The sequence below is a fragment of the Hippoglossus stenolepis genome, chromosome 3, assembly GCF_022539355.2.
Source record: "Hippoglossus stenolepis isolate QCI-W04-F060 chromosome 3, HSTE1.2, whole genome shotgun sequence".
Lineage (NCBI taxonomy): Eukaryota > Metazoa > Chordata > Actinopteri > Pleuronectiformes > Pleuronectidae > Hippoglossus > Hippoglossus stenolepis.
The window spans coordinates 16,782,465-16,995,100 of record NC_061485.1 but is presented as its reverse complement, the minus strand read 5'-3'; the positions used below and the strand labels follow the sequence as shown (position 1 = coordinate 16,995,100).

General features: G+C 41.7%; 13 protein-coding genes across 30 annotated transcripts in view; 5 read left to right on the top strand and 8 right to left on the bottom strand.

Moving 5' to 3' along the window:
- Positions 1-2,037: 2,037 nt before the first annotated feature.
- ttll3 (tubulin tyrosine ligase-like family, member 3) lies at positions 2,038-7,797 on the bottom strand. 3 transcript variants are annotated; one of them, XM_035152407.2, is made up of 12 exons: positions 7,559-7,797; positions 6,721-6,839; positions 6,474-6,639; positions 6,064-6,119; positions 5,841-5,969; positions 5,627-5,741; positions 5,344-5,460; positions 5,077-5,257; positions 4,112-4,260; positions 3,708-3,951; positions 3,168-3,603; positions 2,038-3,074 (listed from the first exon to the last, which is right to left on the bottom strand). In XM_035152407.2, exons 1-12 carry the CDS (start codon positions 7,647-7,649, stop codon positions 2,301-2,303), a joined length of 2,577 nt encoding a protein of 858 aa, XP_035008298.1. In that variant the 5' UTR covers positions 7,650-7,797; the 3' UTR covers positions 2,038-2,300. The 3 variants fall into 3 exon arrangements, with proteins under 3 accessions (XP_035008298.1, XP_035008300.1, XP_047195350.1); XM_035152409.2 differs by having other exon boundaries at positions 6,474-6,614; positions 7,559-7,795; XM_047339394.1 differs by lacking the exon at positions 7,559-7,797 and adding an exon at positions 6,925-7,547.
- Positions 7,798-10,494: 2,697 nt separating this feature from the next.
- slc4a8 (solute carrier family 4 member 8) lies at positions 10,495-40,264 on the top strand. The gene is made up of 25 exons (XM_035152406.2): positions 10,495-10,811; positions 21,129-21,210; positions 23,756-23,908; positions 24,464-24,599; positions 24,895-25,055; positions 27,359-27,535; positions 27,900-27,985; positions 28,344-28,501; positions 28,596-28,683; positions 28,805-28,951; positions 29,079-29,179; positions 31,107-31,281; positions 31,427-31,560; positions 31,664-31,909; positions 32,628-32,733; positions 33,088-33,249; positions 33,338-33,451; positions 33,960-34,121; positions 34,217-34,468; positions 34,579-34,647; positions 35,040-35,213; positions 35,310-35,441; positions 35,528-35,631; positions 35,833-35,938; positions 36,616-40,264. The coding sequence occupies exons 1-25, from the start codon at positions 10,773-10,775 to the stop codon at positions 36,619-36,621; spliced, it is 3,270 nt and encodes a 1,089-aa protein (XP_035008297.2). The 5' UTR covers positions 10,495-10,772; the 3' UTR covers positions 36,622-40,264.
- A 7,936-nt stretch (positions 40,265-48,200) lies between these two features.
- si:dkey-195m11.8 (fidgetin-like protein 2) lies at positions 48,201-63,275 on the top strand. 2 transcript variants are annotated; one of them, XM_035152425.2, is made up of 3 exons: positions 48,201-48,401; positions 49,109-49,345; positions 59,035-63,275. In XM_035152425.2, exons 2-3 carry the CDS (start codon positions 49,321-49,323, stop codon positions 60,201-60,203), a joined length of 1,194 nt encoding a protein of 397 aa, XP_035008316.2. In that variant the 5' UTR covers positions 48,201-48,401; positions 49,109-49,320; the 3' UTR covers positions 60,204-63,275. The 2 variants fall into 2 exon arrangements, with proteins under 2 accessions (XP_035008316.2, XP_035008317.2); XM_035152426.2 differs by lacking the exons at positions 48,201-48,401; positions 49,109-49,345 and adding an exon at positions 52,659-55,775.
- A 5,286-nt stretch (positions 63,276-68,561) lies between these two features.
- scn8ab (sodium channel, voltage gated, type VIII, alpha subunit b) lies at positions 68,562-115,975 on the bottom strand. 8 transcript variants are annotated; one of them, XM_035151632.1, is made up of 28 exons: positions 115,836-115,975; positions 111,310-111,647; positions 102,974-103,092; positions 102,101-102,190; positions 101,883-102,011; positions 100,111-100,202; positions 96,471-96,692; positions 96,282-96,345; positions 95,290-95,431; positions 93,850-94,056; positions 93,486-93,767; positions 90,916-91,272; positions 89,623-89,755; positions 88,663-88,901; positions 87,069-87,242; positions 86,107-86,463; positions 85,678-85,851; positions 85,248-85,541; positions 83,749-83,866; positions 82,910-83,064; positions 81,829-82,002; positions 78,610-78,732; positions 76,225-76,509; positions 76,086-76,139; positions 75,860-75,997; positions 75,300-75,404; positions 74,913-75,183; positions 68,562-74,081 (listed from the first exon to the last, which is right to left on the bottom strand). In XM_035151632.1, the coding sequence occupies exons 2-28, from the start codon at positions 111,589-111,591 to the stop codon at positions 72,913-72,915; spliced, it is 5,949 nt and encodes a 1,982-aa protein (XP_035007523.1). In that variant the 5' UTR covers positions 111,592-111,647; positions 115,836-115,975; the 3' UTR covers positions 68,562-72,912. The 8 variants fall into 8 exon arrangements, with proteins under 8 accessions (XP_035007523.1, XP_047195212.1, XP_047195214.1 ...); XM_047339256.1 differs by lacking the exons at positions 100,111-100,202; positions 115,836-115,975 and adding exons at positions 100,484-100,575; positions 113,432-113,656; XM_047339258.1 differs by lacking the exons at positions 100,111-100,202; positions 115,836-115,975 and adding exons at positions 100,484-100,575; positions 113,432-113,656 and having other exon boundaries at positions 90,949-91,272.
- Positions 115,976-118,936: 2,961 nt separating this feature from the next.
- On the top strand, positions 118,937-121,776 carry LOC118102219 (putative methyltransferase-like protein 7A). Its single transcript, XM_035148277.2, has 2 exons — positions 118,937-119,528; positions 120,358-121,776. The coding sequence occupies exons 1-2, from the start codon at positions 119,034-119,036 to the stop codon at positions 120,589-120,591; spliced, it is 729 nt and encodes a 242-aa protein (XP_035004168.1). The 5' UTR covers positions 118,937-119,033; the 3' UTR covers positions 120,592-121,776.
- Positions 121,777-121,904: 128 nt separating this feature from the next.
- Positions 121,905-124,664, top strand: LOC118102211 (putative methyltransferase-like protein 7A). The gene is made up of 2 exons (XM_035148255.1): positions 121,905-122,778; positions 124,012-124,664. The coding sequence occupies exons 1-2, from the start codon at positions 122,281-122,283 to the stop codon at positions 124,246-124,248; spliced, it is 735 nt and encodes a 244-aa protein (XP_035004146.1). The 5' UTR covers positions 121,905-122,280; the 3' UTR covers positions 124,249-124,664.
- A 117-nt stretch (positions 124,665-124,781) lies between these two features.
- On the bottom strand, positions 124,782-130,451 carry atf1 (activating transcription factor 1). 3 transcript variants are annotated; one of them, XM_035148222.1, is made up of 8 exons: positions 130,269-130,450; positions 129,351-129,445; positions 128,011-128,133; positions 127,829-127,926; positions 127,602-127,735; positions 127,152-127,334; positions 126,613-126,766; positions 124,782-125,627 (listed from the first exon to the last, which is right to left on the bottom strand). In XM_035148222.1, the coding sequence occupies exons 2-8, from the start codon at positions 129,438-129,440 to the stop codon at positions 125,483-125,485; spliced, it is 927 nt and encodes a 308-aa protein (XP_035004113.1). In that variant the 5' UTR covers positions 129,441-129,445; positions 130,269-130,450; the 3' UTR covers positions 124,782-125,482. The 3 variants fall into 3 exon arrangements, with proteins under 3 accessions (XP_035004113.1, XP_035004121.1, XP_035004132.1); XM_035148230.1 differs by lacking the exon at positions 130,269-130,450 and adding an exon at positions 129,663-130,225; XM_035148241.2 differs by lacking the exon at positions 129,351-129,445 and having other exon boundaries at positions 130,269-130,451.
- A 1,384-nt stretch (positions 130,452-131,835) lies between these two features.
- On the bottom strand, positions 131,836-173,434 carry dip2bb (disco-interacting protein 2 homolog Bb). The gene is made up of 40 exons (XM_047339350.1): positions 173,150-173,434; positions 157,815-157,886; positions 155,455-155,607; positions 151,580-151,705; positions 151,272-151,465; positions 151,081-151,144; positions 149,867-150,004; positions 149,666-149,686; positions 149,147-149,266; positions 148,332-148,529; positions 148,024-148,115; positions 147,701-147,811; positions 147,482-147,605; positions 147,176-147,285; positions 146,589-146,691; positions 146,434-146,498; positions 145,973-146,066; positions 145,767-145,886; positions 145,548-145,662; positions 145,249-145,388; positions 144,237-144,373; positions 144,046-144,126; positions 143,795-143,922; positions 143,329-143,443; positions 142,972-143,173; positions 142,341-142,453; positions 141,448-141,528; positions 140,600-140,723; positions 140,379-140,500; positions 139,913-140,024; positions 139,198-139,307; positions 138,857-138,987; positions 138,575-138,743; positions 137,887-138,057; positions 137,734-137,795; positions 136,779-136,836; positions 136,608-136,682; positions 136,345-136,519; positions 136,101-136,224; positions 131,836-135,018 (listed from the first exon to the last, which is right to left on the bottom strand). The coding sequence occupies exons 1-40, from the start codon at positions 173,232-173,234 to the stop codon at positions 134,766-134,768; spliced, it is 4,788 nt and encodes a 1,595-aa protein (XP_047195306.1). The 5' UTR covers positions 173,235-173,434; the 3' UTR covers positions 131,836-134,765.
- A 1,105-nt stretch (positions 173,435-174,539) lies between these two features.
- atf7b (activating transcription factor 7b) lies at positions 174,540-185,046 on the bottom strand. 5 transcript variants are annotated; one of them, XM_035152252.2, is made up of 12 exons: positions 184,934-185,046; positions 183,936-183,997; positions 182,836-182,932; positions 182,573-182,718; positions 182,316-182,441; positions 181,561-181,715; positions 181,288-181,384; positions 178,067-178,186; positions 177,746-177,889; positions 176,895-177,083; positions 176,658-176,763; positions 174,540-176,512 (listed from the first exon to the last, which is right to left on the bottom strand). In XM_035152252.2, exons 2-12 carry the CDS (start codon positions 183,981-183,983, stop codon positions 176,277-176,279), a joined length of 1,464 nt encoding a protein of 487 aa, XP_035008143.1. In that variant the 5' UTR covers positions 183,984-183,997; positions 184,934-185,046; the 3' UTR covers positions 174,540-176,276. The 5 variants fall into 5 exon arrangements, with proteins under 5 accessions (XP_035008143.1, XP_035008141.1, XP_035008139.1 ...); XM_035152250.2 differs by having other exon boundaries at positions 184,930-185,045; XM_035152248.2 differs by having other exon boundaries at positions 177,746-177,862; positions 184,930-185,044.
- A 731-nt stretch (positions 185,047-185,777) lies between these two features.
- On the bottom strand, positions 185,778-197,433 carry larp4ab (La ribonucleoprotein 4Ab). 2 transcript variants are annotated; one of them, XM_035152295.2, is made up of 15 exons: positions 197,003-197,433; positions 195,161-195,299; positions 194,531-194,855; positions 194,092-194,228; positions 193,857-193,960; positions 193,446-193,556; positions 192,817-192,870; positions 191,822-192,034; positions 191,618-191,721; positions 190,331-190,546; positions 190,056-190,107; positions 189,694-189,858; positions 189,463-189,596; positions 189,037-189,211; positions 185,778-188,520 (listed from the first exon to the last, which is right to left on the bottom strand). In XM_035152295.2, exons 1-15 carry the CDS (start codon positions 197,003-197,005, stop codon positions 188,119-188,121), a joined length of 2,334 nt encoding a protein of 777 aa, XP_035008186.2. In that variant the 5' UTR covers positions 197,006-197,433; the 3' UTR covers positions 185,778-188,118. The 2 variants fall into 2 exon arrangements, with proteins under 2 accessions (XP_035008186.2, XP_035008185.2); XM_035152294.2 differs by lacking the exon at positions 197,003-197,433 and having other exon boundaries at positions 195,161-195,305.
- A 2,129-nt stretch (positions 197,434-199,562) lies between these two features.
- Positions 199,563-202,869, bottom strand: pfdn5 (prefoldin 5). Its single transcript, XM_035152297.2, has 6 exons — positions 202,714-202,869; positions 201,470-201,572; positions 201,186-201,217; positions 200,990-201,064; positions 200,763-200,868; positions 199,563-199,810 (listed from the first exon to the last, which is right to left on the bottom strand). The coding sequence occupies exons 1-6, from the start codon at positions 202,777-202,779 to the stop codon at positions 199,725-199,727; spliced, it is 468 nt and encodes a 155-aa protein (XP_035008188.1). The 5' UTR covers positions 202,780-202,869; the 3' UTR covers positions 199,563-199,724.
- Positions 202,870-204,115: 1,246 nt separating this feature from the next.
- On the top strand, positions 204,116-205,227 carry LOC118104971 (ATP-dependent 6-phosphofructokinase, muscle type-like). The gene is made up of 6 exons (XM_035152298.2): positions 204,116-204,235; positions 204,335-204,430; positions 204,526-204,618; positions 204,746-204,871; positions 205,025-205,089; positions 205,164-205,227. Exons 1-6 carry the CDS (start codon positions 204,185-204,187, stop codon positions 205,189-205,191), a joined length of 459 nt encoding a protein of 152 aa, XP_035008189.2. The 5' UTR covers positions 204,116-204,184; the 3' UTR covers positions 205,192-205,227.
- espl1 (extra spindle pole bodies like 1, separase) overlaps positions 205,166-212,636 on the bottom strand; it is a 15,520-nt gene continuing 8,049 nt past the window's right edge. The window contains exons 19-33 of the mRNA XM_047339386.1: positions 211,522-212,636; positions 211,030-211,429; positions 210,577-210,702; positions 209,789-210,002; positions 209,459-209,664; positions 208,426-208,553; positions 207,964-208,086; positions 207,227-207,376; positions 206,897-207,064; positions 206,651-206,755; positions 206,457-206,572; positions 206,287-206,370; positions 205,952-206,116; positions 205,584-205,785; positions 205,166-205,415 (exon numbers count right to left, since the gene is read on the bottom strand). The exon at positions 211,522-212,636 is cut by the window's right edge and continues 15 nt beyond it. Of these exons, the coding sequence (XP_047195342.1) occupies positions 205,584-205,785; positions 205,952-206,116; positions 206,287-206,370; positions 206,457-206,572; positions 206,651-206,755; positions 206,897-207,064; positions 207,227-207,376; positions 207,964-208,086; positions 208,426-208,553; positions 209,459-209,664; positions 209,789-210,002; positions 210,577-210,702; positions 211,030-211,429; positions 211,522-212,636 (3,302 nt within the window). The 3' untranslated portion in view covers positions 205,166-205,415. The remainder of the gene's footprint in view (positions 205,416-205,583; positions 205,786-205,951; positions 206,117-206,286; positions 206,371-206,456; positions 206,573-206,650; positions 206,756-206,896; positions 207,065-207,226; positions 207,377-207,963; positions 208,087-208,425; positions 208,554-209,458; positions 209,665-209,788; positions 210,003-210,576; positions 210,703-211,029; positions 211,430-211,521) is intronic.

Sequence of the window (212,636 nt, the reverse complement as noted above, 5' to 3'; positions counted from 1 at the left end):
TTGTTCTTATGCGGCACCAAAACATTCATGTCACAGGGAGCCCTTACGTAATGGCGGAGCTGCAGCCCGGCCCTCCTGCTGCTGAACCGTCTGTGTCCGCTAAAACAAGTAAACACATGAATGTAAACAGTTTCAATTAATCTCCTGAGGAAATAATCAGGATCCATCTGCATGACAGGGAGACATTTCCCATGATTCCTATACTAGCTGTACAAAACCCCAGAAGGGTTCTCTGCTCTGCACTCTACATGCTGCAGACATAGATCAAAAGTATGTACGCTACATATCACCACGACCTGTGTTGTGCAATCATATTTCTCAGCTGTCAGAGTGTGTACAGATATAGCCTCATCTCCTGTTGCAAATATCAACACAGTTGCATTTCAACACCAGCATCTGCTGCTCAACATCATAAACTTCTTCTCAAACACATATCATTGTTGTTGTCTCTGAGCTGTATGAATGTTGTCCTGTTACATATTAGGTTAGTTGCTGCTAACCACAGACTGAGGCCGTGACCTGCACTCTAAATGTCACTGGTTCCTTCTAAGCAGAGTCTCTTTTTGAAGTTGGTTGCATGTTTTTATTGCTGTCATGAGATGAAATTTGCAAGCTGATTTTTAGTGGTGTAACGTACCTATTATCTCTGCCAGTTTAACTGTTTATTATAGTTGAATAATTCCTTATATATCTCTCAGTGCTTGTGTCCTGAAAGACACAAGGTGAAGATGCACACCATGTAACAACATCTCCAGTTTGACCTTTGCTGCAAGTCAAACCCGCCGCTCCCTCCTCATCTTTTCTTCTCTGTCAATCTGTCGGAAATCCTTAGGTTTATTACCTCCAGGTTATGTTTTTGTCTGCTTTAGTTTATTTGTGTGTCTGTTAGTTGGCAGGACAATGCAAAAACAACTCGGATCCGATTTCTATGTAATTTTGTGGCGGGGTGGGGCATGACCCAAGGAAGAACCCATTAAGTTTTGGTGTGGATCTGGATCAGATCCACACCCATTTTTTTAACTTTCTTTTCTTTTGCGTTTTTCAACCTTTTCATATATTTATGAGTGTGAGTAATTTGGTGCAGATCCAACAAAAATCTGGTTCTAGTGAATTTAAATGTGCTTTAATAACGGGACTGTTGGGCCTTGACGGAGATATGCACTCTACTGACTACCATTCTACTCTTTTTAGCCACACACCTCATTCAGGCAGATTCCCAGAGTAATTCAAATTCTATTTGGTCAAACATGTGGCAGTTACATTCATACTGGTGTCTGGAAGGTTCTGTTGATCAATCAAAGGGCAACTTTTTCCTGATCTGACTGTGACAGCAAAGATTTTTAAGTTGAAAAGATACTTTATCTTTATTTGGACTTTGTGTTTATGAAAAGGCCCCTGAAATATCTGATAAATGTTGAAATACCAACTTCTAAATAAAGATCTAAAAAAAAATCTAAATAAGGTCTGCCAATTCTGTCCTGACCTTTTATTCTCTCTTCCATCAAGGCTTTAACATAAACATACTACTGGATAATTGACACTTTACTGCCACCTGCTGGAGACATGTAATACCTACATCAAATTTTGAGCAAATTGTTAGTCCTCGAAAGATTAATATGCCCCAATACTACTATCCGTCTCTTTTTAATATGTACCTCTCTGGAGACCAGTTTCATTGACTCTCAACAACTGCTGACCCAATCAACTTCAGACTCAGTGGATTGATGACTGTTCTACTGCGTGTTTTGGATGATCAGTTGTCAAGACCCCAATCGTAACCATGATACCCCATGTATTTCAAACCCTTTGATGATGCTTTGACACCATCAGCGATATCACAAAATGCAACTCGTATTTGTAAATAAAAATAAATTTCCCCCATGAAGGTATTTTTTTGTAACAATGCCACATAACACCATGAGTATATTGAATGGGCAAAAACATAGTTCCTAGTATCATATTAATTAAATATATCTAACCATAATGATAATTTTAATTTCAACCTGCAGCCATCCAAAATAAGACATTACTCAAAAATAATGTATGTGTAACAATTTACTCATTTATCTTGATTTTAAAAATCTCTTTTTTTCAAGTAATCCCCTCAACAAGTAGAATCTTACGCCATGAGGATAATGCTGTAATCACATACAAATTATAAACATATAGAAGCTTTAATGTTTAATCCCTGATACCAGAAAGTAACACAATATTTATCAGGAGTAAATTCATATCTAAATTAATAACAATGTTGTCACTGACAAACCTCATCATCATTTCTCCTCATAGCAGCATTAGTGTTACTGTTTCCCTCCACAGTCTTCTATATATTTGGCCCTGGTTTGTCTATGAGGACGGAGGAATGAGTGATGCCTGTGGATGCTGGAATTTGTATTACGAAAGCCAACAGCTCCGGCCACAATGTTTGGTCGCAAGCTGAAGACCTCCAGGGTAGGGAGAGGACCCTGGAGTGACGGAAAGACCCGGGTAGACGCCTGGTGCTGGGGCTCCGAAGCTGTCTGGGGAAGGAAGGATCTAGAGATGTGTGATCCGTGGCCTCGAATGGGCTGAGATTTACAATGAAGCGTGTTGTGAGGAGGGCTGGGCGAAAAAGAGAGACTCCGTGGGACAAGAGTTGGACCATTGGCACCAAGACGCAAACCCAAACGTTGCACTTTCCTCTGAGGTTTGGTGTGCACCGTTAAAGGCTGTTCAGACCCCAGACTTTGGCAGGACCTGCGAACACAGGAGGCATTCTGGGTATTCTGAATGTCGGTTCTCGCCTCATGTACCCTCTTTGGGGACGTAGACGTCGGCTGCCTCTTTTTCTCTTCAATAGCGCTGTTCTCTTTGTCTGAACGGCGAAAAGCAGAAATCATGTGGGGCTTATGGGGTGACGGATTACTATGTGATGTTTCAGCCTCCTCTGAAGATGAGTGGTCTGACGGGAGCTGGGTAGTGAGAGGTGCATTAGAAATAAGACTTTGCCTCTGGAGGAGAGGTCTGAGTTGCCTTACTGCGGTTCCTTCCACCAGCAGGTTCATGCCCACATAGTGAGGAACATCTACCGCAGCCTGGGAGGGTGAGAAAGATTCAAACAGATACATTATTTCAGTATAGCATCAATTTTTCCCCAACCATCGCTTTAACATATACAGTTTTCCCACCTGTTTGTAGATTAGCTTGAAGCCTCCTGTGTAAGCACTAGAATCAGAGCGCCAGTCCAGCACGACCCTCAGTGTGTCCAGCTGCACAGCGGGGCAGAGGCGGGCGGTCACAGCAGTGGAACAGGCCATGGTCGGACTGGCATTGATCTCCAGGAGCCAGGGCCTCAGATCTCTGCCCAACATGAAGTCAGCTCCGTAGAGCTCAAAGCTCGCCTTGCGGGGCTCCACCAGGTCCTGGGCAGTCTGCAGGGCATGGACCACTGCCTGCTGCATGCCGGGGACCACCACCATCTCCCACTGCGCCCCACAGCCCTGCTGCTGCAGAAAAGCCTTAAACTGGGAGCAGGACCACATGTTGTCCGGGGGCACGCCTGGATGGCGATCATGAGATGGCTGGAAGTGCTTCTGGATAGAGTTGTTGCACAGGTGGATTGAGCTGAGGAAAATGAACAAGGTTTGTGCCTGAAAGTAACTGCAGCTACATTTAGCCAAACTACACGTATATGATTGTTTCATCTTGTTTGTACGACCCTGTCTGACCTGTCCAGAGTGTTTGTTGTGTAGGGCTGAGTGGAGAACCGCAGGTAGCACTCTCTGTAGAACCACACGGTCAGAGGGTTCCAGTCGGTCACCAGGAACCACTGGCGGAGGTCGAATTTGGTGCCGTGGACCAACAGAGGACGTTCCAGGTATTTCTGCACCACCCACTTACTCTCCTTGGTAAAGACTCTGTTTGTGTCCACGAGGGCCAAAATCTCTTCTAGTCGGTTCATACACATAATGCCTGGATGGTGGTGGTTGGTATATAACATGGAAAAGAAAAGAAAGCCACAAAAACGAACGGCCTTTAAATCTAACTACCAGTATTTTGGTTGTGTATAGAATTGCAGGCCAGTTTTCCCTCATGTGACTCTATGTTATGTTGGTGAGACAGAGAGCCTCACCTCGTCCTCTTGACTTGGCTCCTGGTTTGATGATCCAAATGTTATTTAGTCCGTCCGTGTCGAGCTGAGGACAAGCCTCCTGCAGACGGGTCAACATGGCCTGGCAGCGCTCCACAAACACACAGCTACCCCTGATCAGTGCACCTTCACTGGAAACAAACATTTTATTAGAAGTGCAGATGGACTTTATTAACTAATAGATTCATTCAATGTTATTATTTTAGTTTTATTTTACTGTACTTTTACTTTACTTTCTTGGTTTGTATGATGGATTACACATTAGGTGGAGGGATGTGGGATGGGTTAGGGAAGAACTCACTCAATTTTGGAGCGGATCCAGATCAGAAAGTTAATAATAAGTGGATCTTGATAAAAGGAATCAGGCAAGTTTAGGGGACAGATATTTATAACTGTCTGAAATCTGTTCCAGATTCAAAAAATAATCTGGATCTAGTGAATCTAAATGTGGTTTCATAAGGGGACTGCCTTGGTGGAGGTATGTGCCCACTAGTATGGAACTGGAACACACTGTATCATTTAACTTTGACTCTATATTTAAGCCCGACCTGAGTCCTAACATGAACTCTAGTACATCAACTGTACCTCACCTGATAAGAACTCACACACATATCATGTTGAGATTTACTGTGCTATACATACATTTACTCTGATATGAACTGCTCACGCTCTTAAATGCTAATTTTGAAGTATTTTATTTATTACAACTTTTGGTATATTTAAACTAATTACGTAGCTGAACTCAAATGAGCAGCTCTTTTACAGTGTGTTATTGTCTTAGTAGATTTATCAGTGCATGTCTGTATCTTGTTTTTTGGTCTTCTTTTAGTTGCCCTACACCAAATTGACTTCAGGATTCATAAAGTCGTACTGTCTTGTACTGTATTGTATAGAAGGGTTTTGCCAGCACACACTAGAGACTCTGAGAAAAAAAAAAACATACTCACTGCACAACCATGTAGTAGTCTCGCAGGAACTCTGCCCACTGCTGCTCCTCCACTGTCGGGGGTGTCTGCACAGTCACATCAATGTCGCCGTGCTCTAAAACGCTGAGAAACTCTTCACACACGTGTAAGGCTGTGTCGATCATTTCTGGACCCACAGATCGATGCGCCGCGTTATCTGACTCTTAAGAAAGTAAGAATGATTTGTTACATTATCCTTGTCCTGCACTTCATATCATGAAGTTTCGCGTGTTCTTTTATTCGTTTTACTTTCAGAGATGCTGTTTTTGGCTTTTTGTTCCCCGACCTCTGCTCCCACTCTCCTCCATCCCCTTGTTTCAACCACATGCTGCAGCAGACTGGTGCAGGCTGTCCTCCTAAAGTCCTCTTGGTTTTCACAGCACAGAGCGAGAGACAGATGGGACACACAGGGACATTTACACATGCTATTCCATTCATCGGGTATGTAAAAAGGCTTTTTCCATGTTCCATGTACACCGAAACACACAAAAGGCCTTTTTGGCTTCATATTAATGGATGTCATGAAGCAAACCTATAAATGCGTGCTTTTCATCCTCTGCTCCAAGCCTGTAGCATCTTGGAAAGAAGGTATCAGGATCTGCTTTATCAAACCACTGAAGGTTTCGCAGGTTCACACAGAGCCCCACCTGAAAGAAACGATTTAGAGAACAAGCTATCTTTGGCGAAAAGTTGAGTAACTTTGTATTTTTGTCAGTAAATCATTAGAAACTCTTGAGAAATGAGACCTTCGTGGTGAAAGTTCCAGAATTTGCAAAGTGATTGGTCATTTGGTCATTCCGCAGGGAGCGGCAGTCGATGTAATCCCGTCGTGTCGTCCAGTAGAAATGTGCTGTTTCGTTTCGGACCAGGCGAGACTAGGATAAGTTACATGGAAGTAAGTAATGTAACGCATGTTCGACTGCTTTCAGTGGTGCAATGTCAGTGTCAAGTAGTTTGTTTGACTCTTACCATGAGGTCATACGTGTCATCATGGTTCTCCTCTTTCTCCCCTCCATCAACTCTCTCTGAAAACAGATAAGAAAAGAAGTGTGTGTGTGTGTATAAAGGGCAGCGGTCTGTGTAATATGGTAACCAATGTATCATTTAACAGGTGAGGGGGTAACTCGTTCTCCAATTACAAACTCTATAGGTTACTCCTGCACTTTGAACTTTAGAAGCTACACAAGAATATTTCTGATCTTTCTTTTAGACAAATTTAAAATTATTGAACAGACAAACAAACCGAATGTGGATAATTAAAATAAATATTTAATTGTAACTTGTATGGATTTAATTTTTTTCAAATTAGAGGCTTTATAATTTGCTAGTTATGTGTGCTCGGTCCAGAAACATTCTCTCTCCTCATCTCAATGTCTCACCAGTAACATCAGCACTGGCATCAGCATCATCTCCATCCTCCTCATCGCCATGGCAATGAGATGCTCTCTGAACTTGAGGGGGCAGACGACGTTCCACCCACCCTCTGGCCCATAAGGCAGCACGGATCACAGGATAGGGCCCTTGCACCGAAAACACTTTTCTCAACTAGTGGAATTGGAAATTTAAGAGGCCTGTAGATTAAATCCAAAGAAGAAAGAGTGAAATCTGATTTGTAAATACAATCACCTTGACTGCTTTCTCCACCAATGCCTTAGCGGTTTTCAACCTGTCAAGTCTGATCGCAGGCAGGCTGGGAACACTGCGGTGTAACCTCCCCTCCACTGGAGCCACACTGGACTGTAAGACTGATAAAAACATTAAAATAAATATATGAATGTGTCCGAAAATGTTTTTATATATGTGAATATTCAGAGGTCTATTTGCTCTCACCTGGCATTTGTTGCATTGCACCTTGTCCTACCTTGTAAGTCTCAGGTAATCAGTGTAATATGTTCAGTTCACTGTTATTATTATAATACTGTTATTATGATAGATAGATAGATAGATAGATAGGTATAGGTAGGTCGGTCAGTTGGTCAAACGCTCAGTGGTTAGGTAGGTGGGTATAGACTGGGAGATAGGTAGGTCAGTCAGTAGGTAGGTTGGTAGGAAGGTATAGATAGGTAGCTAGGTGGGTAGATAGTTAGGTAGGAGGGAAGGTATAGTTAGGTAGGTAGTTGCATAGATAGATAGATAGATAGATAGATAGATAGATAGATAGATAGATAGATAGATAGATAGATAGATAGATAGATAGGGTGGAGCCTACTTTGTCACAACAGAGGAAGTATATAAGTAGGGTCAAGCAGGTCTCTAAATCTGGACAGAGCTGACTGTCACACTATAGCGACTTATAGACACATACCCCTGCGCACAGATGCGTGCACGCACTCACACGAGCAGGCAGTGCACATACATACACAAAAATGAAGCTGATTTGATCATCTCTCTATCTATAACAGTGATCAGGAATACAAGCTATAATGCAGCTGATAGCTCACAGGAAATACTAACATATACAAACCTAATGGTGTCAATTCCCTATGCAGAGACCTGTCCACTCTGTCCATTCCCTCGGTCCTTGCTTCCTTCATGTACCCGCAGAAAGTTTCCATAACAACCACGCATGCTCCCCCATGATGTTTATAGTTGCCATAACGACTGTACCCAGGAGAAACAGGACGCCACGCAGGGGGGGGGGATCTAAAATCCACCACACTTGACCGATGCGCTGAAGAAAGTGGATCAGTAACCTGACGCCATCAGCTGCAGTGAGGCTTATACACGTGCACGCGACATGCACAAGAACAATTTAACCTGCAGCCACGTGTGTGTGTGTGTGCGTGTTTAATAGTGTGTGTGTGTGTGTGTGGATTATATTCAACGTACAGTATATCACACTATGCATAATGCCTTATCTTTCCACCAGATGGCATCCAAGGCCTTCTACCATCGTGCTGCAGGATCAATCGGATCCATAATGTTACTGTGTCCTTGTTTTCTCTTTCAACCTGTGAGCTCACCAAACTTTGCGGCCCGTCAGACCTGATGAAAATGTACTTATTCTGGAGTATTTGGAAATGGTTGTGGCAAAATGGCTCAACAGCCCCCCCCCTAAAACGCAGCAATTCCGTCTGGTTTAACCGATCTTGACAGAATCCGGTACACCCCTGTATCATGACCGGACGGGAAAAAAAGTCCCCGGCACCAATTTAAGGCAACCGGAAGTCGGCCATTTTGGATTTTGTGGCCATTTTGGTCGTTTTATACATTGTGTATTTTAACAAACTTCTACTAGAGCTTTCAGCAGATCAACTTAAAATTCGGTGAGTGTCATCTTAACAAGATGGAGATTAAAACTTACTGAAATTGTGAGTTTTCGTAACACTTTGTGACCGTGGCATCGCTTAAAATGTTGATGAAGCGCCATTCAAAACACAAGGTTGCTGTATCTCAGGCATACATGGTCCAATTGACTCCAAACTGGACATGTATGAGAAGAGCCGGCCTGGCGACACCTACATCACAGAGCCCCCTGGTGGCAACAGCAAATGTCTTGTTTTTTGCACGTTTTACTCTTTGATGTACTCCTCCTCGTCCATTAACCACAACCATGTCAAACTTTGTCAGAAGGGCCTCAAGACATTGATGATGAAGTCTTATTGAAATTGTGAGTTTTTCTCAAACACTGTGTTAGTGGCGTGGCGTCAAATTTCAACGTGTCAATATGTCAATAATAACCCAGTTTCACCTTGATACAGTAAAGGCTATAATCAGTTTGTTTATAAGCAGCACATAAGTCTAAACTGAATGCATGTCAAATCAGTGTGGAGAGCCATGAGCACTGTCATAGACTTACTGTTGTAGTCTGATTTTTTCATTGAAACCCTTATTTAGTAAATTACTGCACAATTAGATATTTTATTAATACTTAATACAATACATTTATTTCAAACATAAAGCAAAGAAACACTCATGCATGAAATAACACAGGAAATAAATACGAGTTATTTTTGACCCATGTCGAGCATTAGAAGGATAGTGATACAAGATTTTTATTCAAAAAGTAACAAAGGAAAAATTTAAATTGGAATTTGTGATGATCAAAAACAAGTTAATTACCTGAAATACTGAATGATGAAATTCATTCACTGCAAAGATATAGAAAATAAAAACTGAGCCGGGTCACTTTTGACCCATGTTGTGTATCACAACAAGCTGAAAGAATAACACTTGGTTGTGACTTACTATTTAATTCCACTCAGGTTTTATATAAATTAACACTTCAAAGGATTCATTAAGCAAAGGATTCCTTGTTGTAAGTTTGCTTTAATGTCAGTGTCAGTGGGCATAGATTCCTTCTGATGTCTTTGACCATTGCAAAGATGAAAGATTTATATGATCTGAAGAGAAACAAGAGAGTGTTTTTGACCTGAACAGATCTATTAGTTTGTATGGAACCACCCCCTGCCAAAAGGAGGTAAGCCTCGTTTTATAACTTTAATTCGATTTACATAAAATTTTCAGCGTGTGGTAGTGTGGACCTTGATGGCGTGGGCCATAATGCGTGACTAAGGGCTTGGTCCAGCGCCCCGGGACGGACGCAGGAAGTGACGTGTATATCTTTCCCGCGATGCACAAAACGCACGCAACACAGGGCCATTTTGCCCGGTCCCGGACAGATTTTTTGTAATAAAAACCATAGCATCATCTAATAATATAACATATTGTTAGATATTAATGGTGGCCTATAGGTATTAATGAAAAAGCCCAATACATTAAAATTAAATGTGTTTGAATTCCTTTATTGTTACTTAGGCTACATATTAGTACATAAATATTAATAATAAAAACAATATAACAAATCAGAGACTGCACTGAATTGTCCATCTTCAAAATATTACTATAAACACCTCATAACTTCATTACGGCGTTAATGTGTGATTTTATGTGAATTATATATTTTAATGTGTGATTATGATATGTATTTCATACGCGTAGTCTATAGCAAAACAATGCAGGACTTGTATTTTTGAATGGTGGTATTACTACAACACTTTACTCATGCAAAGTATCTAAACACTTTTATAGCAGACTTTTTAAAAAAGAAAATAAACAACAAAGTGAGTAAATATACAGTTTTCTCTGGATTTTGACATTTGTCTGCTTGTATTGTCTCGTTTTATTCATTTTAAATTCTGGATGCAGAGTGAAATTGTTTTGTGTGCAATGTAAGAAAATGTAAGAAAATGAACTGAACTCATTTCTGAGGACAAAGTTCACAGTCCAGCTGCAGAAATGTGAAAAGCTGCCAAAGTGGACATTCATTGTATAAAGTCTATCAGCTCCTGATGGTCTTGGCTGTGTTGTGCTGGATAGCAGCAGTGCGTCGTGTACCTCTGCGCTCTGATTGGCTGAGGCTGCAGTGATGCTCTCTGCATCCTGCTCCCACAGCCAGGACAGGAGGACGGAGGGAGGGAGGGAGAGGAGCTGCAAGTGCAGCCGAGAAATCATCATAACACAGGCGTCCACAATTAGCCCTGTCACCGTCTTCCCTCAGCTGGAATAAGATGTTTACCTTCAACATGTCCACAGGAACAGAAGGAGCTGCTGTGGACAACTCGTGACCGCTTCTTCTAAAGGAGAAACGTCCTCAGTGAAGAACAGAGCCGGATCACACCCTGTCCTCACCTTTACACCCCGCAGAGACCGAGCCCGTGAACCCGGAGGCCACCAGCATGCCCGTCGACAATCCAGAGAGCATATTGAGCTACCAGGTAAAGCGTGCTTTAAATATCTCCTCCATGGCGCGCTGCTCTGGCGCGCATGGAACAGACCAGGCTGTACACAAGCTCCAACAACTGTGAGAAATTCTTTGCTTGACTAGAAACTCATCGTCTGCTGCCGGAATAACACTTTCATAGTTGAGGCACGGTTTGATGTCAGGGGAGGATCGGCACTGTTGCAGTTCTCCGTGCAGACCTTGCGTAAAATGCAACAGTGTATGTGCACATTTTAAGGAGAGGATTCGGTGAATGATGCTGAGTTGTGTTAGGGCTCCTACTCTGCAGGATGCTGCTGCTGCTGCTGCTGCTGCGGTGTGCAGACTGTTGTTGATACTGTTATTCTGAGGTGCAAGCACGTGCAGCCATTCCGGTGAGGACATCACATCACAGTGCACTGAGAGATGTTGGTTATTGAGAGTGTTCCTCTTGCGCACGTCGATTATTGTAAGATTATTGATTAGACGTTGACATATTTTAAACTCACTCATTGAAACGGCATGCTTCCCCCGAGGTTCGCAGTGAGGTGTGTGCAACATGACTGTGGAGGTTTCATGGGTTTTTCAGCCTCGCTAAGAAGATGCGTTATTTCCTCTGTTACCCTCAAACGACCTTGACGCCATGCAGCACTCAGTGCTGGGAATCTATACGTGTTTTTCATTATAGGCAATCCTGGCGACGTGTGGGGGGGGGGGGGTCAGCCCGTGTTGAAGTGCAGGGTTGATGCTTGGTGTGCTGTTGACGGTTGATCCATTGGAGTCTGGGTCAGCTGATGACACTGAGCTGAACGAGGAGAGCAGTCAGGACAATTGGAGCATTGGACACACCAGAGTTTAGCAATGTTTTACATGTAGTTTGACTAAAGCAACCACAGTGCAGTTTAGATGATATGCCTATACCCTACCACACTCATGCCACCATGGTGAATTATAGCATCTGAGTGCAGGAGACAGATGGAGGAGGACCAGAGGTTGAGCTGGGAAGTCTCTGATATGATTAGACAGCTTTCACACATGGAGGGGAAATTGCCCAGGAACCTCACTCCTCAAACATAGTTACTCATACTATGTCACAAAAAAACCCCTCTCCTCCATATCTGTGGCAATGTGGCCAGTTATTCTCTCTGTCTGATATCTGCTTGAATGTTTACCAAAGCACAGATGAAGTGTCCCACGTATTTAAAGAGGTTTTCAGACTCTTTCATTTTGTAAAAATAACATAATGTAAGGATGTACAAATATTCGGTTAGCCGAGAGAAAGGCTCTGCATTCGATGTTTTTAAAAGTTAGGGAAATGTAAGTTACAGAAGTAGAGATATCTGCACGATATTGTGTTTGATCTGTTAAATGTGAAATGCCCCTCTCACATTTCTAGAGCCCCCCCCCCAAACATATTCAATTTGCATGATATTAAGATAGAAAATCAGGAAATCTACACATCTGAGAAGCTGGAAACTAGACTATGTTTGGCCTTTTTGCTAGAAAATATATCTTAATGATTAGTTGATAATCATAAATATTTTCTACTGTTGTGTTGGCTGTTTCAGCTCTATTACATAATATTCTGGTAAACGAACACTCGAACTTTCTGGGTAAATCATGTCTTGCATCTATGTTTGTACATGCAGGGATACTGTAGATGTAGTGGCAAAAGTATGGAATTTATATTTGAAATTTAATTAAAATATCATAGTAATAAAACTTTACAAAAGAAAAAACTGCTGGGTGTACAAGTATACAAATGTTTGTCCGAGCATCTGAGTGGCCAGAACAAATCTGGGTTTTATGTGAAGTCCTGGTGAAAGAAAACACACATAAACAATCTTTTCTAAGTAAATTAAAAGGTACGAGATGAGAACACTATGCTGTTGTTTCATTTAGGAAATCTGAGGATGTTAAACAAAAGCAAAGAGAAATAATGATTATACATCTAAGGCTAAAGTGCTCCACCATGTAGCCAACAGTCAATATAATGCTTTGGATTGATAACTGGGTGACAGAAAAGCCCTTTATTGATAGAATATCAATACCACACATTCTCTTCATGTTTAGGGCCATGTGGGGATGCTTGGAGATCATGAGCTCTGGTAAAACAAGCGACAGAACTAAGCGCACAATAAAGTCACATACAATGCAATGACATCCTGTCACTGAACCAAACTAATCAAGTGTGAAGAGCTTCCTGTGTAAACGTTGCTGTCACAAACATACTGACGTGATGCACGTTTTCAAGATTTCAAGTGATCAGTAACTTTGAAAAAAATTGTGTTGCGCTCGAGAGACCGCAGCTTTCAGCGCTAAGACTGTGACTCTAGTTGTGGTATAATTTATGCCAGCCTGCATCATAAATCTGTCACAGCTTTAAGTACCATGAACACAAGTCTGTCACATTTCCCCCTTTTCAGCTACTGGCCTCCCTCCCAACCTTTCATTTCTATCAGCATGGTGGCAGAGTCCCTTTAGTGAGCACAGCCCACAGCCACCGAGCTGGGGACTGAAGGAATATATTAAAGAATGACACTTCTGCACAAATCGAAAGAAAAGCTCTGACCTGTGAAAAGTGTCCTACTACTCTCAATTTAATATTGCAAAGTACTCAACGTACCACATCTTGTTTGAGAACTGTTACAGTAACGCAGTGAACCCAAAGTCACATAATGGGATTAATTAAGTTAAATCCCCAAAAATCAGCAGAGTGAATGAGTGGCAAAAATACCTCAAGCAACAGCAGGTTCAGATCCTCTTCTATGAAGACTGGGAATCATCTCAACACACACATTCACATTGACAATATTCTTTTATTATCACAATTATTTGTCACAAGTTTCAATTATAACATATGTTACCTTTTACCCACAAAGCCCGCTCATGCCACAGTATTCTTCCTAGACAGAAAACAATTAGACAGGGAGGCCTGTGGAGAGGCAGATTTATGTGTGTGCTGTTGAATAAGGTGCGTATGACTCATGCTAACCGTGGGCTGAAGCCGTCAAAGCAGCCGCCCCTCTGCTCTCAACCCTTCTCCATCAGCTCTCTCCTCTCCTGTCTCACTTCTTCACTCTTCCTTTGAACCATTCATGTCGACCCCTCTTTTGACTGAAGCACCGTCTCGTGTGCTTCTACAAAAGATTAGTGGCGTTGCGATGCTATGAGGGGGCAGCGTGCGGCTGTGGTCAGACCCGGCTCACGGACGGTCTGGAGGTGACAGGCCCATAGTTGTCTGTGTCCCTGCTGTCAGTTCAGGGTGCTCCTATAGGAGAGGACAGAGGAGGGGAAATGGTGGCGTTGTAGGCAGATAAAAGAAGAAGACTGCAGTGAAACACTAGCAGAGGAATAAGTCGTCTCAAGAGAAATGTTCAACAAGTGTTTGTTTCGAGGGAGATGTCATTGAAACAAGTCAGCAGTGTTAGAGATATCATAAGACCTGAAAGCCCACGCCGTGCTGCTGAATCAAGGACGCACTTCTACGAATCCACCAGACTTTATCACTGGTGATTATTATATTCACACAGAGCGGAGGTCTCCCTTGATAAACTTGCTCTATATCAACAACGTGTGCTTCCACACAAAAAAAAAGTGTCTGTGATGTGTTTTGTTCTCAGCGATCCCCCTGGATTTCAAAGCCTCTTTACAGTAACCAGCAGGCCTCGTTCTTCTGAAGCCACACTCACAGTCCTGATGGAGTTAGAGGGCATTTGGGCGAAGTGCATTGATTGGCCTGCTCAGTAGGGAGACTGGGATTGAAATCATTGCTGCTCTATTTGTTCGGGACGGCGATCAGTTCAATGATTTTCCCTGGGGATTCACTTTTGATGATATCGTCTGATTTTGAAGTTGTTGCCTAGTCAAATTTGTTTTATCTCCAAGTGCAAGAATTACAAAGCACCTCTAACCTCTCACTAACAACACACCCTTGATTGGCTTCCTGGGAGCCCCAAGTCCTGACATCAGCGAATGAAGGAAAGGACATTAATCCTTTACTGCAAGAAATAAATTGATGTGGTTGTAAAGCTGCAGCCTGATGTATGATTATTCCTTTTTGCAAATGTTCTGCATCAGAGGGAGGTTTATCAGCATCTTAAGTAGGCCACTGTGAAACTGAACTGTTCTGCTCTGCTCTGGGAATCTAACATCTTTCTGGGACAATCTGCACTGCCAGCAAGCACTTGTATTTGTATTTGTTTAATCATCAAACGTAGGCGAGTGATAGCGTCTCTCTATTTTTGGCTATTACATGCTGAGACACCAGACAAGGGTGTCTCAAGTCATCATTGTGTGATTCTGCGAGAAGAAGCGCCAAAAAATCGAGGGATTAGTTTATATAAGGCGACTTTACTGTCAATAACAAATCTGCAAATAGAGCATGACAGTGACCGTCTGGCTGTGATTCTGGAAGTAAGTTACCCGCTCATTTTCTCCATTGACGTTTCAGAAAATCCATATAAAAAGAGTTTTAAGCCTCTTTTCCTCATTTCTGAAAAACTGCAGCAAGTCAGAAAGACGGTTGCTCTGTGGTAAACACAAAGTAACGCGGAAACAATCTGATAGTAGCAGACATGATTTTCGAGGTTGTGGTGAACATATCCATGGTAACAACGAGCTCGGCCAAGCACAGACATTGCTTTTACACCTGAGGATTGTGGGTAGTGTAGTACTTCTCCTGGACATCGCAAATGAAACATGTTTTTCTTACAACACTTACAACATTGTTTCACAATCTCGCAGCTTGTGATGGTTGGATGGCTTGGATGGTTACGTTATGGCCGATTCAGAAAATGAATGGGATTTTTACTTCCAGAACCACACTGTTGAGCTCTATATTTGTTCTGTGCCGGTAAATATGAGTCAAACCTGTTTGAATTCATATATCAGTATCCTTGATTTCTCTGGTTCTTTGATTTGGCATCAATTATGTGCTTCTTCTTTCATACCACTAATCTGCTAGTAAAGGACAGAAACTCAAGGACAGGCAGCCATTTTGGGGCTAGCAATGAACCGCTTCCCTATAGTGGAGGCAGTAATCTGCGCGGCAACATTATTTATGAGTCATAAACCCTTCCAAGCGCTGTGACGGATTCAAAGCTGTATAGAGGACGAGAGTTAACGAGGGACGGTTGCCAGGATGTAGACGCACGCGGCAAAAAACTAAATGATTCGCCCCGTCAGTGGAAAATCACCCAGATCACGTGCACTCGTTAAGGGTCACAGATGTGCTCACCCACAGAGAAAACTGCAAGTGCCATGTGAGCTTTTTAATGAGCCGAGGCACTTAATGTGGCTCATGGGAAGTGAGTTGTGAATGACAGGGAACCATTAACCTGTTGAAAAAAAACATCCCTGCATGAATTTACCATAAGAGCAGGCTCTCAGTGAACTGTGATCAGGGAGACTACAGGCTGAGTCACATTGAGTTATGGAGAGCAGGCACTCAGGACAGAAAACATCATGATCATGGCTGTGGTAGCATACAGTATGGTAATCTGATCTCGCCCACAATAGATGACCCGAAAACAAAGATTCTTTTTCTGTCATGACATTCTCTGAAACACAATTTCACCCACTCGTTATGATTATTGAGTTCTCTCTCTCTCTCTCTCTCTCTCTCTCTCTCTCTCTCTCTCTCTCTCTCTCTCTCTCTCTCTCTCTCTCTCTCTAAGTGTGTGTGTATGTGTGCATCAAATGGATGCAAACTAATTGATGATCTGATGGTCTACCGGAGCAAAGAGCTTTCTCTCTCCCTCTCCCTCCTCCATTCCTCCGTTGTGTGTGTGTGTGTGTGTGTGTGTGTGTGTGTGTGTGTGTGTGTGTGTGTGTGTGTGTGTGTGTGTGTGTGTGTGTGTGTGTGTGTGTGTGTGTGTGTGTGTGTGTTGTAAAGCTCCAGCTCTAATGGAGCCGACCGCCTCCAGCCTGAGCCCAAACCCACACACTGCACGGAGGCCACAGCTGCACTGACTGATAACACTGTGTGTGTGTGTGTGTGTGTGTGTGTGTGTGTGTGTGTGTGTGTGTGTGTGTGTGTGTGTGTGTGTGTGTGTGTGTGTGTGTGTGTGTGTGTGTGTGTGTGTGTGTGTGTGTGTGTGTATACCATGTGATTGTAGAGGCCAGTGGGCATACGCTGTGAATAAAGAGTATTTAATGTCTTTGGAAATTTAGCAAAGTATTCGTTTCAACTAACTTTTTTTAAGTTGTCCTCAAAACTTAATTTATAGTGCGGCAAATCACACATGTTTTTGTTTTGACCAGAGTGGAGGCCCGGCAAGTTAAACACGGGGTCTACGGGAAAATTCTGCAGGATTTTTTCATAATTACTGGGCTCTACCGATCAGTTCTGCAGCCACCTGTCATCTCTTCGCAAGGCAGCTGTGGTTCAGGGGGTAGAGCAGGTTTGTCCTGAATAACCAGGAGGTTGATGGTTTGATCCCCGGCTCTATTTGGACTCCAAGGACACACACACTCCCCTGACACATCAGCATGCTTCGGCCCACATGCAAGTGTCCTTGGGCAAGACTCTGAAACCTAAACTTCCTCTGACAGCTGTCTGGCTGTGTGTGGATGATGTGATGATGAAAAAACATTGCATTGAGCTTTAAGTTGTCAATAAGATTACATTAGCACTGAAAAAATGCTGTCTCAATTACATCTGGCAAGCATAATAATAATTGTTAATGGTAAATGATTAATATTATGTCTACATTATGTCAAATACTGGTTAAATCCTCCAGACCCTGGTGAGCAGTGACACTAGAATTTTTAGTATTTAAAACTCTAAATAGTAAGTTTTTACAATTAAGATAAATCATCAGAACAAAAGATCATTAGTTGGTACAACAACTTCCGAACAGCAGGAACAATCAAGGTTCCAGACCAAAATTCTCTGAAGTTTAAGCTTAAATTTAACTTTTGTGGATGGACATTATTTCTTCCGAATATTAAAAAAATATTAATTTCCCCTGATGCCATAAAACATCTTGCACTTCTGGACAACTGACACCAGCACCTTTTACACAACATGAAGACTTATGTCTGTAATAATGTCTTGGACACTGTGGTGGTTGAAGTAAGATGATACAACTTTTCAAGTGGGTCTGTTATCTTTTTTACGTGATCCATTGTCATTAATAAATAAATGTGACTATTTTTTTTAAATAGGAAACATTCTAAGATATATATATGTATGATTAAGATTATATTGTTGTCATTGCACATATCCACAGCTGCTTTATATGTTTATATGCTCTCAATCTCCCACAGTAAAACTGACTAGGAAACAACCACTGACACTGGTTTAGTGCCTTGCTCGGGGGCACTTTGTCTATTACAACTAACTTCACATAGTCTCAAGACATTTTGCTCTCCCCACACTTTCACCCTCTATACAAACGTAATTATAAAACCATGAGTCACATTCAGTACTTGGCCCAAGCATGACTTCCTAATTAAGTGGCCTTATTCTTCAAAAGGACAGAAGTGTCTTGGGAGAAAGACGTGCTCAGTCATGGAGACAGAGAGAAATCCCTCGGCACTGAATCGGTGGTGGAGAGAGTGTGAAAGGAGAGCAAGGGAAGCAGTGCCAGGCCACCCACACCTGTGACTTAAGTGGATGTCTTGGGATCCCAAATCTGTCCGTTTTTCAACTTTTGCGTAAATCACAAGTGGCTGTCGGTGCCAATATCAGAAGGAGTGGCATGAAAATATAACAGAAAGCCTTTCAGAGTTGGATTTGAACTTTTGAATTTAATCAGGTAAGACATTTATCTCGCTGTACTACATGTTAATGAGTTTTTTCTTATCACAATCTTGCGCTAATATGCTTAGCTGTTCGGTTTTTAGCAGCGCGAGAGGATGAAGGGAGGAGACAGAAGATAAAAGCACAGCTCAGGGTCTTCAGGGTGCACGTGAATACAGTCTGATAGAGATACACACTCTTGTACACACACACACTACTATCACCATTGATCACATTTCCTAACTGCATTAAGAAACCAGCTTGATTCAAAAGTGGGATTTTTTATGTCAGTAAAAGTGTTGTTTTAACAGCCTGACCCCAGGAGATCTATTATACACACACCTTGATATACAGTCATACACACAGTTATATACACAGGGTACTTTAATGTAGTTTTATGTCCTGAAAAGCCTCAATAAAGGGACCAGTACTTTTCATTAATAGCAAATATATAGTTTTATGTTTCTCATAAGATAAACCATGATGTTTTTCACCAGAATAAATGAGGATCTTACTCCCCCCTGCTGCTCTGACAGACCGAGACCTTTTCATTTCCACTCCACCGAATACAAACTTTCAACTCTTTGCAGCAGCGCTTCAGGAAGAAGAATTCCAATTATTTCTTTTTTTGCCTCTGTGTAGTCGTCACGTAGCAGCCCGAGCCTCAGTGCATGCTGCAGCCACTGGACATTGGAAAGAACAATTACTGTACAAGTTTGCATGACTTCTTCTGTGTTGGCCCCTCAGTTTTCACCCTATAATGGCCGGTTGTCATTCATTCATACATACTTTAGTTGAACACACAGAGAAATATCATGTTAAATGAAGCTTAGCTTAAGTTCAATCAGAAAGACTTTCTCTATGTTCCATTCATTCATAATTCTCTCTCACACCCCTCGCCTCCCCTAATCAGCTAAGTGTTGGGTTTTCATGGTAATCCAATCAATTTTGCCATGATCTCAATCAGCCAATTGTGCCGTCGCTGCCAAACCTTAAATCTGTCCTCCTCTCTGTCGCTGTCAGCTGTCATTTCAGTGAGGTTCTAGGGCCACCCACCTCCCCAGTCACCTCCAGTCTCCGGTGTCCACTCAACTCAGTCAGATCCCTAACATTCTCTACACCCTGTCAACCACCAACAGTGTGTAGACCCCCCTTTCGACCTCAAGGAGGGGTCTGAACACCAAATACATTATCATTCATATTACATCTCTTTCTTCTCTTATTGTGCACGGCAATAGAATTTGTTTCTCTTTCAATTGAAGTCTCTCCTGCTGAAGGGAGGCACTAAATACGCTTTAAGTGAGTTACTAATGAACTAATCTGACTAACCAACTCTATTAATGTGCCTCTCTTCTGTGCCGTGTTTCTTTATCAGTCACTTTAGGCGTGTCAAATATTTAATCTCCAAACGGATTTCTTCTCAACATTGTGCGTTGTTTATCTTTTTTATAAAGAGTGGGTGCCAGTTTAACCAAGATGTATATGAGCCAGTTCTGCATCCACTCTCCCTCACACCCTCAAAGAAACATATCCAATACACACAGATCATATGAGTGGGCGGAAGCATCTATTATGTAGGGAGCTGCATTTATGTCCGTTGTGTGTATGTGTGTGTGCAGTTAAAGATTAGTCAATGTATTGTATGTTGCTGGGAGGCAGGAACCCTCAACTGTTTGCATTCATTTATACATTTTAGCGACTTATTTTTTTGAACCAGCTCTAACTGGCTTCTACACGCTCACATATGTAGCATCCAGCAGTGTGTCCATTATCCTACCTAGAGATTACATTTCTGTCCAAAAACCATGGAGCGAAATTAACTTATTTTTATTTTGCTGCAGTGGTACACACTCATTGTTCAGCATGTGGGAGGCTCTTAGGAATTAGAAACCAAAGATTTACTCTTGCATGCACTCCTGCTGAGGAAGGGAGATTAACAGAGACAGAGCAGCAGCACAGTGATTCCAGTGCCACAGTGGAGGTTCCTGCAGTCCTCTACCCTCACTATCACAGGACTGATACATGACCGTGAATATTATCCACTGCTGCACATGAGCGAACAGCGAGAAAGCCTTGTCCCGGATATAGTGACACCAACACCTGGTAACATCCTGCCACAGCGTGCCAACAGCAGCACCACTGATGGATGTGGCGCTCTGCTAATTTGATTTGATTTGATTTCCCCGGGATAGTACAGCCTAGCACATTCTCCAACTGTCAGATACTGTGTTTACTTACCTCTGGCTGTGTGTGTCCTCCTCTCTGCATCTGTGCCAGACAGTCTGAGAATAGACTGTCTGGAATTTGAAGCTCATTGTTGAAAAGCTCTTGTCGGTTCGGCCAATTAGCAGCTCTGTTACAGTGGTAGGATTTGTTGGAAACGGTACACCTCAGGACAAACCAGCCTTTCATGTTCTGTTTCACGGGCTGATCCTGAAAGGGCTGGAGGTGTCCTACAGAGGTGCACTTTTCATTAAGAACAATGTGAGGCCATTGAAATAGCCGTGCTGTCTGCAGTGACTTTCTCTAGCAAGAGCAGTAACATTATCCTTACATATGTCTTCTTTTTCTGTGTGTGTTCGTCAGAGGCCGGATGAGGAGGTGGTGGTGGACCAGGGAGGTACGAGCTCTGTGCTGAACATCCACTACGAGAATGAGGAAATAGAAAGTGAGTAACCTGCACAGCTGGAAAACGTAGTCAAAGCTTTTACTTAAAGATTTGTAACAATTCTTCATGGAAATGTCTAAAAATGACTTGAACTATGTTTTATATTTTGTTGACTTGTGTACTTACGTTATCCAAAATGTTTCCAACAATCCAAAACCCTGAGAAAATTCACAATATTATTCCAGGCACGGGACGTTTTATCTAATCGTGGTAAACACAACGAGTCCAACGATGCCATGCTGCTTAATCACATTATCAAAATAGGTCTTCTTTCATTCTCATGCAGGCATTCATTTTAATTTTCACTTTTGAAGAATGGTTTCTTTTTACATTTTCTATTATGGTTGTTTTATAGGCGGAAGAATACATTTTTGCACATTTTCTCTGTTTTATTGTTTTGCTCACATTCCTCCATCAATTCACTTTACATTGTAGACGTGTTTCCTGGTGCTGAATGATGCTGTTTATTGTCACTGTCGCAGAGAAAATGAAAGGGAGCGACTGCAGGGACAATTCTATTACCTCAAATCATAATTCATCAGCACTGAAGCTGCTGCTCTGCTCTCCAAGGTCTAAATTGGTGATGTAACTGCAGATGTTTCAGTATTTACAGCTTAAGGAAATGTTGCTCTTGAATACGTGATGAACTTTATTATTCTATGCTATTTATAGAATGATAAATGAAACTACTATACTATTATAGTGTTTATTGTAGTATACTATATTCTATAAGTCTTTTATCCCAATAGAAATTTTCTGAATCGCTTCCTAGATTTTCACCTTTTATCTTAAAACTAAAATCAGCATATAAATAACTCTAATAGACAACAATCTTTTCCCCAAAACCGCTTATTGAATATCTCTCCTTTAACATTTACCCCTGATTTTATTTTTAATTCTATGCATGATTATGCATGATTATGCATATATATAAATATTGTGCTTTATGTGCTGTTATCGTTATACCTGATTTCTTCTGATTTGGTTTGCTACTATATTAGTCAGTCATTCTGGATGGCCAGAGAAGCTTTCAAACTACTGTGCAGTTTAAATTGGTTTACTTTAACTATGTGCTCTGTTGGGATTTGTCTCATTTACCAAAAGAACCAGCAGTGATAACTCTGTTTCTGCATTTCCATTGCAGCGCTCCATTATTTGCTGACTTTCAGCTTTGACAAATTGTACTTCATTTATTTCAAACAGTGTCTTGGCAACAACAACGTGTATAATGAATTGTGCACTTTGCACTCAGTGTGCAATCTTCAGCCAATGACCTTCACTCCTGCAGTCTACACAATAGCACCTCACACTCTAACCATGAATGGTACTTAATGAGCTCGGCAGATGTTTTGCATGTAAGAACTTTTAGTTGAAAAAAGTGAAATAAAAAGAAGCATCATGTTCTTCTGAAATGTAGTTGAGTAGAAGTATGCTGAAAACTAATGGAAATATGTTTTCTTTAAAGCTGTACTTCAATATAGTGTATTCCATCTAATTATCTTACACCACAGGTGACCTGACCTGACTCAGCCTTCAGTCCATCTCCAAGGACCACTTAAGATTTTATTAATAATTCATGAAACCAAACAGTGTGATGGAGGAAAGTTTTCATCATTGAGTCATTTCCAGTATATTTATATATAATACAGTCGGGGAACAGGTGTGTATGTGTGTGACTTGGACCATTTAGCTTTCCTGCAGGGATAATAACATGTTCAGTGATGGAACACTGCAGCTCAGTTGTTGTACCCCAAAATATATTTGTACACACACACACACACACACACACACACACACACACACACACACACACACACACACACACACACACACACACACACACACACACACACACACACACATGTCACATTTTCAACAGTTCATTCTACAAGCTTCTTCTTTGAGATTCAAATTAATCTGGATTCAGCCTCTTGTTTTCGCAGCATGTTGCCTTCAACATTGAATGCACTAATGATAATTGCAGATAGCAGTGGTTGAGGTCAATGTGAGACAGGAAGCAGAGTGTTATTCCCAAATTCTCCCTGTGGAGCTACTTCACCAGTCAGTCCAAAAGACTTTGCTCAACTGTACTTTGCTCCATTAGCAGATGACAGGAAAACTAATTTCTAAGTAAAATGATGAGTAAAACCAAATTTCCAATGAATTCTACATCATGTGTCAGCTGTAAAAGAGGTCTGATAATCAGATGTCTTTGAAAGTACATTGGACAGACTGCAGGAACGAGATATATAAACGTATCAATTATCGCAATGAATAAGGAAACCCAAAAGCTGTGTCATCTCTCCTCTGAATATGATATATCCACTATTTCTTCTGGTTTGGTTAGAAAACACATTAAAGTTTACAGAAAGGTACAAAAATGTTGACCTAATGTTTAAAACAGACATCGAAAAAAGTCACAGAATTAAAAATTCCAAAAGGTGTCCCAGATTTCCCAAATTCACTATAACAAATTGTGACAGTAACATAAAGATGACCATGAGTGTATAATACAAGTAAATGACTCCTCTCTTTTCTTTTCCAGGACACAGGACTCTGTTTGTGGGGGTGCGGATGCCCAAGCAGAGCCATCGTCACCACAAGACCCATGGATCCCGCCACCGAAGGAGAGAAAGACGGGCAGGAAGTAGCTCAACACAGCAAAGGGAGGGATCTGATTCACCCCCGTCCAGCCATGGTACTGTACACGGACGCACACACCGAATGTGTCGTTTACTTTTCAAATTGAGTCTCATACAGTCATTTATTCATCAGAGGGAAACATTTGCATGGGCAGAACGTGCGTATTTGCACATCCAGCTCCCACATGGGAGTTATTGGTCGTTAAACAAATTTCATCAATATTGCAGGCACCTCACATAGGCACAAGCACACATACAGCTCTCCAGGCTAAAATTGACATGCACACTAATTAGCTACCAAAGAGCAGGAACTAGTCAGCATATTGCATGTGTGTGTGTGTGTGTGTGTGTGTGTGTGTGTGTGTGTGTGTGTGTGTGTGTGTGTGTGTGTGTGTGTGTGTGTGTGTGTGTGTGTGTGTGTGTATACGCATATGGTTAGAAGCAGTGTGTATGTGAGAGTGTGTGCATGTGTTTGCTCGGCCTTGTCTGAAACTAGGAGACATGTAAATTTTGTTTGTAACATTCTGACGACCCCACTTTACCTCTCCTTCCTCCCTCCCTCCCTCCCTCCCTCCCTCCTCCTCCCTCGCTTACACGTCTGGCTTCATCAGACACGCCGTCCCAGCGGGTCCAGTTCATCCTGGGCACAGAGGAAGACGCTGAACATGTGTCTCACGAACTGTTCACCGAGCTGGATGAGATCTGTGTGAGGGATGGCAAGGACGCTGAGTGGAAGGAAACAGCCAGGTCAGGCTCTCCTCTGGGAGTCATTAGCAACATTGTCTGTAAATAAAGTTCCTGAATACTGGGCGGCTCTACCGCTGTTCTGATATGAAAGGGGAATTTCGCAGTGTATATAATGGAGTTACATTTTAGAGGAGCTAAACCCATCCATAAATTTAATTCCATCAAAAGCATTAAATTAAAAAAAATTTATTTTTATTATTATTATTTACCGGTAGATGAAACTTAAATGTAATAGCACTTCATGTTAGTTCCAACATTCAGTGTAACAAATCTGACGTATGCCGATGTCTTGCAGGTGGCTGAAGTTCGAGGAAGACGTGGAGGACGGCGGCGAGAGGTGGAGCAAGCCCTATGTTGCGACTCTCTCCCTCCACAGCCTGTTTGAGCTCCGCAGTTGCCTCATCAACGGCACCGTGTTGCTTGACATGCACGCCGACTGCATCGAGGAGATTGCCGGTGAGAATTTGTGCAGTTAACATGTGAAACATCATCAGTACCAGGGTGCTGAAGAGCGAGTGTTAGCAGGAAAAGAAAGTGACCTCAGAATCCCAGGATCATTGCTTACTCTTGTGATGGAAAAGTCACAATAATGAATCAACCTTGCAAGAAATTAGTCTCTCTCATTGTGTAAGTGCCTGGTGTCGCTTCTTATAGTATTTAAACGATTTCTGGCTCTTGCTCTCTTGCTCTCTCGAGTCATTTCTTGCTCCTGTCCTTGAATTTAAATTCATGATATAAAACAGACCCAATATCTTAGCTGGACTGCCCGTTAGATGTCTATTACAAATCCATTTAACCTCCTCAGAGAGAAAACACACATACTATACAGGCCTGAGGGGAGCATCATCAATGGGACGGATTCAGAAACACAGACACAAAAACTTACAGAAACCTTCTCGCTGAGTATTTGATCATCTCTTGTGATGTTAACATTGTACAACAAGCATCTTAATTGTCAACCCACTGTTGCCTTTATGTTCAGGATCTGCTTGCATGGTGAAGGTGAACAAACCTTATAGTTGTGTGTCTTTACACTCGTTGAATAATTGAACTAAACCGTTGCTGAAAATCTGTTGAAGTCGATTTGCATAAACTCTACAATTAGACAAAGGGCAGAGTCATTTGTTTGAAAGAACACTACACCCCTGTATCTGCATGCTAAGCACATGACTGGATAAGCCCTGTCTGTGCACGTCCATGAATGTTAAAATGACCACAGCTTGGACACACACACACACACACACACACACACACACACACACACACACACACACACACACACACACACACACACACACACACACACACACACACACACACACACACACACACACACACCCCTCTTCCCTCTCTTCTCCATGTGACTCCTGCCAGCACCACCTGGTAAACCAACATGGTTAGAAAACAAGAGAGTAAAGATTTCATTTATGTATTTATTTGGTTGTCTTTTTATTTGTGTTTTGTTTGTGATTGGAGATTAGACCAGCAAACTTAGACCAGGAGAATGTAAAAGAAGCATTTTCGGATCTTTATCATCCACAATATATGAACAAAACCTTGATATTGAAACACAAGAATGAGCCTTGTAGCCCCAAAGAGGTTAGATTACCAGTCTAATTTAATCAAATCTAGTTTATTCCAAAATGTCAATATTTTGGGATAAAGGAATATGATAGGAGTAGAATATATACATTTAATTTATTGTGTGGTTGAAGTTGGTTCACCCTGTTATATATGTCCACCTGGTGTCCTAACAATTCAATAAAGGCAGCATGCTCCTATTACACGTCTGACTAATGCAATTCTATTAGAATGAAACTTGATTAATAGTTCCATTCACTGTTAATTGGCGAAAACAAAGTGTGTGTGTGTGTGTGTGTGTGTGTGTGTGTGTGTGTGTGTGTGTGGTGTGTGTGTGTGTGTGTGTGTGTGTGTGTGTGTGTAAAACAATGACTGCGTACACCGGCTCATTGAGCATGAAATTACATTATTAAATGGCTTACTTTGAAATGAGTAACTAATGGTGATCTGTCAGATGAGAGTGTGGAGGAGACAGAGCTGCTGTTAGAGAATCAAACTATAAATAATTTGATCCATGTGAAGACTGGAGGCTACATCCGATTCACATTTTTGACTTTCAATTCAGTTTCAGGCTCCTTTTTGTCTCTGTCCCAGTTAACATGGCTGATTATACTTATACCGAGCTCAGCACATAAGCGCTGCATGGCCTTGAAGAGTGTCTGGAATGAACGCAGCCACTGCAGTGTGCGTGTTTGTGTGTGTGTGTGTGTGTGTGTGTGTGTCTGATTGACTGTCGTGGAGGAAAGGGAGGAAAGAGGTAAAGATCTAGTGCTGACTCAGCAAGTCGGTACAAAAAGCAAGCGAGTGGGGGAAGGAGGAGAGCAGGGGTGGTGACAGAGAGATGCAGATTACCCTCTGCAGTCCCACATGACCTGATATGTTGGACACATATTGACTTAAATTGTTCTGCACTGAGCTTTTACATTATGTGTCTGAGCAAATACTGAAAATCCATCTTAAAATAACGGAAAACAAGTATTTCATAGAGCAAGGGGGGTTTTATTGTTGAAATAGTAGGATCCCTTATTATTGGTTTTTTTCTTGGATGTAGGTTATTTATTATAAATGGATTAAAGCTCTGGTCAGAGCCGAAATTAAAGCTGTCTGATTCCACTGAAATTATACATTCCGATCATACTCTGATGTCAGTTTTTATGGGTGGTTTGTGTATGTTGCAGACATGGTGCTGGACCACCAGGAGGCGTCCCACAAACTGGACGAAAGCGTTAGAATAAAGGTGCGTGAGGCTCTGCTGAAGAGACACCACCACCAGAACGAGAAGAAGAAGAACCTGATTCCTATCGTTCGCTCCATCACAGAGGGAACCCGCAAACATTCAGAGCCCCATCTGACAGGTGGGTTTCCTAATACACATACACCATAATCCCCATCTCCATAATCCTCCATGTTTGTGGATGGGACATGGACCAAAGCTCCCAGAAAGTCAAGCCAAGCCATCACCTGATCACTGGTGCATAGACTGCATCGCAAAATGACATCTTTAATCCTCAATCTATTACATTCCAGATGTTGAACAGTTGTTATGGATCATTTCTGATCAAATATAATTCAAACTAGTGTTATAAATTTTAATCTTAAGTGTGTTCTGTACATTATAAAATCTGTGTCAAATCATATAATTGTAAGTATTATAATTTCTCTTTGCAGACCAATAAAAAGTCTAAACTGACTCTGATCTTTCTGTCTGTGCTTTCACAGGCTCGTCTCCACAGCCTCCTCCAGCTACAGAACCAGCTAAGAACAGTGCTGGACACGACAGCGCTCAACCGGTCGACCTCAGCAAGGTGAACAAGCACAGATTTGGGCAGTTTGTCTGTGCACACTGTTCACGTGTATACGTTGATGCTGTGAAGGCCACAATAGAGTATGAGAGTAAAAATAGAGTTGTAGATTTAATGAGGGCAACACATCAAACAGTAGTAGTGGAAGAAGTATTTTGGTTGTACAGAGCAATCAGCTCTACACATGAAGCTGTTGCACTCTGTTGAGATGTGTTATCAATGTTTGTCAACAAAATCAACTAGGTCACAGTGTAGTGGGAGAGTTTTACCTAGAAATATTAGACTGAAGACTTAGGAATTCAGTGAGTGACAGTTTTTGTAATCTTACTCAATAGTAACTTCTGCCTTGTCTCATCACCAGGTGGACATGCACTTCATGAAGAAGATCCCCGAGGGGGCAGAGGCCTCCAATGTGTTGGTGGGAGAGCTGGACTTCCTCGAGAGGCCCATCGTGGCCTTTGTCCGCCTCTCTCCTGCTGTGCTGCTCACCGGCCTCACTGAGGTGCCCATTGCTACCAGGTAGAAAGCCACAACTCGAAGAAAATCAAATGATGTAAATTCAATCATCCAGAAATCATTTACATACTGTAAATTGTCTGCTGACAAAAAACAGGTTCCTCTTCATTCTCCTGGGCCCGGATGGAAAGGCTCAGCAATACCATGAAATTGGACGCTCAATGGCGACCATCATGACAGACGAGGTCAGAGCTCTGTCTAATAAAATGTAGCTTCAGAAACCTCCAGAGTACAAATTGAATATCAACATGTGTCGTGCAAAGGGGGACTTATGTCTCCTTTGTCCTTCACTTCTCTCTGCTCCAGATTTTCCACGACGTAGCGTACAAGGCGAAGGACAGAGATGACCTGCTTGCTGGGATCGATGAATTCCTGGACCAGGTGACTGTCCTGCCGCCAGGAGAGTGGGACCCCTCTATCCGCATCGAGCCGCCTAAGAATGTCCCCTCTCAGGTATGCAGCTATGATGTCACAGAGATCTGCTTTTCAGAATTTGCTACAACTTTGATTAGCAGTAAAGGCCATATAGGTAAAGTGTCTGATTTGTGTCTGCTCCTGGACTGTCACTTTGTGTCTGCAGGAGAAGAGAAAGCTGCCAGGAGTCCCTAACGGTACAGCCTGCCAGGTAGAGGAAGAACTACATGCAGAGCACCATGGGCCAGAGCTGCAGAGAACTGGAAGGTAAACTGTCATTTGGGTTTTTGCTTCAGTGGTTAAAACTAATTAAAAGAAAACAAATCAGCCGATTTGAAAATGCAAAATTCCACAATTGGTTATAAAATATCAGGATATGCATCATAAAAAGAGCCAGTGTAAAAACATTGAGGAGGCTTGGGGCTTCTGAAGGGATGTGTCACAGTGTGAGGCCGAGCTTAGCACACAACACATCTGCCAGTTGCTCAGGGCCATAAAATCTAAATTTGGATTTGTCAAGAGCTGAGCCGGCACAAGCAAGTGACAACCACCACAGCACACAAGTGTGACAGCTCGGAAATGTTTTTTAATTTCTTAAAGATTTCTAAAAGAATAGGTTTCTGTAACACCCTCAGAAAAATCTCCAGTTCATGCTGACCTTCATTGGTCAACAGTTTTGAAACTCTCAGCCAATGACAACAATGAAACAGGGCGTTCCATCCTGGTGTTAAGTTACTTTTTAACCCGAGAACACTAACGTCGGGGGATTTTCACCCACGCGATTGTGGTCACAGGATTTTCATTGTGTTGCTGCTGTCTGAGTTCAGTCTGCTCACTGACGTCATAGAAGGTAGGTGTGTTTCCCTGCTCCCATCACTGTTTTTTTCAATAGGCACGTGTTCGGGTGATTTTCACCCGACGTTAGTGATTGAGAGTAAAATATTTTTCGGGTGGATTTTACCCGACGTTAGTGTTTGTGTATTAAATCAAGGGTAACAACGTTCAGGCCCGCCATATTTATTGCCCCATATCATGCACAGCTATCATCCTGTCACAGGCTTGGTGACACTGGCATGCCAACAAGTGAGTAATCGTTAGCTACGCAGATTTTTTTTTTATAGTCAGCTTGTCATTTTTCCCTTCGTGATAAACCTAAAGCAACACTATGTAGGTTTTACTGAGCAACAGCGCCCTCTGCAGCCATACGTGGTGATTAATCCTGTTGGGCTCCGTGTCTGAGCGATATCGAGGTTTTCATGTAGAGAATAAACAAAGCCTGTCAGTGCGTTGCGTGGAGCTCTGTCTGCGTGTTGTCTCACTCACTGAACTGAAGCACAACCTAATGGTGGATATTACCCATGATCCCCGGCTTCCTGGACCAGAAGAGCTGTTGCTGTAACAAATGCACCAAACTCTGTTTAGAATCTTTATTTGCTTATTTTCTGAAATTTGCTCACTGAATATTATGGATAGATAGCTTATTTTTAATGACTTCTTAGTAATTTTAACTGATCTAATAGTTCTGCCAATTTAGACTGGGACTGTCAGCTATTCATCTCACCCACTCACAAGTTACATAGGGCAAGAACAGACTCTCAGGGTGATGAGTGGGAGTGAAAGAGAGGCACCATTCTTTCCACTACAAGTCAGTGTACCATAAACTTATTTTGAAGCTGCTATTTTAAGGTATACAAAATTTGCATAGTGTTGCTTTGAGAAGTTGGATTCATTTCCTAGTCTATTTTTTATTAGATTATACATTTTAGCTGATCATCTCCTGAAATGTTGAAATTTACTCCCTTTTAAAAGGGTTGGTTGTTGTCCAGTTTACCCCTTAATGGAATATTTGAACTTTTGAAAATACTCTCATTTGCTTTGTTCCCGAGAGCTAGGTCAGAAGACTGCTACTACTATGCAAACTATGCAGCTAGAGCCTGGAGGCTTTCAACTAGCCTCGCATAAGGAGTAGATGCAAACTTCCAATAAGGCTTTCAGGTGTCCAAAACACACAACCTCGCTAATGAATGGGTTGTATCTTATGAAAAAGGATAAATTGCAGTTTTGTGGGAAGTAATTAGAGACAGTTCTTACAATGAAGCGAGGGGAATGCCTTTAGGCATGTTGAGTTGAGTCCCTGTGTTGCTTATTGTCTAAACTTCACTATCCCTCTTCGTTCCTTGTGTGTTGTGGCCAGGTTGTTTGGCGGTCTGATCAAGGACATCAAGAGAAAAGTTCCTTTCTACCTGAGTGACTATAAGGATGGACTGAACCTCCAGTGTGTGGCCTCTTTTCTCTTCCTCTACTGTGCCTGCATGTCTCCTGTTATCACCTTTGGAGGACTGTTAGGGGAGGCGACAGAGGGACGCATTGTAAGAACACAATCACTATGGAATACTGCACTCCCATTCTGTAGTGTGAAAAGAGCATCATGAACACACCATATACATTGTTTGCTATTTAATCCTGTAGAGCAAACAGGACACACTTACTGTATTTCCATTATTTCTCTTATAGAGTGCAATAGAATCCTTACTTGGTGCATCTATGACTGGAGTGGCCTACTCACTGTTTGCTGGTCAGCCTCTCACCATTCTGGGCAGCACCGGTCCGGTACTGGTGTTTGAGAAGATCCTCTTCAAGTTCTGCAAGTACGTTCACTATTGCAACAACCTGACAACCTTTTTAATCACCACCCTGAGATTCATTCTGCTTAACAGTTATATCTTGTCTCATCTTGTGTCGTCAATTCAGGGACTACCATCTGTCCTATCTGTCACTGAGGACCTGCATCGGCCTGTGGACGGCCCTGCTGTGCTTGGTGTTGGTTGCCACGGATGCTAGCTCTCTGGTGTGCTACATCACTCGGTTCACAGAGGAGGCCTTCGCCGCCCTCATCTGCCTCATCTTCATCTATGAAGCCTTGGAGAAGCTATTCCAGCTGGGAGAAATCTACCCATTCAACACACACAGCGATCTGGACAAACTCACACTGGCATAGTGAGTAACTTCATGTTTGCTCGGCTGGTTCCCTCCTGCTCCCCCCTGTATATTAACATGGTCGATTTGTATGCCTCTGTGAAACAGACAGGAGGCATTATGTTTTCGGGTTTCCGTTCGTTTGTCCCATACTTGTCCGATACATGATATCTCACAAACTTCTTGAGGATAGTGATTATATTTTGGTGGTCATAGGTCAAAGGTCAAGATTGCTGCAACGTCACAAAACACATTATTTGCCGTGTGAACATGATATCTAAGGAACAAAATCCTTTTAATTTGGTACAATCATTAATTGGGACTCGATTATGAATTGATTAGAATTTGGCGGCCAACAGCCAAGATGCTGACCTTACAAAACGTGTTTTTGATCTTGTGAGCTCAACATCTCAGGAACACCTCGAGGGAATCGCTTCAAATTTGGCACAAACATTCACATGGACTCAACTCATCAACGACTGGTTAGAAACATGTTTTTGGCCTCTAGATTTTGGCTTCTTGAACATTTTATATACATTATGATTCAGTGTTCAAAGGTTACGCTGAAAAATGTAAACTGAAACTGCACTGCATTGTTTCATTGTTTTTTTCTGTCTCTCTGTCCTCTCTTCGAAGTTCATATTTTAGCATGGTGTTCCCTTTATGTCTGACCTAATTTAAGCGATAAAACCATTAACCTTACACTGATTTCTCTCTGTGTGTGTCTCTGTCTCTGTAGCTGTAGGTGTGCAGAACCTGATAATCCCAGTAATAAGACATTAGATCTGTGGAGTGACAAAAACATCACATCGTCTGCTGTACCCTGGGCCAACCTCACTGTCACGGTAACCTAACTATGTGGAAACAAACACGCTCCTTAGGACACCTAATGTCAGTATAACTTTCACATGCTAGCATTCACCAGATAGTTAACATTTAACTGACCCCTCGCCCTCCCTTGAGCAGCTTCCCTCTCTTTAGGGCCTTTGCAAACAACAAACTGTGGCATTCAATCAATTAACCTTTTGCTGCTGTGTATAACTGAGTACACACAGGGCTGGTCTTGGTTTTCTTGCATTATGTACTTCCACTATTTATAGACCTGCCTGATCGTTAAGATAAAACAGTCTTGTGATCTATTTTCTTTTGATTCATCTGATTCATCTTTCTTCTGAAATAATCTTTGTGAATCTCTACAGGAGTGTAGTAATCTGCAGGGTCACTTTGTTGGGACAGCGTGTGGCCACCATGGCCCCTACACCCCAGATGTTCTCTTCTGGTCCACCATTTTGTTCTTCTCAACCTTCCTCATGTCGGCCTTTCTCAAACAATTCAAGACAAGTCGTTATTTCCCCACCAAGGTAATCAAACTCTTTCTGATCTCTACAAATACTGACGTGCCACATTAGCCACCACTGATTTGTGATTGTTGTTATTACCTGTGCCCAGGTGCGGTCCATGATCAGTGACTTTGCAGTGTTCCTCACCATTGTCTTCATGGTTCTGCTTGACTATTTCATTGGAATACCGTCCCAGAAGCTGAAGGTGCCCAGCAAATTCCAGGTATTCAGAAAAACCTATGATAACGTTTATGTCAGGGGTCTTCAACGTTTTTCAGGCCAAGGACCCCCAAACTGATGGAGAGATGGAGCAGGGACCCCCTACTATATATATTGTATAAAATTGTGTTTTTATACACAATTTTAAGAGGTCCTCCTCTTTGTGTACAGGAGGCTTGGAGGGACAGGTCTAGGCTAGTCTCGTGCTGTGAGTGAACCGGTGCCCAGCTTGAGAGAGCTCCTGTGTGTCGCTGAATGTGTGCATTGCTGACTGAAAGATAACGTCTTCTGCCTCCATTTATCCATTCGCTACAATATGTTGGATTCATGTTAATGTGTATTTAAAGACATTTAAATTTGTGGAAAAAAAATTGGTTGGAAAAAAAATTACAAATAAAAAATAGTCTAATCAACCAAAGATTTCGCGGACCCCCTGTTGAAGACATCTGGTTTATGTAATGTAAATCCTCTGTGGAGTCATGGCCTGACTCCTCTGTGATGTGTCCCTCAAGCCCACCAGAGAGGATCGAGGCTGGCTGATTAACCCAATAGGACGTAACCCATGGTGGACGGTCCTGGCTGCCTCCATTCCTGCTCTCCTTTGCACCATCCTCATCTTCATGGACCAGCAGATCACTGCTGTCATCATCAATCGCAAAGAGCACAAACTACTGGCAAGGAACATTTTGAAAATTGATATTCTGCGGCTTTTATTTCTAGGTTGAGTATAGCTGCTCTGTGAACCTGCACCTGTCCTTGTGTTTTGTAGAAGGGCTGTGGGTACCACCTGGACCTGCTGATTGTGGGGGTGATGCTGGCGGTGTGCTCCATCATGGGCTTGCCCTGGTTCGTAGCGGCCACCGTCCTGTCCATCTCTCACGTCAACAGCCTGAAGCTGGAGTCGGAGAGCTCGGCTCCCGGGGAGCAGCCTCGTTTCCTGGGCATTAGAGAGCAGAGACTCACCGGCCTCCTCATCTTCCTGCTCATGGGCTGCTCTGTATTCTTTACCGGAGCCCTGCAGGTTAGTCCAGACAAGCTGTGCAATGCTGCCCCCGTCTGGCTGGGACATTTAATCAGTGAGCGCATGAAATGGTGATGAAGTCTATTGAGGTGTTTTGCTCTTTTTTTCAGTTCATTCCTATGCCAGTGTTGTATGGTGTTTTCCTCTACATGGGAGCCTCTTCATTAAAAGGCATCCAGGTAACATGAAATTTGATATGTACATGTTTACAGTTGGCATAGAAGTGGGGATGTGTGCATGTATATTATAAACTTTTATTATATTTTTATTTATACCTATTACTTCAGCTGGGATTATTCAAACCCAAAATGTTCTGAGCTGTTCTCTCTATCCCAGCTTCTTACTACTTCGTCTGTCTCTGTTAAGCCCTTTTTTTTATCTCATTAATTCTGTTTTAATTCAATGAGGCCTCACAGTTAATTGTCCAAACTATTTAAATTAATGTGTCATTCATAATCACTTCCTTTTTCTTGCCATATTCACCATCTTTCTCTCTGCTGGCTCTGTTCTTATTAATTAATTTCTCTCCTTACCCTCTCCCTCCTCCAACTTCGCCTTCTTCACCTCTCAGTTCTTTGACCGCCTGATGCTGTTCTGCATGCCAGCGAAGCACCAGCCAGACTTCATCTACCTGCGCCACGTCCCCCTGAGGAAGGTTCACCTGTTCACGATCACCCAGCTCACCTGTCTGGTGCTGCTCTGGGTCATCAAGACTTCGCCCGCTGCTATCGTCTTCCCCATGATGGTGAGCTGACCACCGCCAACATCCTGTCTCAATTCACTGCTCTCTCCCCATCTCTTAGATTTAAATAACAGGTCGTTTTCACCGCTTCTCCTCCAGGTGCTGGCGCTAGTTTTTGTGCGCAAACTGCTGGACTTGTGCTTCTCTAAGCGAGAGCTGAGTTACCTGGATGATTTAATGCCCGAATGGAAGAAAAAGAATCTTGACGATGCCTCCAAAAACATCGACGAGGTAGTGGAAATCTTTAAATGCCCTGATGAAAACATACAAATATGCACATATTGACTTCATGTTATTATTGCATGTGTGTCTCCTAGGAATCGCAGGTGATGCTCAGTACAAATCAGGAAAATGCAGCTGCAGTTCCGATTCCGATGGAGAGCAGCAAGTCTGCCCAGACCGTAAAAGCACACGACCCCAGGTGAGTACACACACAGTGCATGCACCAGATGGTGGTAAGAATAGAGAAATGTTTCTTTCACCTTCCTCTATATTTGGTGTGTGGTCTGTTCACCCTGTGATTACTAACACCCTGAGAGCTCTCCCTAAACCCCACCTCACCCTCCTTCCTCCCCTCTCTGCTCTCTGATCTTACCGTCCATCTCCTGTCCCCGCTCCTCAGGTGTGACCCCTCTGACATTAATATATCCGATGAAATGTCTAAAACCACCGTGTGGAAATCCCTCAACTCCAATCAAAGGGACTCTCTCCCTGTGGCTGCTAAGAAGGCAAGGCCACACCCTCTCTCTCTCTCTCTCTCTCTCTCTCTCTCTCTCTCTCTCTCTCTCTCTCTCTCTCCTCCTCCTCACCCTTGCTTTGGGAAAATATTCCTCAGACACAATCTTCACTCACTCATGTTGTGTTTCCAGTTGTTACAGTGCATAGACTTTATATAAAGATGGACAACCTGACGGTTCCCCAAAAGTCAAGCCAAAGTGTCTCGATCGCCATCTGGTAGCTGGCTGTATGCTGGTCATAAACCCTGCCCCCTCCGCGTTTGTGGATGGGACATCGGGCAAACTAACACGTTAAATAGATTTTTCTCAAAGATGATTTCTATCATTTTAGGTAGTTGTTATCACACTGATGTCCAAGTGTTGCTTTTAAAGGACGTTTAGTTTTAGGGTGAAGCGTAATGGTTGAAAGCTGAGACTGATCAAGCGAATGCATGTATGCTACTGCTGCTCCATCCCTGATCGCACAGTCTCTGACTCTAAATGCACAAGACGGCAGCGTTAGTATGCAGGACATTTTGGCTTAATTTCTGAATATTTGGAGGAAATGGAGAAGCGTCGTTCATCTCTTCATTAAGTCTATTCTCCAGATTGATTTGGAGTTGCAAATTCCAGCAAAACTGCCCTCTTTGTTCTCTTACCTGTTGTATTTGTCTGTATTTCCGCTGCAGGATTGAAGGGATCACGTTCATAGATGAGTAAAGGATGTCCAGAGTCCCGACAGGCTTGACTGTGTCGCTTGACTGTAGTTCTGGACATCAGGATGCTACTGCGATTTGGCTGCACTGACCGTCGGCCCCTTCAGTGCTTAGAGAAGCAAGTCTCAATGATTTGTACCAGCTACCTGCAACACAGACAACAAACACTCAAAGAAAAGGGTGCATTACACTTGCATCCAGGCAGACATTCACATTCTTTTAGCTTTGTGAGGACTGAGTATATACCAAGCTAAAACCGATACAGTCGAACAAAACAAAAATACAATACAATAGCCCTGATCATACCTTGATGAAGTTTCTAATGTTCAGTTTTTGTTGAAACAGTTTCATAAAAAGTGTCAATTCATTTATAGAGGATGTAGTTTGTGGTGCTGTTGAACTGCATTGAGAGTAGTGTTCCTTATATTTTGTCTACCCTATTTATGTGATGGGAACAGACCAACTACTGAATTAGTTTTATTTAGGTGTTGCTAATAAACTGGCTGCGAAGCGTATTATGATGAGTATTTTAATTTTTGGTCCTCGCAAAGATATAAGAGCCTGCAGGCACTCACCCACACACACACACACACACACATGCACACAACTCAACCTCTTCCCATTTCTCGACCTGTTCATCAGAAACACCCAGGTTCCTCCTCTCGACTGTACATTTAGCTGGGCTTCATAACGGAGTGTAAATGCTCCTTCAAAAACAAACCAGGTTCTTTTATAATGTAGTAGGTCTACTAGTCACCATTTCTTAAATCTACTAGTCTTTTTATTTCATGTGACATGAGTGTGTTCTTTATTTTTTTTAAATAGTGATACGGTTGGATATTTAGTAGATTTTAAGAATACATTACAGGTTCAGTAGACGAATCCTCATTTGGGGGCGTAAAACTCTGTTGTCAGTATTGTGTGATGGTGTAAACTGAAATCTGTAAATGTTAGAAGACCCACTTCAGTTGAAGCAGTGGCATCAATAATAATAATGTGGGGGTTTTTTAAGGTTCATTTATGGACCTTGATTTGTCATGTTTTAGTAAAGTGGCTTATTTCTTTACCTCAGACAAGGTCGTGAATGCTAATGCATTGTGTGTGTGTGTGTGTGTGTGTGTGTGTGTGTGTGTGTGTGTGTGTGTGTGTGTGTGTGTGTGTGTGTGTGTGTGTGTGTGTGTATGTGTGCCTTTAAGTGTGGGATGGTAGAGCATTTTCTTTCAAGCAATAATTTTCCCCACACAAAACCTATATATTGACCTTACAACATCTCTTTCTTTTTTTTTATCCGGGTCCTTTTGTACAAGTGCAACCTTGTTTATCCATCCCTGGGTGGAATAATGGCTGTTCAGGAAAATTTAACATTTGTAACCAAAAGATGATCGCTTTACTTATGTTTCTGAAAGAAAAGAAAAAAACAATCAACAATTACACACTACTGAAAAGCGATATTTTGACATTATCACTTTCATTCTTAATGCTGAGACATTTGGACGAATAAGGTTCTACCCTAATGCGTTCTAATTTTCTACTATCAGCATCACATATAATGGTTGTTCTTTATTGATTTAGGACGGTGTGGAGCTAAAGGGAGCAGAGAGAATGATCTTCAATAATTAACAATAACTTTATTTGCAGTAGCACTTTTCTGTAGATAAAGACTTTGTGATATATTTTATTTTCCAAAGATATATTAAGCAATGAAATGATTTTACAATAATTTATTAAAGTTGTTTATTTTTAGATATTCAAAATGTCATGTTCTCTTCACTTTCTGTATATACTGTAATGAGCAAAGGGAGCTGAGGGAGAGGCTGAAGAATGCAGCACGTAAATAATGGTTTGATGAATGAACTCTATAAAATACCACCACAGGTTGATCTTACATGGAGAGACAGGCAGACCGCAGGAGCTTGTCTATTAAACTGATCGTCACATCATTTTATTGTTGATGGAGGAGCTGGAGAATCCTGGAACTGATCATAAAACAATTATTGACTGATTTTTAACATTTTAATAAACTAAATTGATTATTAACAGTTGCATAAGTAGTAAAGAATTATCATAGACTGTTAGTTACACAGCAATTTCTATCAAAGGGTTGCTTTCACTCGTCATTCAAGGTCAAGTGAGGTTGTTCACTTTTAACAGTGTGTTTTATTGCTAATGAATTCCACTATTTCTCAATTTATAACAAACATAATTTGTTTTTCTTATAGAGATTACATAGTTTCCTTTTAAATAACTTGAAACTAAAAGAAAATCCCCTTAAAATCAAACTTTCAAGTAAATTTTCAGTAATTCAAAAAAGTAATCTATTAAAAATGGATCCTATCAAAGGGGGCGCTGGCCCCAGCTGTAAACTGTGGCCCCTTTATGGCCCCTGATTAAGAAAAATCCTATCCACCACTGCTATCAATATTAACACGTTTCAAATCTATAATGTCCTTGTTGTACTGTCTAATGAGATATCAATTAGTGAATCGTTATATATACAGTGTAATCATTCTCAAGGCTTCCAAATATAGTCCCCATCATTTCCATTCAAGTGACTTTAAAGCAACGTGCACAAGTACAGCAAACCATCACTGTAACCTCATATGCAGAACAACCTACACCAAGACATGAATGAAAGTTTCATACAGTGTGTTTGCTGTCACACATGTGCTTTGACTCTGACAGAGTTTTGAATGTGAATGCTCATCATGTGTCTGAGGACCCATCAACAGCATGACTAAATATTATCCATTGTGTAAATATACATACAAAGCCTAAAATACTGCAAATACTGTAAATTGAGGAATAAACTGAAATCAACGACAATGGAGTTGACCAAATTGTAAAAAAAACAAAACACTTTTGAACATCTCGTGTCAATGACCATGAATGTGCTGTAACAGAATACATCATTTATTTAGTGATTGTTAAAATAATGAGCAACATGTGTCTTAACGTTGTGTTTCAACTCATTAATGTATACGTGAATGTATGATAAACATAAAGTAAAATGCCTTCAGTCTCTACACGTGACCACAAGCAGTCATACATTTAGACGTATGTGTGTATAAATATATGTGCTGTACATGTGTGCCTGTCACAGAACGCATAACCATTTCCTGTAGTGCTGATCATTTTGACCTTTGACCTTACATCTGACCAAAAACAGACATTTTAAACGTCAGTAATGAGGCACAGGCTGTCGGGGAAAAAAACGTTGAATACTTACTGTGTCTCATTTTGGACAAATGTCTTTGTTACATAAAATTAAGCAAGAGGCCTGTGTTGCAAATGTCCTCCTCACCTGCCTACTTCATTTTTATGTGTTGATATAAGTGATAACTGTGCACTGTGTGAGGCTGTGTCCCAACGAACTAAAACCTGTATCTGTGCACGGTCAAAGAGAGAGAGAAAGAGAGCGCAGATGTTATTTCAGGGAGAAGAAGAACATCTGGACTGCTGTAAACCGATTCCTATAGTCTTGGAGCCATAGCAAGAGCAAAGCCTTGTGCGTTCAACCACTGAACGATCAGACCAGCTCAAAAGAATTATACATGTTTTATATGTATGTGAAATTTAAGTTTTGATTAATGGAAAATAAATAACTATACTGTTTCAATGAAAATGACTGTTTCATTTATTTATTACATATTGGCGGTCATTTTCGTTTGAATGACGGGCAAAGTCTTTGTGACATTAAATCCAACGCAGACGGACTCACAACACATCACGTACATGAGCAGTGAAAATGAGCAGAGTAAAGAAGGTCAGTGATCTGTTCCTGCTGGGTCACACATTATCTAACACCGAGTCATGCATTGTCAACGCTCTGAGTACGCAAACAATATTTTGGTGGTGGGCGCACTTCAGGTCATCTCATCTTGTCCTGTCCTTGGACGTTGGTGCTTACACAAGTGTGTCGTGCAGAGATTGTAAATAAATGGGGTAAAGGGTAAATAATAAAAGATCATTTACCTTGAAAGAAAAGGAATAAGTAAGAGATTAATAACATAAAGCTTAGACACTAGAATTTCTAATACAAAGTCATGTTGTTTGGATATTTCAAAGTGGTAAGTGATAGATTATCTGTTGACATGTTAGAGCATCATGTATGTTGATGTTTGTTATGAGTTGCTCCACTAGGAGGCGGCAGAGTCCCAACATTAACTTTGGCCTCCTGGTCTTTATCTAAATTCTGGCCTGTTTCATCATTTTAAGGCAGATAAAACACATGCCATACAAGTAACCGCACGAGAACAAAAATACATCAACTCCTCTACTGTCCTCCCAGCATCTTGAATCTGTTTCCATTTGTATTTGTGCTGCACCCCCTCCCCCAGCTCTTTATCCTGAGGTGAAAACACAGTGTGCACATCTGGAGGTGATCCTGACTGCAAAGGGGTAGCCTGTGGGAAGGGGAGTGAGGTTAAAGATGCACTGTGCTCTCTGTGTGTGTACATGTATGTGTGCATGTGTGTGTGCGTGCCCTGAGGGTGTCATGTGATCCTTACCCCCTCCAAAAATGCTCCTGATTACAAACAGCTGGCGGGCTGTGGAGTGAACCAATCAGGTGAGCTGGGGGCTGTGACATCATGTGGAAGAAGGGAAGGTTGACAGGACATTTTAGGGACCCTGTTAAGACTTATCTGTTTTTTACTTGAATATATTTTGTCTTGTTTGGCTAAAATGTGTTGTTTGGTCTCTATGACGATGATGATGATTGATGATGATTATTAGGGCCCAAGCACCGAACGGTGGGAGGCCCTATTGAAATTGTAAGGATTTTTCTTATTAATATTTCCCTTTTTGGGCTTTTTCAGGGCCTAGACATGCTCAAATTCCGACCAAACTTTGCAGGAAATTCAAAACCCAAAAAAGTAATTGTATTCTGGAGTAATTTGAAATGGGCGTGGCAAAATGGCTCAACAGCGCCACCTACGGAAAAGCCCCTCAGTTAGCTTTCACCGCTTCTCACGGAAATGAGGACAGTTGTGTATCATAACCAGATGCGCAAAAAAGTCTCTCAGTGCATTATGAAAAAGGCAACAGGAAGTCGACCATTTTGGATTTAGTGGTCAATTTGGCCATTTCCCACATTTTTACTTTGAGGAACTTGTCCCAGGGATTTCATCAGATCAACTTCAAATTGAGGTGAATGTCATCTCAACAAGATGGAGATATAAACTACCTCGAATTTCAGACAGACGGATGGACGGATTCTATTTTTTTTTTTTTTCGTCCGTCTGTCTGTCCGTATTTGTTGTTTTTTTGGACGGACAGACGGACGGATTTTTTTTATTTTTTCAAATACTGACCTATGATCACAATCCTGACCTGAACAGCTCCATATATTAATATTAGTGCAGGGTCATAGCGCCACCTACTGATCAGTGTGATAATTAAGTTGTGGTAACATTGCCCAATTGACACAAAATTGCTCACGTTACATCAGAGCCCCTACTTGAACAGATCTATTAGTCTGTATGTAATAATAGTGATGGCGCCACCTACTGGCAACAGGAAGTAAGCTTTGTTTTACAACTATCATTCGATTTACATAAAATGTTCACAGTGTGATGTGCAATTGATAGCGTGGACCGTAATGAGCAATTAGCAGGCAAGGATCGACATCGCGTGACGGACGCAGGAAGTGAAGCATTTATCCTTGCCACAGTGCGCAAAACGCATGCAACGCAGAGACGTGCGCTTGGTCATTGATCGCTCTCTCCACTAACCGCAACAGGCTTCAAAATGCCTGTGCTCGGGCCCGTTAGTGCTACAACGTAGCCCTAGTTATCATTACTATTTATGTACTTCCCTCTGCATTTCAACCATTTGTTTTCTTGTTGTGCAGCACTTTGTACTTTGTGTTGAAACGTGCTCTGTAAATAAAGTTATTAGTGAGCAAAGAGTAATTGAAGATTGACACAGGAAGACACATGTGATTAATTTAATTAAAATAGCAAAATCTATTATTTGTAAATCTAAATTCACGTGTCGTGCTTTGTTTTATTTAGCAGGAAGTTCAGACAGTAAGTTGATTCAATTTGACGTTCTACAAAACAAAAAGCATTCAAAATATACCAGCTTGTATGAAATTTAAATTTTTCAATAAATATTGTATGTTTTATTTCAATTTTAGTTATCCCCTAGCCTTTATTTCTTATTTTTGTAAAATCATAGATGTTGTATTGTGGATGTTGTTGAAGCCTAGTTTCTGTTGGGAGCAATAAAGATGAAAATGAAAGATATTCTCCAATCTGCAGCATCATCCTGCTCCATTAATCTGCATGTGATTCCCAATAGATGATTGAATGTTTTTCTACTGTCAAAATATGCCTCATATTCACTGTGTGTTCCTGTGGGTCCAGTGGCATTAAGGTCCAATCAGCTGAGGAGGAACACTGGCCCCAATGTCTCTCTTCCTAGATTCAAACACTCAAAGAAATCTTTTGTGCTCATGTGAAGGTCCTGTGCTTTTGGTGAAGGAGGGTTTATGAACAAACTGCAGCTGGGTGATTTCTTAGGACTGATACAAACGTCTGAATGAATAAACACAGGTCATTTTTATCATTAGTCAGCATTAAAGATGTGTCCATTAGTTTGCTTATTCTTCTACTATCTGAGTTTAATCCACAACCACATGGCACGAGTTGGTCTGTGTAGGAGATTACCCCCTGAAATTTCCAATTTATCAAAACAGAAGAATGTAGTTTCAACTTTCCAACAGTCCTTGAACCCGTCATGAGCAGCGCACGCTTCCGCCTGAAATAATTGAAGAGTCAAAATTGTGATATTTCTTGAGATCACTTTATTCTACATTTCTCATCTAAATTGTGTTGTAAACGTTGCACCATCCAGAATCCGTTAGAAAGAAAGTAGCATTCTTCTCGACGCAAGGGGCGAAATGAAGTCAGGTGACGCCAACAGTCACGTGACGAAACTTTGGGTCAAAAACCTGCTCCCACGAGGGTCCACGTGAGGACGTGTGAGTGTTCTTCGTGTTGTGTCTTCAAGATGTGTCGAAAATCATTCAATGTTAATAATTATTGTAATACTTTTAGGCACAGATATGCTCTTTTTTTGGTCAAATAAACCATCAAAACAATAAAATGTCCATGTACTTACAGGTATTATGTGTTCGCTGCACATCTAGCTGTGATTATGTCGTTTACATAGAGCTGCAGGATTTAAGTAAAAACTTTTTAGCCCATAGACTGGTTAAGAGAGTTGTGTTATTAGTTGCATGCATAATAATGGCAACATCTGTCCTAAAGTAACACGATAGTTTAGACTTTGATGAGAAGATCAATGTTCTTGTGTTTCATCTGTAAACACAGTAATGTTAGCTGCACTTTAGCTTAGCTTGGTGTAGGAAACCGATTCCTCCGAGTCTCTACTGAAGCCTTTTAACTGTTCATATCCAAGAACTAGTCTTTGTGCAAATTGAGGCTCAATGGCTAAACACTAGAAGCTTGTGGTTTCCTTTTGTTCAGCTCAAACTAAATGTTGACACTAAATCGTGCACTTTCACAAAAGATATTTAAACAAACCCAGTTGTAAATAATAATTTGAACGTTGGCTGAATTCCATTTAGCTGCTTCGGTTTCAGGGTCCCAGCTTTCTAAATTTGGCCATTGTTAATGAAACCAGTGCTTTTCCTTTTTTTTCCAACTCTTATACGCTTTACCAACAAATAGAAAAATACGACTGGATATTTAACCCAAGTAACAATGCATGCGCTTACACGAGTTGAAACAAATACAATACAAGTATGGAGATTGAAGTAAATCAAACAATAAATAATGAAATAAGAATGTCGTAAAAAAGCCAGTGTTTTTCCTACTATGACAGGTCAAAACGTCTGCTGTGAAAAAAGCCTATTTCTCTTTAAGAGTAATGCTCCAACGGTTTTTTGGAGCTATTTATTCTAAATAGAACAGAATGGAATATGAGTGTGTCTGCCTCCTACAAGCTCAAAGACAAAATTGTTGGATGTGCGCAAGATCCAACCACAACAATCCCTGTTCGTCTTTTATTCTCTCCTTTTTTGTTTTCTTCGTTTCTCTTTGACTCAGTGAGCTGTTGTCCTCTTTTCTCACCGAACACAGACGGCTCTCGGCTCTTCCCTCCCCTCCATCAATCTCTGTCATAAATCTGTCAAGCAGAGAGAAAGGGAACTGCTGAATACAGATTTGTCAGCAATTAATCTAACCTCTATTAGCAGACTTGGATATTGTGTCCTCTATACCAGAGAGAACAATAAGCCACTCCAACATGGAGCACTGCGCTCTATGTGTGTGGTGTGCAATCATGTGTGTGTGTTTGTTAGTGGGAGAGTGCATGCGTGTGTGTGTGTGTGTGTGTGTGTGTGTGTGTGTGTGTGTGTGTGTGTGTGTGTGCGTGTGCGTGTGCGTGTGTGCATGTAGTGGTTTCAACCGTTTCATTAATTACACAGAAAACAATGTCTGCCCAGTGTTATACACTCTCTTGTTTTACTTTTTGTACTTTCAACAGTTCGAGCCTCTTGTGGACATTGACCCTCTGCTGTCATTGGAAATCACTGGGACGAAGCTGCCATTCAACCTTGAAGAGACACAGTATTCTGAATGTGAGGCTGGCTAATTGACATTCTGCACTTGATGAGATGTAAACACAGGAGTTAGCGTACATACACGTGTGTGTGTGTACCAATGTGCTATTCTGCTCCTTTTTATTGATTGAGTTAAGCAGGTGAATTGGAGTCAATATCGTTTCCCAGAGAAGACGACCATGAAAATAAAAAAATAATCATCATAATGAATATTAATTCACTATAGCATTAGCTTGTCTCCAGTACACTGATGAATTTTAAGAATCCCATGAAGAAAATACAAACTGATACCAACAACGCATTAGATGCTTGAGTAAGTGTGTAAGCCACAGACCTACTGGTTCCTACAGAAAATGTAAATCATTCAAAAATGACTCACACGCATATATTTTATTTTTTAAAGCTTCTGTCATTTCCCAGAAGAACTGTGCACTTGTGAGTGAGTGTTTCTTAATCAGGTGTGTTTGCTGGCGACTATACTTTCAGCTGTGGATTAATACACATTTGGTGTCCTAGCTAGCACGTCTGTGTATTTGGGACTAACTCAAAATAAACTACAGTAACCATGTTCATTATAAAACAGGAACACGTCATCCAGTGCAACTATGGCACATTTTTTATGGGACATCTCTGTGGAGCTCGTTGGCACAAATGATAAGAATAAGCGATATCACGGTTTGGATTCACAGGCGGTACTATCTTTAAATGGGATTATTTGGCAAGAAGAAAAATACAGGACATCTCCAGCCTCATCCTTTAAATACAAACACAGTAGTGCGCTGACACTGACATTGCCTGTGAGAGACAATACCCGCGTTTCCTCTGCTTTTTCCAAAGATTTCCTGTTCCTGTTTTGTCCCCACTCTCTCTCTCTCTCTCTCTCTCTCTCTCTCTGTATGTATGTTTCTCTCTCTGTCTCATTCATACCTCAAATCATTCGTGAACATGCTGGGGCTTGTGGGAATTTGATTTGTATTCCAGCTATTTCTCTCTGTATGAGCAGATATGGACTTATTTTCCATAATTTAACCCAATCTCTGTCCCGACTCACTCATGCACACACACACACACACACACACACACACACACACACGCACACCCACACACACACGGGTACTGGGGCAGTTCAGTGGAGCAGCAGGGCCAGTGCTCAGCTGCTTGAGACAGAATTAGAGTGACAAACAGCTGAGCTTCTCTGGGGTGCTATCATGTGACCTATCCCACCCACAGGGCCATAGGGACCCAGGCTTAGAGTTACCATGTCCAATTTCCAGCGTAACCATTGGTGCGTGTGTGTGTGTGTGTGTGTGTAAATTTGCCTTCCTGTGTGTATTTGTGCTACGTCTTTTCCAGTAGTTGACTTGTATAGGAAATTTCTGTCTCTGCCAGGAAACGTGCTCTCCAACCTGCTAATAGCCGCACCTCTCTGTCCGACTGTCATTAACACACGCGCTGCCCTTTGTCCCTCCGCTTGTCCCATTGACCTGCTTTTACATGCAGAGGTGTTTCTGACATAACAAGAGACCACATCTGGGGGGCTTCGACTCTGCAATGAGAACGTATCAAGCAGCGTACCTTTTTCCACGCTGAAAAAGAACAGCCCCCCGCAGCACATTTGGGATTGTTTAGGTGTATTGTTTCCTCGCCTGCAGAATAACAGCGTGGCTGTTTTCTTTTTTCAGTGTCCGTCAGCAAAGCATGTTGGGGAGAAAGAGCTGAGAGCTGCATTAGCCATTACTCCTCTGAGTCACCTGATGAAAGTTCTTTCAGCAAGCCTGCACCTCCCTTATTAACAAACATCTTTACTTATAGTGCTCAATAATAATAGTTCACTGGTGGCTCGGATGAGCTTTATCTCAACTACACAGTGCTGTACAGTGTACGGAGCAGGGAGGTGGTCATTCCTGTTAAAACTGTGCTGTGTAATCAGTGGTTTTATTATTGGCTAATAAGACTAAATTAAAGGCAGTGCGTCCTGTGAACAACCACTTTCGGAGACATGGCTTGCAAGTGTCAAACATGTGCCTGTGTGTGTGTGTGTGTGTGTGTGTGTGTGTGTGTGTGTGTGTGTGTGTGTGTGTGTGTGTGTGTGTGTGTGTGTGTGTGTGTGTGTGTGTGTGTGTGTGTGTGTGTGTGCGCGCTGCATTGCCTTGAGTGTTTACAGCAGAGTAACATGAGGAGCAGATCAGCTTGTCCCGCCTACACCATAACTCTAAATGCAGAACCACAGCTGTGTTTCTATACATACGAGGGACCAGGGTTAGAGGAAAAAATAGGTGCTTGAGGGAAGATGTTAAATAAGCCACACAAATTAAAAAAGGAAAGCAGCATGAGCATGTGATTGAATAAAAGTTATTAATAGCTTGATTGATAAATCACAGGTAAAGAAATTAACCCACTTAAGGTTGGAGGCCAATGTGGAGGTCATTTGCTGCTGCCCATGCATGTGTGCAGGCTAGTGTGTGTGTGTTTGTGTGTGTGTGTGCATGTGTGTGTAGGTAGGGGGATGGGGTACCAAAGGAATTGGTTGTTTCAACCCCACCCTCCCAAAAAACACTAAGATCAATGTACCAGATCAATACAAGTCATTGATAATAACTGAACTTCTCATGTGATCAGTGAAGGAGAAAATTCACCATTTTGCAGGACACGAGCATGCACGTGTCCTGCATGCTCGTTCATCACACTGAAAGTAAACAGTCAGAAACCCGTGCAAATAAGATCATACACAAATGCATTCAGGAGCACGCATGCAGAATTCCATGCACACACACACAGAGAGCAGGGGGATACAGGCTCTTCTCTGACACTGCATGATAGGTCACTTTTTCCCTCTCTCTCCCTTCCTGCTGAAATAGTTTTAACAAAAGAGAGGGAGAAGGCAGGGGGAGGGGTGGCGTGGTTGGGGGAGGGGATGTATGTGCTGCTCTGTTGTCACTAGGCCGGAGAGAGAGCGAGAGGGGGGGAGGGAGAAGGGAGCTGGAGGGCGAGCGAGGGAGTGTAGGAGCAAAGGATAGGGTCCCAGAAGAGAGCAGAAGCCTCACACACACATACACACACTCACTCACAGAGACACGCTCATGTCAGCTCCCTCTGTTTTACTTTGTGGAATAGTAGTGGATTACTTTCCAAACTGAGCCACTCACTGAGTAGACCCAGGCATGATCAGGTCAGTAACCATTTACTCACTTGTTGAAAAAAGATTGTGTTTATCTCCGTTCAACAGTAATGACAATGATTCTGCTGCTTCTGGCACATTCCTGTCTTTTTCCACTGTTCTCCATTCTCTCTTCCTAATATATGACCTCTTCTATGTATTTTCCCATTCTACATGCTATAGTTTATTCTCTCTACACACACGCATGACATTCTCATCAGTTAGTCCTCTATACGTTACCTCACACATTCATTCCTCACGTTTTTTCCTCGTGTTGGAGAACCCCCATGTCCTGCAGAGAGTACAAAGTTCTTTTTGCTGTTGTGGTTTGTGCTGTTTGTGTTGAAACGTGGTTGGCTTCAAAGAATTAGAAACTTGTCTCCGCTGGCCGTGCGGTTTAGTGGTCAGAGGGTAAATGCCCCCCCCCCTCACACATGCATGCAAATGTGCATGTACAGATAGACACATGGGAAGGAAAAAGCCAAAGCAAGATCACTCAGAGTGCATGAGAAACAATCAGGTCAATATTAGATGCTTTCTGCAAGTAATCCCCCAAAGTATGTGTCACTGTAGCTTATTTTAAAAAGGAATTATTGCAATAAAGTGCATTTTTTCAATGTCCAAAGAGTCTCGCTTTGAGTGACGTCAATCAAAATATGTAACCACGTCATACTTGTGGTGTCTGTTGGCTCTGACGCTGACATGTGTGCGTTCTTCAGGTGGCAGCGTGTCGGAGCAGCGTTGAAGTGTGAGATGAACCATGGAGGGGTGCAGGAGGCCAGTCACTAGCCGAGCCAGCAGCAGCCTCACAACCACCAGCAGCAGCAGGAGAAGCAGTAGCCCAGGGAGGCCCCGGAGCATGCAGCTGGGCTCTCACTAGCACCAAGTGGACCCGGTCCTCTCCTCTTCACCTGGGGGCCAGGGCTGCAGAATGCTCAGTCCTGTCACCCCATACAGTAAGTGTGCACTGATTTTATCTACACGTGTGTATACGCCTCATGCTTGGATGTTTGAATTTATGTATCATGTCCAAAAATGGGGCTCATTAGACCTGATATATATATGAATACCGTGTCCCAGCTTGGCTCGAGTGTGTTTTCCTGCACACCTTTATCTTTTGACCCCTCTTTTGTCCAGGACTCATCTCCTGTGGCTGTGTAGAGGGAAGCAAGGGGCTGGGGGGGGGAGAAGTCATGTTGAGAAGGCAGATATGCTAATGGCTATAGCAGCTGAAGCTCCAGGCTTTGCAATGAGGAATTTTATAGAAATTGGTTCAGTGGCTGTTTTTCCAGCCTGTCCACATGAATATTATAATTTTTTTGTGATTAGACACCTACAGCCTTTAGGAAAAACATATAGAATGAGCTCAGAGGAGCCGCCTGTGTATTTCAAGCTTTTCTTTAAGAACTTGGGATGCATAAAATGTTGTTTATAACAACAAATGCACAATCATACCTGTATTACATCTTCATGTAAGATGAAGAATGACTCGTTTCTCAAATTAAAAGCCTGTATATACTTCTAATTATTCATAAAAACAGTTTACATGAACTGTCAGATTTTCCCTTCAGCATTAACCTCAACAACTTAGCAACGTTTTGTGTTGAGTGTGTGACTGAGTGTTATCTCACTTGGCAGACCTCAATATGTTCTGCAGGTGAAATCACATAAATCTCATTGACACATCGCAGAACGGTGTCAGTTTGTATATATGCTAATCATGAGAGGTTGCTATCCAGGCTGATGAATATGCTTATATTGATTGCCTGGGCTTATTGATTAGGCCGAGCTTTAACAGGATTACAACGCTAACATGATTGGAATAATGCAACAGGGATTTACTTCTACGTGCATTTTGTATTCCAAAGAGCAACACAACGAGACACAGAGACAAAATGGACGACGTGAGAATGAGAGTTTTTGGAGTAGACAGAAGTTTTAGTAGCGTGCGTGTGTCACATTCCTTCCTCAAAAAGTCTCAGTCGGTGTCACTTTAGATTTCTCCCCATGGAAACTTGCAACTTAGTCCTATACTGGCCTTTATTTACAGCATTTTCTTGTCAGGTCTCACACATTACTTACCATACACAAACAAGCAAACAAGTAATCACAGTTAGCGACACCTCATTAAAGGCTCTGTCCATAATGACGGCAGTGTGTGACAGGAAGAAAGGAATGAGCAGTTGTGGCCATTTCTCACTTGTCAGTTTCCAGGGTGAAGCCATCCTGCGAATAAAAGCCAGATTCTTAGTAACCTGGTGTCAACAGCCTCTCATTAGTCCCGCATTGAGTGACTCATAAAAACACATCGGCCTCCACCTTTACACACACACTCATTAGTCCGCCACAGTAATCATGAAAGCTTGTTAAGCAAATTGTAGCACACCTCAGATTCTCATTAGGTGTCATAGTAAAGAGCTGCGCTGCTGCTGCTGGTGGTGGACAGGGAATGACAGAGAAAGAGCAAAGTGAAGGGCAGATGGAGAGGACGCGCGGAGGGGACTGGTCAGCTGCAGCCTGATATATGAGTGGACACAATAAGCAGAGAGGGGGCCAGGCCAGCCTCTGCCACATGTGTGTGAGCTAAAAGAGTGGGGGAGGGGGACAACTGACCACACAGGGTCGAACACACAGTCCTGTCTTTTACTACAGCACATTGTGAAGCACAAGAGGAAGACTGTGGCTACAATCAGAGGGAAAGAAAATTGAAACAAGAGGAGCAAAATAATCCTAAAGCGGACTCATTTCTCAGCGGTGCTCAGAGATAAATCAATTCCATTGGATGTGAGTGGCGCGGAAAAATCCACGTGCACACTCATTGCCATGTGTCACCGCCCTGTGATTTGTTGTCTGAAACAACTCGTGTAAGAAGGGATAAGTGTGGAAGTTCATTCAGATATGGTACAGTAGCTGATTGGCTGTCAGCAGCGTGGTCTGGTGAGGCGTGCAGGCCTGTTGGGGATAAGGGGGAAGGGGAAAATTGTGTGTGTGTGTGTGTGTGTGTGTGTGTGGCGGGGTCCTCCTTCATGCTTTAGACTATGGTCTCTGCTTACATAACAATCTGACCCTCATTTGCTCTGTACACTAGAAGCACAGAGATAGCTGGTTGATTTGTGTGTGTGTGTGTGTGTGTAGTCCATCGTCCAGTGCAACAGGAGCCGTGACAGGCTCCGTGTAGACTAATACACCATTTCTGCTCTGATGTGTTCTGTATTGATCTTCTGGGCACTGGTGTGAACTAACTCTTAACTAATACAAATTAGCCTGTAATGTACAAACAGCCGAGAGGATCATTTATCAGCATTGTAAGAAAGCACACTCTCTCTCTCTCTCTCTCTCTCTCTCTCTCTCTCTCTCTCTCTCCCTCTTCTCCCTCTCTTCCTTCAGCCTGGGAGTGGACAGTGTGTGTGTGTGTGTGTGTGTAGCGTATGGAGAGGATATGTGCTTTGTAAATAGATCTCAGGTTAGATTCCTGGCATTCCAGCAACCTGACTCATCCGATAGATGACCAAGAAGTCCCTCAGCCTGTTGGCCTGCTGCACCGTAAACCCACAACGCAGGAGTGCATCTTGGTGTGGGTGTGTGTGTGTGTGTGTGTGTGTGTGTGTGTGTGTGTGTGTGTGTGTGTGTGTGTGTGTGTGTGTGTGTGTGTGTGTGTGTGTGTGTGTGTGTGTGTGTGTGTGTGTGTGTGGTTGTGAGTCTGTCCGTCCTCAGGAAATGTAAGCCTTTTGTTTATTGTGAGTGGAGTAAAAGCACTAACAGAGGAGCTCTCAGTAAGGGCGAGTTTTGTTTCCACTCCCCAACCCAACCAGCCGTCCGGCCAGGCAGCAGCTCTGATGCTTCACAACCCCCAAATCCCATTCCAGGCAGCCCCTTCCCCCACATGTACTTTCATCTAATTAACCTCTAATTACTCATACTGACCATGCAGTGGACCACGAGTCGGACCAGCCTCCACTGATGCACAGAAAACAGCCATGACTTGGCATCATTGTGTTTTCTTGAGAGCAAAAAACAACGTGGTCAGGCAGTGCAATATATTGTTTATTATTTATTATTTATTATTTATTATTTATTATTTATTATTTATTATTTATTATTTATTATTTATTATTTATTATTTATTATTTATTATTTATCAGATACGTTTTTTGTTTATTCCATTCTGATAACACTGATGAAGAAGGAAAGGCTCTAGCGCCGAAACTGGTTTTAGTGGAAGCTGTTGTCGGCCTGATCGAGAGCTGGGGGTCACATTTAGTCCATCTCTTTACTGGATCGAACCGGCTGCTGTTTACAAGCACCCTACTCCCTGCTTTACACACCGATGCACACACACACACGTAGTGCGTATTTTGCTGTATGGTCACCCTCGTTGCCATGTTGTATGTAGGTTTCAGTCTTGAAATGGACAGGAGAGGAAAAGGAGCGGTGTTTATCGCAGCGCTGTAATTATACGTCGCCTCCTGCTCTGGTCAGATTGCAGGAGGCGGTGCTGTTTCTTTTGGTTCAGGGAGATGTGAATAGCTTATATGCACCTCTTCAAATATATAACTACATCTATGTAACTGGTGTGGCCATTAAAAACATGCACTTGTAACAGATTCTGATTAGTCTGCTTCAGATCTTTACGTTTCCTTCCCTTCCATCTCCTCCTCTTATGTAATCTTGCTCTTTTCAATTACGTGATGGTGAAGCCATTTGCAGTTCAAACATTCCCATCACCACAATTGTTACGGGTCAGTGTGAAGAAATCAATGTGAGATAAACATTCTGTCAGTTGCTCGCCAGCACTGTAAATACATAAATAAATAAAACCACAGATTCTGAAGGTAATACAGTAATTTCAGTGACACCTTGACACTGGCTGCTCAGACAATCATTAAGAGTTATAACTGTGGACCAATGCTCCTTCTTCTGGTCGGTAACTTTAGAGTACTGAAGAAAAAATCTGACTAGAGACTTCTGTGTCTGGATAGGCACTAATGTTGAGATCGACCTTAGAACTGTATTAAAAACACAATAATATTAATCATGTCAGTGAGGAAAAGATCAAACCGTCAGGCATCTATGTTGCCCTGTCAATTAAAATTAAAAAAAAACATTTACAGCTAACTTTAAAGTTTGATCTCCGGCTTCTCCAGTCTGCAAATTGTCCCTGGAGAAACCTCTAAATTAAGATACAGACAACATACAAGAATATCAGATCTATTCTATGCAAAAGTGCTGGAGGGAGGAATAAAAAGTGGGTTAAGCTGGACCCCAGACATAATATGCAAACTCTCAGTGGAAGTAAAAGGGTATTAAATGTAAAGCGATGGGAATGTTGGAGTGGTGGTGGATGTCTGAGAAGGGTGATTATTGTGTATGACTGGAGAATGTGAGGAATGTGACTTTAAATTACTTTCTTGCTTGTCTGGACTGCAAAGAAAGCCCTGTGTGTGTGGACGCTCTGCAAATATCTGTGGCACTACATCACAGACGCATTTGACAATAGTTGAGTCTTAAACTCATCACATTGATCACTGAGCATTAGAGGTGACGTCATTTTCGAGTTGAAAACAGGGTTATGAAGGATTTAAACAGACATGTGTAGGAACAGTGTCGCAACAACACAGCATATGTAATATGTTTGTGCTCCACTGCTGATATTCTGTAAGCCGAGTGCTCTCAAGGGTTTGACCTCCTTTCATATTCCCGTTTCCATGGTTTTATCTTTCCATGGTGTCCAGTAGCCAAACTGCTGGAGGACGGAACCAAAGGAAACACTGGTTTACTGCTCGGCAGAATGATAATCACAATGATTAAGGAAAACTGTCATAGTTGCAAGCCGGCTTAGTGCTCATCTTTGTCTCTTGGTAAGCCAAGCACGGCCAAGAATGAAGGGGTGTTTTCAAGCCCCAAGCCAACATGAGATGCTAGATTAGGGTTAGGGGCTCCCTCGGTCATCCCTCCTAAGACCCAAACCCTGCTCCCTAATATCCTCACTTCAACACAGATGTCTGACGCTGCAGCGCTCAGGAACCATAAGAGGTTTTAATCAACCCCCGGAATCCCAGAAATTGACATCTCCTGGAAAATAGCACAATGGAATCATAAATTGAATGCTATAAAATCGGAACTAAGACTATCTTACTGTGTACGGAGCGTGAAAACACAACAGGACTTTTCAGATCTTTATGGTGTTAGAAACCATAGTTTTCTCCTCTCAAGTCATTTTATTATTTTGAATCATAATAATAATATGAAGTAGATGTATCTATATTTTTAGAGGGGTGCTATTTTGACTATCAAAAAGAGAAAAGGTGATAGTTTGACAGGAATGGTCAAACTATCACCAGCACAACAAACTATGGTCACTATTGCCTCTAAATGAGAGATGTCCCTAAACCATTTTTACTTGCTGATACTGATTCTGAGACTTTGTGATACAGAGTTGACAAGTGACAGATTGACAAGTGGATTAAGTGACTTAATCCTAGAAAATAAATCACAAAAATACCAACACCAAAATCGGTTAAACCCTTTAAAAAAACAAATACATATTAAATACAAAGTTCTATGAAAACCATAGAACGTTTTTAAGTATTTAGAACAAAAATGAAAAAATCTATGAATACACAACAATTACTAACTTCAAATAGCTCAAAACTGAAGTCCGCCATTTTACTTGTGAGACTAACGATAAACCTACTCACCGCTCTAAAAACTGTACTCACCTGTGGCAGTACAACACAACAGCTGTTTTGGAGTAGTGATGAATAAGTGATTTCCTGCAGTTTTTTTTCTGGGTGAAACTCTACTTTAAAGATGTGGTATTGGATCAATACATAGATTTGCGTACTCGCTGATGCCCAATCTGGCATTTTCGTCAGTATCGGAACAAATATATCCATAGCCATGTATTTGCAATGGTTTGACTTTTATTTTCTTAGGTTATTGGACAATAATGATCAAGAAAGGTTTCTTTTTTATGAAGTTGTTAGATCATCTTGGAATACAGGCTTCCTCTACGTTACAGGCTTACTGAAGGGATAAGAAGTAAGAATGGCCAGTGATGCTTCTTTAATTCTTGTCAGATTGTCACCAAGCACTGACACTCCCATAAGTCCCGTGTGCTCTAATCCTTCATTAGTCTGGTTCTCTCAGTCTGGTGCTTAAACCATCCAGACCCTGCTTCACTCCTCCGTCATCTGCTCTCAGAGTGATCCTACTCAGGGTCTGTTTTCTTCACATTCCTGCACTGAGTTTTGATGAGGATTCAAGATGCAGTAGATTCCTGCGCTCAAATATGGCTTGGATAGATTAGAGACCATCTGGGGTGTGAGGAGTAGATTAAAGGTAAAGCGGCAAGCGATTGGCTCATGCCTTCAATCATCATGACCAGTGAGTATCACTCTGATGACCCTGAGCATCGCGTCTGTGTGGGTGTGTGTGTACGACACCTAGATTTCAATGGATGTGCAAATACGGCCACAAGCCAGAGGATTGTTTAACACTGTTTGATTCTTCAGATACTGATTAATGTTCAGATCCTTCAGTGTTGTTATTGCAGCCAACCAGTGGGCGACAGACTTGTTTATCATGCCGGGTAGAGAAATAGTATGATTGTATGTTTCGTATTGTTCTGAAATATTTGTAGAACTGCAGAGGCAGAAAAAAGCAACAATTTCAAAATGCTAAAAGTAATGAGTATAATTTCTATATCAAGGATAACAAAGGGTGATTAATTGAACTTAAAATTAGGCTCACAGATACACTATGTTGTTGCAGAAAAGCTGATCTTCATTCATTAACAGTGGTAGCCAGTTTGTAGTCAGAATATCTAAAGAAATGGACCATTTATCTACTATTTACCCAGTTAGATAAGGGTAGAGCATGTTAATGTTCTCAGTTAACTATATAGCCCCTAATGACAGGTCACACATTTGCCTCTTTCAATCTGTTCCAAAAAACAACATCCTCTAAAGTTAGAGCCTCGATACAGGGACACATAATTCAGTTTGTAGAAAGTGAGGAGGGAAACTTTCAGAGTTAAAAAAGCAAACATCAGATGAAAACAACTTCTCAACGTTTTAATTCACAATATGGTCAAAACCCAAACTAAAACATTATCCAGGTCGGATTGGATAATATTTATGTATGTTGAAAAAAAAACTATATATCTGACAAAAAAGATGCAGCTGGACCCCTTTTTCTTTCGTTTTTATCATCCATGTTTTCACAGTTATAGCAGAAAATTGCTTAAGTGATATCCATACGCCAATTCTGCATCATAGTGTACCTGTGAGAGTATCCATAGCAACCAGTTTACCCCAAATCATTTGAATGTCTGCATTTAGTAGGATAAAACAAAAAATCACAATTTTATTGTGAATTCATCCTTTAACTTCATCAGTGTTTCTTCCTTTGTTTTCATGTCTGTCTTGTACATGGACAGACTGGTTGACAAGGGGCCGCTCGGTACAGGTGTCCCCATACATCCAGTTGGACCTCTTTTTTGGGGCTTTGAAATTGACATGAATGACTGAACCATTTAACCTTCCAGGAAGAAGTGAGCAGACACTGGCTTAATGCATCCATCAACACCCTCCTGTCAGGGCTCCATGATACTGTAGATATCATTTTGTAATTTCTAATATGATGTACGGAGTGTGGTGGGAATATACCGTAAGCCCCATCTCCACGTCTGTGCTACAAAGTTTTTTTCTCTTGCGGGTTGGGCACCGTGATCGGGTAGAATTCCCCAGAGCCCAGGGATTTCTCAGATCCTGGGTGGAGCCTGTGACGGTCACGAGCGCTGCGATCCCTGGATTGGATGAGTGGGATTATTGGGCTGAAGGATCATTTAATTTAGGGATCAACATGTGGACCGTTTAGAGGCCCATCTGGTGGTCCAAGTCATGTGACCTGATAATAATCCACATACAGACAGTTTCAGAGCAGACGTGTGAGTGATGAAGTCTGCTTATGTGGGATAATGGAATAAATCCCAACACCTCCCACCGCTGCTATTAGTTTGCTGTTTTCTTTCTGGACAGATAAATACAACTATCATCATTAGGGTCTTGAATAGAGTCGAGTAAGTAAGACACTTTGATTTCCAGGAATAAGTTACTGGGCATATTCCACTGTGCTGTCAATTAACTATCATAACAATCAATAAACCAATTGCTGAATTAATTACTTCTACCTCCTCCAGGTTATGTTTTGATTAGTGTATTTGTTTATCCCTCAGTTAGCAGGACTAGCAAAAACTACACAACCAATTTCCATGAAACTTGGTGGAAGGATGTGGTGTGGGTCAGGAAAGAACCCAATACATTTTGGTGCGGATCCAGGAATTATTTTTTACTTTCCAAAATTTTTGTTGAACAATTCATGGATTTGATGGGGGGAAAAAAAACAGGAATGTTTAGAGGCTGATTTTTATGAATGTGGACAATTTGGTGCAGATCCCTAAAAACTCTGGATCTGGTGAATTTAAATGTGGTTTCATCAGTTGGGTGTTGATGGAGGTTTGTGCTCTACTGAGAGTCATTCTTGTTTATAATGAAAATAAATTGTTGTTCTGAATCGTAGCTAAACTCATAAAGCAATCACATTCTTGTTATGATCTTCAATGATACATCCTTTTATCTGTTTAAAATAAGGTGAAAAACATTCCTCTAAAAGATAATTTCCCCCCAAAAAAGATTTAATTCATTTTATTTATAAACATTTTTCTCACTTTTAAACCACAGAGATCAAACCGTTTGCCTGTTAAAACAGAAGGATAATTTACCCACCAACTACGGAGAGTATAAATCATGGTGTATCAGTAGCATGTCTTACTACATCCTGCCATAGGAATTATTTATCTACCATTTCTGGTGAAATCGAGGCCGTGCCTTCTTCCTCTGGCTCCGGCCTGGGGTCAAGACAGTTTAATAATACTCTGCAATGCCTGGAATGTCAGCCTAATGCCAGTTCAAAAAGACAAGCCCACTACCACTAAACCAGTGGATTACCCTGCTTCTGTAAATGTGCATGTAGAATCACACATGGCACTTGAAAATCAGACCCTTATTTTTTTTAATCGGTTCACTTGTAATAGTTCATTCCTGCGTCAGTCCAGTGTCTGTGTGTAATATTTTCAAACAACTACTCCCCCCCCTTCCACCCTCCACACAGCGACCCCGCCCCCCCCGTTCCCCCTGTCCAGCAGACCCCTGAGGTTTCGGCCGAATTAGATCACACGCTCGGTGGGGGTGGCTTTGTGGACTAAGAGTCTCATAGAGAGACAACAATGGCCCCAATGTGAGCGAGGCAAAGGCAGAGGGCAGTGTGCTGGCTGATAGAGGCTTATCGCCGTGGAGACCAGGCTAAGGGCTATGTTGGCGGCTTCGTATAAAGATTAGAACAGTTGCCCCCTGCCTGGATGAGACTGTGGGGAAGAGCACTGGCTAAGCGCTGACATGATTCTGGAAGAGAGTCAGTTTGTCAAGGTGATTATGAGGGCAAATATTCATGAAGGCTGTCTTTTAGCTTGGTTGAGTTTTGGAAGAAGGAGGAGGAAAACTAATGCAAATTGACAAGACAAAATGCTGCAAATATGTCATTTAAAACATTCCATACATCATGTTATGCTTGGTCTTTTCCTTAGGTCTGTTGAAGATGCACTGGTCTCCGGAGCACGCTGCCCCCTTATCTCAGTGGCCTGAGCAGCACCTTGATGTCACCTCCACCACCTCGCCCCCGTCTGCCCACAAACACGACCCCTACTCTACAGCTGCTCGCCGTGGCTTCGGCCCCACGGGTTACCCCTGGGCCAGTGATGACATATCAGCCCTCACTGCTTCTTCTCTGCTGAAACGCTATGCAGAGAAATACTCTGGCATGGAGCTGTCCTACGACCGCCCCCCTGCTGGAGCCTACTCAGAGCCTGGACCTTTCCTGAAAACGGAGCCTGAGGCCTGGGCTCTGGGTCAGAGCATGGAGTGTTACCCTGGACTAGAGGTATTAACTGGCACCAAGGTGGGTTCTGCCTCTGTGGGCATCCCAGCCACAGGAAGTGTAACAGTCATAAGCAGCAACTTGGCGTCTGAGCCAAGTTACGGTGGCGCTAGCTCCTGCAATGCCCCGTCATCTCAGGAATACCCTCCTGCCTACAACAGCACCTACCTGTCCTCAGGATACTGCCCTCAGCCCAGCGCAGCACTTCCCCCCGCCACGCTACACTCTCTGCAGGCCACACCCACTCTAGTGCCCAGCTACAGCGCCAGCACTCCTGTCTACAACTACCCTCCTGGGTGCTACCCCCAAACCAGCCTGTCCTCTGGATACAGCCACCCCAGTGCCTCCTACCTGCCCTCTGGGATTAGTGCCCTGACTCCTCTGGCCCCTCGGCCCACCATGTTGGGGGGGAGTTACAGCTACGCGTCTCACAGCCTTGGAGGGAGCTCCGAGGCCGGGGCGCCACTGAAACGCAAGGCTTTCGAGATGGTGGAGGAAGGACAGGAGGGAGCAGAGGTGGAGGGATCACGCTACAGAAAGTACGGCAACGGAAACAGTCACAGCAAGAGCCACGGCAACGTGCACGGCAACGGCTATGATATTGGCGGCCCCGCCTCAGATCCACAGGCCTACAAACCCGGAAAGCCTCTGATGTCGCCCCCGTATGGCGGGGCAGGGGACTACAGCCCACCGTCGGGCCTTGCAGGAGAGAGTGTATCAGGGGAGCACAACTTTCCTCAGCAGCAGCAGCAGCAGAGAATGTCCATGAAGATACCTGCCCCCCACACACGATCTGAGGATCCAGGTGGAGGCCGCTGACACTCTCTATGCCACTAATGGAGAGGATTCCCTCGCTCTTATAAAGCAACCAGAGTTTTTAATCCAGGCAGATTTGGGGGAATGGCATTAGGTTTATCAACGAATGGTTTAATTTCACTACAAACACAAGATGGCACAAGACTGGTATTTCCTGTGCGTCTTTTTTTTTTCCATCACTCATGTTTTTTCCAAAGATTCACAGGGGCCTTTAGCCCCCGTAAGGTCGAGGTAAGTCTTAGGGGTGAGGTCGAGGCATTCTCTATATGGATATTATTAAGACAGTCTATATGTGTGAGTGTCTGTTTCTCTCAGGATCCTATTTATTTCCTTTCTGCTACTGTGGTAACAGCACTGCAATGTTGCAGATGTTTGAAGTCAGTGTAATTATTTGTGGCCGTTATGTGTGTGACAGGCCTTTGACTGCAATATGTTCTACCACACCACAGAAAGAAAAATCATTACTGACCAAAAAAAGTAAGGAGAGCAATAACTGAAACGGTGAGATTGCCACACTTCTTCAGCACAATCACTGCTACTTTACACAGCTCACTACACGCGACCTGTGTCACTCGAGAAATGAATGTTTCCCTGCTTTTTTCCGTTAACATATTCTTAACCTTTATTTTTCAGTTTCCTTCACCTCTTTCTTTCTTCTCTGTTTTGCCGCCTCAGCAACTTGTGTCTGTGTCCAGTTTAAGCACGCCAAGCTGCTCATCAAACGATCACATGATAGTATACATGAAGCCGCCCTTGAGAATGTTTTCACCTCAGGAAAGAGTGGAGAAATAATCTAAATGTAAATTAGATTTTATTCATTTAAAACCTTTTTATTTATTTTTTTGCATTCACACAATGACATTATACAGATTTATGCTGACCATGTGTTGCTTACATGCAGATTTATATCTTCAAACAAACGGGTGTGTCTGAATGATAATACCTGTTCCAGTTTATGCCTCAACTTAACCGATGAACAAACAAAAAGGGCACTCAGTAGAGCACACCTTACACACGATTGTCTAGTTCCTATAGTAGAAATATAAAAAGGAAAAAGGAAGGGGTCAGGAAAAAAAGTTCTTAAAGCTAGGGTTGGTAATCCTGGAAAAGTTAGCAAACTTTGTTGTTTCAGGAACAAATCACCAACTCTACCTTTAATCCATATCAGCACCAATTCCATCGATTTAGTAGTTGTTGCATAATCCTGCTAACAAATTAACCAACAAGCAGACAAAGGGGAAAATGTAATCTTCTTGGTGGAGGTAATTACCACGCTTGAGTTTTCTTTCTGCTAAAATTCACTCAGAGCAAACATGTTGAAGGTGTATGAGCCTGTTTGGATGCACAGACCAGTGAATGAGTGACGTGCAGATTTCTATAAATGCGTCTGGGTGAGAACATCCAACAAAGTCAACATGACTTTCTTTATGAAGACCTGCTTGTCCCCTAGGATTTGCTTCTTCTTTTTTTTTCTAAATATGCATTGTCTTTACCTTTGCCTCTGAAAAGGATGATTTATAGTTGTGTTATTGAATACTCAGGAAGAATATTGTTACCTCAGAATGATAAAAAAAAAAAGAATGTATGTTATTACCTTTGGGTGTTTGTAAGGAGCTTTAAGGAGCAAGATGAAAATGGAGCCATGGCTTTGTCAAAGAGAAAAAGATACTCTGAACACTTCAGGGAAATAATGAACTTACAAGGCCTTTGATACAAACCGTAGAATATATACACACACACACACACACACACACACACACACACACACACACACACACACACACACACGCACATGCACACGCACACACACACACACACACACACGCTGCTTCTTAGCTCTGGGGGAATTAAACTTGAGGTTTTTGTACCAAGGCCTGAAATGTTGAATGTAATTCAGATATTTTTTTTAAAAAGGACAATACATGCCATAATGTACATCGATTTATGTTTTTAGATATATGAAACATATTTTCTTCTTGTATAGATGTAATTCTCTTCTAGGTTTTTGATGGAGCAATGAATGACATGTTAAGTGTTAGTGTAGTTAGCAGTGGGGCAATGGTTTTGTGGACAAAAAAAAAAAGTCAAAGCAAAGCACTCCTGATAGACGACATTCGACATATCAAGACACACAGTACGTACCATGCTCTACAACAGGTATCTTCATTAATTGTCTTAATACAGTGTCCAGCTTCCATTTCCCATGTCAGTATTGTAAAACTACTTGACGGCACGTCACCGGTCAATCAGCTGGAATTTAGCTTTAACGTGAATTGACACCATGAAGAAGGGAGAAGTTAATTGTGACAGAGGTGCACTGTAAAAAGTACAGTCACAACTTTACATCCTTTTTTTTGCGGCTGTGATGTTTCATCCCATCATGAATTGTGCCATACCGTTGTATTTTGTGCGAAGAGAAGCCCCTCGGAGGCTGAAACAAAACCAAACTCCTGCCTAAACGCATGATCCCCTTTTAATAGTAAAATTTTTTTAGGCTGAGATGCAACTTCAGATTTTAGTCTGAAATCCAGTGTGGTGAAAAAAGTACTTTAATGCCTCTTTTTGGAAATATAAGCACATTCTTTAAAAAAAAATTAAACTTAATCAGAGGGTTAAACTGATTTTGCTTCAAATTATGCTGAGGAAGAAAAATGACAGATGAATAAATTGATGTAAAGCATATAATGGTGTATTCTTACCCCCAGATTTTAAAAGTGTTTAAGCGCTTAGCTTCAACAATTGAATGCTCTTCAATACCACACAGAGAATGTGCTCTACATTAACCCACGCGCTGCGACAGACGACGGATTATTCGCTGTTTATTCATGGAAGTATGTGGAGTTGAGTTTGTCCACAAGATCAAGAAATGGGATTTCAGTGTTATGACTTTTGTGATTCAGTTGTTCTTTTGTTGTATCTTGTACATTTTCTGTAACCACTTCTACCTCATTCTGAAGACGAACATTGAAATATTTATTTCATGTCATTTCACTAACCAGTCAATACTTGACCTGTTCTAGTCTACCTCACTAAAGACTGTTGTGTCATGGAAATGAAGATATACCAAAAAAATAATCGGACTTTGTCTTTTTGTCTGTGAAATCCTTGAGTGTTTGAATTTTCACTGAAATACACTCAGGTATAACGAGACCCTGACGTTTGTTGCACTGCTGCCGTTTCCTCACAAACACACTCACCAGGTCCAGCTCCATTCTGCAGCCTGACCCGTCCCATATTTCTCTTGGGGAAGTGACAACGATTATATGAATGTCCACTCTGAGGAAATACACTTCTTCCCTCTACTTCACCTGATATTACAACATGACACCATGACACAAACAAAGCAGTTTAACGCACTTTAAATCTCCTGCAAATACTTGTATTTACTCTGCTCCTCTGTGACATTCCTGAGGTATGATTTTTTTATGGCAAACTTTAAATCATGACTTTACCTAACATATTCCACACATTAATTATAATTATATAGTCTCCTGGAGGGAACGCTTCCAATTAATTCATAAAGTTAATGAACTTTTAAGTGTAGAGTTGAATTATCTTTCTAAACATATATAATTTATTTGTGAATAATTACTCTGGAAATCAACCACAGTATGCAGTCGCTTTATTCCATATTATGATGCTCTCACTAGAAATGATGAAGAAACCAGAGTCCATTTATGAAACCACATTTAAATTCACTGCACCAAAGTACACACACAATGAATATCAGTCCCCTCAACATGCTTGACTTTTTTGCCATCAAGATACATAAATTATTCTCAGAGCAATCAAGAAAAATTTAACAAATCATATGTTGTAATGTTGAAGATAGTGAACAATTGATTCATGAGTTTTTTTTCATACTGCATCTCTCCATCTTTTGTGGTAATCTGTCAAGTAGTTCTTGCATAATCCAAGCAAACACTGATGAAAACAACTTCCATGGTGGAGGTGAAAACACTGTGATAATTCAGTGATCTTTTGAATAAACTTAGTTATTTTTACTTGTGAAATTGTTCAGCAACCAGAGAGTTACTTATATCATGTTGGCTAAAGAGCCAGTAAGAAGCTGAAGAGAGCATATAGAATGAAAGGTCTGGATGAGTGGAGAAGATCCTGACCCTCTTCCTCTGGACGCCCCTGACCACAGCCTCATTGTCCGGAGGGCGGCGGGCGTGTGCTGGCATGAGACACACGTCTGAAACTGAAGTGTTTTCAGTCACAGTGACTCTCACCCCTCAGCAACATGCAAACGTCACAGCTAAACCCACTTTTACATTAAACTTATCTGGATCTTTTCTGGTGTTCTGCACACACCTCAAATAATGTGGCATCAAACATCAGACCAGCCAACCTCATCAAAACCTTTTATTTTTCTGAGCCTCTATTCCTAACTGCTGACCTCATCAGGAGCCTCTCAGGCCCAGTTTTTATCTTCATAAACTTCATAAATAACTTCATATCTTATTACTGCTGAAATTACCTCTTTACCCCTTTAAAATTCTTAAAAAGCTCAAGCAGCAGCTGCAGCAGTGTCACATACCAAATGTAACAGTGACACCTACAGGCTTGTTTCAAGAAGTACATTATTATATTAAATAACTGAGAATAATTATGTATATGGTGAACACTTCATAAAATTAGTGTCACGTAGTTATTTACACAATATAAAAAAAGAATTACTAACATGAATACATATGTACAAATCATGGGGCTTCTGATGGAGTATAAATTAGTTTAATTGTCAGCACATGTGGCTAAAACACATTCCAGCAGAGAAAGATGTCTCAGTTTGTATCGTTAATTTTCAGTTTTCATCTTGTTAATTCTAGACAGTTAAAAAGACATAACACTGTAACTTGTGTATTTCATATTTCCGTTCACTTCATTGTAGCATCACACTGGTTTTTCAGGTTCATGCCCAGTGGTGGTGACGTTGTACTGGTGATAGATGTGTTCTGCAGAGTGTCTCCTTCGGGCTGAGAGGAGAGTGGACTGAGGGGGACGGGAAGTCTATAAAATGGCAATTTTTTTCCATGCGATCTTGAGTCAAAGATGGATTAACTTACTGGTGCAGGTCTTGGGGGAAGAAAGGAAGATGTGAAACAAGCATTGATGTGCTTTAATTAAAGGTTAAGTGTGTAACATCGTATCAAACTCAGTGCGCCTCACTTAGACATCTTACACACTGCCCCTTTAAGTAAAATAAGGAATAACACATTGTCTTGTATCAGAATGCAACTAATGGTCTCTTCATCTTTGATTAATCTGTCACTTCTTTGCACAATAACTAATTATTCAATTGGTCTTAAATGTCAGAAAACAGTAAAAGTCAGTTGGGCTCTAACATTAGTTTCTTTTCAATTGTTTTGTTTTGCAGCCGACAGCAACCAGCAGTCCAAAATATCAAAATATCAAATTTACTATACATAAAATCAGCAGTTAAGAGGCTGGAAACAATCAATTTAGTCTATTTTTAACTAATTGTTACAATGCATCAATTGTTAGAACGGTTAACAATATTCTTTGGTAACTGTGCAAAACAATAACCAATAAAAGTGTGAAATATTACAATGCAAGCAGCAAAGTCAGTTGTGTATTTTTTTTTACATGTACTTCTTACTTTCTCATATTACCTCACTTCCCTTTATAATTGACCTTGACTGTACGCAATGATGTTAAAGGTTGACACTAGATGTCTCTCATCAAATTAATTTGCTATAAGTTGAGTTTCTGTGCTCATCTTAAATCTAGGTCCAATAATTTGTGTGGTTTGGAAAACAACCCTGCTCCAAAAGGCAACTTACACCAGTGTGATGTGGTGAATTGAAGTTTTTCAGGGATGTTGGAGACATCTTGTGTTCAGTAGTTAAAACTTTTGAAATGATACATATTTACACATTTAACATACCTGAATAGGATGTTTAAATAAAGCTGAATAAAATCTTGGTTCGTTTTCTTGCCCAGGGTTGACTAATCTTTGGTCTGTGTCCGTGTTTTACAATTACTTTGCTTGTTAAATTAGATTTTTATAGGACAGATGCTGTTGATTCATTTTGAGGAATCCTGCATCATGTCTAAATGTTCCACTTTAAAACAAAAACTAAAATGAAAACAACGGGTTCTCTGTGAAACCACAGCAAACGTTTGTGATCACTCCAGTCTCCTGCTGCTGGCTTGAGAGGATAACCCCAACCAGTGGATTAACAAAAACAACCTACACTACTTTATTTCAAAAGAGTGGACCATCCCTTTAATTTATGGAAGCCACGTGGTTGTGTTGTTTCCTTTAGGCCCACTAGAGGATGCTAGATAGCTATAAGAAGCCATTAGAGGAACTCCACTGTTGGAGCGGTTACAGTCCACATACAGCTTTGCTATCTGCAGACAGTCTCAGAGACAGGAGTGAACAAAAGCCCAACGGATCTAAGGGGTAACGATCATCATGCAGAGAAGGCAAAACCGGCCGATTCCTCTCCAGTTATGTGATGGAATATGTGAAAAAAAAGAGGGAAGAGGTTGAACCCAAGACAGACACACGTCTTTCCCGGCCTCATGCACTTCCTTATTAAAACTGACACCATGTGGCGTGATCGCTGAAATCACTTTCCCGTTCCACCTAAATAGAGAAAGTGTAGATCAGTGCACCCTTTACCCTCATGATGTCTCCTGCATGATGGAACACACTTGACCCAGAAAGAGAAAACCACGACCTCACCCAGATACATGATCGCAGCAATACTGCGGATTACATGTTATTGATTTCTTAAAGACATACAATCTCCCCCTGTATCCTTTACACACACACACACACACCCACCCCACACCCCCACACACCTCAAACACACCAACGTCCTACTTAATCCACGTCCCACCTCTGTAACTAAATCCTGCTGTTCAGATGGATGCAAGGACAGAAACCTACAGAGGGAGAAACAAGATGGAGCATGTGTATGGTGCAGCATACTCATGTAGTGCAACACATACACATTTCAATGGTGTTTATAGAGGAAACACATTCAGAGATAGTGTACAGACATTTTCTACACAAACTGTCTAACAGATACATGTGAACGTCATAAGAATTCAATGCCCGATATTTACAGTCGTTAAAATTGTCAACAGAGTCAATATTATTACACATTATATTATATAAGTACAGTAGAATCCTGCCCTTGTTTAGAAATGTAATGTGAGTGTACTGTAAGATGCCGGAACACACTGTTCACAGTACATGCTGCACCTCCAACTCATGCAGTGCTGGTAGCAGGTGAAGGATGAATCCACAGCAAATCACTGGCTTTTTACCATGTGAGCCTGTTTTCCTTTGTTTCTCGTTCACTCTCCATCTTCTTGCTGTGGCTCATTCTCTCGCTCCCTCGCAGGAAGCTGCTCTACAGTGCACCGTACAGTCTGAGCCTATTGGGAGCATGCTGCTGACTCAGCCCAGGCCACTGCATCCATCTATCTGCACTGCAGTGCTGTCTCTGCCTGCTAACACCCGCCCCCACCCCCACCTCCCCCATCTCCTCCCAACAACCTGCCCCCCTTTCCCTCTTTCAGTGCGCCACCTTACTCACTAGACACACACACACACACACACACTTTTATAGTCCTCTCAGTGCTGTTTGCACCATAACACACCCAACCACTTTAACTCAGTAATTCAAGTATTATCAAACCAGTGTAGCGTGTGATGTAATGTACATATAACAAATAACAGTACAGGCTACTGTGTTGTTGTTTCCAAGACTGAGCAGACAGATTTCTGTTCCTCCCTGTCCTCTGTGGGCTTCAAACATGTTCTCTTCTTCTATGGTTGTAACTTATGCAATTTTCACCCCCGCCAAGGAGGTGAAGTGTTTGTCCGTCTGTCTGTTAGTTAGCGTGATAACACAAAAACTGCTTAATGGATTAACATGGTGGAAGGATATGGATCAGGAGAGAAACCATTACATTTACGTTCGGATCCTGATGAGAGGGTGTGTTTTTCAACCTTGTCATTGATTTCTGAGATTAATAATTGATCTTGATGAGAAAAATCAAACATGTTTAGGGGACTGACATCTATCTGTGTGCAATTTGGTGCAGATCCAAATAAGAATCAGCATCTAGTGAATTTAAACTTGGTTTCATGAGGGGACTGCTGGTCCTTGGTTGGATGTGTGCACTCTCTGGTAATGATGATTAGCTTAAAACACAAACTGAATCCCCGTCTTTAGAGCATCAAAGTGAACCATATCACTGAGGATTGTTAACTTATGTCCGTCACAGTACATAAGGCAGATCAACAACATCTAAACCATCCATTGTGAGATTCCAGTCTTTCATTTTACACATAAAAACGACACCAGTCAGAGGTGTAACTGGAAGGCTGCTTTATTGTTTGGAAATAGGTTCGTGCTCAAATGAAGACATTCTTTCACTGATTCTCATTTCATTGTCCCATGTGGTTGTGCACATACGTTCTCTCTCTGACTGTGGCAAGAGATAATGACAGTCATATGGTGGGTTTTTTTTGAAATTTTTTTATTATTTCTCAGTTTGCCTATTTTCAGCAAAGAAAAGAAATTGATCTCAGTCATGCTACAAAAGAATGGCCTCATATACCGATTGTTAAAACCAACGTTTGGAAAAACAGAACGCGCACACACAGAGAGAGAGAGCACTTGTACTACATGACTCTACAAGATGTTAGTCCAGACAGTCTAATCTACGTGGTGAGTTTTCGGTTTACAAGTTAATTTTTTAACTCAATACATCGTTTCTATCGTGCTCCCGTTTTTCGACTCACTCCCGTGGGGTTTTCGAGATCCTCGTAGCTGATTTTATCGACAGACTAATATAGGAAGCTAAAAAGGCACGTGCCGTTAAGAGATATTGCACCATAAACAAACACACAGACAGTTAATACACCTAACCCTTACTGAAAGTGACAGCGACAAAGTAAAGATCAACTCCAGACTGCAGCAGTGTGTTAAGTGGAAACATGGAGCGCAGGGTTAGAGCGGAAACGAGCAAACATTTGTCACACAAAGGTGGAGCTGTGGCTCATACTGGGGCACGCTGGGTGACCAGCCGATGCCTGCAAAATGCCATGTGTGTATATGTGTGTGTCTGCATCTGTATATCTTTGTGTACAATATAGGAAACTAGGGGGCAAGACATCGTCACACATGTACAAAAGGGTATGCTGGTAGTGCAATCCTCTCACCAAAAGCAGGCTCCACAATTCTCAGAAGCAGCCGGTACAACACCATGCATTGTACGCTGGTACCCGGTGTATGCAGAGATCCTGGGCAAGCCAGAGATTTGGTTATTCTCTGAACAAACCACACGAAGAAACAAAAAGCATGATCAGTTCAAACTCTGTGGTTCTGGTTTCACCTCAATGCAAGGAGTGGACAGGAGAGTTGCGTTATAGACATTGCTCTAATGTATATATACTATATATATATGAAACAATATATATAATATATATGTGATACCGCTCCATATTCATACGTATTAATTTATACACTTTTAAATACAATTTCTGCTTTTTAAACATAGATTCTTTTAGCTTACTCCCCTCTTTTTTCATGAAAGGTGACTCCAAATAAAGAAAAAATCTACTCCATCTAACAAATGTGTCACAGCCTAACAAGTGTGACAAGGGGCGTCAGCTGGAAGCCATTCTATTTATAGTTATTAATATTTAGTGATAGATTAATAGCTGTAGTTTGTAAGTAATCCTGTATTTACAAAAAACTACACATGCCGTTGAAAGAAAATAATATATTACATTATTTATAGTTTCTTCAAAAGTCCATTCTTAGCTTTTGCAGTTTGTGCCATATACAACAAGTGTACTTATTTTATTTTTTCCCCCAAATGCATGAATGTGTGTTCATTTTTTCTAGGCGTCATTCTGGGTATCCATGGTGATCTCGGAGAAAATGGACGGCAGTAGCTTTTATGCTTTTATCATTCAGAGTTTTATTTGGTTCAAGTTAACAACCACACTGATTTTGGAGATCTCATGCAGCAGCTGGACCGTGTATAGGACTCGAGAAACGGATGACGGAAGTTATTCATAAACAGGAAGTGACATCACTGCACAACAGGAAGTGCAAAAGCTCTGGTGTGGTGCTTAGGCTCACACTACCGTAAGAGAGCATCCAGTGCTCTGATGGGTATTTGGTATTTGTTATGCAGTAGAGCGATGTGGAGAAAAGTGGCGAATGAGAGGCTCAGAGCACTTTGTTGTTGTTGAATACTGAAACATGGGGCCGATCCGCTGAGCGTCACCACTTCTGTGTTTCGTTCAAACCAACATATCCAAATTCCCTCTCATGACATTTCCTCACAGTGTTTCCTGTATCTGTGATTGCTATCGGGGTGAACAATTGTATTATTGTTATTTTGTTTACTGACGTTTAATTGAGACCAGACTACATTTTATTCCTGACAACAAATGTAATCCACTAACAATATAATATCCGTCATAACAAGCGAGCAAAATGTTGCTGTTTCACTGAGATGCGTCTAGCCCTATAATTCTAGGCATCATAAGCAGGAAGCGCTAAAGTGGCCCCTGACCGGGCGGTTGCCACGACTATGCGGCCCCGCCCAGATCATTGTCCATCGACATGGCATGAAACAGAAAAAGAGTAAAACATGATTTCATTAATACTCCCATCACATTCACTTGCATTTTGTTTGCAGAGCTCACAATAGTACATCTATATTATCTCCTGAGAAAACAGATGATTTTTTCAAGCATTGCATACATTTCTAGGGTCTCTCTGTCTAATAATGACAGCGAAAAAAAACAGAATGGGCAGGGCACACTTCACCCAATCCCACTCCATTGACAAAAGGGCAACAAGGGATAACAAGGCAGATCTCTTTGGCTTCTCCACACACAATGTTATCATCACCCGTTCATCATTTTCTGCTTCTGGTTTAAATAGGACACAGCTAACACCCGACGAACGTGTTCCAGCCCGAGACCTCTTCCCTCGGCATCATCTCAACATGTGGTTTAGAAAACTGTAAAATATAAGTTCACCAAAGCATGAAATTTACATCAGGGGAAATAAATAAATAAATAAATGAACACACATTCAAAAACATGGCATCAAATGATGTAAACTGAACAACAATCAGAACTCTTCTCAACCATAGAGAAAACTCAGAAATATGAAGGAGTTTGCCAAACCTGTGAAATCACCCCAAAACCACTTCTAACCGACAGTCGGACCCCCAAAATGCCAGCTCACGCACAACTAAAGGCAGATGGTATGGAACATTACATAGGTGCGTAGAAATGATAAATATAAGCTGCAAAGTGTTGCGCCCTTGAAAACGTTTCAGTCCAAATGAACGAACATTTCAAATCCCATGGTAACACGCAGACATCCACTTCTACGTCGTACACACTCAACATCTCCAGAGCAGCAAATAATTGTTTGGATTTCACCCATCGATCCACCGTGGTGGTGTTGTATAACCATTCTTCTGTCTATAGAGGCAACGGTTTAAACATAGTCATCTGAAATGCGCTGCGTAATGAGATAAATCGTCGGAACCTTTTTCGATTATATCAACCCCCATATCACTTATATCTTTGTTAAACAAATTACTCGTATCTCTGAACTTTCAAATTTTGACAATGCCTCGATTGTACAGTCGAGCCACCGCTGTGGTCTGAGTATTAGTGTCTTGTGGACTATGATAATTCATGCAAGATTTCTGATCAAAACATGCCATCATGCAAGTCATTTCTATGCATTGAACAAGCACAATTATTTATGTATTTGTTTGGAAATCTTTCGGAGTAAATGTAAGCCCTTGGCCCGAGTTGACCCCATAATAAACAGACCCTTAACCAATTGGTGTGAAAGCCCATGTAAAAAAAAAAAGGTATATTTTTTTTCGTTTTTTTTTTTTTTATGTGGGTATAACAAAGATAAAATGAGTAGAAGAGTTAAGTGACATGGGCAAAATGTTGAATATTGTTCTTTTTTTTATCTTGTTTGCATTTTTGTTGCTCAAATTAACAATATCTAGCTTTAATGAAAGAAAAAAAGTACGTCCAAACGCTCTCTGTCATTTGTGTCTTTCACTCACCAGTCATCCCTCTGTTTGCTCTTATAGAGAGAGAGTGTCATTTCCTGCTCTATTACAATTCAATTCATTCTTAATGACACAGAACCACTCGTCGGCTGCTTTAAGAGAACAATCCTTCGGAATCGAGCAGCCTCCTTGTTTTTTCCTTTATGACACCGTCTTCCAGAGGAATCCATGACTTGCATCCAGGCGTCGGACTCCTTTAGTGTTTTTTTTTTCATCCTGCTCTATACCTCCTGGCGTAGAGTTCTTAGTCTTATCTGTAGTCCTGTGGTAAGTGAGCAACAGACGTGTTCCATGTCTGTTTTTCCATTCCCTTTTTGTTAAGAGCAGTAGTGTAGATACAACAATGTCACACATAATGCTGATTATGTTTGGTTTTGACTGAAGTTCAAGAGTCTTCAAGCTGGAACTGACCAAGCGGCTTCCCTCTGCATCGATATAAGAATGAAGTCTGTAAACAAAATTACTGAATATTATTTTTTTTTCTGACTTGCAAATGAAATAATCTGTACATCTGTGTAGGTGAGTTTCCTCTGCTTGAAGTTAAATCATTATAATTTGTATTGTCATTACTGTGATTATTAATCCGATACTCTTAACATTTAGATTCCCTGATGTCTTTTTGGTTTCTTCCCTTCTCTTTCCTCCCTCCCTTGCCCTCGTTGTTGTCGTCATCCTGTTTTTCTTTATCAGGTTTGGTTACACTATCATAGGAGGGCAGGGAGGCAGTGGAAGGGGTGCTTTCCTTTTTTTCCTGTTCTTCATTCTTTCCGCCATTCTCTACTTTGTTATTGGCTGGTTTGCGCTTGCAGATAAAGCCCCGCCTGGCCAGGTAGGAGCGGTAGGCTCTTTGAATGATTCTGGAGGACATGTCCTCCTGCTTGCGCCTCAGAGTGGTGGTGATGGGCTCGTAAGAGACCTTGGAGGGATTGGCTGCCACAAACCGCTCCTCCATTTGCTGTCGTAACATGTCCAGTTCGCCACTGTCACCCAGCACACGCTTGGTGAAGGCGAACAGGATGTCCAGGCAGTGGATGCGGTCGCCGCTCACCATCGGCATGTCCATGGCGATCAGTTCAATGGTGTTGGGCTTGGGGACTCGCAAAGGATGTTCAAGTGCATCGGCAAAGTCAGAAAGCTTGGAATAGGTGATGAACTGAGAGGCATCGGGGTCGAACTTCTCCCAAATCTCATAAAAGGTCTCAAAGTCGTCTTCACTGAGTGGGTCGGCACTCTCCTCTGTGGCTACACTGAAGTTCTCCAGGATGATGGCGATGTACATGTTGACCACAATTAGGAAAGAAATGATAATGTACATAACAAAGAAGAAGATGCCCACAGATGGGTTCCCACAGTCTCCTGTGGCGGGAGTACCAGGATTCTCTAATTTAGGGTTGCAGTCCGGAGGGTAGTTCAGAATGGGCAGCAGCAAGCCGTCCCAGCCAGCTGATGTGGTGATCATAAACAGGATGATCATGCTGTTCCCGAACGTCTCGAAGTTGTACATGTCATCGATTCCAGCTCCGTGCCTTACATAACCAAAGTTGGACATGCCAAAGATAGAGAAGATAAACATAACCAGGAAGAGTAGCAGGCCAATGTTGAACAAGGCCGGGAGAGACATCATGAGGGCAAACAGAAGAGTTCTGATGCCTTTGGCGCCCTTGATAAGACGCAGGATTCTGCCAATACGAGCCAGACGAATCACTCTGAACAGTGTCGGCGACACAAAGTACTTCTCGATTATGTCGGCCAGAAACATTCCTGAGGTTAAAAGAGAGAAAAAAAGAGACACAACATATGTTTGGTTAAGCTTTAGGTGATCACTGACTGCTTTTGTGTTTTAGGTTTGTGTACATTTTTTAAGAGATCAGGACACGGTCACCGTTTTCATAGCAAATCAATTTTTTTCTGCTGTAATGAAAATAATTCAGTATTTTGTATTCTATGCTTTTCTATACAGTATATTCTATAGATAATTATGTCAAATAATAGAAGACAGAAATGTATTGTACAAGTGAATGTTCGAGCCACATTGAAGAAAAAACCTGAGATTTTGAGAATGATGTTGTAATATTACAAGAATACAGTTGTAATTAAGAAGACATATTCCAAAAATAAAGTCATAATTTATAAAAAAAACGTTTTATAATATTACAGAAGAAAAATATTTTTTTAACAAATTAGCAACGAGTGGTCCAAATACTCTTTGAATATGGTTACATTTTTTCCTTTACCTCAAATCATTACATAAAATGTAGAAGTAATTTGTATTACATTTCTATTTATCTTTCATCAGCTCATTTTATATCCAGCTCTTGAGTTTTTGTATTTTGTGGTCTTGAGACAAAGTTAACGATTTGTCTTTTTAAAGAAATAATCCATTAATCGAGAGATGCAACCTCTAACTTTTTTTTTTTTTCTGTTTTACAGTCCCACAGATGATTTTACAAATGTAATGGGTCAGCCCTGTGAGCAACACATCACCAAAATAGATTGCCTGGCTTCACTCCACATGTTTATATGGGCAGGAGGATCTGACCCATTTCCAGTCAAACTGCTTCACGTGCTTAAATAACCCTTTGGAATACTTGCCCACAATTGAAAGGATGACCACAACCACGTCAAAGATGTTCCAGCCATTGGTGAAGTAGTAGTGACGCAGTGCAAAGAGCTTGAGTACAAACTCGGTTGTGAAGACCACAATGAAGATGAAGTTGACCCAGTAGAGCACGATCTCAGTGTCCTCGGACTGATCGTCCGTCTCTACCATCATGGTGACCATGTTGAGGCAGATGAGGATCATGATGGAGATGTCAAACACTTGCTGCGTCACAAAGTCAAACACCATGCCCTGTATTTTGTTCTGAGGAGAAAGGGAAGGAGCAAGAGATATTTAGAGTCGCTTTTCTTCTTGCTTAGAGATGTACAGTTACAAACCTGCATGGTGGTGAGCTTGAAGAGAGCAAAACAATTATTTACCTGAGGCCTAGGTATCGGTTTCTGTGGTTTCTTTGACCCTAGTTTCTTCATGGCATTGTAGTATTTCTTCTGCTCTTCTGTCATGAATATATCCTGACCTCCAAAGTAAAGGGACAAATATAGTTTGGTTACAACCTGCAGGGATTTCAACCTTTTATTCAAATTCTAATTCAAATATAGTTTTTCGCATAAAATCTCATTTGACCATTCTGACCATTGACTGTTTAAGGATGGAAAATATGACCTCTCCCTAAAAGTGAAGCCAAAGTCTTTCAATCACCACCTGGTGGATGGCTTCACTCCAGGTCATAAATCATCTTAGTGGAGGGGACATTGAATAAACTTAACAGTCAAAATCCATGTCAAAGGAAGGTTTTCTCAAAGATGGTTTCTGTCATTTGTGAGTTCTAAACACGATGTTTGTCCAAGTGTTCATTTTTCCAGTAAGTTTGGTCTTAATTTATATTTTTGGGTCAAACGTTGTGATTGACAGCTAACTAATCCTCAAGTCATCTTCAAGGCAGCATGCTCCGAGAAATCTTAAAATAAATAAATCTTATCTTTTTCTTTTGCTGGTTGAAGTTGTCAATGATGACACCAATGAAGAGGTTCAGTGTGAAGAACGAGCCGAAGATGATGAAGATGACAAAGTAGATGTACATGTATAAGTTGTCCTCGTAGAGGGGCTGGTCCCCCACCTGTGAAGCGTTAAAAAAGTGAAAATATGCAAGAAACGCTCCTGCACGTTGATGCGGAAGTCAGACTTAAAAACTATAAAAATGGTACCTTTCTAGAATCTATTGCTGCGTACATAATGTCCATCCAGCCTTTGAATGTTGCCTGTAAAGTGTGCAGAAACATTGTGTGAGCGAACTGATTAAGCCAGACAGAAACAAATGAGAAGTGTCAAGCAAACGTTTCTCACCACTTGCAGGAGCGCCAGGTATCCAGCACCCACATTGTCGAAATTGATCTTGACGTTTTTCCATCTGACTTCCGTGTTGTTTGCGCTAATGAGGGCAAGACACTCCGATTTGTTGTTAACGTCATTGGGGTGGAAGTACGCCTCTTCCGTGTCATTGAAACAGAAGTAATACTTCCCAGCGAACAGGTTGACGCCCATGATGCTAAAGATGAGCCAGAAGATGAGACACACCAGCAGCACGTTCATGATAGAGGGGATCGCACCCACCAGGGCGTTCACCACCACCTGAAGAGGAGAGCAAGGAAACGCAGCCGCTGCAGTCACACAGCAGCTACATGGAGATGTTTACACATAAAAACATCGACACACACACACATATACAGAAATGCACATTCTTTTCCTCCATAAAAAAAAACGGTAGCTGTGTTTTCTGAAGCCCAAAACAATAATAGCAGGGGGTGTAACAATACTTTCAGCTCATAGTTCCGATAACTCAAATATATGTTTTGCCTGATAAGAATGTAAATAAATCTTTTTTTCTCTTACATTTTGGTGAAATTAGTGATTAACAGAAATGATAAATAATGAAATTTTTTTTTTTTACAATTGCACTATTATCTACACAAAACTTAACTGAAAAATAAAAGAGAAAAAGAACAGCATACTTAGACGGAGGTCTGAGCAAAAGCCTGAATTTGATTGGACTAAAATTCTCCACCTAAGTTAGCAAGATGCCAGATTTAAATGTCTTCACTTTTAGGTGCTGGTGTAGGACAATACTAGTTATAGCTATATAACGCTATATGAGATGTAACCGCACCCTCTGGCATTTTGTCATACAATATATGCAATCCATTTTCAGCTCCATATGCATACCAATATATTGTATTGTACTGTGGCATGACTTATTGTTACACCTCCTTAGAATCATATTATTTATCTAGATTTCCAGATTGTATTATTCATGTATAACACTATATGTTCCAGCATGTCAGCAGCTAATCACTCTGTGTATTTATGTCGAGTTGGATTTGCGAATATAATAATTTCAATTTTTTTTTAATTCAATGTAAAGAAAACCACATGCTGCTAAGAAACTCTAACAATGACTGTGTGTTACTGACACAGGATTACATTGTGCAGTGTTAGAAATGTATAAAGGAATATGAGTGCGACTATACAACTATACTGCACCAAAGCAGCTTGGCTATGTTGGAGAAGACACAACTTCAGGAGGTCACTGTATGAATGTGCATTTACCAACACACATGATAACACAAAGCCAAATAAACCAAAAGGACACTGGATAGGCAAACATCAAGACATTCGGTTCATTCTAGTGTTCTGCTTAATATCATAACATTATATGAATAAATAAATAATTGCAAAAAACTGCAAAATGGTGATCATGACAATCATGGCGATGAAATTCACTGGGGAGTGGTGAGCAGGGATGGCGAGGGAGGGGGGGTATGCAACCAGAAGTTTGTCGATCTTCCAGTGTGACAATGCCAAAGCCAAACTGTGATAAGATCAGATAACAGGACACTTGAGGCAGAGCGACAGTAAGAGGATGCCGAGCCTACACACGGACAAAAGTTTTTCTTCTGCCCAGCAACAACCAGAGGCTGATCCAACCAATCACACATTAAACTGATGATCAGAAGAACCCCAAAGAAAATGACAGCTTTCTCATGCTGCACAGAGCCCTCCGGGGGTCACATGTTATCAGAGCTATTGATGCGGAAACTGTTACACACAATTAAGGACAGATGAATCAATTGTGTGCGCAATATAAAACTGTTTAACAAATTAGTGTGCACCATTTCAGGGACAAATGTGCACCTAGCCAATTTATTTGCCCTTCATATGACGTCTGGGTGGCTCTGTAGCTCAGAAACAGGTATTGGTTTGCATGCTCAGATTGCATGAATAACATTAACTACATTAACTCTGTGATTATTCATATCAACCTCTTATTGTTCTCTCAGCTGATTTTGAACATTTCAGAGCTGAGTGTTTATCATAATGTGTTGCATTATTCAGGTCAAAATCCCTATTGTGGTCCAGTCTTTCATAAGGATGTTTTGTTGCTAGTTTTAATGCAAAGCTCATTGCAATTTTTTTTTTTTTAAATAGCACTAAATTTAAAACATGTGAAAATGAAATGTGATAAATCAAATCAGATGTATTAAGGACCATCTGAGATGATCTGCATCCATGCAAAAAGCTTCTCTTCGATAAAAGGGGGGTTACCTCAAACAAAAGAAAGTCCCCTCAGGAGACGTGTTCAAGGAATTTCTGAATTGCCATCTCTAGCATGCGTTGATGCTTTTATTTAATCGGCATGCAGAAGGACCAGCTGCCTGGTATCTTATGTCTTACCCTCATCCCTTCAAAACGTGACAGGGCCCTGAGGGGTCTCAAGGCCCTCAGTGTCCTTAGTGATTTAATCGGGCCTAGATCGGAGTAGCCCAACGCATTAGCTATAAGGCTGACTATAGACACCTACACAGATAGGGACAGAAGGAGTGGGAAAGACAGAGGCAAAAGAAGAGAGGAGCCACATAGTTATAGGAAATATAGAGAGAAAGATGGACCCTATATATACTGTAAGGATGGCTGAATGGTTATAAACAGATATACATCCATATATATATAGTTTCTATGTGCAAGTAAGTGTCTATATAACATGAGGGTAAACGGGGGTTCTTTTTCAGTGTGTTCGTTTGCTTATGTTTGCGTTTGGTTTAGTTTGGCAAGCCAGTCTGGGGTGACAACCAGCTTTAACAGCACAGTGAGCACACCTGGAAAGAAACTTGTGGTTGACACAGTGAAAGGGAGAGAAGATAAAGAGTCAAAACGAAGGGGAAAAAATCAGAGGAGAGATGTATTCACAAACACTAAATCAAGGTGACACAATAATATACACAAAGTACACAGTACACAACAGTACAGTTTCCACACCAGAGAGCACCGTATACTCATAGAAGGAGGGTGGGGGAGAGAAGAACGCAGAAGGTTGAGGACAACTTTCAGGGTTAGAAGAGAAAGGATAACCTGTGAAAGTAGGAGTCCCAACACAGCACACAAACCTTACCCTGGACCCTTAAACACCGACCCTTCCGTCGACCCCCCAACAGCTGCACAACGTCTCTCTTAACTTAAAGAGAGACACAGTTAGAGGCACCTGCTGTGAGAGAGAGGACAGGTCATTGTTAGTGTAGAGGTTTGCATGGAACTAGGGATAAGTCATCTTCACAACACATGGGCCACTTCAGAATATACCGGCTTTTATGTGAGGGTTTCTACTGGAGAATTAGTAGGCACTGGGTCCAGCCTCATAATCTGGAGAACTTCTGTCTTCACATGTTATATCTATGAAATAGGCAGCATACAACCAAACTACACGCCTGGGGAATATAAGGAGACGTATGATGTTATTCCAGTTTTCCTCTTTCCTTCCTCTAATGAGTTAAAAGGGTTTTTGTTTATGTAAGAGATCTGCAAACACTGTTCCTGAATCTATTGAAACACTTTGCAATAATATGGAGGTAACGGCCGGACTACTGACAATGTCAATGTCAATGTCTGGCACGCCCCCAACAAAGTCAGGTAAGGGCCACATACGCAAATGCAGGTGAACATCATGTGAGGGATCCCTCTCCCAGGATGGACAGAAGTGCAATAGATGCCTTGTGAAATTGAATGCATCAAGAAAATAACAATATCTACAACATTGATTAGAAAAAACAGTTTGTAACATAATGCAGAAGTGTGTCCCTGTTTAATTATTTATACATTAGAAAAATGTCTGATAGAGATGAAGGTAGCAGCAATGAATGAGGAGTTATTGTCAGTATTGGAAGAATATGTGAGTAGGCATATTGTATATCAAGTAGTCTTGTTGTAATCATAGTCCAGGATCAGCTGCCACCACGAACAGCTGCCATCCTGATCAGGATCCACCACGATCCACAAGCCGCCATCATAATGCACCTATAAGACTCTTTTAGAATCGAAATAAGTAATGATCACAATCTAAGTTTGGGACGTGCTGGATCCAGTGACAACAGCCAATTTTCATTATTCTCTTTCAAAAATGTCACAATCATGGCAGAATGTTATTACCAAGTTATCTGGTAAAATATATATCTTTCTTAATGGGACTTATTATTACAAATATATTGCCTGACATTGTACAAAGAGTAAATATTTAATTATAAATATTTGGTTGCTCCTACATGGGCTGATGATCTGCCCAGGGTGTTTCCTGCTTCTCGCCCAATGTCAGCTGGGTTTGGCTCCAGCTCCCCATCACCCTCAACTGGTAAGCAGTATACAGTCGATGATGGATGAATGTATAGTTGCTTCAACATATTTGTTCCATTAGATGAAAATGAAATAAAATCAACAAAGCTTCTGAGCTCGATTGAGTCATGAACAACGGTGAGCATGTCCCAGTAAGCTCTAATGATCGTTCACATGCTTGTGGTATTAATGAGCACTTGGGCTCTAGGACAGCAACCAGAGATTCATTACACAAGTAGACACTTGATAACTCCCAAATACCACCAATTGTGGATGTAAGCCCGAAGATAAGTTAAATAAACAACAGGAGCACATCATAAATGGATAGATTCTCATCATGTGACATTATGTGCCAGTGTCACATGGTAAGAATATTAATATTGAAACGTGGACAAATTAGCACCTCACACAAAACTGGTGGTTATTGAATGACTTAAACCAGAAAATGAAACCAAGACACAATATAAAACACATCATCAATTACAGGAATGCAAAGAAGCAGGGTTAGGGGACTATATAGAAAGTTCAGACAACAAGGAAAATGTTCTGATTCATTTGCATACCAGAACAATGATGCAGAGCGCTGTGAGGAAAACACAGCCCCCTTCCCTTGTAATATCACGTTAAATGCACAGCTTCACAGTCTATATTTCTGAACACACTGGTGTATCTTATGGATACCAATGCTGAGCTCCTCCATTTTCAAACGGTAGCATTTAAAGCTGCAGCCCTTTGCAGGCTGAATGTGGTCCCCAATGCACTACAGCAAAGCCTGGATTTCACACACAATAAATCACATGTGTCTCTCAAGCTGTCACCCATTACTGTTTAGAATAAATTGAAGATATATTATTTATTAAAATATATTATTTACTCAATAACTAGTGAAAAGTACACCCTAGGTTTATGTCAAGAAATAAACCATGACTTTAAGAAACAGCACATTTTGATCATTTTCTGCAGTTTGAAGAAAAAGATTCATCTTCATTTTCTCAGTCGAACTCTTACTCTGAATTCAGTATAATACAATAAACAGTATTCAAAGTGTAAGGGCCATCATTGTGATAAAAGGATATTATTAGAATTTTGTATAACATGAATGTAAAGAATACTTTTGTTGCTTAGAGAAAGTTCATCGATCCTATTTAATGTTTGAGTTGACCAGTGAGGTTGATCTCTCGGATCCATGGGTTCCTTTAATGTCTAAAAATATCATCATGAGAAGTTAAACCGTGTGAAATTACATTATTACACCATTGGGTATAAAACAAAACGATGTGCAAATGTACTTACATCCACAATGAAGAAGTCCAACCAACACCAGGCATTAGTGAAGTACTTGACAAAGCCGTAGGCCACCCATTTGAGCAACATCTCCAGAATGAAGATGTAGGTGAAAACACGATCAGCGTACTCCAGAATGATTTTGACCGTCTTCCTCTGCTCGATGTACACGTCCTCGAAGGCCTACAGAGCAGCAGAGAAGCAGCACACAGATGATGACTTACGACTTCATGACTGACACATTACACATGTTGATCTTGGAAATATGTGAACAAATAAATGAGGCCAGTCACACTTCACACATTTTTCCACTAAGTTAGGTTTAAATTAGATTGGTTGAGCGTTTCTATTGGCTCCACCTCGCCACCTTGGCTCCACCCCCCCCCGATTGCTACTGCACAGACTCCAAATGCTCAAGATGGCAGCATTCATAGCCGGTATATTTTGGCTTAATTTCAGGACAGAGAGAGGAAGTGGAGACCCATCGTCCATCTTTATATATTGTCTATAATTTATATAAAGAATGGCAGACTTTTTGATCATTTTTATTGTTTTTTTTTTTATTGTTTTACTATTTTTCACCTGTGTGGGTTTTTATTTGAGAATGAGAAACGCAAAACTGGTTGATAAAGGTAATTTTTCACCAAGTCAAACTGCAACCTCTCTTCTTTTGTTGTATTGTCTGTATCTGTTCCTCAGCACATAAGTGTTTTTGATTTGGCCACAGGCCTTTCCCCTCCAGAAAGCTGCAAACCTAAGCTGGATTCTGCCGGTTGAAAGGTTGGTGCATTACAGCACTTTGCTGTCCATTAGCAACAATCATATCAAGAGAAGCAGCAGAAGAGAAGCAGGAGGTGATCCTGCTTGCTCACATCCTTATAAGGAAATGAGAATCACTGTCTCTAAATGAATGACCCACTGTTGTTTTAATTATCATGTTAATTTCCCCCTCACTTGTTCTTCACATCTCTGACATTTATTGAGATAGGGCACATCACTGTGTATCTTTGTGTGTGCGTCATGATAACAATTGGAAGTGGTATGATGTTTATGAACATGTGCATTTAAGCGTGTCTATGTGAACTCTTACCAATGCGCCGCTGCTGAGCAGGATCATGAAGATGATGAGGGTTTCGAACCAGTTGTGTTCTACGATCAGGTAGCAGGTCTTTCTCAGGAACCACCAGTGTTTCCCCCAGCCGAAAGTGATGGGGACATCACAGCACTTGTATTTGGCCACACATTCTGCGTGACAAATAAAAACAAGACTGTTGATAGAGACCAATAAACACAATGTATCTCGGTGGCCTTAAACCTGGGATAAGTCACACATTTTTTTTTATCATTATTGTACTGTAAAGCTTATTTTAAATCAAGTGATCTGGGAGAAAACTAGACCACTGCACTTCCTCTAGACTCTGTTTCCTGCCTTGGGGAAATCTGGCCCGGGATGGGAGACTTTGACCAATCACAGGGCAGTTCAGAGAGATGACACTGCTATTGGCTGTTCTACTAGGCAGCTCCACGTGCACGTCCCTTTGGTGGTAAGCCTGTCCTAAATCCATGACGGAGAGTCCTAAAGGAAATGTACTTGGCAACAACTGCCTTCACTGCAAAGCAACCAAAAAAAGGGAAGATTTAAATATCCCAAAAAGAATCTGACAACGAACGCCATAAAACATGCGTGGACCCTCTGTGCTCGTATGAAGCGTCTGCAGCTGCATCTGCCCGTGCTCGTTTGATGGGAGGGGCTAAGCACACAGAGCCTCCATCCCAAACATTAGCATCCTGGGGGAGAGACTAAACTGTTTTTCTAGTGATCCCACCTACTGCAGCTTTAATATAGTAATGTACATACACTATTAATAACAGCATCTGTGTAATCATTGTTATTGTCTACCAGGAAGTCAGGTAATAAACACCGCCTACCATCTGTCCAGCAGGCGTCCGGGTCAAGGTACTCCTCTACCACCTCCACGACCGCCACCTCCTCCACGTCAGGCTTGATGTCTATTGTGCTGCCCTCAGACGAACTGGTGTCATCCATCTAAGACAAACAAGGGGAGCACAGAGATCAGTCCAGCCTCCTCAATGTTTCCGTGAACATAGGCTCAGCAATGAGACGCCCATACCATACGGATGTGGCATAGTTCCACTGCAGCCATTAAATGAATTCCCCTTTGGGTTTATATGCATGACATGATTTATTGCTCCAGGTATGTTGCAGCCATGTAGTGCAGCTAATTCTCCCTCTGCCTCCTCTGCGGAGCTATGAAAAGATTCACAAGGAATTAATTAAACTTGCCAGTAGTTAATTACACTGGTAATGATGATCATCTAAAAAATATAGATTATTTGGTATTGACACAAATGCATGTATGTGCTGTACCAATAAATCAAGTCATATCTTTACGATAGGTCAAGGTGACTCAGGGCAGACGAGTGAAACACCAGCAAAAACCTTAGCAGTGTTGTTGTAATTAAGGATACACATTTAGTACACACACACACGCACACACACACACACACACACACACACACACACACACACACACACACACACACACACACACACACACACACACACACACACACACACACACACACACACACACACACACACACACACACAGAGAGAAACTCAGCCAACTCAATTCACTCGAGAATGATACTGCACTTTGTAATCTTAAGTCGTCAGCAAAGGACTGCACTCTCTTCCTCTCCCCCTCTTTTCTCTTTCTCTCAACCAGACCAGATGGATCCCTGCTTCTCTGATTGGCTGTTAGCAGCTCTGTCTGTGTCTGCTCCCTGCAGTAGAGCCCATGGCTGGCTGTGGTGCAGGGGGGAAAGTGTTGTGGTTGGTTGAGAGAGCCCAGTGGAGTATGAACCTGGTGCAGTTACAGTCGTGAAGCTGCTGCTGCTTCATCCCCTTTCTTCCTACTAAAAACCAGGTCAAGGTGACCCACGCTTCTTCAGGCTTCTGCGTCTGGCTAACCCTTCTCCTACATTCATACTGTACAGCGAACAACATGTTTCTCTCATTGGGACAGCCTTTTTGTTTCTGTCTGTCTGCAGGGTCAGCACTTTGCAGAAGTGTTATAGCTGTCATGTCTAAGTGGATGTCCTGAAATGTCAAGTAAACTGAATGTTTTCAGAGTGGCAGCAGCGGATTGAGGCTAGGGAATAGTTTACATGGGGGTTGGAGATGTTGTGAACCTCTCAATAATCAACACTAATAATTTTAAACAGATTTTGAAGCTTAATGTTTAAATTACCACAGGTCTGTCGTATCTCTGAATTGCCTGAGATCTCCTATAAACAATGTCCAAACAACCTACTTCACAATCTTCTTCCACACTAAAGTAAGGACATCGCTGCTGCCGTCTCTCCTCCATTCTCACACTCTTCCATCCAGTCCTTCTACTCACATCTTTGCTGTTCTCCACGTCTGATTCACTGCTGAAGTCTTCTGTATTCAGATTTTCAAAGTCTGACTCCCCGACCGCGATGGGAACACAAACAGTAAGGTTGGGGTTATGGATGAAGGACATGAAGTCCTCATCAATCATATACTTCCCCACGCTGCTTCCAATGCCGCTGGTGGTGCCATTGCCGTTTTTGGCATAGTCCAGTTCACGGTTGATGTCCACCGTGTGGTTTGCGATGCAGTTTAGCTTCTTTTCATACATATCATCCAGAGGCTTCTGTTCGTCCTCTATAGGCTGTAGTGTGAACAAAAAAAGGCTATTAGAAAACATGAATGTCATCACAGAGCTACACTATCTGATAAAGACACGTTTGCTTGACAAGTTTTTTTAAAAACAGAATTATTCATAAAGATGTTTACTTAAATCGTACCTTCTTAAGCACTGTGGCCACAAAGACTCGCATGTTGACCTTGAACCAGGCAATCCCTATCTTAATGCGGGCGACTGCGAGCTGGAGGTTGTTGGGCTCCCCATCATCATCTGTTGCGGCGAGGTTGTCGGCACTGAATGAACTCAGCAGCAAGGCCAGGAACAGGTTCAGTACCTTGGGGAAAACCACCAAACAAGCTGAAACACTCGCAGTTTAAAGATGGACGACATGACAGCTCTCCAAAAGTAAAGCCAAAGCGACTCGATCGCCACCCGTATCCAAGACATTTTAGCTTCATTTTTGTACAAAGGGAGGAAGTCGGCCCTGTCGTCCATCTTCATATAAAGCCATTGCTGTAAATAGATGGTTCACAATTGGGACACTATAATTTACTAGTATTTTATCTGGGAAATATTTGTCTTTTCTTACCACCAGGTTTCCGATGACCATGACCATCATGAAGACAGTGAGACACATGGTCTGTCCTGCCACCTCCATACAGTCCCACATGGTCTCAATCCACTCGCCACACAACACTCTGAACACAATCAGGAAGGAGTGGAAGAAGTCATGCATGTGCCAGCGAGGCAGCTTACAGTCCTCCGCGATCTTACACACACAGTCCTTGTAACTTTTTCCAAAGAGCTGCATGCCCACCACGGCGAAGATGAAGACGATGATGGCCAGCACCAGGGTCAGATTACCCAGAGCTCCCACAGAGTTACCGATGATCTTGATGAGCATGTTGAGGGTGGGCCACGATTTGGCCAATTTGAACACTCGTAACTATGACAGAAATAGGAAACATGAGTATTACAAAGTTATTCATATTAGAAAAGTGACAAAAATGATGTGACTATGAATTGCCTCAAAATGCTTTGATTTCAGCATCTCTGACAAGGAGGTTATGTTTTTCCCTCTGTCTATATATTTGTTTGTATTTTGGGGGATTTCCATGGGACTTAGTAGGAGGATGGGACATGGGCCAGGAGAGAAAACATGACATTTTGCCACAGATCCCGACAAAAGGTCCAGGAATTTTTACAATCGGAGAAAAGCACCAAGTTAAAAATCTCTTATGTTACTATGAGAAGTGTAAAAAAACGTTTTGGTTCACTATGAAACTGTGGCAGGTCAAATTAGAACATGGCGGGCCACAAGATTCTAGATAATTAATGGGAAATACTGAATAAACAAAAAAATCTCATGATGGTTAACATGTTATGGGAGCTCTTCCAAAGAAATATATATAATATATACACGATGCAGCATCATGCAAAAAAATGTTTTTAAGCCGAGGCTTTCATTTCTCATCAATTATATGACCTGTGCATAACGGATATAACAGGTAATCTGATGTTAACATTCTGTCTCTTAGCTTTCTCACTTACCAATCGGAAGGATCGGAGCACTGACAGACCTTCCACATCCGCCAGACCTAGCTCCACTAAACTCAGAGTCACGATGAAGCCATCAAAGCAGTTCCAGCCTTCTTGAAAGTAGTAGTAGGGATCCATGGCAACCAGTTTGGCAAACATCTCGCCAGCAAAAATGCCTGTGAAAACCTGTAGACCCACACAGAAGTTCCCATTGAGTTTTAATGGATCTTCACAAATTTGGGATTTAATTTACTATTTCCCCACACAATTCAATGTAATTAAACATCTAAGGAAATTATGTGACTAAATATAAACTTGAGCCAGTTGCTGGCCCTCGCGGTGGCGACATCTCACTTGAATTTCTACCCCACCAACTTTCAATGGAACATTTTGTGCCGACCATGGTGACCACAGGTAACAAGGGTCAGTTTCTAGAGAGGGTGTCTTAGAAACGGCGACCACATCCAAGGAAGGCAGGAGGCATGCAAATAACCCACTCCCCATCATCCCTGCATGTGGACCTAGGCAAAATTTCCAGCCCCTTCTCATGCCCCTAGTACACCCAGTGTGGACCACCCTGCAGACCTATCATATTATTCCAGCCCCAGAGACAGTGTACCAGAACAAAGTATCTAAAACAATGTGATAACATTGGGATTTGGGATTCGTTATTGCTACTAGACAGTAACAGTATCTGACCAAAAGTCTTTTTATGCTTCAAATTATTGTAAAGATTTCCAATAATACTGGCATAATGGCCCTAAAGGCAAACATAGAGGAACCTGAGAATTAAAAAAAAAATTTGATTCTAAAGGAGGAATTGCAAAAAGCAGTTTGCTTACGTTGCATTTTGTTTGATGTAGTACTGATTAAGGACAAAAGATTTGACTGAAAGCTCTTTTGACAGGGCAAGGTCACAGAGCAATGGCACCGTGTTCCAGCAGAGCTTGTATGGAGCTGTCGTGCTGTGATCGTTTCCCATATTGTCCACCTAATCATTCCTCTGACTTCAGTTCCTGTTTCACCCCTGACTGCATGCCAATATCAGTGATCTCATTTCCTGTCTCAGCACTGACACTGGGCCAATACTGCTGACCTCAGGCAGCTGTGCTACACTGATGTGTGACAGTGAGGGTGGAGCTAAACAGCCGCTGTACATCTGGTTAATATGTACTTCGCCAAAACAGTCCTGTGCAGTCAGTGACAAACCTGATTATCATCACTGCTATGTTTTTGTGTGCACGTGTGGTCATCATTTGGAAAGAGTTGAGTCGAGTTGAGGTAAGCAGGATGCAACGGAAGCAGCAGAGTGACCTGAGTAGGGGCGATGGGAGTTTGGGGCGCAGGCTGGCTGGCTGCATTAAAATGGAACTAAATCTTTAATGAGACCCCATCAGAGTCCTATATCCACTATGTGTGCGTATACTTAAGTGCACATACCAAATGATGCATTGATGTATTGGTTTGAGGTTATGTAGGTGGGGCTAACTGAACCTGCAATGCCTCTGTAACTCCTGAGAGAGATGATGAGCTTCAAGGCATGAAAGTTTACGAAAACAACAGCAGTGGTGCAGTGAGCGACAAAACAGGAGCTTCGGATTCTCACCAGGTTACCAACGGACAGAACCCCCTCAAATTGTTCAGTCATGGGGTAGTGCTCCATGGCCATGAAGAGGGTATTGAGGACAATGCAGATGGTGATGGCGAGGTCCACAAATGGGTCCATGACAATCAAGTAGACAATGTGCTTGATCTTCAGCCACATGGGAAAGCACTCCCAGATGAGGAAGACGTTGGCGAACTTGTACCAACAGGGAGGACACTTCCTCTGAGACTCCTCCAACTCTGCAGGAGGAGATGAAGAAGAAAGGAAACCAAAATGAATGAGAAAACCAAAAAACGATTCGAGTAAGTCTCTACAGTAACAAAAGCAAAAATATTTTTCCAGTTTTTTTACCTCCACCAAGGAGGTCATGTTTTCCCCCCTGTTTGATTGTTGGTTGCTTTGTTTACACAAAAACTACGCGACGGAAACTTGGAGGATCAAACCCATTAAATTTGTGGGATTTTTTTTTCACTTTCTTTAACATTGTGAGATAGCATGTCTTTAGACATTTTCATTGATTTCGTCGAGAATATTTCATCTTAATCTTGATTTGATATGAAAAAAAAATCACTGATATTTATGAATTTATAGAATTTGATCCAAATAAAAATCTGAATCCTGTGAATTTAAATGTAGTTTCAAAAGGGGACCATTGGACCTTTGTGGAGGTATGCACTCACTGAGGGCTATTCTAGATGTGTCTAGTTTACTCCCTAAGTTTTCTAGTGAGTAGCAGACACGATCTGTATCCGGATGTCTTGTCTGCATAAAGAAAATGTCAGTATTTACAGTAAGAAGTACTGTGTTCTCTAAACCTCAGCTCGACTGAGCTGCAGTAACTCTAAAAAATAAATACAACTTGTATAAATCAACCAACAAGAAGCAGACAAAAGCTGAGAGTTTGTTCATGTCAGTAAACTGATTTGAAGAAGAAAAGGAAAACATGTGTTCTGTAAGTACCCTCTAATAGTGTGTTGGTGACCACACTCATCTGACTGTTGGCCCGGTCCTTTCCTTTGAACGAGGAGTTGAGCTGATCCACAGAGACCATGAGAGAGCCAGATTGCTTCTTCTTAATCTCCACGTCTGTAGTCTGTACTCAGAGAAAGACATGATGTCAGTCAGAGATAGTACTCACATAAATAAACAAACACGCATTAAACTCATGCTCGCAGGGTTTCTAAATGATAAATAATGCCCTTGGTTTACTCAGAAAATAAAAAACCTTGTATGATAAACACAGCTCTTCATATCAGATTATCTCATCTATTTTACCTCTAAATTATGTGAAATGTTTCAACCTCATACTGCAAATTCTCAAAGAGGTGCCTTAATTTATCACTAGTGAGGTCTTCACTAAATTCTAATATTTGAGATGAGACATTTTTCAAATTACAATTACATTATTTATTTTTTATACATGTTACTGTATTAACATTAAAACTTATTTTGGCTTTTATTTGAGAATTCACAATGCACTTTTCAAACCCTCCATTGTGTACTCTATAAGATAACTGCAACACTAAATTGCATGCATTGGCATGCATGTCAAAAACAGAGGGAACTATAAAACATAATTTGCCGCTACACCATGCTACATTTTAAGAGGTAAAAAAGATAAAAGCAGGTATATTGGTTGAGGATTAAAGAGGGATCTACCATGCTAGCTGCAATGAGGAGAAATATTGTTATAGAAATAAAAAAAAAGTTTAATATTTGTTGCTGCACCGTCCAAGGGCTCAGGAGCAAGGGGATAAATTGGGACAAGAAGGAAAGATAGGGAGGCAAGAAGGGAGTTAAAGTAAAAGAAGAAAAGAAAAATTAGAAAAAGATAGAAAGAAGTATGAGTATGGAAAGTCATTAAGAATGGAAAAAAGAACTAAATAGTGAGTATTTATTCCTGTCAAATTTTTCAATAGTCTAGTGACAGGATTGTTAAGGTAGGTTGGAATCATATTGCATTATTATTAGATATTAATCAAAGATAATCATGATGCTAGTGAGGCAGTGAGTTTGTGGATAGTGTTTCAGCTGCTTAGTGCTGTTATAAAAGGAGCAGCACACACAGGGAATTAGAGTCAAGGTTGAAGTGTGAGCATAAGAATTTGGATATCGGGTAGGAGAAAGGAGTTACTGAGTTTAGGGAAAAGAGGAACAAGAGTCAAGGGGAGGAGGTTGTGAAGGAAAAGCTGCAGAGACCAGGGCCACCACCATCATGCCTATACTGTATTGGTGTCCCATGGACGTCCTTACACTGTCATCAGTGGCTGCCTTATCTATTTTCACCTCAGGCAGAAGCCGTCTGCCGGGCCCAGGTCCTATGAGAGACACCACGCCATTGCAGTCCACTGTGCTGTTCCTCTTCCCTCCAGAGTGGGGTGCCAGTGGGTGGATGCGCGATGAGCCTTGGCTGTAACCACTATAGCTGTTGCGGCGGTAAGGGATAAACAGGGAGCCCCGACGGTCTTCGCTCTCCTCAACTGTACTATGCTCATCATCCGCAAACTCGTTCTCTGAGCCCATGTCCTTGGAACGGCCTTTGAAGCTGAAGATGCTGCTGCGGCTGTTGTGGCGTGACATAAAGGGCGAGCCTGGGATGCTCAGTAGTGACTGAAGTGAGAGAGATGGGTGCAGAGAAAGAGAAGAAGGAGTTACTACACACAACAGAAGTTGATTGTCGTGTAAATCTTAAGCAAATATGAAATATGTCACATAAAGGCAGAAAACATGACAATTTAAATTTCATTATCTTTTAACAAAGTAAAATACAATTTTAACTTATCTAATTGACACACAATATGACTATATCATTGCAATATATTGTAAAATTTAAATGAAACACAATTAAAGTTCTAATGATTTTATAAATGTATTATTTTCCTTATCATGCAGCTGGACAGCAAAGCTGCAGCACAACGCGTGTAACAGTGAGTAAAGTGTGTAACATTGTGAGCGTTGAGTGAGAAAGGACTAGAGGAGCCATTCGAGACATCACATATGCAGCATAAGGAGCCATAATAGCTGCGACTCAAGGGAGGTTTCCTTTACTATTACCATCGCCACTTCACCTAGGAGCTGCTGGGACAGGAGTGCAGCAGTACACTGGCAGGCTTGGAGGAGGATATTTACCACCAATTTCAAGTTGAGAATGCTAAGATTCCAAGACGTGTAGGGTAGCAACTTATCAGGGAGCCACAGGTGAATGCTTATAGCTCAATACCGCACAAGCTCGTCCAGTTTCACTTAACAAAAACCATGTCATCAGCAGAGCCAAAGACGTTATTGCTGAGTACAGCTTAAGAATGAACTTGCCTCTGGATTTGTTTCACCACTCTGGTACAAGATCAAGGTCAAAATTATAACTGGGTGCACCATCAATGACACCTTGTTCTCTGTGGTGATGAACAAGCTTGTGGAGTTTTACGGAGGACCTGACAGCCACTACAGATCCCATACCAGGCTGTAGCTAAATGGTGCAGGGACTCAAGAGGCCGTTGAGACAGACCTACATAAGCTTTAAACCAGCTATATTCTAAACTTTCAAACAGAAGAAACAAAAGATTGAGTAGTTGTTCTGCTGGGCTGCCCCATGATTCCAACCGTAACTGAGAGGCCAGTAAAAAGCATAGGTCAGGTTTTTGACTGCCCATTTAGGGCCTCAACATCCATCTTATCCTGTGGGCATTCCTGGTGTACAAAAGGTCATTCTAAACCACAGAGGCCTTTGGTGAGCACTTACCTCCAAAGATTGCACTTTACCAAAATAACAACAAGCTAAAGCAGCCATTCAAATTCCAGTTGCCAAGCACAAGAGAACAGCTGAAATGTTGAAATGCAAAGTACCAAGAGGTGTTCCAGGAAGTAGAGTCATAGATTTATCACAGCAGACATGGATATTTCCCAACTTACAATTTCAATTTGGTGTCAATGATACAACAGTTGGCCATTTTGAAAATGGAGATACATTCTAAAAAGACAGGTGATCTGAGATAAGCTGTGCCACTGCATCAAATTCCTAATCCAGGCAGTGTATGATGTGCTTCTCAAACAGTAAGACCTCCACAAATGACTGCAAAGTACAGTCACAAACAGTGTGCATGGAAAGTGGAATCCTGGAACATATTGTGAGCTACTGCCTCAATGACCTGACTGAGGGACGATAGAGCTGGATTTACGACCACATCTTGAAGATCATTTCCCAACCTATGAGTGTGGATATAGACTGAAGCAAAAAGGCCTGCCCCTTCAAGCATACTATCATTTATTTCAGAGCCTGGGAAATTCCACTGGAATCCTGGCCTATGCAAAGGACTGGCAGATGGTGGAGAGGTAGGCTCAAGTTCACCCAGCACACTTTGATCACAGCTGAGAGACCAAACATCATTCTCTGGTCTGAAGCCACCAAACAAATGATCTTGCTGAAGCTGGTCATCCTTTTGGCAGGATGTTTGGAGTCTTTGAAAGGAAATAAGAACTTGAATTCAGGGGTTTCAAAGCCCAATCTCTAAAACTCATAACATCCTAATCATGGAAAAAGAGAGGAGAATAAGAGCAATTGGCGACACTACTGAAGCAGCAGAAAGAGCCTCAAGATGGGTTTGGCTCAAGAGAGGAGGACAAGGGGAGGATTTAGTCGATTTTCCTTCTAAACACAAGCTAAGCTTGGTTACCTGGACAGGATCTATGATGCTGAAAGACAAGAAGCATCTCCAGGATTCCAGGAACATCACTATTAAGGTGTCCAAGAGCAGGGATAGTTGTATTTACACATGCTAAGTCAAACGTTTTGTATTTACTTTATAGTTTTTTCTTGCTAATTGTACCTGGTTCATGATGGATGTCTTTCTCCCCAGCCGGCTTCCGGGGAAACGAATGGTGCTTTTCTTGCTCCCATCATCTGACTCAGACTTAACAACCTTTTCACTGTCTCCCTTCTCTTTATCTTGCTCTTTCTGACGCCATTTCTTTTTGCGATTGCGACGTTCCTTGGCGCTCTTGGAGCTCAGCTTGGAAACCTCAGAGGAGCTGCGGGACAAGTGCCCCCCTCCTTCATCCTCCAACGCAGCCTCAGACACAGTGCCTGCAGATGTCGCCATGGCAGCCGCCTGAGGAAAGAACGTGGCACATGACAATCATACATTTTGAAAATTGGGTAAATGTATATGATTTAGATAGAACGAGACCTACCTGTGTTTCCTCCTGCTGCCTCTTCAGCTGCTCAAGCATTGCCTTGAATTCGGCCTCTTTTTGCTCCGCCTCCTCAATAGTGGCCTGGTTCTGCTCCTCATAAGCCATGGCCACCACAGCCAAGATGAGATTCACCAGGTAGAAGGACCCCACGAAGATGACAAGCACAAAGAAGATCATGTAGGTCTTCCCTGCAGCTCGCAGAGTCTGACAAACAGAAACAGACAAATCAATGAGCATGAATCAGAGATTTAGAGCAATTTTACAGAGAAATTTGTCCAACTGAAAAATAAATGCAATGCATCTCCGTAAAACCTGACTTTTTCTCTACAGTAATTTTGTATTTATTCAGAGATTGTATGTATATGTTCATTGCATCAGCAATGCTGGTCCTTCCATATCCAGTTCATGGTTATCTCCAGGAATGAATGCTAGAATTCTCACTTTTCACACACTTAGTCATTCTATCGCACACACATTCTTCTACATCTATCTTAGTGAGGACACTCAATGGCATAATGCATTCCCTTGCCCCTTACCCTAACCATCATGACTAAATACCTGACCCCAAGCATTATCCTAACCCTTATCTAAACCTAATTCTAACTCTAACCCTAAAATAAAGTCTTAACATTCAAACAGCCCTTTGAAAATGTGAGGACCAGCCAAACGTCATTACTTTCCAAAATGTCCAAAAAGGTACATGCTCAAAATGGTCCTCACAAAGATATAAGTACAAGTACACTCACACACACAGATACATACAAAGAGAAGGAGAGAGGGAAGAACAGTGTTTGGCCAAAATGAAGTGAATTTATTGTGGTGGTGCAGGTCTGTAAGAGTAATGAAATGCTAGTGTTGTGTGCAGAGAGGATTAGGGTTAGGTGTTAAAGAAGACATTAAAATATATGATAATGTTTCAGTATTCCCTTAAAAACACATTTGACAGAGAATATGACTGTTCTAAAGGTCATTTCATAAAACATTTTTTTTTAATTCAATACAATTGACCCAATTATTTCCCCCCTAAATGAAATATGAACATAACTCTAGTGGCTAGTCGCACAGTTGTGGCTACAGAATGTCTGAACAGCTGCCCTTGCTTTGCTTTTATTCAGAGGGCAAATTAACTGAGGGGGGAGCTGCTGGAAGGCACTTTTGCTGATTCATTCAGGTATTAGAGTGACGATGTATACATTTTTTATGATGAAGTGAGGACAAAAATCATTAGTACTGCTTAGCGAGTGTTTTAAATCTATGGGTAGCTGTGGAGGAGTAGAGAGGTTTTTCTAAAACAGGTGCAAGAAAGGTCAAAGCTTCATCCATATAGGTCAAAGTGTGAAAAAAGTCAGTCCTTGCTTTTTGCTTCCTCTGGACATTTGTATGTCAATTTGAGACTGAAGAGAAGAGACATAAGAATTCAGGAAAACCAAGCTTTACCAGCATGTAAAGATTTTCCCAGAAGTCCTGGGTCATGAGGCGAAAAAGGGTGAGGAAAGCCCATCCGAAGCTGTCAAAGCTGGTGTAGCCGTAGTTGGGGTTCACTCCGGCTTTCATACATGTAAATCCCTCTGGGCAATTTCTGAAAGGAGCACAGTTAACAAATGACTGAAGTGTGTCATTTCAGCACTGACAGATATATACATATTTCTGACAAGTTCCAATAGTAACATGAAAATAAGATTGAACAAAGTCTTGATAGGCCTAAGTGTGTTTTATCTTTGTAGTTATTTTGCTTGTGCAGTCATGTTTACAGGCCATGCACAGTAATAGTAGGAGGGTATTGATAAGCCACACCTTAATATTTCATTACCCTTTCAAAAGCAAGAAAGTGTAGCCCATAAATTATGAATGCAAGTTTGACTGCTTACGTATGTGTATGTTTATGCAAACAGTCTCAATATAGTAAATACAGTATAATGTCATTATTTTTATTTTTGAAATGCCAGAAAAGGCCAAAATGTGCAAAAAAGTTCCATGCCTGAATATTGGCCTCTTTAATGACTTAATCTACATCATCTGCCTTTGTTTGTCTGTTAGTTAGCAGGATACACAAAAAATCATAGTCACTGTTTTCATGGATGTTGACATAAAAAACAGGCGCATACTTAGGGCCATTCTAGTTAGGGGTTTTCTTTTTTACTTCTGTTTTCAACTCTATCCATTGGACTGTTTGTTTGTCAGTTGTTTTGTTTGATTGTCAGCAGGATTACGCAAAAACTAAAGAATGGATTTACAAGAAACTTGATTAACCTTAGTTGGGTCATTTGGGCGAGTTTGTCTGGTGTTGAAAAAATTGAAAACCCCTGGTAACATACTGATATTGTGTGTAAGTGCATCACAAGACATCTGAATGACCAACGGACATTTTTTAGACACCTGCAGACCATACATATGGAGGCATGAAAATAGTGAGAGGAGCACTGACTTACCCTGAGTCAGAACTATTTCCACATATTAGAGCATCAATCTGACCGTGGAGGAAGTAGAAATTTTCTGTGGGGAAGTAAAGAGAACACACAAAACCATACAAAGAGAAAGTAATTGCACACAAGCATATACAACTACATTTATGTAGTTATATGAAACTAGTTTAATTAAATGGGAAAGTAATCTCTCACTTTTATCCATGACGTATGTGCCCCAGTCAAAGCCCCTGCTGCCATTTGGCAGGTACTGCTCAGTCATGTTGATTGGCCAGTTTACACATTTGTTTCGCAGGTTACCCATGAACAGCTGCAATCCAATCAAAGCGAAGACTCCGAGACAGAATACTGTCAGGATCATCACGTCGGACAACTTCTTCACAGATTGGACAAGAGCGCCCACAATGGTCTTCAGACCTGTCAATTAATGTACAATAAACACATGTACACAAACACGCACACACAAATGTGCACGAATGCACATATATAAGAACAGCAAACTCACATACACGCGCACACACACACACACACACAGAGGTAGACCAATAAAAAGACTGGCAACTAGTGGCACTGCAAAATTTACAAAAACTGTTTTGTTTAACAGCCGCAGTTCGGAGCTGACTCAAGTCAGAACTATATAAAATGACACAAAAATGACAGCAGTGGACTAAAATAAAGGCAGTGTCTCACAGTGTCACAATGATGATGATCAAAGTAGTTGTAATGAATCAGCTTTGATCATGTCATATCATAATGTGTCTTATCCAATCATATTGGGTCGTATTTTAACGCGAACTATCAAATCGTATCTCAAAAAACTATAGTCCTTTTTCTTTAATTTCTATAGAATTATGTAATTGCTACATAAACCACCATTGAACCGAAACAACACGATAAACCCCCAGTAGAGAGAAGAAACCCTGCGAAAAATTTGGAATTTTGTGCCATCTAAACATAAATAATGTAGGCTCTGGGTAATAACAGTGCGGCCAGTCCTTTAAGGTTATAAAAAACTCTGTGTGTTTGTGTGTGTGTGTGTGTGAGTGTTTGTGCGCTTTAGGGCTTAATATCTGCTGTCATGCTGGGAGGAAGAGAAACACGTTGTTCTGCATCTCCATGTTTCCTGGAAGGAGAAACTGTCTCTTCTTTCCTTTGCTGATGTTCTTGCTGTTGACTTCCATTGTTTCTCGCCATGCTCACTTTGATAGGTCTTTGATTAATATTACTAATCACGAGTACTACTTTTTTGAAATGCATAGTGCTCCCATGCCATTAAACTACTGTCTTGTGTTTATGTTTTCATAATTACTGTAATAGAGTCAAAGAAATATGACTGTATAGCTAGTGTCATTAGAAAGTCAAAAATCTCTCTGTGAATAAAAGTAAAGTTTATTAATTTTGGATGGATCAAAAGAGAGCTGCAGATTATTGGTAGAATTTAGAAGCTAGACAATTGCACTACTCGAATCGACAGTAGTATTTGCTAAATATAATTCTCTTTCTCTTATTTCTTTTGTAAGCACCACTTGACTGTTTTCAGTTTTACCATTGACTGACATGCACCAACCCACATGTCAGCGATCCCTCACTTAACTTGTTCTTGTTTTCCCGGTTTTAAAGTGGACTTTGCATCAGCATGGTTTCACAGTCCGAGTCGAATGTGGTGAGAGACTGAATCGGGCTAAAAATGGGACTCATATAGTGTTAGTGTGTTTTCTTGCATAATCCGTTTGTGTGATATTTGGGGCATTAATTGAACATTGCGCAAATATGCAATTAATATATGCAATTAATAGTAGACCAAACACATACAGTAGAGATCAGATCATCACTGACACTGACTCTTTAAGAGTAGATACTGTGGGTTAAGGGAACATTAAACTATTTTCTCAATCAGATTCACTAGGACTAAGGGACCTACACATAAATATATCTTCTCGTGAAAATATCAACGATTTTGGTTGTGTCATTTGGGAGCTTTCTGTTTTGCTTTTTTTTCTCTACATGATTTGGACGAGGTTTCACCAGAATTTTTTTTTTATCTAAATCTGATCACAGTTTTTGAGTAGTTTGCAAACTACAAAGTCCTAAAACAGAAAATTATTTAATTATTAGTTTTAAAAATGAGCTTTTCCTTATACCTTTAAATTTAGTTGTTGGTCGTTCATCATGATTCAAGACGGATTTTAAACCTAGTTTCTAGAGGTTTTAGAATAAGATTTGAGCCTATGACACTAAGTTGTAACTCCAAACTCACGAGCACTCGATTTTAGAAAAAACTATTTTTCAACATGATATTAATATATTATTTTTAGAAAGTAGCCTATATGTCACTGTAAAAATACAAAAGTTAATTGTTTACAACACCACAACAAAGACCACAACAGACACTGCAGCTATTCGGGACGTTTCCATCAGAAAGAACCATTTTCATGAAATTGAAAGTTGTTGACTTTATATAATTGCAAAATTATTATTACTCCAGCTGCATGTAGCATCCATCCGAAGAAGATAAACTGTATCATGAGATTAAGATTTCCCTTTAACCCTTGTGTTCATCTGTGGAAACATCCCTGACTATAACCACAGTTATTAATTTTACTGCATCCAACAAATCAAACAAACACGCAGCCTTACAAACAGCAAGCAGCCAGAACTGGGCTCAGTCGAGGGAGCGGGAGGTGAGGAGGAGAAAGAGAGGACAGGCGAGGAAGAGTAGGCGGTTGGGAGGGGCAATGAGAGGTGGCATGCAGGTCATTTAAACGCCAAGGCTGAAGGAAGTGACTCTGCGTCAGCATCACTTGTCTGTGAACCATGATGGGGACTTTGCTTTAACATGAAGGACCGCTCCCATCCCGTCGCCACTTTCTCTCACTCTGTCAGTGCTGGGCGAGCCCTCAGGCTGGTTTAGCCAAGAGCACAACTGAGCACTACATGCTGGAGGGTGACTTTACTCTAGTGTACTGTACTAGTATGTATTGAGAGTGAGCATATGTGTATATGCACTGACATACAGTGACTTCATAGTTTCTACACAACTGTCTAAGTTATGTGTCTTGTTTCACAACCATTTTGAGTTTATCTAATGTTCAAGCGAATGTATTAACGTATTTGACTGTGTTGGCTATAAATCCTATTAATATATGAGCAGAATTTAGCTTATATATGATATTTATCTAATCATGTTTCCCTTACTCTCACAGGATGGAGAAAGATCTTCAAATATAAGAAAAAGAAGTAATGAAAAGAGTCATTTTACAACTAAAAGAAAAACAAAAATCCAGGAGAAAAGCCCCTTAAAAGCCAAACTTGTAAAAGCATCTGTCTCAAAGCTTCATGCAGCATCAGTGTGTTGTCATTAGGCTTGGCAGTCTTAGGAAATTTTAAAGTCTTAAGAAATATGAAGGCAGTGTCATAAACTCTGACAAATTGGATCAGTGTATGAAATAAAGGTGAATGCAAACCAGTTGTAATAGTTCTCATGATCATGTTTGTTTTACTTAACCCTGTATGTCAACACCTTGGAAATAATATTTTAATTCAATGTAAAGCATTAATAATAGTAATGCTTTACATTGAATAGAAATGTACAGAAAGACAGTTGTTGTCTAACATACCAGCTGTCCATGGGTCATGTGAGCCCACACTACCAATAGACTGCTAAGCCTATCAAAAATGTATTGCTACCATTTTTGATCGTCATAAAACAAAAGTAAAAAGGTAGAAATTCTGAAACTTAGTCTATAAAAAAAGAATAACAATATGAAAGTGATAGTAATAAAGACGGCTAACAGCTAAAGTAAGCTCAGCCTTAGTGTTTAAATGGGAGTCTCACCTGGAATGACAGAAATTGTTTTCAATGCTCGGAGAACCCTGAACGTTCTCAGCGCCGAGACATTCCCAAGGTCCACAAACTCTGTTACATATCTGCAACAAGGTAGGATGACACACAATACAGAACCCCATGACACACAACAAACACAGTAACGACACGCACACACGCACGCATGAGCGCGCACGAGCACGACACCAGCACCACCATCGAAGACCAGGAGGGGACACCACGGTGAGAGAGAGAGCGCCTGTCCGACCAGTGGGAAGAGAGCGAAGGAGGAAGAGGAGAGGAGAAGGACTGAAACAAAACCACACCCAACATCAACCCCGTGACATCGCCCGCCCGCAAACACAGAACACCTGGACTGTCTTACCTGGGATAACTGAAATTGTTTTCAAAGCCCTCAGAACCCTGAACGTACGCAGAGCTGACACATTGCCTAGGTTTACAAACTCTGTTATATACCTGCAAGGTGGATCAGATACAGTTACTCAGCAGCCGTCCCACACACAGGAAAGAAAGAATAGATAGTTACATAGTATTTCAATGAGCATCATGAGGGTGGTATGATGTAAGGATGTGGAGTCAAGGTGCTGTAGGCAATTTCTGTTTCCAAGCTTTTGCAACATTACCCAAATTATTAAATTCAATGTTCTCAGGTCAAAATGTCAAAGATCTTAATAGCAAGTAATAACGAGGACTTACTTATAGCCTATAATCTGCAAACAGCAGGAGGGGATCAACTTCATATCCAAAGAGAAGATGACATCAAACTAAATATTGGCATTGAAATAAACTTGGATAAGAGACTTGAAAGCCAAGGCATTGTCACCTTGTGACAAAATATATGTGACAAATCAGTGACTGTGAGACTGAGCTCACAAAGTTGTGCCAAAGGTAAAAATTAGTTTGTCTATAGTTGCCCCCAACTGCTGAGTGGAGATTAGACAGAGTTGCCTCTTCACCGTTTATATTTGTTGCTGTATATCACATATATATTGTATATATCTCCAGATTTGCCCACAGCAGCTCTAAGATAGTAAAGTTCTGTCTTTGTCTTTGTTCTGATAAAATAGAACCATCATGTGTTTCACTGTTAAAACCACTGCAGCTGACTGCAGATAACACACTGCAGGTTGTACTTAGAAGATTAAATCAAATGGCAAACATTTGACCATAAGGTTGTGTTATGATACCCACTCCATAATGAAATATACACGTTAATCACAAAACTGACCAAACTGACTATTACTAAAATGTCTAATGTCAGAAGATTAATTGCCTTCTGAATTCTGAGAATAAATAAGTGTTCATGTACTCTGATTTCCACAAACAATCCCACAATGCATTACAGCACTTTTAATAGATGCAAAAATGAACAAAACCTTGATTGCCTGCTCCTTCTAGTAAGCAATTACCTGTCTATAATAAGGAAGAAGTGAATGAGTGAATGAGGGAGTGATCTTGACGTCAGACTCATCTGACAGCAGATCATTTAATTCACCATATTAGTATGAGCACAGCTGTCACAGCAGTTTTATGATGACTTTGTTTCACTGATGCGTCTGATAAGCCAGCAGGTGTTAACACACCTAAATGGAGTGCATGTGTTTTTGTGCAGTGAGGAAGCTCTGTTTGCATGTGAGATTCATCATGAAATGTTAAATGTCATATTTTTATTTGTCATGTTCATTTCTTGCTCTGACTGCAGTGCTCTTTACATTTGACCATAGGCGTCTATGTACATTCTAATAATGAGTTTAAATACTTACGCCATTGAGATGACCATGAAATCCAGCCAGTTCCATGGGTCTCGGAGAAAGGTGAACCCATCTATACAGAAGCCTCGGGCCACAATTTTTGTGAGTGACTCAAACGTATAGATCCCCGTGAAGGTATACCTTAAAAAAAAGAAAGAAGACAGTAAATAGTGACAGACACATGAAACAAGCACATGATAGCTGAGGAGGAAGTATGTACGTGTACTTACTCTACTTGTTTAGACCACTCCGGAGGATCACTAAATGTCATGAATATACAGTTGGTCAAAATCGTACACATGATGATCATGCTGAATAACGTGAGAAGACAAGTTAAGGAAAGTCTGGACAGTGTCTCCGACATTTAAAACAATTCTAATAAAGCAACAACTAAAACAAAATTCTAATACTAGAGCCCGACCAATTTAGCAGTTGGCTGATATTGGTCGATATGAGCCACAGATATACTGTATCAGTAACGGTGTTTATGTTTGCTGATATGAAAATTAGAATAAACAATGCCGTTCTATTTGTGTTTTCTTTTTATCTATGGAATAAAGTTTATGGTTGAACTGTAAAATGTCAAACTTCAACTACATTTCAGTGTCATAAGGACATCTTAGGAATCATTCCCAAGTATTTAAATATATATATCTGCTGGGGTGGATCCACTTACTAACAATCAATATTACAATTTCTTAAGGTTTTTTGAAGAACATAATGTGACAATTTTCAAAATATAAAAAAATGTTTTGCATCAGAAATACATAATTGGCCTCTATTTGTAAATTGTGGCCCCTTAATGAAAAATCCAAGACCCGCCATTGTTTATCTGCCAATATATCATATCAGAAATGTTTAACACCCTAATATCGGCATCGGTCCCCAAAGGAATCTGTGTCGGTCGAGCTCTATTGAAGACTAAAGTAAAGCCCTAAGGAAGAGGGCTGAGAGAAGACAATGACTTAGTGCTGACAGAGCATTGGCTTCACTTACTATTCACTGGAAACGATATAAACAGAAAATAACAAGCAATATGTAAATACCACAACATCTTTTTTAGTCACAGTAAAACATAGAAAATAGATCACTTGAAAGGATATGAATGTATCAAAATCTTAATAGCTATTCGCCTAAGTAGATTAAAAGGGCTTAAGATGTACACAGAGGGCGTGGCACTGAAGCGGAAGATTGTTTTCCCTTTGTTTATGACTATAAATGTCTGTGGAGAGAGAGAGAAAGAGAGAGAAAGACAGTTAGATCATTTAAAGAATCAATTACATGTCACATACGGTTCCTTAGATGGTCTGAAAACCTTTTGTGCCTCCTTATTTTAACCAGAGGAAGAGATGAGTGTAACTTGGCTGCTGATTGGCTGATGTGAGTCCTGAGCTCACCTCTGAGTCATGAGGCATTGCTGCATTGGTTTCAGCTATAACAAAGCTGGTTCTCACAATACAGGTGATTCTGAAATTCATCAGAATGCAGCATTTTGATTTGAGTCCTCGCGGCGTTGTCACTTCATCCGTTTCATAAAGAGACCCCAGTGAGTAAAGAACTTCTGACCTTAAACTAGCACATAGGAGGAACACAGTAGTAAAAAGATAGAGGATTACACAAGGGCACAAAGTCAGAGGAAGCAAGGGCACAGACACCGCTCCCTCCTGTGGGGCCAGTCACTAATGAGCACAGTCAACACCTCTGTCCTGGTTGCATCAGACCAAGCCTCTGCCTCGGCCCGGCGTGCTTTCCAGTACTACGGTAGCTGCGTGAGCCGCCTCAGGAGCAGCAGACAGGCGCACACATGGGAAGCTCTCTCCTCTCCACGGGCCAAATGACTCTCTTCTCCCCAAGTTTAAAGCTCTTACTGGAAGAGAACCGCAAATGCTGACATCGATCAGGGGCAGATCTGCTGACTCTCAGGCTCTCAACAACCACTCCCCACCCATAAACAGCGCCGGGCCAAGTGAGGCTGTGCACTGGGGTGAGGCAGCAGCGTGTTTTCTTTGTGCACATCAATAGGCGCTTGTGGATGTTTGTGCACGATTTTGGACACAAACAATGCAGGGTCAGAATGAGAAGTATAAGCATTTTACAAACACACAAGTGGGTTACTTTACATTCACAACCTCTGTTAGTCCCAATTTCTTTAAAGGCATCTCGGTTAAAAGCTGGTTCCCAGACAGATGATAAATGTGCGGTTTGGATGAGAATCTGTGAGTGAGTCCTTCCTCACCCCATCCTCTCATCACACACTATTGCATTTAGATCTTTTGCATTTAACTTTAAGTGATAGACAGTTTGTGTAGATGTTGATGTTCTGTGAACTGACAAAGAAACATATGCACTATGTGCATGTAAGCATTGATAAATGATAACAATAACAACTGACAAATGATGAACGACAACTTGATGGTGCAGAGAACACACTTATAATAAAGCCAATTGGTCTTTAGTATACACATGACATCAGCTAACGAGAAAAATACACACTCCACGAGTTTGCGGTTCTCGCCACGGGAAACACTAGGAAGAATTGTTGAGGCGACCATCAGTGTCCAGAGACAAGTGGTGTCCTGAAATCTAATTAAAGTAAAAATAGCGTCCACAATGTGGGGGAAGACAAAATGTATTCTCTCCACCAGAGGACTCCTCTCACTCTCCTTCCCTCTTTGTTTCTTTCTGCATACAGAGCATCTACTTGAAATATCCTCTCACTGTTTTCCTATCACTCAGAGAAAATCATTTTCTTGAGAACTGTAACAGGACGTCATAATGTGATTAAGACCTATACATACATATACATACATAATGAGACTAATGAGACCAAGGTCAGAATACTCCACATGTCTTAATTTAATTATTGCTTATTCTGAGTATGCTCTTTTTCGTGTAAAGTTAATAAGAAAAATGCTGTTTACATCACACTTATTCCGATTATTGTCTTAATCTGGTTAATATCTAAATACTGGTAGCCACATACGTCAGAAGTTCCTTATGTGGATTTGTAAAGGCTTTTGAAGTTTTCAGAGATCAGGACATTGCATTCCTGCATGTGTGTGCTTTGTGCCTATTGAGTCTGGGTTTTGAAGTCGGTCATCCTCTTCACCAAACGGAAATTCACAATTTTCCCCAAAGATTCTCAATTTAACAACATAGAGGCATCAGAAAGTCAATGACTTGAGTCAATTTGGAGACAGAAAATGTGTTGATGGAAACCTGACACAGTTACAAGAAGGAATGCATATGTCTGACAATTGACTCCACAATCGATCAATGGATTCATCTTATAAAATACTAATTTCATGAATTTGCTCAATTGTTATGGGCTATTTTCACAGCACACTTTTTAATAATAAGGTAAATAAAGTAACTTAAAACAAGATGTAATATTGCTAAAAATATGAATGACTAAACAGAACAATAGAAGAGGAAGCTACAGTGAGTTGGATTAATGAGGAGCTGCAGGCAGTACGTGCTTATTGTAATTTGGATGAACTCAAAACTCCACGTAATTGATGTAAGCAGCATCTTTGCTGTTGTATAGAAAACCACTCACTCCAATCACATGATCAAACACCCACAGGAACACAATTCAAACATAATATTGTTGCTTGATACATTCTTCACAATAAACACCACAAATAACTTCCCCAAACTAATTCATTTCCCAGAGGCACAATGTAAAATGTTTGACAGACAGTGAATTGGTGACAATACATTCACCGTCTTTGAATTCAAAGTCTTAATTTCCACAACACATTTCGATTGCATATCGACCATGTTTGGGAAGCTCACTTTGAAGAACTGCGTAAATATAATCATATTGACTTGATGGATCACGAGACACTCTATATGTAACACAAAGGATGTTAAAGGCCTTCACACACAGTGCATAAAGATGCACAGCTACACTCCTCACTATAACTACACCTACACAACTCAGCAGAGTGAGCTTCAAGCCTTATTTGCTGCAAAGCAGGAGAAATGTTCCTAATTCTCCACAGAGCTTTAAAGAAAAAGGCACATATGCAAGAAATCTGGAGGCAGAATGCAGCTCCAAGGACAGTGTGTGTGTGCGTGTGTGTGCGTGTGTGTGCGTGTGTGTGTGTGTGTGTGTGTGTGTGTGTGTGTGTGTGTGTGTGTGTGTGTGTGTGTGTGTGTGTGTGTGTGTGTGTGTGTGTGTGTGTGTGTGTGTAGCAGCTGATATGAAGAGGGGCTTGCAGGGGTATGGGACAGCAGCAGAGGGAGGCGAAGAGAGAGAGAGAGAGAGAGAGAGAGAGAGCGAGATGAGGGGTGGAGGGAGTGATGCAGAACAGAAAGCCAGAGAGCTGCAGAGGAGAGGGAGGGAGCCAAACCTGAGATGGATGGTGGGAGGACTGGGGAGGCATGCAGCAGCAGAGAGAGAGAAACTGAGAATGAGATGATGAGGGAGATGTAAGTAGGTAAACAGGGTGTAATCATGGGGGTTCTCTTCCCCTAATACTCCTTGCAGGACCCCAGCCTGACAGGTCTGATACTGCACGTAACTGACTCTATATCCGGTCTTTCTCAGCTGCAGACCTTTTAGGAGACTGCAATAATGAATGTTATAACAATTAGTTGATTAAGAGATTAGATTGTGTTTTTATGAGGAAGAATCCGTCTTTTCTCTGATTTTCTATATGGTTGCAAATTAAATATTGTAGGTTTTTGAACTATAGGTTGAACAAAAAAAGACACTATCAACAATCAATAAATGAATGAACAGTTGTTAAATCTAGGGTTGGTAATCCTGGAAAAGCCAGCAAGAGCCGGCAGCAGGACTGTAAATGACCTTCATAACATCATAACATATGATTTTAAATGAAATCCTATTTGGATTTAAACGTCTCTTTGCACAACAATAGACAACGTTACACACAGATTAGCTGGATTTCAGCCTGTTCTGTTATGATCACCTGGTTTCGGACTGAGTGCATTTCACAGAGAAGCAAAAATATCTAAACTTCCCCGTTGTCTACTGTTAAACTTTGATGATTTGTAAAAAAAAACTCAGTAGCAGTAGCTTTAGTTTTATTTCTGTACCTGAAACATAAATTTATAAGCTTCTGCAGTAAGAAATGTTCACTAATGTCTCACCTAAAAGACTGCAAACTAATGTCCCTGCAAATTACACCACACTAAGTGAAAATAAATGCATCATCACCACTTTTTTTTCGACCTGTATGTTGTGCTGCAAAACCCTGCTTTCCCCACCCCTCATTCTTTACACCAACCTGGCTCTAGCAGTGAAAGCACACTCAACCCCCTCCACCCCGTCCCTTCCTCATTGAGCCTCAGTACAGGAGGATGCTGTGTCATCATAGACTGAGGACTCAGACAGAGCACTAAAGCCTGGCCCTCGCTCTAATTTACTACACCCTGAAAAAAAAGAGTGCCGGAAAGGAAGGGGGGTGGGGGTGGGGGGGGGGAGGGGGAGCAGAGCCGTGTCAGAGACAGAGACAGAGATGGTGGGATGGGGACATAATGCAATGGTATGTGCAGTGCTACATGCCGAGATCCAGATTTGACTTCTGCATTAGCCATGAGCTCCCCTGGTGCACTCCCTAACAGCTGCAGGAGCCGGAAAACAACAGCCTGGTTTTCTGCACACTCCAGATACAAGATGCGAAATGCCACCGTCAGGAGGAGAATGAAGCTTTTGCATCGTCAAAACCTGAACGTTGTTCAAACTTCTTTTTTCCACCATACTGTTGTACAACAGCCTATTCAAGCTGAATCATCTTAACACTATTTCATTGTATTATATATAACACACAAACGCTGCAGCAGCTAAAACACAAGTAGGCCTTCCTTCCATCCATCCATCCATCCATCCATCCATCCATCCATCCATCCATCCATCCATCCATCCATCATCCGCCCTGCTCTTCCTGTGTGACTACAGCACCTTTAACATTGCCTAATCACATCAGACATTTGAAAAGCCCAGGCAGTCCTCTCCCCATCACAGGGGAAAACAAGAACTGCAACGCTGCATTTCTCTACCTCACCACTGCCCCCTCTTCCTCCCTTTGATGCATGAGTGCTGTGATCAGGTTTCCTGCAGCTGACGGTAACACACTCACACACACACACAGGCACACACACACACAGGCACACACACACACACACACACACACACACACACACTCATTGACATACAGTGCTATGGTGAGCATTAGGATGACTGTCGGTCGAGTAGAGGAGACGAGCAGCCTGAAAAGGTGAGGCCGTGAACAGCTAGAGGAGGAATGGCCATTAACCATGAATATGCTAAAAGGAACTTCCTCAGCTGTGATAAAGGACAGAGACATTAGTAGATTAGGAAAATGACTGATGTGACTGAGGAACATGGGATGATGAGGTCTCATTGAACTGATACAACACATGGGTGTGCCGTATATGATGAAGTCAGCAGATCTTGACTAAGCAGAATGAGGAGCTAGAACCCGTACAAGCAGAAACACATGGGGTAAGCAGTCTAAAAGCCCAGTAAACCTTACAGCCATTTTAAAAGTCCCTTAAAAACGATCTGTTAAGTACATACTGTTGACACTGCAAATGCTGTTTTCAGGCCATGGATTTAATTCAATCTAAAGATTAACAACATCATGATGATAATAATTTGGAAACTCTTAAATGCCAATGAACTACAGTATATGTTTATATTTTTCATGAACTCAGCCCTAAAATTCCTAAAATGATATATGTGTGTTGGCACAACATCCCTGAGTGTACCTGCAGGTTGTGTAGCAGCTGACGGCCTGTTCACTGGTACAGATTTACACCCAATAGCTGTTCAGAAATAATATTTATTTTGTAGATAAATCTATCTGACTGATTTTATTATTAAACGAATATTTCAAACAAATTATATTTTTTTCCTACCATAAATATATTACAATTTAACTAATCTGAATAAACAAATTGAATTATATTTGCAAACTGAAGATGCATAGCATTTTTCAATTAAAGGTTTTAAACATCTGTTAACTTTAATTACGACAAGTTTTTTAAGTTAATAGAGCTAATACTAGTTCTGTGGTCACACCACAGTTCATTGTTCATCACAGTGACTACTGAGCTTAAGGAAACAAATACAATTTACAATAATCAGTGCATTAAATGAGGAGGCACATTCAGAGAGTCTGAAGGTTTGTTAATGTTCATTGCATTGTTTCCTACATTCAGTATAGGAAACACTGCTTTTAAACTTCATGGGGTTTTCACAGCAAGTTTAAACACCTCCAATATTATGAAATTATGATATATTCTGACGGATGGTAATAATGTGTAAATGGAGATTTGGTTTGAGCTGTGTAAGGTCACCACTTAACTTTTTCAGGAATAAAACCACTCCACCAAATTGCCTTGAGACAGAATCAGTTTTTTAACTTCCTGACAGCCCTATAACTCTTCATATTTTACATTCAGCCAGCCATTCAACCATCGACTATGCAGGAATTAAAAATTAAAAAAATGAAATGAAATCGCCCAAGTCTCATTGTGTCGACACCATACAATGCCAGAGACATTTGCTCACATTTGGCTGAAATATAAAGGTCTCCTGCACCCAGTCAAAGAGGCGTGTGAGTTGAGACCATGGCGAACAACTCCGCTTCCCTTCAGTCGCCAAAGTGAGGCGCCACAGAGGAGAGTGAGGGGAGGGAAAGAAGTATGCATTGGGAAATAAGCAAAGTGGGGAAGGATAATAAGGAGGAGAATACAACCCTCACTCTGGCCACCACTGAACTAAAGAGCTGTGGATCAATAGATCACAAAAGGCTCATACACTTGATAGTTTCATCCCAGCTTGGAGGGAGAGCTGCTGGTAGAGACGAGCAGTCCTGCTGACTGGGCTTCTCGCTACCGTACAGGTCACAGATTCACTTACACATTATCACTGCCACCACACAGGAGACCGGCTCCTCCTCAGCTAGAAACAGCCGAAGGTACTATAGCATGCTGCTGCCCTTTTCTCGCCACTTCCTGTCCCCTCCTGCATCTTCTGCATACACTCACCATTACTCTTTTGATAGTGCAGGGTTACAGTAAAGGTAGGACCAGGCTGGAGTTTAAGTGACGTGACAGTGAAGCCTTAAGATGTCTATGTTTATATTCTGCACAATCTTTAAAATACTGCACATATTTGTATCTGTTTTATGTGATCTTTTTTTATATATTCTTGAATATATTCTATAAGCTTTTCCCTTCTTGCTCTTGTACTTTAGGTTATTGCCTTTACCTTTCTCCCTAAAGTTCAGTACTTGCTTCTTATTCTGCTTTCTCTTCCCCCCTATACCTTTCTACTTAATATGTTTGAAATGCACCAAACACCAAAGCAAATTCCTTGTTTGTTTCCTAACACATCAGTGTTTGTGTCAGCTGCCACACATCACATTAATCCAGTAGCTGTTTTTCCTTAAATGCAGAAATGATGCTAATGTATGACATATCTGAGGTGAAACATTGATACTGATGTACGACTGGCATGACCTTCAATGCTAATACATTTTCAGATGTGCTTATCTGTTTTAAATCTCCCAAAAAAAACAGATAGTGAAACACCAAACTCAAAAAGTCAGACAGAAATATTAGGCGAGGCAATTATCCCTAATAAAAACATGGCTGCAGCCTATTAAAGAGGAGTTAAAAATGTTATCTTCTAGATCCCTAGACATTTCTCACACATGCATGCACACATTTTAAAGCTGAATTATTACTCGACTGCACTGATGAAAATGTTATTCCCTCTGACAATTTGTTGGACAGAGCACCTGCCATCTGACAGCAGTGATGGCTTATTTGTCACCACCACGGATTAACACAGACTATCAATCAAAACTGCAGAAAGTTATGTGACGGTAACTGAGCCTAAAAACTGCTCCACAGCAGCCCTGCAGTGTTGCCGGAGCAGAGTAACCATATGTGACTCTACCTCAGTTGTGTGTCGGTTTCACAGATGTAAGGATATACTCACAGGTATTGTAGGATCTCACTGTGCATCTGAATGATGCAGTGGCTATCTCTGAGGCGTCAGTGACTGAACAGAAGTGAAAAGCTCCTCAATGCTTCAAGGTCATCTTTGCTATTATGCTAACCCTATCCCTGTAGTGAATACAGTAGCTTCCATTTGACTAAATTGATATGAGACCTGAATCTGTTATGAAAGTGATTTTCGTAATATATATCAGAAATGTGTTGTTGGTTTACAGTGTCGCAGTTTCACGTGAGAAAGAGTAAAGTTTTAGCTCATTTGCGGCTTCATCACAACAGCTGAGAAACACATCTGTAAAGATTTAAAGGAATGTCAATTTCTCTCACCAATATTTAGCAAAGGCTTCTTCATTTGGACATTTATATGATGAGAGGAAGAAAAACAGGGGCGTGCATGTGGCCTGTGGGGCTAACTCACTTTCTTGTTCAAGTAGTAGGGGTCCAAATCCTGCAGCGGCGTGGAAAACATTCCATTAGGAACATCACCGTAGATGAACGGCACGCTCTTCCCAGCCTCCAGGTCCCTGTTTGGCTTGGGCTCATTTTCGTCAGATGTGTCACGGTGACTACTGTCTGATCTGGGCTTGGGCGGCTTCTTGTTCTTCTCTTCATTGATGCGCTTCTCGATGTTCGCAAGCGACTCTGGGGTGAATTTCTTGAAGCTGTCAGGTCCTGGGGGTGCCATAAGGGGTGCGGCCATGTTTTCATCCTGCAGCTATTTCCTCTTTATTTGTTTTCCATCCCAGACATGCAGCTCTGAGGGGAAGAGAGAGGGACACAGAGTGAGGAGGTGAGGAAAAGTGAGCATAAGGCACTGGGCAAAGATGCCGAAGAGCATATGAATGAAGGAGAAAAATCATTACATAACATCTCATCCTGTTTAAAAAAAAAACGAGTCATTAATTACAACTGTGACTTAAAATGCTGAACAGTCCATAGAATACACATGTAGATTTAATATATCACATTACATCATGTTATATTGTTTAAAGCCGTACAGATGGAGTTTTAAAGTTCTGCCACAAAAAGCAAACAAAGCAAAATGAAGCTGGAAAAGTGCAAACCTATGGAACATGGACTAGTCGGCACTATTTCTGCTCTCTTCATCAACGTTAACGACCAAAGCACTGATCCTGAATCCCAAACAGCTCAGCTTCAGTTTTCAACACAGACAAAATTTCTGCTCTCACTATTATGTTTCCCAAAATCAAGGTGAAAGTGTATATACTGTGTGCCTGTATACGGTATGTCCGACTGTTTTACACACCATTTTGCAATATTTATTTCTCAGGGACGTTTATTTTGCATCTATACTCTAACCATGCAAAATGCAACGTTCCGAGTCATATTTTTCATATAATTGATATTAACAATGAATACAATGACACTGTGTAATGTCAAAGTGTTGGCAGTATCGCCGGAGGATCTGTGTTTGAGTTGTAAAAGCTCTATGCCGCTATCAGCTCATTGGTTTGGTTCGGAGGTCTCTATGCTCAAGAACAAAACAACTAACCATATCAACTCTCCCCCCAGTTGATATGGAGGGGAGAGGTTCCCAGCACACAGGCTAAGACAAATATTTTACACTATGCTGCACCATGACAAAGGGTCAAACAACCTTATATTAGCTTGATTGACATACAATTTTGTCGAGGAGTCTGGTGCTGCATGTTTTTTACATGAACGTGTTGTATGTTAAGATAAAGGACCGGGCAATAAAACAATTTCAATAATTATCGCAATGTAATTTTCATCAATAGCAATATGACGAAGGGTCCAATGTGACGATAAACTGCTTATACATTGTTCTCTCCCTCAGATGTGTGTTTATCAAGTGTTGGTCATTCTCTGCTCATAAAAAAAATGGTTTAAAACCACAACCTTCGCTCAGGGGACTCTTTACAAGAAATAATTCTCTGACATTTATCATGATAATTATCAATTAACCGCTATGGATTTTTTTCTGCTTACGATGTAGCAAAGGCTCTTTGCTGTAAATTCGTTTTGGAATTTCCACCATTTACGTGTCACATCCATTGTCATATTAATTAAAGAAGAAGCAGATATATGAATGGAGACTTGTGGCTGAATGCAATGGGTGGGGCATGAGAATAATACAAATGTTGACAGTTTTCAAAGAATGGTGTAATAATGAGCTGCCGTTAAAATACACTGAGAGTAACATCTGCTTCTTTTGTTGTTCTCTGTGACGATCTCATCCATCTGATCCAAAATGTAAAAGCCTTTATGTGACAACACACCTGACACATTGACCTAAACAATGACAACCATGGATTAAGCTGTCACACGATATTTTCATAAATAATTACTGGAAATTTAAGTGGGAGTCATACAACCTCTGATGCTCTGACTCATTGTATAAGCATTGAGGTTCTATTGACATCATGAACTGCATTTCTCCAGGCTCCCCCTGTTGGCTGATAGCCATGCTGTCTGCTACATCACATCTAACAGTCAAGTGGCAGTTCGGGGGGCAGAGTGAGCCACATTCAAGGAAACAATGACAAAAGAGTACACACCTGGAACTGAATCAGAAAGAAGGAGTGAGCAGAAGCAAATCCACGGGCAGAGAGAAAGAAAGAGATCCAACAACTTCTATCTTCAAGAGAGGGAAGAAAGCGCAGCCAACCAGAGGAGCAATGAATTCCGATTCAGGTAACCCAACCTCGGCACAACCTCCAAGTCTCCTTCCACCAATGCCACATCAATTGATCTACCGTCAAGGTGATTCACACCAGGATGCAATAACATGGCCAGTGCATGCTTGACACATGACGCTGGACACAATCCTAAAAAAAAAAACAGGCAGCAGAACTGAAAGGCGACCAGAGGAAAGTCCACTAACTTACTGGGTCATATGGAAAAAAAAGCACTGCGTAAAACAACCAGACTCTAATTAAAAAAAGAAAACAGTCAAACAATTAGACTGCATCCTGTTGACGCATGAGAGCGCACGGGCCAACACATCGCACTGGTGCATCCGAGCCAAGTGAGTCCGGAAATTTAAAAAAAAAAGATATAAATATAGATAAATAAAAACTGAGAAAATTAACAACTCCTGCTGTCTCAGTAGCCTCCAGTGGGGAGGAGGGAGGGAGGGGGGAGGCGGGGGGAGCTTGTCCCGGTTCAGCAGCGCAACGGCAAAACTGCTGTGACGCTGCGTCAGGAGAGAAAGGAATCCACAAAGCCTCCGTCCGGATATATGTAGATATCAAATGAATCCTGTATTGTGCGGCTTGCTCTGTGATGGAGAGATGGCATCTGATGGGACTCACCGGACACCGCGGAGACACGGTGCTACAGCGAGGAGGGGGAGGGAGGGAGGGAGGGGAGGAGGGAGAGAGGGAGGGAGGGAGGGAGGGGTGTACAGGGCACTTGCATCAGAGTCACATGGGCAAAAAAAAAAGAACTTACACATCCTTCATTTCCTGCAGTGATATTTTTATAAAAACAACCCACAAGCCTTATAAGTGAGTCCGGCTGCACTGATAACAACCTAACATCTCCAAGAGGCCTCTAACAACCTCTCATGTCCTGAGTGGATGCCACCTTCTGAGCTGGGTCAGTTTCAGGTCAAGTTAAGTTACGACTGGTACCAGTTTAAGACCTGACTGGTCATTTGGATGCGTTATAATCGTATTAGTAGCTTTTTTTCCTAGACGACAGACAATGAGTGAGGAATTAAATGATGTAGCACTGGGCTATACTGAGGAGATAAACACCTACTCCTATATTTCTCTGGGACAACTTTGTCCCAGTGTGGGATGAAGACCACCAGCTCCCCTTCACATTATATGTTACATCACACGAGAATGGACTGAGGCGGATTTGCAGCCTGTAGGTAAAAGTGCACTGTTTTATACCGAGGCGTGCCTATAGGGCCAAAGCCGAAAAATACTGCAGTGTGGTTTATTGCTGCTATGGCTCTATCTAACTAACTCCTAGTAGGTCAGCTGAATACACATCGAGCCATATCCTGACAACACATCATCACTGGCCTCCACATAAAGCATCCCAGCACAACCCAGTCCCACACCAAAGGAAACGGTCAAATGATTTATAGAGAGAGAGAGAAAAAAGAAGGGAAACTATTCAAAGGGCCTTAAGGCTGTACCACACCCGCATATGATGATGTATGGGAGATTCAGAGACCCCATATGTGATGTGGGTGTATAGAGCAAAAAACATGACGGGGGAAATCTTATTTCTAATGCGTGAAAAGCGCAGGGGAAAAGGGTGAGAGGATGTGCCAAACTAAAGACGCACCTTCCTCCTCACGCAATACAGTCTCCAAAGAGATGGCGAGAGGGAGGGGGTGCACAGAGGTGGTATGTGGGGGTGGGGTGGTGGGGGGTATAAAACTATCATAGCTATAAAATAATGGCAGCGAGAAAACTGCTACGGGAATGAGTCTGCAAAGCAACGCATTACGCATGAAGAGGCGGCTGCGGGGAGCGTGCACTGTAGTTCCAGAGCGGCCGCTCGGAGAAGTTTTAACCTGATCTCACTTTCCCCCCCCCATCCTGTATGCGTATGTTTCACATTCTGCCACAGTGGATGGTCATTCCATCCAGCGGCGCGCAGGCCAACACCCCAAATAACCCGCTGTCTGCCTCCGTTCCCCCCCTCCGCCACCGCGCCACATCACAAAGTGCACGTCTCCCCCTGCGCTCTGTAGAAAACCCCCGCATCAATCCCCGCACTTCTGGCCTCGCATGTTCATATCTGCTCCATGCTACTGGCACGCAGCCCTCCTCCTCCTCCTCCTCCTGCTGCTGCTGCTGCTGCACAGACGCTATACGGTGCCGAGAGGAGAGGGACCGCTCTGCGGCACTGGGATCATGCAGTCAGTCGACAAAGTAGCACTGCGATCCATCCCACGGCCAAAATGCACAGACAAAGCAGAAAACACAGTCTACTTACTTTTTCTCGCATCAACAGCGGCCCGGACAGCTGTCAGTGAACTGCAGATGTAGAAAAGAGTCGGGAGTAACTGCGGCTGTCGCCATATTGTTGCTGCTATCTTCCTTCCCAGTGCGTGCGGCTACCCTGCATAATTGATGACTCTCAGCAAATTGTTAGGGAGTGTCGGTAAATGCCTTTAGTTTCAATAACGGACAAGAGACCGCAGCATCGTAAGCAGAAAAAAAAAATACTGTTCCCTCTTCATGTTATAATAGTAGAATCGTTGATATTCTGCTTGGCAACATTTTTGTTTGCATCTGTATTTCCTATGAAAAAATAGGAAATTTGGGAATATAAAAAAAGGGTCCATAATTTTAGAATTAGATCTGGAAGCTTCTACAATAAAAAAACTTGGAGCTCATAATTATGAGTGTTTATGTTTGTATTGGAAGACTATAAAATGAATGGCAGTTTTTAAGTTTTAAATATATATTTTGACTAGTTACAGTAAAAAAGCACATGGTAACCACATTACCATTGGTTCTGCCCTATTCAAGGTGTCCCAGCGAGCCAAGGACCCTTACAAGGACCCTAATACCAAAGATGCTGAATGGAATTCATCCATTGTCAATTTAAATATTCATACCTGCTAAAATGTGTTTCAATGAAAAAGGTGTATTAGCCAACTGCAAAGCTGCTGTTTGAATGTTGACACGCTGCAACCGCAAAATTGAAAAAAATAAAATAAACAAAAAACCCAGAAATGTCTCAGGATGAAAAATATACACGTAGAAGACAAAGACAATGAGTTCTGAATGCTTTTGGTGATAAGGCCTGCAGCTGGTGTCGATGTGCAAATATGACGTTTTAAAGTTTGCATTTGAAGTATGTATCAGAAACCTTGCCACTGGAATCAGTAGAATCTCTGTAAGGCCCTGCCATCAAGAGATTGCATTTCTAAGCCAGTATTACGTAGAGCTTTTGAGCCCAGTCTCATAAATATCCATCCTAAACAAATCAAAAACTTGCATACTATACAATCAAATATTTTAATACATATGAAGCAGGAAAAATGCATGGGCTATCAATCAATCCACACAGATGGTTATTCAGTGGCAAATTGATGCTATATGAAGCCATTATTTTATAAACCTATTGAATTTGTAATTAGTTTCTGATTTTATCTAAAGTATGATCAATGGTTCCACAGTGGAACAAATGGTGCTTTGGCTGTAATAGTTCTAAATTTAAAGCCAAGGGGGAATCTGCTTTCGCAGTTTAGTGCGAAGGAAGTATAACCAGTGTCTGACACTGGAGCAAGTTAAAATTACTTCACTTAAATAGTTCACACAACACCATGTTGTCTTCAACAGACAAGACAATGAAGATGAATATGTCTCTTTTCAGAGACTGGGTCAGCAACTGTTTGAAAAAAATTTTGGTGTACCAGAAATATTTTGTAATATCTGTAGCAGCAGGAGGCTCTGTTTGTTTATTTGTTTCTGATTCTTTGTTGGGTTTTCTGTGCAGAGTAGATCAAAGTAATTACACCACTACTCTCACTCAGTCAGTGAATTCATTATTGGAACAATCGTGTAAAATATTATTATTAACCCTTAGTCTATACCCATCACCCTTCAAAATATAGGTTTGGAGGGTTTTATGAAGGGGGATTATGAATATGACCCAACAATGTCTCTACCTGGTGGTGCTTTGAAGAACTGCACCTTTAGAAATACTTGCCATGCAGTTTCAATTATTGGGCTATGTTTTCACTTCAGCTTTTCAGTGCAATTCATTATTGTGAAGACGGGAAATATTCAATACATTAAATCTTTTAGTCAAACTATAATTGTAGAATATAGTTTGTATAGTATAGTTGTATAGTAGCACAGTGACCTGGGCCCTGACAGATTAAGATCAGTGCAGAACCACTATGCAAACTCTGCCTTCAGCATGTAGCACATGTCTTAAACAGGACCAGTACATCACTATAATGAGAGATTTGAACATCTAAAATTTCACGAAGACTGTGTAATACAATCAAAAGCTTCAGAAAAAAGGAGTAAGTGGCCCTTGATTTGTGATTACATTATCACATGACTGTGAAGTTTATGTCTCCACTTTAAATTTAAGGATGTATTCAGTCAGGTTTCAGTAAATTAAAATAAACTAATTCTTCTCAACTGGATTATTTGAAAAGGGGAATTTATTTAAATATCTAAATTTCATTTTCCTAAATAGCAAGTAACAAACACATACAAAAACATGAAAACACATACATTCTCTACTGTTTATCAAGTGTTTGTCATTCTCTGCTCATAAAGAAGAAAACCAAAACCTTTACTAAGGAGCAAAAACTGAGTCTTCAAATTAAAAAGAAATACTAATGTGACATTTATCAAATATATAGTTATCGATATCAAGTGATATGAACATTTTAAAAAGGTTCACTGTGTAAAGGTTGGTGACATCTAGTGGTGAAGTGTCACGTTGCAGCTGAATACCCCCTCACCCCTTCCAAACATGACAGAGAACCTGTGGTAGCCTTCAGCTGTCGTTAAAACTCAAAAGTTAGGGTTACATGGCGGCCTCCTTAGAGAGGACCCGCTCCGGATGTAAATACAGAGTATTTAGATATAAAGGGCTCATTCTAGGGTAAAGAAAACAACAATTTGTACAATTTGGATGAGACACACCAGTGAAAACACCCACAGGATTATTGTATATTCAGTTTCTGCCAATAGATCCCTTTCACCTAAATCTTACACAATGAACCTTTAAACCTGGTGTAATTCTTGGCCACTCTAAACTGCAGCTACAAGCACAGTTTACAAAATAAGAAGCTGAATCTCCTCGAAACTGTAACACATGTTTGATTAAATGAAGAAGTATTATCTCAGTCATGGTTTGAGTGAGCTAGCTAACCACCTTCTGTAAGCATTAGCCGGGTAGTTTTGTTGAATTTCAACAGTTGTGGCAGACTTGAGCTCAGTTAATGAATGGTGTGGCCGTGTGAAGAAGATGACCCTCACTCTTCTAGCAGGTGCAGAAGAGAGGGGAACGTCTCGCCTTTTTGTAATGGGCGTGTCTAGAGTTGCCCAGCTTTTATTTTGAAAGTATAAAACCGGACCTGCCATGTTGGCTGCTCTGTGGCGGGGTCACAAGTGAACCGTCTGCAGCTGTTCTTCGCCTCCGAGGTCGCGCTCCGCCAAAATGACCACGGTAATGCGATGTTGTTATTGGGCCGTGTACGCGCTGTGTCTCCCTCTTCACCTGATGCACGCCGTCGGTCTGTGGGACATGTACAAACGCGTCTTCCCGTTCTGCGTTCACCGGATCTCTGTGACGTACAACAAGAAAATGCACGACAAGAAGAAGGAGCTGTTCCGCAGCCTGCCGGAGTTCCGCGGCTCCGACCGTCCGCTCACCATCCTGGAGATCGGCTGCGGCACCGGGACTAACTTCGAGTTCTACCCTCCCGGCAGCAGGGTGATCTGCACCGACCCCAACCCTCACTTCCAGAAGTACCTGCAGGAAAACATGGGCGCCAACGAGCACCTCACGTACGACAGGTTCGTGGTGGCATCGGGGGAGGACATGGGGTCAATCGAGGACGGGTCGGTGGACGTGGTTGTCTGCACCCTGGTGCTGTGCTCTGTCACCAGCGTACAGCAAACCCTGCGGGAGACCCACCGCATGCTGAGGCCTGTAAGTTGTCTGACTACTGTAATAAATATGAGTTTCAACGACATGTAGCCATAGTTCGTTTGATGGGCTGCTGTTCTTATCAGGACAGGTCGGTTGTTGTTCACGTTGTGTTAATCAAACTGAACTTTCACGTCCCCCTTTGCTCTGGGTGTGTTCACTCAACCATGATTGGACCACACTGGCCATGTGACACACACAAGACCCCTTTGCACTGAACTTAACAGTAGTTTTCATTCTGTTTCCAAACTTCCATTAGAATTACACTCTACATGACAACATGTTAAGCTTCATGGTGTTAACTGAACAATGAGTTCTGTTACATTAGTAGTTGGTTATGTAATAAGAGCTCATCAGACTGAACCTTGATCAGTGGCAGCAGGTTAAAGGTGGGATTTTACAATTGCTGCAGACGCAACATGTTAGGAATGAAAGTATGGCGTTGAAGTCCAAGTAAATTGACTGACGCGGACTTCAGCCAAGCTAATATATATATATATGGACCAATATTAGAGTATTGCCAGTGTGTCTGCATATAGGATAAGAAATGACTAAGTCAGTGGCATGGGAGTGTTGCACCATGGGATTTGTCCATCAAACTAATTTCGAAGCTGCTTGTTTTAAGATTGAAAAAGTTGCATAGTGTTGCTTTTAGTCAACAAACGTTAAAATGCTGATGTGCAGGTGACAAATTAATAACGCTTGGAATTAATTGGCTTTAACACGCTGATGCAAAACATGCAAATCAGACACATTATCCTCACAAATGCTCTTTTCATAGTTGTTTTCATTTCTATGATAAAGCTTTTAACATTTTTTTTTTCCTTTGCAGGGTGGCGCCTTCTTTTTCATGGAGCATGTCGTCGCAGACCCCTCGACCTGGACATACTTCTTCCAGAACGTTTTTCAGCCTTTGTTGTGCTACTTATTTGATGGATGCAACGTCAACCGTAGTACATGGAAACTCCTGGAGGCGGCTGAATTCTCTGAGCTCAAACTCCGACACATTGAAGCTCCACTCATCTTTGTAATCAAACCGCACATCATAGGCTACGCTGTTAAATAGATTCTGTCTGATCAGCCTCGTAGTGATCCTCCCTCACAACCACCGTATGAATATGCCAAGCCTATAATGCCTGTCCTCAACTATAGTGTGTGTGTGTGTGTGTGTGTGATATTATTGATCCCCAGTGACAGAGAGAATGGCTCGTTTTATTTTTGCACTAAAAGTTGCACTAAATTGATTTATTTGTTAGAAGTCTTGCGCAAAAACTAAGCCAATTTCAACCAAACTTGGAGGAGGAATGGAACACATGCCACTATTCAACTTTTTCATTTGAGGGGAAGTTATGATTCGCATTAGAACAGATGTGTTTGCGCTGTTGTGTTGCTATGTTACAAGTGTTATCTGTCAAGAGAGCCTTTAAGTCAGGGAATGTGAGCTAATATTAGAAGTGGAAAGCTCGGGCGAGGACGTTACTCTTTGACTTGGCCGAGATGACCACAAGCCAGTATGACCATTAATGAAGTGAAACCATCATTTTCGGGGGGGGAAATGTTTTGGATAAGAGTATTAAGAGAGGAAACATTCTGTATTAGAGTGGAATGCCACTTAAACGTAAGTGAAGAGACGTATTGTACCTCACAAACATATAATGTTTCAGTGGGCTGACATGTATGAGTATAAATCATTTGGTGCGGCTCTAAATAAAAATCTGAATTGAGCAGATTATATTATTTTTGTAGTGGGGGGGGGGCTTTTTTCAGCTATATAACACAATGTTAAGTTTATTTCTCTCGAGCAGATCCAGAGTAACATATGCTACATTGGTTTTCATGTCCACTGGTATTGACTGTTTCTATGTTTTATGACAAAAATATAAATTTAGCTTATCAGAGCATTTTCTTTCATCTTAATTTCTACTTTAGGAACTAGACAATCGTGTGTAGGGTTGTTTGGCCTTGGTAGTGTTATGCAAAGACATGCTTTTAGTATAGCTCACAATACTAATTTTGTATGCAATTTAGAAAATATATACCTTGAAATATATCTTTTTTGATCTTCTATGCTCATCATTCCTCATCTCTGCTGATAAATCAGTCTGATGCTGCCTCGGTGAACTTCTCTCTGTCAGTGTTTATCTCTGCTACTGCTGGATTTACTGCCTTAATGGTGCCTCTGATATATACATTTTGTTGTGACTAAAGTGGTTGTCGTGTCAAAATGTTACAGATTAAAGATTTGAACCCAGATGCAGTGTTATTATTTCAGATTAAAAATGTATTGAGAGGATATACACAGAAAAGTCCTATATTAAGGAAGAACGTGTTGTCACACACACACACACACATCATTTCGCCATTGTTAAGGGGGTCTTTACTGTAGTGTTTTTAAAAGGTCAGTAATTAGTCAATACAAGAACATTTTGCTGGCTATAAATTAGAAGTTTTACACCTCAATCATTAATCTTATTACAAATAACAAAAAAGTTGTTCAGCAACATTTCATAAACGGTTTGTTCTTCTCTCCCCCCCAATATTCCATATTATTCTGTGTTGTATCTTATCGACACCCTGAGTCTGAATAATAAATGTCGTCACACTCCCGCCATATTCAGAATGGCGCCATCGTGTGGTGGATGGGGGGGTAGCACAGACATGGTGTCTCAGGTAATAACAGTGTAATCTGTTGATCTGCTCAAGTCTCCAGCCTTAAATCTCCCTCCCTTAGACCTCGTGTTGCCTCAGAGGAACAATGACGACTTGTCTCATGAAACTCTGCAGACTTCTCTGCTGTGCACTGACTCTACCGTTAACCCTGATGGAGCGCACAGGCCTGTGCGGTGTCTACAAACGCCTCTTTCCCTTCCTCGCCTACAACATCACGTTTTCATACAACGCTAAAACGCACGGGATCAAGAGGGAGCTCTTCAGAAACGTGGGCAGCTTCGCGAGCAGCGACGGGACCCTGCGCCTGCTGGAGATCGGCTGCGGCAGCGGGGCCAACTTCAGGTTCTACCCCGGCGGCTGCACGGTGACCTGCACCGACCCCAACCCGCACTTCAGCAGCTACCTGCGCAGGAGCATGGCCGACAACACGCATCTGACCTATGAGGAGTTCATGGTGGTGTCAGGGGAGAACATGGAGGAGGTGCAGGGCGAGTCTGTTGATGTTGTGGTGTGCACGCTGGTCCTCTGCTCCGTCAGGGACGTGCGGGAGGTGCTGCAGGAGGTGCGACGCATCCTCAGACCTGTGAGTCTCCACATGCCGCTGCCGCTCCCTTGTGAAATATTAAACTTGGATTGAAAGGCTTCGTGTGGTTATGGCTTCATGTGCATGCCTGGATAAACCGGTTAGGTAGCCCCCGAGGCATGGCACGTTGTTGCTGATACTTTTATTTGTTTTCGATTTTTCATGAACTCCAACAGTGTGAGGTATCAAGTTGCCTTCAAGTGTTCATGAAGTACAGTGCACACCACTGAAGGAGACCCAGAAACCAAGTACAGGATAAAAACATGTGCATCAGTTGCACTTGACTAAAAATAGATATATTTGACTGAAAAAAGGTCTGTGAGCACAGTTAAAACAGGATTTTGACACAAGGCCCAACAAATCCAGAATAAAATAAAAGGTTATGCTGCAGGCCCTTGGCTGATGTTGCACTTTAGCAGTTCAACGTGCAGTGAACCTGGGGTTGTGGGGCCTCTGGGGATCTGCAGCCCTGGAGCTGTTGATTGATTAATAGCACAAGTTGCAAACACTATTTTGATCGTCCATTCTTTATAAATAATTGCATCTATGAATATATATTGCTTTCTATCTTTGATGTAACCCATTGGATATTTGAGTGAATAATTTAAAAGTTGGACAACAGTGTTTCTGTACCATCCCAGCAGAAGGGTTTCTGGGACTGGGTTGTTGTGGTTACCGTTGACCTGAAACAAGGGTTATCTGAAAAAGATTGGTAAGGATCATCCTCCAAACTGTAACAAGGCTCTGGATCGCTCACATTGCAGAAATAGACCTTTGTTAGGAGGCAGATAGCCCGAGGCATCGGCAGACCAATTTACATTTAGAGCGAATAAGTATGAACTTGCTCAAGCTGCACGGTAGAAGGATAGAGTGCTTTTGTTTTTTTTTCCTTTTTCAGTTACACATATGTTGCAATAGTTTGTAATGCATCTGTAGAAGTGTGAAGGATGTTTACAGATGCAGGAGTAGACGCCCTAGAATATGATTGGTTGAATGATGAAACTTGACTGTTTACGTTGAAGACACTTGATCCTGGTTTTCTCTGCACGGTTTACCGACTACTTCAGATATCTTTTCAGTCACTTTTGATCAGTGTCCGAGATGTGAATGATTTGAAAAAAATTTCAAATTTTATGACATTTACTGGCAAATTCACAATTGTTTTTTTTTTTATCAGGATCACGACTCTAACAGCTCTAACATTCGTGTGTTTTTGTTTGCTCTCTCCTACAGGGCGGAGCCTTCTTCTTTTTGGAACATGTTGTGTCAGATCCGTCTTCATGGACATACTTCTTTCAACATGTGCTTGAACCTGTGTGGTACTACCTTGGGGATGGGTGCATGATCACCAGAGCCACATGGAAAGATCTAGAAGCCGCTGGTTTCTCTGAACTTCACTTAAAACAAGTTGAGGCTCCAGGGGTGACGTCATTGATAAGACCACATATCATGGGATTTTCCATTAAGTGACTGCAGGGGAGAATGGACACGTCATTTTGCCATTGTTTAAGGCGTCTATTCTGTATTATTTTTACTCAAAGCACAGTAATTAGTCAGTACAAGAATATTTAGCTTCCTATTCAAGAGCTTGACTTGTTTTTGTCATTATAAAACCCTCATGACAAAGAAGTGTAATTGAGGCCTGACATTTTACACTTCAATCATAAACCTTCTTATTAATAACTATAAAACTATAAAAAAAACATAGATATAACTTGAATTTAGAAAGTTAACACATGTTGATGTGTATCAGCAAACATAAACGATGATAGATAACAACAAAAAACGGTCAGACTCTCCTTCCTACTAAACCATAATTTATATTATTACATATACTGTTTGTAACTACCTCATAAGAGTCCAAATTCCAGCTGTAGGTTTCACATTATATATACAGAAAAAGTCAAATTTGTATAGTGGCAAAGGAACCCCTGTGCACCCCTGTGGCTGTATGAGATCTGTGGTCACTTACAATGAATCACTTACATTATCCACACTACAAATTTTGAGTGAAAATATATTTATTTTCTTACAGAATCAGCAACATTTCATAAACAGTTTGTTCTTCTTCCCCACCCCTCCCAAGATGCACAAAATAAATATTACCTGGACACTGTGCTTTTTCCCTGATTGTCTAAGTAACTGCCAAGAAACCACCAAACAAACAACACTCGACGTCAAAATTACTGTTACCCTTGATATTCCATTGCACAAAATAAGGAATGACAATTGTAATGGAGAGATACAGGGAATTGCTGGTTCATAAAATAAAACAGGAATTGTGTCTGTGTAGTAATTATACAGGCAATACTCTGCAGATGCTGTTAAAAAGAAAAAAGATATATCCAACAGTAACATTTTAAAAACACAAGAGAAAAGGAAGGGATACATTTAGAAACTGAGACTTAAAAGTTAAAGCTCAGGATTTCATACCTCCCAGTATTAAAAATGTACACAACTATAAATGTTATAGAATTAGCAAATTTAGTAAAAAACAGCAGGTGGAAAAAATGGCCAATTTCTTTTTCATTTTTCATTTTGTTGAGTATATCTCACTGTGATCACAGGTCACTTTCGTATCAAACAGAGTAAAAAAAACTGGAGGATCTCAGCTTGAAATGAAGTGTTCCCAGAAACCCCAACATGTCCGAATGGCTGAGCTGTGTGCTGCCACATCTCAATGCTTGACCTGCATTCAGACAGGTTATCCCGTTTTAACACAATAAAGGTCCTTTAATGTTTTCAGTTCTTCTATCAGGGTCTTGTTTTGGTTCTCGAGAACAGCGACACGGTTTTCCAGGCATTTAACATATTCCTTTTTCTTCCTTCGACATTCACGGGCTGCCTCTCTGAAGAGGGAAACAACGAGCAGTTAGTCAAACTGAGACTTCATGTATTTAGTCTATTCACTTAGTGCAATAACTAAGAAATTAACATTACAATATGCCTAGCAACAGTCTCCCTGTACAATGCTCAATACTTTGTTGTAATAAGCTACTTAACCCATTAGGAACAGATATGAGATATGCATGTACACTTTTAAGACTGGGTGCTATGTAGTCATGCACGTACTTGTAGAGCAGATGAGTCATGTACGTCTCATTCTTGACAAGACATGTGACTTCATGGTGATTGGCAGAAAAATACTAGCAGGAAAGGCGAAATGCATGATGGGAAATGTAGTTTGTTTGTTAGCATTCTTAGCCAGCAAAAAGGTTTTTAAAGTAGCAATTCAGTCAACGGCTGAAGATCGAACCGAGGGGAGCGATTTTGAGCGAGATTGAAACAGTGTTTTGTTGACAAATACAACGAGACCCAGTCAACGTTCTTGCTGACCCCGCTGTCCAAGGCTCAGTTGGTAAGAGATATGCTTGAGGAATAGAAAAAAGGAAGCATCATGGCAGGTTTGCCATCTTTGTTTTTTTACGTTAACAAAGTTTAAGGAAATGAAAATGATTCATAACGAAAGCCAAATGTTTTGCAATTCTGTCAGCTCTTCAGAAAACCCTCAGGATTTAGGTGGTCATTTTCAAAACATCAGTTTTAGAGTGCATTTCTATTTGGCACCTAAGAGCTGTATGGGTTAATGACCTCTTAATTAAGTAGTCTTTTCTATTTTGATTTACAACTATTTAATAACAAATACATACAAATCAGCAAAATCTAAATGATTCAAATATTTGTTATTACTCAAGTGGGAAGCAGAACATGCATGAATAATTATAACAGTACTAACAGAAGCTTTAATTACAATCAATACTACTCTGCTTTACAGGATCTAGCAGAAAATGTATTTTGCATATTTGTGTCTAAACCCTGAAACAGCACACTTACCTGTTTTTTGCCAGCCTGACTTCTCTCTTAAATGTGGGATCATCAGACTTGCCGTGAGATATTCCCACAGGAGAGGTCATAACTACAGTCTGAGGCAGGGAGCTGGATGCGGACGCTGTGCGAATCTGGTATGTTTGTACCTCTCCTCCTGCACCTGAGAGAAACCACATTCAATGGTAATTTGTTTATGTTGGAAGTTTTTGGTCTCAATACGGAGACAGCATTTTTTTTTTACTTATGTAAATGTCCTGTGTATTAGTCTTAATGCTTGCTTATTGAACAGTAGAATTTTCCCGATATATCCACAAAGTCTATTGACCATCACATGTTGGTTTGTTACAAATTAAGCTGAACAAGGGCACCCACCCGCATTACAAATAAATTAACTGATTCTTTGACAACGATTCTCTGTCTGAAAACACAACACATTTTTTGGGGCATCTAACCACCTGCCAAAATGTCCTCCTGACTACATTAGTAGATAAAACCAACTTAGAATTTCAGGTAAATTTGACCAAACCACGTCATGTTCTGCTCACCTTGTACAACAACCTGGTTGCTGGGCACCAGTATCTGCTGCCCATCAGGTGTCTGGGCATATTGAAGGATGGTGGTGCCTTGCTGGGCTACACCAGAGTTGGCCATGGTGACAGTCTGTAATCCCTGAAGGCCTTCGGTGCCTGTAGTCGCCAGCTGGATTGTGCCATTTGGAGCTATAGTAACTGGAAAAACCACACAGATGGCAACGGAACAGTGAAAAAAAATGTTAACATTGCTAAAGGCTAGGTTATCATTCTGGGAACTGTAGTGTACTCAGTGTTAATAGGTTAAAGATCACACAGGCTTTCTGAGACACGCCAGCAAGAAATCTTGTCTGGTAGACATATCAACCCTATACTGTCTGGTGAGCATACTATCATAAAAGAATACAGTAATTTATCATACCAAACAATCATAAGTGTAAGCACATAGTGGGGAAATGTTCGTACTGTACTGGCCGCCGCTGGTCTGGTAGATTTGGGTGCCGGGTAGTGAAACACCTGTCACTCCTGTGGATGCTGGGCTGTTGTCCTTTCCATCAATGTGTGACACTTCCTCAGAAGAAAGCTCATTTAGGATTTTTCTATAAGGTGATAAGATGTAGGTTTACTGAATTATTGTTCATCAAACAAGACTATTGCAGTGTAAATGTCTGTGTTTAAAGTGTTTTTTTTACCTGTATGAGGGCCGCCTTGCCAGTATTTCTCTGGTGTGTTGGGCTGTTGCCCCGCTGTCTGATGAGTCCTGTGAATCGTCACTGTCTGAACCCTGGGACTTGAAAGTTGATGTGGATTAACAACTTTATAAGAGTAATTATATATAATTTTACAAGTGCCAACAAAAAGAAAGTGCTCTTACCTGTGCAGACTGCACCTGAGGGGATTGAATGACTGATGACTGTGCAGTCTGGATCACTCCTTGCACCTGAAACTGACCCCCTGGCAGTTGTACAACAGCCACAGAAGAACCACCTAGCGACATCTGCAAAAAATCCAAAAGCAATTTCAAATGCACTAAAAAATTTTTTTCAACATTAGATACACACTTTATTTGTATTTGGTGTAAAAATTAACTACCCCTAGTGGCATCTGGCCACAAGGTGGTTTTGGTTGTCTATAATTAAGATATCTACCAATTACATTTTTGCCACCACTGTAATGCAGAATGAGTGTCAACAATTTTGCTTATATTCCTCAGAGAATAAATAAATTTGACAAACTCAACAGTATTGTATCTTTCAAGTCCCAATACACTGGTTATTCTGGGTAATTTACAAACCTCTGGATCTATGTCCTATTGCAGGAATAGTTTTTATGAAAATCAAGAGTAACTGGAAGTTAATTTTGCAAAGACTTTACTTTCAGAATGTTTACTTTCATATACAGTATATATTTATAACACCACAAACAATCCAATTTTTAAGTCTGCAAAATTGATCACTAATAAAACTTAAACTATCTACATGACTAGATATCACAAGGGACAGATGCATTTTTACTTTACTGAACCTTTAAATCTATTCTAAGAATTCTACAGTTTCATGTTATCTAAGTGAACACACAATTGGTCTTTGCACAATGCGACTAATTATGTGCCCATTCACCCTTATTTAGTGTAATCCCAATTTTATTTATTTATTGGGTGTTTTGAGTAAATACAAGTTAAGATTCAATGTCAGATGCCTTGAACTCAAGAAACCTTAAGTCCCAGTCAGGTACACACTGTTTTCTACTGTTAAATAAACGTTGTAGCAGCTTCAGGTACATGAACAAGTACATCAAGTAAAAGCGGCCACAGAGGAGCGAGACTCCATCAAACACACCAGTCACACTAAATCTCAGATTCAGCAATCCCCTCATTTTACTACTAAATTTACAGAAATGTAATTTACATGCTGTACAATTTGGAAAGAAAGACATTTGGTGAAAATATTATCCTAGCCTCATAGTTAATGATCAACATGGCCGTCCTGATGGATCCATCTCACATTTTTTAGCCATATGGCATCAAGAGTCAAAGCAAACATGCAGACCTGCAAATATAATATGCCAATCTTTGGATCGATAAATGAGCTTTCAGTACAATATTCACAAACAAAATGGACAAGCTGTTTTAGCAGATCAAATGCAAACTGTGGCACTATAATGCAGTGTTCGAGATACTTTTTAATGGTGTTGTGAAAGGGATCTATGAGTTACCTGTTGGGCTATCTGTGAGAACTGAGAGGATGTGAGGAGAGTGGAAATGGCAGTCTCAGTGCCATTGCTGCCCTGCTGTACTTCTTCCATAGTAACTGGGAACAAATAAACCAATGTTACCGTTTTTACAATGGCTCCGATCTAACACAAGAGCTGCCCGCCTCGGGGTCCACTGTTATTTGCGGCAACTATCTCCGCTTCTGTGTGCACCTTCCACATTACATGTGTAATAACAAATAATCATGACAAGTGTGGAAATGTGTACAGCGACGTCAAATCACAGTTTATTCATTTAGATAATCAATCGCTAACCATTTGACTTAAAGCTAATCACGAATCAACTTCCTATTTGGTTCCATCGTGTGAGCTAATGCAACAAACACGGAGTTAAGGAACATAGCTAGGCCCGACAGTCAATACTTCACATTACGAACTCTTTCCCGCACGATTTAGCGTTAAATGCTACACTCCGACTGCTAAGCGGTCCGCGCCATCCAGGACGAACGTTTACGCCACAAAGTAAAGTTTCCGTTCGGGTCATCGCTGCTAGAATGTCCGAGCCGCCGTCGCTAGTTCACGGCAGCTCACAATCGGGCGAAACGGATGTTAACACATTTTTAAACCGATAAAATACAAAGCGCTCCGGAGCGATTGGCGCGGTAACTTTCCCCGCTGCGATTCACAGAATGCTGGAGCTTTTGTCTCAATGAGTAAATATGTGTAACTCTGTCACTGGCACGCAAGTTACCGCGTCAATAGACGTCAGCGATACGGGGAGCCATTAAGCTAACTACACCTTCCCTTTTCGTAAAACGGCGAGGAGTTGACGAGGCGACCGCCGCCATTACCGCCGCAGCGTAGCAGAGACAGCCAGGGCAGACGAGCACCAAACTGGCGCTCAGACGGCCCCACATTTACCTTTGCAAAAGCCGCGTGACTGCCCTTGTTCTCGGCGTGGACTTCGTGCAACTCGTGTGTTTACTTAGAGAGAAGAAAGCCGCCGGAAAGTTACTTAGCAGCGACTGCTAACAGCTAAAAATACAAAGACGTCAGCTAAAAAAAAATAGCTGAGCACTTTTTCCCAAAGGAAGTGGGCGGGTCCGTGAGCCGAGCCGCATTACGTAATAGCTTCTCTGGGCTCTCTGATTGGTTAAGAGAGTTGGAGCAACTGGTGGACAGAAACTAAAAAATTCAAACCTTTCACTTGAGTGTGTGTGTGTGTGTGTGTGTGTGTGTGTGTGTGTGTGTGTCTGTGTGTGGGTGTGGAATTAATGAAAATGTGTTTTTGAGTTGTGTTTATGTGTATCTAAGTCTTTGTGTGTTTATGTGTGTGCGTGTGTGGACAAAACACACCTTAGTAACTACTTTAAGATACAATCACAACACTATAAATAAAGTTTAGATGGGTGTGGCCCAGCCCATTAATAATGAGTATCCATGACATAATTAAGTAATACCATCCCACTACAAATTATTGTTACATTTAGACACTATTAATAGTAATCTTTATTTATAGAGCACTTTTTAAAATCCAAATTATTAAGGGCCTCACAAGGCCTCAAGTCAATTTGTTTGATCCCAGTGCAAGACCAACTCCAGTTTTATGCTTCTTTGTGTTTTTGTTTTTAATACGTTACCTGGTGACATTTTATACATTTTGCTCTTGTTTATAATACTTATGCACTTCTATTTTCTATGTTGGTATTTTGTTACATGCACTCAAGAAAAACTCAAGTAACCTGTACTTTTGTTTATGGTGGCTGGGCTCTTGAAAGTACACCAGTACAATATAGTACTTTAAGACTACTCTGCTTTCGTTTTAATCCATTTTCTAGAAGTTCTTTTTATGTTTAATGTTTACCTTGAATAGTTTTAAAATCATGAAGGATGTTTCCTGTCAGTTCCCATTCATGCCTGTATATTATGAAAATAAAATTGCAGAGATTTGACGCATTTGAGTACTTGAGGTTGGGCTTCCTCCTATACTGAACCTCACATGGATGATCCCGTGCTCAGTTACTGATCTCTTGAAGAAATCTCTGTTCATTATGTCTACAATTGCATCAAAAGGGTTCCCAGTTCTATATCTGACAAAAACTCTATTTAAACTTTTTGATTCACTTAATTTTGTTTTAGAATAAAATTTTACAGCATGAGTTGTTGATTTGTCGATGCGTGTCGGCCCTGTGATATACTGGTGAGCTGTTCAGAGGATATCAAGCCTCTCGCCTACCACAGGGTGGACAATTTTCTGGCTCTATACAGCAATAGGTATGTTGGCTAAGGGCTGATTTATTCATGTATTATTTGACATGAACCAGCGGAGAAATATTTAGATGTTACTTTGAATTTGCCTATTTTGCGACAAAAATATAATTTCATGTCCAATATTACAAACCCACAATCATATAATCCAAAAAGGCTCTGACATTAGGATTCATTTCAATCTTTTACATTATTACTAAACTCATAAATATTCACACACTTTAAATGATTAAATGTTTTTGTTTATTCATTATTACTTTTACATAAAGTATAAAACAAAGTACAACAATTCAAAATAGAAAATAAGTGAGAAAAACGGGAAGGGGTGTACCGTCTTTATTTGTTAACTACACAAGTCGAAACACCTCCCTATAGTGTTAAAGATTCATCAGTGGATCACACCCTAATGGAGCAACTTTAGAATTGACCAAATAATCAATATACAACATATCAACAGTGCAGACATAAAATATCAACAGAATAACTGAAGAGAGATGAACACGGTCTTAAGTACACTACTGGTTAAATTTCGTCAGTCCTCTGTTCTTTTGTTATTACAAAATGTAGAAGCATGTCTGTTTCACCAAACTGCAAGCTTGGAAATTGAATTGCACTGTCTTTGGGATTGCATAGTGTTAGAACTCTGACGGAGAAAAAGAGTGGAAACCAGCGGGTGAGTTTTCCCACTGAAGCAGGTAGATGGTGGATGGACACTGGCGACAGTAACCCCTCTTTTTGCTCATTAGGTTGGAAAGATTTGCAATGATTACACAGATTTTTGTTTTGGACAAACGTCTACATTTTATGGGTAGTATTCACAAATTGCACCAAGGGACCACCTGGTCCATCCCTGTGTTATGAGTTTTATTCCCTGAATATACGGTTTCACGTAGACTTATATATATTTATGTGTGTATGTATATATCTCCCCCACTTGTGCCTCGGGATGAGATGTGCCTCAAGCTGATTTCTTCTTGTGCTTGGCTGAGTCATGCAAACGTTCTGCTGGATGCAATGTTAAAGCTAAGATGAAGTGCTGTTAGTCGGTTTTTTTCTAGGGTCGACTTCAAACTGGGGGGAAAAAATCAAATGTAAAGCACAATATTTCTAAAACTATTAACATATTTAATCAAACATGTAATGGGGGGCAGTTAAATTAATCACTCAAATGTTAAGTCCACACAGTAGAAACCTACTGCAAGTACTACCAGTGCAAAGTGCTGTAAATTTAATGGATCATATTCCTGTTTACCTTGAAATAATAAAACATCTTTCTATTATTGCGTTTGGCATGATCGGATGTTGTGATGGGACATTTATAAAAGTCCAAAAAAATAACAAAAAGCTATTTACATGTTGGTTATTAAGGGTAAATCACTGAACAAACAAGCTATAAATTAGGCAAAGAGTACAAGGTAATCAGAAGATTGCAGGACACCAAACACATTTTGATGCAAACGATTGTTTACCCTTTTCTTTTTCATATTATTCATTGATTGCAAATCAAAGGTGTTTCGGATGTGGCTCAGCTCTGCAACTGCATTTTCAAGTGCTTTTTAAATCCAGTGACTGAACACAAAGTAAGTCAGATACATGATTGCTCTCCTCTTTTGACTACAGACTTACAGTACCAACAACAGTGCTGTTGGAATTCAAAGTAATTCTTTACAAAGTCGCACAAACACAAAAACAGTTCGATTGAACTCTTACAGTGCCGAGAGGGAAAGGAAAACGCAGAACTCTCAAACACTATTATAATACAATACAAAACCGAGAGGAGCGTGATTCATACGATGGTAATGGATATTAGATGAACAGTTGTGGGCCTGTATTTGTATGTTTTACAAAATAACCTGGTCGCCTAGAAACAGTCATGATATTGGTTTTAGCTTTCTCCTCACGCCAGGTTTTTTTTTTTGTGTCTGACAGGAAAGGTACCTGGCGTTAACAGATTGAGCCCTCCTAAAAAACTCTCCCTCAAGCCCCTCAAGCAAGATGAAGTCTGAATAATATATGCCCCTGAACCATTACCTTTAATGCCTCATTGTTATAATAAAATAGATCCTTTTTTTTTGGAGAAAGTGCAATGTTATTTCTAACCTAACTAACGACACTTTAAAGTTATTGATCTCAATTATACAGCTAGTATTCCATTTCAAAAGTACTGTCAAATCTTATTTACAATCTTCCCTCTGCTACGTGTTCTCGTCTCACAGCACAACTATCCATCAGAAACCATCAACCAAGAGGGATGAATTGAGCATTTATACATTTATACAATTAAAAATATCTATACAGTAACATACAGTATCTAAAATACAGCGAGGCCTTTAGATGCTGTGCAGAATATGGCCTCTTTCCTCTTTTTTTACTTTGCTCCCTTTGGACGTCTGTCAGAACTTCCACAACTGGTCAAAACCAAAGGAGAATTAACAGCCACAGGAATGTATGACTGAAGTTTTATAAGGCAGGAAATATATACGATAGCAGGAGAATCTATTTGGCTTCATTATCATGGGAGAAAATAATCATTTAAAATCATTTACACAGACTGACACTATAGCTATTAGTTTAAAGGTTCTGTTTTCACGTGTCCTCTTTTATATATCCGTGTTAGTGAAAAATGACAAGGGCTTAGCACGTGCAATGTGTGCATTAGTTTAAAAGCTGTATGCAAAAATATTTTAAAATTGTAGATTTTAGTCTAGTAGCTCTTGGAATTTGTGTCGACACAAAGGGGGAAAGTGTTTTAATCAGTTTGTGGTGAGTACAGAATGAGAGGATGGATTTTCACAAAGACATGAATATAGTATCTGTATTAAAAGTGGTCCTGTTGTATGTGTTGTTTGCCCCTTTACCCCCAAAAATGTGCAACAGGGGCGTTTTTTTTCTCTTTGCCATATGCAGTACATGTTGCTCCGATCCTATTTGCAAAATTCTATCTATAAAACACAGTGAACAGCTGCAAACATGGCAGATCCAGTCACAGACATGCAGTGGCCAAGATATGCTGGTGTCACACAGGGCTGGGTGGCAGTTTTATGTGTGGTTCATGCTTTTCCTTCTCGTCACCTGCCAGCTCAGAAAGTTTAATGTTTGGATGAGGGTGCAGAAGCCTCCCGACTGTGGGTGATGGCAGAACAGACCCAATCACATGTTGTAAGCGACATAGATGGGATCCAGCTGGTCAGCAAGGAAAGAGTCACGGAGGTGCATGCGTTGCTTCTCTCCCCTGGAGTTGATGGGTATGACCCCAGGATCCACGATGACCACCACGCCCACGATGAGGTGGTGCTCCTCCAGGACCACGTTGGTGATCAGAGGCACCAGGTCCAGCGCGTCCTGCTCTGAGCCGCACAGCTCCGACACCACCACCAGCAGGTTGGTCCACGTAAACACAGCACTGTGAGGGAGGAGAACCGGGGGAGTGAGCGTGGCCTTCAAACTCTGTGATTTTCAACATTTTGGGAAATATGTTCTACATAATGTTTTACTCACTGTTAATTTTATTGATATTTTTGTTAGATTGTTTTTAAAAATGTTTTATCTCTGCATGGTAACGTGACCTTGAGTGCTGTGAAAGGCTCCTATAAATAAAATGTATTATTTTGATCATTATTATGGTAATTATGTTTTTACACTTTGTTGCCAAGAGTTAGACGAAAAGATGTTCATACACAAAATGTGATGCTCTGGTTTGCAGAGCACAAAGACTGAAAACAGGTGGAAAAAAGCTCAGCAGGTTCCATCTAAAGATTAACAGGTCAATTTACCAACCAGCACCTTTAAAATCACTTAAAATGCAGTATAAAAATATTTTATACAGGCTTGTTGTTTCCCCATTTCCAGTTTTTATGTCAAGCTAAGCAGCTGCTATCTATAGATTCATATTAATGTATGTACATGAGAGTAACTGTGGGAGAGAAAGTAAAGAAAACACATCCTAAACTATTCCTAACTGGACAAGGTTTTAGTGAAATCAAAGCTGCTGTCATTCTGTTTGTAGAACTGCAGAGTCCAATAATAGGGTCCTGGTTTAGTCGTGGAATAAAAGCAAGGCAGGGATATAATATAACATCTGTCCATATAGTTTATCTATATATAGAGTTTACCTCGTTCCTCAATGACTCAAATATCTTTTCAAAACAATAATAAAGTAAATAAAATGAAATAAAAGAGACTTTTATGCCCCTGTGAGGGATTTTCAGCAACGAATATAAACAAAGATTAAACAGAAAAGAATAATATTTCAATCCACATTTTCCTTCAGCTAAAGTCATGATAATCATCATCATAACGTCATTTATAGCAGAATTTTATGATACAAAAAACATACAGAAGTACAGATCAAAGTGAAATTAAATGTGTCATAAAATTATATATATTATTTAGCCATTTGCACTTCAGTGGTGGATTTCCTGAGTTTCCTAAAATACTTTAAGTGTGCATGTGTCAGGTAGATCATGTCTACGGGAGCATTCTCACCTCTCAGCGATACTGCGGTGCGCCCGAGACACTGAGGTCTCAATGTCAATGGGGTGGTAACGCAGCCCTCGTAGCTCCAAGGTCTCATCCAGTGACCCGACCACAAAGAGAGCATCGTGCCGATCTGAGCGCACAGACACAGGCCACATAATCAACCCAGAGAAGATTGTAGACAAAGCGGAGGGAAACGTGTGAGCAGCCAAAAGTGTGTTTACTAGTTTCGGCTGCGTCAGGGTCTATTTACCTCCACTGGCATCCAACAGCTCCGTCCTCTTCACAAAGCCCAGGTATCCGGTTCTGGCCCACAGCGTCTGGGGATCTCCGAAGCTGAGTTTGGTGTTGAAGTGGTCGGCCTGAAGACTCTCCTCTCCGTAGATGGTGTAGTAGCCACTGGCAGTGTGAGGGCTGTTCACCCAGATCTAAGAGTGAGAAGCACACACTGGGTCACTGATGGCGTCACCGGGGTGAACACTTAAAACTGAGTGTCTGATCACATCTTCCTTTCACCTCTCCCAGATGAGAGTCACCGAGGGGGCCTCTGGTCTCTGGATTGACGATGATCACCCGCACACCCGGCAGAATCTAAAAAAACAACGAGAAATTTAAAATCACCATGGAACATACTGTTAATATTCCTTTAACTAACACTTCACACACCAGAGGAATAGAGCATCTCACCTTGCCAGACTCCATTAGAGGAAGACTTTGAGGCGCTCCTCGCTCCACCAGCCTCACCCTGAAACAACACATACACATATAAGCCATCATAGGCAGATATTTATGACTTTTTGTATAATTTATAAATAATTTTCTATACCCACTTATTCGAAAAATTAAAGTGATATTGTTTCATCGAACATTTACGGTTATACAATTTTAAACCTTTGAATCATTGTGATAGACTCAAGTTGTTTTCAGACTTGCAGAAAAATCTCCAGTATGACATATGAAGAAAACAGCAGAAGTTGGTCTGGGTCAGATTCATCCACAACAGCTGGAAAATGTCCAGAACATTTAGTCGAGGAGTGGTAGTGCCCGAGTAGAGCAGCAGGAAGTGATGTATAACTAAAGTTTGTTGGCATCTTCTACATGTATGACAACTCCCTTTCATCTTGAGATATTTTCTTCTAGGTTCACAGCCGTCACGTGTTAGAAAGGTCATCAACCTTTCTAACACGTGACGGCTTGCTTTGAATTTTCAGGACATTTTCCTGCAGTATTCTAACACGCTCTAACACGATTTTTCCCATATATCTTACTAGGGGGCTGGCAGGACAAGTTCCTTGGACTCGTACATTTGCACTCTCTAATACAGCCCCTACAGAAAACTTCGGGAACATGTTTGGACTTCAGTGCATTTCTGAAGGTAGCTACAGGTTGTGTGATGTTTATTAGGTTTTTTCAAGTCATTGTAAAGCAGCTCAGGAAACAAATCAACACAAAATGACATAGGAAATGTATAAATCCTTGTGATTGGTACAGTTTGTCACAATGTGGACTTCAGACACACAAAACAATATTTAACGAAACCTAAACTCCATATAGACCTTTCTCCCAAATCTTTTTTATTTAAGTGTCAATTTAAGATTTGTCGAAGATTTACTGCAGACTACAATAGTCCGCCTGTTCTCACCTGTCATGGCGGAGGGACTTCATGTCCACGTACACTGTGCAGGGATCAGGACCAGTAGTGCCCTGTGAAGAGGACAGACACATACAGGTCAGACTCGAGGTGTAGCTCACAGTGTGTGTCTACGTAATGCCGGGCTGTGTGTGGCTGGTATACCTGCAGGCAGATGGCCAGGTTCACCCTGGAACCAAAAGCAGTGCTGACAGCTCGGGGTGACAGCCCCACGTCCTTAAACAGCTTGGAGAAGGAGTGTGTGAGGGTGAGGCGAGGGCGTTCCTCTGCTATCACCACGCAGCTCCGCACGCACGACAGGTTCACACCACGAGTCTGAAACACACACGCACACAGACACACACACAGAGCGATAATTCATTTCTAAAGAATCCATATTTGTTGTGATTAACGTTTCTCTTTGACCCATTTAGATCTGGTATTTCCATCTGTCCTGAGGGATCCAATCACAAGTGGTCAGCTCTAACTACAGGTCTGAACGCCCCCAAATGTCCTGAGATCCCATAACTCAAACCACATCCCGAGGTGGTCTGGGACACACATGTGTCCTGGGCCACATATGAAGAACTATCTACTCAGCTGAAGTCCTCTGACCCACTAAAGTTTCGCAATAAATAAAATGTATTTTTACGCTTCTTAGTGACAATACATTGATTAGTTTGTTGCCACAACAGAAACATTAATCACCACATAATGATTTATAGATTTTTTTTAATTGGTGAAATCGTTATTCATTTAGCCCCTCCTGACTGCCCTCTTTACATCTACACACACACAGTGACCTCGGACTCATCTATGAACTCTGAACGGAGCTTTTGTGTGCAGCTCTTACCTTGAGTAACTCAGTCTGAGTGCCCAGTCCTTTAGTGCAGAGCTCCATGACAGAGTAGGAGCAGAAGGTGTCTCTAACGCGGTACTGACTGAGCGTGCTCAGCCACAGAGACAAGCAGCTCTCCAACTCAAAGGGAGGAATCAGGATGGACTGGTGACCTGAGTAAACACTGTGAGACGAGAGATTCAGGAGAACAAGTGAAGGAGTAGAGGAGAAACATCTCAGAGAAAAAACATGGGTGCATAAAGTGGGTGAAGTTTGGTGGGGGACAGTTTTCTGTACCTTGCGAGGCACCACAGGACAAAGCCCAGGCCGCAGTAAGGATCCAGGCAGATGGCTATTTGGCGAGAGGAGTAGAGTTCACACTGCAGCTTTACAGAGCGGCAAAGTGCACTGACTGCTGCGTGAGAGATCTGTCACGAACAAGAAGACACATTAGACCATCGTAGGAAAACCTCACAGATGAAAAATGAAGTTTTAACACTAAACATTTTTGTGATTCATATTCTAAAAGGTGTAGAGACCCAATGGATAAGGGGAATTGTGAGAGACATTGAAAATGGCAGCAGCTGTGTATAAGCAGGTGGACCACAATATTTGAAGATTGATTTCATGTGTCTGACCTTGATTCCAGTGAGCATGCCTGTGGTGGACACACTGAAGTCCAGATAAGCTATCATCTCCGCTGTGGGCGGCTTGTAGATCTGTGGAGGCCGTCGGCGCGGGAGGTCGTCTGCAGGAACACGAACGGTGAATGTTTTACGAATAACAAAATACACATAAAATGAATCAGCAACCGACACTAGAGAATGTTATCACTGCCAGGTGTATCTCACACCAACAGTTATTGCTCAGTGATATCTGTATGTCAATCAGATATTATCTACTGGTTGTGCAACTTATTCAAGTACTTTTCTTTTGGGGAAGACAAACCACAGCGAAGGCAGCAACATAAATCTAACCACTGAGCAGTATTGATGATAACTGGAGGAGACATTGCAGAGAAATGTCCCACTTCCTGTTTGGCTTAATGTCGAAACTGTGTTACAGCAAACACTCTGTAATAACTGATATGAATGTTCCTGACACAACTGTGCACGTTACACTCACTATACTACTCACTACTAAGGAGCCTGTTTTTTATTAATGTTTCACTAACATGTTGACATGTCACAGAGTAATACGCACAGATGTAAATAATAAAATGAAAGACAGCTAAGTTCCATTTAGTAGCTTCAGTTTCAGGTTCACAGCAATGTGGCTCACTGTCACACAGCCGGACCTGAGTCAACATGTCCGCTCTGCTGCTGTATATCTTATATATGTTATATATCTTACCTGTGTCGATGATTATTGGCCACGTTTTAATGTTTACAGATGCTGCAGCCTCCTTAGAGCGAAGTGTCCTCATGAGGTTTTGAGTGGTGAGGATACACGCAGCTTTACTGACCTGGTGACCAAACATAAACAGGATTCAACAAGAGAAGCTGCTACAAATGGTCAAAAGTTACAGAACAGGTCTAAGCACGTATAAAATGCACTGTTGTGTTGTACAAACTATGATTTATCTTAGCCTGGGTGAAACCTTTTGAGGCTGACACCAGATGTTGACTTTTGAAAGTTATTTGGGAGCTGATCTGTTAAAATAAATCAACTAAAATGATTTTTAAAGATGGAAAACTTTTCAGGGAAACATTATGATGTTACTTTCACGTGAAGTGCAGTATATTTTGTTGGGACTCACAAACCCTTGAGCATGGATAACCACACAGGTGCATGTGCAAAAGAGCACACATACACTTACATCGATAATCATGCGAACAGTAGGCAGTGTGGCTGCTAGGTTCTGAGGGTGTGGAGGTCTGACGTTGACAGGAACACATCCAGCATAAAGACAGCCGTAGAAGGCTGCTATCAAATCAATGCCTGAGAGAAAGATGGAGGACAAAGGTCGATTAAAAGAAGGAGAGATAACCGTCCACGATGAACAATAATCAATGGGAGAAAGCTGGAAGTGGAGCCTACCAGGGGGATAGAGCAGAACTACGTTCTCTCCGGTGTTGATGCTGCCTTTCTCTGTGAGCGCTGCAGCGATCTTCTCAGCTCGCTTATGAAGCTGGACGCAGGACGCTGTGCTGACCGCTACACCCTGGAGGACAGGAAGAAATAATGAGGTTCAGAAACACAAAATGTAATTCACATCGTGGTATCTTTACATTATTTCTGTGCACTCAAGTTAAAACCAAAGTAATTTAAACATCTGAGCGGACCTACAAGAGGAGAGAACTGGAATCCCTCTCGGATCCAGCTCCTTCAGCCAAGTATACTGCTCTGTAAGAGTGGAGGTATGCATTCTACTGTTTCTAGTTTGATTATTTTTTTACTCTTGTTATCGTAACCCTACCTAAAGCGGACTTCTTCTGCCCGCTGCCCAAAGTGTCTGTTGTGGTTTGTGTTGGTATTTGTTGTTGTGGTTGTGTGTATCACCATATTAATGTCTTGTGGTTTTGTTCTGTTCTGCTTGTGTCTTGTCAACTCTCACTTGATGCTATTGCTATCTTAATGGAGTTTCTGTTAATTCAGGTGTGTCGACCTTTTAAACAAATAGATAAATGAAATGAGAACTGTATTCACCAGTTCAGTCAGGAGCACTTTAGAGAAAACTAAGTTGATTTCATTAATTGCAATAAGTTATATTTGGTGGTATGACTCTGTTCTGGGACCTCCCTGTCCTTCTATGAGCCTTCATGCAGAGTGAGGAAGAAAGAGCAGCAGCTAAAGGAACCCCGGCAGCATCAATGACAATACATGACGGGAGGTGCTGGGTGGAGGCGGGTTGTGGAGTGGTGAACTGTGAAGTCTGGGTATGGTACCTTCGCATTGAGAAGAACATAGAGGACGTGGTCTGGGTCCGTCTGTGCCCTCCACTGTAGAGCCTCCGTCAAATACTGATGCTGTGATAGGAAGAGAAAAGCAATTAGATGTGCAAACTGTACATGTGAGGTTGTGATTAAATAAACATCATAAGCACAACCATGAAGAGGTTATACAGGGAGAGGTTTGTGCTGATGGAATCACACCTATTCACACCTAGACAGAACAAAAAGTGCAGCTCAGAGACTGCGGACCTCAGCAGACAGCCGTTTGACGTAAATGATCTCTTGCCAACGTGCAAACAATTTATACCACATGCTCCCCTGCCAATCCAGCTTTTATTATAATGAACAATAACTAAGGATGTGAAAGGGTACGTCTGCAGTAAAACAAGGGATATTTGCAGAAGGTGCATTTAAAATAATAACAAAAACATGCACTGCATTTTTTTTTTTTTTACTTGTCCCACATTTTGACATAAGCACAAAAAAATAACAACCACAATACACTATAGATAAGAGCACGGTGAGAGTAAACAAGGGTTTGGGGAAGATGCCAGAAGGGGCCGTGACTCTTACCATCACTGTGGGCCACATACAGAGCTACATCCAGAGAGAGACCAGAGGAAAAAGAGAGAAGAGTCCAGATTTTTTTTAAACATCTGTAGAAGTGAGCTCTGGCTGAGCTTGTGCCATTGTTACATTGGCAGTGGTGAGTTCTCAAATGTCACTATCTACCCCCATAATACACTTTAAGCTAAAGTACTGATTGTGTTCCCAGCTGCTTATTAAGAACATACAAGTGGCTCTTAAGAAAATGTGGTTAAAAAGTTATCAGATTCAAAATTAGTGATTGGTTGAATATTTGTTAAAATGTTCATAGTCACACTAACCTTCCGCACGAGATCCTGGTCGTCAATCATGCCGAGGTCCCTGCCCGCAGCCTGTGCAATCCTCTTCCCTGCCACCAGGTTGCCCACCATGACGGATGCAGGACCTACACCAACTGCAAGAGAAGGAAAGTGTGTATAAGAAAGAGTGAGAGAGGGAAGAGTAGGACAGGAAAGAATAATGATCCTGCCAGAATCAACCACAGGTGTAATTCACAGAAAGAGATCACAAAATGAATTTGGTATAAATAATAAGGAGTCAAATTAAAAAACAGAATGAAGTTTTTATCACACTCTGTTCAATGTGATTGAATTAAAATGTGCGGATTTTGTGACTTTTTCCAATTGTGTGACAGCTTCCCGGCCAACGTGGCAGGAATATTACTTTGTCCAAATTTAGAAAATGTTACGTGTGCGTTATGTAAAACTACTGACCAGGCTCTTTTTTTTCACAAAACACTTTATACTCAGTCCCACTCTTGCACGCAGGCCTGAGTCAGCAGTTTCTCTCTTTCCTTTGGGATTCAGTTAGTAACTCAGGCGTCACTTCACGAGGAAATCGTACACAGGCAGAGAGCTCAACGTAACAAGTTAAAACTGCAATGTTGGAGTCTCCATTTGATCATATGTGTACCTGGCTGCTTCTGGCGCGGCTTGGGCAAGTTGGTGACACACGTGTGGGGACACATGAGGATGTTGCAGGGGTGCAGGCTGCCGTCCAAGAAGAACTGCTTGGTGTCGGAGATGTGGATGCCACCCAGGGGTGTTTTAGGTAAGGTGTTGGCCGGTACCAGAGCCAGACAGTAGAGGCCCACCTGGTGGATGCTGTCGATAGCCTGCAGAGGTAACCAAAAATAATGTTTGTTTCTTCATTATACACGTCCTTCAGCTCAACTCTGTGATGGAGCAGCATCCAGAGGAGATGGATTACAGTACTTGAAGAAAAGCTGCTTCCTAATATAAACACTTGAAGGGTGATGATGTGACTTACCTGAAGCACTCGACTCATCCACTGGAAACTGTCCTCCTCACTGGCATCAGGCCTCTGCTCCGCCACAATCACTACCCTCTCATCATAGAACACTGTGACTGAAAACACCGCGATCCTGACACACACACACACACACACACACACACACACACACACACACACACACACACACACACACACACACACACACACAACACAGAAAGTCCAAAAGTGTTTTATGGACTGAAACACTTCACCTCCACTTTACCCAGTGGTGAGTAGATAATTACTGAATTAAACATTTGCGGTGAAATATATTTTTAATGATTTTCCATCGACAACACATCAAGTTGTGCTATGTTTGAGTCTGCTGTGCTTCCATTGTACCACTAGATGTCAGTATGGATAACTTTGGAGTCACACTTCACACCACAGAAGAGCTCATCATCTCTCTACATGAGAAGAATTAAGCAGAATTCCTTCTCACCTCCCACGGTACACAGTCTTGACTGGTTCCACGGCGAGAGCGGTGGCCACCAGGTCATCAGCATTGTGTCTCCGCCCGCTCACCATCAGCAGACCTTCGATCTTCCCCACCACAAAGACCAGACTGCCCTGTAAAGAGCGGGGAGCACATGGAGCGTGGTCATTACACGATCAAGTGCACAGATCCATTTGAAGATCGAGGAGGATGGTTTCCAGGTCGGCTGGAGTTTCTCATTAAACAGGTCTACTTACGGGGCCGACAAAGCCCAGGAGTCCGGACCGCACAAATGGAATCTCTCCGATGGGAACTCCGTTACTGTTCACTGGTATCACCTGAACACAACACAGACACAGAGGATGGAATTATAACCCAGAAAAATCCTCTACTTTTGATTTTATGAGATCATTGCAGGCAGGTTTGAGTTTTGCCTCTGCTCTCATACCTCGAATGTGTTTTTTGTGACTCCGGGCAGACCGTAGTACATGGTGCCTCCAGCACGAGAGTTGATGATTATCTCTCCTATCTCATCTGTTTTACAGAGCTGAGGAGGCCCGTCAGGTCTCACGATGCACATCAGAGCTGGAGAGCACAACAATTAGACAATAGTTACTGATGGTTTTGTACTTCTCAGCCCAGGTCTCAATGCACACACGTGTTTATCGTGGCTATCTAGAGGCCAACGCTCTTGAGGTGCACAACTGAAAGCTGATATTCTGTTGAGGTTGGCAGGTTCAAAGATATTCAGGAGGAAAGTAAATGTAAAAATTCTTGTAGAGATGAAGACTATAAGGTATTACTATGATGGGATTCTATTCTGGGGTACAAACAACCAACAACTGGATAGGTTATTTCATTTTGATATTGAAAAAAAATACAATAGCTATGTTTTATCAGAAGTCTATATTTTTTTCTTGTTCGTTTTCTTGTTTTTAATTGTCCTCTTCGTAAAGCACATTGTTACAGCTGTTTTTGAATGGTGCTAAATAAATAAAGTTATTATGATTATTGATTTTGTTGTAGACATAAAAGCCTGAAAACTCTTTAAAAATGTATGTGCTGCATCTGTGTTATTTCTATCTGTGATGTCTTGGAACCTCATGCAGGCTGAGTATTTGACAGAGTCATAAACACAGTAAAAACATCATCATCATCATCAACATCATCCTGGAAACTGTGCATATTTGATAATTTTGTATATTTTACAAAGCATACCATGATTATTTTGCCAAATAAATCGTAATTTATTGTATTAGTTCAATCGAGAGCTTTTTTATGTTGCATTCAGGGGCTGCGAATACAATACCAAACCAATACATTTCAAATAATGTTACAACATACAGTTACTGATTTATGATCTTTTTGGCAGCTGTAGTTCAGTTGCTCATTGATCTGATAGCTCATGTCAGATTTCCCCTCAAGCACCTATCTTTATTGATCTTTCCTTCTGCTCTCACCTCCAGGCATGACGTGACCCACGTCTTGCACAGTCAGGGCGGAGTTCTTGTCCTCTGTGTTGACCCTGATGACACCGTGGCTCAGGCCGCCCATGGAAAGAATGGCACGGGCGGGGAGGGGTGCGCCCGGTACTCCTGGTCTACACAGGAGAGGAAGGAGGTTGATCAACAATTCCATTCATCCCATCCATTCTCCTTATCTCATGCACAACACAACATCAAATATGTGTGTTGTGCATTCCCATTCATTACAGAACTTGCAGATAAGAAAAAAAGGGGAATATGAGTTAGTGTTGTACCTGCGTATAGCGACCGTCATGGCCTCAGGGGAGGTGGCACAGGGACAGATGACCTCAGGCTTCAGGCCGTGGGACTGAAACACGTTCAGGAAGGCATCACAGGACGAGACCGACCCTGAAGAGTAAGAGTTGGTGGATTCAATATGTTGCATCATCAGATCTGTACAGTTTGAAAAGGTCTTTATTTCACAGCACTTTATGGTCATGTGAAGTACTCACAGGGGTTAGCACCATCAGCTACAATGAGCATCCGTAACGAAGCGAGGCTGGTGTCTCTCTGATCCCGATGAGCCATCATGGCCCAGTGGAGATCACGACACTTCACCAAACCTATACGAGCTACACGGGAGTAAAAGTGACATTACGCGTGTTAAATACATTTCTTTAGTTGTTGCTCCTCAAGCTGAGAAATCAGCAGAATTTACCTTTGTGGATGTGGACCCTCTGTACCCAGGAGAGAGGACACGCCTTCATTACTGCATAGGGAACACTGATGGTGTGTATCCTGTTCATCACAGCCTGGAAATAACAAATAAAATAAAATGAAACAGCTACAGTATAATACTTGAACACAGCATGGTAGAGGCCCAAATTATGACATTCTACTAAACTGCCCACTCAAATTAGTAAAACAAATTAAAGACTAAACCCTACTTTCAACAAACAGTCCACCCTACTGGCTTTGTGACTAAAAGTGTAGTGTAACCCTAACCCTTAGCCGGGAAAATGTAGTTTCGTTTATTGTGTCATAATAAAAGAATGCTAAATGCTATGTAATGCTGAATCATTTCAATAAAAATTCATGATTCCAACAAAAAAGTATCTTTCTTGAGTGAGCTACCCCGTCAAATGCACCTAAACATAGAGTACGTCTACACATGCTCACCGTGAGAACACCATGCCACAGGCCGATGTCCTTCTTAAAGTCCAGCACATTCACTAATGTTTCACCTGAAAGGGAAGAAAGACAGAAGTGACGTCAGACATGGAAGAATCCATCGGATCAAGGCTCATAACGACACTGCAGGTCTGTGTGCTCACCCTCGCAGTAGTTGCAGGCCTGGGTCAGTGCTTGGCAGTGGGTCAACATGGCTACTTTAGACACCGCCACACCCACAACCGTGCCGTCTTTTCTCGCCTTGTACTACACAAAGAAGGAGACACAAGAGCTTACAGGTGAATACCGGTGCAAACACAGACACACTGGGCTGTTCATATCAGATCTGGATGATGGAATGGTCAAGTTTTAAAGCTCCCAAAAAATTAAATTAGCTTCTATTCCAATACAACAGCCTGCTCTAGTTTTATATACAAAAGAGAACTTGGGCCATGTAAAGGGAAAATAATTCGGAGATTTCGAGAATTAAGTCAAAATATTACAAAAATAAAGTCAAATATTTATTTTATTCTCGAAATATTATGACTTTTTCTCATAAAATTAGGTCTTTATTCTCAAAATCTATGGATTTTTTTCTCTTCAATAAGGCCCAAATACTCCATCAAACAAGCATATGTTGCAATTCAAAGAGATTTTATCATCTTAAAGATAAACTTACTAATAAGCATATAGTTAATAGTTAATACAGTTCAACATTATAGTCTTAAAAATAGAATGAAACCAAAGTAACCTCTATATATGCCGGGTCAGTGTTGGCGGTGGGGATGTGAGGCTGCCAGTCTTTGGAGGGTTTGGTCAGGTATTTGGAGTCCGTCACAACCCACTTAAGTCGAGGCCAGCCTATCAGAGAAAGGCATCAGGGAAAATAAACTATTTCAAAATAGTCAGAAATTCACCTGTAACTTTGACTGTTAGCCATTATACCTACAGTATTTCATAAAAGAAAAATAGAGAATTTTTTTTTACTGGATAAACATGTTATGCATTTTGCATTGTGGTGATTCTAAAACTCCAGGGACAAAAACAAGTTGCTGACCTTTGAATTGCAGAATTTCCCCTGTGGGTGTCTTGGGCAGACCCTTCAAACAGATCTCACTGGTCAGAGCCAGCCCAACCCCACAGCTGCCCAACAGGAAGCCCACCTGGCTGATACCTGCGTCCTGTAACACACCACACACACAGGAAATCACACAATTGTCACAAGTATACATTCACAACTATTTCTGTTGTGTTGTTCCTCTGATGGTGGTCTTACCTTGCGTGACAGTGGAACCTCAATAGGAACAGGAATAACTTCCGCCAGCAGGCAGCCGTAGAAGGCCACCCAGAACATCCCAGGGTCACTGTTGGGGTAAACCAACGCCACCTGCAAAGACATTCAACTTGACATTTAGCTTCTTGTGAGATTATAAAGACGAAAATGTGTCTTTATGTGTGCAAACCCTGTAGATAAAGCAGTCTTAGTAATCTTCTTGCCCGTGAGTACTTCAAGTTTAATTCCTCTGTACCGTATGACTTTGCCAGTATGTGTGTGTATGTATTCTATGCTTGTGTGTGTGTGTGTGTGTGCCGTCTCACCCTGTCTCCAGGTTTGAGGATTTGCTCGTTCTTTGTGCCAAGCTTGTTCAGGAGGGTGTACGCCAGCTTCACACTGCGACTCCACAGCTTCCCTAACAGACAGAAGGTGGACAGGGGAGGTAGAATCTGAGCAAAACAGAAATCTCATGGCACAAGATTAAGAGAAACAAATTGCAACACAGCAATATCAGTTTCCAGTACAAAATGTATGACTCAGTTGTTTAATACAGTTAACTTGGCTTTGATTTGACACTGTAAACATCCTTCCATGGCTTCTGCATATGAAATGGTACAGTTGTGTGCCTCACCATAAGTCAGTGTATAGAGCGGTCTGCCTGTGATGTCAAGCGCAGTGAGGGCGGGGCTCTTCCCCTGAGTGGCCCCCCAACGGGCCAGTGCTGCCTGCAGGGCTGGGGGCCAGTTACTGACCACGCCCAGAGGCTCTCCTTTCACTGGCATGATCTGACGGCCCTCCGGCTTGGGTGTGTTTGGGTCTGGCTGTGGCACTATGGCAGAGACAACAGAACATGAGGTCCAATATGGATGCCACAGAATGAAAACTAAATTACACAAAGAAAAATCACACTTCCATCCGTCATGGTCCTGCTCCGGGTACAGGCGTGTTACATATACAAATATATTTATATATATATATATTTATGGCTAGAAATGAACAAAAAACGCAGTCAGGCAGCGGAGAAATAAGAAATTAAAATTATTGTGCAGTATTTTTAACATCTAAATCTGCTTATATAAAGCCTAGTCTGCGGCAAGGATTTATTTCGCTGTGAAAGCCTACGACACCATCTTTGACCCCTTCTCAGTGGCTTTGCTGCTTGTGAAAAGTGCCAGAAACCATAAGCTTCTGATGGCCGCAAGCTAGGTACGTCTTCGCTGAGGAAACATGCCGACAGCTGACAGATAGTTTCCAGAGAACACAACTAAGCCACCAAAACAGGACAAGGAGGCAAGAAGTTAGTGTGTATGTAGCGTGTGTGTTTAATCAGGGTCAGGTCTGGTACGGAGCTTTGTGGCTGCAGGTTTGCAAAAATGGACAAAACTTAACTAAGTACAGAGGAACCTTGTGATCACAGTGGTCGAAGTGTTTGAGGAAGCAGCGTACCTTCTACTATCTCCTCTGCGTCGTCGGTGAAGAACTCGCTGAGCGGGGGCCTCTTCGGCCTCTTCAGGGTGTTGAGAAGCTGCTGGATCTTAGTGGACACTCGGCTGTTCACAGGAACCCCTACAAGCAGTGGCAGGACAGACACAGTCACACACGACGGTTCATAAACACAGGGAAAACACTACCTGTTAGAACGTCTTCACATCTCCCAGTCTGCTGCTCTTCATCCCAAAATAGAAGATATTGTAGAGATTTGTTGACATAAGTTTGTCTTGAATTGATTGTAGTAATTCTCCGGGATGAACAGCAGCAGGCTCACATTAGGTGGAAACAACACGAGGAAAACACGACGAGAAGTGAGGGTTTTTTGGGGGTTTGGGGTTTAGGGTCACACGTGCAGATTTATTTTAGGTTGTGTTTGTTGCATTTTTTTTCCTATTATCATTATAAACAAGAGGGCGAGTAAGGGTGGAACAGCAACATCACAGAGGGACATTATATATTAAAGAGTTTCCTTACTCTGCGTATTACCTCTTCCTACTGTATCAGCCAGTGAAATAAACAAGTGACAGGGTGGAGAGAGAAAGCAGTAAAGTCTGATTAATGATATGTCATGGTTGGAAGTCAGCACTTATTGAGAAGAGAGAAGAGCCAGACACACACAAGCTCCTGCAGAGACACACAAACAAATAAAAAACTGTTGTGGGGTGTGGCCATTACCATCCGCAGTCTCCATCATGCTGGAGCGGCTCTGCCCGCGGCTCATCCCCCGGACCACAGCGTTGGAGGTCAGGTCCACCCGCGGGCCCCTGACTGGAGGGGCCACAGCTGTAACGTCTGGAGGCGGGGCGCTGTTTTCTGATGGGACTGCAGGGGGAGCAATGGGAGAGGGTGTGATCAAAGCTAATCTTATGATTCAGCTGACTTTAAAATACTACACACTGGAATGTTTGAACGGTATTTGAACGTGCTAGACTCCAGCATACATATACAAATCTGCCAAAGTTCATAGATATGATTCATGTAGACATAAATTCCTTCGATGTGTAGATGCATAGATTTACCACAGCTCAACATATAACGTCAGATATTATATAAAAATTCTGAAAATCCCTTCAAAGCAGGTGTACCAAAGATTAATGAAATGTAATGAGAGTGGCAGAAACAAATGAATGGATTTAATATTCCTAAATTATTGCTTTTTTCTATCGATCCATTAGCTATACCCATAGTTGTTATATAAAGATGGACATGACATGACTGCTCCCCAAAACGTGAAGCCAAAGCATCCCGCTGGTCACTGGCTGCAGCATAGGTTATAAGCCCTGCCTCCTCCATGTTAGTTGATGGGACATAGACCAAACTAAAAAGTGTAAAAAAAATATTTCTCAAAGATGGCTTCGTCACTTAAGGCCGTTCTCATCTGACTGATGTTTGTTCATTTGCTAATTGTTCTGGTAAGTTCGGTTTTAATTAGTTATTTGATGCTATAAAAATGTGGCAAAACATCAAGTATTGACAGATGAGACTGACGCGCTGTGCACGCGCTGAATCGGTGTGAGTTTGTGACCACGCCTCCATCCCCCGATGGCTACTGTGCAGACTGTGGTTCCAAAAGAGAAGGATGGCAGCGATTGTGTACCAGCTATTTAGGCTTCATTTCTGGATAGTGGGAGGAAGTAGAGATGTATCATCCATCTTTATATACAGTCTATGGCTATACTGCATATACTTTGCGAGTCATGGGTCAGCTGATGTTGGGCGAGATGCGGGGTACACCCTGGACAAGACACCAGCTTATTACAGATTAGAGTCTCCACTAAACCTAACCTGCATGTCTTTGGACCGTGGGAGGAATCTGGAGTACAGGCAGAAAAGATGCAAACTTTGCAATGGAAACTGCTGAACTAATACAATTAACAACAGCATCTCACCAATGCGACTTTGAGCCAGCATGTCTGTCACAGCTGTGGTGCGGGGCTGGTGCTGAGGCTGAGGCTGAGTGCTGAGGCTGAGGCTGAGGCTGAGGCTGAGGCTGAGGCTGGTGCTGAGGCTGAGGCTGGTGTTGGTAGTGCGGCTGAAACAGAGGTTGGTACTGCGGTTTGTACTGGGGCTGAGGCTGAGCTTGGCTCTGAGGCTGCGATTTGGCGTCTCCGTGGGACAGGGTGGAGGAGGCCGAGGACGAGGTGGAGGAGCCCTGGACGGTGCGGTTGATCCAAGCGTCTGGGCTCTGCAGGTTGGGACCGACCAAGTGCTGGGGAGCCACCAGTGATGACTGCCTGCGCACAGATGTCTCATCTTCATCATCTGATGAAGAGTCTAAATAAAAGAGAAAGAAGTATGACTTTTCAGCCCTGTATTCCTCTGGTTAAAGGTCAGATGTGTCTGTAGACATGTCTTAAGAGGACAGGAGGATTGTCCTCCTTCTCCAACCTGGTGGTGTACGGGTATTAATAGGAGACTGGACGTAAGTGGAGCGCCGCTTGGTGGGCATGGGCAGTGCCATCTTCTCCTCCTTATGTTTAGCCAGGGCAGCTTGTACTGCCTCAGTATGGATATCTGCACAGACAGAGAACAATGCACACTCTGGGTTAGGGATAGCTTTGTCCTGGTGGCTTTGGATCTGAATAAAAACAAGGAAACCATGAAATTAACAATAAAATAAAAATCTTTAAACATTTTTAAATTCACTCAGCAAGAGATACTGACCACAAGACAGAGTCAAGGATCTGTTTTTATTGAGAGATTTTTTTGCTATAACCCAAAGTATTTTTTGTCTTAATGTTTTCCCAAATTGTGCTTCAATGTAGCTGTTATTTGTTTGAATTATTTCACTGATCTGTGAATCATATAATTCAGTCAATCCCAACTCGACCTCCAGAAAGTCTATTCTCTCAAATGAATCCCGGGCCTGGAAACTAGCTTACTAACTGAATGGATCCTCCAGTTAAAATGCAGGTAAAGAAACCAGCTTTACTACAAAATGTAAAAAGTCTTCTATTTATCTCGTAGATAAAGCAAAGGAAAAAACAACAAAATAATACATTTTTGTGGCAAGATAAATCTGAACAGAATAGAAGAACATTAAAATCTGCTGCGCTATCTACCTTGAATATATATATATACTGTATATATATACAATTTTACTTATAAATATTGAAATCTAGTAAACTGAGACTGAGAAAACAAAACACTGATCTGCTTGCAGCTCATAGATACTATTAACAGGTAAACATTGCTTTATCTGACTATAAAAGATTTAACTTCTTGGGTTTTACTGGTATTCTTTAACAGCAGAATTCTATATTAGTTTCAGTCAGCTTTCATTTAAGACGACACCTCATATAAAATGTGAAGGAAATATTATAGTTGAAGGAGTCAGAAGAAAATCGTGAGAGGATGACTGTTAGCCCACACACTCTCCTCCACATGCACACACAATTACACCAAGTAATTAATGCAGGGATTCTCTCAATTGATGACACCCACAAGCAAATAGAGAAAATGAGCATGTGAGCAGCCACACATTCAGACTGCAAAGCGAAACATGTGCAACAAAAGCCCACTCACTGACAAACCCCATCTATTCACTCTGGGGACATTATTTCCATTCAGACATCAACACATTTAAATAAATAATCCAGCACAGCTCATTACACTGCAGCAGTGGGGACCATGATTACATAAGTGAGCTCTCTGCTGAGCAGATTGCTCCGAGCTAAATCATCTCCCCTCATAATGGGCCGCTGTCCACACTCACACGGGAGCGTCAGATGAGGCCGAGTCCTCATACACGTCTGGGAGAGCGAGGGCCGACTCCGTGGCTATAGGCAGGAATGAGGTGTGTTTGACACACGCAGCCAAAGGCCAAAATCTAACATTGTTGTGAATCTGAGTCAGTGGAATAGTTTTCAGCAGATTAATCTCTGGCGAATCCCTAGAAACAGGAGCATCATATAAACAGTCAACAGTGTATTGTAGGGAAGTCAGTGCTGACAGGTGGAGTCAGAGTAGAAAGAACTGGAGGAAGCTACAGGAGATAAGAGGCAATTAAATGACTCTACAGCGATAAGCTCTTTAATTCCCCCTGTTTCTTATTGCTGCAGTGTTTTGTCATTTCTCACCTCTTTGCTTTTCTAGCAATATGGTTCTGTGTATGACAACATGGTTCAGTCTGTCAGCGCCGTCATTTGGTTGTTTCAAAATGTTTGCAAAATTCCTTGACAACCAACATATTGGATTGATTTCATGAAGTCTGGTATGGATCATGTTTGCCTCATCCAGATGAAAGGTGATCACTTTGGTGATTCCTTAACTTTTAACTAATTGACATGAAAGCTGATGTAATGTAAGTTTGATTCAATCTTATGATCATGTTTGTTTCCATCGTTTTGGTCAAGCCATCTATATAAGTGAATGTAGGCTAAATGACAGATATAAAAAGCAAATCACTTTCTGTTGAACTGAGATGGAGTATCACAGATATGCAAAGCTACACAGCAGATTGGCCGTGACTCAGGTGATAAACCTCCTGGTGTGAGAACCACCAAACTCTATGTCAACATTAGTGTTGCAAGGTCCAACATGGATGGAAACACTGGGTGTCGTGTCGAGCCGTGCTCAACCCATGAATTGTCAAATGTTTATAAAAGTGGTAAGAAATTTGATATGAATGCCGATATGAATGTGTTTCATCACAGTACAGTGATATCATTTAGTTCATAGCTCAAAATCACATTTAAATGTGCAATATGTCTTTAGATACAGTGGATTTACCATTTACTACATCGATGCAGCAAAATGATAATTACTCCTATGTTGTGGAAACTCAGTTAACTTCTAACTAGTACTTATTGTAATTTATGAGGAGTAGTGAATGAACGAAGAGGGGAGTGATTTCGGACACTTGACTGCTGATAACCTTCCAGTTCCCCACTTGAACTGTACTACATAGTGGACACAGTCAAATGGAAGGCACACTCATTTTATGACAAATTGCTCATCATCTCTCTCGTCCTTGTCTGATGCTCGTCTCCTCCAGGACATTTCTTTCAACCCATCAGTCCGACAAAACTTTACTTTTACACTGAACTGTGGAAACCCAAGACAAAGCTGCACTACTTTCTTTCAGTACATTTCAGCACAGCCCCTCCTTGCTCTGCCATTTATTGGTAAATTGTGCCTTGACTGATTTCGTTGGAATTACACCCTGTTGCCTTGGTCTCCTTGTGTTGTCTGTGCTTGTATTTGTGTGTGTCTGGTTGGGCGTGGGTTCCTGTTTTCCCTCCTATTCATCTCTACTCCTGAGCCATATTGCCAAATCTGCTCCTTAAACCATAAACCAGATCCAGCATAAGAACCGGTTCACCCCACAGGACTCAAACCAGATCGTTGGTGGCAGACACGCTACAGTCTCTTCGGTCTCTCTCTAAGAAGTTTTATTACTCTACTTGCTAATACCTGTTCTGCACACGATCACCTGGCTCCCTGTCTAGGTACTGTTTTTGGACTCAACTATCTGTCGGTTAAGTCTGGACTCTGGAACTAAGACACCTGGAACAATCCCCTGTCCTGGACCCTGATATCCAGCTGCCTGTGCACATTCAAATACCTTGTTAATAAACTCCTTACAAACCGTTATCTTCCTCCACCTACTAGTTTTGCCTTTAAAGTCCAGCTCCCTCAACTTCCCCAGCTCTAATCCATCCTCCAATTCAGATTCTTTTTACAACTGAAACATCTTCAGACAATCCTCCATCGCGCTCCAGTTTAAGAGATTGACTCTCGTCCGCCTGGTTTATATCATGCCGAAGTTTGAGGGGGGGTTTCACATTGGAAAGGCGAGCAGGAGGAGAGAATTACGACACCAAAACAGCGGGGTGCGGGCCGATCTGGAGAGAGGATGCTTTCAGAGTCAGCTCAGTAGACACAATAACTCTTCTCACATGCTCTTTCACCTCTGCTCTACTGCTGTTTGTCTTTAACCTCGCCAGTGTCAGGTTTTCCCCACCAGATCAGTATTCCCCCCTGTTCTCCACACAGCCTTCTCACACATAGCCAGGCAGTGACATCACTCTGCTTTCACAGAGCGAGGCTCCTCACACTGAAGGGCTCCCCAGCTGCACGACACACACACACACATGCACACACACACACATCTAAGCTAAAAAATAGGCTGGCTAAACAAGTGAAGTCGGTGTAGTTTAATTTGAGGTCTGTAAACTCATCATAGGATACTACATTTCAGTGTCTGGTGCATCAGAGGTGCTTTACAATTTGAGTCTTGCAATGTTTGAGTTCTTGCTGACCTGATCTGTAACGGTCATCCCTGGTTCCTCCGCCCCGATGTGTTCTGCGGGAGCGACGTTCTCGGTACCGGGACGAGCTGGACGGAGGAGGGGCGTGGCTGGAGGAAGAACTGGGAGGGGGAGGCAGCACGTCATTCTGAGGGGGAGGCTCCACTGTGAAAGAAAATAAAAGGTTTATTAATAAATGAATAGGAATTACTTAATACTGTAACCGCTGCCTTTACCTTCAACACAATGTCAAAATTTCCTGAAAAAATACTCAGCGGACCTCAAGGAGCCAAAGAGCTTCACTAAACCTTTGTCATTAAGAAGCAAAACGAGATGTGTTTTCATAAAAAATCTGAAAGATGTGTATTTGTTGAAAAGACTGACTTGTTGTTTTGCAATCGGTTGACTTTTTTCTTTCTGTTCTTTTTTTTCTATCAAGTATTTGTTTTATTGTTGTTTTAACTATGAATAATAGTAACGATAATACATATTAAAATGTTTTATCCCAAATGTATTTCAAAGACCAGTGAATGATTGAATTGATAAATTGCAACGACAGCTGGTTTATTGGAATTTAAGTGTATAGGCTACCTCTGTTATCATGTATATGTTTTTTTTTTTTACTATATGCAATACTGTGTGGTAAAAACTGAGTCATGCAAACCAGTCCCAGTTAAAGAACTGCACAGTACTACACCAGCCAATGATAATTTCTCACAGGGAAATTGGCCAAATTCTCTGTACCGAGGACCTCAGACTAACCGGCAGTTTGTTTAGTGGTTTGCGGCTCCTCTAAGAGCCCTGCAGAAATACACCAGTGCTTCATTAGGATTTATGTCCAATCATTGGTGAGAGGTAGGGACCACTAGGAGGCAGCAGTGAGCATCATCTAGTCATCTCCCAGGGACATTTAGAGAAACAGCCACTACAGAACATTAACTGTGCGTCTAATTCACATGTCACACAATTATCATGAAATGCAGTCAGGTTAGGATGTTGTTTGTAAAGTACATAAACAGTGTAAGACCCAGGTTGAAATAACCATTGTTATAAAAATACATTGTCAACAAGGTTTATGGAGCATCGTGAGTGAGAGCAGGCAGCCATCTGAATTTATGTAACCCTGTCACAGACACTGACAATCAATGAAAATCAGAACCAGACAAAACATTTCTCTTATTGGTTTTAACATAGTGCTCTTTAATATGCTGTAACCAGAGAAGACAAAAACAGAGAGATGTTACGTTTGCTAATATTGTCACTATATTGTCCACTATTTAGTGAGTTTGCTATTTCGTAGTGCTTTGTATTTTTGTATACCATATATAGTGGACTCATCATTTCCCACGATGGATGGTGAAAAGAAGTGTACAACCAATGGTCACAAACCGAGCAATATATACCATCATGCATTGCGCTCAAGGTGGAGAGGAGAGAGGAGAGAGGAGAGAGGAGAGAGGAGAGCAGGAACAGCCCGACCTGTCGTACAAATGTAAATGCGCGAGGAAGGTAGTAATGCTTTGTATTTTAAATTAATTGTGGGTTTTCTACCAGCCAACGTTGTGTTGTAGTTGTACGTCATAATCCTGCGAAAATGATGTTGTGTCTGAAAGTGTTTTTTTCTTTTGCAGATGAGCTCCTTATATTGTCCTCTACATAGAAGTCGCTATACAGTGAAATAAGGGTTAGTGGGTGAGTGGGTGATTTCGGACACAGCACATGTGGGTTTTGTTGAGGAATTTTTGACCATCCTCACAAATTACTGTATATGCCACTATATATTATGTATATAATGTATATTGTGTATTATATCTGTACAGGAGAATAGTGACTATCTAATTCCACACACACACTCCCTTCTCTCTCTAAGCAGTACCCAAGGTCAGGTTATAGATAAAGGCCCAACAGTGCATTGTAGTGTCGAGTTTAGGGACTTTCATATCTAACTCACATGCACCAGACGGAGAAGCACCAACTTCAACTCTCACCAACTTCAACTCTTTTGCGTATTTCACCAGGGGCAAGACTTAAGGACACAATGTGATTTAGTTATGCATACTTTAGGCTTAACTGTCCAATAGGATGCAAACACCTACATGTAACATAGAGAGTGACAGCAATTCTAGCCTTTCATGGATGTGCTGTTTGAATGGGTGACGCAAGTAGAGGGAGAAATATGGGGATGCTGTGGGAGACATCTTCAGACTTGGGGGTGACAATTGCTCATGTTACTCTGTTGACGTTGTTATATTGTTGCACCTTCCGGTCTCAATGATGCATCAAGTCTACATTAAAATCTTCTGCATAAGACATCAGCTGCTGCCTGAGTTCTCCTTTCACCAGATACCAGAAAACTTCCATAACAGGTTTACCTGGAGTGTGGATGACGTAGGGAGCCAGGAGTTTGGTCCTTTTCTTCTCGTAGCCCTTCTGTGTAATGTCACCTGAAAACAGAAACACATTTTTTACAGACTGATATATGAAAAAGCAAAGTTTTAAACGCAACACTTTAAAGAGCAACATCTTGTTGTCAGTCTTTTCCCCATTCCACATTACAAGGAGGCACATTTGTTTTTCTCTTGATAAAACAAACCCGCACCACAGACAGTGAGATCATATCTAAAAGAAACAAGACTCATTCAAGTATTCTCTCCATCGTTTGATGATGAACTCAACACCTCTGTACTGATCTACTTTCTCTGATGTGTCTGAATGAGATAAATCACCACCTGTTCAAACACAAGAATGATCATAGAGGAGGGAGAGAGCAACACGGAGGAGACAGAGCGGTTGAAAAAAAGAAAAGAAAACAACAACAACAAAAAATGAATAAACGAGGATGGAGATGGAAACACAGATGGACGCAGGCATCTCCAGAGATGGCCGATGGCGTCAAAGATGTGGATCAGTTCCAGCCTTAATTATGAAACGGAGGGAGAAAAACAGGGCTAAATTTGGAAACTTGCGGAAGTGTGGGCAGAAGATGGGATGATTCATAGACGCAGAGAGAAAAAACCAGCACGAAGGCTGAGGCAAGAAAGGTGGGAGGCACGGAGATAAAAAGGGGAATGACGAGAGAACAGAGGAGAGAGAGGTGAGGTGAGAGAGGTGAGGGACTGAGGACAGAAGAGGAATCGTGAGCCTCAAGCGAGCGGCCAGAAAAGTGACCCCCCCCAACAACTCCCTCTCTGTCTCCCTCCCGCCGACAGCCCATCTGCACCCCCCTCCGCCCCACCAGACCTGACCCAGGCGGACTGGGCTCTTCGATGGCCCTGAAGCGATGCAGTGACTCTGCCAAACTCCAGTGTGGGCAAAGCTGTGAGATATTCAGACACACACTAAAAAAAACCACTCACTTAGTTACCAATGATGATTCACTGAGTGGGTGAGTGAGTGAGTCTTCCCGCCATTGGCTGCTCTCAAACCTCATCTCCATCATTGTCATACTGAGACTTACAGTATCTACAAGAATGTCGGAGGGTAAATCGAGAGCAGAGCCTAAAACAAGCCTGATTCTGTAACAGGTTTGTGTTGTTGTGTCTTCAGTGATAGTGGCCAGTGTGGCAGGTGACTCCCTCTACAGTTGTATCGTCTCCCAGAGCTGTGAGCTTTGATCCCTGATAGGAAATACGACGGCTGACATGCACAGCGATGAAAGGTTGAAGCCGTCCGATAACAATAGCGTCTTTTCCCAGTTACACCACAGAGGACAACAGAGATTAGATAAGCATTTCCTGGTACACCGACACAGAGAGAACAGTCCTACAGCTGAATTCAGTCACAATACTGAGGAATAATTTCAATTTTGGTCTTATTGTCACATTCAGCTCTCCTTTCTGCCAGTTATGATAACATTGTAACCACTAAAGTAATTCAAAATGATTCTGATAACACAGTGATGTCCCTATAAAGGTCCAACCAGGCAACAAACGATAGACCTTCAGAGGTTGGCTGCTATATGATTATCTGACAAATTATTAATGATTAGTTATCATGTTCGTACGATCATTTGTCTCTACATGACTTATAGTAATACTCAGTGAGACACACACGTGCGTGACTATTGTTGATTACCTCTGCCAAGGATGTTAGGGACGGGACATGTGGCAACAAAGAACCCAATTAATTTAGGAGCAGATCAGAGATCAGATGCAGGATTCATTTTTTATTTTACTTTCTTTAACAGAGATTTTCACTGATTTCCCATAGAATAACTCAAGGGTCTTTATGAAAACAATCAGAAAGGTAACTGATATTTAGGAGTTTGTGCAGTTGAATGAGGCTTGATTGAATTTAAGGGGACTGTTGGTCCTTGGTGGAGGAGTATGAGCGCCCTTATATTCATTCGTATTATTTGCTTAGAGTTAGGGTCATTATATTGGACAGAACTTTGTAATCCAATAAGACAATACTTCATATCACCTTGAAATGACTCAAGACAACTCACAGACACAATTACACACTGGCTGATCGTTTTGACTTTGAGTGTTAAATCTTAATACCTCACACACTTCTACAGTGTTGTGTCGACAACAAATCCATGTTCCAGCAGACATCTACATGGTTAAACCACCGCACTGCTGCAACACAGACAAGCTGACAAAAACGAACATGCTCATGTTCGGAGGGTAAAGAGCCCACCCAACAAAGTACATCTACTCAGGGACTGAGGCTCTTTCTACAGAGCAAAAATGGAGATAAAGCAAACACTTCCATAAGTAATGCATGAATGGTACAGTTGGCCTCGCTCAGTCACATGATGTATTTTTAGCTCATGTGAACAGGCAGTTTCTGCAGAAACATAGAGACAGAGGGAGAGAGAGGGAGAGGGAGAGAGACAGAGAGAGAGAGAGGGAGAGAGAGAGAGAGAGAGAGAGAGAGAGAGAGAGAGAGAGAGAGAGAGAGAGAGAGAGAGGGAGGTGGAATCAGAGATGGGGGAGGGGCTGGTGTGGCAATAAATGAACCTCAAAGTAATCACTCTTCCATCTGGATGATTTGAAATTCATCTGTTTTTTATGCTTATATCATCCGATCCAGGCTCCAGCAGTGGGAGCTAAAGAGTTAAATCTTTTTAAAAGCTACATTCCATCAGTGAACTACAGGTGAACACACACATGAAATCAAAATGGGCCAAAACTTGCGAATAAGAAAAAAGAGAGAAGCCATTTTGTTATTTTTCACTTTTCTTTTTAAATTCCCTGCACACGGGCCAGGGCTTTGTCATCTGCATGAGAAAATGCTTGCATCATTTCATTTCATCACAGAGGTGAAAACATAACCTCCTTGGTGGAGGAAGTGACAGAAGTACTTTGACTACTTTCGCTTTTTTGGGGGCCTGAGCTTCCTCTTCTGTCTGTGAAAAAAATATTTTCTCTAATTTATGTAGAATCTAAGACGAGAATCTGTCCCTGTCTGTTTAATGAACGGTCCCAGATTTGCTTGAGAGGCAGAGCACAGCTCCGCTGAGGTGATGAGAGGAGGGTCCCACTTGTTAACCCACTTCTCTCACAGTAACCCACTCATGTCACTCCTGGTGATGGAGGTCACGATCAAACCCTCTCCTTTCTGTTACAGTCAGGGTTTGCATGAGGCCGCCACCGCTCTCCTCATTTGCCTTTATTCGACAGTTTCGGTCACCTCAGAGAGAACGTTTTTTTTTTCCCCACTAGACGGAGAAACATCAAAGCTGTGTCCTCTTCCCGCACCGCACACACTCACACTTGCAAACCCTGGTTTATGTGAATTGCGGCGAGCCTGCTCTCTCTCTCTGTCTATCCCTCCTTCCACCCCACAGGCACTCTGTCTGAATAGTAATTAGCTACCGACCTCTATTCTCCATCTCTGTTTTTTCCTCTCCCTCAGTTGCTTTCTCGTGAAAACAACACATGTCAATCCTGAAAATGATACGGACACATGTTAAGGTATTAGACTGGTTATGGTCATGGGACTTCTGCAGCCGACTGAAATATTGAGGTCCAGAATAAAGGATGGCACATGGTTCCCCCTCTGTGTTGGGCTGTGTCCTCCCTATATTTGTTGATATGAGCGGTGTTATTTTCGTGGGAAGGAAAGGAGGGTGGGGGCTCTGGAGGGTTTGTTTACTTTCCTGAAGCCGAAAGACCCGGCACATCTTTATCTGGTGAACAAACATCCCACTGAATGCTCCCAGCGGCCTCCTCTCACCAGCAAGTCCACCAAGACATCACCCACTCAACTTGTCCACACGTTCACACACAGCAGCAGCAGGACACACACTGATTTTTTTTTTTTTTAAAGGTAGGTAGATGCATATGTATAACATATTTCTCTCTTTCACACACACACACACACAAGTTTTTTGTCAGAGAGGCTGACGTTACGTTCAAAAGTAAAACCAAAGTATCTCAATCGCCAGCTGGTGTCCAAGTGTAGTACAGGGCCCATAAATCCTGCCTCCTCCAGGTTCGTCAATGGGACATGGACCAAACTAAAAAGTCAAAGTACACGTCCAGTACATTATTTTTCATTTTCATTTTCATGTTCATAACACACTGATGTTTGTTAAAGTGTTCATTTCTGTTAAGTTTGGTTATAATTACTCAAAAGTGATTAAAGGGATAGCCACTTCTGGTGGACTTTTAGGCTACGACACAGGAGCAGTATGGAGGCATGTTGTGTTTTTGCTGTTGTTTTATTACGTCTGAAGACAGGTCACTAATCAGCTACATTGTTTGCCCCTGAAACTCCAAAAGTGTTTTGTGGACTCAAACACTTCACCCACCCCCCCATTGGAACAGGGGTGAGTAGATAATGAGTGAATTTTCATTTCAGGGTGCGCTCAACCACTTTAACTCACAAGTGGTTGAGCGCATGTGTCGGCGGGAACTCGATACTGTGGCTCCATCCCCACCTAGCAATTTTCTAGGCCCAGATTTGACCCACACTGTCACACTTTAATCCGGCCCACATACCGCGTGGAATGATGGCACATGGTCGGTCCGCTCCTGTTTGCCAGATCTAGGCCACAAGTAAACCATAGCAATACCGCATCACCCAAAAGTGCTTGTTTTGTGCTATTTGGGCCATATTCACTATCCACCACATTGGCCACTTTAGGTTCACATCCAAATTACACCTTACCTAGAGCAGCGCATGTTTGCAAAAAACATACACACACACATTTGTTTTGAGATATTTGGGCCACATTTGCTATTTTACAAGTAGGCAACTTAAGGCTCACGTCCATTTTGTGGCGCATCATTGCCTGAAGTGGTCCACAACCGTATGCGGTCCACCGATCACTATTGCACAGACTGGGGCTCCAAGATGGCAGCATTCAACAGGGATATTCCAGATTTATGTCTTGATAGTGTGAGGAAGTGGAGCTTTACATTTTTTGTTATGAAAATAAGAGCACATCAACCACCATAGAACTGATTTGACCTGTAATACAGTTCATTGTTCAGCATGCAGTCTATGTAAAAAGTGGTATGGCAATGACTTTTACGATCATATGTGTCATCATGAATTATAACAGCTGTTTATGTGGAATGACAGGTGTGTCTATGCATGTGTATACTTGTATATGTGACTGACATTCAGGCCGATAGTCCTACTCATATCTAGACCATAACCCCTGTATTCATGTTTTATATTTTTATTTCCCTTTATGTATCTTTGTGGTAGGAAAAATAATCTTATTCAACACAGTTTGACAAAACCGTATTCATCTGGTAGCAGATTGTCCCAGGTCCTCTTTCAAGTGATAATGTTTACAGAGTGAAACAGTCAAACTCCAGACTCCCAGTTCTATGGTCGAATCATTACATCATATGGAAAGATTCAAGGTGTCCTGAAAAACATTTTATATACAGTTTACGAACTCACTAGGAAGACATTGAGTCTTTCACCGTGCATAACAGTTCACGAAGAGAGGCTGTGTGTACAGGTAATAACTCCACACAATGGAACTGGTATTACAGGCACTGGTAAATGAAAGAGGTGCTTTAGAGCCTAAAGCCCTGACACACACACACACACACACTGCCGGTCTCTAGTGATTTTTCTGTCTGAAACAGGAGGCAGGGTGTGGCCAACTCAGGTAACTGAGTGAATCATGTTTCACTCCGCACACTCATTAAACTCAGCTCAAACACACACACACACACACACACACACACACACACACACACACACACACACACACACACACACACACACACACACACACACACACACACACACACACACACACACACACACACACACACACACACACACACACGCTTGTCTCTCTATAGTTATGAGGACACTCATTGACATAATGCATTCCCTAGCCCCTTATACCCTAACCTTAAACATCACAACTGAATGCCTCACCCTAACCCTAACCTAAACCTAAACCTAATTCTAATTCTAACCCTAAAACCAAGTCTTAACCCTCAAACAGCCCATTGAATTTGTGAGGACCAGTCAAAATGCCCCCTCCCCCCAACACAGTTGAAGTAATAACTGGGTTACCAAGCAGCGTAGCAAAGAAGTGCAATACTTTCTCTGAAGCAAACATGACTCAGCCGGTGGCTTCTTTCCACCTGCTGCTCTCAATGTTTCTCTTTGAGTGAAAAAAGAAGGCGTAGCTCACACACACCTGACACACTACACGACTTCACACACTTCAACATTTAGCGACAAAGCTATTCCAAACGCTACATAACACCCACTGAAGCATATCGCCCTTTGGGATTTACACAACAGTGTGTGACACTGTGAGTGGGCCGTGACAATCATGACTGTGATAAAAACAATACCAAATGGATGTCTATGAAGTATGATCTTAACCCTGTGGAACATCCTGTGGGTATTCTTTGTTTTTTCAGTGTTAAAACCAATAGAGGGTGTAAAATGCAGGCTACAAAGTTCAAGACACTTGTTTAATTTGTAACTCTAAGGTGAGCGAACACAAAAAATGTCGTAGTGTGCTGATCAGGCCTGCCACAGAGACACTTCCTGACCCAGCCCACACACACTGTTTTCAGACATGACCTGTGGGTTAAGCCCAGGGAATTGTGTCTGGACTTAACCCGGACTATCACAAATGCACAATGTAGCGGGAGATTCTCTGCACAGACACTTTCAGAACAGCAGCAAATCCTCTGCATTATTCAGGCAAGGGGTGTTGCAGCCTGGTGCAGCAGACAGAGGCAGGAAGTGACGTATTCATTTCACTGCGGAGATCACGTCGTCAGCTCTTTTCGAGGAAGTCAGGGCAGGAAGACTGGGCCAACTCAATTTAAACTTTCTCCCAACCCTACATGTTTAGAAAATTGGATTACGCTGACTCCACTCTGCCATATTTTGCGATTCTCCTTCATTCCCTCAAAGGAGGTTGCTCTTGAACAGCCAAGAAAAAAATGTAAATACCACAAGAAGACTGGGCCAAGTTCCAACATGCAACATTTCACCTCAACATATGACGGACAACTGGTAAATACCAAGCAGATTTGGGTAGATATGTATATAAATCCATACACCTGCTGTTAATTTAAAGTTCAGATACCTGTAAAACACGAATTATAGGGATACACACACACACGTACACACGCACACAAAATGTATCCTCTAAATTCAGACAATCATCATGTGTCTTTCTCATGTGGAGCAGCCGTTGAAATAACACCAACCGTGATGACAAGCTAATGGTTTTAACAGCTTAGCACAACATTCAGTTGTATTACTGTATGTGTGGCTCTAACATATGGCCGTCTGAATCTGGAAAGGGTTTATGAAACAAGCACAAAGCAAAAGTGTGTGTGTGTGTGTGTGTGTGTGTGTGTGTAAGTGGGTGGGATGGGGGCAGGGTGTGTGTGGGGGCACCCCATGGGCCGTGTCCACAGCAACGAGGTCCATGTAGAGTAGCATGAGGGAATATGAGATTTAAAAACATAATACAGCCCGGCACCATCATTACAACTACAGTCATTAAAGTTCAGTCGCTCCAGCTTCACAGATGAAGATTTTGTGCTTTTTCTGTTTTACATCATCGTTAATTAAATATAAATTAGCTTTGGACTGTTAAGTCAAATAAAACCAGCAATATAATGACATAACCTTGGGCAAGAGAAAGTATGTATTTTTTTAATTCATCTGCCAATTTTCTTTTCAAGTATATTTATTGTTTAGTCTAAAATATGTTCCTCACAACATCCAAGAGCCAACAATGTCTTATTTGAATGGCACTATAGAGCAAACTTCCTGGATCCACCCTCTGAACCTGATCTGCACCAACATTTCCAGACACATACCACATCCTTTTACCAAGTTTCATGGATAATCTGACCAACAGTTTTTGCATAATATATTCTTCATCAAATATATTTGAAAAGCTTGAACCAGTTCAACCCGTTTTTGACAAACACACTTGCAAATTGACACGAATGATTAATCCATCATGAAAATAGTTAATTTCTTGTCAAAACTTGATTTCTGTCAGGTGACTTATGAGTCATTATTTTTTGGACATTTCTCAGATTATCCAATTTTTATATTATATTAAGCCACTGACGATCAAAATGGTCTGTACTTGCAGCCCCTTCATCTGCACACAGGCTCGCAAACAAAGTAACAGTTTAAGTGAGGGGGGTCAGTTTGACATCAAGGAGAAAGTAACGCGTGGGATGAAAAGAAACTTGGATCCAGTGACAGTGGAACTCTCAGAGGCTGAAACACGTGCTGCAGGCGGTCGGACTGCACTGCTTAATAATTCAGTGAACAACACAGTGACCTGACCAGTACTTACTACTCTGTCAGCCTCACTGTCATTTCTCTCAGTACTTACTTTAAGTGATAAGCTGCAGAAGTTAAAAAAAAAAAAACGCACACACACACACGTCAGAGAATGTTGCTTCTAGTTATTAAAAGGTTTTAGAGAAGCACAGCTTTAAAGTGAGAAGAGGTTGAGAACCCACCTGCAGTTCACTGTGGACGTGAAAGTGAGACGTTCAGCGTGTGTCTGTGTGAAGGTGTGCGCTCGAGTCTAAATTATTTAGTCTGCCTTTGTGCACCGTGCTTCAATGCATTGTCAGTGTTTATGTGTGTGGGTCTGCGTGTATGGCAAATTTAGACACATAGCGTGTTACATAATACTCATGATTCATCCCCCCCCAAAAAAAAATAATACATGAGTCCTGCTGTTGTGCTTGTGTGACACAGGTGGCAGAGGAGTCTCTCTTCTAATGGTGTAAAACCAAGTCTGTGGCCTGGAGCTTGTGGCTGGGGATCAGCTAATGAGCTTTTAAACAGAGAGGCTAAACCAGCTTCCTTTCTGTCACTGCTGCATGTGGACACATGCACAGACAAATGCACAGAAATGCATACACGCCAAAAGCACACAGTGGGTGTTTTCAACCCGTCGGCTTTAAAGGTCAAGACTGAAAACATTTAATTTTTGTCTTAATGTCAACGAATCCTGCAAAAACACTAAAACCAAAGGCTTATTCCCCCTGTGCTACGTTGGTATTTAAAATCGATTAAAACACTCTGTAAATGGTCCTTGCAGTTGTTCCTATACAATAACATTTTTTTTATATTTATTTATTTTTATTTTCTACAGCTAAACATACTGTGCTTCAGAATGAGTGCCACAGATCAGCTATGGAAGTCGAAAGGTACAATAAGTCATAAGACACACAAACATATTTTGTGGTTCTGGTTTTTTCATGGGACTCGTTGACAGCAAGATGAATACAGAATAACACCGGCCTTGCCCTTTAAGACTGCATCGTATTTATCTTGAAGGGGAGGGAAACTAAAATAATCCAGTAGTAGGGGAAAAGTGACAGATCGAGAGAAGGCAGCGGTGGTGTGAGGGCGGGGGGGGAGAGGGAGAGATCCACAGCAGCAGTCCTGGCCCAGTGTGACTCACAGGCTAAATGAGCCAGGCGTGTTGCCCCCTGATGCTCTGTGACCTAGATTGAGAGACACAGGCAGGAACGTAATCTCTCATTTCTCTGCCTCTCAGTATGGAGCAGGCTGCTGGGATGAAAACCTGCCTCTCGTCCGCAGCATCACAGACAGGCGGCAGGACGGATGCTGTAGTCCTTAGGAAATCCACATGTCCACTTATGAGATGGGACAGTTACAGCGGGGACTGAAAATGGAGGCAAATTAAGAAAACTACTGTACAATGTGTGTGCAATTGTCTGCTTTGCTGGGCATGTGATGCCTTTGCAGCACCAGGCACACATTTACAATGGCACAGATGGCGTGCATCATGGGGTATATGAGCAGGCCTGGACCGTTCCAGATGTATCCATCCTGGCACATATATAATATTTGATTGTCAATAGCCACGCTGGCGACATCACTCTAGAGAAAGCAATATCGGCCTGTCGGTTATTCTGAACTGTTTGGACTGTCTCAACTACTGGATGGACAGTCATGAAATATCGTCCATGTATTCATGACCCCTCAGGACAAATTTTGGGTTTTCCCCCTTTTTCTGTGGCACAACTATTGGATCAAAATTTTGAATTGTCCAATACTTTGGCTTACAACCGAATATCTGCAAAACCGAGGACATTCTGAATAGCCGTACTTTGTATTCCGTGTTAATTAGCGAACAATAGCATGGTAGCTAAAATCAAAGAGAGATTATGGAAAAACGTTATGCCTGATAGATTAGCATGTTCTTATTGTCATTGGGACCGTGTTAGCATTTGATGCTAGTATTTAAGGTCCACTATGGCTGAATATAGCCACACAAAACTGCTAGCTTTTTGATAGCTACATTAGCTGGAAGATAAACTGCTTTTGTGTTTAAAGACGTGTAACTGAAAAAAAAAATCAAAAAGAATGCAAATATCTTAGGATGAAAAAGAGGCGTCATTCACAAAGAAGACACAGACGAAGTCGTCAACTTGAAAAGACAAGATTGAAATAACAAGATACGAGAGCTTTAGGTGAGAAGAGGCGATGCCAGTGTCGATGTGCTGTAAACAAAAACACGTGCTCTCCAAGGCAGAATTGATCAAATCCTACCCTGCCTCCTGCATGCTCTACCCAGGTGTAAACAAGACAACGGGTCTGACGTGACGCCACCTTTTGGTACTTGACAGTTTTTACTACTGGGAACGACTGACACTTTTCTGAGATCTACGTCCCCCGGATGTGAACGGCATCTTTTCAAAGTAAATGGTTCTGGTCACTATTCACCCTCCGTCTCTGTCAACTTCTCACATGAAAACAAATACAGGAGTTGCAGACACGACAATGGCCACACACTCTGAGGCTGAGCAGCTTAAACACTTGTGGTTCAGTGCTCTAGATTCCAGTCCGGCTCAAGCTCCAAGTCTTTGATCCCCTCAATGGCTTTCTTTGTGTCCTTCCAGTCAGCGAGGTTTTAGGTGGTTGAGTAACACATTTGCATCCATATACACACACACACGTGCACAAACTGCTGTCAACAACTATTGCTGTGTAGTGTGAACAAAAAAAATTAAACTGCTGATGCATATTTTCCTCTGCTCTGTTGCCGGGGGTCGTCCCATCTATAGCCACAACAATGGGGTGATTGTTGCCATGTAAAAGATATCCATGAGAAGGTTTCACAGTCTTTGGACGACCAGCTGCCGCTCGCCTTGTGCCATCAGCCTCGCGTAGGCCGAGTGCGGGCGGCTGAGCAGACGGCAAATGCACTTCATCACACTGTAAATATGTGGATACAGGAGCGGGGCATCTGGACAGTGCCGAATAACAGAGCCACGGTCCACTGGGGCCAAGTCCGCAGCAGCAGGACGCTCAACCCTGGGGGTGTCGTCTTACCACTAACTCACACTTAAACGTTAACACAGTGAAACTTTCAGGGGTGAGTCAATAGACCAGACAGACAATCGGACCAGAGTAATTAGCCATTTCCAAACTGACAAGCAAAGCAACAGGTAAAGCAGATACAACACCATTATAACAGAAATGTCCTTTCACCTTAGATAAAATGAAGGAATTCTCTGGGTTTGAACTTTTTTGGAAACACTTTGTAAAATAAAAGTACACAAGTCACACAATATATAACATAAGTCTAGTCGAATTGTGAAACATTATATTTTGAAGTATTTTATCAGGTAAAATATCATCCAACATCCAATCCAGACTGTTAGTCTCAGGTCAGTTAGCTCTGAGCTTCAGTACAACTCAATTTGAAATAAAATAATGGATGTTAAATTCCACTGCTTAGTATTAGTTTTATGGTGAAAGATTTACACCAATATAGAAGGAGCTGTGTGCCAGATACAGCCCTTTACACAACAAGCACATGGACAGGAAATCCAATAAAATCTTGTTATTCAGTATTTAGGGGAAGATCCCTTGCCATCAGTGACTGTCTGAAGTCTTTTACCCACAGACGTCAACAGACATCTTTGTGTCTCATTCTCTCTCAGAGCTTCACTGCAGTCGCCTTCAGCTCTTGTTTGTTGTCTCTCTCTCTCTCTCTCTCTCTGCTATTAGTCTACTTCATCAAGCTGACTACCGCTCAGCCAGAGTGAGATCAGGTGACTGGCTCTGGGCCAATCGAGGATATTCCACTTCGACCTGAAAAGCTCTTTGGCTGCATGTTTAGAGTCATATTGTCTTGCTGTGTGATGAAATCTTTTGAGTTTTTATGCCTTTTTCGCAAGTATTTGATGCATTTGGCAAACAAGACTGTTAGATCATGCACAAAAGAGCTCAAACGTGGCTCAGACCTGAGAGTTGCAGAAAGGCTCAAAAGAAATCTGACATATCAGAGGTTTGCCAGAATCCATAACTGGGTATATTCTACACAAGAAAAAGCAGATGTGCACAGGAAAACTGGAAAATATCAAACAACCAAATAGATCGAGGAGCTTGAGACTTGCAGATTAGCAGAAAAATCATTTGCATGGTGAAGAAAAAGCCCTTTATGCAAGTCAAGAATGGTCTCCAGGATGTGGGCGGACATGTTTTTTTCCATCAACAATCAAGAGAAGACTTCATCTTCAGAGGATTCACTCGAAGATGCAAACCCCTGCAAAGTCTGGTCGCAGTCCACAAAAGCATAAAAAAAGAAACCAATAGAGGAAATAGATCCAAAGTCCCCTGCTCCTCTGTCAAACATGGTGATGGGGCTGTGATGGCTGCCAATGGGCCTGGCACACTGGCATTTTATTGATGATTGCACTGCAGCACGATGGATGCAGAGGTCGACAGGAGCACTGGGTGAGCTCGGATTCAGTCAAATGCACTAGAACAAAGACACGACCACGTCTGATGACTCAGCAGGACAGCGATCAAAAACACACGACCAGAGCAACCGAAGAGGTGGAGGTCCCGTCTATTGACTGGATCATCCTCCTGACTGCAAAGGGATTTCCCATCATCCACAGCCTCTGGTCCATGTTAAGTGAGTTGAATGTACAGTGAACATACATCCCCCTGCTCCATTATCCACTCTCATTATCACAGCGTTAATTGTAGTCTATTATTAACCAGAACACACTCCATAGCCGCTGAGATCAAAGTCGCCACAGCAACTCTCTGTGACACCATGTCAAGAAAGGTACTGTGGAGGTAAACTGTTAACTTCACATAACAAGTAGGCTGTTAAGGGTAGTAGTATCTACTGCTATGTAATGCTGAGGAGGAGGAGGAGGAGGAGGAGGAGGAGGAGGAGGAGGAGGAGGTGGAGGAGGAGGTGGAGGAGGAGGATTATGGGTTTGAGAGTGTGGGAAAAGGAAGATGAAGGTTTTACTTTAAACAGAATGAACGGAAATATTGTATAAACAATATCGCAAAGAGGAGGATGCCTGTATTATTTTTGTTATATAAAAAGTTTTAGTTTAAGAAAACAAGGCCCGAGCTTGGTTGTTTTCTAAATATACTAAAGTCACCTGGAACAAATGACAGGGAGAACCACCGCCCTGTGTGTTTACTCATGTACTCAGAGCTGTCCACTTGTGATCAGATCACTCAGGACAGATGTTAATACCAGGTCTGAATGGGGTCATTGAGATATACACCTGATTATGTGGAAGGTACTGCCGGCTGGTTTATCTGCTCACATCTTCAACACATGTCCTCTCATTGCGTTCTTATGAATGGAAGAGTAAACATTCCCAATACGGATTCTAAAGGAACTAGAATGGCAATCATTAGAGCGCATACCTCCGCCAAGGGACAACAGTCCCAGTAAAACAAATCAAGCCTTATAACTAAACCAACAAACCAATGCAGATCATGAACACGTAATCCAAATTGTGGAAGATTGGGAAATCAGTGAAAACGTCAAAAAAACTAAACACTATCGTTCAATGTTAAAGAAAGTGATGAAAAAATACCTGGATCCACATCAAAATGAAATGGGCTCTCTCTTCGCCCATGTCCCATCTAATCAGGTTTCATGGAAATCTGTCAAGTAGTTTTGGGGGTGCTGGCAAACCAACCAACCAACCAGGGGTGGATCCAGGGGCGGGCGCCAGGGGGGCACTGGCCCCAGCTGAAATCTGATTGGTCCCTGATGTATCCCTGTCCTGTCAGTAGTCTTTTTTTCTAAACAAAGCACCCACCTACTAACAATACTAACCACGCATATATCAATTTGTCAATAATTTTCTAAGCTTTATATAATATATTCAACGATGCATGGTTTCGCTCAAAGCTATAGAGCTAACAGTAAACAAGGAGCGACTTAAATGTGCACCTTACAGAATCAGGAAGTGTACATGGACGTTAGACTTATAATTGGCCCCTCTGTGTAAATTGTGGCCCCTATACGGCCCCTGATTTATAAAAAATCCTAGATCCAACCAACCAACCAACCAACCAACCAACAACCCAACAGTCAAACTGACAAGGTGAAAACAACTTCCTTGGCTGACCTTGGGCACAGTGATGAATCTAAACTGGTTCCCCGTCCTCCTCTCTTGTGATTTGAAGTCTCACCCGTCCTCCCACATGGGCCGGACACTTCCAGGTATCAGTGTTTGTGTGTCTCTCTGTGGTGCATGAGGCATCATTAGTGGCCCCATACATCCCCCCCTGCCCGGCTCCTCCACGTGAAACATTACATTACTCATCCACCCCCGGGCGCCTGAGAACTGCACAGCACCAATCAAGCTCCTGCGCTGTGATTCACAGGGTGAGGAGGAGACTTGCATAACAGCCAGCACCATATTCCTCTTATTTCTTTCTTTGATTTCCCACAGTCACTCTTCTAAAACAAATGACCCTCTGCTGTATGGGCTGCAGTGCAGGGTTCAGGCCGTGAGAGCAGCATCGTGTAGAGTCCACCGATGCCACCCAAGGCCTGAGGGATGACAGACATGACCCATTTTCTTCTGCGGGAGTGTACAAGCTCATAGAGATGAGAAGCAATGTGTGATAAACATGGAGGGAGAAGATGTGGACCAAAGCAAGGATGCAGAAGGGGAAATATAAAACAAACAAACATGAAAGCTTAGGCACAGAAACAAAATACTTTTTTTGTGTCACAGCCTGTGCAGATAATATCAGATGTGTAGAATAAAAGCAAGAAGAACACTTGATAAAGAAGTGACAGCTTGAAAAGGAGGTCAGTGTGTTTTTAATCTGACTGCAGCTCTGAGTGCCGCTGACTCAGGCTGTTTGTTTATGTGCTTGTTTTCACTCTCTGCACATCCACCACCAGACCCCGCAGCCCCCGCAGCCCCCGCAGCCTCCGCACCGCTACAGCCCCGCTTACCTTCGGACAGCTCCAGGTCCAGCTCCGCCAGCTGGTCCCTGACCTCTTTAGGCAGAGCCGACATATCAACTCCGCGGTCGGCCATCGTCGGAAGCGCGGCAGCGGCGACCTGCAGCGGGGAGTTCGTCAGCAGCCACAGTCCAGCATGAAGCGAAGTGGAGAAAGAGAGAAGAATCAAGCTGTGGTTGTCGCGCTGCTCTTCACCGCTCCATCTCCGCGGCTCCCCGACACCGCCATGACTGTGGAGCAACTCGCCCCGAGAGTCGGTCTGTGAGTCGGTCACATGACCGGACCTGCTGATGGCGAGTGCCGTGACAGGAGGCTGCGATCAGGCGGACTCCCTGCTCCCCCTGCTGGTGGACTTCTCACACCTGTCACCCCCCACACACAGCTGCAGACTAACATCTGGATGTGGCACCGATGATTCAGTGGAGCTGATCCAGAGGTTCACCAGGACAAGATTTATTTTGTCAATATCAACTTTGACCAGAGTAGGTTATTACAATATGATGGAGAACCTGCTGGGAGCAATCTACAGGAGCTAGAAGTGTTATTATATCACGTTTTCAATACCTCCTGACAATATAGATTAAATTTAATATATCATTACTGCATTAGACTGATGGAAATATTCATCCATTGAGAAGTGATTTATTAAGTTATTTTAAGTTCAGATCAGGTCTGACAATGTCTACAAATAAATAAATAAATGAGTAAATTAAGTGTAAAAGCCTCCTGAAGCACAAACACATCTTCAACGTTTTTTCTAACCATTTGGATAAAAACTATTTTGTCTGTTACACAACAAAAGATGTATTTGAAGAAAAAAAGATTTTAACCAATTTTTTAAAATGCTGCCAGTGTTTTCTAAACCAGACACCTGCACATTTTTCTGCTTTCATTGTATTCAACACTTAAACACATTATATATATATAAATAAAATAATAATTATTAATAACTTAAATCAATCAAATGAAAATATATGTATTTTTATGTTTTTTTTTTTTCTTTTGGCATCAAACACAAGTTTATACATGCAATGTATTTATTCAGAACATTTCAGACCCCTACAATTTTGTTAATTTTGCAGTCTTGTGTCTGTAAGAGTGAACTGAGGTGAACTTAAGAATACACTGAGCTACAAGAAGCTGTAAAGCCCTGTGGAGCTGAAAGGAACTGCAGTCACATGTAAACTCTCTGTGGGTTTAACACTGTGAGCAAACACTATTATATAGTCTTTTGATCCATTGTTAATATACAAATACTGATTAAAGCTGTTTTAAGTATTTCAGAAACACATAAGATCACTGCATTTATTTTTCAGAAAATCAAATGCAATGGAAAGAGAAGAGGAACAAACTGGGGCTGGTTGGAAACACACTGAGGACGTTTTCTTTTTCATAAATTTATTGTATTTGCCCGAGACAACTTATTAATTAGTTGAGACTATACACACGTAATTTTTCCCACCTTGAGGCCTGAGTATTTGACAAACACCCTCCAAATGGATATCTTAAAGACGTTTTTTTTTCATGTGGTTCACTCTGTTAAACAATTAAAACACACTTATGCTCTTCAACAAATAAAGGAACATAAAATCACATGATGGTAAAAAAGCCTAACATGCCCACTGAAAAAAACAAAAAACATATTGAGACAATGACGTAAAAAGCACACAGTGACAAAGGGGAAAACACAATGTGATAGTCTTGGAAGTACAATGTGGTACAAAACAATCTACATGTCAAAACTTAAATTTAAAAAGATGCACCTTGCTCATGTATGAAGTCTACTTCATGATATAAGACAGTTTTTCAATTGTTGGAAAGCAACCAGGTCTAGGACATCTGTATTTCCCTACAGATGTGCATTCATCACCAAACTCATTCATTCAAGAATACTCATCTTCACATTTTTTCCGCTCACCTAGTAAGTTAAGCTTTCAATTAAAATAGACCAAACCCCTCTCAGTGGCTGGGCTACATGCGTCAGCTAAATGCGAGAACATTGATATTTAATAGAAAAATATATTGCACTACCTCTTTCCTCAAACTGAAATGGTATGGTAAATTATTTAAAATGCACTAGGTTTGATTATCCTTTAAGGGCCTTCTAAAGCTAACCATTTCAATGACTGAGGATGGAATTCTTACACAAGGACAATCTTAGCATCAATAATTTGATGCTATACAACAGAAGTAAAAGCAGCTCAATAACCAGTGATAGTACGATGAGGCACAAACAAACAGTGGTATTCTTCAGCCATGAATAACTCATGCAACCAATAGAGTTTGATACATACACAATTAATGAAATGGGACCCATTCCAAATGGCTTAAAAACTAATGCTACAAAAGTCAGGCAGACATTTACAGGGAAACGGTGAACACGTCTATAATTTGGATTGTTACGCACTTGGCTGACTAAACCATTTTGTATTCAAAAGGACAATAAACTCAAAGGGGAAACGCAGACAGAAAACTAACAGTCAGGGTAAGACGTAAACAAAAGAAGAGCATTAGAAACAGTTCCCAGGCTGCCGTTACTACAGTCAGCCAGCCCATATCTCACGGTACTTTCACTGCATCAGCAACACGTTACGTGGAACGCCCAGTAACAGGCATGAAAAATCTTTCCTTACATAAAAAAATACAAGATATCACAGAGTAAAACTGTCAGCCTGGAAAGCAACCAACCTCATCACAGCCAGCGTGTGGGACAGAATTAGACTAAAGCTGCATATTTAATGTGAAAAAAAAATAAAAACACATGATTTTCACATACTGATTTTTTTCATTCATAATTTTCATCCTGATCTAAAACATTTTCCAACTGTCGTAACTGAATGAGAAATTCCCCCAAACCCCACAATGTGAGTTTCTGACGTGTTATTCATATGTATGTACACAGAGAGACTCTCTGAACAGGGAGCCTGCCGGGGTGGAGGGCTTATGGAGCCGCTGTGCAGTGTCTTTGTGTGATTATCATTGGCTGTGAGGGGCGGGGGGGGGCGGAGTAACTTAGTCTGGGGTGAGAGAGGAGGGCAGATCCCTCTTTTCAAACACTTTGCACCAGTTCGGCCTCCAAATGCCACTCGAGTTCATAGTGGCTACCTGCATCAGCACATCATCTTGAAGTTGCCTGTGACTGCGTCGCCATGACGCCCCCTCCCGGCTGGCCGGATCCCATGCCAGCCAAGACTGACATAGCCACCGCCTCTGCAGCGCGGACACTCAGCCCGTTGATGGTGGCCCCTGGGCTGGAGGCAGAGGCAGGCGGTGACGGCCCGTGTTGGATAACTGCCGCCGGGGAGCCGATGGGCTCAGTAGAAGTGTCCCTGGAGGATTCATCTCCTCCTGCAGCTAGAGACAGAGAAAGAAACATTCACCCTTAAGAGAGGTGAGCGAGTAAAAAGAACACATTAGATGGATGAGATGATTTATGGATCCTAACAAAAGAAGGAACATTGTGCTGGAAGCTCGTCTGTTTGTGACCCTCGGTGGTTACCTAAGAAAGCTGCCTTCTTCTGCATAACTGTGACAGGGCAATCTTTGTGGGCCAGAAGGAGCTGCTTCAGCTGTGCCACCTCATTCCTCAGGAGGGATACTTCAGTCTGATTGCAACACAAAACACACAGCATACGCATCATTCCCAACATGCCCCTACCCGTCACATTATCAGGGAAACCAATCTGTAAGCATGTTTAAATATTTGGGATAAACCCTGGAGACATTGAAGCCGCACCGTCAGGGAGACATTCGTACTGACGAGATCGTCTGCCTTCCTCTCAAGAGAGTTAACCCACAGCTTTCGTTTCTGCCGGCAGCGGGAGGCCGCCGCCCGGTTTCTCTCCAGAAAACGCTGCCTCCTCTCATCAGGATCCATCTCTGAGGCTCGTCGTCGCCGACCGCCTGTGGGCTGAGCAGGGGACACCTGGGCGAAACAGAATTTCACATCACATCTAGATTATGTGGCATGGGAAATGTGGCATGTTGATTGACAGAAAGAGTCACAAGGAGGAAGCTTTTCCTCAGAAGCACAAACATGCTGTGACTTGACAATTTTCTCAGAAAGTCAGTCACACAGAATAACACAGGATGTTTTGGAATAAGTGCATGAATGCTTATTGCAGACCCCAGTGTGGTGCTATGTGGAGACCAACTTTAAACATGTTAAATTTGCATGACGTACTCATTATATTTAATGAGTCATGTCAAAAGTCCAAATACGTCACATTTTCAGTATTATAGTGTCAAACGAAAGCATTCAAAACAAACCTTGAATGTGCTGCTCATGTTTTCATTTCTTAAGTGCACATATGAGCTTGTTTTGTTTTATTCAGTTGAATAAAGTTAAACTTTAAGGAAAATTTGGAGAAAGTTTGAGATATCACATTCAAGAAGCCAAAGAGATGTTTTGTGAGGCCACAGTAACTTTGTCCACCAAAAAAAAATAATCATATGATCCTCTAGTAGAAGTTTGTACCAAATTTGAAAGGATCCCTTCGAGATGCTCCTGAGATAATGTGTTCATGATAAATGGAGGGAATGGTGCTAGGTCGTTTTGTATGTAAGCTCATATGGCCTGTGTAATACCTGTGGTTGAGCAGGTGACGGTGCATCAGAGTTTTGGCCGGGCTGCTGGCTCTGTTCCTGCCGCTGTGGGACAGCCGGGATGGATCCTGACCCACCACCATCGTGTGCTCCCTGGCCCTGATGAGTTAGAGCTGCCTTCAGTCGCTACCAAAATACAGACGCAACCATGAAGGTCCACTAATGCTGAGCTCACAAAAATCTGTTAAAGTTAGGTATCTGCACATATTAAATAAAACACAATTAATATTTAAAAGCAATTTTACACGTGATACAAATAGTTTGGCCCATATAATGATGCGAATATGACTGATCATCTCTCACCATCCTGGCCTCAGAATGCAGACTGTACCCAGAGGGTGAGGACGAGCCACTGCTCCCTCCACCAACTGGAGGTCCTGGGATCCCAGGGATGTTAGGCACTGAGTTCACTGGCCTCGCAAGCTTCACATTCCATCGAATGGTCATGCAGAGAAAAAGAGTACGAATCAGAAGAGATATGGATCAAGAACATTGCTCAAAAAGATTAAGGGATCCCTTCAGGCCTGTCCCAATTCATCCCTTAGCCCCTACCACATGGCCTCTACCCCTTACTTTTGTGCATGGTCTTGAAGGGGTAGTATTGTCCCCGTTTCTCTATGTGATGTAGAGGTAGTGGCCATTTAGCTCTTCATTACATTACATTTCATTTAGCTGACACTTTTATCCAAAGCGACTTACAATAAGTGCATTCAACCATGAGGGTACAAACCCAGAACAACAAGAATAGAGAAAGTACAATTTCTTCAAGAAAGCCAAACTACAAAGTGCTATAAGTAAGTGCCATTTAAGTGCTACTAAATTGTTAGTTTAAACTTTTATTCAAGGTATAGTCGGAAGAGGTGTGTTTTTAGTTTGCGGCGGAAGATGTATAGACTTTCTGCTGTCCTGATGTCAATGGGGAGCTCATTCCACCATTTAGGAGCCAGGACAGCAAACAGTCGGGATTTTGTTGAGTGTTTAGCTCGCAGTGAGGGAGCAACAAGCCGATTGGCCGAAGCAGAGCGGAGTGAAAGGGCTGGGGTGTAACGTTTGACCATGTCCTGGATGTAGACTGGACCCGATCCGTTAGCAGCACGATACGCAAGTGCTAATGTTTTGAAACGGATGCGGGCAGCCACTGGTAACCAGTGAAGGGAGCGGAGGAGCGGAGTAGTGTGAGTGAATTAAGGTTAAAGACCAGTCGAGCTGCTGCATTCTGGATGAGCTGCAGAGGTCGGATGGCACTAGCAGGTAGACCTGCCAGGAGGGAGTTACAATAGTCTAGGCGTGAGATGACCAGGGCCTGGACCAGAACCTGCACCGCCTTCTGAGTGAGAAGGGGGTGTATTCTCCTGATGTTGTGCAGGATGCATCTACAGGAACGTGTTGTTGCAGTAATGTTGGCAGTGAGGGAGAGTTGACTGTCAAGTGTCACACCTAGGTTCCTAGCAGTCTGGGTGGGGTTAACACGGAGTTGTCAAAGGTAATAGTCAGGTCATGGGTGGGAGAGCCTTTCCCTGGAAGGAAAAGTAGTTCAGTCTTGTCAAGGTTAATTTTCAGTTGGTGTGCACTGAGAGATGTCAGTCAGACAGGCAGAGATTTGTGCTGCTACCTGTGTTTCTTCAAACACCCCTTCAACTGTAGTGTATTCAGGACCCCCCTAAAATGAAGGGGTAGACAGAAATTCCTGAATGCTTTACGAACAGAGAAAGCAAATAAACATGGCCACCGCTGCAGGTAAAATGCTCATAAATGTAAGTATGAAATCTTGCAAAGTAACTATGAATTTCTTTTTAAATCCAGCGGTATATCTTATTTCAATCAAGTAGCAAATGAAAATGGACCTCTGTGACAAGAATTTCACGAAAATCGCTATTCATGCTGTCAAAACAAGCATGTAAACAGTCTGAGTGAGAGTAACAATTAACGTTTGTTACTCCTGTGTCCCTTATATGAAGTTTGAAAAATTGAATAGCTGCAAATTTAGCAAAATTCCCTGCTCGTGTTACAACTTTTTCAGTGCGGGGCAGAAGTTTCTATGGACAGGACTAATGTTACCTTGAAGTAGCCAATGTAAACACACTGACTGACTGTGTAATGATCAACAGATCAATCTGTCCGGTCTGTCCTGCAATGTGGTCAGATGAGTCACTATTATAATGTTGGTTGATTACGGTTGTTAGTAGCGTTAGTTGATATTGTTTGTCATTGTAATAACGTTGTTTGGCCGCTGATGACGTAGCGAGTGGTGCCAGATTCCTAGGGGGAAGATTTTCTTGCTCTACCCCTTGTGGCTCTGTTTGGAGGTGGACACTCCCAGCGACGGGCACTTCATATCTAGGGGTAGGGCCTTTCACAGGTAGTCTAGCTCCTGCAGGATGGCACATCTATGTGTGCCATCATAAGAAGGTTTGCTATGTGTCCCACCACAGCCTCAAGATGCTGGAGGAGATACCAGGAGAGGGGCCGTTACATGAGGAGAGCTGGACAGGGCTGTAAAAGGGAAACAACCAAGCAGCAGGACCAGTATCTGCTCATTTGTGCGATGAGGAACAGGAGGAGCACTGCCAGGGCACAACAAAATAACCTTCAGATTGCTACTGCTGTGCATGTTTCTGACCAAACTATCAGAAACAGACTCCATGAGGGTCGCATGAGAGCTTGACGTCCTCTAGTGAGACCTGTGCTCAAAGCCCAGCACCAAGCAGCTCGATTGGCATCACCAGAGAACATTGGAATTGGCAGTTTCGCAATTGTTCTCTTCACAGATGAGAGCAGGTTCTCACTGAGCACTTTTGATAGACACGAGAGAGTCTGAAGATGCTGTGGCGAACGTTATGTTGCTTGTAACATCATCCAGCATGACCAGTTTAGTGGTGGGTCAGTGATGGTCAGGGGAGGCATATCCTTGGAGGGCCGCACACGCCTTCATATCATAGTCAACGGTACCCTGACTGCTGTTAGGTGCCGGGATGAAATCCTTAGACCCATTGTCAGGTTCCTCCTGGTGCAGGACAATGCACCAATACACTCTGCCCTTATGTGGCCAGAATGTGTAGGCAGTTCCTGGATGATGAAGGCATTGTTGCCATAGACAGGCCCTCACGTTCCCCGGCCCTAGATCCGATTGAGAACGCCTAGGACATTATGTATCAGTGTATGCGTTGCAAGTTGCCGCCAAGTAGCGTCACAGATTGTCCAGGACTTGTTGATGCCCCAATCCAGGTCTGGGAGGCGATCCCCCAGGATACCATCTGCCATCTCATCAGGAGCATGCCCAGATGTAGTTGGGGGTGCATACAGGTGGCCATACACACTACTGAACCTTATGAGTTGTCGAGATGAAAATTCACACAAGTTGGATCAGCCTGATTTCAAATTTTCACTTTTATTTCAGTGTGATTTTGAACCCAGCCCTCAAGGGTTTACCGATTAAGATTTCCTTTCAGCATTCTTACGTTGTTTTGTTGTCAATGAATTACACAATGTATATCAGTAATGATTTTCAACATTTAATGACTTACAGATATAACTGAGGTCATCTGCGCAGGACTGGGCAGGAGAGGGACAGTCTGCCCATTAGGGAGGTGCCTCACCAGCGGATAAGAACTTGTTGGGGAGCTGTTGACAAAATCAGATACTTGTAAACTGCTGTTCCTCCATTCGGTGCCGACTGACAAAATTACGATTGAGGAAAAGGTACATTTATATCTTTCAAGAGGGATTAGGATGTGCTGCAAATACCACCAATTAACATATAGTAAAATCAAACAAGAGAAACACACACGGCAGTTTACCTGAGCTGTCTGTTGGAGGGTGGAGTTTGCGTGATGACGGATGTTGGGGATGGCAGAGTTGTAGGGTGTAGTGCGTCATTACTCATGTGAAGTGGAAGAGAACCTGGACGCACAATGGTTGGAGTAGGGGCAGAGCTGGGCTTGGTGGGAATATCCTGTTGACACATCACAGTATATTTTGTCTTCAGGAAAACAGATATAATCATTAATGAAATTAACTTTACTTTTTACTTGTGATATATATTGTCAGGATATAAAGTTTGAACCTGTAAACTAGAGCGACGCAATCAACGTCCATCGTTTTGATATTCCTCCAGAAAGTTACTTGAATTTTACTTTTGTTTTCATTTATTTTGTTTAATGTAGATTTAAATATTTATTTTACTTTAATGGAACAAGCTCTTGCACAAATGTTATTTTGGAGAGATATAGGACTGTAAAATGCAAATTATCAGTTCAGACTGGGCTATTTTTTGTTGTGGAATAATGCCCTGCAGTGTATACTTCGTTTGTTGTCAGATGCGTTTGTATTTAGGAGATTATTATTAAATAAATATAAATGACAGAAGTTTTACAAATTTTGTTTTGATAAATCCATTATTATATTAATCTAGTAATAAAAAAAAATCATTAGATTAATTGATTTATCGAAAAAAATAATCATTGGATTAGTCGATAGTTGCAGCCCTTCTGTAATCCAATGTGCAGTCCACATAAAAGAAGTCTCTAGCAATACTTTGTATCTGTCCTCTCACCCTTGAGTCTCTGCTGTCGTCCGACATGCTGGAGGAGGAGTCTGGACTTCCAGGAGGTGAAGAGTCTACCTCTAAAGGACCCTCGTCCTCATCTTTTGCTTGAGATGGTGTTTGTAAAGGTGCAGACTTGGAGGTAAAAAGCAGACAAAAGAAGATCAATATCAACTTTCAAATTGTCTGAAATTATTAAATCCTTCATAAATAAATAAATCTTACAACTTGAGCACAACAACAGTGTGAAGTTCCATTCAACATACAGTCATCCTTACTCTAACCAGGTGCTTTGTCCTCTGGTCATCATCATGTGCTTTGGTAAACTCGTGTTCAAAGGAATTGGCTAGTTCACTGAACAACCCGACCTCCTCACAGTTTTTCAGGAAACGTGTCGGTGTGGGGGTCTGGTCTGCATTTGAAAAAATTATATTATGTTAGTAGACAGAAATGTTTCTTTCACAACAGACAACAGACTTTTATATCAATATAGAGGTAAAAACACTCATGTAAATGGTAATGTCATTACCTGCAATGATAACGGAGTCGGTTCGGGCCGGACCAAATTTTAATGTCATTTCGTGCTTGTGTTTGTGGACTGCCAGGTGGTCTTCATTGGTGAATCTCTGCAAACAATAACACAGCAGGTAAGAAAAGTGTAGTAATATAAACAGCATCATTACTCTGGCCACTGTGCTGCTCATAAATCTGATTTGAGATTAATATTAGCTCCTGCTTTATGTGCAGAAGGTCCACAGTGATGTCAGACACTGTAAAAACAGTCTTACATGTGCTTAATCATTTTTATGGACTACTTTGCCATTTGTGCACCACCTTGAATAAATTGCGGTGAGTCCATGTAATAAGAAAGAGGCAAGGATTTATTTTAGACCATGTTCAGACCTGATATTAACATTCATCTTGAGAGAAGTGGTCAGCGTGATGATCGTTTGTTGAGACCTGGCATTCAAATACGTCCTGAATGTGTCTCCTGTGACCACTTGTGATTGGATCTCTCGGGAAACACTTCCCCACTCTATATGCAGATCACAGCTGTCAGTGGTGTTTGTGATGACCGAATTATGTTGTTTTGACCTGGTCTAACTCCAATGTTTGTGTGTGTTTGTGGGTGTCTGTATGTGTGTCAGTGCGAGCAAGAGCGAGAGAGGTAGCGAGAGAAAGCTAGCGAGCAGAGTCAGGAGGAACTGAATGAATGAATGCAAAACTATGAGGAAAGATTTGACCAATTTAAGAAGTCAGGTGGCTGCAAACAAATCAACATATGGGCACTGAGAAGTATTAAAATAAATGCCAACAGTAGTGGGTAAGAGAACATCAGCTGAGTCGGTGATCCTACATATGTGGCCCAGGGCGTCTTTGCATTCACATAGAGAAAAGAACGTGGTCCAGACAACCTTTGAAAGTTGATTTGAGTGATCGGATCTCAGGACACATTTGAGTGCATTCAGACATGTACTTGGCACAGACCACTTGTAATCCGATCACTCAGGATGGGTGTAAATAAACAGGTCTGAACATGGTATTAGATGTCAGAGCTTGATAATCAGAGAGGTGAAAAGAGTGTTACGGAGACATGCATATGAATACAAATATTGAAAAAAATCTGACCTGCCCACATCCAGGGGCAGAGCATACAAAAGGTCTGTCATCCCCCATTTCAGACGAGTGATCTGTAAAAAAAAGAGCAAAGGGCAAACTGTTAACTCCAACGGAAGCAGACAGCTGATCGTACTAAGACACATTAAAACAACAGGAATGAATACATGCTACTGAATGTTGCAATAGTGCAAGTTTAAACCAGCTTCAGGCCATTGACAGCGTTGACCGAAAAGAAAGTGGTTGGCCACATGAGACGTGCACCTGTTGAGGACCACAGTCTCTGTTAGCGCCATTGATAGCACGAGCCCTCACGTAAACACAGAAGTGACAAACAGGCCGACCATCTCCGGCCTGTTTGGTGCGTTTGCTGCGGACTCGGTCGGTCGAGGACAACCGTGGACAAGCGATCAGCGATGAAGCAGCAGAGCCAGAGCCAGCTAGCACACAAGCTGCCCTACAGCGTCCTCAAGTCAGAGGCGTTAGCCCGCGATCACTGCCGAGGTCATCAGGCTGTGCAGCTAGCGAGGTGGGCTGGGTTACGGGACTAACGGATAGGTTATCATAGGGCTATCATATGGTGAATACATATTGGACTTCATGAGATACGGGCCTCAGGCTAGCAGAACCCTGCAGCTAGCCACACCACACTGACCCGAAACCTGACAGCCATGTCATCCTCACGAGCGCAGAGGCTAATATCGCGCTCACTTATGTCACACAGCACACGGTGGAACACGCCCAGCAAAGCGATTTTTTTTCCTTGTGTAGCTGCCAGCACAACACAGCTAGCTAAGCTAATGCTAACCCAAGCTTCGTTAGCTCCAGTTCACACTAGCGGCTCCACCGAGTTAGCAGCTACACGTTAGCACGCTAAATGCTAAAGAAAGCTATGCCCGCGAACTGGTCGCGCAGAAAATAACACAAGTGACACGAGCACAGGATTTGTGTCGGTCACGAAAAATCACATTTGACGTTAGAACAACCGAATAGTGTCCGGACTCACCCACCGTGGAAACGGCCTCTCCCACCTCCCTGCTCCGGACAGCGCCGCGGTGCTGCTGCTGCTGCTGCTGCCCGTTGTTGACACTCTGACACTCCACCCGCCAAACATCGCGAGAGCTGCAACATGCCACAGTATTGCGTAAGAGAGGGGGGTCTTATTAATATGCCCCTACTTTACATATGGAAGCCCCCTGAAGTCAAATGAATTGCTATTTATTTAGTTAAGATTTTCATTCTTTTTTTATATTAGTATTTTTCTTTTAATTTAATAGAATGTTCATTTGATTTTTATAATAATGAACAAATAACACCTTTCAAAACACGCTTACAAGGTGCTTTGCAAGTTAAAGATGGACAAATTGAAGGCAAACGATAGGGAGTAAAAAAAAGTAAACAATGAGACTATTACACGATCACACAGCATTGAAGCACAAATACATAAATAAAAAAGAAAGCACAGAACATTGCTTTATTCACGTGATTATTATATATTTATAATTTACCATTATCAGCTCGCTTGCATTGTGTTGTCTACCCAATGTAAGGTGTTCAATTTCTTAGTTAATAACATTTTTCAATAAAAGATACTTTATATCCTCCCACTTTACCACTCTTATCACGTGTCTACACAAAGGCAGTTGAGTTGTGTTAGTGTCACAGTTAACAGACATTTCCTGGACACTCAGTGAAATCGTTTCCCGTTAATCGGGAGGAAACTGAAACTGTACTGTACACACACACACACCTGTCACTGTCCACTGCCCTGCCAGTAATGTCAGAGTCAAATAGAAGATCAACACATCCCACATCTGAACATGTGAAAACACACACAAACACATAAGACAGGACTGTTTAAAAATAAATCTTTATTTCCATATATCAGGCTCAGTAATAAAATATTCACTTGATAAACCAGTGTGTACTTGGGTGAAACTTGAAATCCTGTGTTTGATTGAGACAGTTATAAGCAGGACTATGATATAAGACTAATATTGCATTGACGAGCAAACAAAATCATCTATATCATACACACCTAACATTGGACAAATAAGCATGCACATACTGTACATGTTAAGCTCTGCTCAAATCAGCTGCAGCCACCATAAACTAAGATTTACATCGGGTAGGATCTACGTGTCTCCCAAGTGTCGTGAACGGACCGTGTTGGATTTGTTCGACCAGCTAACCAGCCTCGATCAGTGGAGTGATGTGCTCAACAATCTCACAACTTCTTGCTGTTGAGATCAAACACTGCTAAGGCACTGGAGGTTTGGTTTGAGATAACAGTTCCGTGTAGTTTGAAGCAGAAGCAATCTGTCTCTTTCTTGCACCCAGGTTTACACTGTCAATACAAACATACTGTACTATACTGTACACAGGAGACAACTACTGATTCCAAAAAAACAAAATACTGAACACCACAGTAAGTTTCCTAGAAGCGAAGGAATCAAAACACGTATCTCAAGGCATTTTTTTAATTCCCCTAACCCTAAAATGTATAATTCTTTACCTTCACTCATTTTTTTTGTTCATTTAAATTTGCAGCACCACAGGCTATTCAGAATAAATGAAAACATATTAAAGCATAAGTTCAGCATTTCTGAGCAACATTTTCCCATTTCTTACATCTGCTATGATTAAAAACCTTGAGATCAAACAATAGTGCATTTCAGTTCACACCACTACAGATACAGGTTGCTCTGCCATGAACCCTGACTGTACACATCAGCATTCAACTCAGTTGACAATAACCAAGTCTTTTTTCCCCTCAGATCTTTCTACACAACAATTTAGAAACATTAGAGAAACACTGATAACTATGAAAAGAAAAACATGAGAACTGGACTGAAAATTAAATTTAAAGAATCCTGTGCAGCAGGAAATAAGTACATAAACAACTAAAAATATACACACACACACACACACTCAAGAAAGCTAATACATAAGACATTTAAAAGGTCAAGCTCAAACATGGTTTCAATATCAACAGATATACATTCAGCTGAAATGATGAAGTGATGATGATGCAGGCAGTGTCACAAAGACCAAGAGGAGACACTGGCCACAGCACCATCCATCAAACAGCTACTTTAATCCAATTTCTATTCAGAAATCATTATGTGTTAGCAAGTCACATGCAGGTGGTGGTTACAAATAATTATTTCACATCTCATCCTTCTCTAAAAACTTTAGAGAAGAAACTGAAAATACCGAACAATCTAAATACTATGTTACAGTAATTAGTGGGTGATCTTCTGGACTTAAACATTTCTGGAACAGGTTCTGTGCTCGGCAGGTTACCACCGTGAACTACTGAAGTAGCTGATAACCCGGTAATCCTGCTTCATGAGACAGACACCATCAAATAAAACATGTATTACTGCTCCTGCTTAACTCTAATAAAACTAAGCAACTGAAATAAGACATACTGATTTGCACAAGAGTTAAATAGAATTTAGTTGTTTCTCTACATTTGTTATTTCAGCTATTTGCAGTGCTTTAATATCTGCATCACAAAGGACAATTACTGGCAAAACATTCAATAATTAATAATCATCATATGATGTAATGTTTTGAATCTATATAACTTAGTATTTCACCATCATCTGTTGAAGAGCATGATTCCATAATCATGAGAATTTCTCCAATCACAGCTTCTCATCTAAACTCAAACCTTCTGTGGTATCACACTCCACTGTTTCTATGACTCTGCCCTAGATTCATCTTCTATTTCATAAAAAACAAAAAACAAAAACATCCTTGATAAAAATCTAAATAAAATCCGAAGGTGAAACAAATGCGAATAATGGCCACTAAAAAAAATATGTGCCACATTTGCCTTTCGGTCATTTTGGATGTTTACAATGCTTCATGTCAGAACACAATATTTATATAGATACAAGATCCCTCTTTCGAAGGTTCAAACACACACACACACTTTTGCCAGTTTATGGTGATATTACTTTAGGCAAAGTATGTTTCATCACCTCGTCTGCAATTCTGTCAGCAGACTAAATGCTTTTTCCTAAATGGAAAGTCTACTTGCAGTCTTTTCTGCAACAATGTAGAGAATCTTTGACAAAGTCTGTCAAACGAAATATATCCATCTGTCTATTTACATATATTCTATATTTACATATATATTTCTTTCTTGTTTAAGTACATGTTGTAAAGGTTTCGGTTCCTTGAGTTATTTTGGTGACCTTGGGGGAATGTTCTGTTCCTTGCCGCTGCGTCTGGCGCCCCGCTGTGGAGTAAATGGTTTTCCATTGTTCAGGCCTCTCTGATGCTCCCGAACTTTCAGCCCTGCACCTGCACCTGTACCTGCAGCTGCACCTCCAACTCTGGCTTGGCCATTTCCCCCCCTGAAGGAGCGCAACGGCTGACGAGGCGGCCGGCTGTCTCCATTTTTCTCTGGTTTGTCTGTTGTGCGCCTGTAGTTGGGGCAAGGCTCTTCACCCCTGTTGGCCTTGAGCTCCTGTAGGGGTTGGCTAGCTGAGGACGCAGGAGGTGAGGGAGAGGGAATCTGTGATCCTGGCTTGTCCATGGCCATCTTCTGGCACACCTCTGCATAGCTGAGCTTTTTGAGCCCCTGGTTAGTGAAGAATAGAGACATTTCAAAACTGAAATATAAACCACATATAAAACAACAAAATAAACATTAAAAAGGATAAAGAAATTTGTCACAAGTTTAACAAACATAAAGGCTGTCTCCGTTTGAACACCATGTGAGCCTAAATATTAAAATAGCGTAGAACAAATAATCCTTCAATAACACAATGACAAAGATCAATGGCAGAGAAGTGGATTAAGTTGAAGTGGTAGTTAGGCTGAGAAGTAACAGATACATTTCTATAGAAATTGTAAACGTTAAGACACAACTGGAATCAATTTAACCTGGTGTCAGTTCAAGCTGACAACAGCTGTAAATATTCATTATCCACATAGGAGTCAGATTAGATTTAACTAGATTTTATTAAAGTTTTTTGAATAATTCTGTATGACACAAAGCACAGTGTACGGAGGTTATAAAATGACTCATATGACTAACAGGGAGCATTAAGCAGGGAACTGATGCAGTATTCAAGAGGAGGAAAGCAGGACTCACCAGGTCTGATGTTGGAGTTGAGGGAGACGGAGATGGTGCTTCAGTTGGTAACGACTCGCTGCAGACGGGGGGGACATATTCTGATTCAGCTGGAGAAACAGCCTCTGTGGATGAAGAGATCACTTCCTCTGGAATGGGAAGTTCAGCTTTATCCTCTTCCTTTACTGGAGAATCACTGAATAGACAAAAATATTGTGTTATTTTTCATTACACGTCTTTCAGATATTTTGTTAGTTCTTACAATCAAACCTTCTGGAAGAGCTCCTGCACACTGTCCAACTTGCAATCAGAAATGTAATATGCAATGCTACAAGTAGTAGACCTGTGTTCTGATTGAACACAGTGAGCGGGAGCTCTTTCACAAGTTTTGATCCACTTGTACACAAGTGTTTATTAGTTCTTGCTACACCATGAAGAAAACTGTACCATGAGGTGGGTGGTGCCTCTGTCTGCAGTGTCACAGGAGCAGGTATGGCAGCTGGGACCACGGATTCTGGTGAGCTCACAGGATCTTCTGAGACAGTTGTGCGTCTGGTCTCATTAGCTTCTTGGCTCACAGGCTGAGATTAAAATATAAAAATATAATGAGCATTTATGCAACTGTAACTTTAAGGCTGATTCTCCAATAAAGGGGCCATCAGAGAAGGTGAGATTTACCTTGTTGGTCACCTTTATGCCACGTACAACATCAGAGAGGCGCATCTCTGGTGTGGTTTCTCCTCGCGTACTAACCACAGACCCTGGTAAAGGAGGGAAATTGGAAGCGGCCAGGTCAAACTTTGGAGGAGGTGGAACCTTGGCCTCCATCAAAGGGATAGGACGCTGCAGAAGAAAAAAAAAAATCAGTAAAGGTTAAGACAAGAAAGGATTTTGTACACTACTTGAAAATTGCCACAGAACATTAAACTGTCAACTTTTTGAGATACCCTCAGGACCTGTCTGTTCTACAGAAATGTGTGAGGACAATTGTTTTGTAGAGAGTCACTCGATATTTTACAGAAAAAGGAAAAAGTGCTCACCGTGGTATAATCATCTTCTCTTTTTCTCCTCATGCCTCTGTAGCCACCTCTCCTAAAAACAAATCAGTTGGGTTTTATTAGGGTTTTTTTGTCTTGCATTTCCATTGAGCCGACCGTGAAAGCCAAAAACATTCCTTAATAATGTCAACACTTAAGAGGCGATCAAATTACGACAACTATATATATGAATAGAGTACACACCAGTTCACTGCACATTAGTGGGTCACACTGCAAATAATCTCTTAATGTTCACAAACAGGATATAATTAACTAACCTGCCACGTCCACCCCCACTCAGATCTCCGCTGGATATGTTAGCTGGCAGAGAAATATCTTTAAAAGTGAAGGACAGCAGAGAGACTGGCTCTGGTGTCTGCAAGGGCTGCGGACTCAAGGGACCAGGCAGACCATCCATCAGGGCCCCCAGTGTCAAGGAAGACGGAGAATGAGTGGGCATGTCAGCCGGCCTGTGGTGACCCTTCACGTGGTTTCTGGACATAAACAAAGGACATACAATCTCAATACCAGCGTTACCATGAAAAAGTAGATTGATATTTTAGCAAAGTATAATCAATTACTTTAACAATAAGAGTGAACACATTATGACGTTAAAGCAGTTTCAAATAAAAGGCAAAAGGGATATGGTAGTTTGATCACAATGTAGTTTTTTACATTTCTAGACCATAAATGGCTGACACAGGTTGCTTTGACTGCACATATTTTTTCCGTATGTCTTTAGGATTTGTTTAAATAATTTGCTTTCCATTTTAAAATATATGGACCAAATTCAAACAAATGCCAAATTCAAACAAATGCTTATTATTGAAGTTATGTCCCTAACATCTACTGGTAGTTGACAACCTAATCTGTGCAGAAGACGTTCAAACGTACAAGGGAAATTCACCATCTTGTCCTATATTCTAAAGTAGCTTGCAACTTCTGTTTGCCAATAGAAAACCAGGGCTTACATATAATGTTTATGAATTGATTTAACAACCACTACAACTAAAAGAAAAACTGTATTGAGCCTGGCATTTGCCGCCCTCTCAAATGACATAATTAAGCTACTGTAACAAATGTCCCATTTAACTTCATAATGTGGGTCCATTTGAGTTGCAGTAAATGTCTACACTATTGTCTCGAAGTCCAAAACAAATCCAGAAGGAAATCTTCTCAATTGAATCATAGTTTTGACAGTATTAGTTAAAGACATTTGAACCATCAGGGGCTAAACATTAACGTTAAACTTGATGCAGTCTGCTAAAAGGTAAGGCAATAAACACGAGTATTACCACACCCCTAACGTCAGTAGTGTTATACAAAGGAAATTACAGGAAGACTAGAGTTCAAATTCACGTGACGTAATGTGTGGTCCCCGACAGGTCCTGACAAGTGAGTATTTCTGGCAAGCGTATTTGTGGTTCACTTAAGTAAAATAATCACAGTGATTAGAGAATGAACATTTGCTTCGCATTTGATAAAGAGTTGAAAGAAAAAGGTGAATTAAGACGGGACAGAACTACTGTGAATGAGAGAGTTATGTCATCATGACTTGCACTTACTGGTTCCTGCTCATGGGTCGATGTGGTTTGATGGAGCCTGAGTTTCCTTTGTAGTTCCCAGGATTGTTGTAACCATTCATGAATCCACCATTTTGGAAAGGTGCCTAGATGTTACAAAGGAAATCAAATTACACAATGTAACTCTGATACTTTAGTCAATAATGAATCTCATCTTGAAAAACACGTTGTGATTGAAACTCTTACCAGTGGGGTTTCAAAGTAAGGCATGACTGAAGGGTTCCAGGAGTGAGACACCACAGGATAAACAGGGTACTGCTGCTGAGGGCTGTACATCTGCTGCATGTAGACAGGGGAGCTGTACTGGGCCTGTGGTTGGGCAGGCTGACTGAAAACACTGGAGTCCAAACTGCGGAAGCCATTCTTACCAAAGAATGTGTTAATGGCCTTAATGCGGGCCTGTGGGGGACAGAAAAGGAAGGAGAGGAGTGAGTTAGGTGTGTTTGTTGTGGCTAAAGAAGTGAAGTAGCTCTGTGTATATTGTCCTTTAGTCCCCTCAGATCTCATAATCTCACGGTCATTAGGTCATAAAACACTGCTCTGACTAGGGGAGAGAAGGGGAGGGAGAGGGAGTTGGGGGGGGAGAGAGTGAAGGAGGACAAGGGAGAGTAGAGGTGAAGAGTAGAAGCAGCAGCAGAAATACGGTAGAATTAGAGAACTACAGATTAAAACTTCCTCCCAGCCAGTCGCAGTGCATATGGGTCCTTCCAAGCGCGATACTGATCATCACTGGGGTTTAAACATAACGATTAATATGTCACAGGCTAATTTGTTATATCAGCAAATAAACGAGGGCCCACAAGGTCAAGTCAAAGTCCAGCTGCAAAAGATCCCTGAAAGGCAAAGGTAAATGCCAGACGGTGATAACACGGGCAATCAAACTGTCTGGAGATACGAGTATGCTGCAGTTCAGACAAACAAAGGAGCAGAGATCATTGGATTTCCTCCTTGCTTATCAAGGGCCTGTACACACAAATCCCAAGGTCACTCTTGAGGCCACAGCTTAGCCAAACAGCCGAGCATAGAGAGTAGTGCCGCGACAGCTGACAACATAACTAGTCTTGCGTAACACAAGGCTCACCGGGCTCCACACTAGTGTCTAAATTACAACCAATGATAAGCAGTGATCCAGCCCGAGCTAAGAACTTACTATACCCAATAAAGTCAATAACAGTACTCACCATGATGGGTTTTCCCTGGAACATTTTCACTTCCTCTCTGAGGTATCTGAAAGCCTGGGGACAAAAAAAGAACCCACATTCACAATACTGTAAAATCTGCGTTGTTCCCTTTTAAATTTAAAGAGTTAAATCTTTCCTCCGCTCATTTCACTGTTAACACGTCACTTTGTTGTGATAACTTTTGTATCATCGCGCCTTCACAATGATCTATTTTCACTGACACCATAAATCACTTATTATTTAATATGCGTCATTAATTACCATTTACTGTGTCATAAACTGCTTATTATGTTTCACCATGTTTCAACATGTGTTGTTAAGTCTTGAAGTGTGATTAGTTACGTTTTATCATGTACTGTCATTCACTGCATTATTTTCATCCGTCATTGTGAACAATAAAAGCCTCACAAGGCTCAATTATTTCATTTTTACTCTGGGTGCTAAAAATGTATAAAATAAATAAAAATAAAGCATTTGAATAGTATTGATTTTAATACTCAAATTATATTAAACTCAGCCCTATTATCAATTCCAAAAAATGAACTGTATTCTAACTCTAGATTTGACCAGCAAGTTGGTCAAAGCTAAGACATGCAGTTATTATTGTGGTTATTAATGAGGAGACGTACCTGTAGTGCATCCATATCTGACTGAAATGTTATGTACCAATTGCTGTTATGTGCAAACTCAGCACTTAACGCTTTTGGACAGTTTTCGCTCTTAAAAAGAGCCTCCACCTCCTGCAAAGAGAGAAACGAGGCACATGTTATACTGTTCTGGCTCCACCACTGAACTCATCTCCCCCTGCATGCTCGGTGATGAGCAGTCAATGAACCATAACACAGCCACAAACAAATCAAACCAGAATTTTAACATCAAAGTGATGCAGGTACTGTGAATCACTCACTATAACTAACTACTAACTGAGCAGCAACACAGTGTAAAACAAGCACAATCATATGAAAGCACCTTGTTTGTAGGATGTACTGTACAGTGAGAAGTGTGGATGTCGAGGACTGTGCAGTGTGAGTTGTCTTTACCTCAACTGGTGTAGTTTCTGGCACCTCTCTCAGAATGATGATACAGCGACTGTGGTTCGGCCGAACCTTCTCTCCACTTTCGTCGACTTGCACCATGGGAGAGGCTGTAACAAAAAGCGAAAACATTAGCATCACGAACTAAAAAAAAATGTTATGTGAAATCTGTTGGGGACCTCAATGAATCTGCTAACAATTGTAAATGGATACAGGGAGAACAGCAGTGACATGACAGTACCTCGCAGTACATCCACAATGAGGTCCATGTCAGTAGTGAGAGCTTTGATGTCCTCTATGCAAGCGATGGTCCAGATGGGAACAAACTGATCACTGTCCATCTGAGATATAAGGTAGAGGTCCTTGGAGAGGTTCTCCCTGTAAACACCCAAAACAAAAACATTGATCTTTAAAAAATTATTCATAATATCTTTGCTTTGTACCTTCACAAATCAGGACCGCGCCAAAAATGGATTTTCACTCCCATCTCACACCAATATTAATCAGGAACTGATCCTATTTTATCAATCATCAACCCCTCTATTCATTCATGACTTACTTCATAAAGTACATGAGCGAGTATCAGCATCGAAAGATCAGAATTACAATTTGTGGTATATAAAAAGGACTTGGTAGATTATTGATCTTTTCTTACTAATAATAATATATTCTCCACTCACCTCGAAAAGCAGAACTCAAGTTGTTTCTTCAGAGACTCCCTTAGGCACTCCTCAGACATTGGTTGTTCCTTAGAAACGTCACCATCTATGGCTGGTTCGCTTTGTTGGTCGAAAACTAGAGACCCCAAGTCAGGGGGGTTGATGCCGTCTGTGGCTACAGGGCCGTCTGTGGCTACAGTGCCGTCTGTGGCTACAGTGCCGTCTGTGGCTACAGTGCCATCTGTGGCTACAGGGCCTTCTGTGGCTACAGGGGCAAAGTCACCAGTGCTGTCAGGAAACTCAGTGTCACATCCTTTACCCTCTGCGGAGGGAACGTCTGTGTAACCTAAGATAGAGAATGCAGGCAGTGACAAAATAGTTGTGAAATAACGGTTATGTGTAGACCACAACAGACACCACTCTGAACGAGCTTTGTCATGCTTCATATTCTCTGCATAACCCTGAGGACATAGACTTACAATGATTCCCTCATATACCATGTTTTTGTTTAAGAAATACTGTCCAATTCTATATGTCAAAGTGTTGTACTGGGAGAGGTATGGGTTTTAAATTCATGTTAAAAATTCATGTGAGGAGAAGCTGGGGATAAACTTTAGTTCGAAAACATTAATTTAACAGAGGTGCTCTTACCATTGGTCATCTCAGCAGGAGGAGGGTTGGTCTGCGGACAAGGTGAATCCTCTGTCCCCTCTGGGATGTCGTTCTGGTGGGCAGGCACCTCCTGCCACACTTTAGCATTGGGATTCAGACCCGCTCCCTTAGTGGTAACCTGCATGATTATAAGAATATAGTTTGAGGTTCACACCTTACACTGTATGCTAAAGGTACAAATAGCATAGAGAAGCCAAAACGTTACTTGAACATTGTATTAATCATTATATCACAATTTTTACGGACTTTAAACTAGGAGGCCAGGCAGAGAAAGTCCATAAAAACTGTGAAAACTTGGACATTCGCGTTCACACATGCCCCTCCACCGGAAACATACGGAGGGACTGCGGAGTCCAGCAGCTAGTATAAAAAAGTCAATAGTTTATTTTTTTACTTCTAAAAGTGGAGCTTGGTATATTAGACTGGTGGAGGGTGGGAAAATATATATATTACATAATCTAGATTTTAAGATCTGGATTATCATGTGTACACAGTTGAGAAGTGTGGTTTAGTGTATAAAATAGTATGAAGCAATCAGAGCAGCTTTGCAAATACATGTGTCAACTGTGTGCAACAAAAGATCCCAGACAAGTGTAGAGCTGTCAAAAAAACGATATTATTAGCACCAGTCAGCCATAAATTTGAAATGAGGGCAAATTCTCAGGGCTCAATAAAATGCTGTGGTTTTAACTTGGCCTTTGACCTCAGTTTTACACTGAGGATATGCTTTTAAAATACTGCTTATCCGTATTATAACGCAAAAATAACTAACAACCCTGACAGCTGACTTCCTTCCTCAAATATATCACAGCCAATCCGATGAATGAGGAGAGTTCACATGCGAAATCCTGTGATCCAGTTTTACAACACACACACACTCCATTGGCTTCCTCATCAGCCATACTCCGCCCCTCCCACGGGCACATGTAACCGTACATGGCGCTGGTCCGCCTGGGAGCGTGACTTGAACAATACATTTCAACCTGTCACCCGTTACAAAACACCGATCGCCCTTCGCCCATCGAAACCAGTTAATAACTGGTAACGTGTAGTAACCTTTCCGCGCTTCCTGTGGTCGTTTGCAGCCACCGAGGCCTCAAAGTGAAGCGAAGTAGCGGCGATTCTTCGAGAATCAGGAAGAACGAGCACATGGCGCAGGCGAGCCCATGCAACTCGGGACGACATTCAAAACGCAACCATTCCGCGTTAAACCCGAGTAAATAGAGCTGATCCGGCGTGTGGATACAAGGCGTTTGTGGTCGATCGATTATTGGATGCTCTCTGGTCGATCTCCTGTCAAAGTTATCGTGCCATGACCTTTACCACGCAGCCCTTTAATAGCCGAGGGGAACAGCTAGCTAACAGTGAACACAAATCACGTGCAGCACGGGCACCGCAACGAAATTCAAGAATACGTGCAGTACAACTTCTTAAGGAACAACATGTCCCACGTTTCCCTCCGATTGCAACATGTCCCCTAACACACGCAGGCCGGCGCGGCGGGCTGGTTGGCCACCATATGGTAACTAGCCACAACAAACACACTCGCCTTTAGCTAACTAGCTTAAGTTGGCTGTAGCAGACCGGCGAGAACTGGCCTGACTTTACACTGCAGTCATTAACTAATGTGCTCCACAGGGTGACCGCGACCCGCCATTAACCGCACATGTAAATAATTGAACCGAGGGAAAGAAGCGGCAACACGAAGGTTAATAAACCGTCGCTGGCGTTTTGTTAAAAGAGTGAAGCGGTTTAATTCCAGCGAGGAAGGACGCAAACAGGTTGCCGCATGTTAGCTAACGTCCAGGCCCCAACACTCACCATGCTGCTCCGGTCCTCGGCTTCTTCTCACGGTGTCCTCTTCGGCTCCGAGGGGTTTAACCGCCCTGGTGGATTTATTCCCCCGCAGATGGTTTCAGAGTGGCCTGCTGCTGCTCTTTGTTCAGCGTCGCCGCGTCGTCGCTTCCCCGGTTGAACTTACGTCTCCCCGGCAACTGGTAACTCACACGGCCGCGCGTGCTCCGGGTGGATCTGCGCAGACTTTCAACTTCGAACACTTCTAACTTGAACCAGTAGTGATGCTGTCGTCGAAAGCGTTTCCCGTTCGGTTTTCTTCTCATGCAGTGTGGTCCCTCCGCTGCTCAGTTCGTCATCCCGCAGATCAGCTCCGAAGTGCCGCTCGTCCAGCGTGTGACAGCTGCGTCCTCTGTCCGCCACCGTTCGTCCCGACAAGCTGAGCTGCCTCCGCCTCCAACAGCGCAGCGTCGCAGCCGCTGACGGTGACCTCTGAGCGGCTGCAGCACAGGAGAGGAGTCCGAGCACGACGCAACACACCGAGATATGATCTATAATCTATAATCTATATCCACATGGGATGTTTCAAACACACTTCATGTTTTACTTCTTTAAAACTCCCATCACCAGTCAATTTACTGCATTATAAGTACAACCCATGCACTGGATATGTTGAAGATAAGATAAGATGATAACAATAATAAACGTGTAAACAAGGTTACAAGGTGCTTTAAAGATTAAAAACGAAAAATTTAAGGTAAACAATATAGGAAATAGTTAAAAAGCAAAAGATAAAAAAAAATATTTAAAAGCAATTTGAAGATCACTCAACAATACAGCACAGGTACAGAAATAAAAATGGCACAGATAAGAGTTAAAACAAGATAAAATAAAACATTATTATTGAAATAGATAGAAAGATAAAATGAGATAAGTTGAGTTTGTCCCACAACGTGGAAATTTGCCGTGTAGCAGCAGTGAGGCTGAACAGTGCAAAAAATAGACATCACTTAAGTAATTGATAAGTAAACATGCAATATAAACTCAAGGAAGTATACTAAAAATATAAATAGAATAGAAACAATATATACAGTTTAATATAAAGTATTCAAGTTCAATCAGTAAAATTTAATTTAATTTTCCATGTAGAAAAGATCTAGATTTTAATCAGTGGATATTATTTAAGGCTTAACCCTTTACTATCGTAGCAGGTTTAGATGAAGCTCATTTCAATTATTTTTTACTTAAGGTTGCAACTGATTAACATTTTCAATATGGATTCATCTTCTGATTATTGGTTGGTTTCTATAAATTATTAAAATAGTGAGAATAACAGTCATCTGTATCAAAGTGACAACGTTCTGTTGTGTTGAACCAATTGTTCAAACCTCAAAACAAAAAGTAAAATTAAATGAGGGTAAAAACAGCCAAATTTCTATATTAACTATATATATTATATTAACTATAATCTCAATAATTGACAGTAAATGTATAAAAAAGGTAAATTTCCAGCTGAATTTAGTGGAGTATAAGTACAATGTATCATAAAACCCAAATACTCAAAGTAAGGAGCTCTCAAAGATGTATTTAAATTGCACAGTACTTAGGTTAATGTGCTAAACTTTCATCACTTCCCATCACTTCTGGTTAGCACTCATAACTCCTACAGTGAGTGAAGAGGACATGACCTCATGCAAAGTTTGAAAATTTGGAAAAATTTACAAAGTACTGGTGTCTTTAGCTTTCTGTGTTCAATTGCTCTTTAAAAAGTGACGTGAGACAAATGGGATTTTAGGATTTCCTCACATGTAAATTGAAATGAAACACTGGTTACGATATCACATGGATGGCACTGGAACATAGAATTAAGTGTGTGGAATAAAACCAGTGTGGTTGACAGTGTTAAGAGTGTGAGCAGAGCTGGTCATGGATGATAATGTACAACAAACTGCACTTAAAGAAGTTTGTAATAATCCACTGGATGTGTGGCTGTGTAAGTGTAAATGTTTTTTGTCCTTAAGAGATCTCAAGTTTAATTGAATGTATCCACATGAAACCAATTTTAACATGACCTAGTGTGCAGAAAGTCGGGGTCATAGGGTGGAATTAAGTCTTGGATTCTATCGTGAACCTTATTGCAAGGAAATGGCTTCATGGCTGGTTAGTGTTGCCTTCCTCTGAAGCTGTTGTTTATGTATCTTGGTAGAAACATTGTCTTTGTGATGACTTTATACTTGTGCTGGGATTGTTTTGTACAGGGTCAACTGCGCACGGTTCCACCATCATGTTGTAACTTCATGATTTAAAGCCTCACATCTATGCTCCAACCCACAGAGGTGATTTCATTCAAGGCTGACCGGACCTCTTCACAGGACTTTATGGGTTGCAGTCGTCTCACGTAATTCCCAAACTAAGTTTTACCCACATTCTCCCATCAGTCTAATGGAACACAGCTATATGGGTGTGCAGGGCCTTAATGGTTGCATCAGAGGACTGAGTTTACCTATGATTGTAAAAATGTTACCAAAGTCTGAAAAACCTCTCAGTACTGGATACCAATGATGAAACTCAGAAGTGAAACTGTTTCTTAATGGTCTCATGATTTTTATTGATTATGGAAAATTGACCAAGTACATGACCACTTTACCAGTGACAACAACCTATTTACTGGTGACCAAATTTGTGCACTTACTTCAGACGGATACAAAAAGGTTTTTTATTATTCATTATTTATTGTGGATTCATTAGGTTAAGCCTTGGTGGTCCCGACCACCTGTGACGTCTGCTGGCTCTGTTGTAGTTGCTGGATCTTCACATTCATGACTTCGATCACAGCTGCAAGACAAAAACAAACCCTCAATGAATTAAGTAAATAGGTGCCTTCTTTTTCCTGAACTAAAGGATAAGGTTGTGGTCGACAACGTAACTTGATCTGTGCTGTCTGCAGTAATGAAGTTTTCACAAAACTTATACAGTCTAGTGAACTGTTTTTTTCCTGTAAAATATTTTCTGGGTACTAATAATAACTTGAATACTAATTTTAACATTTTAGTTAAAGTCACAGTATCAAACTGTAAATGTCCGATTATTTTCCCATCATCAGCTCAACAGTGAAATAACAAACAAAAGTGACTGGAAACAGAAATGTTTTCATCATTGGCGAGTTTCTGACAGAGCTGTAGAACATTGGTACTTTCATCCATTTAATTAGAAATTTAACATACATACACCCCTGTATAACATCAATGAAATGCTTAGCATTTCTTAGGGCTTGCATACAGACTATATAAAGATGGTTGACATGCCACATGGTCCACTTCCACTATCTGAAAATGAAGCCAAAATGTCCTGGATATGGTTGCTGTCATCTTGCGCTAATTACATAATTTGTGGAGTGTGTGCAGTAGTGATTGGGGGATAGAACAGTCAAGCATGACATTTCATCCAGTTGTTGTATCATCAAGTAACTAATTAAAACCAAACTTGCTAAAAACATCTTTCAGATAAAATTAAGTGTTTTTTCATTTTAGTTTGGCCTACGCCCCATCTGCTAACGCAGTATATGACCTATACTGCAGCCAGCCACCAGGGGCGATTGAGGTGCTTTGGCTTTACTTTTCGGGAGCCATAATGTCAGACATCTTTCCATACAGTCTATGACATATGTATAAGTAAAAGATACAGGAGAAATGCAGTACAAATGTTTGTCTATATAAAAGGAAATTGTGACATTGTTTGGTAAAACAAAAAGGAAGAAATGATCTGTTGAAGATGTTTCTGGGCTTACCTTGTTTCATTGAATGTTTTTCCTGAAGAGCTGGCTGAACTTTTTCTATCTGCTTTGTGAGGAAGTCTATTTTGCGCTTGAAGAATTTCTTTGAGTCTCCCACATTCTACAAATACAGACAAATACAGTTATATAAATAAATTCACATAACAATGACTAGCTCAACATTATGTGAAAAATGGAAATACATGAATACATTGTGTGGTGTTCAAACTACACATTTTTACCTTTTCAACATAATATCCTGTCCCCACATCCACTAAGACATGTTCCACATCATTTAATGTTCCAGGGACGTACATCTGAGAAGAAACCAAGTCAAGGACAAGCAACTACTGTACATCTCAAGAGACATCATTTGAAGTACATCTCACAGAACAGCTAAATGGTAACTGCTAGCTGCTACATTGTGATGAAGGATACAGAACTGGTGAGAGGCACCAGCAATTTTTTTCCTGCATGAGAAAAAACAGAAAGGAGAAAAGGTGAACAACTAATCTATTACAGCTAAAGATTCAAAGCTGCAGATCAGCACAATTTTTACATCACTATCACTAAATTGTGCTGGTTTTACTTGATGTATTAATTATATGGTTTATCACAGGAACTGAAGAAACACTGATGAGGTACGTATGTTTTTGAATAAATATTTCCAGTGACACTGATTAAGACTTGATTGTCAAAATAATAAAATGTATTTCACTCACCTTTGTTGTTTTTGCTCAACACATTTAAACTATCTTTTGCTTCAACAAACTTTGTCTGGGCAACTTTTAGTTGAGTTATTGAAGACGTCAAGAACTCAACTTCCTGCAAGACATTAAAATTGACAAAACAACCATGGTCAGAGACAACACACCAAACAATCCCAAAAAGCCAGGTTCATTTGGGTCCAAGCAATTTGAGTAATTGCAAATTGGTCAGAAGAATGTACGACTGAAGTACAGAAGCAGCTTTGACTGGTCCCCCATCTTGTGGCGCAGTCTCAAGTCAAATTCTGGCTGCAAGACCCTCATTGGCCCTGTTCAGACATGGTATTGACATGTGTCCTGAGAGATCCCACCACACGTGGACAGCTGTAAGTTGGCCTGTTCACTCCTCGCATTAAAATGCTTTCTGAATGCGTCTCCTGGGACCACTTGTGATCGGATCTCATTTCCCAGCTCTAAGATCAAATCATGTTTTAATCGGATCATTCAGGACGGATGTTAATACCAGGTCTGGGTGGGGTCATTATGTCAGTTAATAAGGATTGTTTTTTCTTTTTAAATCAATCTGCTTCCAGTTTTTCAAACTATAAACACACACAAATCACAGGGAAATGTTGCAGTAATACACAATGTTAATGGAGACAACACTTTCTTCTAGGGATTACGACTGTCCGGTTGATCAGTGTATAAAATGTCACCAAATAGCGAGAACAAACATGTCAATATATTCAAAGTTTAAAAACACAAAGATGTTCAGTATCATAGAAAACAGATGGCGCAGACATAAATCAACATTAATATCGGGTTGTTTCCAGTTAATTTTCTGTCAATCATCTATTTGACCGATCAACTAACCTGCATGAGGAAATAATGACAGTGCGGTAGATTGGGGGGGGGGGCACACCTCTGAGCCCCATACGGTTGACTTGGTTATGCTAACAGGACTGTGGCCATTAACTCAACTGCATTGATTTACCATGAGAATAACAACCTGTGTCCATAAACAACGTTTTACACTATTTCATCGTAGCCTCGTAACGTCCCATGCTAGAACATTCTGCGCAAAACGACGAGGAACACGCGTTGTCATAACACACCGGGTATTTAAGCACCGTTTGAACCGCTAGCTAGTGATGCTAGTTAGCTTCCCCACCGTCTTGTTTTCAACAGTGTCGCCCCCCGTCGGGTCAAAATGTCCGAACACACTCAGGAGTGAAATGAGGTGAACCTGCTCTTGTTACCTGGTCCAGTTGGTTCTTCAGTCCCTCCAACTGGGGCAGGGAGAGGTCTGTGAGATTCACCGCCATGTTGGTAGAGCACTGCCAGATGATGACCCTCTTCTTCTTCTTCTTCTTCTTCTTCTTCTCGTGGGAGTGTTTCCGGGTGAAGTGCCGCCGATAGTGCTCCCCGGTGGACAAGACGCGACGGTACAACTAGTCTAAACAAAGCCGATGGTCTCTCATGGAAGACAAACGCATTACAAACACACTGTGGTGTAAAACGTTTAAGTCGCTTACTGTTGAATTAAAAAACAAACAATGCATCGAATGTTTTTCATTCATAAGTAAATATCAGGCCAACTGCATTAAACAGAAAAAATAAAATTAGGTGTAATCACTCTGACAGAACTAATTCTCTGTGGAGAAGTTTTAAAGTAGCTTGCAGGTAGGTTGTTGCCACAGTTCCTCTATGGTTTGAGTCATTCTTAGTGTCGTCTGTCTCCTCATGTGATCTCATAATGTGTGAGAGTAAGATCATCTGTTCCATGACTCTTTTTCCAGAGTTGGTTTCTTTATGACTCTGCTCATGTTTTGTCATGCTGCAGATCAGATGAGACCCATCAGGTGTCTCCCTATCATTGGTTAAAAAGACTTTTAACATCTGAAGTGCCTGCATTTATTCCATGGTCCCAACATGCATTAAGACCACCTTACATGGGAGTCACAATATGAAGTGATGTCAACACATTATGCCTCAAACAGAACGAACTCTGCATTAAGCGCCTCAAGAACAAGAGATATAGCTACAGTTTTTACAATTAAGGAGAACACTATCCCACAAGTAATAAAAAAACTACATTTGTATTGTACGAATGAGATGTGTATGTTGTGTAAGAACACATTTCACATTTCCTATCCCTAGTTATTACTGTAAATACCCGTAGTCAGGCTTTTCCCATCCCTTCACATAAATGTGATAAATATCAGTTATTTCCACACCACAGACTGTGTGTGAGAACACCTTTATTTGAAAACAATTCTGTCAATACATAAAAAACACATCCAAACACTATTAAAATTTTAAATAATTCAAAACACATTAGAATTTGTTTAAAAACAGAGGCATTTAAATAAGGAAAATGCAGTACTACAATCGTACTTTTAGGGAAATTCAAATTAAAGTCACATTCTCCAGCTTGTGTGCGGAAACCTTAAGTCAGGTCATGGTGAAGCAGCTTGTTTTGAAGTATTTACTGTATAAGTGTCAAAGCATGTTTTTGTCTTGACGCCATCTCAGAGGCAAGTCAAAATTGAATATGCTGAAAAAAAAAATTCTGCCAAATTTACATGAAATTATAAAAAAAGTGTCATTACTCAAAGTCAAACTTTTAAAACACAGTTAAAGCCTCAGGGCTAATGACCTTTTACCCGCAGTTACCTGGCTTTAGTGACAGCTCTGGCCTGTGGCGCTGACTGGGGGTTCATCCCTGAGATGCCTCCAGATGATGGATGGGAGGAGCATCTCTGCAGGAGACTGACAGAAGTACACGTCTTATCCTGCATCATCTTCAGAGACTAACTTTAATCTGGCTTTTTTAAAAGTCTGCCTGTTGATTCTAAAGCTGTTCTCTGTCCCTCTCAGCAAAGAGGTCGCGGCTCCCGTTTGAACGTCATCATTGTGGCAGAGGGAGCGATGGACCGCAGTGGAAAGCCTATTTCCTGTGAGCTAGTCAAACATGCGAGTGAAGACAGTGCTCCAACATACTGTACTAAAACATAGGATATACTCTTGTTACAAGAGGAAGGCTGCTCATAAATGATCTGTCTGTCCAGCTGGTATCAGAGAGGCTCAGCTTCGACACTCGTACGACCATCCTGGGGCACGTACAAAGAGGTGGAACCCCCTCTGCCTTTGACAGGATCTTGGTAATACCTCATTTTTCTCATATATAAACTCAGCAGTGGGTCTCATCTCTGTTCCATCAACCAAACATACATCTATGAGCTTCTCTGAGTGCCAACGTGCTCTCTCTAATGCCTTGACATCATCCAGGCGAGCAGGATGGGAGTAGAGGCCGTGATGGCTCTGCTGGAGGCCGCACCAGACACTCCTGCATGTGTGGTCAGCTTGTCTGGGAACATGGCTGTCAGGCTGCCTCTCATGGAGTGTGTGCAAGTGGTGAGTCCATTATTTTTCCATACTGTACAAGAAAATAGAGCTTCTTCAGTTTATACAAAATGAGTTAAATTATTGTCCTTAAAATATGTTTAGTATTTTGTTCATTTTCTGATTTAATCCTCTGTTTCCTTTTTGTCTTTTGATCAACTTCAGACTAAAGACGTCACCATAGCCATGTCTGAAGGGAGGTTTGACGATGCTGTGAAGCTCAGGGGAAAGTGAGGCATGCACGGTTGTGTTATCATTTCAAATTCTCATGTGTTGCATTGAGTCTCACACGTCTGTACAACAGGAGCTTTGAAAACAACTGGAACACTTAGAAAATGCTGGCTCATCTGCACCCCCCAGACACAAAGGTGAGGAACTGCAGTTGTGCCACATACATAAACTGTCTCTGAGTCAGTAATATCAAATCTGTTGTCTCTGCAACAGATTTGTGTCTCTGCAAATTTGTCAGAGTAATATCAATACTGCCGTTCTGAACGTGGGAGCTCCGTGTGCTGGGATGAATGCTGCAGTCCGTTCAGCTGTCAGGATCGGGCTTCTGCCACACACACACAAACAAAGAACAAAACGTTAACTTTCATGATAAACAGCTTTACCCTGTTGTAGCATGTCTACACAAACGAAAGACACTGATCAGCTGTCTCTGCAGTGTGTTTAAATACTGCATAGAGACTGTTTACATCCTGCTTTTGGCTCATCAACCCACCTACTGCAGGTAGACAGGTAAACCGTAGGCCACAGGTGCAGCCCCGATCAGGTGTTTAAGGTTTGTGGCCTGACGCGATGGGCCCATGTGTTCCAGGAGGGGAGCTCCAGGTCCAGCAGCGAACCAGGACTCCAACAAAGCTTTGGTGAAGCGATCAATGTCCCGATCAGTCACATCCCACAGGTTTCCCAAAGCAAACGGGCTAAAGAGAGAAAAAATAAATAGTAATTTACTATTTAAGTCAGTGAATTAATGTTTGTAGGTCAACCAGATCAAGATATAAATCGCCAACTCCATTTGTTAGAAACATTTGTTAACAATGTATCAATTGATCCTTATTCAACTGCACATTAACACAGATATCTCACCAGCCTGCGATGAGGTAATTGAGGATTATGCCTTGTCCCTCCTGGTCCCCACGCACGGCCAGAGCAGCACTACTGCAGCCAAAGAGAAGAGACGCTGCTCTTATCGGCGTCTTCAGGACCGTCTGACCGTCGAGGAACCGAGCGCCTGCTCCGTGACCCACGTAGCTAAAAGGACCACACGTGCAAAGTTAAACAGGTCATCACATACAATCACTTCAGATGGGAGGAAAATTCTCCCTGTATTAACAATGTCATTTCTCAACATTAGCATGTTTGTGGACTGTAGCCATTGCGTCTCATCTCTTTCAGGATGCATAAGATCATCACAAACTCACATGTACAGATCCTTGTTGGCCACTGCTTCTTCCAGCTGACCCGAGTCAGGAGCAACCCCACACACACCTTCCCAGTCCGGGTTACTTTAAGCAGAACAGTCATGTCATCATTGCGGATGAAACAGCAGTGAAAAAGATCAACCTTGTTTAATTCTGAGTGTTAGCCTTACCTGCTAAACCATTCCTTGAACCTGTCCTGAGAGTTGCCTAAATTGGCATCAGGGTCTAGCACATAGAACGCCTTCTTTGTATCCACACCTTGTGTCAGGACGGATTGAGAGTCATTCTGAAGGGACAGATTTAAGTAAGAGACGTATATCTACTACTGCACACTACAGATTACATGTGTGGACTTTAATCTTACCACTTTCTGAATGCTCAGTCCAATCAGTGAGTGCAGGGAAGGCATCCGACTGACAGAGTGAGACTTTAAGATGGAGATGCTCTCCCATGGCAACTTCTGAAGGTACTGCAAAGGAGACAGGACAGATGGCCATACTTTTACACTATTTCGCTCCACAAGGGACGTATTGTAACAGAGCATTAGAGGTCTATTTGACTTTTATGTACAAGTCAGATGACAGGATTTGGTAGAGATGATATAACCAACCTTGTCCAGGATCAGAACAACATGACCACGGGGCTCGTCTCTAACTGAGGGCCGGGAAAGGGCTGTATGGACGAGCTGGCAACACTCCGCATGCCAGTGTGGAGAAACTCCAAGAGTAAATCTTTGCAATTCTTCTTGAGACAGCAGAGAAGATGCAGACAGCAACGCCTAAAAGAAAAGTCACCAGTTCAGTGTTTGTTTGTTTTGCTGTTCCTGCTCCAGCTGCTATTGAGATCAAGTCAGAATGGAAGGTCGGCTGTTGATGCTCCAGAATCCATCAAGTGAAAAGAATCAGAATAAAAACAAACAAACAAAATAAACCCCACACACCTTCAACATCTCCTCACTGCATGTCACTCCTTTAGCAGACAAGGTTTTGCAAAGGTGCTGGGCCTGATTGAAAAGTTCTGGATCTGAAGAAAGGGGGAGAAGAAAGCTCTTCCAGCATCCGAGCAATCCCTCCATCTCTTTCAACAGTTGCTGGAAGAAAGATGTGAATATGTTTAGACAAGTAAAAGCATAAAGTAATCACTGTGAACTTTCAAGTGACATTTCTTAGTCAAAACAACCAAACTAGAATGATACGTGATTTTTCCCACCAAGATCCATAAATGATCTCGCAATGTTAAAATAACTGACAAAAATGTTTGGATCCACCCCGTAATCTGGATCCGCACCAAAATTGTATTATAATGTTATAACGCATCCTTCCACCAAGGTTCATTATAATCCATCTAGTATTTTGCGTAATACGTATAACAAATTAAAAAACACAATCTTATTGGCGGAAGTAATAAAAAGCATTACTTCAGGTTTGAGTAAACAGTGTGTTCAAAAAGATGGTTTGCACGTGCAGATCTGTTTCGCCTCACTACATAATCAAATCCACCATTATAATATCAATTCACCCAGGTGCAAGCACACCCGGCTTTTACGGGGAATGGGAAAAGTCCCATGATTGGTTGGTTTACTGCATGTTATGCTCAAAACTAAGAATTAAGAAGTACAACTGCTTAGACCGTTTAAATAGACCAGAGTTTCCCCCCACACGGCTTCTCATCACTTACCTCAACTCGAGAGTCAAGCGCCCTGCGGCCCTCCCACCACTTGGCTTTATCAGACACAGAGCTCACAACTTTCTGTTCCACCTGAATACTGTCCATCTCCTGCACGAGCCAACTAATGGGACGCTGCACAACACAGAGAAAGTTGAATTTCAGTTTCTGGGATGGTGAAGAGCAAATTTGTAACAGAGTAAAATTAAGAGTCAAACTTAAACTTGTTCCAAATATTATAATAGCATTTTCCTACGCGGAATTGGTTTTCGTTACTGAATCTCATATACAGATTATTGTAATTTCACTGAAATTCAACTACAGCTGCATAAGTAACAGCTCACACTATAATTATCTGTTTTCTGATTCTGGCTACAATTTTGCTTGATTTTAAACTGCATTTGCTGTGATAATACTTGTTTGGAAAATAAAATAAAACACTCATCTTGAAATTGTATAAACTATTGTCATCACCTTTTGCATAGATGTGGAGATATGAACAGTGACGGGTGCAGATCCTTTCTGGAGACGTGAAAGTATGATGCTGTCGCCCATTTCCCCAGGTTTTACTCCAAGCACAGACATCATGCACACAGTTATCCCTGTACAACAGAGAGGAAGGATATCATGCAATTTATATTTTGTTTTTGCTTAGCTTATTAAGCATGAAAGCATCAACAAATCAGATTCAAGTTATGGGCAAGACCAAAAGTGAACACTCATTAAATTACTCCGAATAAAGTCCATTTCAAAACAGAGCAAAAATGTCCATTGAGATCTGGCGTTTGGGTGAGTAAGGGTGCAATCTACATTAATTTCCAGGTCAAATGATGCTTCATCTGTCACAGGAATTTATCAGCTCTGGCTCCGACAGTGATGCAATCATAATATCTGGCACAATGCTGTGATTTGCATCATTAAGCTGCATGTGGCTTTCTACCTTTTACTAATTAGCTGAATTCAATCATGGACAACACCTCTCAGCCCCTACATGCTACATGCCCTTAGCAGCCCTTTCAGCAGCAGGCTGCTCCCCCCACAGTGCAAGAAGGAACGCTTCCGCAGGTCCTTCATTCCCACACCATCCGGAATGTAAAATAAATGCTGCTCTGGACATGTTACTTACACTATTTTTAAGAGAAAGCAACTTTTTGCACATTTGTTTTACATGTACAAACGGGTTATTCTCATGTACAAAACAGATTTTGACTTGCCCATACAATTATCCTGTGTGTATATAATGTAAATACTCAGCATTATTTATTTATATATAGTGAATTTCCCCGGTGTGTAGATCAATAAAGTTCCCAAAATGTGTAAAAAACTACAAACAAGAACCAATTTGGTGTATAAAGGGTAAAATTATTGTTACAGTAGTAAGATGAATGATAAACTAGCTTCTCATAATGCATTAGTGACATGCAAACCATGTCTGGACCAAATGAAATATTACAATAAAAATATATCCATTTTGCTACTGAATCCAAGACAGAATTTAGAACTTTACCTGTGGGAAGGTGCTGAAGTTGTTGGATAAACTCTTGGCAGAGGTTCTGGGGGAAAGATGAGGAGTCAGCAGTGGGGAAGGAGAAGATGTTCTCCAACTGAATCAACCTCTGTTCAGTAGTACTCTTGGACTCTGTTGAACTGAGCTCATTTAGACTCAGAGCATCGAGCTGGTCCGCAAGTTCACTGGACGACTTTTTCAGCTTTCTATTAGATACAACAGAAGAGTTCAGTAATTTTGACACACAAATAGTGATCATACAAGTAAAAGAAGTTCCTCTTGAGTTATCAGATTATGCTCCATTATGCATATCAACAAGTGCGTGCTTACTTGAGACAACTGGCTAAATGCCTGATTGTGCGATGACGGCTCGTGATGGCAAAGGACTCGGCGTGTAGCAGTGCTGTGGTTACAGGATCCTGCTGCCCCAGTGCCAGGGCCAGGAGAGCACAGATGGTTGGGTGGAGAGTGGGAGAAGGGAAGTGCTGAAGGTCCAGCCAGGCTGAGCGGAGCAACGACTCAACATCCTCCAGGGACAGATTCTCTGAAAAACGAGGGGGAAAAAAACATTGAGGGAACTGGATAAGGATCTGTGATGAACTGTAAAAATAATTTTACTCTACAAACCAGCAACATATAAAAAAAGGCAGGAAAATTTGATATGTTATTGTTACAGTCAGCAATATCACAACATATTCTCATTTAAAACTGGACATTTGCAATGTGAGGTATGGATGTACATGATCTTGCAAAACAATTTATAAATTCCACTTTTGTAATTCCATTACTTTTACATGCATCTATTAATTATCGAAACAGCCTATCCTTTGAAGGTCGCGGGGGAATTGGAGCCAATCCCAGCTGACATTGGGTAAGAGGCTGGGTACACCCCTGATAGGTTGCCAGTGTATTAGAAAGCCGACATAAAGAGACAACCATTCACATTAAGATTCACACCTAATCCCAATCTGCATGTGTTTGGAAATCGGTGTAAACTCAACACAAAAAGACCCAGCTTGCACCTTCTTGCTGTGAGGAGACAGTGCAAACCCCGCACCGCTCCGTACGTTAACATACTACATATCATCCGATATTGGACCATTGCACAGTAAACTCACCTGGCCTGGTGTCTGAGTAGGGGAGTTGGGTTTGTGGCCCTTCTCTCAGATGACCACTGCTCCTCAGCTCAGACAAACCATCTCGCGGCAGGCGACCACATATATCCCTCCGCAGGATTTCAAAATCTATGTTGGGGGAAGAGATAAGTGCGAGATTAGCACTCTAGCATTTATCCACATTTTACAGGATACCAATAAGAATTGTTATTATTGGTCTTGACATTTCATGGCATCCTTCATGTTTTAAAAACAATAACTTAGCTATATCATCCAATTTCCTCCCAGGTTGTTTGTGATATTCTGATACATAATTAAGAACAGTTTTGATTATTATTACAATAACTGAGCTGGGAAGAAATTTGGAGGGGGATCATTGTTGTGAATGTTACTTTAAGTGCCACTTAACTGCGAATGAAAAGTTAAACATTTCAAAATACACACTGATCTCTTTACTTGAAGCAGCATTGTCCTCAGTGTCTGATGTCCTAAGCTCTTCGATGCTCATGTCCAGAACTTCATTAGATTCCTCCTCGATGGTCCTCATTTTGTCCAGCTCCTCCATCGTTTCCACCTCTGTCTTGGTCAGCTCCCTTCTGCTTCTACCTCTTCTTGTTGACGGAGGTTGAAGGATCAAACTTTCGTCGTCCTCGGAGGACGTGGCCCTCGGCACTGCAGTGGTTTTTCTACCCTTAGCCTGCCTCTTGGGGAGTTTGCTCTCTGCAGGTGGATCTGGGACTGTTTTAGCACTCTGGGCAGCTCTTCTGGTAGTTGTTCGCTTTTTAGGTGCGTCTGTTTTTTCTTTGGCCTCTGCTTGGGTATTAGCCTCGGAGTCACTCTCATCACTAAACTCCACCTGTATTAAATATCAAAAAAGAAAGATATTTATCATAAAAACACAAACAGTACATTTTTGAAATAACAAACTCGCTCTGATTCGATGCATACCTTAAAACGTGATGTCTTGGTGCGTCTGGGGGCAGCGGGCACTGGCTGGGAAGGTGAAAACTCTTCATACACATAAAACTGTTGCTTCGAGGCAGTTCTTGGTGCTTTCCTCACTGAAGCAGGAGGTTTCACTTTTTGAACAGGAGTGCAAGCCACAGTAGGCACCAATGTGTTGAAGTCGAAAGCGCTGAGCTCCTTAACAGCAGACTTTGACTTAACCATTACTGGTGTCTTGGGAACCAGATCCTTTCCTCTGCTTGAGGAGCTCATCACTTGAATCTTGGGCTTGACAGCCTTGGCCTTTGTTGCCTTCTTTGTTTTGTCAGGAGCATCAGGGATTTTAAGGCAGTCTTTAGGCTTTTTATTCAAGGACAAGGTAGGTAGATTTTTCTGTTCTGATTTCAGCTCTTTGTCTTTCGGTGCATTCCAAGTCCACGCATTTGAGAAGAGCTCCTCTGGGTTGCAACCCTTTTTGGAAGCCAAGGTGATCAATGACACTATGGCTTTGGTTGCCATTAAGCCAGCTCTCACAGGTCTTAGCACAGGAGAGGGTGTGCAATCAACAAATGCTAAACCAGCTTTCAGTATTTTCCATATACCACAAATGTTGTTGAGCCTTGGTTCCAGACAGGCCAGGGACATGTGAAGGTACACACGACCCACTACATCTTGCATCAGGGAGGGTTTATAGGAGCCTTTTGTGGGGCCACAGCGAGGGAAGAGTTTAGCCAATTTTGCCCCAACTTTGGCAGTGATGCTCTCACAGCGGGATAATGTTGCCCATTGAAGCTTCAGACTGACTTTGGGGTCATTGGACTCCACCTTGAGAACCAAATCAGCCTGTGTAGCAGCCCAGCGAGCAGTGGCATGGCCCAGACAGGGCTCCGAGCAGCAGGGGCACTGACAGTCAGATTCATGTGCCAGGGAGGAGAGCCAACGACGTGGTTGGGCCTTGAGAGGTGGCGAGCTGGTCACGTCCCTTACTACAGGTTCTTTAGCAATCCACCTAGTGCTCAGGATGTCTTTAAAATCATCCTCAGGTGAAGGTAGAGGAGGCTGAGGTTTCGGCGCTGGTCGACCTTTCCGGGGTTTGATTTTTACCTCCGTCTTCTGCA

What these genes read in the sequence shown, in the direction of transcription:
- ttll3 (XM_035152407.2), bottom strand. Translation starts at nt 7,649, where the DNA reads ATGGAAACTTTCTGCGGGTACATGAAGGAAGCAAGGACCGAGGGAATG. An exon ending in CAAAAACAGCATCTCTGAAA is followed by an intron (nt 5,258 to 5,343) that starts GTAAAACGAATA and finishes TACTTTCTTAAG; the next exon opens with AGTCAGATAACGCGGCGCAT. An exon ending in TCAAGCTAATCTACAAACAG is followed by an intron (nt 3,075 to 3,167) that starts GTGGGAAAACTG and finishes TCACCCTCCCAG; the next exon opens with GCTGCGGTAGATGTTCCTCA.
- slc4a8 (XM_035152406.2), top strand. Translation starts at nt 10,773, where the DNA reads ATGCCCGTCGACAATCCAGAGAGCATATTGAGCTACCAG. An exon ending in GAGGTGCCCATTGCTACCAG is followed by an intron (nt 28,502 to 28,595) that starts GTAGAAAGCCAC and finishes GACAAAAAACAG; the next exon opens with GTTCCTCTTCATTCTCCTGG. An exon ending in AGGTGCCCAGCAAATTCCAG is followed by an intron (nt 33,452 to 33,959) that starts GTATTCAGAAAA and finishes GTGTCCCTCAAG; the next exon opens with CCCACCAGAGAGGATCGAGG.
- si:dkey-195m11.8 (XM_035152425.2), top strand. Translation starts at nt 49,321, where the DNA reads ATGCTCAGTCCTGTCACCCCATACA. An exon ending in CAGTCCTGTCACCCCATACA is followed by an intron (nt 49,346 to 59,034) that starts GTAAGTGTGCAC and finishes TCTTTTCCTTAG; the next exon opens with GTCTGTTGAAGATGCACTGG.
- scn8ab (XM_035151632.1), bottom strand. Translation starts at nt 111,591, where the DNA reads ATGGCCGCACCCCTTATGGCACCCCCAGGACCTGACAGCTTCAAGAAA. An exon ending in TGCTCCGATCCTTCCGATTG is followed by an intron (nt 86,464 to 87,068) that starts GTAAGTGAGAAA and finishes TTTCTGTCATAG; the next exon opens with TTACGAGTGTTCAAATTGGC. An exon ending in TCAACCAGCAAAAGAAAAAG is followed by an intron (nt 75,405 to 75,859) that starts ATAAGATTTATT and finishes TTGTCCCTTTAC; the next exon opens with TTTGGAGGTCAGGATATATT.
- LOC118102219 (XM_035148277.2), top strand. Translation starts at nt 119,034, where the DNA reads ATGACCACGGTAATGCGATGTTGTTATTGGGCCGTGTACGCGCTGTGT. An exon ending in CCCACCGCATGCTGAGGCCT is followed by an intron (nt 119,529 to 120,357) that starts GTAAGTTGTCTG and finishes TTTCCTTTGCAG; the next exon opens with GGTGGCGCCTTCTTTTTCAT.
- LOC118102211 (XM_035148255.1), top strand. Translation starts at nt 122,281, where the DNA reads ATGACGACTTGTCTCATGAAACTCTGCAGACTTCTCTGCTGTGCACTG. An exon ending in TGCGACGCATCCTCAGACCT is followed by an intron (nt 122,779 to 124,011) that starts GTGAGTCTCCAC and finishes TCTCTCCTACAG; the next exon opens with GGCGGAGCCTTCTTCTTTTT.
- atf1 (XM_035148222.1), bottom strand. Translation starts at nt 129,440, where the DNA reads ATGGAAGAAGTACAGCAGGGCAGCAATGGCACTGAGACTGCCATTTCC. An exon ending in TCTCACAGATAGCCCAACAG is followed by an intron (nt 128,134 to 129,350) that starts GTAACTCATAGA and finishes GATTTTTTGCAG; the next exon opens with ATGTCGCTAGGTGGTTCTTC. An exon ending in CAACCAGGTTGTTGTACAAG is followed by an intron (nt 126,767 to 127,151) that starts GTGAGCAGAACA and finishes GGTTTCTCTCAG; the next exon opens with GTGCAGGAGGAGAGGTACAA.
- dip2bb (XM_047339350.1), bottom strand. Translation starts at nt 173,234, where the DNA reads ATGGCCGACCGCGGAGTTGATATGTCGGCTCTGCCTAAAGAGGTCAGG. An exon ending in AAGACTGTGTACCGTGGGAG is followed by an intron (nt 143,444 to 143,794) that starts GTGAGAAGGAAT and finishes TGTGTGTGTCAG; the next exon opens with GATCGCGGTGTTTTCAGTCA. An exon ending in CACCGCAGTATCGCTGAGAG is followed by an intron (nt 135,019 to 136,100) that starts GTGAGAATGCTC and finishes CCTCCCTCACAG; the next exon opens with TGCTGTGTTTACGTGGACCA.
- atf7b (XM_035152252.2), bottom strand. Translation starts at nt 183,983, where the DNA reads ATGGGGGATGACAGACCTTTTGTATGCTCTGCCCCTGGATGTGGGCAG. An exon ending in TGCATTCTGAGGCCAGGATG is followed by an intron (nt 177,890 to 178,066) that starts GTGAGAGATGAT and finishes GTATTTTGGTAG; the next exon opens with CGACTGAAGGCAGCTCTAAC. An exon ending in GTACGAATGTCTCCCTGACG is followed by an intron (nt 176,764 to 176,894) that starts GTGCGGCTTCAA and finishes TGTTGCAATCAG; the next exon opens with ACTGAAGTATCCCTCCTGAG.
- larp4ab (XM_035152294.2), bottom strand. Translation starts at nt 195,305, where the DNA reads ATGCAGGTTACCACTAAGGGAGCGGGTCTGAATCCCAATGCTAAAGTG. An exon ending in CAGAAACTACACCAGTTGAG is followed by an intron (nt 193,557 to 193,856) that starts GTAAAGACAACT and finishes CTCTCTTTGCAG; the next exon opens with GAGGTGGAGGCTCTTTTTAA. An exon ending in CAACTCCAACATCAGACCTG is followed by an intron (nt 188,521 to 189,036) that starts GTGAGTCCTGCT and finishes TTCACTAACCAG; the next exon opens with GGGCTCAAAAAGCTCAGCTA.
- pfdn5 (XM_035152297.2), bottom strand. Translation starts at nt 202,779, where the DNA reads ATGGCGGTGAATCTCACAGACCTCTCCCTGCCCCAGTTGGAGGGACTG. An exon ending in CAGGATATTATGTTGAAAAG is followed by an intron (nt 200,869 to 200,989) that starts GTAAAAATGTGT and finishes CTGTATTTGTAG; the next exon opens with AATGTGGGAGACTCAAAGAA. An exon ending in AAAACATTCAATGAAACAAG is followed by an intron (nt 199,811 to 200,762) that starts GTAAGCCCAGAA and finishes TTTGTCTTGCAG; the next exon opens with CTGTGATCGAAGTCATGAAT.
- LOC118104971 (XM_035152298.2), top strand. Translation starts at nt 204,185, where the DNA reads ATGCCTCCAGATGATGGATGGGAGGAGCATCTCTGCAGGAGACTGACA. An exon ending in CTGCCTTTGACAGGATCTTG is followed by an intron (nt 204,619 to 204,745) that starts GTAATACCTCAT and finishes GACATCATCCAG; the next exon opens with GCGAGCAGGATGGGAGTAGA. An exon ending in GCTGTGAAGCTCAGGGGAAA is followed by an intron (nt 205,090 to 205,163) that starts GTGAGGCATGCA and finishes TCTGTACAACAG; the next exon opens with GAGCTTTGAAAACAACTGGA.